The sequence below is a fragment of the Saimiri boliviensis genome, chromosome 13 (genome assembly GCF_048565385.1).
Source record: "Saimiri boliviensis isolate mSaiBol1 chromosome 13, mSaiBol1.pri, whole genome shotgun sequence".
Lineage (NCBI taxonomy): Eukaryota > Metazoa > Chordata > Mammalia > Primates > Cebidae > Saimiri > Saimiri boliviensis.
The window spans coordinates 56,855,702-57,144,059 of record NC_133461.1 but is presented as its reverse complement, the minus strand read 5'-3'; the positions used below and the strand labels follow the sequence as shown (position 1 = coordinate 57,144,059).

The following is a 288,358-nucleotide window of genomic DNA, read 5'->3' as shown; positions in this document are numbered from 1 at the left end:
CTTCAAGAGGCCAAGGTGGGTGAATCCCTGAGATCAGGAGTTCCAGACCAGATTGGCCAACATAGTGAAATCCTGTCTCTACTAAAAATACAAAAATTTGCTGGGCATGGTGGCAGGCACCTGTAATCCCAGCTACTCAGGAAGCTGAGGCAGGAGAATCGCTTGAACCTGGGAGACAGAGGTTGCAGTGAGCCAAGACTATGCCACTGCACTCAAGCCTGGGCAATGAGAAACTCCATCTCAAAGAAAAAAATGTCAGGCCAGGCACGGTGGCTCATGCTTGTAATCCCAGCAATTTGGGAGGCTGAGGCGGGTGGATCATGAGATCAGGACTTCGAGACCATCTGGACAAGATAGTGAAATTCCGTTTCTAAAAAAAAAAAAAAAAAAAAAAAGTCTTCTTTAATGCCTTCTTTAAAAAGTTTTATGATTTTTACGTGTAAGTCTTGTCCATCTTTTCTTGGACTTACTTCTAGGTATTTTATATTTTTATTGCTAATATTAATGGTACTTTTATTTGCATGTTCTAACTGATAGTAGCTGGTGAAAAGAAAGGCAAAAAACATGGTATATCGATTTAGTATTTGTAAATTTTGCTAATCTTAAGTCTAATAATGTATAAGCTTCTTTGGGTCTTCTATGTGAACAAGTCTATCATCTCTGAATGGTTGCTTTGTTTTACCCCTTTCAACCCTATTAATTTTCCAAAAAATTTAATGTGCTGGCTGGGACCAGTTTTAGAATTAAGGTTAAGCTGATGTCATAATATGAATTAGGGATTTATAATTTGAAAATATTGTAAAGCTTGAAGTTATTTAACCCTTAGATGTCTGGTAATATTTAACAGTAAAACAATGGATCTTGTATTTTCTTTGAGGAAAGATTTTGAATTACTTCAATTTCTTTTATGAATTTGATTTAATGATTTCTTTTACAGTTCATTATCTCTAATGTATATAAGCCATTATGATTTCTGTTTCTTCTTGAATGAGTTTTTGTAATGTTTAATTTTGTAGTAATTTACTTATTTCATTTATGATTTTGAAATTTATTGGCATAAAGTTGTATATAGCATTATTATAACCCATTGTAAATTTCTGCTACAATTACAGTTATGTCTTCTTTTCTATTTCTAATATAATTTATGGATATCTTATCTTGTTTTCTTGATGAGTCTTGCCAGAGATTTGACAATTTTATTAGTCTTTTGAAATAACCATGTCTGACTTTGTCGGTCCTCTTTATTGAAGCTTTTCCCCCCATTAATTTCTGATCTCTTTATTATTTTGTTCCTTTTACTTCCTTTTTTTTCCCATCACTCTTTTTAGCTTCTTAAGCAGTATGTTTAGTTTACAGAATTTCAGCCTTTATACTTTACGGCTAGCAAATTTTCAAGCATTTGTATATTTAATATTTAATAGTAAGTATTAATATCTAACATTAATCTTTATTCTTTACAGCTAGCAAATTTTCAAGTATTGGCTGGGCACGGTGGCTCACACCTGTAATCCTAGCACTTTGGGAGGCCAAGATGGGTTGATCACCTTGAACTCCTGAGGTCAGGAGTTCAAGACCAGCCTGTCCATCATAGTGAAACCCCATCTTTTTTTTAATTAAAAAAATTTTTTTTCCAGGGCTGGGCGTAGTGGCTCACACCTGTAATCCCAGCGCTTTGGGAGGCTGAGGCGGGTGGATCACGAGGTCAAGAGATCGAGACCATCCTGGTCAACATGATGAAACCCTGTCTCTACTAAAAATACAAAAAATTAGCTGGGCATGGCAGTACGTGCCTGTAATCCCAGCTACTCAGGAGGCTGAGGCAGGAGAATTGCCTGAACCCAGGAGGAGAAGGTTGCAGTGAGCCGAGATCACGCCATTGCACTCCAGCCTGGGTAACAAGAGCGAAACTCCGTCTCAAAAAAAAAATTTTTTTTTCAAGTAGTTGTATATTTAATACTTAATAGTATTAATATCTAATAATCTAAAACATTTATTAATGCTAAACAACCATTGTTCTCACTTTACTGAGACATTAAATACTTCTTCCTATTTTAAAATTTTGGTTTAACAGATTAACACTCAAAGAGTTTGGTTCTCAGTTCAGTTTATTTTTGTACTTGATTTTAATGACTATGATACCTGAAAAAGATGCTTCAAAAACATATATAAATACAAAACTGAAAGATGTGTGTTGTTGGGTGCAGTTACAAATAATGTTGTTGTTTGGTTTTGTTTTGTTTTGAAGTGCCAGGCATCAACTATACAAAGGTTCTTGCTAAAATTTGATTAGAAAATTTTCATCTTCCTTGATTGGAGGATGCTGCCTTTTTATATTTTTGACAAATGGTTCAAAGTACACTGACATTCTCCATTGCGAAGAGTTGAAAAATAATCTTTTTCAAGTCTAATTAGGCAGATACAGGTATTTTAATAGGTGAGGCATACCTTTCAGGCAAGAAAGTTCCACAATAATGGAGAAATTTCTTTTTTTTTGAGACGGAGTTTCGCTCTTGTTACCCAGGCTGCAGTGCAATGGCGCGATCTCGGCTCACCGCAACCTCTGCCTCCTGGGTTCAGGCAATTCTCCTGCCTCAGCCTCCTGAGTAGCTGGGATTACAGGCACACGCCACCATGCCCAGCTAATTTTTTGTGTTTTTAGTAGAGACGGGGTTTCACCATGTTGACCAGGATGGTCTCGATCTCTTGACCTCTTGATCCACCCGCCTCGGCCTCCCAAAGTGCTGGGATTACAGGCTTGAGCCACCGTGCACGGCCGAGATATTTCTTAACATACTTTGCAGAGATCATCTAGTCTCCAGTTTCTTATCTTTGACATAAGTGATTTTACTGAGTTTCAGTTCAGCTGATACCTCCTAGTACCTTATGGGTATTTTATTCCATTCACTCTTAGTCATAACTTTTTATGTCAAAGATTTAGACAGTTGATAATTTGAACACAAGTATTTTTATTCATTATTACTGTATATTTGAAATACACAGGCAGCAGGGGGCAGGAGAGGTTGATAACCTGAACATCTACCATCCCTTTATTTTTCATGCATGTGGCATTAGCATTCACTCACATCCCTAGGTAACTGAGCCTTTTATTGTGACCGCAGCGTGTGGTACACACAGTACACAGTAGGTGCTCAGTAGGTATTGTTTGTATGAACAAATGAACAAATGAATGACTTGATTTTTTTGACTTCCATAGATGGTGATCTGACCACTTTTTATTTATCTTTGTATCCCAAGCATCAGAATAATGTTTGCACATAGTAGGTGCTAAATTTTTTTGGGAAGAAAGATGATAGGAGGGAAGAAAAGGAGAAAAGAGGAAAGGGAGGAATTCTGTGTGTTCTTATCTAGCTGTCTAAGTTAAAAAGAATGGTTAGTGGGTTTGGCCAGTTCCACTTAGATCTTATTTAAAGCCTTTTTAGTGCTAATTTCGAACACGAGCAGTCAGAAAAGATTCCAAGGATAGGAATTACCCCTCTATATGTGAAAATGTTTTCCCAAGGGATAGAGGAAATAGAGAATTCTATTTTCACAAAGTCTCAAGGCTGCTCCTAACTGCCTGTGAATTGGAAAATAGTCCTTTGTCTTTGATGTTGTTCTTTTTTTTTTTTTTTTTTTTTTTTGAGTCTGTGTCTTGCTGTTGTCTACCCGGGCTGGAGCACAATGGCAAGATCTTGGCTCACTGCACCCTCTGCCTCCTGGGTTCCAGCAATTCTCCTGCCTCAGCCTCCTGAGTAACTGAGATTACAGGCACTCACCACCACGCCTGGCTAATTTTTGCATTTTTAGTGGAGACAGAGTTTCACCACATTGGCCAGGCTGGTCTCGAACTCCTGACCTCAGATGATCCACCCGACTCGGCCTCCCTAAGTGCTGGGATGACAGGCTTGAGTCACCGCACCCGGCTGATGTTATGCTTTTTATCTTTTAAAAGATGAAAAGCCAGCAGAGGTCTGTGGTTTAACTGCATTCCTCTTACCTGAACCCTGGAAGTCTGTGGTGGGTTAGGATATTATAATACTTCAGTTTACTCAGAGCTGAAAGTGAATAAAGTATAGCAAATAGATGGCTGTTACTGTTGCATGTTGTATTTAAAAAATTTTTTTTAAGTGATTTTTAAAATGTTTGTGGGTACACGTATATATTTACGGGGTACATAAGATGTTTTGATACAGGCATGCAGTGTGAAACAAGCACGTCATGGGGAATGGGGCGTCCATCCCCTCATGCATTTATCCTTTGAGTTACAAGCAACCCAATGACATTCTTTAAGTTATTTAAAAATATACAATTAAGACCACGCTGCATGTTTATATGTGGGATACACACCCTCATGCTGATACTTTGCCTCATGCCAGGTTGTTTAATCAGTGGCTTTGACAGAGTTACACAGTTACCTGCAGTGAGACTCCAGTAATACTTTTAGAAAACAACCCACCGTGAGATCTTGCTGTGAAGGTATTTAAATAATTAAAAACATTCCTTTATCAAAGGAGTCTCCTTCTGACAGTGGAATCCATAACTCTTGCAGCTTTTCTTTTTAAAACATTTAGATGAAAGAGATGATTGAGTTTTGTGCAGCACCATCAGTTTTTTTTAATGAAACCTAACTTTGTTCAAAACTCCTTGGGTTAAGAATCTTAATGATTTTAGATTGGGGTACCCAGCTCCTTTTGAGCATATGTAAAGTCTTCTTCCAAGAGCAATGAATGCTATAACTGTGCTACATAAGGAGGTGTTTGTATTTTTTTGTTTGGATTTTGACAAGCTGTTTTTGTTGACACAGGAAGTTGCAGCAGTTGGCTTCAGGCTCAAATCTCTGAAGATCAGTGAGGAGGGAAACAGAAGGGCCTGAATGCGTGTGTACACACACACACACACACACACACACACACACACACACACACACAGCGAGAGAGAGGATCATCAGGTCTTACTCATTGTAGAGGAAACACAAACAGCCTCAAGAAAGGCCCTGAGAGTTAAGATGGGACACATCTGGAGGGGAAGGTCAAGAAAGGACATGACACCCAAGTTGGGGAAATTTCACCCTCTGAGCATCATTTTATTATTAAAAAATTGTTTTAAATGACAGTCCTCTACAACAGCAATAGCTTCTGAGATTCAAGTTATTGAAATTCACCCAGACAGGTCCAGATGGTCTGAAGCCCTTTCAGAAGGAAAGGCCCTGCTGTAGGGTTTGGAGGCACTGCTGATGAGATTAACATGCCTCCCAAGATATAGGAAGGAACAGGCACCATCTCTGTTAAGGTTCTGTCACTGGATTGTCACCCATGGTGAGAATTGGATGATATGGAGAACAAAGAGTGTTGTCATGGCAACAGAAAGAGGAGGTCACCATCAGGAAACCCGGAGAAGGAAGCCTCTGTCCAACAGGCTCCAATTTGAGTGGCAAGTTGTTCCTGCCCAGGGCAAAATATTCAGCTGGATGAAGATCTCAACTCTTTGCATTCTAATCTCCCTTTCTCCAAGCAAAACTTATAAGGAAAGCCATGTCCTGGCCAGTGGGCCATGTATTCCCCTCTCTGCTGCAAACACATCAGCACATAAATCAATTTTCTCAAGTCTGGGCATTCCTCCAACTCCAGTACCTCTGAGTGAACTGATCAGAGCAAGGTTTTGAACCCAAAGATAAAATCTGAGGCCCAACTTCCAGGCCTCAGTGCCTCCATGACCTCAACTGTTCATAAGGCCCCAGCTGACCTGAAAGGATGCTGGGTCTGACTCCTGTGACCTAAAATGACCAGGAAGGGACCAAGGGCCCATAGTATACAGCCCCCTAGGTTGCTTCAGTTAGCAATCAGTGGTCTACTTTGTGCCTTTTCTGACCTTTCATTTCAACTTTCAGCATTGGGTTAGTCTGAATTCCTGCTCACCTCTATGGGGCACTGTACTGTCTGTGAAGCTTTTCACATTCATAATCTCATTTGACCAAAATAACAAACTTGGGCAATAGGTAGTATTACTGTCCTCATTTCATGAATAAGAAAATGAGGCTCAGAGAAGTGAGGTGACTTATACATGATCATTTACCTGTACCCAGATATTCTGGCTTGATTTCTATATGACATGTTAGTTATATCCTTAAATCACTGAAACACAGAATAATTTTTAGCCTCATATTCCTGTGAAAATGTTTTTGTATTTGAAACATAGGTATGTTTATTCATCTACAAATTATAAAATCTATGACAATGTTAGTATATTGAGTGCATTATAGAAGATACAATAAGACGTGTTTTAAATAGATAAGAAAAAAGAAATTAATATTTTAAAAATAACTATTCATTAAACAATTATTTTTGCTTTTGCTTCAATTATAAGTAATACTAATTTTTAGGGATGTGATAGACAAAATGTCAGTATTTATGAAAATCTTGGTTTAATACTTTGTGATGTAATGATTTTCAAGTTTGGTCTTCAATTTAATATATTTTGATTTTTTTTTTTTTTTTTTTTTTTTTTGAGATGGAATCTCACTCTGTCACCCAGGCAGGAATGCAGTGGCATGATCTCGGCTCACTGCAACTTCCACCTCCCTGATTCAAGTAATTCCCCTGCCTCAGCATCCTGAGTAGCTGGGACTACAGGCGGCCGCCACCATGCCTGGCTAATTTTTTTTTTTTTTTTGTAGAGATGAAGTTTCACTATGTTGGCCAGGCTTATCTTAATTAAACTCCTGACCTTGTGATTCACTCACCTCTGCCTCCCAAAGTGCTGATATTACAGGCCTGAGCCACCGTGCCCGCCATTTTTTAAAAAATAAACTTTGTTGTTGTTGTTGTTGAAACAGAATCTCACTCCGTCACCCAGGCTGGAGTACAGTGGCATGATTTAGACTCACTGCAACCTTTGCCTCCCCAGGTTCAAGCGAGTCTCCTGCCTCAACCTCCTGAGTTGCTGGGATTATAGCTGCCACCACACCCGGCTAATTGTTTTTTTTTTTTTTTTTTTTGAGATGGAGTTTCGCTCTTGTTACCCAGGCTGGAGTGCAATGGCGCGATCTCGGCTCACCGCAACCTCCACCTCCTGGGCTCAGGCAATTCTCCTGCCTCAGCCTCCTAAGTAGCTGGGATTACAGGCATGCGCCACCATGTCCAGCTAGTTTTTTGTATTTTTAGTAGAGACGGGGTTTCACCATGTTGACCAGGATGGTCTCGATCTCTTGACCTCGTGATCCACCCGCCTCAGCCTCCCAAAGTGCTGGGATTACAGGCTTGAGCCACTGCGCCCGGCTTAATTGTTGTATTTTTAGTAGAGATGGGGTTTCACCATACTGGCCAGGTTGGTCTTGAACTCCTGACCTCGAGTGATCCACCTGCCTTGTCCTCCCAAACTGCTGGGATTACAGGCAAGAGTCACCATGCCCAGCCTAAAATAATCTTTTTATTTTGGAATAATTTTAGGTTTATATTAAGTTATAGGCTGGGCATAGCAGCTCACACCTATAATTCCAGCCCTCTGGTAGGCCAAGGTAAGAGTTCAAGACCAGCCTGGGCAACATGTCCAGACCTTGCCTCTGCCAAAAAAATTAAAAAGTTAGCCAGGCATGGTGGTGTGTGCCTGTAGCCCCAATTACGTAGGAAGCTAAGGTGGGAGGTTGGCTTGAGCCCAGGAGGTTGAGGCTGCAGTGAGTTATATTCATACTACTGTACTCCAGCCTGGGCAACAGAGCAAGATCCTATCTCAAAAAAACAAAGAACCTCTGATGGTATAGTCTGTGTGTATACCACTCTCCTCATTTCTCCGTTGTTAACACCTTACATTACCATGGTACGTTTGTCAAAACTAAGAAACCGACGTTGTTGCATTATTTTCAACTAAACTCCAGACTTACTTGGATTTCATCACTTTGTCATAATGTCCTCTTTCTGTTCCAGGAACCTACCAAGGGTCCTGCATTGCATTTAGCTGTCATGTCTCCTCAGTCTGCTCTGGTCTGTAAGTTTCTCAGTCTTTCTTTGTTTTTTTAATGACCTTGGCAGTCTTAAGAAGTTTTAGCCAAATATCCTGTAAAAAGCCCTTCAATCTGTGTTTGTCTGATATTTTTCTCATGATTAAAATAAGGTTATTATCATTAATACTTTTAAAAGATTTTTTATTTAAAAAGAATAGCACAGAGATCAAGTGCCCCTCTCACTGTGTCATATCAGGGGTACATGATAGCCACATGTTGTCATAGAGGATGTTAGGTGTCACTTGGTTAAGACATTATTTGTCGCGCTTCTCTACTGAGGAGCTGCTGTTTTCCCCTTTTGCTACCCTATTGTTTGGAGCAAGTCACTATGTGTAGCCCATTCTCATGGCAGGGGATTAAGCTCTACCTCCCAGAGAAGGAGTATCTACATACAATTGTTTGGAATTCTGTAAAGGTTTGTCTCTCCCTTTTATTTATTGAATCTTTAATTATATTAGCATTGACTCATGAATATTTATTTTATAATTTGGGTTATAATCCAATACTACATTATTTATTTTTTGGTTCAAAAATTTCCAGATTTGGCCATTGTAATTTAATTAATTTGTTTACATTCATGAGATACCTTCCCCTTGAATCTGAGTTGGGATTTTTTTTTCTATAGATTACTGGGGAACAGGTGGTGTTTGGTTATATGCATAAGTTCTTTAGTGGTGATTTGTAAGATTTTGGTGCACCCATCACCAAAGCAGTATACACTGCACCCAATTTGTAGTCTTTTATCCCTCACACACTTCCCACCCATTCCCCCTGAATCCCTCTGAGTCCCTGGCCATGGTGAATTCTTTAGATCTTTAGTCTAGCACTCTCCAACCTGAGCTATCTCAGCTGTCCTCGTGAATTCTTTTAGATTGGCTCCTGTGTCCCTTTGACCTTTTGTGGTTTTGGGGAGCAGTTTCTCACTTTCAGATATTACAAGATGCTCCTCGTTCATTTTGTATTTTCCCTGCCCCAGTCTTGGAATCAGCCATTTCTTCTAGGAGTTCTGGTTTCTTTAGTAGGAGAGTGGTATTTAGAGACCAAGATGTAAGCACTGGGTATGTTCATTGCCATTGGGATGTCATTGCTTCTAGCCTCATTCAGTGGACAGAATTAAGATAGGTATGTACGCTAACTCATATATTTGCATAACACTTGGTTTTTAATGGACTACGTAGAAAAAGATTTCTTACAATGATAAATAGACACAAAGAGAAGAATTGCATCATTGGCTAAACTTTCTAAAACAGCTGGGTGCGGTGGCTCAAGCCTGTAATCCCAGCACTTTGGGAGGCCGAGGTGGGTGGATCACAAGGTCAAGAGATTGAGACCATCCTGGTCAACATGGTGAAACCCCGTCTCTACTAAAAATACAAAAAATTAGCTGGGCATGGTGGCGCATGCCTGTAATCCCAGTGACTCAGGAGGTTGAGGCAGGAGAATTGCCTGAACCCAGGAGGCGGAGGTTGCAGTGAGCTGAGATCACGCCATTGCACTCCAGCCTGGGTAACAAGAGTGAAACTCTGTCTCAAAAAAAAAAACAACTTTCTAAAACAGCATAGTTAATTTTTAATTGGATCTACCAGTTATGCAAAGCTCTTTTGCTCAAATTCAGCTAGCAAACTTAAATACTCCCTAATGTTAGTCTGTTGGATCTTGCAAATTAATGAAAAAGTGTTGCATTTTCGTACTGTGTATTTGAAACTATTGAAATTTTTTAAATGAAGAGTTTTTTAAAGCCAGAAATTCTCTTCCCAAGTTTTTAAAATGTGCAGATATCAGAGACTTTAAAGATGTCACACACTATTTTTGACAACAAAACTCTATAATTATGGAAATATTTCCATTCATCCAGTTTCATACTTTATAGCATTAATTTCAGTCAGGCAATATTTACTTTCTCACTCATTGTGAACATACCACCTTTATTGGGAAGTGACAGAGGAGAAGTATTTATTTTTATTTATTTATTTTTTACTGTCATAAATATATATCACATAAAAGTTACTATTTTAATCATTTTTTAGTGTACAGTTGGGTGGCATTAAGCATATTCACATTGTATAGCCACCGCCATCAGCCATCTTCAGAATGTTTTCATCTTATAAACCTGAAAACCCATACTTAAACACTAACTTCGTGTTCCTCTCTCCCCACAGCCTTTGATAACCACTATTCCACTTTCTGTTTCTATGAAGTTGACTACTCTAGGTATTAATATTCTATTTCTTATATTAGAATATTAATATAATATTCAGAAATCTTTATTTTTTTCTTCTCATATACCAATGGACTCCTGCTCTAAACAGCACAGAAAGCAGTGGGGCTTGAGGAGTGGGGGGCCTGAATCCTATCTTTGGTTTGCATGTCCTGCCCTCCCCACTTTGGACAGTTGTCTCTAACCGCTCTAGGTGACAGAGTGAGTCCAGGCCCCTCTCTCCTGACTACGTTGCTGTCCTCCTTCTCTCAGGTTAACCCCTTAATATCCCAGGCCTCAGCCCAAGACAGCTGGCTGAGAGTTCATCCATTTTCTTTTTTCTTTTCTTTTTTTTTTTTTTTTTGAGACAGAGTTTTGCTCTTGTTACCCAGGCTGCAGTGCAATGGCGCGATCTCGGCTCACCGCAACCTCCGTCTCCTGGGTTCAGGCAATTCTCCTGCCTCAGCCTCCTGAGTAGCTGGGATTACAGACACGCGCCACCATGCCCACCTAATTTTTTGTATTTTTAGTAGAGACGGGTTTCACCATGTTGACCAGGATGGTCTCGATCTCTTGACCTCGTGATCCACCCGCCTCGGCCTCCCAAAGTGCTGGGATTACAGGCGTGAGCCACCGCGCCTGGCCATTTTCTTTATTTTCTCATAAGCAAATACAGCAGAGGGCTCTGAGGTCCTGAGGCACCTTTGTCGGAACTTAGAGTAAAAACTTGCTCAGTGAAGTTGCTCTGGCCAGAAGCAGTGACTCATGCCTGTAATCCCAGCACTTTGGGAGGCCAAGTGGGGTAGATCACTTGAACCCAGGAGTTCAAGACCACACTGGACAACATGACCAAACCCCATTTAAAAATAATAATCATCAGGCCGGGCGCGGTGGCTCAAACCTGTAATCCCAGCACTTTAGGAGGCCGAGGCGGGTGGATCACAAGGTCGATAGATCGAGACCATCCTGGTCAACATGGCGAAACCCCGTCTCTACTAAAAATACAAAAAATTAGCTGGGCATGGTGGCACGTGCCTGTAATTCCAGCTACTCAGGAGGCTGAGGCAGGAGAATTGCCTGAACCCAGGAGGCGGAGGTTGCGGTGAGCCGAGATCGCGCCATTGCACTCCAGCCTGGGTAACGAGAGGGAAACTCCGTCTCAAAAAAAAAAAAAAAAAAGAAAAAGAAATTGCTCCTGGGCTTAGGACCTCCTGCCGTGTTGAGAAACATTCAAAAATTGCTGAACGTTCTCGAGATGGATTGATGTAAGTAGAAAAGTTCCTGCAGAGACCTAGATATCAGGACTTTGGCTGTCTATACATGTCACAAAATAATTACCAGCCATTCTCACTGCTTTCTTATGGAACTCTTAGCTATAACCTAAGTAGAAACTGAGCAGGCTGTGTATGCAGCTATGTATACGTGTTCAACTAAGAGGTAGAATTCGAACAGGCTTGGAATTATTCTTTTGTCATCCATCTATATCTTCTCTTGCTTCATTTGAAAAGACAACCATATTTAGATAGTTTAGTGCACATACATTTATTTTAAACTGTCAGGCAATCCATTTATTCATGCTGGAGTTTCCTCAAGCACTCCTGGGTGTTTTTTTGTGTTATAGGGTCTGCCAGGACACAAATCAGCACCCTTCCCCACCCCCCCACCAAGATCAACACTGACACCCTTCTGGCTGAAAAAGAATGGGTTTTCTTTATTTCAACTTACTCATTTGGCAGAAACCTTATGCTTCCATGCCAATCCAAATAGAAAAGAAAGAAGAGTGGTATGAAAAGGGGAAGGGGAGAACTGTTTTCTAATTAACCAAGATATACATATTAGCACTTCATTTTTTACCCCTGTGACAGCACTGTCCCCCAAAAATTGATGTTTGGGGCTGCAATTGAAAACTGTAAGCCTTTTAATATCATGAAAAAATACTTGTTAAGTAAAAGAAAGCGTAAAAGAAGTTGGAATCTTCATCACGACTCCCTCCTACGTATATGCTCCAGTGGATTAAATACTGCATTGATTCACACAAATCTTTCTTGAAAAGAACTTTTCTCAATAATAAAGCAGGATTTCCAGAACTGTTATTACCTATGCACAGATGGTTTCCCCTCCACCGCTCCAACAAAAGTAACCTCCAGCAATGCAAGGAAGATATCACAGGCACGGACCTACCTGCCGTTCACACATTCAGCACTAGGAACATGCCCATGATGCACATAAGCAAAGAGTTAGGAGATGGCCAAGCCAGGAGAGGTGGCTTCAGGCTGGGGAGGAGGAAGCATGCAAGGTGGGGCTTGGAAAAAAGATGGTGGAGGGAGGGCATTCAAGGCTGATGAAACAGTGCCTGTAATTCCAGTGCTTTGGGAGACCAAGGCAGGAGGATCACTTGAGCCCAGGAGTTCAAGAGCAGCCTGGGCAACATAGCGACATCCCATCTCTATGAAAATTTTTTTAAAGAGCCGTGCATAGAGCCAGATGTGGTGGCTCATGTCTGTAATCCCAGCACTTTTGGAGATCGAGGTGGGTGAATCACTTGAGGTCAGGAGTTCCAGATCAACCTGTCCAACATGGTGAAATCCCCCTCTACTAAAAATACAAAAATTAGGCCGGGCGTGGTGGCTCAAACTTGTAATCCCAGAACTTTGGGAGGCCGAGGCGGGTGGATCACAAAGTCAAGAGATCGAGACCATCCTGGTCAACATGGCGAAACCCGGTCTCTACTAAAAATACAAAAAACATTAGCTGGGCATGGTGGTGCGTGCCTGTATTCCCAGCTACTCAGGAGGTTGAGGCAGGAGAATTGCCTGAACCCAGGAGACAGAGGTTGCAGTGAGCCAAGATCGAGCCATTGCACTCCAGCCTGGGTAACAAGAGTAAAACTCCATCTCAAATAAATAAATAAATAAATAAATAAAATAAAAATAAAAACACAAAAATTAGCTGGGTGTGGTGACTAATGCCTGTAATCACAACTATTGGGAGGCTGAGGCAGGAGAATCACTTGAACCCAGGAGGTGGAGTTTGCAGTGAGCCAAGATTGTGTCACTGCACTCTACCTTGGTCAACAGGGCAAGACTCCATCTCAAAAAACAAAACAAAACAAAAAATCCCTGTAGTTTCAGCTACTCAGGAGGCTATGGTGGGTGAATCCTCTGAGCCCAGGAGTTGGAGGCTGCAGCAGTGAGTTCTGTTCATGCCACTGTACTCCAGTAGCTGGGCAAAAGAGTGAAACCTTGTCTCTTAAAAAAAAAAAAGACTGAAGAAAGGTGTGGGGTAAAGGGGTAGGGTGGGAGTAAGCAGAGAGTAGCACGCACACCTGTCCAGGCTTCCTGTGATGCTGAGTACATAAAAAGTCTCATAAGGACTGCTGGAACCAGAATGTAGCTGCCCTTGAGCGTGGGATTAGGGAATTTATGTTTCAGATGGTTGGCTGTGGGCGTCCAATACAGATTTTGAGTAGGGGAGTGAAAATGTATTTCTGTTTCTAGGACTTTCTTCTCCAGTACTATGGCTCCTTGAGCACTCAGGATAGAAGGCCTTCAGCCTGACATGAAGAACCTTAGGAAACTTCGTATTAGTTTCATGGAGTCAGGTGAAGGCAAGGCAACATTCCAAGTTTAACTCAAAGAAATGTGTTCCAACGAAGCATCACATGTAATACAACTCCATTCTCTAAATGTCCATTTTCAAATCTGCTCTCAGTTCATCTTCCCATTTGCACGAAAAGTCACAGGGCTCACTATTTAAGATAGAGGAGAAGTAAGCCTGTCAGCATGACCTTCTCCCCACTTAGGAGATGTTTGTGTTTATAGGCATCACCAGTGATATGGTTTGGCTGTGTCCCCATCCAAATCTCAACTTGAATTGTATCTCCCAGAATTCCCATGTGTTGTGGGAGGGACCCAGCGGGAGGTCATTGAACCATGGGGCTAGTCTTTCCTGTGCTATTCTTGTTACAGTTAATAAGTCTCAAGAGCTCTGATGGGTTTATCGGGGGTTTCCTCTTTTGCTTCTTCCTCATTTTTTTCATCACTGCCATGTAAGAAGTGCCTTTCGCCTCCCACCATGATTCTGAGGCCTCCCCAACCGTGTGGAACTGTAAGTTCAATTAAACATTTTTTTGTTCCCAGTTTCAGGTATGTCTTTATCAGCAGCATGAAAACAAACTAATACAGAAAATTGGTACCAATAGATTGGGTATTGCTGAAGATACCCTGAAATGTGGAAGCATATTTGGAACTGGGTAACAGGCAGAGGTTGGAATAGTTTGGAAGGCTCAGAAGAAGAGAGAAAAATGTGGGAAAGTTTGGAACCTCCAACAGACTTGTTGAATGGCTTTGCCAAAAATTTTGATAGTGATATGGGCAATAAGGTCCAGGCTGAGGTGGTCTTAGATGGAGATGAGGAACTTGTTGGGAACTGGAGCAAAGGTGACTCTTGTTATGTTTTAGCGAAGAGACTGGGGACATTTTACCCCTACACAGAGTCCCTACTGGGGCACTGCCTAGTGGAGCTGTAAGAAGAGGACCACCATCCTCCAGACCCCAGAATGGTAGATCCAGTGACAGTTTGCACCGTGCACCTGGGAAAGCTGCAGACACAAAATGCCAGCCCATGAAAGCAGCTGGGAGGGAAGCTGTACCCTGCAAAGCCACAGGAATGAATATGCCCAAGACCACTGGAACCCACATCTTGCATCAGCATGAACTGGATGTGAGACCTGGAGTCAAAAGAGATCATTTTGGAGCTTTAAAATTTGACTGTTCCAGAAAACCAAACACTGCATGTTCTCACTCATAAGTGGGCGTTGAACAATGAGAGCACATGGACACAGAGAGGGGAACATCACACTCTGGGGCCTGTTGGGGGGTGAGGGTGGGACTAGAGGGGGGATAGCAGGGGGTGAGGGGATTGGGGAGGGATAACATACCTAATGTAGGTGACGGAGGATGGATGCAGCAAACCACCGTGGCATGTGTATACCTATGTAACAATCCTGCACAATCTGCACAGGTACCCTAGAACTTAAAATAAAAAATAAAAAATATATATTTGACTGTTCCACTGGATTTCAGCCTTGCATGGGCCCTGTAACTCCTTTGTTTTGGCCAATTTTTCCCATTTGAAATGGCTGTATTTTCCCAATACCTGTGCCTCCATTGTATCTAGGAAGTAGCTAGCTTGCTTTTGATTTTACAAGCTCATAGGCAGAAAGGACTTGCCTTGTCTCAGATAAGACTTTGGACTGTGGATTTTTGGGTTAGTGCTGAAATGAGTTTAGACTTTGAAGGACTGTTGGGAAGGCATGATTTGTTTTGAAATGTGAGGACAAGAGATTTGGAGGGACCAGAGGCAGAATGATATGTTTTTGCTGTGTCCTCATCCAAATCTCAACTTGAATTGTATCTCCCAGAATTCCCACGTGTTGTGGGAAGGCCCCAGGGGGAGGTAATTGAATCATGGCAGCTGGTCTTTCCTGTGTGCTATTCTTGTTATAGCTAATAAGTCTCATAAGATCTGGTGGGCTTATCAAGGGTTTCCCCTTTTGCTTCTTTCTCATTTTTCTCTTGTCGTCACCAGGTAAGAAGTGCCTTTTGCCTCCAACCATGATTTTGAGGCCTCCCCAGCCATGTGGAATTGTAAGTCCAATTAAACTTCTTTTTAGTCTCAGTTTCAGGTATCTTTATCAGCAGGGTAAAAACGAACTAACATTCAATTTTTAGGGGCTGTCAGCTTCACGCTTTCACTACACAAACATTGCCAAATCCCATTTGGAACCGAATATCTTGGTACCAAGGCCAATATATTATTTGTGTCCACACATTTCCTCCAATTTCAGCCTTGGTAGATTGGAAACCAACCAAAGTTACATAAATTGTGTCATATCAAGTAGGGAAATATGAAAGCAACACTATTTGAAGACAAAATTGAATATGCCTCATCACCATTGCTTTGCCATTGATATTCTGGATATTGTGCTTGTCTTCTCAATATTTATCCCCATTTTTCTTGGTACTATCCTACTTTTAATTTAAACATCTACCCCACCCAAATGCAAGGGTGTGTGCTTTTGAGGAAACAGTGACAACCTTGCATTGAAGAATTGAGTGTGTGTCTCAGCAGTCACATAGTCTTGCTTCTGACCACCATTCTTGGCCAAAGATTGTCATGTGATCTTATTTGAGGTAGTAGAAAGCAAGGGAAAGTTTACTGGGGCCTTCCAAGAGAGCTTCTGAGGTCAAGTGCAGTGGCTCATACCTGTAATCCCAGCACTTTGGGAGGCCGAGGCTGGTGGATCACGAAGTCAAGAGATCAAGACCATCCTGGCCAACATGGTGAAACCCTATCTCTACTAAAAATACAAAAATTAGCTGAGTGTGCTGGCACATGCCTATAATCCCAGCTACTTGGGAGGCTGAGGCAGGAGAATCATTTAAACCTAGAAGGCAGAGGTTGCAGTGGAGCCAATATTGTGCCACTGCACTCCAGCCTGGTGACACAGGGAGACTCCATCTCAAAAAAAAAACAAAAAAACAAAAAAACAAATCAACAAACGAACAATCAGAGAGCACTGCTGGAGGAACCTGCTGGCATCCGGAAATTGGGAAAGCCAGGAGGGAACAGAATTTGATGAGAAGAGGTCATTTTAGATATGATGATTTTTGTTCTTCCTTTTGGCAAGTGTTGGGTGCCTATCATGTGCTGGACACCATGTTCCTACACTCAGACCAGTGGGGGAGACTGACAGGTAAACAGATAATAGCAATACAACCAGCAAGGGGAAATTACTGTGTTGTGTGCACAGGGTATTGTGAAGGGACCCATAAGTGATGGGGTCAGGGAAAGTTTCTGCATCAATTACCCCCATGGAGAAACCCCAAAGTGGGGTGAGGTGAAAAGGGAAGAATGGGAATTGCAGGCACATGGGACTGCCTGACCCGAAGCATGAGGTACCCACCCAAGCCACATAAGGAGCTGAGACGTTGAGGAGAGGCTGTGACCCAAGCCTTCATGTGCAGGCACAAAGTATAACAGGGTGAGTGGTCACCCTTGGCAATGTGACCAGTGTAAGTGTCCATGTTAATACAGCTGACCCTTGAGCAAGACAGGCCTGAACTGTGGGGGTCCACTTATATGTGGATCTTCTTCTGCAACTGCCACTCCTGAGACAGCAAGACCAACTCCTTGTCCTCCCTTCCTCAGCCTACTCAATATGAAGATGACAAGAATGAAGACCTTTATGAGGGTCCACTTCCACTTAATGAATAGTAAATATATTTTCTCTTTCTTATGATTTTCTAAATCACATTTGCTTTTCTCTAACTTACTTTATTGTACAAATATATTATGTAATACATATAACATACAAAATATGTGTTAATAGACTGTTTATGTTATCAATATGGCTTCCATCAACTGTAGGCTATGAGTAATTAAGTTTTGGGGAGTCAGAAGTTATATGCAAATTTTTTACTGAGCGGGGGGTCAGTGCTCCTAACCCCTGAGTTGCTCAAGAGTTAACTGTAATTCACACCTCCCAAATCATGTGCATCTCCTCTCAGGGAGAGGGAGGTATAGGTGGAAGAATAGACATAGCTACTCTTTGTTGAGTTCCTACTACGTTTTAAGAACTGTCTTTAGTGTCTGGGCACAGTGGCTCACACCTATAGTTTCAGCATGAATGGGAGGCTCAGATGGGCAGATCGCTTGAAGCCAGGAGTTCGAGACCAGCCTGGGGAACATAGTGAAACCTCATCTCTACAAAAATTAGCCAGGTGTGGTGGTGTGCACCTGTGGTCCCAGCTACTTGTGAGGCTGAGGCAGGAGGATTGCTTGAGCCCAGGAGGTCAAGGCTGCAGTGAGCCATAACTGGACCACTTCACTCCAGCCTGGGTGACAGAGCAAAACCCTGTCTCAAAAAAAGAAAAAGAACTGTGTTAGATGTTGTTTCCATAATCCTAACAATTCTCATTCTAAAGAAGATACATTTGAAATTCTGATAGGCTCTATGATTTTCCTAAGTGCATGGAGCTAGCAAGTGGTAGGGCAGGGATTTTCAGATCATTCCAGGTCCAAAGCTCAAGTCTACACTTAATTTTGCTTATGTAGAATCAGCTTGAAACTTCAGTTTGAATGGAACCACTTGGTATTAATTAGAAAGGAGAAATTGGCAAGTGCTATTTCAAATGCTTTGAGCCTCTCTCTGGAGAGCCCATTAAATACCCAAAAGCAAAGCAAAAATGTATATTAATAAGATCACAGCCATTCAAAAGGCAATTGTTTGCCATAAGTTCCAAAAAGAATAAAAGGAGGGGAGCCCAATTTCCCCAATTTTTTCTGCCAAGTGCTCAGGTTCCAAGTTTCCCTCACGGCTCTTTCTTCACCTCTTCTCCTAACACGTTCCCAGTCACAGCTTCACTCCATAAGATGTAAGTGGTATTTATAGGAAATGCTGATCACTGCCAACAAGAGAGTACTCACATTAAACACAATTTAGAACAACCTTCTCGCCAGTTGTTTGTAATAACCTCTTGGAAGTTTGAAATTAAAATCTGTATTCCATCCAGCCTTTTTTCCCTGCCTCTTCTATTACACTAAGCCAAGAACTTGCCCTGAACATCCTTCAACTCCCTGGCCCACCACGCTGATGTGCTCTGTAGCTAATTATCTCAATCCCTAAATATTAGTCCTTTCGCTTGTCTCCTCTGGTTTCCTGGACATGATTCATCCTCCCTGGGTATTTCATTATTTATGTCAGTGAACAAACTCTTTGTCCCTTGAACACACTCTTTCCCCTTTCCTTACCCTATCTTCTCTTAATAACTTTTCAACAAAATATATGTAGAATTTCTCTTCCTTCACAGGAAGAGACCCCGATGTTGAGATAATCCAACCTCCTAATTAAAGAGGCGAGGTCATTAAAACCCAGAGAGACTATGCAATGTATCTAAACTCACACAGCTAGAAAGAGGCTAAGTCAAATCAAGAAAGAAGGACGCTTGGGTTCTAGTTTAATACTTGTTTCAACACCCTGCACTGCCCCGATTCACACCCACCCCAGCCACTTGGCAATTAGGTGTCAAATTCTGTCTGCCCAAGGCTGGGGCTATGTCGCATTTCATATCTCAAGTGACATGTAGCATAGTGGCACAGGAGCAATTGTCTTAGTGGCTTGTCTTGTGGCCCAGATGTTACATATGTACTCATGATTTTGCAACAGGTTTCTAAAAGAGGTATCTTCCAAAAGCTTTCTCTCCAAGGTCAGTCGCTGGTACATGCTATCCCTAAGGAAGTTTTAAGGGGACAAGAGGAGAATTGTAAATCAAAGTGTGTGAAGCTGGGTGGGCTGGGTGGGGCTTTTCAGAGACAGGGCCCAGAACTGCTAAGCTATGCAGACATTGTGCTACAGAGAATCTGGGAGAGGTGTGACAAAGATGTTATGCTTTATTTCCATTGCCTTTTGGTTCTTTGGGACTATTGCTGTTCTAATGAACACAGCAAACTACCCAGAGAAAGCAGCCATTAAAGCCAGAGTTTTCACTGTGGCATGTGGGTCTACACAACAGCCACCCTCGTGCTCCTTTGGGTCGTTCATGTCCTGACATCTGCCAGTTTGGATATAGTCATTCATGGCTCTTTTAAAGCCTGAAATACTTGTAAGTACCAGGAATCAGAGGGTGAGCTTCTGGACATGGAAGGAAAAGCTCCAGCACCTGAATTTGGTGGGACAGGACAATGTTTGACCCGCTATCCAGGGCTGGTTTCATGGGCATGCAACTTGTGCTCAGTGTGATGCTCTGCTAGTCTTGTCTTTAAGTTTTTAATTTTAATTTTTATTTAATTTTTAATTTTTATTTTTCTTTGCAACAGGTGAGCTAGGTTCTTACTCCATGTTTTCTTTTTTTTCTTTTGAGATGGAATCTCACTCTGCCTCCCAGGCTGGAGTGCAGTGGAATGATCTCAGCTCACTGCAACCTTCGCCTCCCAGGCTCCAGCAATTCTCCTGCCTCCGCATCCCTAGTAGCTGGGATTACAGGCTTCTGCCACCATGCTTGGCTAATTTTTGTATTTTTAGTAGAGACAGAGTTTGCCATGTTGGCCAGGCTGGTCTTGAACTTCTGACTCCAGTGATCCGCCCACATTGGCCTCCCAAAGTGCTGGGATTACAGACGTGAGCCACTATGCCCAGTCAATTCTTAATTTTTGAAATGGTTCACCCATCTCATTTTGCACCAAGCCCCCCAAATCATGTAGTCACTACCCTTCCCTCACCCCATTAAATTCCACCTAGAGTTCCTTCTCTAAGCTAGGCGGAAAGAGCTATGATCTTTTCTTTGATGCTTCCCATCTGTGTCTAGAAAACTGTATATTGATTATCACTGGACCAAAACTTTTTTTCCTCCCTTATCAATGCCCAACTTTATGAGTGCTCAGAACTTAATTACAAACAAATCTACATGGGGGCCTTGAATTTTATTTCTTAGCTTTTCCTAGCTCTAAGAGTCTATCATTCTAATTTTCTTCTTGCTTGTATGCTAATTAATTCTGTTAATAGGTTATTTACCATAGCTTCTCAAAATTACTTTTAGAAAGCTTGAAAGACAAATTTCTTTCACTATAAATGAAAATAAAAATTAGCTGGGAGTCATGGCACATGCCTGTAGTCTTAACTACTCAGGAGGCTGAGGTGGGAGGATTGCCTGAGCTTGGGAGATTGAGGTGGCAATGAGCCATGAAGGCACCACTGCACTCCAGGTTTGGCAACAGAGTGAGACTCTGTCTTTTAAAATAGCAAAAGACAGTCCAGGAGTGGTGGTTTATCTCTGTATTCCCAGCACTTTGGGAGGCTGAGGCAGTGGATTGCCTGAGGTCAGGAAGTTCGAGACTAGCCTGGCCAACATGGCAAAACCCTGTCTCTATTAAAAATTCAAAAATTAGCTGGGCATAGTGGTGGGCACCTGTAGCCCCAGCTACTTAGGAGTCTGAGGCAGGAGAATCGCTTGAACCTGGGAGGTGGAGGTTGCAATGAACAAAGATCGTGCCATTGCACTCCAGCCGGGTGACAAGAGCGAAACTCTGTCTCAAAAACAAAAAATAAAACAAAACGGGGAGTTATTTAAATTTCAGTGGGCCAATTATAAAATTTTTCTTCTAAGTATTCGCTTTTGGACACTCTTCATGGATAAAAGAAAGGTGTTAGGAATACTAACGCTTTTGGGAAAAATACTAAAGCTATTGGGAATAGCAATAAACAACATTCCTGGTGTATACATTAACAGTCATTTAATGTTAATCTTTTTAAGATTTTTATTAGTTATCTTTAATTTTAAGTCTTTAGTAACTAGGAACTGAGTAGCCAGTAACTAATCTCTTGGCTCAATGAGACCCAAAACAAGCAAAAGGTAAAAATAAACAATGTTGGTTTCTCCATGTTGGTCTCAACACAAGAGATGAAGTGCTCTTGTATAATTCCCACTAAGTCTCAACTTCAGGCTCTTCTGAAGCAGGAAAGAAGTTGAGTTCCTTTCCTCTCACATAACCCTGTGTTGTTTTCTCCATTTTGGAAAGTACAGTGGCTTCAATCATTCACTTTAAGTTAAATATGCTCATCCCTTCAGTAAATGTTTATCTTGGACTCCAAGGACAGATCGCTGAAGTAGGTACCAGGTGATCAGAGAGGGAACCAACTTCATATGCCTTCAGGAAGCTCATTCTCCAGGTGGGTAGACTGAAACATACACTAGCGCGTCATTCACCAGATTGCAAGCTTTAACTGAGATTGTCTTTTTTTTTTTTTTTTTGAGGCAAGGTCTGGCTTTGTTGCCCAGGCTGGAGTGCAGTAGCATGATTATAGCTCAGTGCAGCAGCCTCAGCTTCCAAACTCAAACAATCCTCCCACCTTAGCCTTCTAGGTAGCTGGGACTACAGGCGTGTGCCACCATGCCTAGCTTGAATCTGTCTTAAACCATCTTTGTCTAGCACATGACCAGCACAGTGGACAAAACTAAGTATGCAATAAGCATTTTATAACTGACTAATTAAATAAATGCATGTGGCCCAGCTCGGTGGCTCACATATGTAATCCCAGGACTTTGGGAGGCTGAGGTGGGCAGATCACCTGAGGTCGGGAGTTCAAGACCAGGCTGACCAACATGGAGAAACCCCTTCTCTACTAAAAATACAAAATTAGGTGGGTGTGGTGGCGCATGCCTGTAATCCCAGCTATTTGGGAGGCTGAGGCAGGAGAATCACTTGAACCTAGGAGACGGAGGTTACAGTGAGCCGATATTGCACCATTGTACCCCAGCCTGGCCAACAAGAGCAAAACCCCATTCCCACTCCCCCCACAAAAAAAAAAAAACATGCTCATGAGTGTGTTACTAATCAGCTTCTCTTTTTCTCATAAATAACAGCTCCCTTTAGACAGTACCAATCAAAATACTGAACAAACAGCTTTCAGGAGAAAAGGTGTTTTGGGGAAAACCATACAGGTCTATATGTCAGGCTACGTCAGTATAGGCTGATCTTCTATACTCTAACTTTTTCATATTGTCTTCAAATAGGAAAGGAGTCATAACAAATGATTCAGATGTTACTGAGGTTTTTCAGTTAGTAACATAAAAAATCTGAGACAACTTTAATTTAACAACTCAGGATTGGCTACAGATGGTACAGGACACACCTAAAGTGGAATTCTATGCACCTACTACAAATCCCATTATGGAAATAGATTTGTGGGTATGGAAACATTATAATATGTATAGCGCTAAGTGGAAAAAAACTCATGTTACAACCCAGGCCTCCTAACAGCTTTGAGTATCATTTGAATGTTACCATGATTGTGGATCTCAAGGAACCATGGGCTCTGACAGATATTCTATGTCTTTGTTGGTGTTCCTGCCCTAGGCTGTAACTGCTCCCTCTATCCTGAGTTTCAGGATGAGATTGATGGTAAAACAGATGAAACCCTTAGGCCCTAATGACAGACAACTAAATTTAAGACAAAACTTTGTGTGAATGTATCCAGATTGGCCATCATGCTTCCAGTCTGAGCCAGGAAGCATCATCCGAGCAAATAGACTCTTCCAGAATCATTTTATAGCACTAACTTCACACTTAGGAGTATATTACTTGAACCAGATAATTTCTGTTGCCATGCATAAATTTGTGTGTGCATCTTTGACCCCTAAAATACAAGTGTGAGCCTGCACTAGAAAACAGCAGTTGGCCCAAGACTCCAGAGTTTAAGCTCTGCCTCTGCCATTTAATAGACAGGTGGCCCAATAGAAGACACTCACTTTCTTAGTCTTATTGTTTGTATAAATAATAATAGGAGTCATACATAGCCAGCTGGCCTCATGCCTAGGCTGAGTCCCGTATGGGAAAGTGTGCTTGTACAGTGCAGATTTTTTACATGTCTAAGGTGTTACTGTCATCAGATGGTGATGGAGAATGTCTGGGTGTTGGGAGCCCCGGTTTAAATTCCTACTTTAGTTATGTAACAACCGGAGACAATCACATAAGCTCTTCATGCCTGTTGACCCACTGGTCAAATGCAGAGATTTGCGTAGGGACTTGCTAGATATACTTCTGATATGAAAAATCTACTATGTTGGAAAATAATCTCTGATGTTTCACTCTTGTTTTTAGTTTTCTCATATAATAAAAGATTGAGCCTTGGATTTGGCTTTATGGAACTGTATCTGAGAGTGCTCATGCAGAGGGGTTACTGGGGAGAGGGAGATAGAAGAAGGGGAAATGATTGAAAGGAAGGGGAGAGGAAATTGGAAAGAGGAAGAGGGATATGATGATACAACAGGCATTGTAGATTGGGGAAACCGACCACCTGGAACTGAAGGCCCCTGATTATGTGCTCTGAGGAAACAGGAACCCAGGCATGGGGCGGATGTTGATGCTTTGACAAACCCTGTTCTAGTGATGAGAGAATTATCAGACTCACCTCCCTCCATCCCCAGCCCCACCACAAGCTGCCTCTGCTGTGCCAAGTGTTCCCGATTTGGGTGCGGTCTTCTGCTTTCTCAACGTGTTTCTCTGAGAAAAATGACTTACCTATTTTAGGCACATGACTTTGATAAGTGAAGAATGCCTTGGGAATAATTACAGACAAATCCATGTTGAACTATGGACAATTTTCAATCAAAATGGATTTTATTGTACTGTTCTCAATTAAGATTCTGTCTTTTGGGACTCAGCTTCAAAGCTTGCATTTTTTCTCCTCGTGGTTGTCAGAGACATTGTGTTACAATGACCATCTGGACAGCAGAAGACCTGCTTGCATCTAGCTCTGTCCTCCAGACAAAAGACAGTAGGATACCAGATATTGCATTATGTGGTCAAGGGAGGTCAGATAAGTCAGGCAAAGGTCAAAAATTTGACTTATTAGCATTTTATTATTATTATTATTATTTTAATTGAGACAGAGTATTGCTCTGTCACCCAAGCTAGAGTGCAGTGGTGCAATCATGGCTCACTGCAATCTCAGCCTCCTGGGCTTAAGTGATTCTCCCACCTCAGCCTCCTGAATAGCTGGGACTACAGGTGTGCACCAGCATGCCCAGCTAGTTTTTGTATTTTTTTTGTAGAGACAGGATTTTGTTGCCCATGTTGTTCTCAAACCCCTGGGCTCAAGCAATTCCCCTGCCTTGATCTTCCAAAGTGCTGGGATTACAGGCATGAGCCACTGCACTGCACCTGGTCTTATTAGCACTTCTTTTTGGTCTGAATCATTTCGGATGGTTAATTTAGTTCTCTGTTTCATCTTCTAAGACATGTTCTGAGAAAGGAAATAAAGTGCCAGAATTAAATTTATGAAGCATTATCACTCTATGGAGGTCCTTTCCATTTTTAGAAGGGAGAAAGCTGGAGATCCTGGAGGAATAGTTTCCAGGATTAAGTGCTGGAGAAGACCTTACTTCCCAAGGGAGGATTTGGAAGTCCAGAGAGATTGGGGAACTTATCTATAGCCTTCAGTTTGTTCAAGGCCAAGCCAGCAAGCAGCATGACTCTTAGTTTATTCTTTTTGTCTTAATTTTTTTTTATTGTGAGAGACGCATAAAATTTATTATCTTGTGCTTTTTTTTTTTTTAATTTTAAGAGACAGAATCTTGCTCTGCCACCCAGACTAAAGTGCAGTGACACAATCATAGCTCATTGCAGCCTCAAACTCCTATGCTCAAGCAATCCTCCTCCCTCAGCCTCCCAAGTAGCTGGAGCTACTGGTGAGCAGCAGTCCATTCAGCTTTAGCCTTTTTGAAGTGTACTGTTCAGTGGTATTAAATACATGCATGGGGCCGGGTGTGGTGGCTCACACCTATAATCCCAGCACTTTGGGGGGCCTAGGTGGGTGGATCACAAGATCAAGAGACTGAGAACATCCTGGTCAACATGGTGAAACCCTGTCTCTACTAAAAATACAAAAATTAGCTGGACATGGTGGTGCACGCCTGTAGACCCAGCTACTTGGGAGGCTGAGGCAGGAGAATTGTTTGAACCCAGGAGGCGGAGGTTGCAGTGAGCCCAGATTGTGCCATTGCACTCCAGCCTGGGTAACAAGAGCGAAACTCCGTCTTGAATAAATAAATAAATAAATAAATAAATAAATAAATACATGGATGATGTTGTGCAGCCATCATCACAATCCATCGCCAGAGCTCTTCATCTTGTGAAACTTCAACCCTGTGCCCATTAAACACTAACTCCACATTTTTCCCTCCCCGAAACTGCTGGCAACCATTGCATTTCTTGTCTCTCTGAGTTTGCTGACGCTAGGTACCCTCTATAAATGGAATTATACAGTATTTATCTTTCTGTGACTGGCTTATTTTACTTAGAATAATGTTTTCAGGGTTCACCCATGTTGTAAAGTATCTCAGAGTTTTCTTCCTTTTTAAGGCTGAATACTGTTTCCTGGTATGTATACATCATGTTTTGCTTATTTATTCATCAGATGAACACTGGGTTATTCTGTGTTTCAGCTATGATAGTAGCTCATTCTTTTTTTCCTACCACATGGCAAAGCCTGTTGGGTTAAAAAGAATTTTGAGCCTGAAAACATAACCTATCACAGGTAGTGTTATGGAAAGACATCACCAAGTCAACTTGACTGCATCTAAACAAGCCTTTGTACTGAAGTCTGAAGAAATAAGTGCAAAAAAGGATTATCTAAAAGATACATGTTTCAAGAAAATGCAACCTTTATGAACAGATTATTACCCTACAAAAGGACGTCTATTGAAGAAGCCGCAAAATTGAGTGGTAAGGCCGGGCGCAGTGGCTCACACCTGTAATCTCAGCACTTCGGGAGGCCAAAGTGGGCAGATCACCTGAGGTCAGTAGTTCAAGACCAGCCCAGCCAACATGGCGAAACTCCGTCTGTACTAAGAATGCAAAAATTAACCAGTCATGGTGGTGCGTTCCTGTAGTCTCAGCTACTCAGGAGGCTGAGGCAGAAGAATTGCTCAAACCAGAGAGGCAGAAGTTGCAGTGAGCAGAGATCACTCCACTGCACTCCAGTCTGGGTGACAGAGTGAGACTCTATCTCAAAAAAAAAAAAAAAAAAATTGAGTGGTAAAAAGCATGAACTCCAATGGGATTTGAATTCTGCTCCTCTGTCGTCCCATTAAATCCCTCAAGCCTCAGTGTCTACATCTTTAAAATGAGGGAAATAAGGCCGGGAGCGGTGGCTCAAGCCTGTAATCCCAGCACTTTGGGAGGCCGAGGCGGGTGGATCACGAGGTCAAGAGATTGAGACCATCCTGGTCAACATGGTGAAATCCCGTCTCTACTAAAGGTGCAAAAAATTAGCTGGGCATGGTGGCGCGTGCCTGTAATCCCAGCTACTCTGGAGGCTGAGGCAGGAGAATTGCCTGAACCCAGGAGGCAGAGGTTGCGGTGAGCCGAGATCACGCCATTGCACTCCAGCCTGGATAACAAGAGCGAAACTCCGTCTCAAAAAAAAAAAAAAATGAGGGAAATAATAATATCTACCTTATTGGGCCCAAGACTAAATGACATTAAATACATATAGAGTGTTTTGCATAGTGCCTGGCACATTACACATGCTTAATAGACACTCACTATCACTATCATTCTAGTTATTAATTTATAGGGTAGCCAAATTTCTTCATTGCACAAATACATTTTTAGCTTCTCTGTGCCAGGTACTGAAGATAAAACAATGTGTATGATACAATGTTTCACTTTGAAAATAAAAACAGATTGTTATAAGGCAGTGAAAGGGCTAAGTTGGAGCCCCAAGGAAGGGCATTTGGCTTGGTTTGGTCAGGTCTGAGGATATCTTTCCTGGAGAAGAGCATGTCCAAGTAAGCTGTAGCTAGCAGGGCAAAAGGGGCTGAGAAAGGAGAGCGTGAGGGGATCCCACAGTGGAGAATGCTGGGAAGGGGTCAGGGCTGGAGAGTGGCAAGTAAGTGGGGAAGGCAGTGGGCTGGAGCCAGGTCCTGAGTCCCAACTGCTTCCTTAATGATGGTTTCTATATGCATTTCAAAAATTACAGGGTTTTTTTTTTGTTTTTTTTGTTTGTTTGTTTGTTGTTTTTTTTGAGACGGAGTTTCGCTCTTGTTACCCAGGCTGGAGTGCAAATGGCGCGATCTCGGCTCACCGCAACCTCCGCCTCCCGGGTTCAGGCAATTCTCCTGCCTCAGCCTCCTGAGTGGCTGGGATTACAGGCACGCGCCACCATGCCCAGCTAATTTTTTTGTATTTTTAGTAGAGACGGGGTTTCACCATGTTGACCAGGATGGTCTCGATCTCTCGACCTCGTGATCCACCCACCTCAGCCTCCCAAAGTGCTGGCATTACAGGCTTGAGCCACCGCGCCCGGCTCAAAAATTACAGTTTTAATGAATTCTGCTTAATAGTTTTAGTGAGTGCTTAGATTAAAGGCAGTTGCCAGGCTAAAATGTGTCCTGAAAGTAATATTTTCCTATTCACAGATTGATCACCTGGTTCAAGAGCAAGCCATGAAGAGATGTAATTTGAAAAGAAAGCAAAGTTGTTAATACAAGAAGAAAAAGTATTCATAAGGAAAGAAGGAAGAAAGGAGAGAAAGAGACATGGAGACAGGGAGGAAAGAAGGAATGAAGAAAGGAAGGATGAGAAGGAGGAAGGGGGAGGGAGGAAGGAGAGCGGGAGGAAGAAAAGGAAGGTTGTTCCTTCGAAGTGAGAGTTTGCTACAGAAGCTGTTTTCCTTTTCTGCATTGTTGGTTTTGAACATTTTTTTTTTTGTATTTTAGATATTTAGTTCATTTTATTTTTTTTAATTTTTAATTTTAATTTTTCTTAGAGATAGAGTCTCTGTCTTCCAGGATGGAGTGCAGTGGTATAATCGTAGCTTACTGCAGCCTCAAACTCCCAGGCTCAAGTGACCCTCTTGTCTCAGCCTCCTGAGTAGCTGGGACTATAGGTACAAGCCATCGTGTCTAACTAAGATTTAGTTCATTTTGGTTTTGTAAGGAACTTTTTAATAATTGATAGTCAGATTCCTACTAATGCTATAATTGTGGAAATGAGACTAATTTCATAGCCATTGATTCTCATGAGCTATCTTTCAAACCCCTGAGGAGTCTGGTATCAAATAAACAGAATTAACAAAACTCTGCCCAAAGGGAATGCCTGCAGATTCCTTTGTCTTTCAGTCATTAAGGCAAAGTTCTGAAGACTGGCGATCTTTCAAGTATGCTCTCATGATTTCAGTCTTTCATTCATCAAATGTACCTCACTAGAGGTAAACTAGGCATTTTTATTACTAGTGGCTTTCTTCTGCAGCATGTTAACATTTTGATTTGAATGTTCCTAAAATTTAAAGGTGTTAACATTATTTAGAGTTCAAATGATTTGCCAAACTTGAGAATTTCCAGATGGCAAGCGGGGAAGGACTCTACATAGGGCTGGAACACAAAGTGAACTTACGTCTCACGTGCAGCACATTGTGGCCTCTGTAGAGACCTCTGGACTCCCCTGGAAACTGTCTTCCTCCTTCCCTGACTTCTCAGGACTGCTTACAAATCTCCCTCACAGCATGAATGCCCCTAAGACTATCTGCTACCTGCCAATCTCTGCCACTAAACAGTTAAATCCCCCAGGGGCCTTGCAGCTACCCTCAGCATCTAGAACACTGTCTGACACCAAATGGATCATCAAGGGAAATGTCTTAGTTTGTCAAATGAATGAGTGACTCCAGACAACGAGGAACTATTATCTGAGTAAACTCACTCCATTGTAGGATTTGTCTAGCAGTCTGTCATTATCTCTAACTTAATCTAAGACCAATGAATAAAATAATGTCATCATTTGCAGCTCCACTTAGATACCTTTGATCTGATAACCAAGATTTCCTTCTGTTGAACCCTAGCCAAATACTCGATCAACATCATCATTCATCATCTTTCCCCTTTCTCCAACTAAAATCATTGCACTGAAATTTCTTCAATCCAAAAAGTCAGTTAAAGGACTTTTTACAATGTGAGTCTTGTTTCTGTCTCTGTCGATTATGGTGACTCAAGATGTGAAGATGGACACAGCCACAACTGCTCCAACTGTGACACTGGAGCAGTGAGGTTGGATGTGTATCAGTGCGGGCGTCATGAAGGTGGCAGAAGGATACGACATCAGAGCAAGGAACTCATCTGAGAGTGCAGGGTGTGATGAAATCTGGTTTGCATCTCTAAGCAGATGGGTGCAGAAGCAATTAAGAGCTGGCTATTTGGAAGAACAGTAGGTTATAAAACCGAACAGGTCCAGGCTCTCAACGCTAAAAGGGATCACAGATTCCGTCATCCACACACGATTCCCCTCTACAGTGTCCCCAGCTGGTGTGGGTGGTGATTGGCTGACAGTCAGCAGGAAGAGTACAGACGCTAAGGCTTAAGACTAGCTTTGGAAGAGTAGATGCTCATCCGAAACCCCAGCCTCCAGATGAGTCCCCGATTTTGAAGCAAACTCCTGTCTCAATGGGAAGCTTCCTAAAATTTCACCTAGAGCAGAAACTGAACTTTGGGCTCGCTTTGCCCTGGGCCTTCAGGAATCACTGACGTGGTAGTGAAGCAGCATTGTTGTCTGGGGTAAATACCCAAGATTCGTTATCTCATGGCCATGGAAAACTGGGATGCAAACATACAGAGTGAGGTTCAGAGCAGAAGTTTAATAGGCGAAAGAAAGAGAAGAACTCTCTGAACAGAGAGGGGTGTCAGAGAAAATAATTTGCCGCTTCTGCAGTGAAATGCAGAGGGTTTTATAAATGAGCTTGAGGAAGCGGTGTCTGATTTACATAGAGCACAAGAGATTGGTTGGACTAGGTGTGTCATTTGCAAAACACGTGAATAAACTGGCGGTCCCACCCTAATCTTCTATTACGCAGATGGATGGGTTCTCTATCTCGTTGCCTGATTCTTTACTATAAACGTGGTGACAAAGAAAAGGGTTGCGAAGAGCCGAGATCGCGCCATTGCCCTGCCCTCCAGCCTGGGTAACGAGAGCGAAACTCCGTCTCAAAAAAAAAAAAAAAAAAAAAAAAAAAGGCCAGGTGCGGTGGCTCAAGCCTGTAATCCCAGCACTTTGGGAGGCCGAGGCGGTTGGATCACGAGGTCAACAGATCAAGACCATCCTGGTCAACGTGGTGAAACCCCGTCTCTTCTAAAAATACAAAAAATTCGCTGGGCATGGTGGCGCATGCCTGTAATCCCAGCTACTTGGGAGGCTGAGGCGGGAGAATTGCTTGAACCCAGGAGGCGGAGGTTGCGGTGAGCCGAGATGGCGCCATTGCACTCCAGCCTGGGTAACAAGAGTGAAACTCGGTCTCAAAAAAAAAAAAAAAAGAAAAGGGAAGATGGAGCCTCCATGTTGAACACACACCTGGCCCTCAGGTAGCCCTTTTCTATTGGCACGGCTGCTGGCATTTACCCATGCAAGCTTTCAGCTTGCTTATGCCTGCAGCTCGATTTTTCAGGCTGCCCTTTATTGGAAAATAAAGGATTCAGCAGCTGCTTTTTTTAAATAAGGAAATTCCACAGATGGCTCTGTTGCCCTTACTATCTACCTAAATAATTTCTTTCTAACTCCTGTATCAGTAACCCCTGTCTAAGAGGTAACGGAGGGTGGCAAAGAACAACCTTGTCAGTCTAGATATTCGTGGGGCTCATAGCCCTCAAGAGACCAACACTATCAACACTATCAATAATCATAAGCAATTTGGGACTGCAGATTATTAGAGAGTGCACTGTTGCACTGTTAGACAAGAATAAAAGGCTTTGGTGGAGAGATCATTGAATAAGTCAACACTATAGACCCAGGCATTTGAACTGATCACCAAAGATGAGGCCCTTTAAAAAACATCTGAAGAACTGATCTTCAACAATAGCAGGCATTTATTGACAGATCACTGTGTTTTAAGTACTTTCCATAAATCATTTTATTTAATCATCATAACAGTTCTATAAGGGATTTTTTTTTTTTTTTTGAGACAGAGTCTTGCTCTGTTGCCAGACGCCAGGCTGGAGTGCAGTGGTGAGATCTCAACTCATTGCAACCTCTGCATCCTGGGTTCAAGCAATTCTCCTGCCTCAGCCTCCTGAGTAGCTGGAACTACAGGCACATGCCACCATGTCCAGCTAATTTTTGTATTTTTTAGTAGAGACGGGGTTTCGCCATGTTGGCCAGGATGGTCTCGATCTCCTGACCTCGTGATCCACCTGCCTTGGCCTCCCAAAGTGCTGAGATTATAGGCGTGAGCCACCGCGCCCAGCCAAGGATGTATTGTTAACCCTGATTCTTTGATGAATGTGGAATTCAAAGAGGTTAAGCAAATTGTTCAATGTCACTCAGCTAACAAATGGCATAGCTGGAATTCAAATTCAGGGTGCATTACTGCAAAGCCTATTCTCTGCACCCCTGCACCAGGGGATCCACAGCTAGAGTCTCCAACTGAGCATCTCCAGTGTGATGGAATAGCATGTCAATAGATTTAATCAAATTACAACTTTGTTGACAGACAGCCAGCAGAATAGTGAGGTACTTGTACTTTGATCACTTCAAATGTATCACCCCCAAATCTGTATTCAGCAGTGTTCAGCAAACATAAAAAATTGAGAACCACCTCTATATACTATGAAAAACAAAACAAAAGTCAGGTTACTATAATGGAAGATTCAGAAAGTGCATGAATAGTTGCCAAAGGGAATTTCAACTAAATGAATTTCTGTTTTTGAAATAGGTAAGGAAATAAGATTAAGAATATTGCACATTCTTGAGATAGTCCTTTCTTGGTATGTTTTCTTAAGAACCCGTGTAATTTTACTTTATCAGTAAGATTATGGCTCTGTTGAAATACTGTTAAAGTGGCAGAATAAATGTTTCAAATGTTTTTTTAGCAACAGTAAGTTTACTAATATATAAAAATATACAAATCAGGAAAGGAAGGAGGAAAAAGGACTGTTTTTATGCCCTAAAACAAATTAGAAAAATTTTCAAATTTACAAATATTTCAATGAGAAAACCACTTTCTTCTCTCTTTCTCACACACACACACATATACACGTGTACACACACATATACACATGTACACACAGAGACAGAGAGGATCTTTGAAAATTCTCACTTTTAAAATATGAGTTACAGTTGGGAATAATGCACAATTTAATTGGTGAAACTTACACGACTCTACATTTTTGTTTTAAGAGACAGGGCCGCCGGGCGCGGTGGCTCAAGCCTGTAATCCCAGCACTTTGGGAGGCCGAGGCGGGTGGATCACGAGGTCGAGAGTTCGAGACCATCCTGGTCGACATGGTGAAACCCCGTCTCTACTAAAAATAAAAAAAATCAGCTGGTCATGGTGGCATGTGCCTGTAATCCCAGCTACTTGGGAGGCTGAGGCAGGAGAATTGCTGAACCCAGGAGACGGAGGTTGTGGTGAGCCGAGATCACGCCATTGCACTCCAGCCTGGGTAACAAGAGCGAAACTCCGTCTCAAAAAAAAAAAAAAAAAAAAAAGAGACAGGGCCTCACTCTGTGGCTCAAGTGCTAAGATCAAAACCCACTGCAGCCTAAGTAGCCTCCAGTGTAAGCCTCTGTGACAGACTCCTATTAAGCTTATGGTTTTGTAGCTGATATGGTTTAGATTTGAGTCTCCCCTCAAATCTCATGTCGAATTATAATTGCCAATGCAGAAGGAGAGTCCTAGTGGGAGGTGATTGTCTTCTGGGGGCGGATTTTCCCCGTGTGAGTGTAGTGAGTGAGTTCTCCTGAGATGTGGTTGTTCGAAAATGTATAGCACTTCCCCACTTGCTGTCTCTCCTTCCTTCTCTGGCCATTGAAGACGGCCTGCTTCCCTGTCGCCTTTTGTCATGACTGTTAAGTTTCCTGAGGCCTCCCCAGCCATGCTTCCTATACAACTTCCAGAACTGTGTGTCAATTAAACCTGTTTTCTTTATAAATTACCCAGTCTCAGGTAGTCCTTTATAGCAATGCAAGAACAGACTAATACATACTATCATAGAACTAAAATTATATTTAAGATAAAAGCAACCAGAATTTAAATTTTATGATTAGAAAAACCTCTGTGCATGTATATTAAGACCAATAAAATACTTCTAATGAACACTATAATATTCAATATTACTCTTTTGAAAGAAAATGAGTATTCACCATGAAGAATCAAATGAGAGCTCAATTATCTTTGAGAACAACAGAGAGAAAATGGTGAAAACAGTTCATTTGGGCAATCCACACCAGCCAATTGCAGTTCTTACTGTCTCATCATTTTCCCTGCCTGGTAAAGAAAGCAGAGCACAGTTGTCCCTAGACATGCTGTACCTCCTTCCCACAAACCCCAGTGAGTCTCTGCAACTCAGAAAGCAAGGACAGGGTTACAAGCAAACCATCTGAGGTCAGATATCTATGAGTTTGAGCCCTGATTCTGACCCTGATCACTTGTGGCACTTGAAACAAGTTACTTTTAACTTCTTGGAGCTTGAGTTTCTCATCTGTAAAATGGGGACAACTATAGTAACAACCGTGCTCACAAGGCAGTCAGCAGCATGTTTGCTTGGTACATGATCAGTAAGTGTTAGCTAGCTATCCTTACTACTCCAAGAGGGTGAGTGCCTGGAAGGGTGTGTGTTTGATACCTTTTTTTATTTTCCGAAGTACCCAGAGAAGGGCCTCAGCCACAGAAGGGGCTGAGTGAAGATTTACTGAATAAGTGCTGGCTGCCTTCTATAGCTTACTGGTGTTAACCGTAGACACAGTTTAGGTTGAATCTGAGTGTGGGAAAAAAAGGGGTTTGGTGAAGGCCAGTTTGTCCTCCCTGACCTCCACTATCAGTGGGTTGAGGTTTGCTTTCCCTGGAAGACACCTCATTTCCTTTCCCCATGGACTCACTTTGTAGTTGCTTATGCTACTTTGACTCATGACTCATGAATCAGAGACTCTACATCCTGGGACGCTGGTTGTTTTTTGTTTTGTTTTGTAAGAAATAGGGTCTTGCTGTGTCACCCAGGCAGGAGTGCAGTGGTGCAATCACAGCTGAGTGCAGTGGTGTGATCACAGCTCACTGTGGCCTTTAACTCCTGGGCTCAAGTGGTCCTCCTACCTCAGCCTCCCAAGGAGCTGGGATTACAGGCATGTGCGGCCATACCTGGCTTTTTTTTTTTTTTTTTTTTTTAAACGTAAGGTCTTGCTGTGTTGCCCAGGGTGGTCTCAAACTCTTGGGCTCAAGCAGTCCTCCTGCCTCAGCCTCCCAAAGTGCTGGGATTATAGACATGAGCCAATACACCCTGCCCTCACTGAGTCTTATGTGTCTTTGGGGCCAACCTCTCACTAGCTTCAGTGATCTTTCAATAATTAACTGTGAAGCTCCCTCTCCCTCTTTTAAAAATAAGTCTCTTGCTATAAATCTACCAAACATAGCTGGATAGATGTCCTCAAAATCTAAAGAGCTTGCTCACATACACAGGCCTGTAAAAAAGGAAGCCAAATTCCAAAATTAATCTGTACAAACTGATTTTTATTTCCCCTTTTTCTTTCCTTGAGCTCCATTTTCACATTGCTGCCCTTCTTAGAAGCTAGTTCTCACTGGTCATTATAAAAATGATATGTCTGGTAAAATCATTACACATTTCATTTAGAAAGTGAGATGGAAAATATTTCCTTCTGAGGAGGTACAAGTTCCATTTAGGGCCAAACATTGAAAGGCCAGCCTCACTTCTATAAAATCCAATCCTCTTTTTTCCTTAGATGACTTTTCCTCATCCTTTGGGATTTCATGTCAATGCTACTTCCTCCTGCAAGCCTTTTCTAATATATAAAAACTGCTGGTCAGGCGTGGTGGCTCACACCTGTAATCCCAGCACTTTGGGAGGCTGAGACAGGCGGATCATGAGGTCAGGAGTTAGGAGACCAGCCTGGCCAACACAGTGAAACCCTGTCTCTACAAAAAAAAAAAAAAAAAAAAAAAAAAAAAAAAAAAAAAAAAAAAAAAACCACTGCTAAGAGTGCTATGCATTGTCTTAGTCTCTTATCTCATTTTAATCCTCAAACTAACCTGAGAGGTAAGTTACTACCAGTATCTCTATTTCATAGCTGAGGAGGCAGAGTACAGGGCAGGCAAGGTAGTTGGCAGAACTGGCATTCACACACAGGTGATATGACTTCAGAGCTCTTACTCCTAACCGCTACACTATCCTACTTCCCAAAGTACTACTTGCTCTGGAAGCACTTATTTCTTCTATTGCAACACTTGTAGTAAATGTTAGTGGGGTGTCAGCCCATCTCCCATCTCCCACCCCTTTCCTAACACCTTTCTATTTCAGTCTGGTTACACAATCTCCATCCCTGGCCCCAAGAGTGAAACACATGATATAGACTAAGCCAATCAACATGTTTCCTCCCATTGTGCACAGTGATTGGTTGGGGTAGGGATATGCTAGGGCTGACCCAATCAGAATTCATTTTGAGACTCTGGTCAGGATGCAGGGAATGAAATGCAGATTTATGTGAATCATAAATCTGATGATTTATGTGAATCACACAGCTTTAGAAGTTGCTTGCAGCCATCTTGGGATTATACAGAACTGTGATGACAAAAGAGCTTATCATGGAGCTAGAGCTGAGAAATAAAGAGAAAAAAGTGCTTGATCTTGTCACATGCTTTGAGCTGCCTGGATCAAGTCTTCCTGAAGCTGGCCTACATCTGAACTTCACAGGTATATGTAAATTTCCTTAGTTATTAACCCAATTGGAATTGGGCATTCTGTTTCTTGTACCCAAAAGCTTCTTATCAATATTTACACATGGTATTTTTCTTGTCTTTTTTTTTTTCAAGACACAGTTTCTCTCTGTTGCCCAGGCTGGAGTGCTGTGGCTGATCTTGGCTTACTGCAACCTCCACCTTCTAGGTTCAAGCAATTCTCCTGCCTCAGCCTCCTGAGTAGCTGGGATTACAGGTGCCCATCACCACGCCCAGCTAATTTTTTGTGTTTTAGTAGAGACAGAGTTTCACTGTGTCGCCCAGGTTGGTCTTGAATTCCTGAGCTCAGGCAATCCGCCCACCTTGGTCTCTCAACTTGCTAGGATTACAGGCATGAGAAACCACACTCAGCCTTTTCTTGACTATTCAAATGCTTTTTTCTCCCCTGTAAACACTAAGATACTTGGGGGCTGGAATCACCACTGTCTTTTCACAATTGTGTTTCTAGTGCTTGGTACCTGGTAGAGGTTGCATATGTCAAATGAGTGAAATGAATGAACAGCAGATTTTCTTGGGCAGTGAGTGACCTGAAACACACTTTCAGTTTGCTTAGAGTTCATGTCATTGACAGGTGCTTGAAATCTCCAACTGGAACCTGAAAAGTTTGAGGTAGCCAGACCAAGCAAAGAGATTGAAAGGAATTTTCCGACTTCCAAACTATTTCAATTGTACTACATTAGCTAAGGTCTGTATCGAATGAGTTTTTAAATCCTTAAAACAACAATACCACAAAATCCAAACAACTGCAAATGAAAGACTTCCATTGGAATAAAACTATAATCAAGTACTTTAAACAAAAATATAAATACTATATTAAAATGTCTAAAGTAATTATGTACAATATAAACTTGCAGTAACATATCTTTTACCTGATGGGCTTCTTTTGTTTTATCTTTAGCCGAAAACAATAACAACAGCAAAGAAAAAGGCCCCAAACCAGGATAAACTAGAAACATTTATTATAGCAACCATCAATTTTACTGCCATCATATTTTGAGGCCTGAAACATCAAAGATTTACTGATGTTATCTATAAATAGTAATTTTTACATGGTTATAGTTAAACTATACATTCAAAGCATAACAATGGCAGAAGGAGTTGGGAAGAACTCTGAGAGGTCATCCAGTCTAACTTCTTCATTTACCAAAGAGAAGACAGAAGACCTAGTGGAGGCCAGGCGTGTTCACTCAGGACTGTAACCCCAGCACTTTGGGAGGCCAAGGTGGGCAGATCACCTGAGGTCAGGAGTTTGAGACCAGCCTGGCCAACCTGGGGAAACCCTGTCTCTACTAAAAATAAAAAAGATTAGCTGGGTATGGTGGCATGTGCTTGTAATCCCAGCTACTTGGGAGGCTGAGGCAGGAGAATCGCTTGAACCTGGGAGGTAGAGGTTGTAGTGAGCCAAGATTGCGCCACTTCACTCCAGCCTGGGCAACAGACTGAGACTCTGTCTCAAAACAAAACAAAACAAACAAACAAACAAACAAACAAAAAGCCTCGAAAAATAGAAGACCTAGTGGAAAAGGCTTACCTGTGTTTCGTTCAGCCTAACAATACAACAAGTATTCACTAGTCATGCAAGTGAATGTGAGATTTGGTGTTCGATATTGAAAAATAAAAGGATATAAAAGATAGGTTACAGCCTAGTTGGGAAAAGGAAGATACACAAACACATACCATTTAGTGTGACACATACTATAATAGAGATGTAAAATCAGATTCTTCGGGCCAGGTACAGGGGCTCATGCTTGTAATCCCACCACTTTGGTAGCCTGAGGTGGACAGATAGCTTGAGCCCAGGAGCTCGAGGCCAGCCTGGGCAACACAGTGAAACACTGTCTCTACAAAAAATGCAAAAAAAAAAAAAAAAAAAATTAGCCAGGCATGGTGGTGAGTGCCTGTAGTCCAAGCTACCAGGGAGCCCAAGATGGGAGGATTACCTGAGCCTGGGAGGTTGAGGCTGCTGTGATCCATGATTGCGCCACTGCACTCAGCCTGGGCAACAGAACAAGACCCTGTCTGAAACAAACAAAATAAAACAAAACAAAAAAGCATATAAGGGATGAGGGACTGGTCAATTGGAGGCAGTTCATAGAAAGTGTTTTCAAAGGAGGTGGTTTGGAGATTTGAACGTTTGCCAGATGAGCCATGGGCGGAGGAGGAATGGGGCATAGAGCCAGAAAGAGGTTGACAGAGCTTGGAAACTGTCAACAGATTTGTTTTGTTAAAGCCAAGGACAAGATAGCCAGAGCTGAGGCTGAGAGAATCAGGCCACAGTCGTGTCTGTCCTTCCCTCTATGCTGGACTAAGGGCTTTGGGCTTTGTTCTGTAGCTGAGAACTTTCAGGCTGTGGAGTCATAGAATAAGATGTGCATGAACTTACTTCACAGATGGGATGAGCATGTGCGTGGAGGGGAGTTGGTGGTCAGATGGGATGTAGATACATATGGAAGGTGAGAGAAAAGAATACATGAGGATTCTGACTTCAGCAAATGAAAAGATGATGGACCAGAATATGAAATCCAGAAAGTAGCGATTTTATGGGAAAGACATGATCAGAATTTCAGTTTTGTTTTGAGTATATGAAATTCAAGTGCTTGGTGAACCTGCAAGAAGAAATTCCAGGGGAATTCTGGTTGGAATGGCATTGTGAGTTCATTAGTTCATTTGATGGACCCCCCCTTTCCCACCCATAACGCACAATATAATGGGGAAAATATACTCAGAAAAACTGAAAATACATTTCCATCTCAAAAGCAAGGTGAATAGAGCATTGGACTACAGAAGAGAAAGACAAGCAAGACTGAAGCTGTGGCCTGCTGGAGCCAGGTGTGGAACTAGGTGGACATGGAGTTGGTGTCCTGTGAGGTAATGAGGACTAAAAGAACCCTAGGCAAGGCAGAAAAAGTAAACCAGGCTGACCCTCACTCCTGCATCAATGGAAACTGAGAAAAGCTTTAACCACCTGACCTGGGCCTCCACCTATGTGAGCTTCATACCTAGAGAGAAAGATGTAAATACAGCTCACACCCAGTACCTGGGCCAACACACTCTGGCTGGAGGACTGTTCCCTCTATAACCGGGGTAAGACATGAAGAATCTACATAAGACTTAGCTCTGGGTTGGGCGCAGTGGCTCACACCTTTAATCCTAGCACTTTGGGAGGCCGAGGCAGACAGATCACCTGAGGTCAGGAGTTCGAGACCAGCCTGACCAACATGGAGAAACCCTGTCTCTATTAAAAAAAAAAAAAAAAAAGCTGGGCACGGTGGCTCAAGCCTGTAATCCCAGCACTTTGGGAGGCTGAGGCGGGTGGATCACGAGGTCAAGAGATCGAGACCATCCCTGTCAACATGGTGAAACCCCGTCTCTAATAAAAATACAAAAAATTAGCTGGGCGTGGTGGCGCGTGCCTGTAATCCCAGCTACTCAGGAAGCTGAGACAGGAGAATTGCCTGAACCCAGGAGGCGGAGGTTGCGGTGAGCCGAGATCGCGCCATTGCACTCCAGCCTGGGTAACAAGAGCGAAACTCCGTCTCAAAAAAAAAAAAAAAAAAAAAAAAAAAAGACTTAGCTCTGGACACAAAGCCCAGGAGGCCTGCAGGAAGGTTTCTGAAATGTACTAACAGGCAATGGGTGATAAGCACAAAAAAGAAGAAAGAGCAAATAAAAACGCTCATGTTCAAAATAAACCTGCAAAGCAAATATCTCAAAACATGAAGAAAATTAAATAAAGTATAAGGCATTAGTCAGCTATGGCCACAACCACACTGAGTAACAAAATTCAGAAGCTTCAACTGTCTGTGTGTGTGTGTGTGTTTGTTTAATAAAGATGGGGTTTCACCATGTTGGTCAGGCTGGTCTTGAACTCCCCACCTCAGGTAATCCGCCTACCTTGGCCTCCATAGTGCTTGGATTACAAGCATGAGCCACCACACCCAGCCAAGCTTCAACTGTAATAACTGTTTATTTTCAGGAACATGGGGCTGCTGGCAGGTTGTCACTTCACTGGGTTTTCTGGACTGCAGGCTCTAGCAGCCAGCCTCTGAGCTCCAGGCTCCAGGCCCCAGGCTGGCTTCAGTTCTGGCCCATGTGTGTCTGTCTCATCCCTCTGGGACCAAATGCTACTAGGCCATGTGGTCTGCTTCCCATTTCTCTTCTGAGGACCTAGGCTCAGGAGATGGTAGTTGTTCATGTTCCCCTTGTGACAGATCATCAGAGAACAGGAGGGAGAACCCAACAGCAAGGCATGCTCCAAATATGGCTGTGAGACAGAAGAAAACCAATCTGTGTTTCCCCCTCCCTGCTCTCACACAGTCGCTCAACACTTTTGACACCAGGTAAGTGTGGGATTTTCCTCACACAGCAAGCAATCAATTCTCCAGCAGATTCTCCAGCGAATACTGGCTAGATGTCTTAATTCAATTCAATTCTGACATTTTCTACCAAGATAGCATTAGATCACATGGGCTGGGGACTCAGTTCCATAAGACTGTCCCCAACTTTGGAAGCCAATCACAAGCCCCGGACACAGCCAGAGCTTCTGACCCACTGGCTATAAATCAGGGTTCCCGTGCCCTCTTCCTCAGGTTTGTTTAATTTGCTAGAGCTGCTCACAGAACTGAGGGAAACACTTTACTCACACTTACCAGTTTACTGTAAAGGTTACAGATGAACAGTCAGATGCAAGAGATTCTTAAGGCAAGGCATGTGAGAAGGAGCCCTGAGCTTCCATGCCCTCTCCAGGGCACTGCCCTGCAGGAACCTCCAAATGTTCAGCTATCTCAAGCCTGCCCCATCACCCACCCCCAACCCACCCTCTCTTTGGGCTTTATGGAAGCTTCATTACCTAGCCACAGTTGCTTAAATCATTGGCCACTGGTGATCAGCTTAACCTGTGGCCAATGTTCATTCAACCTTAACCTGTTCATTCAACCTTAACCTGTTCATTCAACCTTTCTCCCCTGCCCAGAGGTTGGGAGTAGGGCTGAATGTCCCAACCCTCTAATCCTGTCTTGGTCTTTCTGGTGACCAGTCCCTATCCTGAAGCTACTTAGGGGCTTCCAGCCTCCTGTCATCTCATTCATGTACAAGGATACTCTTATCACTCCAGAGATTCCAGGGATTTTAGGAGCTGTATGCTAGGAAACAGGATGAAGATGGAATGTATATTTCACAATATCATGATGGCCAAAGCAAGTAGTATGGACAAGCCCAAAAGCCAAGAGGCAGGAAATGACTCCACCCAGCAAAAGACCAAAATAAAGGTGTGAAAATATACAGTCACGTGGAGCGTAATGAAGGGGTATGTTTTAAGAAATGCATCCTTAGAGCCGGGCGCGGTGGCTCAAGCCTGTAATCCCAGCACTTTGGGAGGCTGAGGCGGGTGGATCACGAAGTCGAGAGATCGAGACCATCCTGGTCAACATGGTGAAACCCCGTCTCTACTAAAAATACAAAAAATTAGCTGGGCATGGTGGCACGTGCCTGTAATCCCAGCTACTCAGGAGGCTGAGGCAGGAGAATTGCCTGAACCCAGGAGGCGGAGGTTGCGGTGAGCCGAGATCGCGCCATTGCACTCCAGCCTGGGTAACAAGAGCGAAACTCTGTCTCAAAAAAAAAAAAAAAAAAAAAAAAAAGAAATGCATCCTTAGGAGATTTTGTCATTGTGAGGTCATAATCAGAGTGTACTTATACAAACCTTGATGACATAGCCTACTACACACCCAGGCTATACGGTATAGTTTATGGTTCCTAGGTTACAGACCTGCACAGTATGTTACTGTACTGAATACTGTATGTAATTGTAACACAGTGTATTTGTATATCTAAATATATCTAAACATAGAAAATATAAAAAATATATAGAAATATATTGTTGCCGGGCGTGGTAGCTCAAGCCTGTAATCCCAGCACTTTGGGAGGCTGAGGCGGGTGGATCACAAGGTCGAGATATCGAGACCATCCTGGTCAACATGGTGAAACCCCGTCTCTACTAAAAATACAAAAAAAAAAAAAAAAAAAAAAAAAATTAGCTGGGCATGGTGGCGCGTGCCTATAATCCCAGCTACTCAGTAGGCTGAGGCAAGAGAATTGCCTGAACCCAGGAGGCGGAGGTTGCAGTGAGCCGAGATCGCGCCATTGCACTCCAGCCTGGGTAACAAGAGCGAAACTCTGTCTCAAAAAAAAAAAAAAAGAAAAGAAAAGAAAGGCCGGGCGCGGTGGCTCAAGCCTGTAATCCCAGCACTTTGGGAGGCCGAGGTGGGTGGATCACGAGGTCGAGAGATCGAGACCATCCTGGTCAACATGGTGAAACCCCGTCTCTACTAAAAATACAAAAAACTAGCTGGGCATGGTGGCGCATGCCTGTAATCCCAGCTACTCAGGAGGCTGAGGCAGGAGAATTTCCTGAACCCAGGAGGCGGAGGTTGCAGTGAGCCGAGATCGCGCCATTGCACTGCAGCCTGGGTAACAAGAGCGAAACTCCGTCTCAAAAAAAAAAAAAGAAATATATTGTTAAAATGCGCACTGAATGAAGACTCGCCCCCAAACAAGCTTTGTGTGAGCAACATGGATGTTTATTCACCTGGGTGTGGGTGAGCTGAGTCCAAAAATGGAGTCAGCAAAAGGCAGTGGGGAGGAGTTGGTTTTATAGGTTTGGTGCGGTCAGTGGAAAGGTACAGAAGTTACAGTTTTGGGCATTTTTTTTTGCAAGCTGGGAGGGGGTCGTATGTTTGCAAACTGGGAGAAGGTCATAGGTTGACCAAAGTCGGTTACAAAGTCCAATGGCCTTATCAATTGGGGCAGGAATAAGGAACAATAGAGAACGTCTTAAAGTTAAGTAGGTGCAACAAGGGTTGATCATTTCTTCCTCTTTTCATGGTCTTCCAGTTGCTTTAGATTTTCCAGGAACTGATCTGGAGTGTCTATGCAGCTCACAGAGGTTAACATGGCGTCCCCGGGGCCGTCCATGAGCCTAAAAGACATTACATATATATTTTTATACTTTAGATAATATAAAGTATTTTTTTAAATGGTATGCCTGAATAGAGTACTTAACAAGAATAAAGCTTGCAGGACTGGAAGTGACTCTGGGTGAGTCAGTAAGTAAGCGGTGAGTGACTGTGAAGGCCTAGGACATTACTGCATAGTCCTGTAGACTTAACAAGCACTGTACGCTAGGCTACACTAAATTTATTTAGCATTTTTGTCTTTCTTTGTAATAATAAGTTAACCTTAGTTACCTATAACTGTTTATAAAACTTTTTAATTGTTTTTAACTTTTTGACTCTTGTAAATCACTTGGCTTGAAACACAAATATTGTACAGCTGTACACAAATATTTTATTTCTTTATATCCCTATTCTATAAGCCTTTTTATATTTTTGAATTTTTATTTTCTTTACTTTTTAGGCTTTTTTGTTAAAAACACACACACACAGTCACTTAGCGCTTTTGAGACCAGATGCCAAAAGTCTAGCCTCCGCCTACACAGGGTCAAGATCGTCAATGCTGTCTTCCATCTCCCACATCTTGTCCCACTGGAAGGTCTGATTCATATCAGATTTTTCTTCAGCAGCAATAGATGTCAGAAGCTAAATTTATTGCAAGGTAATAACTGGCAACTTAAAACTCTATACTTTGATAAGTGGAGACAGCAAGTATCTAGCTTTTTCGCTTCTCTAGTGGGAGGAAGCATCTGCCTTCCATCAATATTCCTGTGATGGGAATAGTAGTAGGGGGATTCAGATGGTAGACATGTCATAGAACTGAACTTGCCTGGTGCAGTAAAACCAGATATTCACACCAAGGCTGTGTAGCAGTAGAAGAGAGGGCATTTATTTGCAGGGCTCTAAGGAGGACCAGGCAGCTAATGCTCAAATCCTGGCATTCCTGATGGCTTGCAGGTCAGGGTTTGTAAGGACAGGGGTAAATTTCAGGAAAGCAGCAGTCATAGACAAAATCATAAATCAGTACATGGAGACTACACATTGGTTTTGGCTTGAAAGGGCAGGATATCTTGAAGTAGGGCCTTACAGGTCATAGATTGAAAGAGAGGAGAAGTTTTATGTAACAATTTGGGGTCAGCAGAAAAGAATGTTAGCTCTGGCTAATGTGTATGACTCCCTCTAAGCCTCTCAGGGAAAATTTAGAACAAAGAATGGTGGTTAGAGCTCAGTTCTCAGTTTCCCCTTACCTGAGGTCTCTGTGCCAGCAGATCCATTTGGTGGGGGGTCTGGGTTTCTGTAAAACAGACATATGCAAAGATAAGATGTTATCTTTAGTTTCTATGGGGAAACCAACCATATCCTGACTCTAACTTTCTTGGCTGTTGTTTTAGGCTACTATTACCTTCTTGCTCATCAAGTTGTTTACTTCTCAAGGCTAGCTAGGTACCTGGAATTGCCCTTCAAGGAACTCAAGACTTTCCTTTATCTCCAGGCTTGGGAGCCTGTAACCCCCTAAAAAGGGAGATCCCTACTCCATCTCGTATGCTCCAAAACAAAAACAAATATCTACCACAATCTTTCACTCCATCAACAAAAAGTAAGAAAATTTACTCGCTTGTAGGAGTTAGCCTTCATCTAAAACAAACAAAACAAATCTCTAGAGAAACACAGTAAAACCAAAGAAAGGAGAGGAAAAAAATAAAGGGAAGAGCAGAAATAAAATAGAAAAACAAAACAAAATAAAAATACTATAGGGATGAGCAGAGCTGAAGGTGTTTCTTTGAAATGGCAAACCTCTAGCAGATGAGAAGGTCAAATAATATCAGAAACAAGAAGAAACATAAATACACACACAGATGAGGTTTTCTTAAACATATCCTAAGTGAGTACTGTGAACTTCATGCCAGTAAATTTGAAAAACTAGATGACATATCTAGTCAGCAATTGGATATTTGTATCTGGAGCTCAGAAAAGTCCAGACAGGAAGCAAAGGTGATCAGAAACGGACAGTTTTTTCAGGTCTGGGAGGCAGAAGTGATGGCAGGCAGGGTACATGGGAGGGTCACTATTTTGAAGCAAGGCAGATAAAAGCCAGGAATGAAAACCCCAAAATAATCACAAAGTTCCTGGAGGAATCAGAGAAACATAATGACCCCTAACAGAAGGAGGGGAGAGGTTCAAGAAGTTGAGTGGTCAACAGAGAGACATTGCATGAGGCAAGGAAGGAGGGCCAAGTGCCTGTGGGACGGGGTGGTTCGACGGCCACAAATGACCTTGGTTAGAGCAGGGTCAATGCCACCTTGTGGCAGCAGACACATGGCCGAGGTTTGAGGAGGGGTCAGGAGGTCTGTAAGTGCACACTGCAAGTGTAGACTACTGCAGGAGCTTGGCGCTGACGAATAGGGAAGGGGGTAGGAAGTAAGAGAAGTATCTCCAGGGAAAGAAAGGGGGCCAATAATAGACAGGGATGGAGTGTGAGCAGGAAGAGATGCGGTTGAGTGCAGAGCTGCAGGGGAGCCTTGAATGGCAGAAAAATGCCTCTTCCTGTGAATCAGGGGAACTGGTGAGGCCAGGAGCGGTGAGATATCTTTGCAGAGAGGGTGAAGTAGAGGCAGAATGCAGGAATTTGCAGGGATTCCTGCCAGATAACTTCTGTTGTCTCCTCCTCTTCCTCCCCTCCTCCTCGTTTTCCTCTTCCTCTTCTCTGAGTTTCTTGGCTGTCTCCCAGGCCAAAGTGTAGTGGCACAATCTCAGCTCACTGCAACCTCCACTCTGGGTTCAAGTGATTCTCCTGCCTCAGCCTCCCGACTAGCTGGGATTACAGGTGCCCATCACCATGCCTGGCTACTTTTGTATTTTTAGTAGAGACAGGGTTTCTCCATGTTGGTCAGGCTAGTCTCGAACTCTTGACCTCAGGTGATCCACCCACATCGGTCTCCCAAAGGGTGGAGATTACAGGCATGAGCCACCGTGCCCGGTTTCTGATTTTACAAGAATTCGGTGTCAAAATGGCATGTCGCAAACTCAGCGCAAAAGAGATTCTGCCCTCTGGATGTTATTACACGATTACACGCTTTAAAAAAAAAAAAAAAAAAAAACAACTTTTTTTTTTTTTTTTTTTTTTGAGACGGAATTTTGCTTTTGTCACCCAGGCTGGAGTGCAATGGCACAATCTTGGCTCACTGAAACCTCCGCCTTCCTAGCTAGGATTACAGGCGCCTATCACCACGCTGGGCTAATTTTTGTTTTTTTTTGTTGTTGTTGTTGTTTTGTTTTTTTTAGCACCGCCCTCACACTAGCCTGTTGAGGCCCAGCTTAATTTTTGTATTTTTAGTAGAGACGGGGTTTCACCATGTTGGCCAGGCTGGTCTCAAACTCCAGACCTCAAGTGATCCACCTGCCTCACCCTCCCAAAGTGCTGGGATTACAGACATGAGCCACCATGCTGGGCCAATAACTTCTGTTTGAGATGAGATCATTTGTGGAGAGTATGAGGGTAAGGGTTGAGCAGGGTCCTCCATAATTCTGGAACACACTCTGGGCTGCCCATTTCTCCAGCAACCACTCCTAGACCAGGATTATTGAAGGACTGTTAGGCCCCAGCTGACTCTGGAGGCTGCAGAGCTAGCTAAGATCTGTGCTGGGACTGAGACCTGGGTTCTGACTTCTGAGTACTTTTCTTATAGCTCCTTAAAAAACTAATAATCTAAAGTTTTATAAAGATTTCATTAGCAGGGTCTGGTACAGTGGTGGCTCAAGCCTATGATCCCAGCACTTTGGGAGGCTGAGGCAGGCAGATTGCTTGAGCCCAGGAGTTCAAGACCAGCCTGGCCAGCATGGTGAAACCCCATCTCTACTAAAAATATAAAATTAGCCAGGCATGGTGGTAGGTGCCTGTAATCCCAGCTACACGGGAGGCTGAGGCAGGAGAATTGCTTGAACCTGGGAGGCAGGAGTTGCAGTGAGCTGAGATCATACCACTGCACGCCAGCTGGGCAACCGAGCCAGACTCTGTGTCAAAAAAAAAAAACAAAACTCATTAGCCACACTTTCTCCGTAGGAGATATTACATACAATGTAAGAGTGATCTTTCAGCTATCCATATTCTATTCCTGCAATTTATAAGTCATAAGTTTAATTATAAAATTTACATTCCTTCTTTTCAGTCTCAAGTTTTTCATTCTGCTGAATAGTGTATAAAAATGCAATTATTCAAAAAATCATATTCAATTTGAAATGGACTTGTTCTAGACACATTAGTAATTTTAATGGAGCCTTATTCTTGGCTATTATGGCTTTAGAAAAGGTGTGGGACCCATCTGAGCTGCAGCTTCCAGTATATAGAATACTAAATATAGTCATCCTTCAATATCCAGAGTGGGTTGGTTCCAGGACACCACCCATCATGGATACCAAAATCCATGATGCTCAAGCCCATTATATAAAATGATTTAGTAAAGTATCCTCCTATATACTGTATTTATATTTATTTTTCTTTGAGAAAGGGTCTTGCTCTGTCACCCAGGCCGGAGTGCAGTGGCACGATGTTGGCTCACTGCAACCTACACCTTCTGGGTTCAAGCGATCCTCCTGCCCAAGCCTCCTGAGTAACTGGTCTACAGGTGCACACTGCATACTTTAAATCATCTCTAGATTTACTCATAATTTCTTTTTTTTTTTTTTTTTTGAGACAGAGTTTCACTCTTGTTACCCAGGCTGGAGTGCAATGGCGGGATCTCTGCTCACCGCAACCTCCACCTCCTGGGTTCAAGCAATTCTCCTGCCTCAGCCTCCCAAGTAGCTGGGATTACAGGCATGCACCACAATGCCCAGCTAATTTTTTGTATTTTTAGTAGAGACAGGGTTTCACCATGTTGACCAGATGGTCTCGATCTCTTGACCTCGTGATCCACCTGCCTTGGCCTCCCAAAGTGCTGGGATTACAGGCTTGAGCCACTGCGCCCGGCTCTCATAATTTCTTATATGATGTAAATGCTATGTAAATGGCTGTTATACTGTCTTGTTCGAACCATGACAAGAACAAAAAAGTCTATACAAATTTAGTATATTCAAAACCTTCTTTCTAAAAAAAAGAAATTTTTTTTTGGATCTGTGATTGGTTGAATTCATGAATGTGGAACCCATGGATATGGAAGCCAACCTATGGATATGGAGGCCAATTATTGTATGTGATTGCAAAACAAAACAACTTTTAAAGTTTATAAAGCAGGCTGGATGTGGTGGCTTATGCCTATAATCCCAGCACTTTGGGAGGCCGAGGTGGGCGGATCACGAGGTCAGGAGTTTGAGACCAGCTTGAACAACATGATAAAACCCTGTCTCTACTAAAAATATAAAAATCAGCCAGGCATGGTGGCGGGCCCCTGTAATTTCAGCTACTTGTGAGTCTAAGGCAAGGGAAATGCTTGAACCAAGGAGGTGAAGGTTGCAGTGAGCTGAAATTGTGCCACTGCACTCCAGTGTGGGCAAGAGTGAGACTCCATCTCCAAGGAAAAAGAAAAAAGTTTATAAAGCAAATAAACTTAATAGGTAATGTGAGAATTCACTACAGCATAGGAGCAGCCAACAATAAACACCTTTCAAATTTAGCAAAAAGTCTATGAAATGAAAGATCATGTTTAAGAAATCATCTGCACTTCCAATGCTCTTTATTTTTAAGTAAATCTTTTAGAACATTGATATTCTTATGTGCTAAGAAATCACACTCAAGATAAAGCAAAATTTAAGCTCACAGCATATCTTATTGTCGTGATGAAAGATATAAATAACTAAAGTGGAAAGAAGTATTGAATCTTGACCTTGAATAAAAAAAGTAGTGCAAGTTATTTATAGCAGTCGAAAACTCTAATGAAAACTGCTAGTTATTTATGAGAAATAAGGAGTAAAGTAAAATTCTTCCAGTCTTCAAAGACTATATTATCAACAGATACTACCACATAGGAATAAAACCATACTGTGAAACCTCACCAATCTTGATATACTTATTTGGAATTTGCGACAATTTTGACAAAAGTTTAGCAAAAGTTTACCTTTTCACTGTTATTAATCAAATTATAGAATAAACAATATTCATAAAGTTAATGTTTAAATTACTTCAGAGTACAAATTATGTTCCAATATCTTGAGCATACCATACTTAGTAAGAATTTACATGTGAATTATAAACATTTTAATCTATCCCTTAAATTAGTTCTCTTTAGGAGATCTATTATTTTTGAACTTGTTTGTTCTTAAAAGTAAACCATGTCTTTAAAGATATCGTATCATTTAGACTAATTTTACTAGGTTCTTCTCTACCTAACGAAATTGTTATTTCCTATAAAAAAGTTGGACAAAATTATTTTGCTTTTATTCATTTGGTCTCCTGTTTTACTTTAAAAAGCAAAATAGAAAAAGGGCCAGTCAAGGTGGCTTATGTCTGTATGCCCAGCACTTTGGGAGACTGAGGAGGGAGGGTCATTTGAGGCCAAGAGTTCAAGACCAAGGCAACAGAGTGAGACTCTGTCTCTACTAAAAAAGAAATTTTAAATTAACCAGGCATGGTGGCTCATGCCTGTAGTCCTAACTACTCTAGAGGTTTAGGCAGGAAGATCCCTTGAACCCAGGAGTTTGAGGCTGCAGCTAGCTGTGATAGAATCATTGCACTCCAGCCTGGGTGACAGACCAAGACCCTGTGTCAAAAAAGAAAAAGAAAAAGAAAATTTTAAAAATTTAAAAATAGGGAAAAAATGTTATGCTAAATATAGGAGCAATTTATGGAGCTTCTATTAAGTTACAGGCAATGTGTGAGGCATTTTAAAACATTATCTCTAATTCCCCACCCCAATTATTACAAAATAGATATGATTGTCCTCATTTCTCAGATGAGGAAATTGATACTTAAAAAAAGGAATTTCTCTGAGGTCCCACATATTTTCTGATTATGATAAATAAGATAATCCATATCAAGGCTCTAAAACATAGAAAGCACTTGGCCCAGCAAGGTAGCTCACTCCTGTAATCCCAACACTTCGGGAGGCCAAGGCGGGTGGATCATGAGGTCAGGAGATTGAGACCATCCTGGGTAGCACAGTGAAATCCCATCTCTACTAAAAATACAAAAAATTAGCCAGGTGTGGTGGCACGAGCCTGTAGTCCCAGCTACTCGGGAATCTCAGACAGGAGAATTGCTTGAACCCAGGAGGTGGAGGTTGCAGTGAGCTGAGATGGCGCCACTGCACTCCAGCCTGGGTGAGAGAGTGAGACTTAGTCTCAAAAACAAAAAACAAACAAAACAAAAAAGCATAGAAAGCACTCAATAAATGTCTACTGTTACTATTATTAAAAAGAGACTGTTGGCCAGGCGCAGTGGTTCATGCCTGTAATCCCAACATTTTAGGACGCCGAGGTGGGTGGATCACCTGAGGTCAGGAATTCGAGACCAGCCTGGCCAACATAGTGAAACCCCATCTCTACTATTGATATAAAAATCAGCTGAGCATGGTGACATACACCTGTAACCCCAGCTACTTGTGAGGCTGAAGCAGGGGAATCGATTGAACCCGGGGAGGTGGAGGTTGCAGTGAGCCAAGATTGTACCATTATACTCCAGCCTGGGTGACAAGAGTGAAACTCTGTCTCCAAATAATAATAATAATAATAATAATAATAATAATAATTTTAAAAAGCTCTTGTTAAATGTAGGTGAGAATTCAAGGACAAGAAACAGCTCCTCTGTCTTTTGGGTCTGTTTCAGTTGCATATGAACATTCATTCATGTAACAAACATTTACCAAATGTTTCCTATGAACTGGAAATACCGGCATGAATATATGAACAAAGATGTACTATCTTTTAGCTAGTCCAATATTTTTTAAAGTGATCAGTCAAGTATCTCTCTAAAATATTTCTAAATGCCCAACTTTCACATTTTTTGTGTGTTTATTCTGTACTCAGTGTTTATAAGTTTGTTTTTTTTTTTTTTTTTTTTTTTTTTTTTTTTTTGGGTGGGGGACGGAGTTTTGCTCTTGTTACCCAGGCTGGAGTGCAATGGCGTGATCGCAGCTCACTGCAACCTCTGCCTCCTGGGTTCAGGCAATTCTCTTGCCTTAGCCTCCTGAGTAGCTGGGATTATAGGCACGAGCCACCATGCCCAGCTAATTTTTTTTTTTTTTCTGAGACCGAGTTTCGCTCTTGTTACCCAGGCTGGAGTGCAATGGCGCGATCTCGGCTCACTGCAACCTCCGCCTCCTGGGTTCAAGCAATTCTCCTGCCTCAGCCTCCTGAGTAGCTGGGATTACAGGCACGTGCCACCATGCCCAGCTACTTTTTTGTATTTTTAGTAGAGACGGGGTTTCACCATGTTGACCAGGATGGTCTCGATTTCTCGACCTCATGATCCACCCGCCTCGGCCACCCAAAGTGCTGGGATTACAGGCTTGAGCCACCGCGCCCGGCCAATTTTTTGTATTTTTAGTAGAGACGGGGTTTCACCATGTTGACCAGGATGGTCTCCATCTTTTTTTTTTTTTTTTTTTTTGAGACGGAGTTTCGCTCTTGTTGCCCAGGCTGGAGTGCAATGGCGCGATCTCGGCTCACCGCAACCTCCGCCTCCTGGGTTCAGGCAATTCTCCTGCCTCAGCCTCCTGAGTAGCTGGGATTACAGGCACGCGCCACCATGCCCAGCTAATTTTTCGTATTTTTGGTAGAGACGGGGTTTCATCATGTTGACCAGGATGGTCTCGATCTTTTGACCTCGTGATCCACCCGCCTCGGCCTCCCAAAGAGCTGGGATTACAGGCTTGAGCCACCGCGCCCGGCGGTCTGGATCTCTTGACCTCGTGATCCACCCACCTCGGCCTCCCAAAGTGCTGGGATTATAGGCTTGAGCCACCACGCCCGGCCCTATAAGTTTTTCATGTTAGAAGTTTTGAGCTGTAAAAGATCTTGGAAATGAGCCCCAAATCTTTGATTTTACAGGTGATAATAGTTAAGCCTAGAGCCATGAGTGGCCTGTGCTCCATGGGACAGGGAACTAATTGCAGAACAGGGCCCACTGTTGAGTGCTACTGACCACCAGACAGTGGCCTTGTACCATCAACTTGCTTCACCTCCACCAGAACAAATGAATGACAAAAAACAGACAAAGGATGAAGCCAAAGTAAATCCCATCTCATCTATGTCACTGAAAAAGATGTATAGTAACGGGAAAAACCAACTCTAAAAATCTTGTTTGTAAAAGTTTTGCTAAAACTGTTTCTTTTAAGGATGTTCTGTCATTTGGATTTTAATTTTACTAGGCTCTTCCCTATCCCACCAAATTGTTATTTAAAAAAAAAAAAAATTCTTCTTTGCCTCCCCCCAAATTTTTATTTTACATAAAATAATTGGACAAGCTGGGCGTGGTGGCTCACCCCTGTAATCCCAGCACTTTAGGAGGCCAAGGCAGGCGGATCATTTGAGGTCAGGAATACAAGACCAGCATGACCAACATGGAGAAACCCCACCTCTACTAAAAATACGAAATTAGCCGGGCGTGGTGGCGCATGCCTGTAATCCCAGCTACTTGGGAGAACTGCTTGAACCTGGGAGGCAGAGGTTGTGGTGAGCCAAGATCACGCCATTGCACTCCAGCCTGGGCAACAAGGGTGAAACTCTGTCTCAAAAATTAATTAATTAATTAATTAATTAATAATTGGACAAAAATATCTCACCTTTGTTCAACTGGCTTTCTGTTACCTTAAAAATAGAAATTAATTAATTAATTAATTAATTGTGATGCAAATAACTGCATATTTTTGAGCCTTTTTTGTATCAGCCAATAGCCTGAAATGTCCGTATGTGATACATCTGAAGTCTAATAGGAAAACAATTACTAACATTTCAGAGTTGGAAGAGAACTACTGGCCGTGTCTCCAGTATTCATACATCATGATGAGGAAATTGTGGCCAGAGACATTAAAAGACTTGTCCAAGTCTCCAAGCTGAGACTCAGGGGCCATATTCCATTTTCCTTGGCTCATGGTTTTCCACTGAACTTCAAAAGAGGCTCCAGTACCAGTCCTAAGAATCATCAGTGGCCTTAGAATAGTCTGGAGGAATTACTTCAGACTTTTCCTCTCAGCTGGAACAGAGTAAATGGAATAAAATATTGGATTTCAGGACAGAGAAAGCAGCTCTCAATCAGAGCCCTCTTTCAAAAACCTTAAGTTTACAAACTAAAGAAATAGATATACAAAGTAGCCAAAGAACCATGACCTTTTAAAAACCCAGAAGCCATTTCTTTTTTTTTTTTTTTTTGAGACGGAGTTTCGCTCTTGTTACCCAGGCTGCAGTGCAATGGCGCGATCTCGGCTCACCGCAACCTCCGCCTCCTGGGTTCAGGCAATTCTCCTGCCTCAGCCTCCTGAGTAGCTGGGATTACAGACACGCGCCACCATGCCCAGCTACTTTTTTGTATTTTTAGTAGAGACGGGGTTTCACCATGTTGACCAGGATGGTCTCGATCTCTTGACCTCGTGATCCACCCGCCTCGGCCTCCCAAAGTGCTGGGATTACAGGCTTGAGCCACCGCGCCCGGCCGAAGCCATTTCTTTATTTCAAAAAATTTTTCACACAGTTCTCAAGCATAATTGCATTTCAGAGGTTGGAGACATTGCACCTGGTGCCCATCTCAACATTATTAATCTCTTTACCAGGTATACACACACACACACACACACACACACACACACACACACACATACACACACACCATTTTAGTGAATGTGATTAACAGCACCATGGCTACTCTGCCACACAAGGTTTATTCTTTTTCAAGTATGGAAGAGACTATCAAGTGACTCTAATGACCAAGCTGTAGAAGCCAATATCCTTTTCAAAAAACAAAGTCACTCTCTTGCCATACTCAAAGGCTTGATTTTCAGAGAATGGTGTATCATCCATTGGTGGTTAAAAATTGTGACGGGCCGGGTGCAGTGGCTCACGCCTATAATTCTAGCACTTTGGGAGGCCAAGGCGGGTGGATCACCTGATGTCAGGAGTTTGAGACCAACCTAACATGGTGAAACCCCGCCTCTACTAAAAATGCAAAAATTAGCTGGGAGTGGAGGTGCATGCCTGTACTCCCAGCTGCTCGGGAGGCTGAGGCAGGAGAATTGCTTGAACCTGGGAGGCAGAAGTTGTGGTGAGCTGAGATTGTGCCATTGCACTCCAGCGTGGGCAAAAAGAGTGAAACTCCATGTCAAAAAAAAAAAAAAAGGAAAGAAAAAATTGTGACAGAACCTCTCAGTGAGTCACAACAAAATTTCCTAAGGGATGTCCTATACATTTTATTACTGTTGCCCAGGCTGGAGCGCAGCGACACAATCACAGCTCACTGAGGCCCCAGGTGATCCTCCTTCTTCAGAGGATCCTTCTTCAGATCCTCACTGGACTCAGGTGATCCTCCTTCTTCAGACTCCTGAATAGCTGGAACTACAGGCAGGCACACCCCATATCCAGCTAATTTTTTGTTTTGTTTTGTTTTGTTTTGTTTTGTTTTTGTAGAAATGGGGTTTCACCATGTTGCTCAGCCTGGTCTCAAACTCTTGAGCTCAAGGAATCCACCTGTCTTGGCCCAAAGTCCTGGGATTACAAATGTGAGCCACTAAACTGCCACATTTTGCTACTCTCACTTTGCATTTTTAAGGCACTTCCCTCCATTGTTTTTTTTTTTTTTTTTTTTTTTTTTGAGACGGAGTTTCACTCTTGTTACCCAGGCTGGAGTGCAATGGCGTGATCTCGGCTCACCGCAGCCTCCGCCTCCTGGGTTCAGGCAATTCTCCTGCCTCAGCCTCCTGAGTAGCTGGGATTACAGGCATGCACCACCATGCCCAGCTAATTTTTTGTATTTTTAGTAGAGACGGGGTTTCACCATTTTGACCAGGATGGTCTCGATCTCTTGAACTCGTGATCCACCCGCCTCGGCTTCCCAAAGTGCTGGGATTACAGGCGTGAGCCACCACGCCCAGCCCAAAGATTTTGTTTTTGTTTTTTGTTTTGAAATGGAGTCTCACTCTGTCACCCAGGCTGGAGTGCAGTGGTGCGATCTTGGCTCACTGCAACCTCCACCTCCTGGGTTCAAGTGATTCTCCTGCCTCAGCCTTCTGAGTAGCTGGGATTACAGGTGTGCACCACCATGCCTGGCTATTTTTTTTTTTTTTAAAGATGGGGTTTCACCATCATGGCCAGGCTGGTCTTGAACTCCTGACCTCAGGTGATCCACCTACCTCGGCCTCCCAAAGTGCTAGGATTACAGGTGTGAGCCACCACACCCGACCTTAATTTTTGTATTTTTAATAGAGATGGGGTTTCACCATGTTGGTCAGGCTGGTCTTGAACTCCTGACCTTGTGATCTGCCTGCCTTGACCTCCCAAAGTGCTGGGATTACAGGCATGAGCCACTGTGCCCTGCCTTCCCTCCATTGTTAATTCATGTCTCTGTATTCAGTCTTTGACTGAATATTAATTGTTAGAAACTGTTGTTACGATGAAGAAGACATGGTCCTTCTCTTAAGAAGCTGCTAGCCTACTGTGATGATCCTCCATATTTAGTGAGCATGAAAATCATCTGAAGAGTGATATAAAACAGATCTGCACTTAATAAAAATACTCCTGGGTAGAGAGATCCAAGATGGCTGATCACTAGCAGCTGGGGATTGTAGCTCCCAGTGAAAACGCAAAGAAGGAGAGGACGCCACACCTTCACATGAATTCTTATTGCTCACACACCAGGAGATTCCCAGCGGAGGAGCCCCACGGGTCACCAGTGTGACTCTTGTGACCAGCGAGGCGGTTTTGCCGGCACCTTGGAGTGTCGGTTCTTGGTGCAGAGTCAGAAAAGCACCAACAATCTTAAAGCCACTGATTTAGTCGGTGCAGTGGGTTGCTCAGATTTCGGCGCTGAGAATCAATAAGTTGGATGTCCACTCAGAAACCCAATTACAAAGACGGTAATTATAAAGACCACAGATGAATAAATCTACAACGAAGGGAAGAAAACAGTCAAAAAATGCTGAGAATACCGGAGATCAGAACGCCTCTCCCTTAGCAGGGGATCCCAGTTCCTCATCAGCAACGAAACAAGGCTTGATGGAGAACGAGTGTGTTCCAATTACAGTAGCAGGCTTCAAAATGTGGGTAATAAGAAACTTCTGTGAATTAAAAGAACTTGTTCTAACACAATCTAAAGAAACTAAGAACTTTGAAAAAAGGTTTGACGAAATGTCAACAAGAATACAAAATTTAGAGAGGAAAATAAGTGAATTGATGGAACTGAAAAACACAATACGAGAACTACGTGAAGTATGCACAAGTTTTAACAGCCGAATTGATCAAGCAGAAGAAAGGATATCAGAGGTCGAAGACCAACTCAATGAAATAAAACTAGAAGACAAGATTAGAGAAAAAAGGATAAAAAGGAACAAGCAATGTCTCCAAGAAATATGGGACTATGTGAAAAGACCTAATCTACGCTTGATAGGTGTACCTGAATGTGATGAAGAGAGTGAATCCAAGCTGGAAAATACGCTTCAGGATATTATTCAGGCAAATTTTCCCAACTTAGTAAGGCAGGATAATATTCAACTCCAGGTAATACAGAGAACACCACAGAGATATTCCTCAAGAGAGCAACTCCAAGGCACATAATCATCAGATTCACCAGGGTTGAAATGAAGGAGAAAATACTAAGGGCAGCCAGAGAGAAAGGTCAGGTTAGCCACAAAGGGAAGCCTATCAGACTTACAGCAGATCTCTCAGCAGAAACCCTACAAGCCAGAAGAGAGTGGGGACCAATATTCAACATCCTTAAAGAAAAAAACTTTCAACCAAGAATTTCACATCCAGCCAAACTAAGCTTCATAAGTGAAGGAAAAATAAAGTTTTTTGTGAACAAGCAAGCACTCAGAGAATTCATCACCACCAGGCCTGCTTTACAAGAGCTTCTGAAAGAACCAGTACACATAGAAAGGAACAAACAGTATCAGCCTTTCTAAAAAATACCAAAAAGTAAAGAACATCAATATAATGAAGAATTTACATCAACTAATGGGCAAAATAGCCAGCTAATATTAAATGGCAGTATTAAACTCACATATATCATTATTAATTCTAAATTTAAATTGACTAAATTCCCCAATTCAAAGACAGACAGGCAATTTGGACAAAAAACTAAAACCCATCGGTATGCTGCATCCAGACCCATCTCACATTCAAGGATTCACAAAGACTCAAAACAAGGGATGGAGAAAGATATACCAACCAAACAGAGAGCAAAAATAAATAAATAAAAAGCAGAAGTTACAATTTTTGCCTCTGATAAAATAGTCTTTAAAGCAACAAAGACCAAAAGAAGCAAAGAAGGACATTATATAATGATAAAAGGATCAACGCAACAACAAGAAGAGTTAAAGATCCTAAATATATACGCACCCAATACAGGAATACCCAGACATACAAGACTTATAAAGAGACTTAGACTCCCACACAATAATAGTGGGAGACTTCAACATTAATATCAGACAGATCAATGCGACAGAAAATTAACAACAATATCCAGGACTTGAACTCAGATCTGGAACAAGTAAACGTAATTAACATTTATAGAACTCTCCACTTTACACAAAATATACACTCTTATCAGTACCACATCATATCAACTTAGAAGTTTGAACTAAATGTTGGCTGGCTCCTTGTTTGTTATTCTCTTCCCTCATTTTCTTTCATGTCTCCATTATTAAGGACAATTATAGGCATACCCATATTTAGATTGCATTCTAGCCCAGGCAACAAAGCAATACCCCCGTTCTCTCTCCCTCTTCCTCTTTCTCTTTCTTCCTCTTCTTTATTCTTTTTCTTATTATTCTTTTTTTCTTTCTAAAAAAAAAAAATACTCCTGGGTCATTCTGATACAGGTGGCTCCGAGGCTCCATTTCTCAACCCACTGGTCTGGAGGGAGAGAAAGCATTTCCCTTGTTCATTGGAATCCTAGCCATCCTTTAGGGCCACTCCCAGTGGAAATTTCCATGTTGACTTAGTCATCATTCACTTTCTTTGCTTCTCTAGTACTTAATCTGTGTCTTTCTCAGAACACTGACTACCCCTTCCCCAGTTTCTATCTTGTACTGTAGGTCCTTTCTAGAATTCCCTGTCTAAGCTACTGGACTTCTGGACAGGGAATCTAGACTGTGTCTGATCTGACTTTGTGCTCTCTGCAGCATGTGGCACAGTGCCCATATGTAGTTATTATGTAAGTCATGCTTGTTGAATGAAGGGGTCTGTTTCTAAACGGAGAGTTGTATTTTTAAAGTGGACATGTGGGCCGGAGGTGGTGGCTCACGCCTGTAATCCTAGCACTTTGGGAGTCCGAGGTGGGTGGATCACCTAAGATCAGGAGTTCAAGACCAGCGTGGCCATCATGGTGAAACCCCCCCATATTTATTTTTAAAAACCCATCTTTATAAATAAATAAAGTGGACATGTGATATATAATAATGTTTTGTGATCCTAAATGTCTCAAAATGGAGTTTACTTATGACAAGTGACAACCCACAATGAAATGCCGGGCGCGGTGGCTCAAGCCTGTAATCCCAGCATTTTGGGAGGCCGAGGCGGGTGGATCACGAGGTCGAGAAATCGAGACCATCCTGGTCAACATGGTGAAACCCCGTCTCTACTAAAAATACAAAAAATTAGCTGGGCATGGTGGCACGTTCCTGTAATCCCAGCCACTCAGGAGGCTGAGGCAGGAAAATTGCTTGAACCCAGGAGGCGGAGGTTGCGGCGAGCCGAGATCGCGCCATTGCACTCCAGCCTGGGTAACAAGAGCGAAACTCCGTCTCAAAAAAAAAAAATAAATAAAATAAATTGCAGACACCTCAAAGTGATTAGCATATGTATGGTGGATCATGGTGATCAGATAATACCTGCTGTGTTCAGGCACCACCCACCAAGACCCAACAAGAAAGTGAAACCAAAAGTTGGCTGAGATAATGATCATGGACTGTCCTGGGGAAGGCCACAAAACAGCGAAAGAAAACTGACCATGGCCAAGAAGCTTGAAGAAGTTCTGTCCAAGAGAACTCCGAAGCCTCCTTTAGTTTGTCAGTGAAACTGTGCTGGGTCCTCCCAGCAGAGTATGGGGAGCAGCAGCAACTCTGCCCTCCCCCACACCTTCCCCCACAGGTCAGCGTTTTGAGGATTCCTATGGTTGCTTTTTCCTCTTTCTTATTACGATCTATGTATGTTAAATATATTTGCATAGTTATTGGTATATGAAAGCCTTGCAATAAACCTTCGAAAGCATTTAATTAACCAGTATTGAAGCATTGTGAAAACTTCTACACCGTTTAAGTAAGCACAACTAAGCTGACTGGAACATGGATACAAGTAGTGACACAGTGCAGGAAAGAGGGTGTTTTCAGAGGCAGAACACAAGGCAGAAAGCCTCATAGACTGAATAAGCCCATGATGTGTGGTGAGGCACTAAATTAGCCTGGCTGACAGGGAGCAAAAGATGCTGCATAAGGAGGGAAGAGACAGGAGTGGGAAGGCGGGGGTGGTAACCATGAACATTGCCGGAACGCTCTGGTGGCCCGCTGGAGAGGGAGCCTAGAGAGCATCAGAGATCAAGGTATTGCAGTGATCCCAGCAGGCAGCACAAATGGACTGTGGCTCTCTCTCCTCCAGTATTGTGCCTTGCCTTAATCTCCCTGGTCTCTCTGCTTCTCTTCCACTCAAGGTGGCCATCAGGCTCTGCCCAGGTTCCTTTGTCACAGGCTGGAAACTCTCTCAAGGCAGAAAGCTGGAGAAACGGCAGCGTTCAGCTTGTTTGTTTCCCATGTCTCATCTGTCCTTCGTGGCTGCTCTGGCTGCTGTGTGTTGGAACCTGGAGTGGAGAAGGTGCAAAGTTGGGCGTGGGGAGTCCCCTTGAAAGGTTAGTGCAGCAGCTCAAATGGGCTATGATGGATTCTACATGGGGGATGTAGTGGAAGATGGAGAGACAGAGAAGTTTGAGATGTATTTCTAAGGCAGAAGCAGGGCTTGGTGAGGATGTAGAGTTGAGGAAGAGGGAGGAATCAAGAGCGATTGGGCTTTTTCATCAGTATAAAGGTGATATTAGCATGAGGCACTCACCCAGGACTTTTTTTTGAGGGGTCTTGCTCTTGTTGCCTAGGCTGGAGTGCAGTGGTGCAATCTTGGCTCACCACGGCCTCCACCTTCTAAGTTCAAGCGATTCTCCTGCTTCAGCCTCCCTAGCAGCTGGGATTATAGGTGTTTGCCACCACACCTGGCTACTTTTTGTATTTTTAGTACAGATGGGGTTTTGTCATGTTGGTCAGGTTGGTCACGAACTCCTGACCTCGTGATCCACCCACCTCAGCCTCCCAAAGTGCTGGGATTACAAGCGTGAGCCACTGCGGCTGGCAATTCCTTATTTTTTTCAGAGATTAGTTTCACTCATCCCATCTCCAGCCTGTTGCCCAGGCTGGAGTGCAGTGGCATGATTCTAGCTCACTGCAGCCTCAAACTCTTGGGCTTAAGCAATCCTCCTGCCTCAGCCTCCTGAGTAGCTGGGACTAGAGGTGCACGCTACCATGCCCAGCTAATTTTTACATTTTTTGTAGAGATAGGGTCTCACTATGTTGCCCAGGCTGGTCTTGAATTTGTGCCCTAAAGCAACTCTCCTTCCTTGGCCTCCCAAAGCCCTGGGATTACAGGCATAAGCCACCACACCTGACTCCAGAACTGCTTCTTAAAATTATCCTTGGAAAAGTTGCTAAGTCTGTTTTCTCATCAGTAGATCTATGAATCTGGCTCATTATCACAGCTGACATCATAGCCTTAGGGGTTTCTTGTTAGCTTTGATCTTATCATTCTCCTGTTTGAATTTTTTTTATTGTGGTCAAATATACATATTTATCTTCTTAGCTATTTTTAAGTTCAGTGGCATTAAGTATATTCATATTATTGTGCAACCATCACCACCATCCAACTCCAGAATTCTTTTCATCCTGCCAAATGGAATCTCTGTGCCTGTGAAACAACTCCCCATCTCCCCAACCTCTGGCAACCACCATTCTGTTTCCTTTCCCTATGCATATTACTTTTTTTTTTTTTTTTTTTTTTTTTTTTTTGACTGTCTCACTCTGTTGCCCAGGCTGGAGTGCAGTGGCATAATCTCAGCTCACTGCAACCTTGGCCTCCCAGGTTCAAGGGATTCTTCTGCTTCTGCCTCCCAAGTAGCTGAGACTACAAGCGCCCAACACCATGCCCAGCTAATTTTTGTATGTTTAGTAGAGACGGGATTTCACTATGTTGGCCAGGATGGTCTTAAACTCCTGACCTTGTGATTGCCCGCCTTGGCCTCCCAAAGTGCTGGGATTACAGGCATGAGTCATGGTGCCTGGCTGCATTTTACTCTCCTTTATGAGTAGAATTATACAGGTCCTTTTGTGACTGGCTTATTTCACAAACTGTAATGCCTCAGTTTTTTTGTTTTTTGTTTTTTTTTTTAAGACGGGGTTTCACCATGTTGGACAGGCTGGTCTTGAACTCCCCGACCTCAGGTGATCCGCCCACCTTGGCCTCCAAAGTGTTTGGATTACAGGCATGAGCCACCATGCCCGGCCTTTCTTTTTTTTTTTTAAATGCCTCAAGTTTGTTTTGTTTTGTTTTGTTTGTTTGTTTGTTTGAGATGGAGTTTCCTCTTGTTACCCAGGCTGGAGTGCAATGTCGCGATTTCGGCTCACCGCAACCTCCGCCTCCTGGGTTCAAGCAATTCTCCTGCCTCAGCCTCCCGAGTAGCTGGGACTACAGGCATGTGCCACCATGCCCAGCTAATTTTTGTATTTTTAGGAGAGACGGGGTTTCACCATGTTGACCAGGATGGTCTCGATCTCTTGACCTTGTGATCCACCTGTCTCGGCCAATGCCTCAAGTTTTATCCGTGTTGTAGTACATGTTAGAATTTCCTCCTTTTACAGACTGAATCATATTCCACTGTATGGATATACTACATTTTGTGTATCCATTCATTCAACAGCGAACACTGGGTTGTTCCACCTTTCATCTATTGTGAGTAATGCTGCTATGAGCCTGGATGTACATCTATTTGTTACCCTGCTTTCAATTCTTTTGGGTCCCAGAAATAGAATTCCTGGATTACATGGCAATTCTGTGTCTGATTTTTGGAGAAACCACCATACTGTTTTCCAAAGTGGCTGTACCATTTTACATTTCCACCAGCAATGCACAGAAGTTCCAATTTCTCCGCATTCTCATCAACACTTATTTTCTGTTTTGTTTTGTTTTGTTTTTTATCCATCCTGCCTGGTAGGAAGTGGTATCTCACTGTGGTTGATTCACATTTCCCTGATGATTAGTGATTGAGTATCCTTATTGAGTATCTGTACTTATTGCCCATAATACATCTTCTGTGGATAAATGTCTATGTAAGTCCTTGGCTCATTTTCGAATTGGGTTGTCTGTTTTGTTGTTCTGAGTTGCAGGAATTCTTTATATAGCCTGGATATTAATCCCTTATCAGATACATGGTTTGCAAACATTTTCTCCTGTTCTGTGGGTTGGCTTTCCACTCTGTTTACACTGTCCTTTGAGGCACAAAAGTTTGATGAAGTACAATTTATCTATATTTTTCCTTATGCTGCCTGTACTTTTGGTGTCATATTCATAATTTGGGTTTTTTTAATAATTTTTTTTCCCCAGCAGGGCATGGTGGCTCACGCCTGCAATCTCGGCTCTTTGGGAGGCTGATGCCAGTGGATTGCTTGAGGTCAGGTTTTGAGACCAGCCTGGCCACCATGGCGAAACTCCGTCTCTACCAAAAAAAAAAAAAAAAAAAACCCCAAAACAAACAAAAAACAAAAACACACACACACAAAAATTAGCTGGGCTTGGTGGCCCACGTCTACTACTGTAGTCCCAGCTACTCGAGAGGCTGAGATGGGAGAACTGCTTGAATTCAGGAGGCGGAAGTTGTAGTTAGCTGAGATTGTGCCACTGCACTCCAGCCTGGGCAACAGAGTGAGATTTCATCTCAAAAACAAACAAACAAACAAAAAAACAAAATAAAAATAAAATAACAATAAGAAGAAGATTGGCGCCAAAACTCTGTCCATTTTACAGCTGGTGAAACTATTAAACAAATACATTGATGAGCTCCTCCGACCCGTCATTGGTTGATTCTCAGGCCTGAAAATCTTATCCTGGGCTCCCCTCAGGTATCCCCACTTGCCCTGAAGAACAACAAGGCGGGTGCCTCAGTGAGATCTGAAACATGCTCCAGAATAACCTGCCAGGACCCTGTAGTTTCATCAGCCCCAGTCAGTGGGCGGGGGGGGGGGGGGAGGGGGGAGTGCATTTCGGTCTTTTTATTTGTTCAAGTTCAAAGTTCCCCCTTATGTTAAAAAAATAAAAAAAGAGCTTCTGGAATACAGAATCTATGAAATGTTTTATAATGTATTTACTTTGGAGCACTACCCTTTACTAGAGCAAAGAATCCCATACTTAGAGTGAACCAGTAGATTGGTTAAACCATGTTACCAAGTCCTCAGGAGGGCAAACTGATAAGCTGCAACCACTGCCCAGCCAGTATCCGATTGCTTTTAGTGCGTCTGAGTAGTCATCTGTAATTTCAACAGGTGGCAGAAAGTTCTGCTGCACTTCCCTCGCCACAGCTCCACTCACCACTTAGTGTATATTTTAAAGCAATACAGCAATGGGTCTGCTTAGAAGGGGTTTTAAAGGGAAAGATAAACAAGGGCTTTCTTAATTAAGTACACAGCAGGGCAACGTGATGGGCGACCACGAAAGGAACTCAGGGAGCCTCTCAGCAGCCCGGCCTCCTTTCGTGGCAAAACTGGAGTCAACTTGACTATTTTAGGGGCGCTGGGTGGACAGGTGGCTTTTCCAGCCAAGGCAGGGTATGCTGGCTTTTTCTCTGGTGGTGTCCAAGAGTGTAGAGAGAGTGTCGAATAGTGACTTCGGATTCTGGCGACTTGGGCTCTCCCCGGGTGAAAGCGAGCGCGCTCCCAGCTGCCCGGTCTCCTTCGGGAATCAACCAGAGCACGCACTTGGAAACTGTGAACCCGGAGGACGTTCTGTAACTCTCCTTGCCCCAGAGCCATTTGGGGAAGGGGCCACCTTATCCCGCCACCCCTGTGGCACAGCCGCTCCCCATCCTCTCCCCCCACACTCGCTAGGTAGTTTGGGGTACTGTAGAAACGACCCTAGCAGCCGCGGCACTTTCGGCGCACACCGAAGGTGAATGCTGGAGCGTCCCGGGAAAGGCTTTGCTCCCGACTTCATCCTGATAGTTCTGCAATGGGAAAAAGAGAGAACCTGGGCGAGCGGGGCCAGGGCGCGCAGGAGATGCAGGCGAGAAAGTGGCCAGCAAGGGCAGGCGCGGGCCGAGGGCGGGGCGGGCGCGGGAGGGCGCGAGGGGGGCGTGGGCGCGGCCGCCAGCTCGGCCAGGCCGGGCCAGGGGGAGGGGCGCTGGCTGGAGCGGCGCCTCCCGCCCGGGGAGAGCGGCGCGCGCGGCAGCCCCGCTGCAGGAGAGCGCCGAGCGGGGACCGCTGGGAGCGCGGGCCGGCGACGGCGAGGGAGGGCTGAGGCGCAGACAACCGGCGCGCGGTGCAGCTGCCATGGGCGTGCAGTGAGCCGCCGCTCAGGACAACTTCCTCGGCTGCGCGGCGCTCGCGCGGAGCTCTCTGGCTGGCGGTGCGTCCCCTCCGTCACCATGAAAGGTAGGAAGGCGGCAGCTCTGCGGGGCTTCGGGCCGGGGTGGGGGACGGGGTGCGGGGTGCGCGGGAGGCGTTGGAGGTGCCTCCCGGGCGAACTTTCCCTTGGGCTGCGGGCCCGGGGAGCCGGGGCCGCCAGAACTCAGGGTTCGGGCGCGGACACTGGGGGCGCACCCGGGTCCCGAGTCGGGCAAGGCTGGAAACCTCGAGGTTGGGGTTTAGAAGCGCGCTAGTATTCGCCTCCCATCGCGTCTTTGCAAGTAGTTTGAAGCCCTAAGTCGTTGTTTACGGATTCCAGTTTCCAACTTTTTAATTGAAAAAACATGCCGAGGAGAGTGGAGGCATCGCCATCCCTCCCAGTCGGTTTTCCGCTCCGCAGCGCTCCCCACGCTTGCCCCATCCTCTCTCCTCCCGCCTCTCGCTGTTTCCCGGTCCAAGCAGTCCCCGCGCCGGCGGGCGGGTATTTTCTTCGGGACTCGGGATGTTCTCCGTGAGCCCTTGCCACATCTGGCAATGATTAGGTGCCCGCGGAGTTCAGCTGGCTAGGGAAGTGCATTTGGCATCTTTCTCCATCAGATCCACCGACTGGAAAATAGCTGCTCTCGGTTCCGCGTCCCTTCCACGTGCTCGCCTGTGGGTTTGGCCTGCCCACGTGTGTTCAGGGTGACACACAACAGCCCGTAAATCGACCCCTGCCTGGTGTCCTCTGCAGGCCGCTTTATGGAAGTGTCAGATGTTATCGTACTTTAAAAAGAAGCACAAGAAGAAGGGCTTTGCAGGGCAGCCTTCTGTTTAGTGGAAGCACGGAGATTTGTCAGCGGAATCCTGATTTATGCGTGAGATAAATAACTGCAGCGGAGGCATCAAAGAGTCGTTCAGGAATGGGCCCGCGTGGTGTTTACACAAGGCTTGGTGTGAGAGTTCCCGGTTCCGTGCTACGATAACACAGCCCCGCGCCGTCCCGGGCTGGGTGCGAAATGCCATCTGACCGCGGTGACCGAGCTTCCTGCCGCCAGAGATCTGGCGATGCGATCGCTTTGACTTACCAGGGTTGCTGTCTGAGGGAAGCGCCGGGAAGCCCCAATGCTCTTGGAAAGTAACTTGGCTCTGCAAAGTTTTTTCTGAAGGGCAGTTCGCGCTGAACTATCTGGAGCGATAATACCCTACCAATCCACTCACCTTCCAAGGGCTTTAGGTCTCCACGTCTGGAGACCTCGGGAAGGGAGGTGACTGATGGCCAGGTGAAAGTGGTCTGCCCCAGGGAAAAAAAAAAACAAAAGGCACAATACAACTTTCTGCCTAGAGAATTTCAAAACGCGGTAGCGTGCTTTCCTTCTGTTTCCATCTCAGTTTCTCTTCTCTTATTTACATTTTAGAAAACACACACATTCCAGGCCGGGCGCGATGACTCAAGCCTGTAATCCCAGCACTTTGGGAGGCTGAGGCGGGTGGATCACAAGGTCAATAGATCGAGACCATCCTGGTCAACATGGTGAAACCCTGTCTCTACTAAAAATACAAAAAATTAGCTGGGCATGGTGGCGCATGCCTGTAATCCCAGCTACTCAGGAGGCTGAGGCAGGAGAATTGCCTGAACCCAGGAGGCGGAGATTGCAGCGAGCCGAGATCGCGCCATTGCATCCCAGCCTGGGCAACAAGAGCGAAACTGTCTCAAAAAAAAAAAAAAAAAAAGGAAAAGAAAACACACACATACACACATTCCTTAGCTAGCTTTAATTGAAGAGCCTTCCTAGAAAGGAAAGACTTTCACAGGACTAAAAGTTACTCTGGGGCTTAGTTATCATTTTAGCCAGGAGTGAATCTTCTCTTTGCTGGTCATTAGGCCAGTGGTTTTTGAAGCTTGGGAAGATAAACCACCTACTCACTCGGTCAGCTCCTACGTGGGTTCTTAAACTCTGAAACTTTTGTTATACTTTTTACTGGGTAAAGGAGCGCTATTTTTTTTTTTTTTTTTTTTTTTTTTTTTTTTTTTTTTTGAGATGGAGTCTGGCTCTGTTGCTCAGGCTGGAGTGCAGTGGCGCAATCTCGGCTCACTGCAACCTCTGCCTCCCGGGTTCAAGCAGTTCTCCTGCCCCAGCCTCCCAAGTAGCTGGGATTACAGGCATGTGCCACCATGCCCGGCTAGTTTTTTTGTTTCCCCATATTGGCCAGGCTGGTCTCGAACTCCTGACCTTGTGACTCACCTGTCTCAGCCTCCCAAAGTGCTGGGAGCCACCGCACCCAGCCTACAGTTCTCTTTTAAAAATGAAAATATTCTGGCAGGTTGAGAATACAGGCTCATGCCTGTAATCCCAGCACTTTGAGAAGCCAAGGCAGGCGGATCACCTGAGGTCAGGACTTCAAGACCAGCCTGGCCAACATAGCGAAATCCTGTCTCTATTAAAAATACAAAAAAATTCGTTGGGCGTGGTGGCTGGCGCCTGTAATCTCAGCTACTGGGGAGGCTGAGGCAGAAGAATTGCTTGAACCCAGGAGTTGGAGGTTGCAGTGAGCCGAGATCAAGCCACTGCACTCCAGCCTGGGTGACAAGAGTGAGATTCCATCTCAAAAAAGAAAAGAAAAGAAAATATTCTGTAAGAGGTTTGCTTACCAATTATTACCACGTGATCTGTTATTTATTACATTTGTCTGAGTGGTGAGGTGGGGAAGGGAGGGGCAGCAATAAAATTTTTAGTACCTACTAAGTGCCAGCCACTGTACTATACACACTACAAACACATTGCAATTAATCCTCTCGACAGCCTTGACAGTAGATATTTCAATCCCAACAGTATAGGTATGGAAACTGAGTCTAGAAGAAATAGGAACTGGCAATTAGGACAGGGTAGGCCTCTAAACACAAGCCTTGTCAATTACCCAGTGTGGCTTGGAAGGCACTAGGACACCAGATAGATAATCTCTGGTGAAGATGACTAGAAAAAAAGCGAATCTGAGACAACTAAGTAGCCAAGTAACCTGCAGTTGGTGCTGTATCCAGGAAGAGGTAGAGCCAACCAGTTGGCCCTAAACTTTGGAAGCCTAGACAAAAGGAAAGCTGCTATACTAAGTGGAATTATTTTGACCATTTGCCATAGGGAACCAACTAAAGGTTTTCCGCAGGGTTTCTGATTACATCAAATAGTTATTAACTCACCATGCTTCAGAAAGCCAACATGATAGAAGGCAATGAATGACAAGCCTTGTAAATGCTTAGAATAAACGTGTTAATCTAAAACATTCTTGGCCAGGTGAGGTGGCTCATGCCTGTAATCCCAACACTTTGGGAGGCTGAGGCAGGTGATCAGGAGTTGGAGACCAGCCTGGCCAACATATAGTGAAACCCTGTCTCTACTAAAAAATACACAAATTAGCCGGGCATGGTGGTTCATGCCTGTAGTCCCAACTACTTGGGAAGCTGAGGCAGGAGAATTGCTTGAACCTGGGGGGTGGAGTTGCAGTGAGCCAAGATTGCGCCCCTACACTTCAGCCTGGGTGACAGAAGCAAGACTCTGTCTCTCAAACACACACACACACACACACACACACACACACCCCACATGCTTTAGCCAAATAGAAAATCAGCGAACACCACAGAAGCTACAGAAGTTCATTTGCAAAAGCAAATATTCCTGTGCAAGTCAGATGCCTTTTTAGGGTACCAACATGACTTTCTAATTTTGGTGTTTAAACCTGGTTATGGCCTTTGTAATGACTCAGGCTCTTGGAGTGTATGCCTGCATCTGCGGTGAGTCACAGCGCCACCTATCTGTTGCATTCATCAAACATCTATTTCCTCCATCCCTGGAGTCACAAGTACCAGAATAATGACATCATTATATGTTATCCAGAAGAAAATTAATTTCTCTGTTGCTGCAGTACTTCAAGTTTTTCAAACTGATTAAAACATGAAGTTTGTTTTAAATTATTTCCAATTTCATTTTCAATTAGCTGTACTACACCATAAATCTCATGGCTTTTTGGATACATATTCACATTCTTGACGAAGGAATCTGACTCCTCTAGAGTTAGGTGTGTCATTACTAAATCACATTCTTGGTTCTTAAAGTTGGAGATAGTGGTGAGTTTCAGTGCAGCAGCACTTGTTGCCTAAAAGACGACTGAAAACAGCCGCTACCACCCAGGACCACAGAGGTCCAAGACACTGTTATAATTTAACACACAGAGGAGGCTGGTGCCATCAAAACACAGTGTTCAGCTGCTTATTTTTGTACTTTGGTGCATAAACATTGCTGAAATGCCGTTTGGCAATAATATTTTTTAAATGCACTAGTAAGCAGTATACTTCTCCCTAAGTTTTTCTGGGACTCACAGTCTTTTTGCTTTTCCAATGTCTCTCTAAGATTTCTTGTTCTTAACTGGGGTAAGCAAACAAGCCTATAAAGGCAATTGCATTTAACATGGAGAGTCATGTTTTCTAAAGGAAAGTGGAAACAAAACGAGGCCTCTTTCCCTTCACTGATTGGTAGTAGGAACTGCCCTTCTCTGGGAGGCAGATTTACAATGTAATTATGCTTTTGACTTTTCATTAGTTTGGGAATGCTTGACATTCTTAATCTGAGGTTTAATTATTGCTAAGTATAGCTCTTCTTTGTGGTCTCCTATGCAGTTTCCCAGGGTTGTTTCAATGGCTCCAACCCTTTGCGATGTGGCTCATCCACTGATAATGGTGTGAATAGAAAAAGCTGGCAGATGATGACTTTCAAGCTATATCATAACAGTATCTCATTTTCCCACTAAATGCTTATTCTCGTTAAAATATTATTTCAAAACAGCTTTCATAACTGCTGCCAAATAAAGTTAAATGGACCTTGAAGTATTAGCTTTTAAGTGGGAAAATAGACATTTAAATTTTGTGATAGAAAATATGTTTCACCCTGGGTAAAACCAGCCTGTGAGTAATCGCTCAGGGAGGCCAGCCTAACACAGACTTCCCTTTAATAATACCTACCATTTACTGAGTACCTGCTATGCCAGGCATTATTATTTCCTCCATTTTATGATAGGAAAACTTAGGTTCAGAGAGGTTGTGTTACTTGTCTAAGGGTACCCAGCTAGTTGGTGGGGGGATCAGTATTCAAACTCAGACTGTCTGAATCCAGAATCACATGTGAAATCTCTACCCAGGCTCCCTCCTAGCCATATGGCTAATAACGCATTCAAGCCCCACATCTTTGTGAAGTCCTACTGTGTGCTCTCACACTCCACTAGATACTGGTGAGCAAGATAGATAAGGCCCTATCTTCTGGACTCATAACTGTAATGACTTAGCATCAAAGGTCTGAAGGATTGATGTGCTCTTCAGTCAGCCACAGGAGACGCTCTATACTGGAGCTCTTGAAAAGATAAAGCAGATTCCAGGATTGCTGCCCTGTGTAGCTTATCTTGCTTACCATTGACTGAATGAATATGGATGGCCCACTGTAGCCATGAACTCTGAAAACAGCCCCTACACATCTTACTAACAGGTTTGCATTGAGAAAATAAAATATTGTTACAAGTGCCATTTTCATAAACAGACTGTAACCACCAGTGAGTGGTCAGTAAAAATAATAATAGTATTTTAAACAAGGAACAGGGAAGTATAGACATTTTTCATAGAAAATTCATTTATTTCTGCTGACATCAGAGTTTCTAACAACACCAACCATCAAACCTTAAGGGAGGTAACTTTTCAGTCAGGCAGTGATTTGATTTCTTTTTTAGTGCATGACATTTGAAGAACCAAAACAAGTATCATACCTTGAAAAGTTCTGCTGATTGTTTAAGGGCATTTTGTAATTATACAGCAGTGAAAGCCAATATAAACATAAATTAGTAATCCCAATTAAGATTCCAGGGAGATCCTAGGAACTTTCTTAACTTTCAAATTTATCATGAATATTTCATCGATACTCTTAAAAATAGAAAAGAAATGCATTTTTCAGCGTGGGAGATTTAAAATGAAATATATTTATTGGAGTTGGATATATTAAACATGACTTCTTTATGCTTCCTGAATGACGTAATATTATAGCTCAGTATCATGTGAGGTATTATTCACTAGCCTGTGAGGTTGGATGTTTTACATTTGGCGTGAAAAACACACTTGTCTTTGGCTCTGTGGAAGAAGCCACATTTCTTTTGCCCAGTCATTTTCTTATGACGTAGAAATGTTAGGAAACTAGCTAATGTTTATAAAACAATTTATTATTCAAAGGCAAAACAGTCCCACTTTAAAGTAGATAATATATGCTTTAAAATGTAACCATCTCATAAAATACAATTGTGTTTAGTGATCCCAGACATTGAACCGGATCATTTCCGTGTGCTGGCAAGGAGGAGTGTGGGCTCTGAAGCCAGGGAGCCCAAAAGTCACTTAACCACCTGGGGTCCCAGTTTCTTTATCAATGTAATGGGGGACAACAATGACATGTATCTGATAGAGTTGTTTTAAGGATTAAATAGTAGTTTAGAATGGTGGCTAGTGTGTAATAAGCACTCAAGTTGTTTTAGTTTGTAATATTGTATTATAACCTGCTTTTCCTCCCAGCAATAAGTTAATTGCCAATTATGAGCCATCTATATTAATTTAATCAGTGATGTAGTTTAGACCTTGAAGGCAAATCTTCAGTTCTGAAATGAAAGTGATTTTCAGATTGCAAATGTGTTAAAACAGACCTGAGGGATAGGAGTGAGCTTTGCTCCACATGGGGAAGTATTAGTATTGGTTGGATTCCAGCTGCCATCACTGCTGTCATCATCAAAAATGCAGGGACTATTCTCAAAGTGAAGTTTGTAATTGTAGTAATGAAACAGTTTTTCTATTTGTTATAGTAGCGGTAGAAAATTGATAAATATATGTAAATATATTTAGATTACCTAAGAGCACTACCTTTTTTAGTACCGTTGCCTACTGATGACGTGATAAATATATTTTTTGAGACAGAGTCTCGCTCTGTTGCCAGGTGCCAGGCTGGAGTGCAGTGGCGTGATCTCAGCTCACTGCAACCTCTGCCTCCTGGGTTCAAGCAATTCTCCTGCCTCGGCCTCCTGGGTAGCTGGGACTACAGGTGCACACCACCATGCCCAGCTAATTTTTTTGTATTTTTAGTAGAGACAAGGTTTCACCATGTTGGCCAGGATGGTCTTGATCTCTTGACCTCGTGATCCGCCCTCCTTGGCCTCCCAAAGTGCTGGGATTACAGGTTTGAGCCACTGCGCCCAGCCAATGACATGATATTTTTAAAGATCTGGGCCGGGCACGGTGGCTCAAGCCTGTAATCCCAGCACTTTGGGAGGCCGAGGCGGGTGGATCACGAGGTCGAGAGATCGAGACCATCCTGGTCAACATGGTGAAACCCCGTCTCTACTAAAAACACAAAACATTAGCTGGGCATGGTGGCGCTTGCCTGTAATCCCAGCTACTCAGGAGGCTGAGGCAGGAGAATTGCTTGAACCCAGGAGGCGGAGGTTGCGGTGAGCCGAGATCGCGCCATTGCACTCCAGCCTGGGTAACAAGAGCGAAACTCTGTCTCAAAAAAAAAAAAAAAAAAAAAAAGATCTGTCTTTCAAATCCAGTCTCTGGTTTTATTCAGTAAGGATATGACATCAAGGAATCACAACATGAAACAAATTTGTCTCTAAATAAGTATTTGGAGAGATATTTGTATGCGTATGTTTTTAAACCATATGACATCATGTCTATTTCATCAGTGGTATTAATTTTCCATTAAGCTGTCATATTTCTATTTATTATTTATAATTGGGCTACCATTCTAACTAGCTTTCATTTATCCTTTAAACAAATATTTAATATGAACTTTCTGTGTGGCACTGTAAAAATGCCAAATAAAATGAATAAAATATAGCTTCTGTGCTCACAGAGCTTGCAGTCTGGTAGGCAAGACAAGACTTACGTGTAAACAACTGGAATCCAAAGTAGAAAGCAGACCGTGCCGTATTTGAGGTTCAGATAATATGGTGGAAGACAGGGACATTTTCATTTGCAGGAGAGATTTGAATTATATTTTATCTTTCAGATTACATTATATTTCATATCTTGAATTGTATTTCATATTACATTAATAGAGTAAGCAACATTGAAGAAAAATGTCTTAGAGGAAGGCTGGGCCTGGTGACTCATACTTATAATCTCAGCACTTTGAGAGGCTGAGGGGGGAAGGTTGCTTGAGGCCAGGAGTTTGAGACCAGCCGGGGCAACATAACAAGATCCTGTCTCCACAGAAAATTTAATGGGTGCAGTGGTGAGTGCCTGTAGTCCAGCTACTTGGGGGACTGAGGTGGGAGGATCCCTTGAGCATTGGCACAGTCTTGGCTCATTGCAACCTCCATCTCTTGGGTTCAAGCAATTCTCCTGCCTCAGCTTCCTGAGTAGCTGGGATTACAGGTGCATGCCACCATGGTCAGCTAATTTTTGTATTTTTTTGTAGAGACAGTGTTTTGCTGTGTTGCTCAGGCTGGTCTTGAACTCCTAGTCTCAAGTGATCAGCCCACCTCAGCCTCCCAAAGTGCTAGGACTATAGCCGTGAGCCACCGTGCCTGACCTGAAATCTCTTAAGTGTGACATTTCAGTGTGGGAGATGAGAGGAGACCAAATTCAAAGTCTTCTTGAACTATGTCTCTTAAACTCAAACTGTTGGTCCATCATTTGTAATTAATTCTAGTATATTGCATTGGCATAATTGTTTAGATAATCTAAACAACGTTAATTGATTTCAAAACAAAAAGATGTATAAGTGTTATTTTTTAAACAAAGACCTCTTATTTTTTTGTGTCTCCAGGGAAATGGACAGCATTAGTTTTCCTTGCCAAAACACTCAAGTATTTGAGGCCCCACCAAGGCCCTTATGCAATTTAAGGCAGAGATTCAAGTCCTCATCCTGATGCTTTTATTAACATGATTTAAATGATTGGATGAGAATTTTTCTCGTAGAATAAAGGGAAACACGTCACCTCCCCTGCAATCACCTGTGAATGATGGACGCAGATGTCAAGGTTTTGGATGTTGTATTTGCTGATTACTTCATAAGTTCTTGGAGTTGGTGACTGTGGGGAAATCTGATGTAGCCCCTACTGCCAAGTTAGGGGTAAAAGTAACAAAAACACTCCTTTCTCAGTTTTGTTAGACTGTAAAGGAAGGAATAGGGTACCTATGCCTCTTTATTCTAACAGCAAGTGTCTGCTGTTTTTATAAGCATCAGAATTGCAAGTTGTGCCGGAAAGTAGAGTAATTTTATGTCTGTAATTTTGACTTTCGACTTTAAAGAGCTATATAAGTGAATCAAAAGTGATCCCATTGTTGCAAAACATAAAATTGAGTAAGCAGCTGAGTAATCAAAATGAATCTCCTGTGATACTTTAAAATAATCTACAAGTATTTAAACTGCTACAGATTTCTTCATCCATTTGGGATAAAACAGTTGAATGGAAGACTGATCTAATTACCCTCCAAAATATCCTGAAGTAACAAAGTATCCTCAGATGTGGGAGATACTTTATCTGAGGATACTTTGTTATGCTACATTGAGTTCATTCACCAGAAGAATACATAATAACTATTTTCCAGAAATGCCTTCAGGGAAAAAGGAAACCATGCAGGGAGCCAGATAAAAGTTTACCTTTGTAAAGCTATAAAACCAGGGCAAATGTTACCGATACTGTTCTTAGGGACACATCAAGATTAAAGGACACGTTTCTTCAGCTTTTACAGCCCCAAATACATTAAGATAAGTTTTCTTCAATATCAGCCAGGTGCTTCAGGGCCCATTTCCTAAGCCCGAATAGAACCTGCAGCATATATTACTCTTTTGCTCATCAAACTTTCCTGTTGGTCCTTCCCCCAAATAGTCACCTCAGAATGGAGTTTTGTAACCAGAAGAATGGACTTTTGAAACCAGATAATTAAAGTCCTTGGATATTTATTTTGGACCTTAAAGCACAGTAGCTTTTACCACTGCCTCTGTCCTCTTACATCAAAGAAAACTCATATTTATTAAGCGATTGGTATGTGTTGGATGTTTTCCATGCGTCAGTTCACATTTTTCTCCCCAAAATGTGTGAGATAGGAATCATTGGTTCCCTCTTATAGGAAACTGAGAGGGAGGCATGAATTTATATTGCTATTACAAGGTAGAGCTAGTCTTCAAACCCAGGTCTTTGAATTTCAAAGCCCACATATTCCCATTAATTCTGTCAGCCTCTGGTGTTAGGAAAGGAGTCTTCCAGGATATCACAGCAACATCAAGGGGACACTCCAAATATGTAGCAGCTCAGGTGACACACTGTGGAAGCCACTGTTCCCGTATGAAAGCAACTCCATGGAGCACTGGCCAGTAAAGAGTGACTGTAGACTTGGGGGTCCTGACGGCACCAGACATTTGGCACCAGGAATACAGGGGCAAGGTGCTGCTTCAGTGGGAAGTGGTAACACACAGGGACAGTTTGCAGAACCGCTCAAAGCAGAGGCCATTGTTCTTTAACCAGTTGGTTCAGAAGCACTTAAATATTTTAACAACCAATGATACCATACCATTGTGCTCTAAGAGTAATGACAAATAGACAAGAGCTGGGAATGCATCCTGGTCTAAATAGGATAGAGCAACCGATGGATACTCCTATGTAGACAGCGCCACTGAGCCAGTGTGGAAGAGCAGTCTAACTTCAGCCTAGTCCCTGTCTACAGTCCTTCAGCCTGGCTCCTAAAAATGTCTCCATTTGCTATGTTGTTCAGTTTGGCATTTGTTGGAAACCTACTTTGGGCCAGGTATTGAAGCTCCAAGTTGAAACTTTGTTTTCTGTGGTTTCAGGTTGAACTCCACATTCTGGCTCTTTGGGTGCATTTTCTGGTTATCTGGTCTTCAGTGCATTATCTGTTGGACCTGAATACTTGCGTCTATTTGACTTTTCCATTCATATTCTCTTATTTGCTTGTTTCACATTATTTCTTATCAAAGTTAGAGATGTACATAGTTTAAAGAGTCAGATAATGTCATAGCTTTATTCTGAAAAACAGCAGTTTCCTGCCCAGGCTACCTTCATTTCATCATTTTTCATTCCCCAGAGGTAACCTCTTGATAGCTTTGTTTTACCATTTTCTTTTGGCATTTATCCCTCTTTCAGTTACCTGCTAAGACCTAAAAAAAAAAAAACCATCCAGAAGCCCTGTAGTTTTGAACAGCAGCTGTTTTTTTTTTGCTCATGATTCTGCAGTTCAGCCTGGACTAGACACGTGGCTGGTCTCACACTTTCCCTGCTCTCGTCCTCCAGCATTCTCTCTCTCCAGGTGGCCTCTAGTCCAGCAGAGGAGGTAAACTTTTTACATGGCCACTGGCTGCCAAAATGTGAAGCCGAAAGGCCCTGGAGCCCCCCACTCCCACTTCTGCCACATTCCATGGGAAAGAGCAGGTCGTGGGGCCCGCCCAGATTCCAGGGGAAGAAAGTGGACTTGCACGTGGAGGGCTGGAAGGAATTGCTGGTAGTCCATTATGACTATGATCTGCCATGACCCCCGTATCTCTCAGTGACATGCTTATGGTGCTCTTGCTTCTTCTTCTTTTTTTTTTTTTTTTTGGTCTTAGGCATTATATGCAGGCTTCCTTTTATAGCAGAGGAGGGTTTCATTCTCTTTCACCTTCCACCTTCCCCTAACAACTCCTGCAGTATCTCCTGTTCTCATTCATCTTCCTAAGACAGTTACAGTGTACTCTCAGATCCATATTCAGTGTTGATATTGTGACAATGTCAGGGTGATTCACAGCTGAGTCATATTTCTTGAGTAGCTTTTTGTTTCCCTTCACCAAGTTAATCACCCTCTTGCTAGTTTGTTTAGCGCCTCATGTGTACATCATTATTCATCTCCAAAGTCTCTTCTACTTTCCCAAATCTCTCCCTTGTGTGTTCAAACATATTAGGAATTCTTTCATTTCTATCTTCTTGAAGGAATCTTTTCCAGAGCATTCTGACCAACTGAGGGTTAGAGTTAAGTTAGAATGTATATACACAGACACACACAGACATGCACACACACACACACACACACACACACACACACACACACACAGAGGGTGTGTTCCTTATTGGAGAGTGCAATGCATCCTCCAATAGTTAACTTCCTGAGACAAGTGTCTGTGAGATGTACATTTTTGGGAATTCTGCTGCTCTGCAAAGGTCTTTGTTACCCCTCATTGAATTGAGAGCTTTCTATATAGGAAATAATTTATCCTTAGGTTTCAAAAGCACTGCTGTAGTTTCTTTAGCTTCCAACTTTCCTGCTAAATGTGAAGCTGTTCTTTTTTTCTTTGTAAAATTCTTCTTTTCTTTGTAAAATTCTGTCTGGAAACTTTTAGAATTTTATTTTTGTCTTCAGTGTTCTAAAATTTTATGATAATGAGCCTTGGAGGGACTGTCTTTTCTTTCTTTATTCTGGACCATGATGGGCCCATTCTTCCTGGAAACTCATGTCCTTCAATGCTGGGAAATGTGCTTCTCTCCTTTTTTTTTTTCTTTTTTCCAGGAAACACCTGTGGTGTGAATATTGGACCCTGTAAGTTGATTTATTTTATTACTATTATTTTTTGAGATGGAGTCTTGCTTTGTTACCTGGAGTACAGCTAGAGTATATTGGCTCAAACTCAGGTCACTGCAACCTCCGCCTCCCAGGTTCAAGCAGTTCTCCTGCCTCAGCTCCCAAGTAGCTGGTATTATAGGCACACACCATCATACCCAGCTAATTTTTGTATTTTAGTAGAGATGACATTTCGCCATGTTGCCCAGGCTGGTCTCGAACCCCTGACCTCAGGTGATCCACCTGCCTTGGCCTCCCAAAGTGTTGCGGTTACAGGCGTGAGCCACTGTGCCCAGCCTCTAAATGGATTTTCTAATTTTTTCTTATTTTTGCTTTTATTCTATTTATATGCCTTTATTCTACTTTTTGTAATATTTTGACTCCATCTTCCAATCTTTCCATTGAGATTTATTTCTGTGACCATATTTTAATTTCCAAGAGTTCTTTCTTTCTTTCCTTTTTCTTTTCTTTTCTTTTTTTTTTTTTTTTTTTTTTTTTTTTTTTTTTTTTTTTTGAGGTGGAGTCGCTTTTCTCATCCAGGCTGGAGTGCAGTGGTACAATCTCACCTCACTGCAACCTCCGCCTCTTGGGTTCAAGCAATTCTTCTGCCTCAGCCTCCCTGGATTAGTAGTTGGGATTACAGGAATGTGCCACCATGCCCAGCTAATTTTTGTATTTTTAGTAGAGATGGGCTTTAACTCTGTTGGCCAGGCTGGTCTTGAACTCCTGACCTCAAGTGATGCACCCACCTCACCCCCACCGAAGAGCTGGGATTACAGGTGTAAGCCACCGCACCTGGCCCTTTTTCTGATGGTTGCTTTTTTATAGCATCCTGTTTTCTGAATATATTATCTTCTCTTATCTCTGTAAGCATATTAATGATATTTGTCTTTTTCTGAGGTATTAATTTTTCCTATATAATGTAGATTTCCTCTCAATTCCTTTATTGGGTTTCTTTATTTTCATGTTTGTCTTTTCATGTTAGAGGTTGTATCAGTTGTCTAATGACTCTTCTTATTTAAGAGCAGACCTGTGTATCCAATTAACCTGTGTATTCCATTACACAGGTTAATTGGAACCTTTTATACTGGTGAGTTTTGTGAACTGTGACCATCACTCTAAGTTTACCTGGTTCCGTCGGAGACCTCCTGGAATTAGAACCATTTGTTTGTTTGTTTGTTTTAGCTGATCAAATTCCCCAGAAAAGAACCTTTTTTTTTTTTTTCTTTAATACAGAGTCTCACTGTGTCACCAGGCTGCCAGGTAGGAGTGCAGTGACATGATCTCGGCTTACTGCAACCTCCACCTCCTGGTTCAAGCAATTCTCCTGCCACAGCCTTTTGAGTAGGATTACAGGCACCCACCACCATGCCCTGCTAATTTTTTGTAGTTTTAGTAGAGGTTTCAGCATGTTGGCCAGGATGGTCTCCATCTCCTGACCTCATCAACCACCTGCCTCAACCTTCCAAAGTACTGGGATTACAGGCATGAGCCACTGCACCTGGCCCAGTCTCATCTTTACCATAAAGGGGACTTTCTGGCTGATTAAGTGGGAGAAGAGGACCCAGGGTCTGAGCATTTAGTTGGTAAACTTTCACCTTTCCCCAATTTCATTACAGTTCCTTTTATCTCCTGTTGCTGGTGTCCACTAGACAAGAGAACTTTTGTTTTAATGTTTCCAAGTAATAAAAATTCAATGTCTGCTGTGGTCAGGGAGGGACAGTCACCCAGTCCTTTGCGGGGGCAGTTCCAACTGCTTCTCTTTTGTTCACATACTATACAAATCATCCACTTAACATGTACAATTCAATGTATATTTTGGTATATTCATATATTTTGTGTTCATTATTATAATCAATTTCAGAACAGTTTCACCATCCCCCCAAAAAATCCTTAGCCATTAACAGTCACTCCTCAATTTCCCTCAAAACCACCAGACCTAGGCAAATATTAATTTGCTTTCTGACTCTAGATTTTCCTAATGTAAACATCTCATATAAATTGAATCACACGCCAGGCGCGGTGGCTCAAGCCTGTAATCCCAGCACTTTGGGAGGCCGAGGCGGGTGGATCACGAGGTCAAGGGATCGAGACCATCTTGGTCAACATGGTGAAACCCCGTCTCTACTAAAAATACAAAAAATTAGCTGGGCGTGGTGGCTCGTGCCTGTAATCCCAGCTACTCAGGAGGCTGAGGCAGGAGAATTGCCTGAACCAAGGAGGCGGAGGTTGCGGTGAGCTGAGATCACACCATTGCACTCCAGCCTGGGTAACAAGAGCGAAACTCTGTCTCAAAAAAATAAAAATAAAAAAATAATAAAAAAATAATAAATAATAAATTGAATCACACAGTGTGTGTTTTTCTTGTGACTGGCCTCTTTCACATAGCATAATGTTTTTAAGGTTTATCCATAATGTAGTATGTATCAGTGCTTCATTCTTTATTGCTGAATAATATTCCACTGTATAGACATACCACAGTTTATCCATTTATCAGTCAGTGAACATTTGGCTTGTCTCCCCTTTTTTTGCTATTATGAATAATGCTGCTACAAACATTCATGTGCAAATTTTTGTATGAACATATGTTTTAATTTCTCTTAGGTATAAGCCTAGGAGTAGAATTCCTGGATTATTTGGTAACTTTATGGTTTACATTTTGAGGAACAGCCAGACTTTTTTACACAGTGGCTGCACCATTTTATATTCCCACCAACAGCATATGAGGGTCCTAATTTCTCCATATCTTTGCCAATACTTATTATCTATCTTTTTGGTTATCGCCAACAGATTCTTAAACATATATTCTACCAGTCCTCCTATTTTAGCCCACCTTTATTCCCGAATTCCTAAGCCTGTTCAGGACTCTGCAATATCAATTATTGCTTCTTAGCTTTCCCAGCTTCTAGCTTAGGCTTCAGTTTCATGAGTGTGTGGGTCAGTCACTATCACAGTGTGGAACTCCTGAGTCCCACAGACCTGTGTCTTCATCTTGGTCTGGCTACTTGTAAGCTGTGAGACCTTGGGTCAAAGTAATGTAACTTCTCTGAGCCTTGGATTTCTCATCTGTAAAGCAGAAACATAACAAAATGCAGCCAGGTATGGTGGCTCACACCTGTAATCCCAGCACTTTGGGAGGCCAAGGCAGGCAGATCACTTGAGGCTGGGAGTTTGAGGCCAGCCTGACCAACATGGTGAAGTTCTATCTTTACTAAACATACAAAAATTAGGCAGGCATGGTTGTACAGGACTGTAATCCCAGCTACTCCTAGGCTGAGGTGGGAGGATCCCTTGAACTTGGGAGGCAGAGGTTGCAGTGAGCTGAGATTGCACCATTGCACTGCAGCCTGAATGACAGAGCAAGACTCTGTCTCAAAAAAAAAAAAAAAAAAAGAAAGAAAAGAAAAGAAAAAAGAAAGAAACAGCAAAATAGCTGGCATGCAGCAGGTACTGACTAAATATATTATCTTCTCTTCCTCAAACATGGTGAGTATGCAAAAAGAGAAAGACTTAATCTTTTTCCTTTCCAATTCATAAACTAGTGGGAAAGAGAGAGACATGTACAACTCTCATTTCCTTAATTTTCAACAACTACTGTTGAGTGCCTATCATGTGTCATAAATGTGTTAGTTGTTGAGGGTACAATGTGATGAGTTTCCCGTCTTCAAATGGCTTTCCATCTGGAGGAGTCAGAACCAGAGCTGGAATATAAGGTAGACAGAGTTAAGTGCTGTCACACTGATCCAAGGGAGCATACAAGAATGAGAGGTAAATTCTGATTGCAGTGCTAGTGCCCAACTTGGTCCACAGATTGACTGGAATGTTTTAATATGGATGACTCTTTAAGCCAACAGCTGTAATCCAACAGAACTAAACTTCGCTTGAACTCACGGTACTCTGAAATAGCAAGGTGCAAAGAATATATCAGCAGCCATGTTCTGTTCAACATTCTCTGTCACAAAACCTCTGGCCAGTGTGGCTCTGTGCCAGTTACCAAGGAAAGTAGAAAAAGATAAATAAAAATCACATTTCAAAATAGGTGAGCAAAATATAATGTAACCTGGAGGATTAAAAGGAAAATGCAGGGCCAGGCGCAGTGGCTCACACCTGTAATCCCAGCACTTTGGGAGGCCAAGGCAGGTGGATTGCCTGAGTTTGAGACCAACCCCCCAACGTGGTGAAACTGCATCTCCACCAAAAATACAAAAATTAGCTGGGCGTGGTGGCACACACCTGTAATTCCATCTACTTGGGAGGCTGAGGCAGAAGAATTGCTTCAGCACAGGAGATGGAGGTTGCAGTGAGCCAAGATCGTGCCACTGCACTTCAGCCTGGCCAACAGAGCGTGACTGAAAAAAATTAAATAAATAAATAAAATGAAAATGCAAAAGTCCAGCATGGAAGCCAAGAAAATATGAGCTTACAGAATAAATCTTAAACACTCTGTTATTTAATATGTTAAGGCCGTTTCTTCCCCACAGATAAACTGCTGTCAGAAACAGGGATCAAGTTATGACCACTGCAGAACTTGGCTTAAATCCTAACCACGTCCTTATTCATGTTGGAGCATGGCAGTTGTGTGACTATGACTGTCAGAGATACACTTTGGAAAGTGTAAGTTGCCAAAGAGACTGACATCAGAAGACTCTCCTCATCTGAGTATATCACCTTTACAGGCCCTGATACTGTAAAGGCAATCTGACAATCCGGGATAAAACACATTGAGCTTGGGTCTATATGGTGTGAGGAAAAGGTTTTGAGAATAGAATATAGCATTGCACATCATATCAGGCTTTTTGTCTTCATTAAATCCTGCCTGTCAGCTCTTTTGGGCCCTAGCATAGCCTTCTACCCTCTAGCATGTTTTAGTCATTGGGAACACTGACTACTCATTCTCTCTCCTATGGCTATTGTTGCTTGATCTAAATCATCTCCACAACCACAAGCCCTGTCAGCTTTACCCTCTTCCTCTTCCTTAAGTCCGTAAACACCCTACAGTACCATCAGTCTGAATCAGCTGTTTGCTAACTGAGCAGCTGGGAACATCTGGGAGTGAGCCTGAGGGACCACTCTAAGCCAGTGAACATGCACCAAGCTTTCCCCGCCCGGAATCCACTCAACTCTAAAGGGTAGCAAAAGAGGATTCTAAAGTCAACTTTTGAAAACATTGACTAAAACAAAGTTAACCAGTTTTTTTTTCTTCTCTTAGCACATCTCACAGTCTCCAAAACCATTATGAATTTCCAACAAAAGGATATAATATGCAGTGTTTTCCAATCTCCATCCTCTCCGAAAGAAACAAACAAAAAACAAAAACATTGAGAGAGACTGATTTAAGACACTTCTGTATAATTGTAGTCAGAAGTCATGTGTAGTGACTTATTTGTACCCCTCCTGTCTCCTGTGATTTTCTCTCTAATTTTAGAGTTGGACAAGATAGAGACTGTTTTATTCTTTTAATGGCTGTTATAAGAATCTCTAATCCTTTTTGGATGAGGGTTAAGACGAGAAGCAGGGAACCCACCCTGTGCTTTATGATGGGTGGCCTGTGAGGCCTTTGTTTTCTTGAACCCCTCATGGATTTGGACATGTTAATTTGGAGGTAGAAGCAGAACATAGCTAAATTGCTTTAATAACAAAAATATGAGAAACTTGAAGTTCCCAGGGAAATTTCAGGAAGGAGAGAGAAATCAGTCCAACTAAATGCTGCATGGGAAAAAGATCAGAGAGGGAAAAGAAAACAAACAAACAAACAAGCTAATGGTAGCCCTGCTGAAATGAAGCTTTGGGGGAGAATAGACATGTCCAATGGGAAATTTTAAGCTGTTTGCTGTTGGGGGTGCAGCACGAACCTCCCCTTATGTTTCCACTGTGACATCTTCGATGATGTTTCTGTGGTCCACAGTGCCTGAGTGTGAGTGGATTCTGTTGCAGAGGTGGCACAGTGGTGGAAGGGACAGAGCTGGCTGAGGGCACTGATGTCTGGGTGCCATCGATGCTGAGATTCATGTCTCATTAATTCTTCCCAGTGGGAAGGGTTTGGTTGTCATTGCAGGAACTATGTGGGTCCCTGAGAGGCAGCAGTTAGTGAAGGAGATGACCCCAGAGCCCAGACATCTAAAAACAGGGGCTTTTGGGTTAGTTGCCTAAAGATAACTTAACCCCTTGGATGGTTGATTATTTCTGCAGGAAGCATGATGACAACAGTAAATCCATACACACTTGTGAGGAAGATGTCAGAGAGAAACATTGAATTAATGGAGCGTGACAGGGGGTGGCCGGGTGGTCCGGAAAGGCATCTCAAAGGATTGCATTTTAGCTAAGACCTGAATTGGAAGGAGTCACATTAAGAACAGAGGAAGTGCGTCCCACGCAGCAGGAGCAGCCAGTGTGGAGACCCCTGTGGTCTTTTCTAGAAAACCTGGTGTGATCTGCCAGCAGAAGGAAAGCTGCTGTGACAAGCAGGGGCAATGGAGCAGGTGGAATACTGCGGCCCCCCACCCCCTCCGCAGCTTTTGTGCCCCTTGCCGGGGTTAACATTGTGTCTCTTCTTCTCTCACAGACGACTTTGCGGAGGAGGAGGAGGTGCAGTCCTTCGGTTACAAGCGGTTTGGTGAGTCCTGACAAAACTGTTCCTTATTTATGGTCAATCTTGGATGCAGCTACAGACCCCCAGGGACCATTGGCAGGCCCTTCATGCACATGGGCGTTTGTGGCTCTGAGGTCCAATTGTGGTTGGAAAGTGAGTGTCTGTGTCCCAGGCAGAGGGTTTCTCACAATTCTGAGGGGCCATGGGACAGGAGCTGCACCCAGGCATGGGGAAGCAATCGGATGTTTATGGTCTGCAGAATATGAAAGAGATGGCCTGCCAGACAGAGTGTGGTGGGAAAGGCAAATCGGTGACAAGACAGGAGCAAAATACCTGGAATTTTTCGATTTTGATATTCAGAAAACATCTTTACTCAGGCCTAACTCTCCTAACCTAGTGTTCATGAATGAGTGAGAGGGAGATTTCTTCCAGGAACCCGTCTTGACACAGGTGCTCTGTGGTAGGCTGAGGAATGGCCCCCAAAGGTGACAGCGCCCTGAATCCTGAAACCTGAATGTTACTGTATGTGGCACAAAGGACTTTCCAGGTGTGATTAAGTTGAAGAGTTTGAGATGGGGCCATGATCCTGGGTTACCTGGGTGGGCCTTGGAAGTCATCACAAGGGTCCTTGTAAGAGAGCAGCAGAGGGAGATGTGACTGCAGAGGGAAAGTGATATGAGGACGGAAGCTGAGGTTTTTGTGATGCACTCTGGTCAAGGGATATAGGTGGCCATCAGAAGCCAAAAATGCAAGGACATTAATGGATTCTTCCTTCAGAGTCTCGGGAGGGAGAGCTGTCCTTCCCACATTTTCATTTCAGCTGACTGAGGCTGATGTTAGACTTCTGGCCCCCAGAACTATGAGAGGAGAAATCTGTATTGTTTAAGCCAGCCCGTTCGTGGTAATCTGTTACAGCAGCCGCAGGAAACTCATACACGCCCTCTGCCTCCCAGGCTGCTGCGCCGGGTGCTCTTCTCTGCTTTGACCTTTGCTTCTCAGGACCTACAGTTTGGCCTTGAAATGCCAGTGATCACTGCAGAGTTTCAAAGGCAGCTCCAGGGACTGGAGGATTTTCCCGCCAGCTTGTTTCTGTGTTTGGCCAGAGGAAATGGAGAAGGACAGAGGAGAAAAGAGTGTGTATGTGAGTGAGTGAGTGAGTGAGTGTGTGTGTGGTGTGTGTGTGTGTGTGTGTGTGTGTGTGAGAGAGAGAGAGAGAGAGAGAGAGAGAGAGAGAGAGAATGAAAGTGAATGAATCTATTTCCTGTTGCTTAAAAAAAAATCCTGGCTGGACTTTGATTAAAGTTAACAACCCCCAGCTGCTCTGGCTCCTGCGCTGCTTTAGCATTTTTCCTTCTGGACACACACATCTACATTACTTTCTGGGAAAATGTACGACTTTAGAATAGGAACGCAGTGGCACCAAGCTCATCTCTCCTGCATTTGTTCCCTGGCAGAGCAACCCGGGTGCAGCCCTGTTGCCCCTCCTCCGTGTTCCTGTTCGTCATCTACACGACTCCATTTTTCTGCAATGGGACCCTGGCCCTGTGTTCTCCTTTGCTGGGGAATGGGAGTGAAGATGAAACCAAGAATTACAAAGGAAAACAAAACAAACAAACAAAAAAACACAGAAAGACAAGAATAAAGAGGAAAACAAAACTTGTCAAAATAAGGCAAAATAAATGTGGGGATGCCTGCGTGTTTTGGAACTCAGTAGAGATATGAAGACCCAAGAGAGAAAGCCTCTGTAGAAAGGGTGACCTTGAGAGAAAATTTTTTATAAATTTCTCAGCATGTTACCAGTTAGATGGGTGGGTGTGGATTTGATGAAAAACACACAAAAAAAGTACATTGCTGACAGGTTTTAATTTGTGGTGGTGCAGTTATGCATGGGAGTTACAATGGATGACTCACAGGAGACATGATAGCCACTTACAAATATTAGAGAGCACAAACAGAGGCTGGAAGAGAATGAGGCCAAGTGGTACAAATAGAAGAGAGGGACGGAATTAAAATGGGAATCCTTGGAATAGTCTGTGAAAGAGACATTCCTGATGCTGAGAATTCTTGGATTCAGCCTCTAGGCAAGGTGATGGATATCCAGCATAGGACCAGGGTAGATCTTTGCAAATGGAAGAGTCTTTGAGATGTTTGCTATATTATATTTTATTATTTTAGTTTTGAGACAGGGTCTTGCTCCGTCACCCAGGCTAGAGTGCAGTGGTGTGATCATAGCTTACGGTAACCTTGAATTCCTGGGCTCAAGCAATCCTCCTGCCTTAGCCTCTCGAGTACCTGGAACTGAGGGTATCTGCCACTATGTCTGGCTAATTTTTAAATTTTTTTTTGTGGAGACAGGGTCTTGCTCTGTTGCCCCGGCTGGTCTTGAACTCCTGGGTTCAAATAATCCTCCAGCCTCAGCCTCCCAAAATGCTGGGATTATAGGCATGAGACACTGCACCCACCTGATATGATTTAATGCTGCCTTTAATTTCACCGATACAGGAGATGAGGCCCAGATAGATTATGTCCTTGCTGAAGCAAGTTAGGTGGAGCTGGGGTTAGAAGATTCTCTTGTAACTCTCAGCATAGTGGTGTTTTGGGGAACAGCTCAGCAGTGAAGTGGAGGTGACTTTTCAACTTCCGTGTTGTGGAGGGGGACCTTGCAGCTCTGGAACTTTACAGTGGACTGGACACCCAATCCAGCCCCACTGGGGAGGCCTCATCATGGTTATAGAGTGAGGACTCTGATTCTTTAGAAGGTAAATGGGTTTTCAATTCCCAAGAAGTGGCCAATTGAATCCAGCAGAACCCAAGAACACATTTCTTCAGGCATGGCTACACTTTAACCATTGAAGGAAGACCAAGTCCCTTCCATGGAACAGGTTGATAGTAAGGTAATAGGTGGAAGGTATTTAGAGACAGGTCAACCCTCTAGGCCCTGCCCCAATCAGTCCTGTGTCTTGAAAGCAGCTACTTAAATTCAGTGGGTCCCAGATGCTACGTCTGCCCAGCCAGCAGAGTGAACCTGCCAAAGCCTTCACAGGGCTTCAGTGAGGTTAAGAGAGATGTCAGATGGACAAGTGCTTTGAAGTTACAGCACTATAAAAACACAAGACTGTACTATCGCTCCCCGGAGATCTGGGGCTGTTAGCACTCTCTCCACATTTTGGTACAGCCACTGCAAAGTATCAAAGTGTGACAGATCTGAAAACTTATTCCTGAAGAAAGTAAAGGTGTGATTTTCTTCTGAAAAAATGGTAACATTGTAGCCATTCATAGTTTCAAAAATAGACTCAATAACATAGAGGGTCTAGTTATTGTTTAATTTTAGGTACTTATTGCTTACGCAAGTATGATGAACACAACCCAAATTTAGACTACAGATCAGGCAGAGGTCAGTTATTCACAAGGCAAAGGGGCCGTTGTTTTAGCAAATCATTACTGGGTAGGCTTGTTTCCAATGTTATTCATATAGAGTTATTATTCAGAGGTGTTTGCTACGTGAAGTCAAGGCTGTTTACATAATAATATGGTGCTTCTTCAAATTCAGCATAGGATTGCAATAAAGAGCAAAATCCATGATCTTCTCCGGGGATCTCATACGGTATGGTATTTAGTAACATCTTCCCTTGTTCACTCAGGGATTCATTTTTGCAGTTTAGTCTCAACTAGGTCTTCTGTTTTTCTTCCATCTTTCCATATACCAGGCTTGTTCAGCCCCATTCCCAAAGTTCTGGACAGGTGTCTAATGGAGAGATGGAGTTTGGTCTGACTGTTTTGCCACTTTGCTTCTCTGACAAAAACATCAATGAGCGGAGACTTTGAAGGGTTAATTAAGTGAGCATTTTCAGGCTTTAATCAGGCTTTGGGGGTCAGCATTTCTTGGCCTCAGTATGCAGAGCTAATTGGGACGTAACTATAGTTACAATTTAGCAGAGTTCACTCTCTGGGACATGAGGTATCAGTATATTAATTTTTATTTTCCATAGATGTGATGTATACTACCACAAAAGTGATATTTTTCTACTTATTTCCCAGTTACTGTTTTCATTAAAAGCCTCACACATGGCTCTAGAATCCTTTATTATTATGCTTAACAGAAAGGGAATGAGACACAGCACCACCTGCATAGCCTGGGCCCTGCCTCTGGAGCCTGCATTCTCCCTTTCTGCGCTAGGGGAGGGGGGGGTGCTATACTGACTTTGTTTCATTGATTGGTCGAAATGGGTTCTCTTCTGTTATTTTTGGAATCTGATCCGCTATGATAATAGACGTCCAAAGTTGGGATGATGGAGGAGCAAGAGATACGTGGTTCAGCCTGTGAAAATCACGGGTGGAGTTAAAGGTTTCCAGTGAGCAACTGTGGGCAGCTGGAAACATTTGTTGTTTGTATTTGACAAGCAAAGCTTTGACAGAATTGCTTCTTTGGGGCTCAGGGATAGGAGTTATTAATAGCTATGAGAGAAAAAGATCTGAAAAATGGCAAACCGAAATGGTAACAAAAAAGAAAAAGGAAGCATTCTTTATGGAGTAGAATTCAAGTTTTTTTGTAAAAACTAAGTGGGAAAGTTCTAAGGAAATTGCTGAAAAATTATTTAGGGGTTACGGCCCAAAACAGGGTATCGGATGCCTTTTCCTTTGAGGTCAGTAAGTGTGTTCTTTGAAGCATGTCCTTGAGTGGTTTTGTTTATGCACAGCTTCACAGGCCTCTCTATAGCTATAGCCTCAAACAAGCCAGGCTTTAACTTTCCCTTTCTTTCCTCGAAAAATAGTTGCAGATTGGCAAGTGTATTTCTAAGAGTTTGGGCCACACAGTGCCAGGCCTGTCGAAGCAGCATGAGAAATCTGTGTTGAAGAGAATCCAGCCCTGCCTCTGAATGCCCCTGACTCACGCCTTACCGTCACCGTGCCCTCTTTCCAAACCCAGCCACCAAAGATATAAACATATGGAAACTCCAATTCATGGCTCTAGTTAAATTATTGAGCTGTTTCTTGCCAAGAGCTTTAGAGAAACTAATGTCTAAAATCACAGGGGACTACTGAGGCTTCTGAAAAATCACAGCACGAATATGCTTAATCATATAGCCAGAAAGGAAGGTTCTTTCTGAGGCACATGGTGAGGGGCTGCTTTTAATGTCAAGGGATTGAAAGAGTTTACCAAGAAGATACCGAACTCTCTTTGGGAAGCTGCTCCAGATAAACACTTGGATGCCTCCACTTCTTGTTGCTGGGCTTAGGGGAAGCAGGCTGCCTGTCTCTCCTCTCCTGGGAATCTTCCTGGAAGCCTGGCTTCATCTTCTGATTTGGAGAAGGCGTTGACTTGAAGCCATCGATCTCCGACAACAAGGAGGGCTCCAGGCATCCCTCTCACCACAGCCCTGCAGAAGGCTGACCCAGTCCCTGATGGGAATGCCAGGAATTTCCATCATTTCCTGTGGGGAACAACTGAATAAGCCAAGCCAGAGGCTGTCCTTCCAGAGGCACCTTTTCCAAACATTTCTAAGTGAAGCACAGGAATGACACTAGGAGGAAAGTGAAGGGCAAGAGAACAGTGGGACCCAGTCAGTGCTCCCCGTGGGGTTTCTTTGAAATGTCCAAAATCATTTGCATCAAGTTAAGGGGAGAGTTTCATTTATGTGGTTTTGCAAATCCAGTAGAGTTGCTATTTCTGATTTTATTTATTTGTTTATTTTTATTTTTGAGACAGAGTTTTGCTCTCGTGGCCCAGGCTGGAGCACAGTGGCACTATCATGGCTCACTACAACCTCCGCCTCCCGGGTTCAAGCGATTCTCCTGCCTCAGCCTCCTGAGTAGCTGGGATTACAGGTGCCCACCACCAACCCTGGTTAATTTTTTTTGTATTTTTAGTAGAGACGGGGTTTTATCATGTTGGCCAGGCTAGTCTTGAACTCCTGACCCCAGGTGATCCACCCACCTCAGTCTCCCAAAATGCAGCAATTACAGGCATTAACCACCACATCCAGCCTCTGATTTTGTAAGAATATGGTATCAAAATGGCATGTGAGGGAACTCAGTGCCAAAGAGATTCTCAGGCAGACCCAACTGGAAGGGGAGTCCAGAGTAGCTCATCTGGCCCCTTTATCCTCTGCTTCCAAGCAGGCAGATGGGGCTCCTCAATGCTGAGACAGGGAGTTCCTTGGCCATCACTGCTTTTTATATAACCTGAGGAGATTTCATCATCTTTATCACTATACATGATAACCACAGGCTCCCTTGCCAACAGTGTGCACCCAGCTTTCCCTTCTTTTCACCAAGAGGACTTCTCACTGGTTAGATCAGATCCTCCTTGCCTTGTCTTTCCTGCCCATCAGCAAAAAAAAAAAAAAAAAAAAAAAAAAAAAAAAGGTTCAATACCACATTTCCATGTGATTATGATTTTTTTCAGACCATGTGAAGAGAAAGTCATGTGAAAGAAACCATTAAATACTCCTTTGTGGATATCTACTATGTACCAAGTGGTTTCCCACCCATTGGTTCATTGAATTCTCCCAGAAACCCTTAGGGTAGGAGTTACCTGTGGTTTGCAGGTGAGAGCCAAAGCTCCCACGGTTGTGGCATGGCCGGTGTTGGAGTTAAGCCTGATTTCATGCCTCCATGTTCATTCTGCTCTATGCGTGACTGGGAAGCTCAAAGGCACGGCCATACTCAAGCATCCCAGAATTTTAATGGAAAAGCAAGTCATCATAGATGTGCCTGGACTAAATCAGCAGCTGTTGATACAGTCTTATATTTCACAGTTTCAGAATATGTGTTGTATTGAACACTTGAGCCCTGAGTTTTCAAGCCATTTAAAGTACATCTCCTCCTCCCCACTCTCCCTGGTTTTCATTCACTTATGAATCCTGGTAGGGCTGTGGGAGGGAGAAGGGGAGAATAATTTGTTTTTCCAACAATTGGGTTGAAACTGAATGTGGTTTGTTTTTATTTTTGGAAAAGTTAAAGAAAAAAAGCCTACTCGGCTGTTTTGGTTAAGACAGCATGGAGACATTTAGGTTGTTTCCAGTGTTTGTTGTTGTGGGGCAGACTGGGAAAGAGTTTCTCTTTTGGTAGCAACTCCAAGCAACTTAAGACAGATGAACTCTGAAAGTTTCCTTAAGATTTCAGTTGTCCATTTGGAGGCCTCCTTGGGAAGAGGAAAGCTGTCCTTAGGCCATGGATTTTGAGAAAAATAACTATGGTCCTCTGCAAAGTTGTGAACTAGAGTGTCTCTTTTTCCCTCTCACTTTCTCCTGGTGTTCAGTGTACACTGTGGGGTGGGGTGGGGGGGGAGGTGGTGCTGAGGAAGCAAGGCTTTAGAGTCAGACAGTCCTGGAATGGTTTTGTCTTTTCCCAGTTAAGCCTCACTTTGTGTGTCTGTGAAATGGGTGTGACAAGAATATAGTGTGTATTCTTTGTAGGATATATCAATTATAAAACCATAATATATATGGGGGCCACATATACAGTAGGTCTGTACTAAATTGTGGCTATTTTAAACTGCTGACATGCTCCCAACCCTCCCACTCTGCTCTTTTGTCTCTCCCAGGCCCTGGGATTCCATCTTTGGTGTTGCCCCAGGTCTCCCCTTGTGAAGCCCAGCAGTCCCCATTCTCTCTGATCCTTCTCACTTTATTCCCTCCCTCCATCAAAATCTTACTGCCCTACCTCCTGTATTCTCTGTCCTGCAGCAGCCTTGTAATTTGTTCAGGGAATTCCAAAGAAGTCTATTTTCTTTTCTTTTCTTTTTCTTTCTTCTCGTCCTCCTTCCCCTCCTCCTCCTCATCTTCCTTCTTCTTCTCCTTCTTCTTCCTCTTCTTTTTTCTTTCTTTTTGGAGACAGGGCCTCACTCTGTCACCCAGGCTGGAGTGCAGTGGTGCCATCACTGCAGCCTTGACTTCCTGGGTTTAGACAATCAACTCACCTCAGCCTCCCAAGTAGCTGGGACCACAGTCACGTGCTACCACTCTAGGCTGATTTTTTTTTTTTTTTTTTTTGAGACGGAGTTTCGCTCTTGTTGCCCAGGCTGGAGTGCAATGGCGCGATCTCGGCTCACCGCAACCTCCGCCTCCTGGGTTCAGGCAATTCTCCTGCCTCAGCCTCCTGAGTAGCTGGGATTACAGGCACGTGCCACCATGCCCAGCTGATTTTTTGTATTTTTAGTAGAGACGGGGTTTCACCCTGTTGACCAGGATGGTCTCGATCTCTCGACCTCGTGATCCACCCGCCTCGGCCTCCCAAAGTGCTGGGATTACAGGCTTGAGCCACCGCGCCCGGCCTGATTTTTTTTTTTTAATTATTTTTTGTAGAGATGGGATCTCATTATGTGGCCTAAGCTGGTGTTGAACTCCTGGTCTCAAATGACCATCATGGCCCCAGCCTCCCAAAGTGTTGGGATTGCAGGTGTGAGGCACCACGCCCGGCCAGGAATCTGTTTTCTTGCAGGACATTTAAAAAAGTGTAAAGGGTTGATGGCAATTAGTAAAGAATAATACTTTTAAGGAAGGTAGCATACTGGGGGGTCAGAGCAGCTTCCATGGAGAGCTGGCTTGTCATCGTGGCTAAGAGAATGTATGCTGGGGTCAGACTACCTGGGTTCAGTTTCCAGCTTTGCCAATTACAAGTGAGTAGCTGTGGGCAAATTAGCCTCTCAGTGCCTGAGCATCCTCCTCTAGAATATAGGGATAACTATACTTTCTGCCTGTAGAGTTATCGTAAGAAATAGATGAGTTAATACTCAGAGTTGTGCCTTGCACCTAGAATACGTACATAAGCCATACAAGATGGATATAATGTATGTATTAATGAAAAGTGGCACAAATGGTCACAAGGTGGCTGCAGTGGGTCCAGGCTTCATTTCAGTGACTTCTTTTTAGAGGAAAAGCAGCTTTCCCAGGGGCCTTCTGTCTACTTACCCTGTCATCTCATTGACCAACAAGTCCTTTTCAAAATTATTTATGTAGTAAGGGAATGGGCTGCCTCTAGTTGGCTTGGACTCATTATTTGAGGAGGAATGGTTGGTGAGGAATTAAGCACTCCAGCCATTATTATTAGTTGTAACAGTACTATCTATAATATATAATGTAATATATTTTAAATGTAATACTGTTATACAATAATTATTAAAAAGCAACTTAATTTATATTTTTTATATAATCTGATACATTATTATTTATAACTTGTTTCACATATAAAATTATTATTTATTTATTTATTTTTTGAGATGGAGTCTTGCTCTCTTGCCAAGCTAGAGTGCAGTGATACGATCTTGGCTCACTGCAACATCTGCCGCCTGGATTCCGGCAGTTCCCCTGCCTCAGCTTCCCAAATAGCTGGGACTACAGGCACGTGCCACCACGCCTAGCTAATTTTTTTGTATTTTAGTAGAGACAGGGTTTCACCATGTTGGCCAGGATGGTCTCGATCTCCTGTCCTAGTGATCTGCCCGCCTTGGCCTCCCAAAGTGCTGGAATTACAGGTGTGAACTACCGCAGCCAGCCAAAATTATTTTATATAAAATTTAAAAATTCAGTTTATTTGTAAAATAATTACAAGTTTAATTCCTAATTGTGACTTTGTTATAAATGAAGCTACAAGGTGCTGTTCTGGTTTTTGACAGTTTGTAGAAAGAGAAGACATCAAAACCAAGAAATCAGCATAATAGAGAAGTGAATGAATGAACAGAAGTCATTTTGTTTTGTGGCTCGGTATTCTCCATAGTCTTAAGCAAATTTTGAAGAAAAAATTTTTTTTTCAAAAGAGGAACTAACAAAAAAGAAAAAAAAAAAAAAACACTAAAGTTCCAAATCTTAGTGAATACAGCTTTTGCCACATGAAACATTGTGAAATTGGTCTCCTGATCTGAGTCATCACTATAAACGCTTCCTGCTTCTTCCAATATTTTATTTTTATTCTTTTATAGGTTTTTGAATACTGACATTTGGCCCTGATTGACACAAGCTTCTCTTTTTATACACTCTGGTAGTTGTACTTTTTAATAAGTGTGGATATTTCCATGCACAGATCAATTTCTTTCACATGCTGCAAAAGGTGGAGGAATTTAGACTTGTCAGAAAAACAAGAAAATCAGACTCAGAGGTCTGCAAAGGTTCTGGCAGAAATCCAGATGGCATTCTTATTCCCAAGGCCTGAAGATGCCCTATAATTGCTAATATTTGAAATAACCTTTCTAACATGTCATTCTCATTCTGTGAAACAGGAAAATATAAAAGTAAAGTTATTGCTTACATGTAAGGTCGCAAACCTTCAATTTAACTTCATCTAAACCTAAATCTAAACCTTCAATCTAAACCTTCAATCTAAACTTCCACAGTAGTTTAAATATGTAAGAAATAACTATATTATTCCCTTTCTGAAAAGCAACTGAGTGTTTGGTTAGTTATTTTAGAGACAAGGTCTCAATCTGTCACTGAAGGTAGAGTTCAATGGCATGATCATAGCTCACTACAGCCTTGAACTCCTGGACTCAGGTGATTCTCCCACCTCAGCCTCATGAGTAGCTAGGAATACAGACGTATATCATCATGCCTGGTTAATTATTATTATTATTATTATTTTGTAGAGACAGGGTCTTGCTACATTGCCCAGGCCGGTCTTAAATTCCTGACATCTGGGTTGGTGGCTCACGCCTGTAATCCCAGCACTTTGGGAGACTGAAGGGGGTGCATTACTTGAGGTCAGGAGTTCAAGACCAGCCTAACCAACATGATGAAATCCTATCTCTACTAAAACACACAAACACACACAAAATTAGCTGGGCATGGTGGCAGGCCCCTGTAAACCCAGCTGCTTGGGAGGCTGAGGCAGGAGAATTGCTTGAACCTGGGAGGTGGAGGTTGCAATAAACCAAGATTGTGCCATTGCACTCCAGTCTGGGAGACAGAGCTGGACTCCATCTTAAAAAGAAAGAAGTAAAAAAGTTCCTGGCCTCAAGTGATCCTCCTACCTTAGTCTTCCAAAGTGTTAGGATTACTGGTGTAAGCCATTGCACCCTGCCTGATAAGAAATATCAGGATGTAATGACTGTCCCACCTCATGTTTTACACAGAAGTCTTATGATTGAATTGCTTTTGGAAATAATTGAAGGGAAATATGAATACTTATAATTCCGATACACATTCACTGAATGCCTTCCTTATGCCATGAACTGTGGTACAGATAGATAAAACAAAATCCCCACTCTTGACCATTTTATTTGCCAACATTGACACTTATTAATTAATCTTGTTTCAATTTCCTGGAAAACAAAAGTTATAAAAAAAAATCTTTATGGAAGTAAAAATTTTCTTCTAAAGATGTCCATGCTGGTAGTGAGGAGTCATCAAAGGCTTCCCAGAGTCATAGAGTATATGCAGAATTAGAAGCTCCCATTCTGTGCTGAAAATGATAGGAAGTAGGGTGTCAGGGATCCACATATAAATTCTGCAGGTGTGAGTTAGAAACGAGTAAACAGTTGGGGGCAGAGGAGTCCATTAGCCCAGGGAAGAAATGAGTGCAACGTTAATGGAAATTCGGGAAGAGATGCAGGCGTTCAGCAGTTCCCCTTTCTTGGGAGATGTATGCACTTCATGAGACTTGTTGAGAAATGGAAGCAAGCAGGACTCTTGGCAAAGTGTCATTCTAGTCCTCCATATGAAAGTAATGTGACATTTACTACCTATCCATATTGTGTTGGGCACCATGGACAATAAAGAAGGGAGACATGGCCTTTGCCTCTGGGAATTTCACATGTAATAAAATAGATTTTTCTAACAGCAGTGCATTTGCATAAAAGAAAAATAGCCAACCCTATAAATTGCCTCCTCTCTCACCTGCAGAATTTCCACAGGCACAATAGAGGGCACTACATGCCAAAATGCACTGTGAGCCCTCTCTTCCTTCTGTCTGGTGGTGTTCTAAGTCAGTACTGGCAAAGCTTCAGTGGTTTCCAAATAAGGTTGGGAACTCCCCTTTACCCCCACCTCTCTCCATCTGTGCAAGTGAAGAGAACTTGTATGAAGTCCCTTTCCTTTTCCCACAGAATAAATATTTTGTAACTTCCTTTTGGATATATCTTTCTAGGTAACTGATGTAAAATTTAGTTGGCAAAAATTGTCAGATGAAAAACTTGCATTAGTTTTGTTCACAAATCTTAGTAATCTCAAGACTAATTCTACTTAGCTATAAGATCTTTTCGTGTAACTCTATGAGTATTGAAGCATTTTCTAAGTGTGTTTTGAACAACTCTGTTCTAGATCACTAGACTCAAACATGGAAGATTCTATTCTCTCCAAGCTTCATAAAAGTGGTTAATTATTCAAATGCAGGTGTCTGTAAATTTAATAGAAAGTATAATGTTTCCATTAACAATCTGAAGACAATTTGGCAGTTTCTCTCAATTCATTAATCTGTTTATGTTTATCACATGAAATTTTTCTTGGTACTTCCCATGCTAATGAAAGACATATTGGGCAAAAATCATAAATCCACCAGTTACCAGCAGAGGAACGTCACTTTAGCTGTGCCTCTTCTTGAGAAGACGGCCCACTGGGAGCTGCCACTTCCTCATCTTTTCTGGTTAGTTTTCAAGTATTAGAATCCATACACTGTAATCCCAGCACTTTGGGAGGCCGAGGCGGGTGGATCACGAGGTCAAGAGATCGAGACCATCCTGGTCAACATGGTGAAACCCTGTCTCTACTAAAAAATACAAAAAATTGGCTGGGCATGGTGGCGCATGCCTGTAATCCCAGCTACTCAGGAGGCTGAGGCAGGAGAATTGCCTGAACCCAGGAGGCGGAGGTTGCGGTGAGCCGAGATCGCGCCATTGCACTCCAGCCTGGGAAACAAGAGCGAAACTCCGTCTAAAAAAAAAAAAAAAGAAGAAGAATCCATACACACAAAAAGGTATCCAGTGGGCCTCTGTTTCTTGGGGCTTTTTTCATTCCTCCAAGAGCGTGGTTCTGTAAAGTGGGAATACATATATTTAACAAGCTTGTAAGTGAGTCGTTTTCCCAACTGGAAAATCATTAGGTCAGTTCTCTCCCTCTCTGCCTTTGTGGAAATAGTTAACCCCACTTTGAAAACTGAAGTCAGCATTAGAATGAAGTCAAGAAGAAAGGAAGGAAAGAGAGCAGGAAGGAAGAAAAGAAGAAAGAGAAAGTGTATTAGGGTTTTTGGTTTCTTTTTTTTTTTCTATTTATAATTGCAAACACCTAGAAAGGGTGTATTCTGATAAATTGAAAGCCTTTCTTTTCCTTGTTGAGTACTTGGGTGGATATAGGTACACTCACAGCTGAGGAGAGCTGAAGATTTTGGAGTTTCTGATGTACTAAGCAAGGGAACTGGTAGGGGAGGGGAGGAAAACAGGGCTGGACATGGCAGGAAGTTCTACAGGCTTTGGGGTTGGGGAATAAGGCTATCTTGTTCAGTTCTCAAGGGCCAGGGACTTAGGAAGAATGGAGTGAGCATCTCCTTGCATGCTTATAATTCCTGACTTCGTCAAACAGTATATTTTTTCCCTGTTATATTGTAAGTTGAATGAGGACAGAGACGGTGTCTGTTTTGTTCACCACTGTACCTGGGACAGTTCCTCAGCTCAACATGTATTTGAGAAAGGAAGAGCAACAAGTTTGAGTGCTTAAAATGTGCATTGCACTCAAGGTGCTTTCTTAAATCCTACCAAAGCTCATGATCTGATAAGCCTATCCCTGAATGTGCCTGTGTGTGGGCTGAGAACATTTTCTATAGTCAGATTCTGGGGAGACAGAGCCTTGATCCCAAATCGAGCAGTAAGTTACAGCACACAGGCTCAAGTCCAGGAAAAGCAGAACAGAGCATGGATAGTCTGAGAAAGGAAGGAGATAAACTGAAGCTATTGGGAGGGGGCGGCGAGCCAGAGAACTACTGTCAGAAGGAAAAGATTGAAGGAAGCAAGTAACTGCTCTGAAGGTCCTGGAAGTCTCTAACTAGGGCTGGTCTAGGTAACTTTATTTATTTATTTATTTATTTATTTATTTATTTATTTATAGACAAGATCTCACTCTGTTGCCCTGGCTGGAGTGCAGTGGTGCGATCTTGGCTCACTGCAACCTCCGCCTCCTGGGTTCAAGTGATTCTCCTGTCTCAGCCTCCCTAGTAGCTGGGATTACAGGTACCCACCACCATACCCTGCTAAGTTTTGTATTTTTCATTTTTTTCTTTTTTGAGACGTGTTCTCACTCTGTCCCCTAAGCCAGAGTGCAATAGTGCAATCTGTGTTCGCTGCGACCACCACTTCCTGGGTTCAAGCAATTCTCCTGCCTCAGCCTCCCAAGTAGCTGGGACTACAGGTGTTTGCCCCTACGCCTGGCTAATTTTTATGTTTTTTGGTAAAGATTGAGTTTCGCCATGTTGCCCAGGCTGATCTGGATTTCCTGACCTTAAGCGATCCACCCACCTCAGCCTTCCAAAGTGCTGGGATTACAGGTGTTAGCCACTGCGCCTGGCCATAGGTAACCATTTACACCTTTAGAAAGACTGGGAAGGTCCTTTTGCTTCAAAATAGTACCCTTGCTTGAATTTGTTTTATTTTTTTGCTTAAAAATAATTAAGATAATAGGCCTCTTTTGAAGTACAAATACACTAGGAAATTTTAGAAATAATGATGGTTACTAATAGTCACCTCTACTTTAAGGTGAATTATTTAATCAGATTGCTTTCTTTCTGTAAAATCCAACTGAAATCAGCAAATTGTTTTAAAGAGATTTGTGTTTCAGAAAGATGAAAGGTTCAAAGAACTTTCGATCTTAGCACCTGGGATTGGGAAAGAAAAATTTCAAATGGTAAGGCAGAAACTCAGAAAGGAGAATGTGAAACACAAACTTTTCATAATTAACAAGTTTGGCTGGGTGCAGTGGCTCACACTTGTAATCCCAGCACTCTGGGAGGCCAAGACGGGCAGATCACTTGAGGTCAGGAATTTGAGACCGGCCTGGCCAACATGGTGAAACCCTGCCTCTACTAAAAACACAAAAATTAGCCAGGCATGGTGACACACACCTGTAATTCCAGCTACTCAGGAGGCTGAGGCAGAGGTTGCAGTGAGCTGAGATCCGCCACTGCACTGCAGCCTGGGTGAGTGAGACCCTGTCTCAAAAACAAAACAAAACATAATTAACAATTTTCTAAAGTCTGTTCCCATCTCCCCTTTCTTTCCAGAAAGCAGGTAAGAAGGGGTCAACTTTTAAAAAGCTTGAGGGAGAATGTGATCCTGGGAGAAGCTTCCTGTAAGCAGAGGTCCCCAGAGTGATAGGAGTGTCTAGAACCTGCACTTTGGAAAGCCTGAGACTGTGTCACCCCCTGGCCATGGTGCTGAGCCCACCCTGCTGGGACTCCCCAGCCAAGTCCTGTGAACCAGTTAACTCTCAATAGGAACAAGAAATGTGCTCTTGCCATTTGCCTGAGTCTTGGGCCTTACAACGAGAGTTAGAGGGATGAGATTGCACAGCATACGTTGTGTACCTGTTGCACCCTGGCCCTGATGCTGGGCCCTAGGATTGAATTGCTAAGATGTGGCACCAGTATTGATGGTGCTCCCAGTCTAGCCGGGGAGAAAAAACATCAATGTATCTCTACTGTAGTTTGAGAAATGCTTGAAAGGAAATAGTGGATAAAGGAGCCAGATTCTGAAGTTTTTAATTCTTCAGAAAGTGAGGGAACATGTGATCCAGAGAAAGCAGTAAAGAGGGATGAATGTTTAAGGGAGACAAATTAAAATGAGGAAGTCCCCAGACAGTGGGAACAGAATGAAGGCTGAGGAAACAGAATGAAGATACACTAGTAGCAACAAGGAGCATTAGTGCCTGTTCCCATGGGGGAAATGAACTGGGGCCTATTCAAGGAGGGAAACACATATACGCTCAGCTCTGGGATCCATCATCAAGTGATAGACTGTCATGAGATGATGTGTTTATTAGGGACCTCACATACAATAGATGCTGGGGAGGCTTCAGAATAGTGATTCATGACCCCTGCTCTCCAGGTTGCTACAACCAACTTAAGAGGACAAAAGTGACTCACGTGGAACAGTAGCAGATAATCCAAGTCAGTTAATCAAGTCAGGTTTGTGGTAAAGATGAGTTCAGACAAGAGAAAACTGAAAGGAAAAGGAGAATCATAGCAGCAGTGCGGGCCTCTGGTGAGCACACACGGAGAGGCAGGGATTGGCTCAGGTTGCAGGTGGGCATGGAGAGAAAGAACCGAGAAAGGGAAACAGTCACACACTTTCCTTCCTGGAGCTGAGGCTGGAGCTGGGGCCGGAGCTGGGGCCGGAGCTGGGGCCGGAGCTGTAGGGCACAGGGCACAGGTGCAGGGAATGGGCCAGGCTAGCGAGCTAGAAAATGAGGCAGAAGACTTTCAACTTGAGTTGATTAAAATGCCTGGTCTCGGCCGGGCGCGGTGGCTCAAGCCTGTAATCCCAGCACTTTGGGAGGCCGAGGCGGGTGGATCACGAGGTCGAGAGATCGAGACCATCGTGGTCAACATGGTGAAACCCCGTCTCTACTAAAAATACAAAAAATAGCTGGGCATGGTGGCACGTGCCTGTAATCCCAGCTACTCAGGAGGCTGAGGCAGGAGAATTGCCTGAACCCAGGAGGCGGAGGTTGTGGTGAGCCGAGATCGCGCCATTGCACTCCAGCCTGGGTAACAAGAGCGAAACTCCGTCTCGGAAAAGAAAAAAAAAAAAAAAATCCCTGGTCTCTGAAAGCCTTTTCACAGAGCAGTCTAATTTACTACATGGTTTTATATGAAAGAAGAGAAAGTGGCAATTGGGGGCTAGGGAAGAGGGCTGTAGCTGTCACTGGTGAATAAGCTGGTGATGGACTTGTGACAACGGGAATGAAGTGAGAAAGAAGAAAGATACGAAAGACAAGACACTTTTATCTGTGACTCCGAGATGTCGCTGGCTTTGACTGGTGTAACTGATAGCATCTGTGCGCTGAGATCCAGAGGTCAGTGGGGAGAGAACAAAGCCCGAGCCCCTGCTGTGCGGTCTCAGTGAACTCCCGGCACTCCCCCCCCTTCCCCCCCCCACCCTGAGGAATCCCAGGCACACTCATGTTGACGACAGATGCTGCCACCTTTCACTGCATTGAGATGATTAAGCAACGAATTATTTTTCTCTCACTGTGTGTGTGTGTGTGTGTGGTTTATTACTTTCTTGATTTTAATTGATCTAAATCTTCTGAATTAGTTGGTTATTGCCAACTGCAGCAATTTATAGTTGGATACAGATGCTAAGCACTTATTACTAAGCAACTATGTCTTCACAAGTGTACCAGTATAATATTGGAGATTGAGGGAAAAAAACTAAACTACAATAAACCAAGGCTAAAACAAAACATTATAAAGGTAGTATGAGCTAAAATGAAAATCAGTGACTGCTTTGCCAAGGGTAAGTAAATCACTTGCTGGAGGAGCTGATGTTGAAAGCCTGCACTAAGGTTGGAAGCTCCTTCTGGGGACAAAGCCTGAGGAGGAGGGCAGTGGGAATGGCAGGAGCAAGTGGAGCCCCTTGGTTTCAGCCTGGGCTCAGAACCTGCCACCCACTCCCTGACTCCCCCATTCTCCTGAGAGAACAGCTATCAGAAAACCTCGTTCTTCCATTGTTGCTGGTGAGGGCTTGATTCTGAGCTATTACACTCCATATTTCTTAATAAACTCTGGCTGGGGAGAAATTAAACTGGGGCTACCCTACTTTGCCTTTTTCAAGTAAAAGAAATGTACAGGCTTCAACATTTCAACAATTGCCTGTCTTGGTAGAATGCTTATAAATCCATACCCATGTGGTCACATGCCTAACCTCATGATAAAATGGCAAGGCTGATCAAATGCATGCGGTGTGGGGTGACCTCACAGGCCGGGTGGTGGTCCTCCCCCGTTATTTTTAATAACAGCTTTATAGAGATATAATTTACATATCATAAAATTCACCCATGAAAGGTGCAGTTTTTGTAAATCCAGAGTTGTGCAATTACCACCACAATCGATTTAGAACATTTTCATCTATCCAGAAAGAACCCTTGTATCCATTAGCAGTCACTTTTCATTTCCCTCCAACTCCCTCTCACCCTTCCATCCTCAGCCACCACGAAGCTACTTCCTGATTCAATGGATTTGCCTGTGCTGAACGTTTCATATCATTGGAATCACATCATACGTTGTTTTTTGTATCTGGCTTTTTGTGTCTTCAAGTTTCATCCATGTTGTAGCATGTAGCAGTTCTTCTTCTTCTTCTTCTTCTTCTTCTTCTTCTTCTTCTTCTTCTTCTTCTTCTTCTTCTTCTTCTTCTTCTTCTTCTTCTTCTTTTTGAGACAGAGTCTTGCTCTGTCACCCAGGCTAAAGTGCAGTGGTGTGATCTCAGCTCACTGCAACCTCCCCTTCCTGGGTTCAAGCAACTCTCCTGCCTCAGCCTGTTGAGTAGCTGAGACTACAGGCAATTTTTGTATTTTTAGTAGAGATGGGGCTTTGCCATTTTGGCCAGGTTGGTCTTGAACTCCTGACCTCAGGTGATTCACCACCTCAGCTTCCCAAAGTGCTGGGATTACAGGCATGAGCCACCACACCCAGCCAGTACTTCATTTTCTTTAATGTGGAATAAATAAAATGTGGAAGACCACATTTTATTTATTCATTTTCGTCAGTTGGTGGGCATTGGGATAGTTTCTGCTTTCTGGCTATTATGAATAATGCTGCTGTGAACTTTTGTGCGGGCTTGTGTTTTTAATTCTTTTGGGAATATACCTAGTAGTGGAATTGCTGAGCCATGTGGTAACTCTGTGCTGAGTGTTTGGAGGAACTGCATGAGTGTATCCCAAAGTGGCTCCACCACTTCATTATTAAGTCTCCTCATTCCCTTCACCCAAAAAGGGAAAAAGACCAGCTTGAATTATTTTGCTATAGTACAGGAATGATGTGTATTAACTAAAAAGAGATAGAATTGGAATGGCCTAAGAGTGGTTTTAGATATGATGTCCTCCATTTTCATCTCATGATCTCTACATCTCAATACACTTTGGTTTGCTACCATGTGGCCTGGTTAATGTTCTTATCTTCCCGCTTCCCTAAGTTCTTGTTGTGTGGGTACAGGGCAGTCCTGTACCTGGGCTTGCTAGTATGGTAGTCACAGCCTGCGTATGACTACTGAGTACTTGAAAATGTGGCTACTTGAAATTGAGGTATGCAGCAAGTCTCAATTCCACCCTGAAGTTGGAAGACAAGATGAAAGAAAGAAAATCTCTTAGCCAGGTGCAGTGGCTCACACCTGTAATCTTAGTACTTTAGGAGGCCAAGGCAGGAGAATTGCTCAAGGTCAGGAATTCAAGACCAGTCTGGGCAACATAGCAAAACCGCATCTCAATTTAAAAATTTAAAAATGGCCAGGCGCGGTGGCTCAAGCCTGTAATCCCAGCACTTTGGGAGGCTGAGGTGGGTGGATCACAAGGTCAGAGGATCGAGACCATCCTGGTCAACATGGTGAAACCCCATCTCTACTAAAAATACAAAAAAAATAGCTGGGCATGGTGGCACTTGCCTGTAATACCAGCTACTCAGGAGACTGAGGCAGGAGAATTGCCTGAACCCAGGAGGCAGAGGTTGTGGTGAGCCGAGATCATGCCATTGCACTCCAGCCTGGGTAACAAGAGTGAAACTCTGTCTCAAAAAAAAAAAAAAATTTAAAAATCAGCTGGATGTGGTGGCGTACACCTGTGGTCCTAGCTACTCAGGAGGCTGAGGCAGGAGAACTGCTTGAGCCCAGGAGTTTTAGGCTGCAGTGAGCTATGATCATGCCACTGCCATCCAGCCTGAGTGACAGAGCAAGACCCAGTGTCTAAAAGATAAAAATTAAGATTTTAAAATTTTAAAAAAGAAAACCTCTCGTAATAATTTTATGTTGATTACATGTTGAGATGATAGTGCTTGTTGTCTTTTGGGTTAAATAAAATATATTATTAAAAATCATTTCACCTGTTTCTTTTTACCTTTTAATGTTGCTACTAGAAAAATTGAAATTACACATGTGGCTTCCATTATATTTCTATTGGACGATGCTGTTATAGATGATTTTCAAGGCATGTTTTTTTAAGTCCTGGAAAAATAAATTTAATCAGTCTAAATATCCTTTGGGTAAACTCAGCCAATTATTAGCATTTTTTTTCATCACTGGAGAAAAACCAGGAATCCATTTGTTCCTTGAGGGAGAAGGTGAGTCGAAGATGTGCCAGTCAGCTCTCAGCAGTGAGCCTTGACTGACCGACCAACCAACCTTCATTCAAAGTTAGCTCATCACACAAATAGAAACATGACCACAAAGTCATTAATGCAAAGTCCTGTGGTAATTGGATACAGTGCTTCTCTGACCCTCCCCGTGAAATGTACATCTAATAAAGGCTGGGCTGAATGAGACAATGCCTATCTCTGCTGTGTAACCCAGGAGAGTGACCAGTGGACACTGCAGACCCAAAAAGGAAAGAAGAAAGGATGCACATAGCAGACTGCTGGGGAGATGGTGGGGGAGTCTGGTCCCTGGGTCATCCTTCAGCTAATGTGTGAATACTACTTAATTCTAGAGAGTTGGCCCTGGGCTTCTCACATGCCTTTTGGTGTGGGTCAATGTTCAGGTTGTCAGGAAAGCTATACTGAAGGCATAACATACTTGGCAACCGTCTTTTGTAAAACACACGTAATGTACTGGTGTTTTTAATCTCAAATATCTGGACATGAGGTTACTACTAGTGGTTTCATGATTCAAAACAGAGAACAGACCTGTATTTTGGCAACATCCCCAGGTAACATAATTTAGCTTGACTGAATACCTTAAGACAGATAAATTCCTGCATTCTACTCCAAGGGAAAGAAAATCTTTTCCCTTGGCTGAGGCTTTCACTGATGCATAAAGTGAAGCTTGGGGTGGGGGTGGGGGATTCAAAAGGTGACACAAAGACCATCAAACCTTAGGCATTTAGTAAATAAAGAATCCTGATCTGTCTTGTGGCCCATCCCAAGTGACCATGGAAGAAGAATAAAATTTAGGTACGAGCTGGCCAGTATTTTATTCTTGGCTGACAACAAGGGGACTCTACGTGTGTTTAAATGAAGTCTCCTGTCAAAAATGTTCTTACTGTTTTACTATGCTGCTTAGTTGAGCTCACAGCCCAATCAAAATATCGGAGTCTATTCCCTTTTTTTTCTTTTTTTCCCTTTTTTTTCCTCTCGTGATGAGTTCTTAAGTGAAGAATTCGGCAAGCCAATCAGTCATCACTCATCACTTGACCACGTTAAAGGAGGACCCTCAGGGTGGTCCCCTTGGGAAGTCCTGAGAGGTCGTGGTGGTTTGCTGGAAAACAGGATTATTAAGAGACAACAATCTGATAAGCTAATATGTGTATTGAGCACATGTGTTTTGTTTGATCCCCAAGTTGGTTCCAGGGTTAACCATATGAGCAATCATCTCTTTTGAGACAGTACTAAGCATCCATTTCTCTCCTGTACTGTCATAGCTGAGAGGCATGAGAGAAGCAGGAAATTCTGTCTTGGCCCTGGCTATACTTCCACCATTGAAGCTTCTGGAAGGTGCAGAAGGGTTAGACACAGGCATTCCAGTGTGCAGAGGGCACCTGCTGTACTAGATGTGCAGAGAAAGCTGTGCTGGACCTCTTCATGTGGACCTGGCTTTAGTAGAGTTTTAGGGTAGACAAAAATGGTCATAAATGTCCCTCATATCACCACTTGGGTTTTACCTACCTCCCAATGAAGAAGCTATCTGATTTACAATTTCACTTATAAATCCATTCCTTACATATATGCCAGGCATTGTGCATGCTGACTCTTCCAGGTGGTCATTCATTCAAAAGTAGACCTTCCTGATGGGCTCTGCTTAACTCCAAAGAAGAAGGCATAGCAAATGACCTTCCAGACTTACGGCAGATTGACATTGACTGGGCAGTAAGTTCTGTTGGCATCTTTCAAATCTTAAGGAGCGTTTCTCTGCCTGTACCTAAGAGCCATCCTGTCCTGAATCAATCCAGACCCGTCATTAGAGTTTGGGTGATCCAGCTGTAGCCACCAGTTATTCAGATAATAAGTAAAAGTTATCTGAGTGCCAGCCCACCCTGATGTGTTCTGTAATCCCAGCTGCTCGAGAGGCCACAGTGGGTGGATAGCTTGAGTCCAGGAGTTCAAGATCAGCCTGGACAACAAAACACAGGGAGAACCCCCACTCTATCTCTACAAAAAATTAAAAAAATTAGCCTGGAATGGTGGAGCATACCTGTGGTCCCAGCTACTTGAAAGGCTGAGGTGGGAGGATCACTTGAGCCTGGGAGGTCAAGGGTGCAATGAGTCATGATTGTACCACCGTACTCAGCCTGGGTGACAGAGCAAGATGCTGTCTCAAGTAAAAAAAAGTTATCTGAGTACCCCCTGTGCAAAATGAGAAGTTCACCAGGTACAGTGGTGGACCAGAAATGAAACTGGGAAAAATGACTTCGTGTGGGAGAGAGCAGTCTTGGGGAGTGATCATATGGAGAGCAAATCTGTGATCCTAAGGTCCGCCAGACAAGGGCTTTTAAACAGGTTGTCTATTCAGTAGTGGGAGAAGCTACTCAATTAGGGGTCCTCAGCTTCTAGGTCTTGCTGCTACTGATTCACAGAAGTGAAGGCTGACTTCAGAAAATGGGTCTAGACAACCAGGAATAGCCGTTTGCTGATGCCCGTGGCTAGAGGATGGGGCCAGCATGGATCATTCAGGTGCACTTCTCCTCTCCCTCAGTCCAACCCGATGTGTTCTCAGTTGTCTGGGTTAGTCAGCAAGCTCAGCTGGGAAAGGAGAGTTGCTCTGAATTACCAGAAATCTGTGTCTGTTCAAACACAGGATTTAATTCAGTAGCAGTTAAAATGATCCTTGCTTTCTTAATATGAGAAGCAAAAATACGTCCTTAGTGAGATGCTCCAAGGGTAGGTTAGGAAATGAGTGATAGAGTTTCTGGTCGTGATGAGGTCCTCTGAGCATTCTTCAAAACACTAATTCTATAAGTAAAGAAATGGAAAACAGTAAAATAACTGCAAATGGGACAAAATTAGATCACAAGTGAGCTGAACATTTTTCTCTTTTTCCAACTTTTGGGCTTGAGGTTTACCTAACATCAGAGTCCTCCTCTTGCCTGAACTTTTCTGGCAGGGTGGTGGTCAGTCCCTTTGCCGCAAAGAAAATGCAGGGCTTCTGGCAAACCACATCTTTGTGCAGTCATAGACATGTTTATGTAACTCAGTCAGAAGAACTTACAGAAATTTCCAATTCTGCAAACTTACTGTAACTACCTCTATCCTGCCAGTAAGATATGCCATCTCCTTAAGCACTAAACATTCAAGGATCCAGTTTTTGTTGGCAGTCATGTTTAAAAACGCTCAATGGAGGAGGCTTGTTTTCTTTCTACTCTGCTTGGTATAGAGTGCTGTGAAGAGCAAAACGTTGGAAAGGCTGAGACATTTTGCAACTCTTGGGACTAGGAAGCTCTTCATGGAAGAGTCTAGTTAGCTTCATTTACACCTCGTTTTAAGTAAATAAACACCAGGCTTTGTGGGCACCCATTTCGCAACGCTCATTGAACTCCACCAAAAGATCTTTTACAGATTTTAACAGTTGCGTCCTCTTTTCGCAGAGATGGGGGAGCTCTAATCAACGTGCTTTGGGTCCACTTTCGGAATCTGTGTGCTTTGCTTAAGTACTGTACTTGCCTTCATCAGCTCCAGCATGTGACACGGACATTCTTCAAGGCAGGGTTAAAAACATCTGCAGCCTAGAAATCAGCAGAGCTCCCCAGGGAGGGTGTTAAATCCAGAGTGTGCTGATCTGTTTCCTGTCTTTGTTATGATTTCTTCACTGTAACTGAATATGCTTCAGCGCTGCAGTGCCTGGGTACTCTGTGCAGCTGTGTCAGCAGGCCAAGGACTGTTGGCTTAGGGGGCTCTGTTCCCGTTTACACAGCTCGCTTCCATAATCCCAGTCAGGCCTATTCATTTACAGGGTAAGCTGCTTCTTGTCTGCAGATCAGCAGGCCGTAATATGCAGCCCATGCTTTACATGTAATCTAATTAAGATTAATTAAGAGGAAGAGCAGTTACCTAGCTGTGCTGATCCTTGCCAAGAGAAAACCCACGGGAATGAGAACAAACCACCAAACAAAATGCCATGAAAATGCTACAGAAAAGCAGTAAAATACTGTATTTAAGACCTGCAAGCCGAGAAGTGGAAGGGCTGAGCACTTGGCCAAGGAGAGAGAGTGCAGCTCAGGGTCATCAGGTACATGGGCGTGCCTGCCTAGCGCTTCCTTACCACCTGGATTTTAGTTTTGCTTTCCGAGTAGAACGCTGATCTTCCCAATCAGCCTTTGCTCCTCAAGAAAAATCTCTGCAGACTTAAAAGAGCGAGCAGCCAAGGGGCTGCCACTGCTCGCGGTCCACAGCTCAGTCAGTGGGCTGCTCTTTGGTGGAGAAGAAAATACGCCTTCTGGAAATCTTTCACGTTAGGTCGTTTATTCTCAAAACACAACATCAACCGCCAGTGGGTTTCCAGTAAGCTGCAAGAGCATTTAACCCAAATGGGTATGTGACCTCCCTAAGCGGAGGTGTGGGAAGGCTCTAGTGAAGTGTGGTGAGCAGATCGTCGGTAATGCAGAAGTCATCCTGCTGTTCCGGCACTGGAGGCAGAGCCCAGCCAACTGAGTATTTCTCCAGAGGATGTTTCTGGGCAGCTTTTCCCTCCTTGTGTAAAGCGTCTCATCTGTGTGGGCCTGGGCCTGCTTTATGAGCACAAGTTGCTCACAGCACGTGATTGGCCCTAACTCCCCGGTGCTTTCTGGCATTCTTAACCAGAGAGGGGTTTGCGTTTTGTATGAAGGTTGTGGAACTAAAGACAGCGTAATGCCAAGAACTATTTTTGGTCTTCATTGAGAACTCAGACTGGGCATAGCTACAGTGTGTCTGTTGGGTTTTAATGCTGTCATATCTACCTCTGTGAGACAGGATAAAGGTGGAAGTCAAATGTTTTTCTCCATTCTTTTTTTTTTTTTTTTTTTTTTTTTTGAGACAGAGTTTCACTCTTGCTACCCAGGCTGGAGTGCAATGGCGCGATCTCGGCTCACCGCAACCTCCACCTCCTGGGTTCAGGCAATTCTCCTGCCTCAGCCTCCTGAGTAGCTGGGATTACAGGCACCCACCACCATGCCCAGCTGATTTTTTGTATTTTTAGTAGGGATGAGGTTTCACCATGTTGACCAGGATGGTCTCAATCTCTTGATCTCGTGATCCACCCGCCTCGGTCTCCCAAAGTGCTGGGATTACAGGCGTGAGCCACTGCGCCTGACCTGTTTTTCTCCATTCTTTGCCTAAGTTCAATTCAGAAAAGTAGTAAAATGCTCCACTGTGCTCCTTAGCCAGCCTCCCGCCACATGCTTTGTCCTACCACCTGAGGGCTGACATATGGTCGGATTTCGTAATCTGCCTGGTTGTGCCTGATACACTTAAGTATTGTGTCATTTAAAGTATGCTGTGCTGAGAACTATTTACAATAGCAAAGACTTGGAACCAAGCCAAATGCCCATCTATGGGCAAAGAAAATGTGCAAATGGGCAAAGAAAATGTGGCACATATACGCCATGAAATACTATGAAGCCATAAAAAAGAATAAGATTGTGTCTTTTGCAGAGACATGGATGAAGCTGGAAACCATCATTCTCAGCAAACTAACATGGGAACAGAAAGCCAAATACCACATGTTCTCACTCATAAGCAGGAGTTGAACAATGAGAACACATGGACACAGGGAGGGGAACATCACACACTGAGGCCTGTTGTGGGTAGGGGGCAAAGGGAGGGAGAGCATTAGGACAAATACCTAATGCATGTGGGGCCTAAAACCTAGATGACAGGTTGATAGGTGCAACAAACCACCATGGCACGTGTATACCTATGTAACAACCCTGCACGCTCTGTACATGTATCCCAGAACTTAAAGTAAAAAAATAAAATAAAATAATAAAGTATGCTGTGCTGTTTTTACCACATTATAGCATCACAATGCCTTCTGTTTCTGTTTATCTCCCAGTGTAACTTTCCACTTAGCCACAGTGCAGCCATGGAATGGGAAACAGTGATCTTCAGCCTTGTTTCTGTCTGGCCTTCTTGACAGATGCTGTGGGTCTGTGCTAATAAAGGTGGCCCTACTGGTGAGGGGATGGGAATGCTTGTGGCAGGAGTAAAATCGGAAGCATCTGTGATCATCAAGTATGGTTTTCTCAACATGTGTCTTTCATCTCTTTGAAAATAAAACTCAGAATTCTGAGTATAGGAAGCCCTTTCTAGCCTGTCCAAATGGCTCAGCATTTATTTGTTCAGGTATGTATTGAATATCCTTCATATACCAGACTCCGTTTTAGGCTCTGGGAATAGTTGTAGAATGAGACAGAAAAGACCTGCCCTCATGGCAGATGGGAAGACAGGTAACAAACTAATCAAAACCCATCATTAAAATAGTGATAAATGCTACAGAGAGAATGGGGACTAGGAAGCAATAGAGATGAATGTCTATTTTATTTTATTTTTTATTTTTTGGAGACAGAGTTTCACTCTTGTTGCCTGGGCTGGAGTACAATGGTGCAATCTTGGCTCATTGCAACCTTTGCCTCCTGGATTCAAGTGATACTCCTGCCTCAACCTCCTGAGTGCTGGGATTATGGGTGCTCACCACCACACCTGGGTAACTTTTATATTTTTAGTAGAGAAAGGGTTTTACCATATTGGCCAGACTGGTCTCAAACTCTTAACCTCAGGTGATTCACCTGCCTCGGCCTCCCAAAGAGCTGGGATTACAGTTGTGAGCCACTGTGCCCAGCCAATGAGTGGCTATGTTAGATGGGGTGGTTAGGAAAGGCCTCTGGGAGGAGGTTATTTGGGAATGGAGATAAGAACGGAGTGAGGGAGGCTGTGATTTGGGAACACATCATAGCCTCATGGTGTGTGGTAAGTAAAAAGTCCCTCAGGTCAAACAGCATGGAATATTCTAGGAATAGAACTAAGCCAGATGTAGCTACAATAGAGTGGAGGCGAATTGGAGGAGATGACATCAAGAAATATGAGGCTAGAATATGTTAAGACCTGGGGTGCATGGGGAGGGCTTTGAAGTCCATGGAAAGCCTTCAGAGGGCTCAGCTAGAGAACTGACATGTTTCACAACGTAACCCACTCTGACTGCTGAAGGGTGGAAGCAGGGAGATCTGTAGGAGCTTGTGCCTCTAGACTAAATGAGAGGTGATGATGTCTTTGATTAGAACACTAGTCCTGGAGATGCTAAGAAGTGATAAGATTTGGGATGTATTTTAGAGGTAGAGCTGATCAGCCTTGCTAATATGGCTGTCAAGGAAAAAGTGAGATTAAGGGTGATTTTTAGGTGCTCGAGCTAAGCAGCTTGCTGAACAGGGGCACATTTATTGAAGGGAGGAGCAGATTTTGAATTTTGTCTTAATTATGTCAAGCTTGCTATGCTTATTGTATATTCAGTGGCGTATAATTGCATGAATCTGAGGCTGAGTCAAAAAACTGTGGTTGCAATAAAAATTAGGAGTGTTTAGCATATAGCCTAGGGACTGGATGAGACCACAGAATAATGTAGACAGGGAAGGTGAGGACTGAGGACTGAACCCTGGGCATTATTTAAAGTTGAGAAGAGGAGGGAGAACTTAGCATTTAGCGCTGACACATCCAAATCCTCTATGTCTGGCTCCTTCTCTCCCAACCACACAGCTCTGTGTTCTGTCTCTGACTCTGCCTCTTTCTATGCATCTGGGTAGTGGAGTGGGGATGGTGGTCAGGAGAAAGTAGCTGATAATTTTCCTTTTCTTCCTCCTTCCTCATTCTTCTCATCTGCCACTTTCTCTTCTTTCTCCCTTCTCCCTTCTTGTTTCTTTCTTGATTAATTCTTAAATTCCAGAAATCCCCAACCTGGCCAGGAGTGTCTCCTGTCCTTGTGTCTCCTAGCATGTTTCTATCTTTGATGATCTCCAGAACAAGCCAGTGACACTGATCATATGATACTAATTTAGAATTCTTGCTTGCTAAATTCACTGACGCATCTTAGGAGGGGAAGTTGGACTGGGGTGGAGAAAGAAGCAAAATAAACCACCAAACCCCAGAGACCTCTCTTTGTTGTTCGGAAGTTCTCCTGTATATCAGAAGATGGACTTGGCAGTGTGTAATAAAAGACGACTCTAGTTTCCTGCTGATTTTTAGGATGATGTCTTTTGGTTACATTCTTTCAACTTGTAAAATATTAACTTCAAATTCCCATGAGTGAGGACCCCTGAGTGGTGCTATTTGGTGGGACAGAGTCACAGCATTCTTTCCCATCTCCTCAGCCACCCTGTGCCCCACTTGGAAGTACCTGTGACCAAAGCTCATAGGCACTTGTGTGGCAGGAAGAACAGATGTGAAGTTCAGTGGAAAAGGAATACAACACAAATTGGCAGAACACAGTAACTTAAAAAATAAATCTGAAAGTAGTCCTGGAGAGCCCATCTTTGGATCCTCGCTTTGATTGGAAAGAGTTTTGGTTTTGTCGGGGATAATAGCAGCTGATCTTTTGTCCTCCCACAGAATCCCACAGAGCCAATACTTGGAAGCACACAACTAATAGAGGATTTCTTCCAGAGTTCTTTTTTTTTTTTTTTTTTTTGAGATAGAGTTTTGCTCTTGTTACCTAGGCTGGAGTGCAGTGGCGCGATCTCGGCTCACCGCAACCTCCACCTCCTGGGTTCAGGCAATTCTCCTGCCTCAGCCTCCTGAGTAGCTGGGATTACAGGCACACACCACCATGCCCAGCTAATTTTTTGTATTTCTAGTAGAGACGGGGTTTTACCATGTTCACGAGGATGGTCTCGATCTCTTGACCTCGTGATCTCTTCAGCCTCCCAAAGTCCTGGGATTACAGGCGTGAGCCACCACGCCTGGCCTCTTCCAGGGTTCTTAACCAAATGCCCTTTGATGTGGTGGTTGTGAGGAGGAGGAAGATGCTTTTGCTGAAGAGAGGGTTCCTAGAAGCAGTAACCAAAGCCTATAAAGTATCAACAGCGATCATTATAGAGCCACCATTTAGTTAGAGCTTACCATATGCCAGGCACTGTACTCCCTTTTTTATCTCAGTTAATTCTTACTATAGCTCTATAAGGGAAGTATCCTGTTTTATCAATGAGGAAACTGAGGCATAAGGAGGTTGTATAAATTGCCTAAAGTTACAGGCTGGTAGATAGTAGAAGCTTGAAATCACATTTGATTTCAGAACCCAACTCTTAATCTAAATCAAATATTGAGCACAAGATATACATTCAAGTTTTTTTCTAACACAGGTATGTGAGTGGTCATTGATGCCAATGAAATTTATTCACTCAACAGTATCTATTCTGCTTAACACTAGATCATGTATAGTTGGGCATTTAAAGATGTATGACACTATTCTTTTTCTTGAGCAAGTTACCATCTAGGTGTGAGAAAAGGCATCGTCTTTAAAAAATAGAGAAGAGTTTAAGGCAGTATGTGACAAAGTGCCACAAAGGTCTCTGAAATGCCTTCCAGGCCTTCTCCCCATTGTTTTGGATATTATTAATAGCGCTTGGCTCCTCTTTGCTTATGTGAATTTCTTCAGCCAGCTTGAATTCTTCCCCCTGGAAATGGGCTTTTCTTTTCTATCACATGGCCAGGCTGCAAATTTTGCAAATTTTTATGCTCTTCTTCCCTTTTAAATATAAGTTCCAATTTCAGGTCATTTCTTTGCTCATGCATATGAACATAGGCTTTTAGAAGTAACCAGGCCACATCTTAAATGCTTTGCTGCTTAGAAGTTTCTTCTACCAGATACCCCCAATTTTCCAAACTTCTACACTCTACTTCCCTTTTAAATATAAGCTCTAATTTCAGTCATTTTGGTGGAAACGGCCAGCAGCCCATAAGATGTGAATCTGAAGTCCATGGCAGGGGAAACGATGAGAACACACATGAGAGTGAAAACCATGAGAATGGCTGTGATCACAGACAGGGGGCAGGCGGGAGATAGGAGCAGGAGTCAAGGACAGAGCCCTGGGGCATGCCCACTTGAACGAGGTGTATGTATATGAAAATAGGTTGTTAGAACAATCTAAAAAGGAAATTGTGAAAAAAAATTCCATTGACAATTGTATCAAAAAGAATAAAATAATTAGGGATTCTTTTAGCCATGGAACCAGGAGACTGTCCTTGTTCCATTGAGTGGTCTTGGTGCTTTTGCTGGAAATCAATCTACCATGTATGTGAGGATTTCTTTCTGCTTTCCAGATTCTGTTCTGTTGGTGTATGTATCTATCCTTCTGCAGTAGTACCACACTGTTTTGATTATTGTAGCATTAAAGCAAATTTTAAAATCAGGAAAAAAAAAAAAAAAAGGAAAATAGGTTGTTAGCAGCAGCCAAGTCACATCTTGAATGCTTTGCTACTTAGAAGTTTCTTCCACCAGATACCCTAAATCATCACTCTTTTTTTTTTTTTTTTTTTTTTTTGAGACAGAGTTTCGCTCTTGTTACCCAGGCTGGAGTGCAATGGCATGATCTCAGCTCACTGCAACCTCCGCCTCCTGGGTTCAGGCAATTCTCCTGCCTCAGCCTCCCGAGTAGCTGGGATTACAGGCACGTGCCACCACGCCCAGCTAATTTTTTGTATTTTTAGTAGAGACAGGGTTTTACCATGTTGACCAGGATGGTTTCGATCTCTTGACCTTGTGATCCACCCGCCTCGGCCTCCCAAAGTGCTGGGATTACAGGAGTGAGCCACCACGCCCCGCCAATCATCACTCTTAAGTTCAAAGTTTTATAGATCCCTAAAGCAGGTGCACAATGTGGCCAGACTCTTTGCTGAAGCATAGCAAAAGTGACCTTTACTCCAATTCCCAATAAATTTCTCATTTCCATCTGAGACCTCATCCTGGCCTTCACTGTCCACATTGGTCACAATGATTTAACAAGTCTATAAGAAGTTGTAAATTGTCCTTCATCTTCCTATCTTCTTCTGAGTCCTCCACACTCTTCCAACCTCTGCCCATTACCCAGTTTCAAAGCCACTTTGCTATTTTCAGGTATCTTTGTAGCAATGCCATACTCCTCAGTACCAATTTTCTGTACTAGTTCTTGCACTGCTATAAAAAAAAAAAATACCTGAGACTGTGTAATTCATAAAGAAAAGAGGTTTAACTGGCTCACAGTTCTGTAGGCTATACAGGAAGCATAGCAGCTTCTTCTGGGGAGGCCTCAGGAAACTTAAAACCATGGCAGGTGGTGAAGGGGAAGCAGACACATCTTACTGGGAGAGCAGAAGGAATGTAGGGGGAGATGCCACACACTTGTAAATGATCAGATCTCAGAAGAACTCACTCATTCTACAGAGCCAAGGGGTAATGGTGCTAAACCTTTCATGAGAACCTTATGTCCCAATCACTCCTCCCAACAGGCTCTACCTCAACATTGGGGATTGCATATAGACAGGAGATTTGGTGGAGATACAGATGCCAAACCATATCAATGACCCAGTGAAATAGGCTGACAAGACATTTTCCAAGAGCTGGAAAGAGAACCAGAAGAGTACAGTGTCATGGAAGCCAAGAGAGTTTTAAAAAAGAAAGTCCTTGTATTTTCATCAGTAATTTTGTTCTGGATCAGTGTTTTCCCTTTTTGTAACATAAATGTCCACTAATGCAAGTGAAGGCAATCTATGCCTAATTTCTTCATTAAATCTAATAAATGATTACTGACAAAATGAAATTATGTAACTGAAAAGGTTTAAAAAATGGATAAGAAATATCCCAATGTAAGCTCTTTTTTTAGTAATGTTATTACCGTCAGTAACAACATTATCTTCAAAATATTATGTAATTCCTGAGTATACACTTTTTAAAAAGAAAACCATTTCCTGGCTAGAGCTACACCAGAGTTAGTATCAAGGTACTGCCAACTACTTTGCAGCAGAGAGGGGAAGCTGGGTCTGAGCAGGAGAGCCAAGTTGTTTCGATAAAGTGGCTCAGGCATTCTCATCTTGAGATCTGTGTGTGTGCCATTAGTATTCGAAGACTAACCTATCATCCTGCAATTCTTACAAGAATGTAGGTTGGAGTCCAAGGTGACTAAATTAGTTTGAGTCCTCTAAAACAGTGGTCCCCAACCTTTTTGGCACTAGGGACTGGTTTCATGTGAAAGACAGTTTTTCTAGGAAGGGTTGCAGGTGGGAGTTGATTTCATTAGGCATTAATTAGAGTCTCATAAGGAGTGTTCAACTTGGGTTCCTTGCATGCACAGTTCACAATAGAGTTTGTGCTCCTATGAGACTAATGCTGCCGCTGATCTGACAGGAGGCGGAGCTCAGGCTATAATGCTTGCTTGCCTGCCTTTCACCTCCTAACAGGTCGTGGACTGGTATAGGTCCGCAGCCCAGGGGTTAGGGACCACTGCTCTAGAAAGCAGAAGCTATGACAGAATTAGAAGTGTGAGAAGTTTGGTGGTGGAAACACCTGTGGATGATACTGGTGTGAGAAAGCCTGAAAAACCAGATTGAGCCTTCAGATGATGACACAGGTCCAACACCTTTTAAAAGAGAGGAGGAAAAAATGAGAGTTGGATATGAAGAATATCAGAGCACAACACAGCTCTGAGAAAGTCTCAGCCAGGTACATGGATGCCCAGGAGCAGAGATTGCCTGTTAGAAGGGCTCCCATGTGGGGCAGAAGTGGCCTAGGTCTCTGCCATGCTCAGTCATTGGCTGTGAGCAGACCCCTCCTGGATTGTGTGGCCTAGGCAGGAATCACGGTGACAGACTGAGAAGGGGCAGCAGCGCTGGAGGCTGTCAGCTGGCTAGGCTTCCCTTACTGCTGATGATCTTACTGAGGGTGCACCTCCACAGCTGCCTAGTGAGTCTCTTTCTCTCGCAAAGCAGTTTGGTGTGGGAGTCCCTGGGAGAGAGTTTCCGGCTGGAGCTTCATTACAGTGACCCATGAAACAACAGACAGCTTTACTGAGTTTGTTTCTATTATGTTGTAGGTCCCCTTCAAAACAGTGTTGGCATTTTGATGTTTGTCCCTTGTTTAGAGTGTAAACAACAGTAAGTGGAGGAGATTTCCTCTCAGCTTTGTTTCAAAGATAACGTCTCACACTAGAGTTATTTTTTACCGAATCCTTTTTTTCTGGTTACTAAAATCATACAAACTTACTATAACAATCTATAGAAATGTGTAACTTAGAGAGTAAAAGTCTTGTATAGCTCTCTATCCCAAAATAGAATCATTGTTTTGAAAAGGCATGCATTCTACCTTAAAGTCCACTTTTATTATTGTATTTTACTGTAACATTCTAATTATAATATTTTATTATAATTTATATGTTTCAGTATGATTTCAATGAAAGATGAATTCTAGCAAACACTATTTATTCCCCTTTCCTCTCTGGGTGTCATTTCTTTAGGAATAGAAAAATGACGTTGTTGTGTATCTAACCACCAATTCTTTTTAATATTTGTGAATGTACTAAATGTACAGTATTCCTTCAACTGAAAAAACTTTTTAAAAGAAACTAGAATTTATTCCTCCAGATGCTATAACAAAAGACATTGGTTTATTTTCAAGAAATTTGGGTATAGTATAGTAAATTTAAAAATCTTTGAACTCATTAAAATGGTCTTTGTACCTATATAATAGAAAAGGAACTGTTCAAAAAAGTTCATGCTACAAATTCTTTTGATCATTTTCATTTACTTAATTACTTTAATGTATACTTATTTTTGTCCACTGACAACCTAACTGACCTCACAGGCATCTCATTTTATTCAAAGTCCACCAGCAGTTGATTCTTTTAAATGCTACCTCCCCTTTGGACTCCACGGGAATTTGGACAATAATTGTGAAGGGTTTGGCAGGGGCATGGGGGTTGGGCTGCCCATATATTATGAAAAGCCTTAGTAGAGAAAAATTACATTTCAAGTTAATTGGGTTTTACCTAACAGAGTCTGGGTCTAAGCTTTCCTTCACCACATACCCTTTGAGGGTTTTAGGAAGTCAACATGTTTACACTGTATCTTAAGTCAAGGGTCCTGTTTTTCTACAGGGTTTGCCAAACCAAGTTCTACTACAGTGGTGTTCTGCCAGCACAAAGATTACAGGATCAGACCTTAGTGAGCGCTCGTTTGCCAGTCATGTTTTATCTATTCAACCCCAACCGCCTTGATTCATTTTGGAAACTCTACTATGTTTATCCCACGATGATGACAAAGTGGTTAAAAAAGAAGATTACTACAAAAAGTGATATTTTCAAGAGAGACACAAAGGCACTGATACAGACAGGCTTTAGAGAAAGACAAACTTTGTGGTACCACTTGGGTATTTGAAAGCAGCACAATTATTGTTTTTCAGTCACAGGAGTACAACATTTTCCCATTGAACTTTTTGGATACATACTTTCACACACACTGTTCCCAAAGGTCAGATTCTCTCCTCCATCCCACCCCCAACCCAAATTACAATTTACTTTGCTGACTGTTTTGAAAATAATTCAAGAAGTAATTGACCATTACCAAAGACAAAGGTTGTAGTTTTTCTCCCTATGTGATTATATTATTGATAAGTTCTTGCTGTAGGGGACAAAAAGTGATCAATAGCTTTATGCTTAGTAAAATCAGAGCAAACAGAACCTGCAATTTAATGGTTTTACCTTTATGTTTACTACATAGTAGCAAAATAGCCAAGCCCTAGAAACTGTGTCTCTCTCTGTAATGTTGTCAAGTATATGTGGAGAGGTGAATTACACAAAAGGAGAAACTGGAATTATCCTGTCCCACTTTTTACAGTGGCTCATAAAGAACAATATACTAGATTCTCAGCACACGCAAGTTACGGATTGCTGTTTTTCCTGGAGTGCCTGTATGGTGGATCTGTTTCACTTGGTCTGGCATAGGAATCAAATTCTTTTGCAAAGCCAGACTGGGTGGCCTCTGCTCAGCATACCAGGCAAGAGCTGTGGGTGAATTTCCAGAAGTGGCAGGCTGCTCCCCTTTCCCTCTACCTCCTTGAGAAACAGAAGAGGCTCATGCTGCCACAGGGGAAATCGAAGCGATGTCCGATTGCCTCTGATGAATTTACATCCTGCTCAGGAAGCAAGATCTCTTCCCATGTAGGAAGATGCCCCTGACACAAGTATCTCTTAGATAGCACAATCATAGATGACCCTGAATTATGTATAGAAAGGGGAATTTACGGCTGGGCATGGTGGCTCACGCCTGTAATCCCAACACTTTGGGGGGCTGAGGCGGGTGGATCACGAGGTCAAGAGATCAAGACCATCCTGGTCAACATGGTGAAACCCCGTCTCTAATAAAATATGAAAATTAGCTGGGCATGGTGGCGCATGTCTGTAGTCCCAGCTACTCAGGAGGCTGAGGCAGGAGAATTGCCTGAACCCAGGAGGCGGAGGTTGCAGTGAGCCGAGATTGTGCCACTGTACTCCAGCCTGGCACCTGGCGACAGAGTGAGACTCTGTCTCAAAAAAAAAAAGAAGAAAAAAAAGAAAAAAGAAAAAAAAGAAAAGGGAATTTACTGGAAGGTCCTATTTTTATTGATTAGCAAAGACTATAAGCCAAATAAAGCCTGAATGTATGTGTCATCTGCATAGTGTGAAGAACCTTTCATAGGGAGATTCCACATTTGACCATCTGACCTAGAGGCCATGTAATTCCCATGGTAGAGTCACTCCCTGTAAGCACAGGAGCCAGAGGAGCCCTTAAACAGTCGGCCCCGTGGACATGGAAAGATAAAAGGTATAAATGATGGCGAGTAACTGTTCAGGTGGTACTGGCCACTCAAGATAAACTGTTCAGAGTTGAACATAGAATCTTTTCAAAAGCCTATTGATGTATTTATGTGCCTCAGGACCTTTAAATTCTAAAGATAAATTGATAGACTGATTCAGGATGATTTAGGGAGAAGGCAGATGGAAAATGGGAATGAAATACATGCCTTTTTGTTTGTTTTTAGGGGTGCTCAGTCATAAATAAGAAAGGCTGTAAAAATGCTGCATGTACATTAAGATCAACTGGACTTGTTTTAATAAGACAATAATTTACAATTAGTACACTATTTTATACAAATAGTGCTAAAACTCTGTAAGGTCCTCAACCTCCTAAACTCAAGTAATCTTCCCACCTCAGCCTCCCAAGTAGCTGAGACCACAGGTGTGTGCTACCATGCCTGGCTACGTAAAAAAAATTTCATTTTTTTTGTTTCCAGAGGTAGGGTCTTGCTATGTTATCCAAGCTGGTCTTGAACTCCTGGGCTCAAGTAATCCTCCCACTTTGGCCTCCCAGAGGACTGGGATTACAGACGTGAACCACTGCTTCTGGCCCAAAAATGGTTTTTCTATTAAAAAGATAAGTATCGTAACAATTTGGCAGTTCTTCAAAACTGAATATAAAGTTTTCAAATGAAAGAGAACCCAACAGTTCTATTCTTAGGGGGGTGTGTGTGTGCACGCACACATACATATACACATACATATATATACACATACATACACACATATATATACATCAAGGAGAAATTAAAACATATGTCCACATAAAAGCTTGTACATGAATGTTCATAGCAGTATTATTTATAACAGTGAAAAAGTGAAAGCAACCTAAATGTCTACCAACTGGTGAATGATAAATAAAATGCAGTATATACATAGAGTGGAGTATTAGTCATAAAAAAAAAAAAAAAAAAGTACTGGCCAGGTGCAGTGGCTCATGCCTGTAATTCCAGCACTTTGGGAGGTTGAGGTGGGTGGATCACAAGGTGAGGAGTTCGAGACCAGCCTGGCCAACATGGTGAAACCACATCTCTACTAAAAATGCAAAAAAAAAAAAAAATTATCCGGGCTTGGTGGCAGGTACCTGTAATCCCAGCTACTTGGGAGGCTGAGGGAGGAGAATCGCTTGAACCTAGGAGGCAGAGGTTGCAGTGGGCTGAGACCACACCATTGCACTCCAGCCTGGGCAACAGAGTGAGATTCTGTCTCAGAAAAAAGGGCAGTATTGGTACATGCTGCAACATGGGTGAACCTTAAAACTTTTATGCTGAGTGAAAGAAGCCAGGCACAAAAGGCCACATATTATGATTCTATTTATATGAAATGTTCAGATAGGGCAAATCTATAGGGACAAAAAGTAGATTAGGCTGGGGGCAGTGGCTTACGCCTGTAATCCCTACTCTTTTGGAGGCTGAGGCAGGCAGATCACTTGAGCTTAGGGGTTTGAGACCAGCCTGGGCAACATGGAGAAACCCTGTCTCTACAAAAAATACAAAAATTAGCTGGGTGTGGTGGTACGTGCCTATAATACCAGCTACTCAGGAGGCTGAGGCAGAGGAATCACTTGAGCCTAAGTGAAGGTTGCAGTGAGCCGAGATTGTACCACTATAATCCAGCCTGGGTGACAGGAGGAAAGCCCCATCTCAGAAAAAAAAAAAAAAAAAAGGCAGATTAGTGGTTTTCTAGGGGCTGGCAGAGGTATGGGATTTCTTTCTGGTGTGATGAAAATATTCTGAGATTGATTATAGTGTTGGCCGCACAACTCTTTGAATATACTACAAACCATTGAATTGTATACTTTAGATGGGCATATTGTATGGTGTGTGGATTATATATCAATAAGCTGTTGTGTTTAAAAACATAACAGATAACCATCATGTCTGCCCCATCAGAATTTCAGAATTTGGCATAATCGGGGCTCAAACAAATGAAGTCTTGTGTTGCAAATGTAGGCAACATCTGCAAGTTACTGGGAGCAAAGTTGAGAAATGGTAGCTGTAACCTAGGAGAGATGGATAATGACTTTTCCAGGATGCCCTGAAATTTACACTCAGTGGAATCTGCTGGTGCATACTCTATGCCACATTGAAAGAACAAGTGCATGTTATTGTACTCTCTGGCACACAGTGCAGTCAGTTCCCCATATGAAAATTACTGCCCTGGTCAGATTTGATTACTTTATTATACGTTCACCCCAGAGCGCCAAACATCATGTGGGAAAACCATTTTCAACAGGCAGAAATGAACTGTGAATATCCTAAGAAGAGGGCAACAAGTCATATTTGACCATCATTTAAAAATAATGCGTAAGGAAAAATACCTTAATAAATAGAAATAGCTTAAGCTGACAAACACAAAACATAAAAAAAATCATGTAATAGTTTCCTAGATCTGGAAAAGCATTGCACATATCAGTCATGCATACCCTTTGAAACTGCAGTTACCATGGGTTTGAGACCCTGCAGAATGATTGGAGGATATTGTTTCTGACAACTTAAATTTCTTGCCTTAAGGCAATATGGAATTATCACATGTCCCATTTTTTTTGCAGATATGCCTTTTTTAAAATAAAAGCTGTTTTCACATTGAGGATAGTTTTCTTGTTTTCCTACCTATATTTTAACCTATTTTAATCTTTTCTTTCTCCTCTCTACCTCACCACCACCCCCTCCAGAAAATTAAACTCTTGCTCCAAAAACAAAGTTGAGAGTGTCAGGACTGGAAGCCACTTCTGAGAATATCATTTCAAAATTATATTAATGTCGTGAAAACGGCTTCTTATATTTTACACTGAAATGTGAACAGAGGCTTCTATTTCACGGTTATTCACAGTACTGATGGCATAGAATTTTTAGGTTTAACTTCAATTGTGTCATTATATTTGCCTGCCACAGCATTTTCACTGGATCATCCCCTAGATATGGATTCTAGACTCTTTCCCAGTGATCTCCAAAGTATGGTATAAACATAAAATAAACAAAAATAAACATTTGTTTATTTTTTATCTGAAAAAGAGACAGTTAATTTACAATACTATTGAATGTATCTATCATCATAGTGTATGTATATAATTTATAAATAAACACATACATACCAAAGGATACTTGCTCATACTTGTTTCTGATAAGGTTGTTTCATGAAAAAGTTTGGAGATACCTTGTGTTAGTCCATTCTTGCATTGCTATAAAGAAATACCTGAGGCTTGGTTATTTATTTATTTATTTATTTGAGACAGAGTTTCACTCTTGTTCCCCAGGCTGGAGTGCAAAGGTGCAATCTCGGCTCACTGCAACCTCCACTTCCCCGATTTAAGTGATTCTCCTGCCTCTGCCACCCTGGTAGCTGAGATTACAGGTTCCCGCCACCACACTCAGCTGATTTTGTATTTTTAGAAAAGACAGGGTTTCTCCATGTTGGTTAAGTTGGTCTCGAACTACCGACCTCAGGTGATTAGCCCGCCTCGGCCTCCCAAAGTGCTGGGATTGCAACGTGAGCCACGGCATGAGGCTGGGTAATTTACAAAGAAAATAGGTTTAATTGGCTCACAGTTCTGCAGTCTGTAAAGGAAGCGTGGCGCCGACATCACTCGGCATCTGGGGAGGCCTCAGGGAGCTTTTACAATCATGGCAGAAGGTGAAGGGAGAGCAGGCACATCACATGGTGAGAGCAGGATCAAGAGAGAGAGTGGAGAGGAGACTCCACACACTTTTAAGTGACCAGATCACCAGAACTCACTATCAAGAAGACCAAGAAGAACATACTACCAAGAAGATCAATGACACCAAGCCATTAAGGGATCCACCCCCATGATCCGAACACCTCCCATCAGGCCCCACCTCCAGCATTGGGGATTATATTTCAACACGAGATTTGGGTGGGACAAATATCCCAACTGTATCAGCACTCTCCTTTATTCTTTGCCTTCTCCTTCCCATTGTAACAGAATCCTCCTTAGGTTCCAGCCAATCTCCTTGGTAGATTTCCTCTGATTCTCACTCCCCTTACCCTGCACCATTAGGCGGAGGGGATGCAGGCACATATCTGAAGCCAAGAGTACCTTAGAATTCGTGAACAAACACACGTTCCCATGAAAACCTGAACAGACAGCCACACTTCCAGAGCCAACTATTTTTAACCACCATTTAAATAGAAGACCCAAGAGGATATTTAAACAAAAAGTTAGAGTGGTTTCACTTTACTAACTGGAAGACGTGAAAGTGAGATACAAGATAATTGAGTTTCCTTCAGATTTGACCTTTGGTTTCTTTCAGCCATGTGAAAATAGATGTATCAATTTTTTCCAGATTGAATATTTTGAACAATAATTAACTCCAATCTGAAAATACCAAAAGTCAGTTAAATATTTCTCAAATACATACTATGTTTTAGATGCTGTGGGAAAATCAGAAAAGTGTGTGTTTTGAAGAGCTTACAGAGATTGGAAAGAGAACATGCACGTACAGAATGTATATTTTTCATATGCTGTATAATTCCATATTAACTAATACATGAACAGAAAATTAATGAAGAGTAGGGATTCTATATAAGACAGTCTTGACACATTAGTGAAAAGAGATGACGCCTGCTAGCAGGCATCTGGACCAGATGAACACTGCAGTGACTTGCAGCTTTGAGACAGATGCCGGTAGGATTGTACAGAAGAGCTGGTAGAAAGGTTCTAGAAGTTTGGAGAAAGAAGGGCTGGAATGCTGAGAGTTTCATAGGCAAGGGAAACTTGAACTCATATAGAGCAGCAGTATGTGTAGAGAGTAAAGGGCAGAAATACACAGAACTCAACAGCTGAACCTTCCTTACTGAGAGGGCCAAGGCTGAGCTTGGTGCAAAGCATCACATGGGTTTTCTCCCTCAGGCCTCCCAACAGCTCTATCAGGCCAGGCTTTGTTGTTTACCCAAGGTCATGACAGTCAAGTCCCAGAGGCAGGATTAGGAGATAAATCAGGGCTGAGGAGAAAGATCCAGATGCCCTCTGCATAGACATCACAATCAAACTTGAATTTATGATCCATCTCTGAAGGAAATATTGTGGAGATGAAAAATCTGAGAGCCACAGTAGCCTGCATTTCACACCTCCGTAACTTCTTCTTTTCTCTCTGTCATTTTCTGACTCTACTCCTCAAACATCCTGAGCATTAAGAAATACAACGAGGCCAGGCGCGGTGGCTCACGCCTGTAATCCCAGCACTTTGGGAGGCCGAGATGGGTGGATCACGAGGTCAAGAGATCGAGACCATCCTGGTCAACATGCTGAAACCCCGTCTCTACTAAAAATACAAAAGTTAGCTGGGCATGGTGGCACACGCCTGTAGTCCCAGCTACTCGGGAGGCTGAGGCAGGAGAATTCCCTGAACCCAGGAGACGGAGGTTGTGGTGAGCCGAGAAAACTCCGTCTAAAAAATAAATAAATAAATACAATGTCAGATACAGGCTCAGAAATCCTGCCCATAACCCTTCTCAGTCCCCAGTGACGGTCATTAGAAGCTCTGTGTGAGCACACACACACACACACACACACACACACACACACACACACACATATAGATACAGTGAGAGAGAAAGACAGGGTCCCAGGCTGGAGTGTAGCAGCGCGATCATGGCTCATTGCAGCCTCAAACTCCCACCTCAGGTGAGCATTGAGATGAGAGTTAAGGTGATTCTCCCACCTCAGCCTCTCAGGTAGCTGGGACTGCAAGCGACTGCCACCACTCCTGGCTAATTTTTTATATTGTTGTAGAGATGGGGTTTTGCTATTTGCCCACGTTGGTCTCAGACTCCTGAGCTCAAGCGATCTGCCAGTCTTGGCCTCCCAAAGAGCTGGGATTACAGGCGTGGGTCAACACTGTACCTGGTCAGTTTCCTGTTGAATTGTGTACAGCTACAATTATATAAAGAAAAATATTGTTAGTATTTGTCCTAATATAAATTTTTATTGGGGCATATTCACTGGTAAAAGGAAAATATGAGCATGGGATAGAATAGACACCACTATGGCTTGTACAGGCATATGGACAGTGTTCTCATTAGATCCATCACTGTGAATGCCCCAAACTAGAGTCTGTACATTGCATAGGGCAAGGCTGTGTCTATGTTGCTCACCATTATATACTTACCATCATATAGTGTGATGGATACTTTCTCTTTTTTTAATATATATTTTTTATTGTACTTTAGGGTTCTGGGCTCCATGTGCAGGTCATACAGGATTGTTGCATAGGTACATACATGGCAATGTGATTTGCTGCCTCCATCCTCCTGTTACCTATATCTGGCATTTCTCCCCATGTTATCTGTCCCCATCGTCCCTACCCTCCGCTGTCCCTCCTCTAGTCCTCCCCAACAGACCCCAGTGTGTGATGCTCCCCTCCCTGTGTCCATGGGTTCTCCTTGTTCCACACCCACCTATGGGAGAGAATATGTGGTGTTTGATTTTCTGTTCTTGTATCAGTTTGCTGAGAATAATGGTTTCCAGATTTATCCATGTCCCTGCAAAGGACACGAACTCATCATTGTTATGGCTGCATAGTATTCCATGGTGTGCATGTGCCACATTTTCCTTATCCAGTCTATCATCAATAGGCATTTGGGTTGGTTCCAGGTCTTTGCTATTGTAAACAGTGCTGCAGTGAACATACCTGTGCATGTGTCTTTATTATAGAACGATTTATAATCCTTTGGATATATACCCAGTAATGGGATTCTAGGTCAAATGGAAGTTCTATTTCTAGGTCCTTGAGGAATTGCCACACTGTCTTCCACAATGGTTGAACTAATTTACACTCCCGCCAGCAGTGTAAAAGTGTTCCTGTTTCTCCACATCCTCTCCAGCATCTGTTGTCTCCAGATTTTTTAATGATCACCATTCTAACTGGCATGAGATGGTATCTCAATTTGGTTTTGATTTGCATTTCTCTAATGACCAGTGATGATGAGCATTTTTTTATATGTTTGTTGGCTTCATATATGTCTTCTTTTGAAAAGTGTCTGTTCATGTCCTTCATCCACTTTTGAATGGGTTTGTTTGTTTGTTTGTTTTTCTTGTATATCTGTTTTAGTTCTTTGTAGATTCTGGATATTAGCCCTTTGTCAGGTGGGTAGATTGCAAAAAATTTTTCCCATTCTATTGTTTGCTGGTTCACTCTAATGATTGTTTCTTTTGCTGTACAGAAGCTCTGGAGTTTAATTAGATCCCATTTGTCTATTTTGGCTTTTGTTGCCAATGCTTTCGGTGTTTTTTAGTCATGAAATCCTTGCCTATGCCTATGTCCTGAATGGTTTTGCCTAGATTTTCTTCTAGGGTTTTTATGGTGTTAGGTCTTATGTTTAAGTCTTTAATCCATCTAGAGTTAATTTTAGTGTAAGGTGTCAGGAAGGGGTCCAGTTTCTGTTTTCTGCAAGTGGCTAGCCAGTTATCCCAACACCATTTATTAAACAGGGAATCCTTTCTCCACTGCTTGTTTTTGTCAGGTTTGTCAAAGATGAGTTGGTTGTAGATATGTGGCTTTGTCTCTGAGGCCTCTTTTCTGTTCCATTGGTCTGTATCTCTGTTTTGGTACCAGTACCATGCTGTTTTGATGACTGTAGCCTTGTAGTATAGTTTGAAGCCGAGTAGTGTGATGCCTCCAGTTTTGTTTTGTTTTGTTTTGTTTTTGCTTACGATTGTCTTGTCTATGCCAGCTCTCTTTTGGTTCCATATGAAGTTTAAGGTGGTTTTTTCCAGTTCTGTGAAGAGGGTCATAGGTAGTTTGATGGGGATAGCATTGAGTCTATAAATTACTTTGGGCAGTATGGCCATTTTCACAATATTGGTTCTTCCTAACCATGAGCATGGAATGTTTTTCCATCTGTTTGTGTCCTCTCTTATTTCGTTGAGCATTGGTTTGTAGTTCTCCTTGAAGAGGTCCTTTGCATCCTTTGTTAGTTGTATTCCTAGGTATTTTATTCTTTTTGTAGCAATTGTGAATGGGAGTTTGCTCTTGCTTTGGCTCTCTTTTAGTCTGTTTTTGGTGTATAGGAATGCTTGTGATTTCTGCACATTGATTTTGTATCCTGAGACTTTGCGGAAGGTGCTTATACGTTTCAGGAGATTTTGGGCTGAGACAATGGGGTCTTCTAAATATACAATCATGTCGTCTGCAAATAGAGACAATTTGGCTTCCTCCTTCCCTAATTGAATACCTTTTATTTCTTTTTCTTGCCTGATTGCTCTGGCTAGAACTTCCAATACTATATTGAATAAGAGTGGTGAAAGAGGGCATCCTTGTCTAGTGCCAGATTTCAAAGGGAATGCTTCCAGTTTTTGCCCATTCAGTGTGATATTGGCTGTGGTTTGTCATAAATTGCTTTTATTATTTTGAGATATGTTCCATCGATACCTAGTTTATTGAGAGTTTTTAGCATAAAGCGCACTTGAATTTTGTCTAAGGCCTTCTCTATGTCTATTGAGATAAACATGTGGTTTTCGTCTTTGGTTCTGTTTATGTGGTGGATTACGTTTATAGACTTGCATATGTTGAACCAGCCTTGCATCCCTGGGATGAAGCCTACTCGATTGAGATGGATAAGCTTTTTGATGTGCTGTTGCAATCAGTGTGTCAGTATTTGATTGAAGATTTTTGCATCTATGTTCATCATGGATATTGGCCTGAAGTTGTCTTTTCTTGTTGAGTCTCTGCTGGGTTTTGGTATCAGGATGATGTTGGCCTCATAAAATGTTTTGGGAAGGATTCCCTCTTTTTGTATTGTTTGGAATCATTTCAGAAGGAGTGGTACCAGCTTCTCTTTGTACATCTGGTAGAATTCGGCTATGCACCTACCTGGACCTGGGCTTTTTTTGATTGGTAGGCTATTAATTGCTGCCTCAACTTCAGCCCTTGTTATTGGTCTATTCAGGGTTTCAGCTTCTTCCTGGTTTAGCCTTGGGAGGGTGCAAGTGTCCAGGAATTTATCCATTTATGCTAGGTGTACTGGTTTATGTGCATAGTTATTTGTAGTAATCTCTGATGGTAGTTTGTATTTCTGTGGAATCAGTGGTGATATCCCCTTTATCGTTTTTTATTGCATCTATTTGATTCTTCTCTCTTTTCTTTTTTATTAATCTGGCTAGTGGTCTGTCTATTTTGTTGATCTTTTCAAAAAACCAGCTCCTGGATTTATTGATTTTTTTTTTTTTTGAAGGGTTTTTTGTGTCTCTATCTCCTTCAGTTCTGCTCTGATCTTATTTATTTCTTGTCTTCTGCTAGCTTTTGAGTTTTTTTGGTCTTGCTCCTCTAGCTCTTTCAATTTTGATGATAGGGTGTCAATTTCAGATCTTTCCTTCTTCTCATGTTAGCATTTATTGCTATAAATTTCCCTCTAGACACTGCTTTAAATGTGTCCCAGAGATTCTGATAGGTTGTGTCTTCGTTCTTATTGGTTTTATTTCCGTCTTCATTTCATTGCTTATCCAGTCAACATTGAAGAGCCAGTTGTTCAGTTTCCATGGAGTTATGCAGTTCTGAGTTAGTTTTTGAATTCTGAGTTCTAACTTGATTGCACTGTGGTCTGAGAGACTGTTTGTTATGATTTCCGTTCTTTTGCATTTGCTGAGGAGTGATTTACTTCCAATTATGCAGTCAATTTTAGAGTAGGTGTGCTGTGGTGCTGAGAAGAATGTATGTTCTGTGGATTTGGGGTGGAGAGTTCTGAAAATGTCTGTTAGGTGTGCTTGTTCCAGATCTGAGTTCAAGTCCTGAATATCCTTGTTAATTTTTTTTTTTTTTTTTTTTTGAGACAGAGTTTTTGCTCTTGTTACCCAGGCTGGAGTGCAATGGCGCGGTCTTGGCTCACCGCAACCTCCGCCTTCTGGGTTCAGGCAATTCTCCTGCCTCAGCCTCCCGAGTAGCTGGGATTACAGGCATGCACCACCATGCCCAGCTAATTTTTTGTATTTTTAGTAGAGACGGGGTTTCAGCATGTTGACCAGGATGGTCTCGATCTCTTGACCTTGTGATCCCCTGCCTTGGCCTCCCAAAGTGCTGGGATTACAGGCGTGAGCCACTGCACCCGGCCTCCTTGTTAATTTTCTGTCTCCTTCATCTGTCTCATATTGACAGTGGAGTGTTAGACTCCCACTATTATTGTGTGGGAGTCTAAGTCTCTTTGTGGGTGCTCCTGTATTGGGTGCATATATATTTAGGATCGTTAGCTCTTCTTGTTGCATTGATCCTTTTACCATTATGTAATGCCCTCCTTTGTCTCTTTTGATCTTTGTTGGTTTAAAGTCTATTTTATCAGAGATGAGAATTGCAACTCCTCCTTTTTTTTTGCTCTTCATTTGCTTGGTAAATTTTCCACCATCCCTTTATTTTGAGCCTATGTGTGTCCTTGCACGTGAGATGTGTTTCCTGAATACAACACACCGATGGGTTTGGAATTTTCATCCAATTTGCCAGTCTGTGTCTTTTGATTGGAGCATTTAGCCCATTTACATTTAAGGTTAATATTGTTATTTTCAAAGAACACTGAATGCTTAAGCCCACTGTGCTCCTTGAAGATAGTTTCCAAAGATGGTCCTTGTAAAAGTGTCTGCTGATCACATAACCTGCAGAACATAGTTTTCTGTGGAGACCTACAGTCTGCATAGCACTTTAAAATGAAGTCCCACTGTAGGGAGCCTATTTATATCTCAGTCTAACACGACATTTCCCAAAATCATCTGTTATTGTGAGTGGTTGAACCTTTCCAAAACTCAGGCATCCCATAGGTTATGATGGGGCTGAGAAAATCTGTTTATGTAGCTCAAATGTTGGAAGAATCCAATGTACTAACGTATGTGAAAATGCTTTTATGTATAACTCTATCCAAATGTAAGGTATTAGTACTATTTCCTAATTACAATTGACCCTCTGAATCAGTGGATGAGGAACCCATGGATACAGAGGACTGATAAGAGACTTCCACATCTGTGGTTGCCACAATCATTAACACATTCAACCCTTCACATATGGGTGTATGTGTGTTGAGAACATTTAAGACCTACTTCTTTAAGAAATTTCAAATATATACTATAGTATTATTAACTATAGTCACCATGCTTTACATTAGTTGATCCTCCAAACTTATTCATCTCATCACTGAAAGTTTGTACCCTTTGACCAGTATCTCCCCATTCCCCACTCCATCCCGCAACCACTGTTCTACTCTCTGTTTCTGTATTTTTTTTTAAAGATTCCACATATGGTGATATCATACAATATTTGTCTTCTCTCTCTAGCTTATTCACTTAGCATAATTCCCTCCATTTTCATCCATGTTGTCACAAATAGCAGGATTTTATTCTTTCTTATGGCCAAATAATATTCCTCTGTGTGTGTGTGTGTGTGTGTGTGTGTGTGTGTGTGTGTGTGTGTGTTTGTGTCCACATACGTGCATACACACAACATTTCATTTATCCATGAATCTGTCAATGGACATTTAGATTGTTTCCGTATCTTGACTATTGTGAATAGTGCTGCAATGAATATGGGAGTGCAGATACCTCTTTAAGGTACTGATTTCGTTTCCTTTGGATATATACCCAGAAGTGAAATTGCTGGATCATATGGTAGTTCTATTTGTACTTTTTTTGCAAATGCTTCATATTGTTTTCCATAATGGCTGCATCAAATTGCTTTTACTCCAATAATATGTAAGGTTTTTCTTCACATCCTTTGCAACATTTATTATCTCCTGTTGTTTTTTAAACAGCCATTCTAGCATGTGTGGGATGACATTTCATTGTGGTTTTGCTTCCAAATAGATGAATTGTATGGTATATAAAGTATATTTCAATAAAGGTTATTTAAAAAATACATTGGAAAAGTACAAAAAAAAATGCCTGCTCCTGGTCACCATGAGGTTTAGAAAATTTGGATTGTTGTGTGTATTAGCTAGGGTATAATTCTCTGTGTGTGTGTTCCAGGCTTCTCTCTCTTGCTGGCCTAGACACCTCTTTCCATTCATTTGTTCATTAGGTTTATTCGTTCATTCATCTGACAAGTACTGAGCACCAAAGATTGTATACTGTTTTTGTTGGTACAGGCATGTGGACAGAGACCCTGAATAAAACAAAGACTACTTTTAGGAATTCACGGTTTTGAGAAAAGGCAGACCTAGAAACAAATTACTATAAAAGAGTGAGGAATATACCATTGTGAAAGTTTGGACAAGGAACAATGAGATGAAATTGACTCATCTACCTGGGAAGATCTTGCCTCATCTTCTACCTTTAGAAAAAGGCAGAGAGAGAAGTTTGAGATCTTGAAAGTTTCCCAGGTAGATGAGGCATGTTAAGGACAGTCACTTCCTCCAAAATCATTATTTCTGCTTTCTTTATTTAGTATTCCTTCCTTTTAGTAGCACCTTAAACTCCTCAACGTCATGGCCTCATCCCCTAACTTTAGCTCTGGTAGTCTTCCTTCTGTGTCTTTGAGCATTTGTAAATGTAGGGTAATTGAGACTTTCCAAAATGAGGATTATTATTTTTTTTTTTTTTTTGAGACAAAGTCTTATTCTGTCACCCAGGCTGGAGTTCAGTGGTGCGATCACTGCTCACTGCAACCTTGACCTCAAGTGATCCTCCCTTCACAGTTTCCCAAGTAGCTAGGACTACAGGCATATGCCACCATGCCTGGCTAACTTGTTAATTATTTGTAGAGATGGGTCCCACAATGTTGTCCAGGCTGGTCTCAAACTCCTGGCCTCAAGCAATCTCCTGCCTTGGCCTCCCAAAGTACAAAGATGTGAACCATAACGTTCAGTTGGAATGAGGGCTTTTGATCTTCCATTGTATCTCTAATATGTCTTCTTTTTTTTATTAAGTGCAGCTAAACTTGACTTATAAATTTTTAAAGTATTGAAAGTAAAATGACAAATGCTTGCTTCAGATTTTAATATATTTAAAATTGATAAATATTAATAGTTGGCAGAAATATAGAGTACATTAAATTTGGAATGAATTTTAACTCCATGATATGGTTCTACTTTATATTTGTGGCTAAGCTATCAACTTCGAAGATAAGAGTTAGAAAAAGTGAATTATTCTTCTCTCAAGCTGGGTTGTAATAGCATGAGGTTTATGCTGGCACTTTGACTTTACAACATCTGAAATCACTCGTGTCTACTCTTTTATATCCAATGGTATCTCTATGACCAACTTAATTCCTTTTTTACATTTCATTCAAGAATATGGCTTTTACATTACAATCTAGCACATATGTCATCTTACTCCTTTTATAATTTTTTATAGGTTAAACTCAAAATATATTCAGGAGTTCAGAGCTGAATTATAATTGACTATATACATGTAACATATGTGTGTAGCCTATACATTTCTAAAAAGTCAATTTCTTCAGAACTATGTGTGCTGTGAGATGACAGGTCAAATCTTTAAATCCTATTTTCCTGGGTCTATTTTATTAGTTGCCAGAGAAATGTTAAGAATTTTTTTTTACACAGTTTGTAGCTCAGTTTGTTAAATGAACTAATAGATGTGAAAAAAAAAAAAAAACTTCCAAGAAAAGTGTCTGGCACCTGGGAGAGGCTCACTTAATGCAACCTATTGTCATTAGTATTCCTTCTCCAACGACTTTTCTTTTACAAATATTGTCACATGAAGTATCACCATCTGGGTTGACTCAAGCCACTTATCCAAATCAGAATAAAACTTTTTAGCCCTGGAGTCATTTCCTGTCCTTTCTAATTGTGCTTAGGAATATCCTAAAGAGACATAAGTCAACCAACCATCAGCTGAGCAGATGACTGCAAGTTCGTCATTCTGTGTGTGCACATACCCACCAGCTCAATGAACACCGACATTAGAGACTAGAAAGGAGACTACAGAAACAGACTTGAAAAAAAAATCTGTTTTAAGTGGAGAGTCATGGGACAGGTCACAGTGGGCAGGGGAAAGAATGTTAGAAAAATGAAAATGCTGTGCAGGTGGTCACCCTGAAGCTAATTTAACTTGGGTCATCTGTGATCTCTTCCAGCTGTGAACATGTGTCTGGTGGCCCAGTGGCCCAGATGTTCTTCCTCGATCTGTATGTTGTATAGCCCATAAAATTAAAACAGGATTGTAGCTTAATTGTAGGCCTTCACAGTCCTATCATCAATATTCAGTGGAGCTGTTTTCTGAAAATGTAGGGCCCTGGTAAGAGAGGCCTTAGTTTGGGCCAAGACAGTCTACTGTCCCCTGTAATTTTTCCCCAGTGCCTTCTGCTTCCATCTCTCCACTGCCTCCTTCACACCATCTCCAGTTTTATTCCCCCCAGAGAATTGCTTCTCACCTTAGAAGCTCCTAGCTCATGTAATTGTGTGGTTATTTCTAGTTATGAACTAGAAATTTCTAAAAAACACAAGTATTGTGCTACTCATCATTTTATGGTAAAATCAATTAATTAACAGATATTTATGGAGCATGTGTTAAGTATTTCAGTATTGGTAAGTCTACCAGCCATGTGAGGGATACAAAGAAAATATAAACATGGACCTTAGCCTCACGAAACTTGGCAGCTGGTTGTACAGGAAAGGAGAACACACAGAAGATCGTCAGAGAGCAATACCCAACCCTTCCATCACTGCCAGGGGAAAACTATTCACCCCCTTGTGGTGTCTCCTTCTGCTTGTGACTTTTGGTTCAGGTGACTCCCAGATAGATTAGAAGTAAGGCCTGCAAATCCTAATTGTTTTCCTTTTTTTTTTTTGAGATGGAGTCTCACTGTTGTCACCTGACCTGGAGTGCAATGGCAGAATCTCGGCCCACTGCAACCTCTGCCTCCCAGGTTCCAGCAATTCTCAGCCTCCCGAGATTACAGGCACCCACCACCACTCCCAGCTAATTTTTTTTTTTTTTTTTTTTTTTTTTTTTTTTTTTAGTAAAAATGGGGTTTCACCATGTTGGCCCGGCTGGTCAGACTCCGGAGCTCAACTGATCCACCCACCTTGGCCTTCTCTAGTGCTAGGATTACCATGCCCAGCCCTGTTTTTCCCTTTATTGCCTGCAAAAAGACTCCTTTCTCTAGCTAATTCCCTGGCAGAGCAGGGCTTATGTGAGCAGAATTTTAATCACTACCTAGAGCTCTTTCACTTGACCAAGAAGCAAGAAGCAAAGAGTTGACGGCTAACTGGAGGTTACTTGTTTCGTAGCAATAATGTGGCTGACATCCTATGCCCATTAGTCACAGATTCTGACTTAAATTCTCTCCAGAGACAACTTCCATACACATGGAAGATGAAAGGGGAAAGGTGAACAGTTATTAAGAATATCTGACTGCCAGAAATGTCTTACAAGTCTTTTGCAGTCCAAATTTCTGTTGTGTGTTATCAGAAACAAGAATGTAAAGTTCCAGGAAATTCTTCAGGCTGACCTGTCAACATCATAGTCATTATCTTTCAACACTTTTTGCATTTTGACAACAAATGAACTTCTTCAACTTATGTGTAGAAGGCTACTCACTATAATGTTAATATTAAGATTTGGGATAGCCAAGATTTTGAAAAAGTAGGCAGAGTTCTGAAGGCTTTGTCTACCTCTGGATATTCAGAAAAAGCCAACGTATAAAAAGAGACTTCAAATGTGTATCAGCCGGAGAGAGAGAGAGATTTGGATTTAACTTCTGATATGGTTTGGCTCTGTGTCCCCACCCAAATGTCACCTTGAATTATAATCCCCGTAATCCCCATGTGTCAAGGGTGGGACCAGGTGGAGGTAATTGAATCATGGGGGGCAGTTTCCTCTATGCTGTTCTTGTGATAATGAGTGCATCTCACGAGATCTGATGGTTTTATAAACATCTGGTATTTCCCCTGCTTGGACTCACTCTATCCTGCCATTTGTGAAGAAGATGCGTGCCTCTCTTTTGCCTTCTGACATGATTGTAAGTTTTCAGAGGCCTCCCCAGCAATGTGGAATTGTGAGTCAATTAAACCTCTTTCCTTTATAAATTACTCCATCTTGGATATTTCTTCATAGCAGCATGAAAATAGACTAATACGACTAATTGTCCTTCTTCTAAGTGGAAGTTCAAGTCAGTTACATTTTAGTGAATACTAATTGTGTGCAAGAGAGTGTGCTGGGTGTCAGAATCTTTAAGAAACTCAGAGTCCAGCTGGAGAAGTATAAATTAAAAGAATTAAAATATCAGAGTAGCTACTAAATAAACATCAGAAAGCTGCTACTCAAAATCAGGAAAGTTGTTGTGATCATAGGCAAGGCTGAGAGGATTCACATTCCAAGCTGAGCAAATGGTATGAGCATGGCCTCAAGGTGGGGCACTTCTGTGAATCACAAGTGATTTGGTTCAACTGAAGGGTATGTGAATAGCCAGGATAAGAAATGGAGCAGGAAACAATGGTTTTTGGCTAAATCAGGGGGTTGCGTTGGGGATGATGTTTTCATTAAAAACCATTTGAAGGTTTCTGTAAGGAAAAATGAGCCACTATGTGTTCAGCTGGGGAGAGTGTACTTCAAGTATGTGCTTTGGGGAAGATGATCTTCATGGCAGTATGACCAGCGAAGTGATCGGAGAGAGGAGATATCTCAGGCAGGAATTTGAGTTTGACAATGCATTGCATCCATCACTCCAGGCAGGAGTTAGTGGCAACCTGAGCTGATGAGGACAGTGACAAAGAACTGTCATAAGGAAGAGTGGCCAAGAGAGGTTTTGCAGGGGTCGAATGGGCCGGATGTGGCTGCTTATACAATATAGTAATGGAAACATGGGCACCAAGCCAGATCTAGTTTATTGCTGATTATGGAAGCAAAACGTTAGCCCCAATGATAGAGAGTTGTCATGAAAATACTGTGTACTATGTTTATCTGTCCAGATTGTTGTCAGTCATTATTACTTTGTATTTTTGAAAATATCTGCAATTTTAAACATTGTGTATCTTCTTTTGTTTCTTGCATTTTCAAATGATGCTTTGAACTACTTTTCTATTGTTGGCATATGCACTTACTGTCTTTTGTTGTAAGTATAAGGTATATATTCTAATAATTCCCCTTCCTTTTTCTCAGGCAATGAAAATGACTTAATGATTTGTGGATAATATTTTAGTCGTGCTATATTTTTAGTAATAATAGCAATGACCTCATGTAACTGTGTAATGACTCACCTAGGGTATGAGTATTGAGTATGATTTTTATAGTAGGCTTTGCAGGGTATTTAGCTTTTCTCTTTTCTTTTCTGTTTCTTAGCTATATTGGAAGATTATCAGCTGCCACATGCAAGTCTCTTCTTAGGTTTTTATTTTTATTTTTATTTTTATTTATTTTTTTTTTTTGAGGCAGAGTCTCACTTTGTGGCCCAGGCTGGAGTGCAGTGGTGCATTCTTGGCTCACTTCATCCTCAACCTACTGGGTTCAAGTGATCCTCCTGACTTAGTCCTCCAAGTAGCTGGGATTACAGGCACACACTACAACCTCAAGGTAATTTCTATACTTTTTGTAGAGATAGGGTTTTGCCATGTTGCCCAGGCTGGTCTCGAACTCCTGAGCTCAAGTGATCCATCTACCTTAACCTTCCAAAGTGCTGCTATTACAGGTGTAAGCCACAGTGCCAGGCTTCTATTTAGCCTTTTAATAAGCAGGGAAGACTCTGGATTCAGGATGTGATGATCAGCCCAGGCTTATGAAGCCTTTTTTGTCTTCTGAGAAAGACGACTCCTGAAGCTAATTGGCTTTTGAGCTCAGTTCAGCTTGACTTCCGGGCCTCCGGAGGAATGCAACATCTGAGAAACCAATTGTCTAGTTACCACAGGAGTCTCAGAAAAGAAGCTGGCATTAGTACTCAAATAGCCTTCAGACTAGCTGACGTTTCTTGGGACTTACCAGTCCTGCCTCAGATGAAGCCCCAGGCATCCTTCGTTTGGGGTTAGGAAACTAAAGGGCAGCCTTTCTAAAGTGCCAAGTTTCTAAGCACAAGGAGGTAGATACTTTCCCCTAGGATGGAGCAAAATTGATGGCAAGTGTGCAACCATTTTAATGATATGACTTGATCTTTTCTTCGATCATAGGAAAAAAATGTAACTGCAGACTCAAATAAATGCTGCTTCTTATTTTCAGCCTCTGATTGGTGTGGTTCAGCCCGTTAAGTTGTTGAAGGACTGCCACAGGAAAACAATCCACGAATGTAGAGAAGTTAGGCAGAAATGAATGTTAAATTTGAAATGATCTCAAGATAGTCAGTTCTGCTGTAACGCAATGTATTGCCTTCCTAACAATCACCACACTGTGCAAAATTATGCCATGAAAGCCACAGGCTTACAGGAAAAGTGGAGTAAGGAGCACAGTACTCCAAAGCTTCATCAATGACACACGTAAAAAGAGAGATAAGAAGCTACTAAAACTGTCAGCACAGTTTTATGCATGTTAACTAGTTAAGGAATACATAAATACTACAATAAATATGATGCTTTACCTCGAAAGGTTTGCTTGGGGAGGTGGGCGCTGGAAGGGTTGCAGCTTGTGAGATTTCGTTAAGGGGTGCAAGGAAGATTGCCCAAAATCAGATAGAAAGTTATAGCATCAGAGGTAGATAGGTGTGGCTCACAGCACATGGTGAACTGAGGGACCATTAGATTACTGAGGTGTGTGTATATATATTTTGTGGATTAGTCCAGCTGGAAAAAGTTTTCTGCATTCACTTAATGTTTTTCACCAAAGAAATCGTGTATAAGAAAAATGCGAAATTCATGATACACCCAAATTTTTCCCTAATGTATCAATTGGGTTGGAATGAATTTGTATTTTCCCCAAATAAGCAATACAGCAGAACTGATTGCAGTCTTATTCCTTAGTTTTTATAGAAAGAAATTGAGACCCAGTCAGACTAAATGAAGTTTTGTAGCCAGGTTGAGTATGGATTCCTAGACATCGGGTTCCTTTCCTAATGGGAGTGTCCACCATGCTCTGTTTCCTCTTTCACTGTATTTTAGAAATTCCTGCTATTTGCTGATGATAATATTGTTTTAGTACTTAACTATTTAATGTAGGTCTCAGAGCTAGCTCTTTAATGTAGATACCAGAACTCAGTATCTGGAATCCAATAAATGTTTGTGAATGAATGAATGAATGAATGAATGAATGAAGGTAGTGAATGGACATACTCAAGTTCAGGTTCACTGTGGATCCAGTTCCAGACCTAAGAGTGTAGATGAAAAGATGGAGCAGATGTAATGACATATTTAAAGTTAAGGACAGCAGTGATCTTTCCGTGTTCTGTTCAAGCCTTCTTGGGTTGGTTTGGATTTTAGTAAAATGATTAAGAGTGTGGCAGGGAGGGGGGCTTTGTGACAGACCACAGACAAGTTATTCAACCTCTCCAGATAATATGGGATCTACCGCTTTGATTTTAGTAAGAATTAAGGGAGGTATATATACATATATGTAAAATCTCCTTAGCATGTGCCTGGCATATGGCAAGAGTTCAATGAATGGCAACACTTATTGTTACTACTGCTGCTGCTACTACCACTGCTACTTCCACTGCTGCTTTCACAACATATTCTCTGTGTGTTGAAGGGAACTCAGGACCAGTAAATGTGGGAGAAGGAACCTTGGCAGTCTTCGTAGGTACTGGTTCAGTTTTCTTAACTGCTTACTGGACCTCTCCACCCAGCTGTGTAATAGGACTTCAAACTCAACATGTCACACTCATTACCTTGTTTCAAATGTGCTCTCCCTCATGCATTCCCACCACATTAATGCCATCCCTACTTGCCCAGGCTAAACACTTCAGTCGTCCTTTACTTGGCTGTCTTCCACCTCCATAGTCCATAGGTTATTCATTCCTTCATGTCTGGTTTTATTGATAACCAGGTGGGTTTCAGGCATCTGCCAATATGCTTCCAGAAATAAACAGTAATGAGACCTGATCCTTGTCGTGACAACAGGGTTTCACTGTGTCAGGCTGGAGTACAGTGGTGCAATCTGCAACCTCCACTTCCTGGGTTCAAGCGATTTTCCTGCCTCAGCCTCCTGAGTAATGAGGATTACAGGCACCTGCTACCATGTCTGGCTAATTTTTGTATTTTTTGTAGAGACAGGGTTTCTTGTGCCTCAGCCTTTCAAGTAGCTGGAATTACAGGTGTGCTACCACATCCAGCTAATTTTTGTATTCAGTAGGGACAGGGTTTCACCATGTTAGCCAGGCTGATCTCAAACTCCTGGCCTCAAGCGATCTGCCCACCTCAACCTCCCAAAGTGCTGGGATTACAGGCGTGAGCCACCACACCTGGCTGAATTTATTTATTCTTTCAACAAATATCTATTGAGCAAATTCCATAGGCCAGGCCCTGTCCTGGGAGCTGGTGATGTAGAAGTGAGCAAAACAGAGTCCCTACCCTGAGGCAGCTTACATTCTACTTAGAGAGATAGAAATTAACAATAGACCTGTGATGCCAGGCGTTAATTAAAACAAGGGCAATAAGTAAAGGGGGTGCTAGTTTGGGAATCTTTTCTAGATCCTAGGGCTGCATTTATGCTCATGTGAGGCTGGAATCAGCCATTCACATCCACACCCATCATCATGCCGTTCTATGTTGTCTTAAAAAAAAAAAGGATTACATGAAAAAAATAGCTTGTGTTTACTATCAAATCAGCCAGGTGTAGAGATTGTCCGGCATTGTACACATTGTTCTGATAATAGTTTAAATACTTTGTAATCTGCATCATTACTATGGGGGAGACAACATGTTCTTGTTTTTAAAAAAAAAAAAAAAAAAAACATGAAAACACACACAGAACAGATGACTGACTTACAGCATCTCAATGTGAGCAAATTTTTAGTTTCAGGTTTTGTGACTTCATAATCTTTGGGGAATTTTCCTCCATAATGTTTAAGAAAAAAAATCACTCTCTACTGTTTTTTTAAAGAATTAAAAGTCTCACTTGTGTGTTAAGAATATGCACTTAGGCCTGTTAAAAAATTATGATTACCCCCAAAAGTGTGGGCTTTTATGACCTTTTGCATTTTTAAAGTAAAGCCTTCCATCTGTTTAAAAAATATCTTTTAAAAAAGCCCCTTTACTGCGTTTGTGTTCCTTAGTAAATGCTATATTTTTTCCTTAGAAAATTTGCTCTTGAGCAAGTCTATTTTGACCTGATGTGATTTAATCCAAAGGGAGAAAAATATTAAATCACTGAAATTTTATTGAAAAGACATTATACTTATATATAATAGTTTGGTGTCTTAATTATTATCCTCCTAAATTATATCAACTTATAATTTTTAATTTAATTTTCAAAAAAGATAGCTTTCAGTCACCTAATTAAATGCAATGCTGTTTCATTTCAGAAGTAATATCTTAAAGTAGTTCTTTTATAACTCCCAAAGACATGTGCCAAAACATAGCAACTGAACATAATTTCTAATCAATGACTTTTTAAAGACATAATAGCAGTTGCTTGAGCCATCCATGGGGTGTGTTTTGGTTCATTTGGTTCAGTCACCCAATGAGTCATTTGAAATAATCACTTAGCACTAGTTTTAACAAAACATCTGATTTTTCTATTCCCATTTCACGCCAAATGTAAATAAACTCTATAGGAACAAGGACTTTTTCTGTTTAAATCACTGCTATATTCCCAGTGCATTGAACAAGGCAAGGCCTATAGTAAACATTCAATCAATATTGGGTAGAAAAAGCTCTTTTTTTTTTTTTTTTTGAGACGGAATTTTGCTGTTTTTGCTCAGGCTGGAGTGTAATGACACCATCTCAGCTCATGCAACCTCCGCCTCCCAGGTTCAAGTGATTCTCCTGCCTCAGCCTCCTGAGTAGCTGGGATTATAGGCGTGCACTACCACACCCAGCTAATTTTGTTATTTTTAGTAGAGACAAGGTTTCACCATGTTGGCCAGACTGGTCTTGAACTCCTGACCTCTGGTGATCTGCCCACCTCATCCTCCCAAAGTGCTGGGATTACAGGCGTGAGCCACTGTGCCCAGCCAGGAAAAGCTCTTTTAAGTAGGACCTCCATGGGGGCAAGTAACAGAGTGTGTAGAATTGCATGTTTTTAAAAGATGATAAACACCGAAGGCAACATTGAAAGGGAAGGAGAATGCCCCTCGGACACAGCCAGAGAAGAGAAGAGAATCTGGGGAGCACCATGAGGTGGGCTCAGGATCTTCTTCCTGGGATAGTGCTGGGCATGTGATAGGCCCCAAATAAATGTAGTCAATAGGCACACATGCGATTTAATTCAGTGCATATTTGAGGACCAGTTATGAGTTGTGCAAGTCACCAGGGAGAATATAACAATGAAGAAGACAAGGTCTTTTTCCTCAAAGGGTTAAAGCCTCAGAGTTTTTAGTCCCAGCAACATAGTTTCAGTTTTCTTTCAAGAGGACTGTATCCCTGAACCACTGTCCAGGGACTCCAATGAAGAAGCTCTAGAGGGCTAGGTCTGAGAAATCACCCAGGTCAGCTCTGCCCATCAAGGGCAAGATGTGGAACACATCTATCAATGTGGACTTGATGACCTCAAATTCTAAATTCTTCTTTAGCAGTCTTAAAATGAGGATTTCTCTCCCTAAGGCCCACATAGGATGCTCACCTGGCTTGCTGGGAGTCACCTCTGTTGGTACTGCTGGTGTAGCTGAATTTGGCATTGTCCATTGACTCATCTTTACTTTACAGATTAGAGCCAGAAAGGTTAAGCAGCTTTCCTGAGATCATGCCACTTGTCGGTAGCTAAGCCAGTCCCAGTATACAGGTCTTCCAACTCAGGTCAGTGCTGTTTCCATGACACCCTCTTCCCTCAACTCACTCTGTGTGTGGGAGACAGAAAACATTGAGTACACCCCAAATTGCTTATCAGTGGAATGTTAGTCAGCACTGGAAATGAGAATGATTACCCTCTGCAGCCTGCCACCACAACCACCCCAGAGGGACACATGTGTCTACCATCTTCAGGGGCTTTGCAGCCCTAGGGAGTTATTTAGTTCCAGATATTGCAGACCCTAAGGAAAAATAAATAGTGATAGCCTCAGAGAGAAGGGAGAGGAAATGACCCCCTCTCTTCCTGACTGTGGGATCTTGAGCAAGTTATGGAATCCTTCTGAACCTCTGTCTTCTCATCTCTAAAATGACTACAAGAGTGCTTGCCTTATGATTGCTGTGAGAATTAAATGTACATAAAGTCCTTAGTAAGGGCTTTACTGAGTGCTTCACAAATGTTAGCTGTTATTAAAGAGTTATTATTTTTAAAGATAAAATCATGACTCATACACCTATCAAATGAACATGTGTCAAAGGTTTATCTAACTGATTCATTAATGAGGGAATCAATAAGGTGTTACAACCAATTCACAGGAGAATTCAAAGAGCAGGTCCATATAGAAGCCGTCAGGAATGCTGAAGTGAATTTACCACGTAGATGCAAACTGGCTTCTTCCACAGAAAGAAAGGAAAAGCAGATGCACTTCCACTGCACAAAGTTTATTCATGTCTATGAGTGAAAGTCACTTACACTGCTCTTCATTACCTACGACTTACACAGTAGTAAAATTGCTCGCAGACCCCAAAACACGCAGAGATCTCATAGAATCAGATAACTTGGAAGGGTCTCCTAGGCAATGCCTAGTTTTCCATCGACAACACTCATTAATCATTCTGGTTCATTTCAACATTTTTCACAATTATACCCTACACAGTGTGTATTATTGCTTGTTCCTTAATTACAACCTAGGAATGTTTTTGAGAACCAGTAAGATATGTGAAAAGTGCCATAGGAGCCATGATGTATTTTACAAATAGTGGTATTATAAAAGAGAGGTGAGGCTGTCTGAATCTAACCTCTGATACTTTCCATATGATCTTGGATAAGTCACTTAACACCCTGTGCTTCTGTTTTTTTAGCTGTAAACCAGGATATTTAAGATATGTAAGTCAGGATATTTAACCCTTCCTGCAGGGTTGCTGTGAGGATTAGATGAGGTGACACATGGGAAAATATTTGGGAAAATGAAAAGTGCTATTCCAAAATGAGATGCGCTTAGCTTGCGGTTCATTTTTCTTTAAGAAGAAGAATCTGTGGAACAAGAGATGGGGTGGTGAGTTCTTAAACTTACCAGGTCCTTATTACTGCAAGTTGGAAGTCACATGGATATGTTTTTACTCAGTAACAGTAATTTACGGTACCACTGTTAGTTAGTCCAAAAGCACTTCTCCAATATTCACCCACATGCCTTCAGGGCTTCAGAGAGGTTAGCAGTGCCAGGAACGGTGATGTTGATGACCATGAGGGCTGTGTATCCTTAATTAAACCTGGAAGGACTGTATTTTATTCTCCCCCAACTCATTCCACGGTGCTGTCGTCCCAGAGTCTCTCCCAGTGATCATGTACAAAGAGACTCATGTCACCAGCCTGGGGGGACTCTCAGGAATTTGCAGGAATCGGGAAGGAAAAGCTCTAGCCCAGCACACTCCCCTCCTGGTCCAGTTCTGCATTTTGTAATTGAGAAGGGATAGGAGGGTTTGGAGTGAGTCCAGGGAAGTGACACTGAAATCATGGTAAGGAGATGAAGAATGAACCCTGGGTAGGAGGGGCAGCTGCCCAGACTGGAAAAGAGGAGGGATGGGGGGCATGACCCCACATGCAGGAAGATGCTCTCAGGAGGCTGACTTCCCAGCAAGGCTGGTAAAAGGGAAAGTCACTTCAACTGCAACTCACGAGTTTGGGTTATGGAGACTGAAGAGCTTTCTGCGTATGTTGCTGAATACCATGGACATACTTAAGGTTGCACTAAGTTCTTCTCGGGAGATTTTGAAGGGTAAGAACAGATCTCTCTCAATCTGAGAGGTTACAGATCATGCCTCCCTAGAGGTAAAAGCCTGATTCAGATTTGAAGAAGGGGAAAACCAAGTACAGGAAACCACCCTTGATTGTCCTGACTTGTTTATTATGAGTAAGGAAAGGCCGGCCTGCTCGCCTCCTCTCCCCTACACCCATGAGGTGACCCAGCACACCCGGCTCTCTTGTGACATGGCATTCAGTCCCCTGCTTTCTGGTTGTTGGCAGACTTACTGCCTCTCCTTAGACTGAGCTCTTCCAAGGCAGAGCCTTGGTTTCTGCCTCTGTGTCCCCAGATCCTGGTGCAGGCCTGGCACAGAGTAGGTCCAACATAGTTGTTGATCCAGTGCATTGACGAGTGATTTACTGACCAGCTGAGGTCAGGTCAGCAGAAATCTCAGTGCCTGAGATGATAATGTCAGAAATCCACTTGAAAAGCCAGTCTAGTCAGCCAAGCTTTGGGCTTGAGCTCTGGTGAGCTGTTCACCAGAAAATAGTAAGGGAAGCCTAAGTCTGAATTTCAGCTTTCGTAGTGAGACTATTTTCAGCTTTCTCAGAGACAGCATCTGTAAATAATCAGGCAGAAGCCTTTTATAAAACAACATAGGAAAAACCTCAAAGACTATTCTAAGGCTGCAACATTTAAACAAGATTTTTAACCCATGGGGACGCCAAGATCAACATGGAGCTTCCTGCACATAAAAGTCTGGAATTTCATAGCAGTGTGGGGGCAAAAGCTATGATCGCATTTCCCCCTTTCTAAATTATATACTGCTTAGTGTTAACGTGAGCAGAGGGCTGGATGGCGACCGGCTCGCAGCTTACGTCAGTCCCACTATGATCTTCACTCTTCTGTAATGCAGCATCCATGTGATAGAGGCTGGGGGAGTCACCAGGCTGGCTGCACTGATGTAAGGCAAAAGGGTCACTTTTAGGTCACACCATGATTTAAGTCTTGGGTGTAATTTAGAACAGGGCTTCCATTCCGCATAGAAAAATGATCAGGGACGTTAGTTCTGTAATTGTTTTCTCTCTCTAAAAGATGCTATTCTGAAAACTCGGTTTAGTGGGTGCTGTAAATGTTCATCTGTAGCGCCTCCCCAAGTCATTTTCTTTTCCCTCCCATTTGGAAGAAGGAGTGAGATACTGTCTTCTAGGATGAGAGAGATGACTTTAAAGCGTGACATCAGATGAAACGTTCAGCTCTCTCAACCTGCTTGATTCTCTTCTGGGGAGGAGAGCCTGGTCTCCAAGCACTTCTTACACCTCCTCTAAACCAGGAACCACATCAGCACCTTCTGACTGAGCTAACTTCAATTGCAGCACATTCTGACTGAGCTAACTTCAATTGTAAAAAAGTGAAAAAAAAACAGAATGCCAAAAGTCATTCTTACTCTCAGACTAGCCCTGGGCATGTGTGGTCACTATGATAGGAAAGCTACTGAAAGTTCAGTCTGTTTCCCTTAAAATCTCATTTACTGGTTTAGGATTACAGGCATCAACACCACACCCAGCAATTTTTTTTTCTAAAAGATGGGGTCTTACTGTGTTGTCCAGGCCAATCTTGAACTCTTGGCCTCAAATGATCCTCCCACCTTGGCCCCCCAAAGCATTAGGATTACAGGCATAAGCCACTGTGCCCAGCTCCAGTAAAAATTGTTTTGAGCCAGGCGCGGTGGCTCAAGCCTGTAATCCCAGCACTTTGGGAGGCTGGCGGCGGGTGGATCATGAGGTCAAGAGATCGAGACCATCCTGGTCAACACGGTGAAACCCCGTCTCTACTAAAAATACAAAAAATTAAGTGGGCATGGTGGCACAGGCCTGTAATCCCAGCTACTCAGGAGGCTGAGGCAGGAGTATTGCCTGAACCCAGGAGGCGGAGGTTGCGGTGAGCCGAGATCGCGCCATTGCACTCCAGCCTGGGTAACAAGAGCGAAACTCCGTCTCAAAAAAAAAAAAATTGTTTTGAACAAATGAGTGAGAAGTGTGTTTACAGGGCAAAAGCCTCTGGGGCTAGCTGGCTGTGGGTCCAGTTGTGTCTTCTTTCTAAAAACTAAGAAATTTATATAAACAAAAATATCAGAGTAGGAATTTAAAGAGAACACTGGTATAATTTTTAATAATTTACACTTTTTATCTCATGGGTTTCATAATGTGCATGAGCAGATAACCGTACTTGCCCAACACTTCCATATGTACATGCTTGGAATGTAATGCATAGACTGTGTGCACGTGTGCATATATGTACATGTGTTTTGTAAAGCTATAAAAAATATAGATTATTAACAATAGTTACCTCTTGGGGGGTAAAACTGAAAAAGGTAAAGGCAACTCTCACATTTTTTACCTTATGTATTGCCAATTGTTTGAATTTTCCTTTTAATGAGTATACATTTGTGTATCTCGAGTTCTTAATGTATGACCTGGCAGTTAATAAACATTCAGTATTTAACAAATAGGGTAATCAGTCAACTGAGTGGCAAAAAATTATACTCAAACTTTTGATTTTGAGAGGTTTTGGAGAGGGATGATGATAAAGAAATTGAACTGAGGGCTTAGGAAAGAGAGCATGGTCTGGGTCTACTGCTAAAAGAGGCCATCAGAAATAAGAGAATAATTTGGGGTTGCCATTGCTAAACTGCATATTTTCTACCCTTAAAGGTGCCCCAAGTTAGCTACCTATCTGGTAATGGCCAATTACATAGTCCTAATCATGGGTGCCCTTAAGGGTTTATGTCTTGACTGAACAAAGGCCGAATCACCTGGCAAGGAGGCCACTAACTAACCCTGATGACTGTTACCGTGTAGGGCTGGACAGGCATGGCAGTGTCAAAGGCCTTTGTACTCACAGCTGTGTGGCTTGCTGGACCATCTGAAGGCCTAATGAGACTGTCCTGGGAAGGCGACAGCAATCCAGTGACTCACTCAGCAGTAATTTGCCTGCATTGACTGGATAGGCCTGTTGTGTAGATTGGAGTCTGAAGATTAATATGATGGGTGAGAACTTTTAGCTCCAATCCAGCTGGTATGGCCCAAATATATAAAACCCACTCTTGGCTTCTCATCGAGAAAGGAAGTTGGAGATATTTTAACATGCTTGAATGGCAGTTTGAAGTCCATTTGAAGACCCTGGCAGGAATGTCTAGATAAGACCACCATCAGTGGTCAGTCACTGGCATCACTGAAGTATTTCAACTGAGTGAAGGAAGTGCCACTCAGCTCCAGTCTGGGTGGCAGAGTCCTTTCAAATGCGGCTTCAGCACAGACTTTCTGTGCATTACTCATGCCGTGAAGTAGGTGATTTAAGCCACTGACTTTCTAAATTAAAGGCACAAAGAGGCAGACATGTAATTCTTTTAATTACACATTCATATTTCTACTACATTCCTCTGAGTCATTCCTGTCTGCCTCCTGCCTCATCAGCCTACGAGCAGAAAACAAGCAACGGGGAATGTGGAGGATCTGTAAAGGGATGGAAGACCCAACTCACTCGTTTGTACTACGGCTTTTCTCAAAGAAAAATACGAGCACCATGTCTGGAAACTTAGACAGTGGGAGATCTGACTTCTGCTGATCGTAGGGAATAGTGAAGTATTTCAAGATAGGAGTGAGTCATACCTTTATACATTTTTTTTTTGTCATCTGCTCTCTATTAACATGGGCTATTAATAAAACATATTTTGTTTATATCACCAGGTGAGGAGGTTGCATTCGTCTTGTTTTTCTATCAAAGTATATGTATATAACCTTAATACAGAGTTTTCATAACTTAGCAATAGCGACAGGCTTTGTTTGCAGATGTGTAGCCCTGTACAATTTAAAGCTGTGTGGCTTTGTTCACCACCTTTATTAGGGTTTTCATGGGAACGGCCAGACAGGGCAGGGTAAGCAGGTTAGGAAGGACAAATTTGAATAATTTCTGATAGGTCTAAACTATAGATGTGGTCCCTAGTTGCATGGTACCTGGCCCTGGAATGATTAGGATAGAGAAGCATTGCTTCCAGGGTTCTATGTGCCAGGTAGAGGCTCTAGGTTACTTTGCATATCAAAGGCATGCTTCTTTTCCCGCCCTTGGCTATCTGTATGAATTAGCTAGCCACAGAGGGAGGGGTAAGCTTTCCACAGCCTGAAAGGTTTTTTTTTTAGGATGTTAAAACATCATCATAATATACCAAAAATAAGAAATATATGCAAACAAATGAGTTTAACATTCGAATCTTTCTCAGTTTCCTCTCTTGGAGTTGCAAAATCATTTTCCAAATATGTTCTAATTTACACAGTCTTTAAGTTACTGTCCAGTCATTTAACCTCTACCTTGGGAGAAGGATAATGCAGAACCCCCTTTCCTTTACCTAGAAACTTTTTATGACTGTTAAAAATTTTAGACTCTTTCAATTTCTGCTATTTACACAGAAGACATTTGATCTACATATATTTTTTTGATTTATAAAACCCAATGAGGCTTTTTTCCTTTTCCATGTCCTTGGAAATACTAAGGCATCACTCTAGTTTGCCTCAATTTCTCTGGCACCCCCTGTCAGCTAGCCAGAGGAAAATGTTTCCTGTTCTAAGACTGGAGCAACTTTGGGGCTGAAATTTCATTTTAGTGATATATGTGTTAAATTGCCATCAAACATTTTATCATCTCATGTTTGGGTGATTTTCTGATTATCTATTGCTTGAAACAAACCATTTTAAAACTGATTGTCTTAAGGCAATTTATTATTATTATTATAGCTCTAATCCTGTGGGTCAGGAATTCAGACTGTACAACAGACAAAACTCTCCTTTGCGTCACAATTCGGGGTCTCAGCCAGCATGCCAGGCACAGCTGAGAGCTGGAATTGCAGGGGGTGGCCCAGCACTCTCTCCTCCTAGGCTCTCCCCAACGAACCAGCTTGGGCTCCCTCCAGCGTGGCAGCCTCAGGGCAGTCAGACGTCTAGCAAGGGCTCCAAGAACAAATCTTCCAAGAGTCAGAAAGTGGAAGCTGCTGGTCTCTTAAGGCTTAGCTTGGGAATTGGCACGGCATTCTTTCTGCCGTATTCTGTTGGTTAAGTTTTCACAGAGGTCACCCCCACCAACCTACTCTGCAGATTCAAGGAGAGAGGACATAGATATCACTTCTTAATGGGGGGAATAGCAGAGAATTTGTGATCATTGTTAATCTAACTCAGATGACATAATCAACAATCCCAGACAGCACATATACAAAAATTATTTTTATCTTACTCTGCATCTGCTTAAGAAGGTAGATATTCAACCGTAGTTCATTTCAGAGTTCCTGTATGAAGATCGTTGACAGCAATTTTTTTGATAGAAACATTTTGACTTCAAACTCAAGTAATGATTCTGTATCATCTAAAATATATACAAGGCCAGGCACAGTGGCTCACGCCTGTAATCCCACCACTTTGGGAAGCTGAGGTTGGTGGATCACCTGAGGTCAGGAGTTCGAGACCAGGTTAACCAATATGGTAAAACCCTGTCTCTACTAAAATTACAAAAATTAGCTGAGCATGGTGGCTTGTCCCTGTAGTCTCAGCTACCTAGGAGGCTGAGGCAGGAGAATGACTTGAACCCAAGGTGGCAGTGAGCCAAGATCACGACACTACACTCCACCGTGGGCAACAGATTAAGACTCTGTCTCAAAAATAATATAAAAACAAATATGTATGATGCCTTACATTAATTGGATATTTTCCAGATAATTTTAAGATATATTAGCCAATACCTACATCAGCTCTTTTCATTTTTGTGGATGAGGAAGCTGAGGTTCTAAATAGTTAAGTGACTTGTCCCAGATCACATGACTGACTACCAACGGGGGCAGAGGTGTTACATGAAAGGGGTTTAGATCCAGACCCCAAGAGAAGGTTCTTGGATCTCATGCAAGAAAGAATTCAGGGGAGTCCTCAGTGCAAAGTGAAACAAGTTTATTAAGAAAGTAAAGGAATGAAAGAATGGCTACCCCATGGATAGAGCAGCCCTGAGGGATCTGGTTGCCCTTTTTTATGGTTATTTCTTGGTATGCTAAACAAGGGTGGTTATTCATGTCTCCCCTTTTTAGACCATATACGGTAACTTCCTGATGTTTCTATGGCATTTGTAAACTGTCACAGTGCTTGCTGGTGGAAGTGTAGCAGTGCGGACGACCAGAGGTCACTCTCGTGACCATCTTGGTTTGGGTAGGTTTTAGCCAGCTTCTTTACTGCAACTTGTTTTATCCAGCAAGGTCTTTCTGACCTGTGTCTTGTGCCGACCTCCTGTCTCATCCTGTGACTTAGAATGCCTTAACCGTCTGGGAATGCAGCCCAGTAGATTTCAGCCTCATTTTACCTAGGTCCTATTTAAGATGGAGTTGCTCTGGTTCACATGCCTCTGACAGAGGCAGACCCAGGGTTGAGTAAGTTTGTACTTTCATTGATGATGGTTTCTTTGAATTCCTTAATATAGGTAGAAGTAAGCTGAAGATCATGGTAAGAACTTTTTAAAGAAATGTCATCATTTGGGATAGTTTATCTCCTAGAATGAAGAAAAGATCCTTTATTACAGGTGAATACTTGGTGTTTCCATGGCTCTTACACTTACAAAGTATCTCCATACCCATTATCTACTTTGCTTTGCGTGCTGATCCGATGAAAGAGGTATTAATAACACCATTTTCAAATAGGAAGCAGAGGTACAGAGAGATTAAACAAATCACTTATGGGTCACACAGCTAACCGTAGCGATGGCGCCCAAGCCCAGGACTTTAAACTCTGAATCCTGCCATTTCTCACTGTGTTCTTCACCCCTTTCTCACCCTGGTTTCTTGGGCCTTGGAGCAGCACACATGTGGCTTAGCTGTGCAGGGCAGGACCATCCTCCTAAGGGACAAAAATGGGGGCTTCCAAGGACTGAATCACCCAGAGTGGTTAGGGGAAGGCAAGAGTTTCAAGCCACCACCAGCAATATTAGGAGAAATGGGAACACTCTCTAATTGTGGACAGTTCCAATTTTGTCTGTCTCCAGGGAGAACTAATACTGTTATGATTTCTCCTGATGCATATGAAATCAGTTGCTACAGCAATGACCAGTGTTTCTTGGAACTTGCTGACAGCAACAGGCCTCAGAAATGAAATTTCTCCTCTGTGAATCATGTTTCTGATGTTGGCTTCACTATTTCAGCACCTCTCTCAGGTCCACCTCTCATCATGATCTCTTCCTGCTGGGAAGGTAGGGCAAGATAAGTCTCTGCTCCAGTCACTAGATAGACATGTGACTGCATGATGGCCTTGGGAACTGTGGCTTGGTGGTGGTCCTGAGGGGAAGGGACCTTGTCTGTGTTGGTCACCACTATAACCTTTAGAATAATGCCTGGCTCAAGTGCTAAAAAAAAAATAATACAGTCATGCACTGTATAATGATGTTTTGGTCAATGACAGACTGAATATACAATGGTGGTCCCGTTAGATTATGATGGAGCTGCCTTATACAAGTGTATCATTGTTTATCTTTTATATTATATTGTTATTGTACTTCTTCTATGTTTAGATATCCACAGATAAACAGATACTTACCATTGTGTTACCATTGCCTACAGTATTCAGTACAGTAACATGCTGTATAGGTTTGTAGCCTAGGAACAATAGCCTACCTGTGTAGTAGGCTATACATCCAGGTTTGTCTAAGTATACTCTGTGACATTTGCATAATGATGAAATATCTTAATGATGCATTTCTCAGAACATCACCCTATCATTAAGTGATGAATGAGTGTGTGTGTATGTCTGTGTGCATGTGTTTATATATGTAAAGTGAATGAATGATTGCTAATTACTGCAGTTCTTTAAACCTGGTATACTTTCCCTCATATCCACGCCCTTGCTCATGCTAGACCCTCTGCCTGGAATGCTCTTTCCTTCCTTCTCCCTTTTCTACCCATCCTCTGCCCCTGCCCACCCACCCCCCCAATCATCCACACCTATCAGTTTGCCAAGCTTCATCTCACACTCTCCAGAGTGTAGGGCAAGATAGGTCTTCTAACTTTAATTATTATATTATTTTTTAAAACTTTAAGTACAGAGACCTAAAGGACCTTAATTTTCCCTAGAGCTGGTGCCTTCTCCATGACCCCTAAAAAGAAGCATCTGAACAGTGTTTGTGCCGCAGTAGGGGGCCCAAACCGTGGAGGAGTCCCAAAGCCCTGTAAGATGAATGGAAACTTGGAGTTACCTCTTGCTCATAATGGAAGAGATTCCCTACCAGAGAGGAGGCACAGAAGCCATTTTCAATGAGTCATGGAATTCCTGTAGGATATAGTAACAAGCCATTTAACCAAATGTTGAGGGAGCAGTTAAAGAGACTCATAACACACAGATAGCCTCACAGTGACTCCCATTATATCTCTTATCAGCCTCTGACTTGATTCATCCTGCTTTTCATCCTTCCCTGGACATCAGATCATCTCATAATCCCCAGTTCTGTTTAGTGTTTCAGTCACCTCCAGCAGCCAGTGTGGGATCAGTTCTTCACTAGATGTTCCTGGCTGGTCTTTACTGTTTTTAGTTTGCTTTTTCTTTTTGATGAAACAATCCCCAAAATGAATTTTCTGGGGGTTAACTCATGTAAAATGTCAGGTTTGCATTGTTAACTTTTAGATATTTTGATTTATTTAATACAATAGGAACTGGAGAATCTAGACAAAGAAGTTTAAAAGTCAAGTCATCTCTGCACCCCACAAATATTTCACCCACATCTACTAATATGGTAACTCAGTTAAAAGTTATGAAAATCAGTAGTCTGACCAGGAACTAGTGCTATTGATGATCATTTCTCATTATTTTTCTTCAGTTCAAACTTATTTTAAGCCTAACATATTCAACACCAGAGTATTGAGTAGTTGAAGAAAGGCAGATGTGAATTACAGTGTGATTAGGTTCATAAGTCACCTCAGTGTTACTGCACTTTTTCCCAGAAAAGTTGTGAAACTATTTATTCCATTTCTCTTAATTCCTGAAGAGCCACTTCCTTTCCTCTGTTGACATGTACCTGCTTGCCCCAGTGCCTGAGAGGAACTTCCAAAGATCTAAATGCAAAGCCTTTTAAATTTCATAGAAGTCACGAGATAAGACAGCCTCGTATATGCAGATGACAACAGAGGCAACTTTTACAAATAAGTCAATTTTGCAGGCATCTATTGTGGGGATACAAATATTAGTCTATGACAGGTTAACAAATAATTTTAGTTCAGTAAGCCACAAAAAATAACAGCATCTTTCGTACAAGATGATGTGATAGTGCAGAGAAGCTCTTGAGTGGGGTGGTCAGGAGTTAAGCCTAACATGTGTCTAGTTACTGGAGTTTATGTCTAGGATGGAGTTAGCTTCATAAGGATTTAGGCACTACCACACCCTTAGGCCTGGGAAAAGAGAATATCATGGTGATACAAGGAAAAGGCCACAGTAACTGAGGATAGAAAATCTAGGTAGGAGCCTTCGCTCTGCAGTTTGCTAGTTTCATGACTTTGAGTTGTCTGTTCACTTTACTGAGGGGTAGTTGCCTCATCTGTAAAATGGAAATGGCATTAATTCCACATCATGCAGAACTGTTGCTGCAGTCAAATGAAATAATGCTAGTAAACTGCAAAGCTTCATGCAAATGTTTGCTGTCACCTTGGCTCTCCAATGTGTGTAATGCTGGTGACATAAATAATAGCTTCATTCCATGTTTGTGCAGATGCATTTTGAAAGTAACCTTTGAAAACCAGGCTCCTCTCTTGTTTTGGGACAGTAGTTTTAGATGCAGAAAAGCATTTGAATATTCCAAGTGAAATATTAGGAAATAATTCCTACCATCCTTCCTAGCTTTGCAGGTGATTGCATAATTTTAAAAGGTGCTTGAAATCCCTTGGCCACCCTCTCAAATGTATCACTGAACTCTCAGTTTTAGAGAAGCTGCACCTGTTTGCTGTGGTCTGCGGGCTGGGTGTCTGAGAACAAGCCTGTTTGGTGGTCAGAGGCCCTGCTCTATCCTTGGACAAGTCACTTCACCTCTGGGCCACCGTTTTCTAACTTCAGATTCAGTGGTGAAACACTGATCATTAAGGACTCTTCTATCCTTAAGGATCTGTGTTTGCATATGACTTTGTTTTTTGTTGTTGTTGTTTTGTTGTTTGTTTTTTGAGAGAGTTTTGCTCTTGTTGCCCAGGCTGGCATGATCTCAGCTCACTGCAACCTCTGCCTCCTGGGTTCAAGAGATTATCCTGCCTCAGCCTCCCAAGTAGCTGGGATTATAAGCATGTGCCACCATACCTGGCTAATTTTGTATGAGATGGGGTTAGTAGAGATGGGGTTTCACCATGTTGTTCAGGCTGGTCTCAAACTCCTGACCTCAGGTACCTCAGGTGATCCACTCACCTTGGCCTCCCAAAGTGCTGGGATTACAGGTGTAGACACTGCACCTGACCAGAGTTTGGTTGTTCATTTATTTTGTTTTGCTTTTGCTTACTTTCTTTACCAATTTGCAAGTCACTTCTGAAGCATCGCATTTTAAAATTAAATTTTACTTTCAAAATCATTGTAAAGTCACATGCAGTTGTAAGAAATAACATTGAGAGTTCCTGTGTACTCCTCACCCAGTTCCTCCCAATGGTAACATCTTACAAAACAATAGTACGTTATTACAACCCGAATATTGACACTGACAAAGTCAAGATACAGAAAATGTCTGTTATCACAAAGATCCCACATGTTTTCTTCCCTTTCCCTCCACCTACTCCTTAATCCCTGGCAACCACTAATATGTTCTCCATTTCAACAGTTTTGTCATTTCAAGAATGTTATATAAATGGAATTGTAAATATATAACCTTTCATTATTGGTGTTCCCCAACCCCACTGAGCATAACTGTCTAGAGATTCATTAAGACTGTTGTGTGTATCAGTGCTTCATTCCTTTTTATTGGTAAGTAGTATCCCATCATGTTGTATGTACCGTATCATAGTTTATTTAGCTATTCACTATCTAAGGACATCTGAATTATTTCCAGGTTGGGGCCATTATTAATAAATCTTCTATAAATATTCATGTACAGATTCTTTTTTAAATTTTTTGTAGAGATGGGGTCACATTATGTTGCCCAGACTGTTCTTGAGCTCCTGGCCTCAAATAATTCTCCTGCCTTGGCCTCCCAAAGTGCTGGGATTATAGCACTGTGCCTGGGCAGCATGTACATAGTTTTTGTAAGCCTAAGTCATCCTTTTTCTAGAATAAGTGCCTAGAAGTGAAATTGCTGAGTCATATAGTTGTTGCATGTTCCATTGTTTAGGAAACTGCTAAACTATTTCCTAGAGTGGCTGTACCATTTTACATTCTCGCCAGCAGCATATGAGTGATCTGTTTTCCAGCATTTGGTGAGGTCACTGTTTTTTATGTCAGCCATTCTGATAGATGTCTATTGGTACATCATTGTGGCTTTAATTACAATACCCTAATGGCTGGTGATGTTGAATATCTCTCTATGTGTTTATTTGCCATCTATCTGTCTTCTTCAGTCAAATGTCTCTTCACGTCTTCTGCCCATATTCAAATGAGATCATTTGTATTTTTGCTGTTCAGTTATTTCCTTTGATTAATGTTTGCATGGTATACCTTCTTGTATCCTCTTACTTTCAATCTTCCTGTATGTTATATTTGAAATGAGTTTCTTGAAGACAGCATATAATTGAGTCATGTGTTTTTAATCCTCTATGCTGTTCTCCATCTTTAAATTGTAATGCTTTAAATGTAATTATTGCTATGCTAGGGCTTAGGTCTGCTGTTTGATTCTTTTGTCATTGTTACCTGTTTTTTATAGCTCTCTTTTCATTTTCTTGCCTTCCAGTGGGTTATCTGAACAATTTTTAGAATTCTATTTTGATTTCTCCATAGTAGTTTCTAGTGAGTTCCTTTGCATAACTTTCTTAACGGTTGATTTAGGTGCTGCATTATATATCTATGTAACTTATCAAATCCTACTGCTATTGTCATTTTACTAGTTCTAATGAAGTACAGAAGGTTTACCTCCCTTTATCCTTTCCATTTATATTATGTTTGTCTTTAAATTTACCTATATACATTAAGAACCAAACCAAACAGTTTTATAATTTTTGCTTTATCATCAAGGATAATTTAGAAAACTCAAGAGGAAGAGAAAAGGCTATTGTATTTACATATATTTTTGCTTACTGTGTTCTTCCTTTCTAATATTAAAGATTTCTCTTTTTTTCTGTTTATAGGACTTTACCTAATTTTTCAGATTAGGACTGTTGGAGACATCACTTTTTTCCTTCCTTGAGAAGGTCTTTATTTCCCCTTTCATTTCTGGAGGATATTTTTGCTGGATATGGGACTCTGGGTTATCAGTTATTTTCTTTCAGCACTTGAAAACTCTCTTGCCTTGTCCTTCTGGCTTTCCTATTTTCTGATGATAAAATCACCACCATTCAAATAGTCTTTCTACTATAATTAAGGTGTTTTCTTCTGTTGCTGCTTTAAAATGTTTTCTTTGTTCTTTGTTTTCAGAAGTTTAATTAGAATGTGTCTTGATGTGTATTTTTTTGGCTTTATCCTGTTTGGGGTTCACTCATCCTCTGAATATGTAGGTTTATTTCTCTTGCCAAATTTGGGAAGTTTTCAGCTGTTTTTTTCTTCTAGTACTTTTCTGTCTGCTCCTTCTTTCTCCTCTCCTTCTAGGACACTGATGACATAAATGTTAGATTTTTTGTTTTAGTCCACAAGTCCCTCAGGCTCTGTTCATTTGTTTTTCAAACTATTTTCTCTCTGTTGTTCAGATTGATCATTTTTATTATTCTATCTTCCAGTTCACTGATTCTCTCTCCATTTCCTCTGTTCTTTGTTTTTGTTTTTGTTTGTTTGTTTGTTTGTTCATTTGTGGTTTTTGAGACAGGATCTCACTTTGTTGCTCAGGCTGGAGTACAGTGCTGTGATTTTGGTTCACTGCACCCTCAACCACTCTGGCTCTAGCAATCCTCCCACCTCAGCCTCCTAAGTAGCTGGAACTACAGGCACATGGCACCACACCTGGCTAATTTTTTTTTTTTTTTTTTTTTTTTTTTAGAGAGAGAGATGAGGTTTTGCCATGTTTCCCAGGCATGTCTCAGACTTCTGGGCTCAAGTGATCCACCCACCTCGGCTTCCCAAAGTGCTGAGATTACAGGACTGAGCCACTGTGCTCAGCCTGCTCTGTTCTTCTATTCAGGCTTCCAATGACCTTTTTACTTTGGTTATTAATTTTTTAGTTCTAATTTCCATCTGGTTCTTCTTTAGGTCATCTATTTCTTCTCTGAGATACCATTTCTTTCCCAAGGCTTTTTTTCCTCTTTGTTTGAAACATACTAATAATTGCTCACTGAAGTGATTTATCGTGGCTGCTTTATAATCTTTGTCAGTCTATCATCTCAGTATTGGCATCTATTTATTGTCATTTTTCATTGTGTTTAAGATCTTCCTGTTTCTTGATATGACAAGTGATTTCAGTTGAAACCAGGATATTTTAATATTACGTTATAGGACTCTGAATCACATCAAAACCTTTTGTTTTAAGCTGCTTTTCTCTGGCAGGACTTCAGCAAGGGAGGGGTAGGCCTCAGTTCATTACTGCTTAGGTGAATGCAGAAGGCCAGGTTTCTACTGAATCCCCATTGATACCTGAACGGTATCATCATTATTATTGCTAATTATTAAGCATTATTGGTGGGAAGAGGTAGAAATTCCTGCTCTACACATGGTTCTTTTGATAGCACAGTACGGTGTCCCCATTATGGGTAGGCAATAGTAAAAATCCAGTCACTCTACTTGACATTCTCTTACCCCACCCCAGTGGGGGTGTTGGGCACTTCAATACAGCCCAACAGGTGAGGATAATCTAGGTTCCCCACCCAGGCTTTGCTGGCATGGGTGGAGTTGGGGCCACAGTTTATACTGTGGTGTCTGGCTGGCATAGAGCATTTATTATTGAAAAGTTTTCTATCTTGCCAGGCTGCTTCATTCCTAAAGAGATGGGCTTTTGTTGGGATATTATTATTATTATTATTATTATTTGGTATGTGCTCTTTGGCATTTCCAGGTTGTTGTCTTCTTCACTCTAAGTCTGGGATAGAAATAATTGCCGGGTGTGGTGGCCCACACCTGTAATCCAGCACTTTGGGAGGCCAAGGTGGGTGGATGACTTGCAGTCAGGAGTTTGAGGCCAGCCTAGTCAACATGGTGAAACCCCGTTTCTACAAAAAATGCAAAAATTAGCTGGGCATGGTGGTGCATGTCTATAATCCCAGCTACTTAGGAGGCTGATGCAAGAGAATCACTCGAACCCGGGAGGAAGAGGTTGCAGTGAGCTAAGATCACCCCACTGTACTCTAGCCTGGGCAACAGAAGGAGACTCCATCTCAAAAAAAAAAAAACAAACAAACAAAAAAACAAAAACAAAAACAAAAAAAAACGTGTTTTTCTGTGAGTTCTGATGAGATCTGTAGCTTGGCTGCCTTTACTTCACCTTTTAGAGTCTTTTTCTGTTTGTTTCCTATCTGATGTCAGAGTTTTAGTTATACTTAGCAGAAGTGGGGGAAAAGAGTGTCCACTTCATCTCCCACAAGTGGAAGTCCTGGAACTTTCATTTTTAGTTGACTTGGTTTTACAAGCTCAATATTTTATGCACATGCTGCACCACTTAACAAAGTAGAAGGCTACAGAACCACCTGCAGGAAACATTTGTTTCTAGGATTTATGTGAAAGGAAAAGTGTCTACCATGTGCTTGGCACTTCATGCTTAATTTCACTTAATCCTCAGAAGAATGCGACAGGGAGGGTATTATTAACCCTGATTTACAGAGGTGAGAACTGAAGTTCAGAGAAATTAAGTAACTTGTTCCAGATCACACAGCTAGTGATTGGAAGATCTAGAACTTGAAGCCAGTTTTGCCCACATTTTCTCCCCTCCACATGCCTCATTCAGTGCATTAGTGCAACAAGAACAGAGATGATCTTTCCTGCTTCTTGGGCTTATCTGTTCCTAGGAAATCCATGCAGCTCCATGTCAGTTTTCAGGTAGGGGAAACATGCTCATGTATGCATGGTTATGTGTATAAGTGTAGGTATAACTGCATAATAACAAAGGAGCTCTATGCTTACCACAGTGGGTAATTAATATCTATGGGATCAAATTAGTGAAAGATTTCAGAATGTTAACATGTTTTAGTATTGTTGCTATATAAAGTATGTTCATGATATAAGAAACTGATTTTCATGAATGAATAAATACCTACAAAATCATTAATAAAACAACTCATTGGTACTCTTTATAGGAATGATTGCCTTTTTGGGAAAGGAGACTTTTTTGGGGGTGGAAGGGACAGAGTTTTAGTCTTGTTGCTCAGTCTGGAGTACAATGATGCAATCTGGGTTCCCTGCAAACTCTGCCTTCCAGATTTTGGCGATTCTCCTGCCTCAGCCTCCTGAGTAGCTGGGATTACAGGTGCCTGTCACCACATCCACTAATTTTTGTATTTTTAGTATCCATGTTGGTCTCAAACTCCTGACCTCCGGTGATCTGCCTGCTTTGACCTCCCAAAGTGCTGTAATTATAGGCATGAGCCACTGCTCCTGGCCTAAGAGACATTTCTTTAACAGCCTAAACCATTTGCATGCAGAATATCCAAATAGTTTTCTTTCAGTTGTGAAAACTCATTGGCTCTGTTTAAGAGGAATAAGCTGATAATAAGTACGGTACATGGCCAGGTGGCTCACATCTGTAATCCTAGCACTTTGGGAGGCCAAGGCGGTGGATCACTTGAGGTCAGGAATTTGAGACCAGCTTGGCCAATATGGTGAAACTCTGTCTCTACAAAAAATGCAAATTTTAACTAGGTGTAGTGGCATGTGCCTGTAATACCAGCTACTCAGGAGGCTGAGGCACAAGAATCACTTGACCCAGGAGGTGAAGGTTGCAGTGAGCCAAGATCGTACCACTGCACTCCAGCCTGGGCAACAGAGTAAGACTGTCTCAAAAATAAAAATAAAAATAAAAATAAAAAAGTAAGTGTGGTACACAATCATTTCTGAGTTAGGCATTTCAATCCTATTTTAGTGTGAAATACATTATTACGGCAAAATTATTTTCTAAGGAGCTCTATCTGGACATATTAACGTATAAATACCTATTTCTTCTCTCTGAAATTTGACTTAAAGAAATAATCTTAAATCTCTTTCCTCACATGCTTTTATTTTCCCCACCTTTTTTTTTGTTTGTTTGTTTGTTTTCTCAATATTTGGTAATACTTGAATTCCCTGGAGGATTTCAATTTTGAGACAACTATGAATAATTCAAGCTTAATCTTGCCTTCATTCCTTTCCAAGTTCAAAATCTGACATTTTTTTTCTGTTTGTGAACCACAGGAGTTTTGTTATAATGATTGAAAAGAAAGACCACTAAAGGAGATGCAGTATGTGATGTATTATTTATTGAAAACAGAGATGGAATTACATGTATGATGAGAATGTTTCTGATTCTTAAATTTAATAATCTGATTCCTTCTGAGCTAGGAAGAAGAGACTGACATTTGCAGGTATCAGAGTCCAGGCACTGTGATGACCTATGAATAATCTTTTCTCAGGTATCATTTCACCGAGTTTCCCATTTAGGAACCTGAGGTTTAGGGTTAAACAATTTATGATAAGGCTGTGATTGAACCTAAAGCTCAATGGTCTTCCCAGGACACTTTCCTCACACCATGCTGAAAACCAAAGAAATTGACTTAACCTCTTGCATTCTAAACTAGAGTTATTAAAAATTCATTTCCTAGGTTTGGTGCCAACTGGATTCCTTCTCTGCATGAGTCATATTCATCATTCATCCAGCCATTTATTATATTCCTTCTAGCCCAGAGTTTTGCAATTCTAACTGCATATCAGGACCACCTGGGGAGCTTTTTAAAAATATAAATGTCAGGCCCCACTCCCCAGAGATTCTGATAATTGACCTGGGGCGGGCTCCAGGCAGCTATTTTTAAAGTCCCTGAGTGATTCTGATGTGCAGCCAGGATTGATACATTGCAGTCTCATTGCTTTCCCTCGTCTCCGACATTACCCCCTGTGGTGTCCATTTTATGTGTTGACTGGTTGTGGGGTGCCCAGGCATTTGGTCACACATTATTGTGTGTCTGTGAGGATGTTTCTGGACAAGATTAAGATTTGAATTGGTAGCCTGAGTAAAGTTGGTCACCTTCCCTAATGTGGATGCACTTCATTCAGTCGATCGATGACCTGAATAAAACAAAAGGCCAATTCTCCTCTGAATAAAAGGGAACTCTTCCTTCCTGACTGCCTTCGAAGCTGGTACATCTTTCCCTTTTTTTTTTTCTTTCTTTTTCCTGCCTTCAGACTCAGATGGAAACTTTGGCTCCTCTTGGGTTTTGAGCCTTGGCTTTCAGACTGGAACTAGCACCATCAACTCTCCTGGGCCTCCAGCTTGCTGACTGCAGATCTTGGTACTTACCAGACTTCATAATTGCATGAGCCAATCCCTTGTAATAAATCCCTTTCTGTATATACACTACCTATTGTTTCACTGACTAATACACTTCCTTTTTAACTAAGACCTGTAGGCACTTTTGCTGTCTCTGAGCTTTTTCATACTTTATATCCCTAGAGATGAAATCTAAGAAAGTTTTTTTTTAAATGGAGTTTAGATGGACGTCTCTCTGAGGTTCCACCTCAACACTGACATAGGCCAAATGTGGTTCAGCCTCAAGAAGCTCAAATTCTTATCCCTGTGTTTCCCTCAGCCAGCTGAAGCCTTTCAACTGTGCCCATCTAGCAGAAGCAGCTGTAGGATCAAGGAACACATGACCTTGCTAATAGGCCCCAGCCTTGCTGAGTGGTCCAGGTGCAGACAGGGCAGCCTTGGGAGTGAAGCTGCCCACTGCAAACTCACACTGTCCAGTCATTCCTCCTGGTATCTGGGGCTAAGCCTCTGAGGGTGCTGGCCAGATGGCAAAGTTGAGCTTAGGACCTGGATCCCAGCACTGAGCGAGGGGGTGATTACCTAAAGAGACAAGAGAAAGACGAACCAAAATGGGGAGCAGACCAGTGCCTGACTCCAGTCCAATTGTTACAGGAAAGGGTCCCAATCCAGATCCCGAGAGAACGTTCTTGGATCTTATGCAAGAAAGAATTCAGAGTGAGTCCATAAAGTAAAAGCAAGTTTATTAGGAAAGTAAAGGAATAAAATAATGGCTCTTTTATAGACAGAGCATCCCCGGGGACTGCTGGTTGCCCATTTTTATGGTTATTTCTTGATGATAACCTAAACAAGGGGTGGATTATTTGTGTCTCCCCTTTTTAGACCATGTAGAGTAACTTCCTGATGTTGCCATGGCATGTGTAAACTGTCATGGCACTGGTGGCAGTGTAGCAGTGAGGATGACCAGAGGTCACTCTCATTGCCATTTGGCTTGGGTGGGGTTTAGCCAGCTTCTTTACTGCACACTGTTTTAACAGCAAGGTCTTTATGACCTATAGCTTGTGCTGACCTCCTATCTCATCCTGTGACTTAGAATGCCTTAACCATCTGGGAATGCAGCCCAGTAGATCTCAGCCTCATTTTACCCAGCCGTATTCAAGACAGAGTTGCTCTGGTTCACACACCTCTGACACAATGGGCAAGCAGATGAGTGGCAGGCCAGGTGAAAGCCCCATGGATATGACCAGAAGAGAATATGTTGGGATGGAGTGAGAGGTAGATGGGAAGGTAAGTCAGAAGTCTCCACTGTTGCATACCGTGACTCATTTGTGTTGACCACCAGCCATATGGCCATGAATGGATCCCCCTGATTGAAATACCTGTGTTGGGGTAGCAGATTTTTCATTCAGCTTATACAGCCCCACCCTTCATCCCACTTTAAATTCATGTGTGCCTCCATCCTGTCTTTTTAATATTTTGCTTTATTCAGTAACACAAGTTCATGACTTGGTGAAAAAAGCCGCGGCTTGCAGCATCATAAGCTAGTTCCCTGTAAATTGCTACCACACTGATAATACCTTTAAACATAGGAAGCAGCATTTTGGAATTCTGTGTTGTTCAAGTAAATTTTCATTCATTTTAGTGTCTTGCAAATAGCAGGCAGAGGAATGATAATCTTGTTTTACCATTTGCTTTTTTTTAAAAAAACCACATTTTCCCAAACTTTGAAAAGCAATTGCTAATAAACAAACCAAGCCACAAGAATTATTTCAGTTCAAGAAAATAAACAGATTTCAAGAGATCAAAAGAAGTCACTGAAGTTCATCTAGCAGTGCTTTCATTCCTATATTATACTCGCACATCAGCGGCATGGTGTGTGAGGATAATGGCATCAGAATTTCCATTTCATGCTTAATTTTCTGATGGATTTTGCTATCTTCATTTTACCTTAAAGAAGATAAATAGGCCGGGTGCGGTGGCTCACACCTGTAATCCCAGCACTTTGGGAGGCCGAGGCGGGTGGATCACGAGGTCAAGAGATCGAGACCGTCCTGGTCAACATGGTGAAACCCCGTCTCTACTAAAAATACAAAAAATTAGCTGGGCATGGTGGCGCATGCCTGTAATTCCAGCTACTCAGGAGGCTGAGGCAGGAGAATTGCCTGAACCCGGGAGGCGGAGGTTGTGGTGAGCCGAGATCGCGCCATTGCACTCCAGCCTGGGAAACAAGAGCGAAACTCCGTCTCAAAAAAAAAAAAAAAAAAAAAAAAAAAAAGAAGAAGATTAATAAATAAGCCAACCAGGAATACACTTGAGGAAAAAGGAAGATGCCCAGGGTTATATAATTAAAGTTCTTCCAATTCCAGAGGAGCAGAAGAAAGCCTCTTCCAATCTCTTTTTTGTGTCATAGGGATGAGAACAAATGGCAAGACATTCCTCTTGTATTTTGACTTGCCTTCAGGTGACTCTGAGGGCAAATTGGTGAAATTGGCTATGGAGACAGTGTAGAGACATTTTAGATTTGAAAAGATAACTTTTCTCTTACTTTTGCCCAATTGGGACCGTTTCCTCAACTCTGCACTTAGGTTACCTAATGGAGGTACAGCTTTAATAATAAATTCCATTTATGTTTTAAAAATTCCCAAAAGAAATGAGATGGATGTGTTTTCAGTTAAAGCTGTCTTTCAAAAAGGTGGGCAGTCCTGGGTCACTGAAAGGAAAACGAAAGCCACCAGCAAAACACACTTTGCCTCACATGCTCTTCTGTTGTGAATAACCATGTGCAGTGTTAGTGTGGGCACACCCCAGCTGTCTGTATTCTGTGGGGTGAAGAGGAGCAAATGGGTGGTGCTGCCCTAGATTTTCCCACTCTAGGCATTAGAATCATGTCTTTCGTAATCACCTACTGTTTACCCAGTTCCTGTATTTATAATGACACCTGCAAGAGTTTTCTTTCTTTTTTTCCAAACCCAGAGACTTTGAAGACAACAAAACGATAACTTGGATGATTGAAAACACACCCAATGGTGAAAACTCTATACAATTTGTGTTCATGTGTACATATAACAAACCATGAAGAAGATCATGTAGGTTCTGAAATATGTTGCCAGTCTGTCTCACTGAGGACTCAGTCGTAACCAGAGGCTGTCCTTTCTATCATGATCCCGTCCCACTTGAGCCAGTTTGCACTTCTTACTCCGGGATCCTTAATACGCTGGCCATACATAGTTCTTGGTCTTTGGTTCTGTAGTCTAGTCCTTAAGAACTGAGTACTGAAAAGTCCTCTCAGTAGGATTAGCATTCTTATGAGGCTAAGACTATAATCAGGAAGTTGAAAACCTCTTTTGAAGGGCAGAGTGACTTAACCCTTGAAGGAGAAGTGACTGTGAATGGTTCATTGTCAGGAACAGGGTCACTGACTCTTCCTGAGAGACACTTCAGACCCTTCCCCAAAGTGGTAATTCAGGCCATGGCTACTCAGTACTCCATTCCCAATTTTATGTACTTCCTACTTGTGTACACACTCCTGCTGACCCACCAAGACCCACGCATGTCTGAAAGCAAGGAACAAACTTTCCAGGCCAAAACGATAACCCTGTTCAGCTACTACGAAGACCTTTTGTTGGGTGAAGATCAAACAGTTCACAAGAGAAGACTTCTCCTGAATCTTTTAGATCTCTGCTAGATTTCCTGGGACCAGCAGAGGAGCCTACAGACGTCCCCTCCTCCCCACGCTCTGGTTAGCCTTTGTGTCCTCTGGCCATGCTTAACTGTTAAAAGTACCCTCTTTCATACTGTTATGTTGCCATTTTACTCTACCACTTTCTGCTACGGTGTGGTGCTCAGGCAGGACAATAGGGTTTGGAGACAGGAAACCTAAGGCCGAGTCATGCTAAGTCAACTCCCTTTTCAACCCCTCCTTTTGGAAAATGAAAGTACCTCTGATTGGTCCCCTCCCACAACCAGACTGGTTATGGGCCTACTCTTCAACCAATCAGACTGGTTGCAGGTCAACAGAGTGAACCAATGGGAAACCTCTAGAGGCTATCTAAACCCCAGGAAATTCTATAACCGGTATCCTGAGTCTCTTGCTTGGGCCAGGTCCTACTTTGTGGAGTGCACTTTCATTTAACATAAATCTCTGCTTTGGCTGCCTTGCTTGTGTATTTTGTCCAATTCTTTGTTCAAAACACCAAGAACTTGGAGAAGTACCCTCAACCAGTAACAATGCTGAGTAGAACACAATTGTGGAATCACACAAATTAAATCTGGAAGGGGTTCTGAAGGTTAGTGGCTATTTCCAGACACTCATTTACAGATGAGTATAAACCATGGGAATGTCACAGACTAAGAACTTACTAATCGTGCCTTACATCACTTCTTCTGATGTCTTAAAGTGGAGGCCCTTGTTGGACCCAAGCGTTAATTCCTCCAGAAGCCTGATGTCCCTTTCAGGTCCTCTCGGGTCCTCCAAGTTTCAGATCATCATGCAGCATGGCCGGTGTGTTCAGCCTTTCTGTCCCTGAATCCTGAAGAGAGAGGGCTTGAAGCCTGCTATGAAGCCTCAGGTAATATGTTGTACCCAGTACCATGCCCCCAAAACTATATTAAAGCAAATTTTTGAGTATATTCCCTTTGAGGTATTAAAGTATCTCCGAGGGATAAACCAACTTTGTAAACAAAGACATGAGATGCCAGGAGGATGCATTGTGAATCAAAGGCCAGAACACTGGCCCTCTCCATTACACCTTGACACTTCTAGTCCAAGACAGTTGCTGAGCACTAAGGGCAAGTTCTTGGTGACAATTAGAAGGATCATTTCTGATGATAATAATTATACTTTCATGAGCAACTAAAGAGCCTTGGCTGTAACAGCCTTGCATTTGGCCTTTTGAAATCCTGGTCTTTTTCCCTTGGAATAAGGGTTGAATCCCTATCAGGAAGCCAATGGTAACTGCATTGTCTTGAGTGGCAGTTACTGGAGATCTTACACAGGAGTTATTTAAAAGACCATCCAGGATGAGTGATAACAGATCCAAAGAACTGTAATGCAAGTAAAAATATTTGACTTCACTCATGAATAACTGATTTTATATTACTAAATATTAAGAAGGTTGTACAAGCCTCCAAATGCAGATAGTACCAAAAGGAACATAGGTGGCTTATTGGTGAGAATAGCTGGGTTTTGATCAGAATGCATTCACATGGAAGACAAAGTTTATCTTCCACTCCATGCTTGCCTTCTCATGCTCTAAGGAGATTGGTGTTTCCATGTGAATAAGTCAAGGAAGAAAAAAGTTCCTTCACTGATCTGGTCTTAGTTTCACTAGGGATACAGAATACATCTTCACAAAATGAAGAAGGAAAGTTTACTTTTTAGGAAGCTGGACCATATGTTTCCAGATGCTGCTTTGCTCCAAAATTCAAGGAAAGAAGGTTTAGGCTACTTTTTACACACACACACACACACACACACACACACACACACACTCTCTCTCTCTCTCTCTCTCTCTCTCTCTTTCTCTCTCTCTCTCTCTTTCTCTCTCTCAAATGGTTATTTCTTAAAACAGAATAACACACCCTCTAAAATAGTAAATTGTTACCAGAAAAATAATAAATAGTGGCACACATGTGCATCTTGAAAACACAGCCAGTCACGTCTTCCATTGCATAACCAACAGCCATGTGCTCAGGCATTTCTGCAATGATTGAAGACACATTCCGATGGTCATAAACATCCATCACAGATTCAAGTAAGTGTTGCAGGATTCCAAAACCACAGCCTGCCAGTTGTTGGCCATCAGTGACATACCAAGTGTTACTGAGATCTCTGCATGACCTCTGGGTTTGCACAATACGGCTGAAATCCTACTCAGTGGAAGAAAGCACTGGGGTAATTTCTTCCTGAAATTACTATTCAGGAAGAAAGGAAACGTGCCATTTAGAGCTAAAATTGTTTTACTGAAGCACAGTCAAGTCATACATGAAATACAATGGGCTTTCCATGCTCAGGTCCCCTGCATGCCTTGAGCCCTCTTTTCCCTTAAGTTTTGTCATATGTTTAAGTATACGTTATTGGTCATTCCAAGAGCTTGAACTGACGCCTGAAAGGATCCTATAAACTGTTGAACACACAATTAGCATGAGCTGGACCAAATTTTGCCCCATTTTTTTTTAGAGCACACTGGTGCTTCATTGTCCCGTATCCAGAGATTATCTAGATGAGAATTTATCAGGGCCTTTCCATCTCCTAGATGCCCCCAGCCACTGTCTTCTGCAGTCTCATTCTTCCCTAGTGGAACCAGCAGACCTGCACTGGGGATACAAATGGAGATGAAAGGGTTAACCATTTATACTAAGAGAAAGCTGGAAGAGTCCTTGCAAAAACTACGTCATGGGATTTTCTATATACTCCCAATAAATAGAGCCTCTTCAGTCATTACCCTCCCCCTACCCCCCACCCTTTAACAGGGGTTGCCCTAGGATTGAACCAAGAACTAGGGGCTGTTAGAGGCTGGGCTAGTCCCAGGCAAACTGTGAAGCAGATGAAAATAAGTTTGCCAAGTGCTCCAGCGTAGTCCTCACCACACATCTGCCCTCAGCCCCCTTTCTTCAGTGGTAGTTAAGAAGAGGGGGGAATGAGGGCATATTCCTTCCCAGAGCTCTGCATCCACCACAAATTCAGCATCCCCACTGAACTAACAGTGGGTAACAGCAGAAAGTAGGGTTCTTTCCCAAAGCGGCCACATTTTAACTTGGATTAAAACTCAAGCAAACAACCTGTCAGGGAGACTTAGACAAAAGCCTCAAATGAGGGTAGAGACCATGTGTGCTCCATTCCCCAGCATATCCCCAGGGCCTGACACTTAGGAAGAGGTCAATAAATGTTTGCTAAATGGATGAATACATTAGTGAATGACATGTTATGAAACAGCAGAGTGTGGCCCACTCTTCGGGCTGATTTGACAAGGAAAGATTCCAGCCATCAGGGAGTGGCTGGGCAGGGGCACAGAACTGCCCGCTACACAGTGACAAGACCCCTTCCAGTCTGTCTTCTGGCCTGCTTTCCTGGCCCTTGCCACACACACAAGGTCTGTGGGGCTGGTGGTGCCCATTCCAGTCGTCTGAAGTTTGGTCCATCAATAGCATCTTATGCTTAGCCTGAGACCTGCGTAGTAGAAAAATCTTCTCAACCTCAGACAGCGCTGCACATTTTTTGGATAGTGTTTCAGATTGGGTTTTTTTGTGTGTGTTGTTTTTGGTTGGTTTTGCTTTTTAAACAGTGCCTTGAGCTGCTGACAGAGTAGCCCAGTGTACATGGGTGGCCCCGAAATGCTTTGCACTATTTGGACCTACTCTGTTGTATTACATGGGTAACAAGATCAGAGGAATTTGGATGTGTTTAGGTTAGGATTTAGATCTGGATACTGCATATAGACCTGCTTTTAATTCCTTCCTTCTTTCTTGTATTGTTTAAGTCCATGGACACTTAGAATCAGTATATAAACATCTCCAAGAAGCACAAAAAGAAGCAGCATGTGGAACGTGAGGTCAAAGCTGTCAGCTCACATTTCCCCTCCCGAGAAAAGCCTGGAGATTTTGGAGTTCTCAGTGCATGTTTTTGGTTGGCGTCAATGTCAGTTTTCTTCTCTTTCTTGATATAATGGTTGACTTCTTTGAAGTTCATGGACATCACTGAATCAGATAGTCCCACATTATAAGCAGACTCTTGTAATTCCTCCACAGTGTGAATTTGCTTTTCCCATCTGTGATATTTCCTGTGACTGACCTGGTGACAATCAGTTACCTGTAACAGGGACCACTGAGTGTACAGAGCTGCGTCTTTCCTTCAGAGGTAGGCTCAGCCCTGGAGAGGGGACTACATTCAAAAGAGCCGACTGTTTTCAAGCATTGAAGCAGCAGCCCCAATAAGCCTTACCTGGCAACATTGGAGAAATGCGCTGATTTTGTGTTTTTACCATAGAAGTGGGTGGAAAGGGGAATTTGTTGCTAGTTCCTTTCATCTTGATGGTAGTTGCTTTTCTTGGATAAAGCCACAAAATTCCTCTGAAACTAGAAATTGTGACCCTTGTTATTAAAAAGGTATATAAGGGCTCTAATTTTTTCAAACCTACTATAGGGTGACAAAATCCATTTACTGAAGGTGTTATGACTGCAGATATTATTTCTACTGAATAAGAAGCAGTGTAGACTAATGGGAAGAGAGACAACATATTCTCCTCCAGGTTCTCGTGGTTTCGATGCTTTCTTGAAAGTGCCTATGAGGCAAAGATGCATGAAGACATGCTCTGATTTTTGCTGTTTTTTGTCTGTAATGTAGAAAGTTAGAGCACAGACCCAGGCCAGAGACCTCTGTAAGTATTTAAGACCTTTGGACACACTTTGTATCTGTGACTTCCCTTCCCTTTTTAAACAGTTCTCTAAACTAGAAATGATGTGGATATGGAATCAACTGTGAAACTACCCTTCTCTGGCAGCTCCAAAGCACTTTACATTCTTTCCTGACTGGATGACACCATGTTAACCCTAACTGAATGGGCCAATCTTTGACCTTTTCTACAAGTTCCCAAAGTCAAGGGCAGAGAATCTAGTGGACCTGGTTACTTGTACCTGGTTAAATGGATTTACCTGTTGTATTATCTAGGTTTAACTTTCATAAGATGGACAAATAGCTTTAAAAGCCTCCTCTGAAGAAACCGTGGGTTAAAGATAGACTAATATTACAGGCTCCAAAAAACCAAGCTGACAAAAACAGCAGAAGTAGCACTTCTGCTACCCTTCCCAAAATCTCTTTGCCAAACACTATTACAAGAAAGAAAGACCAATGAGCTGATGTGCCAAGCAGTTTGCCAAAACAAAGAAACAAAAAAGCCTTCAGAATTGTAAAAATCTAACTAGGAAATAGAGATGAAAATGTACATCTATAGTTGTTATAATATATCTCATACTCAAAGTATATTTTATGCCTTGGACTATTAAGTAATAATAATGGCCTGTGTAGATAATTTATACAGTCATAAATAAAATAGAGCATTGGGGGGATGTATGTTCAAAAGGCTTGGAACCCGCTGCTTAGGGAGTGTCATTGACTAGGGTTGATGTTCAAAAGTACGGATGGTGGCCTCAGAGGACAAACCTGATACACACGAAGTCTGAATGGATGATAGAAGCCACTGATAAGAGGGAAGGAACTCGGAGGGCATACTGTACAAATCAGAAGGACAGGAAATCTCCCTGTCTTTCCATAGATACACAGAACTAAGGAAGGACCCGGGGAAAGTGGACACAAACTCAACAAAATAAGTCCCGTTCGAGAGCTGGTTCCAGAGCTGACTGGGCATTCTAGGTCACTTGACAGATGGTGGTGGGAGATGCATTTGTGGGACCCCCTGGATGGGCAGTCTCACCCAGACCAACCTCTTCGACCTGCTATCAGTACATTCCAACACTGAGAACACAGACAAAGGTGGAGAGTAGGTTTTGACTAAAGTTTTTGGCCTCTTGCATTTATTCATCCACATGTGGCCTTTCCCTGTTAAGGTAAACCTTAGGGTTCTCGTCATTTTAAAAGGTTTCTGGGAAAAAAGACCTATGAGCTCTTGCCAAGGAGGCTACATTCAGTTGTCAGCTGTGCAGGTTTTGTTTTGCAGAAAGGCTTCCAGAAGGGCTGATCTACCTGGTGGGGACACCTTTTTCTAACTCACACAAAGACATCTATGTTGACTGACTTTGGCCAGAGCCTTGCAGTAAATTTTGGCAGAATGGAGCCAAAACCAGAAAAAGAGTTCCAGTGGACAAAACACTAAATTGGATGCATTTTCACTTTTCAACCCATAATATGGCTTCTGTAGGCCCTGATGAAATCAGTACATGTTACTAGAGAAGCCACTTAGTAGGTTAGCAGGTTGTGTAAGTCTTGGCTAGTAGATTCAGAGTTGTTAGAGAAGCCACTTGTAGTCAAATTGGATGGTGGAGAGAACTGATATGAAAAATGTCTTGCAATTACCAAGCCCTGAGACTGCACGGATTTGGAGAAAGAAAAAGCACATCAGTTTTGTTTTGTGACCAAGACTTTTCAAGTTGTTGCACAAATGCTGTTTGTTTCCAGAAACTCACAAGCCCTGTGCTTCTTACTTATTACCTGCTGCCACTCTTTCCCAAACACACCCATGTTGGGATCCTTCCTTTCCCCTACTGGCAAAGAAGAAACCGGTTCTTTGTGAGTCAGGCTAGGAAGTGACAGGAGAGCTCACTAGAGGCTGAGGTGGTGCCATCTCCATTTACAAAGCTGATAGCAAAGTAATCAAACCTAGCAGCACGAAGAGCCCAGGGCAGCTCCTTGGCAGCTCTCTCAGCCACATCGTGTGCTCTGGGTCATACAGGGCCTGTAAATTGCACAGTAATGGCTGGGTCCACAGCAGGAATAAACATGTGCTTTGAGTTTTCCAAATGAGTCAGACGCATGCTGCGAGATAAATGCTGATAGCAAGCAGATGTGACATGTGCTTTTCAAGAGGACAGACGGGAAATTGGGGATTGGCATCTTCCACACTCTTTGAGTCAATGGACTGACACCTAATGGGACCTGGTCTTTTAGCAAGAAACACTGGGTGATGGGTGACATTTTCCCCGCTTCTTTCTTTCCATAAGAGGAATCTACATTTTAAGTCTCAAATGTAAACGTGTTCTGGCTCCAATTTGTCGGCTGACTCTAATCACCTCGGAACTTATATAAACTCTAGGTGAGTAATTTCCCCAAGTACAGTACCCTCTTGGAATGTATGTGCTATGAACTCAGATTAAACTTTTAACCTCACATTTTTCTGGTAAGGATTGTTATCCCTGTTTTTATCGTTTGGAGAGGCAATCAGAAACTCTGGAATGTCCAGTGCTTGCGGGGGTTGAGTTGGTACGCTCTCTCAAGAGCCCTTCCCTTGTGCTGGGCATGCCTGGCTCCCTAAAAATGGGATGAGAGGGTCAGTTGTGCCAGAATTAAAATAGAAGGCACCAACTCTCTTGCCTTCCTAATGTAACACTATCAGCTAAAGTGTGCATGGTTTGGAGGGGCCTGTGCCCTCCCAGCTCAACTGCAAAATCCCCAAGTGTCTTTGCTGATGCATGCCATGTGCCAGTTACAAAGTGATATACATAACATATTCATCAACAGAGTGTGAAGTCTGAGTCCTAGATTTCTGCTGCATTCTTCCACACTTGGCTTTCATTCACCTTGTCTCCTTCTTCCAGCAACCGGATCAACAGATGTTAGGCTTTCCCGAAGTGTTTGGCAGAACCAATCCCAGATGCCAGGCTTGAAGATAGAACATCTCTTTGCAGCCCCTAATTCCTATCACTGTACTCATTAATCACTTGCTCAAACCTTTGGCTGAGTCCATTAGGACTTCAATACCAGGTGGTGGTTGTTTTTTACTGAGTTGGCATCAACATGGAAACAAGTGGACTGTCACATGCTCCCAGAAGCTTCTTATTATTTGTACTTAGTTTTTGTTTGATGACTACCAAGAGTAAGCTGGCATGGTATCATGGGAAGAACAGTAGGCTGGGAGTCAAGAGGCAGTTCTGCTGCCAACTCATTGTGGAGCCTGGGGCAAGTCAGTATATTCAAAAGGGGCCTCAGCTTTTTCATTTGTAAAATGAAGGTGTTGGACTCAGTGGGCCTCCTGTTGAAGCAATAATAATTCCATTAGTTTAACTGTGCAGTTTGAAAGAAAAGCAAACCCCAGGGCAAGAAGCAAAAATGGGAAACCTTCAAGGTCAAAAGTTTCGCTTCACTGTATTGAACGTTGCTCTGCAATGTCCTTCAAATACGTTTTGATACAACATTCTGCTGTAAACACCGTGATGCCATTTTCAGGTGCTATTACATCACCCAGTGGATATTTTTGGATTCTTGAACTAACGAGAAACACACTGTTCCAGCACTAGAAGAACAAGGTGGGGGGCTGTCATAACATCATTCCCATCCGCAGCCCCCTCTGAGGTTGGAAAGTGGATTTAATAATTGGTTGCTGGTCTTAAATTTCCTCAGTGCTCATGTGTGTTTACACCCACCCTGCCCCCAGTGCCAAGTTGCCTCCTACCCGCCCCCCCTTTTCTGGGCTCCTCTCCTTTGTCCCATGGAACCACAAAAGAGAATCAGGCACAATCTTCTGTATTTCTGACTTTATTCAATTGCTATTGTAGTGTTGGTGTCATCAATGGACAAGCTGCTGGAAGTTGACTGAGTATAAAATGCTATAAGGGAAATGCAGGAAAAAAAAAATCCCACTATTCCTGTATCCAAAAGAAAGATTGAAGATTGGGGTCTTCTCTAAGCTGGACGCTACCACCTGCACCCTGTCCCTCCAGCAACCACCGCCACAAAGCCTATGTGAATATTGTAATGTGTTTTGTTATCAACCTTGATAACAAACATCCTAAGGTTCCCTCATGTTGGTGCTGGAACAGGAGTGTTCAATTACTCACTAATTTGGTAGACATTTGTTGAACATCTATTAGGCATCTGGAACTGAGGATACAAAGATAAATGTGCATGGCATTGCCTAAAAGGAATTTATGATCTAGCAAAGGGCACAGACGTGTACATAGTCTGCTGGAATATATTATGATAAGTGCTTCACTGGTGGTACAGATGAGCCACATGGGAACAGATAGGAGCTATGAGTTCTGCCAGGATTTCACTTAGCTAAGAGACAGGCAAAGGATATTCCAGGCAGAAGAACCTGCATAGGCAGATGTAGAACAACATGAAAGTGTGTGGCAGATTCAAGGAATGTTGAGGGTCGGTATGATGGGATCACAGACACATGGTAGAGAGTGGCAGAAGACAAGGCTGGAAATGCAGGTGGGGATCTGGAAGAGCCTTCTTCAGAGCCAATGAGCTAAACATACATTTGTTCCCAAAAGATTCAAGGGTGGGGGTTACAGAAATACACAGTACATATAGAAGAAATTTTTATGTCTATACCTTAAATATATGTAATAAAAAAATAAATTTGTGGCCGGGCACAGTGGCTCAAGCCTGTAATTCCAGCACTTTGGGAGGCCGAGGCGGGTGGATCATGAGGTCAAGAGATCGAGACCATCCTGGTCAACATGGTGAAACCCCGTCTCTACTAAAAATACAAAAAATTAGCTGGGCATGGTGGCGTGTGCCTGTAATCCCAGCTACTCAGGAGGCTGAGGCAGGAGAATTGCCTGAACCCAGGAGGCGGAGGTTGTGGTGAGCCGAGATCGCGCCATTGCACTCCAGCCTGGGTAACAAGAGCGAAACTCCATCTCAAAAATAAATAAATAAATAAATAAATAAAAATAAATTTGTAGTGTAGGAAATATAAGAGAGGAAAAAAGTAGAAAGCCATGAACAGTTGTTTATATACAGTTTATGTACAGTTGTTAGAGGTGGAAAAAAATTTTGACTCAGAGCTTCCTAGATACCAAAGCATAAAGGGAAATATAAAATTTGCTGTCCCTATATGAAAACAGCCAATTGCTCAGAGAAACAGGTTTCTTTTGGAATTAAGAGCCAAGGGAAGCTTCTCTCTATATTGATTCTGTTCAAAGGCTCAAGATGGGATACAGTGGAAATATCTTCAATTATATCCCCACACTAGCAATTTTTATAGGACTATTTCTTGTAATATCCTTCAATGCGAGCCAATGGCACCCTGCCAAAGTGTAATTCAGTAAAAGCAGCCCTACATGGGACCAGAACAATTCAGCCTAAGCCTGCTGCTTTTTGATGGTTTGGCTCAATGTGTGAATACAACTTAGGGTATCTAGAGGAATAGATGTTCTTCATATCTTTCAGGCAATCATCCATGAATGTTATTTCTTACAACAGGGCTCTTAAAAAGCATTAGACAGCAGGCAGTGAACTTGAGCTTCTATTCATTGGTGAAGACCTCAAGAACAAAGGAGTCTGAACATTAGGTTATGTAACAAAGAAAAGAATCTTTTCCAAAGATGTTTAATCATGGAAGAGAAGTAATTGGTCATTCTGGACTAAGGGCAGTCCAATGGTTCTGCTCAAACTGTCCTGCATTAGGGCTAGGTTGTTAAGTAGAGTTTCCCGCCCTGACAGCACATGTCTTGTTGTGAACTCTAGGCTAAAAATGGGCCCATTGAAAGCCCTCACATTTTAGAAGTAAAACTGTGGGCTAAGCCTCTTTTGAGATTTGGCCCTTTTTCCTTGGTAGCTGAAGAAATTGTGTGACGCACAAGCTTGGGTCCAGAAAGCTGGAACAGGGGTGTGGCATTCACCAATAGCATCTGAGATGGGGGTTAAAAGACAGCATTAAATTTTGCTCCCAAATTCTACATGTTTATATAATGTGGTACAACTTTTAAACTATATTCCATCCAATATCTAATTTAAATTGCATAAAAATCTTGTACAGGACTGGTGTGATTATTGCCTTATAGATGGGAAAACTAAGGCTTGATCGAGTAAGCATGGATGTTGGGTGACAGAACCAGAATTATAACCCAGGTCTTTTGATTTTAGTGGTTGTTTTTTCCCTTTCAAGGTTCAGCTGAGTTATCCGGAGGTGTAGCAAATAGTGAATTGTAGGTCATGATGACCATGCCCAGCAGGTACCAAGCTAACATAGCACGTGTTGAAAATTACAAACACTGTAGGTAGGAAAGGCTTCCTGCAGTTCACTTAGAAAAAAGTGTCTATTTGGTTGGCAACAATGATCCAAAGATGCTCTTTGTTCATGGAGAGACAGGCACAGTCTGGTTCCTGGATCCCATGAATGGCCCCAGGTATACACTGGCTAGAGACAATCCAAAGATTTGGTCTTTCCACCCTTCGTTGACCAAACATGCAAAGTATGGCACCACAGATGAACTGTGGGTGAGGATATTCTCAGCAGAATGCAAGATTAGTTTCACAAACATTGTAGAAACTTTAAATAATCTTACCTGTTGATATTCAATAGCCAGAGCTTCCCAAAAGTACTCATTGTAAATATAAGGATAAACTTGACCTCTGTGATGTAATGATTGCCTTTCTGAGTGCTATACTTAAGTAAAAGTAACTATTGCCATCTCCTGTCAACATTTTCATTAAGCAGCTAAAAAATAACTTGGTGTGTGATAGAGAATTAGTGGATATAGACTATTTTCTCTGGTTCCCCCTGAAAATACCAAGGTAGGAGATAAATTCAGACATTGGTATCCCTGCTGTCACAGGGCACTAAATTGCAAACTAGTGTCTCAAAAGACAAGATTCTCCTCCCAATCAACAAAAGTGCTTATAACCAGAGAGCCACAGGTGCTTAATATAGCACCAAAAAACAAACAAAACAAAACGAAAACCACCCAATTTATAGTCAGGGAGGGGATTCCAGATCTCAGTATAGTAGGTAGACCTGTTACCACAATACTTGTGTATTCACTGAAGAACTGAGACACTTCAGTGCAATTATTTGCCAAAGGTTTCCAAAAGCAATCCATCCCCAAATTGTGCAGGGTTCAGAATGTTCTTTCCTGTTCTCTTCTCTGGGCACACACAGTACCACTCACCACATTCCAGTTGGCACCTGCACACACTCCTAAAATAAGAGAACGTGTAATCTCAGAAGTCTCTTTCAGCTCAAAGCATTGAGAGTTTACAGAGCCTGGGCACCAATAGCCTTCCTCTTGTCAAGGCAATGGGAATGAGACCCTCTGACAGCCAAACCTGAGACTTTGGTTCAGAAAACTCACCATTTAGAAATGGCTTTGTAATAAAACTGGAAATTCAGGGTTTGTTTTTTTTTTTTAAGTAATAGGAAAAAAGAATGGAACCAGTTCCCCATGGATACACAGCTGCACACAGCTGCCCACAGCTGCTTCATGGTTGCTTCCTGACAGACATGGGTTTGCTGCTATGGGGACAATGTCTGTCCCACAGGCAAGGAGTGTCCCTGTGTCCATGTGACCTGCTGTTAAACAGTGACAAGGACATTAGGAAAACAAGGCCTTCTTAACTCTTGAGGATGACGTCGCATCCACCAAAGAAACCAAAGGAGTCATTGCCTCTGTTATCATTTTTTTCTTTTTCTTTTTCTTTTTCTTTTTTTTTTTTTCCGGAGATGGAGTCTTGCTTTGTGGCCCAGGCTGGAGTGCAGCGGCGCAATCTTGGCTCATTGCAGCCTCTACCTCCCAGGTTCAAGTGATTCTCCTGCCTCAGCCTCCTGAGTAGCTGGGATTACAGGTGCCCACCACCACGCCCAGCTAATTTTTGTTATTTTTGGTAGAGATGGGATTTTACCATGTTGGCCAGGCTGGTCTGGAACTCCCCACCTCAGGTGATCCACCCACTTTGGCCTCCCAAAGTGCTGGGATTACAGGCCTGAGCCACCGAGCCTGGCCTTCTGTTATCTTTTTAATCTTTTAGTGCAGAAAGAATTATTTGCTGAATGATCCTTAGCCTATTGAAATGGCTTCATGGAACAGAGCAACAACAGAAATCTAAGTCCCAGAGAGTAGTTTCTGCTTTGGAAGAGTGTAACTCAAGTTTGTCATCCTGCCTCTTTATCAGAAATAGCTCGAGGCAGGGGAGGTATGGTCCATCTTTCCGCTTTTATAACAAATCAACGTTTGGGCAGCAGGATGATTTCCCTTCCCAGGTTTTAGAAACACCTGAGGCCTGCTCTTGGGAAGTGCAGCTGTGGTTGGTGGGGACCTAGCCCCTTGCTAGGTAAAGCACTTCCAGGTCCTAGAAACTGCCTCCATTGAGATGATACCTGTGAAATAAATCTCAGTGCTTTGTGTTTTATTTATTTATGCTTTAATCAAGAAAAAATTCCATCAGAATTTTAGCCTCAGATTAGAACAAAAATTAGAACAAAAGTCACTCATCAGGAAGCTACAGATGAGGTTTGTAAATCCCTCACTGGAAAATTAATTCGCCTTTGTGGCCAGATCTGTGAGTGTGATTTGACCATGAAAAAGATTCTCATATTTGTTGGTTGGGCTCAGAGACTACTAGCAACTTTTCAGAACTCTGCTGAGTTCTGCAGGCTTGAGTCTGTGGGTGGTACTGAGTAAGCCTGATTCTCTCAGGGAGGAGGGAAAGGAGAAGAATTATTCCGATTTAGTGGCGGAAGACCAGGGGTGACCTTACTTGTGAGTTTGTGGTTGAGAAATCCAAAAAGAGCTTGTTGTTACAGTATCTTGGAGAGTTTTCATTTCAGTATAGATAGTGCTATATCTCTTTTTAAAAAAACTGCTGCACAGTATTCTGTATCATGAGTCTGTGTGTGTGTGTGTGCACGTGCATGTGTGTAATGGATACATACCTATATATATATATATATATATATATATATATATATACACACACACACATATATCTCCCCTACTTTTCAAAAATTATTTTTTAATTCTGCCTGAAATAACTTCCTTTGCAAAATTACTTTAGCTGAAATGCTGTCAATCATAAATCCAATTGTATCAATAAGCTCATCTTTTCCATTGTTAATATTATTCACTGAGCTGTGAATAATGTAACTGGCCTGCTTTCCTTCCCACACCTGGTATGGACACTCCACAGGAGAGGGAGTGTTGTTATAGGAGGAAGAAGCACTTGGAGAGAACTGGAGGAGGGCACCGTGTGAGCACACTTGGACACAGGAAGAGAAGGTTCTGGAGAAGGAAGAGCAGTGCAGAGTTGGAGGCAGGAAGACCCCAAGAATTCACCTCTTCATTGCCAGGAATACCTTCAGTTATTTCTCCAAACTCACCTGTTCAGTCCATTTCTGTGACATGCCAGCTCTGGGATCTGCGTGTCCACAGGTAGCTCATGAAATGACTTCAGCATTATTAAAACTGGAGTTTACCCAAGAGGCTGAGGTGACAGGATTACCTGAGTCCAGGAAGCTGAAATTGCAGTGAGCTGAGTTCATGCCACTGCACTCCTGCCTGGGCAGCAGAAAAAGATCCTGTCTCAAAAAAAAAAAACAAAACAAAATGAAACAAAAAAAAAACTGGGGTTTACAAGTGTCACTGATGTGTAGCTGGCATTTGGAGAGACCCACGCACATACAGAAACTCGCCAAGTGAATCTTTTCATAAAAAAAGGCTGATGGATGAAGTTAGCGGCCACTTGAAAGCCAGTGAGCATGCGCAGAAACCATGGCACCACATTAATTAAGACTAATGGCCAAAGGAGCCACTGCAGATGATCCAATTAGGTGGATTTAGTTAGTGATTATACAGATAACTCTGATTGAAACATCAATCTAGTTCCATTTTACAAGGCCTCTATTTAAAATAAGGTGGTATTTGACTATAATAAAATAGTATACTAAGTAGCTGACTGTGTCTTGCTATTGTGGAAGCTGAGGGCTACTAACAGCCTTAAAACTTAATATATAACTTGATTTTTTTTTAAGAACCAATTATGTAGATGGTTTATTACCAAGTTCTTTTTGTTCCTTACCCCTCCTGCTGTCCAGTTGGGGCTGTTTTACAGTTCATTAGCCCCTTGACTAGAAGGTAGAAATGAAAGAAGGTGCAACTTACATCTGCCTGCCTAGTAGCCAATCCTGTAAACTATTTTGCAGGGAAGATGCTGAAATTATTGGCCAAAACAGACCTTTGTGTTTCCTTCCCCAATGCATTATATATTCCTGGATCCCAAGTATTGGAGAGAGCTAGCAATTGGCTGAACTGACTACCTTGGTTGCATAAAAAGTAATCAGTGGAATTTTGCTTAATGTGGTCCCAGTTTTATTGCACATAAGGAAAAATATTCTGATAAGCCCCACAAGCTAGTGAAGCTTCTTAAAATTACACACTGGGTTATACAGTGATTACACTCATTAAAGTGATTTTTGCCTAACTTTAAATTCTCTCGAAAAAGATCCTGAATTTTCCTAGATCATGTATTTAGGAGTTATGAAAATACAGTCATATATTACTGTATCTGAATCTATGGTGCTGTGAAAGACTGAGCAGTTCTCAAGTATTAAGGAGGAAACCATCGCTGAAAGATTGCATTATGTCATTGAAGCCTTCAGACATTTCCACCATATTTTACTGGTGGAAATTTCATCATTAGGCTTAAATTGGAAGCCACTGATTCTGTGCTATTAAGAAAAATAGAGTTCTAGGCTGGGTGCAGTGTCTTATGCCTGTAATCCCAGCACTTTGGGAGGCCAAGTAGGGTGGCTCATGAGGTCAAAAGATCAAGATCATCCTGGCCGACATGGTGAAACCCCATCTCTACTAAATATACAAAAATTAGTTGGGCGTGGTGGTGCGTGCCTGTAGTCCCAGCTACTCAGGAAGCTGAGGCAGGAGAATTGCTTGAACCCAAGAAGTAGAAGTTGCAGTGAGCTGAGATCGTGCCACTGCACTCCAGCCTGGTGACAGCAAGACTCTGCCTTAAAAAAAAAAAAAAAAAAAAAGAAAGAAAGAAACAGAAAAATGGAGTTCAAGCCATTAAGCATGCTTTGTTTTTAGAATGGAGAGATGAGAAAGAAGGGATGAGAGGGTAAAGAAAAGCAAGGGAAAAGGCTAGTAGAGGGTGCTATAGTCTGCTAATTTTTTGCTTTATCTAAAGCACTGCTTCTGCTCACTGCCATATGAAAATTCCTCAGTGAATTCTTCAGGGTCTTGTCTTGATGCAAAAGACACTTTAAAAAAGAACAGAACATACTTTATCCCCCTTGGAAAAAGAAATAGCAAATAATTAACACCAGGGGCCCAAGTTTATTGGCAATAAATGGTAGCTGTGCTAACAACTCTACCAATTAATCTGCCAAAAGTGAGCATGTAGCTGTGTTAGAAAACAGCACTGGAAGCATCCAGGGATCTATATAAAGACAACAGTCTTAGAGATCATGGGGCAGCAATATGGCACCCTACCTTCAGCAGATGCGATAGAGGTCTGCATTCTTTGCATAGCAAAACTCCTCACCATGTGGAGAACCCCTCAGTCCAAAGTCAGGTGTACACCTGGCTGCTTCAGAAGCTATGCGTGCCCAGAAGGTGCTGGTGGGAACAGAAAAAAAAATTGGAAATTAAATTTTATTTTTTGAGTCCTATAGAAACTAGGTTGCTTATACCTGAGGAAGTACTTGAGGAATACTTGAAGTATAAACAACCTAGTTTCCATAGGTAAGGAAACCGAGGCTCTCAGCTTCCAAATTCAGGTCTGCCTGGTTCCCATATCCATTCTTTTCCTATAATATGTGTTTCCAGATGAAGCATCAAGAAATATTTGTTCTAAACCTGGCTGCTGTGAATGTTTGGTGTGACCTTGAGCACATCACCTAACTTCTCTGAGCCTTGGCTTTGTATCTGAAAGGTGAGAAGTTAGAGACTCTGAGGTCTTCTGTGGCAGTGCTTCTCCAATGTTAATGGACATAGGAGTCACCTGGAGATATTGTTAAAAATGCAGATTCTGATTCAGTAGGTCTGGGCACAGGCCTGAGGTTGTGCATCTAACAATCTTCCAGATAATACTGATGCCGCTAGTACTTGGGGTAGCAAGGTCTTGTAGCATTATTATTCTGGGGTTCCAAGATGGCAGCAACGACATTTTAGACTTCCAGTCCCCTGCATGTCTGTGTATGGGTAGGTGACTTGTAGAGTTGGTGCTCAACAATGTTCAGTACATTGGATTTACGTAGTAAAGAATAAATTCAAAGGGACATAATCTAAGGGAAGTTTGTAGCTCTAGGTGCTGTCTGAAGCTCAGTGATGCTGTAATTTCTGAAGGCACCATCCCTCGAGGGTCAAACTGAAGGCTAGCCTTCTCCCCTACCCACAAAAGATTCCCTGGTAATCCTAACTTTTCCCACAGTGGATTTATCCACCCCAACTCTATCCCCAGCTCACTCTGACTGACTTGATCTGAAATGAGATCTACCTGGTCCATCTGGTAAAGGAAATCTGATAAATGCCATTAGGATGCACTTTACTCTCCTAAAGATTGTGTAGATTAATCTGACATATAAAGTTTCTTCCTCCATTCTGACACCCCTCTTTGTTCTGGTAACCAGTATCAGCACTTTACTAGTCTTCTGTGGCATTTCCATCCTTTCATCCATGTGCAGTAGTACTTTGCTATTCTTGGAAATGGTTGCAGAGGCCATAAGCCAGATTTTCATTATCTCTATGGGGAAACATTCCATGAACTCAAGACAAAAAACATACCGTGAATTGAAGAAACGGAAATAATTAGCCACTAAAATTTCTTTTCTTTCTGTCTTTAAAAAAATTTCTACTTTTTGGCCAGGCGCAGTGGCTCACGCCTGTAATCCCAGCATTTTGGGAAGCTGAAGTGGGCGGATCACAAGGTCAGGTTTGAGACCAGCCTGACCAACTTGGTGAAACCCCTTCTCTTCTAAAAATACAAAAATTAGCTGGGCTTGCTGGTGCGTACCTGTAATCCCAGCTGCTTAGGAGGCTAAAGCTGGAGAATCACTTGAACCCAGGAGGCGGTGGTTGCAATGAGTCAACATTGCACCACTGCACTCTAGACTGGGCAACAGAGCAAGACTCCATCTCAAAACGATTTTAAGCCAATTGTTTAGAGTTGGGTCTAATTAGAGTACTATAGAAATAAAGGCTATGTTGTGCTTTTGAAGAAGTGGATTCTATTTTTTTAACCTGATCTTTCTTACAATGTGGGCATTGTAAGACAAAAGGACAAAACTACATATTTTCATATGACTGTCAAGGGATGGAGTCAGTTCCAAATATTTGACCTAAATAAACAGATTACTATTCGCTTCATCTGAAAGTACAGGGATAATTAACTTGGACAACCGTATAAACAGCAAGGGTCTCCTCCAGAGTGTCTGCCTTCTTAAATCAGCAGATATCCTTCCAGAAAGCTGCCACAGCAAGGCCATTTACTGTGATTCCCTTTTATTTCTGTATTTTCAGTTGTTCTCATGAACTGTATGGTGCTGTGGAAAGAACTTATAGGCATTTCATTCCTCTTAGGCTTACTGCCATGTCCCAGCCCATTTGTGCTTGCCCTCTCTTGGTAAGGTTTATGATTGATTTGTTCTCCTGGGTTCAACAAAATGTTTTCCTTCATTCTGCAAAGTTAGTAATTAGTCCATGACAAGCCATTGAGCCCCTAGAATCAAAGACACCTGGAATCGCAGTTGCACAGGACCTTAAAGGTCATCGGGTCCAATTCCCTGTGTCTTGTGCTGGCCTCCTTCTACAGAATCTCTGTCCAACGGGGTTTTGCTCTAGCTTATGTTCATAGCATTCAGCAATAGGTTGCACATTCTTTCAACTGAGCCTCCGACTCCCCTGCTCGAAGAGTTATCTTTTTAGATTGAGCTGAAATTTAATTGCCTTTAGTTCCCAGCAATTCAGGGAAAACAAAATAACTTCCTCTTACACGTGGCCATCCTTCATGTATTTGCAGGTAACAACCACAATTCCCTGAGCTTCCTGTTCTTTGTGTCCTTTTCCAGCTGTCTTTATGTCAAACATTAGACTCCTCTCTATCCTGGTCACACTCCAGCCTTCCTCAAGTTAGTGGCCGAGAACTGGTACCGTCCTCCAGGTGTGAGTTGGAGTAGCATTCTGGAGCAGTTGTTCTCAACCTTGGCTGCACATTGCAATCTGCTGGATGCATGCCTGGGACCCACAAGCAGAGACCCTGATTTAACAGACCTGGAATGTGGTCTAAGCATCAAGATTTATAAAAGCTTCTTGGGTATATCAATTGTAGCCAAAGACTGAGAACCACTGTTGTGGTTTGGCTGTGTTCCCACCCAAATCTCATCTTGAATTGTAGCTCCCATAATTCCCACGTGTTGTAGGCGGGAACTGGTGGGAGATAATTGGATCATGGTGGCAGTTTCCCCAATATTGTTCTCATGGGAGTGAATAAGTCTCATGAGAGCTGATTTATAAGGGGAAACCCCTTTTCATGTGGTTCTCATTCTCTCTTTGCCTGCCACCATGTAAGACGTGACTTTGCTCCTCCTTCACCTTCCTCCTACACCATACATGGGTTAAAGCTCTTTCCTTTATAAATTACACAGTCTCAGGTATGTCTGTATTAGCAGCCTGAGAATGTACTATTACAACCACTGTTCTGAATTCCTTCTTTACCAATCAGAGGTATTGAGAGCTGCCCAGGTGGATTGTGGAGAAGAGGTGGGTAGGGGGCAGATAGGGGACATGGGAAGCCATAACCTATTGTTGAGTGGATAGATCTCTCCATAAGCTGAAACTCATAGTTGTTTCTTAGTTTTTAGCTTTTAATCTTGATTTTTCTTTTACATTAATTCAAAACCAATATAATCATAACATAAGTTCCACAGCTAGGATAGCTAAACTCATCTTTTATCATGTTTCTGGCAGTTATTATTATATTTTGTCCTCCGGGATTTTATGATGAGACATATGGAGAGTTGGGCACACATATCTCCTTCCTGAGACCTCACTCCCTCCTCACTCTATCATTGTGTAGTAACATCCCCATGTCACTAACTCACACGGAATGTGCCACTCACTCAAACTCCTAAGTCTTTTTTACTTATGCTACTACTAAGCCATTACTCTCATCTTATGTTCTGGCAATTGCTTTTTTTAATTATAAAAATTCACCTTTACTTCTGATAAAGGCCTAAGTGAGAGTATATGGGTTGGGTGTGCCACAAGAATGAACTTCCCAATCCTGGACTCCAGATTAGACAAACTTGCCTATGCAGTGCAGGCAGTTTTGGAAAACCAGACTCCTGCTGGGGGAATTGCCTTGTAAAACAGTGTAGCAGTGCGGGCCAGAATGCATGCTCTCTGTCTGCAAACAACAGCCCAAAAAGTAATGGCATTTTAAAAGGATTTTGAATTGTCACAACACACAAAAAAAAGAAATAATAAATGTCTGAGGTGGTGCTCAGTACTATGATTTGATCATTACACAATGTGATAGAAACATCACGTTGTTCCCATGAATATGTACAATTATTATGTGTCACTTAAAATTTTTAAAATAACATTTACTTGAATCAACAAAAAGGAGAAAAGAAGCAGGCACTTATTATACACTGCCCCACTTTGTGGTACATGTACTGTATTCACTGTAAATTAAATTTCATTTAATCTACACAATAATCCTATAATGTGGCTGTAATGATACCCATACTACACATTAAGAAACTGGGGCTCAGAGGGGCTTAGTGCTAATATGTGGATTGTCAAGATAGAAACTTGAGCCTAAGGTAAGGAAGGACTTCATTCCTGTTGAATTTCATTATATTGGATTTGCTCCAGAGTTCTGGCCTTTCCAAGTCTTTTTGAATTCTGTTTCTCCATGTATTTGTGAGGTTAGAAAAACCTACTCTGTTGTGATGAGAGGCAGAACACTTAGAAGACACTCTTCTTGCCTACGAGTAATTTACTATATAAAGTAGTAAGACCACATATCTGTGAAGCTAATTATATTGTTGATTCTGGGCACGAAAAGCAGAAAGAAAAGGGGATTTTTTTTTCCCCATCTGTATCTGATTTATACAGGTAGTCCCTAACTTAACATAGGAAGGGTGAACTGTTAGGCAGACTTTTATAATTTAAAGACACATTTTGCCCTAGAAACAATGTTTTTTGTCGGTAACTAGATCTTCTGGCCATCTGCAATTCCTGTTTGACCCACAGTATACCTGGTATGCTAGTAAAAGTACTGTTCAAACTCTATTGTCTGTGTGTTGCAGATTACTGTAGCAGTGCAGGTCCCAGTCATGTTTCTATCTCCCCCATCGTAGCCTTAGCTTTTTTTTTTTTTTTTTTTAAGTCTCTAGGAGATCAGAGATCTGCTTCCTTGTTTAACATGCCCCAATAATGAGTTCTTGGCATTTGTAAATCCAGTCATTATTTTCCTGATGAGAGGTGAGGAATCCTTTGAAAATTTAAATACACACTTTGCCCTAGAAATAATGTTTTTATTCTATTTTTGCCCTAGAAATAATGTTTTTGTTGTGTTTTTATTCTATTTTTCTTTAATGTCTGGCATGAAACTGGCAGGAGAGGAGAGGGATATTGAAATCTCAAGGGTTCTGCAGTTCTGAAATTTGATGTAGTTTCTGTTCACCTCAACATAAGGGAATGATAAGTATTTGAGGTGATGTATAATGATCAAACCATGGTAATTAGTATATTCGTCACCTCAAATATTTATCATTCCTTTATGTTGAGGTGAACAGAAACCATAAAAGTTGAAGATCCTTCAGCAGGTTGCTTTATTTTACTTGAAACTATGTATGTCATGGGCATATATCTGCACGTTACTGCATATGGATTTACTGTTTTATCTACTGCACAGAATGTCAGACCATGATGCCCTGTAATTTATACAATAATTTCCCTTTGGATCGACATTAAAAGTTTCCATTTTTTTCCTTCATTACAAGTAATGTTTTAGTGAATATTCTCATTCTTATACCGTTGTATTGTTGGAATATTTCAGTAGAATTTCTTTCTGTAAGTGAAACTGACATATCAAAGCATATATGCACTTAAAATTTTGCTTGCCCTCCAAAAAGTTTATAACAACTTACAGTCCCACCAAAATGTGTGGTAAAAAGGGATTATCATTTTGTTTTAACTGGCATTTTCTTTATTATTATTATTTTAATTGACACATAATACTTTTTACATATTTATGGGGTACAGTGATATTTTGATACATGTATGCCAGGCGTCCCCAAACTTTTTACACAGGGGGCCAGTTCACTGTCCCTCAGACCGTTGGAGGGCCGCCACATACTATGCTCCTCTCACTGACCACCAATGAAAGAGGTGCCCCTTCCTGAAGTGCGGCGGGGGCCCGGATAAATGGCCTCAGGGGGCTGCATGTGGCCCGCGGGCCGTAGTTTGGGGACGCCTGATGTATGCGATGTATACTGATCAAATCATGGTAATTAGTATATTCATCACTTCAAATATTTATCATTTTTTATGTTTAGGTGAACAGAAATGACATCAAATTTCAGAACTGCAGAACCCTTGAGATTTCAATATTCCTCTCCTCTCCTGCCAGTTTCATGCCAGACATTGAAAACTGGGGTTTTAGAGCAGAAATATGTCTCAATACAATTGACACTTGCAGACACTCCTTCCTACGTAAATAGCCACTTCTGTACTTTTCTTCACCTGCCTTGTAGTGCAAGGAGCCCCTTCCAGTACTTACCTTGCTTTCTACGATCCTGGTGCGGTTTGCTTTGACATTTATAAAAGGCTGCACATCTTCTCTCAGCACTTTTGACATTAGCCTTTGGGAAAGGGCTAATTTAAAATGGAATTAGCATCTATGGAAACAATATATGACTTTCCAGATAGAACCACTCATCAGGGGCCAGTTGCCTAGGGAACTTGAAGGGAACCATGTGGGAGACTCCACACAAAACCCTTTACCTCTCTCTTTCTGCCCTCGCACTTTTATCTACTCTATGTTCTCATGCAAACATACATACTATGAGTTGAAAGCTGAGGCCTGTGCAGATGAGGTCTCTACTAAGTGCTTAAAGACATTTCCAAATTTCAGACTTGATTTCTGATCATCTGTAGCTCATTTCATTCCATCACATCCATACTATTATTGGGGCATGATCACAAACTTCATAGCAAGGTCCCACCTAGAATCCATACCCCTAGAGATGCGGGAGATGACATTGTGTGTGTGCACTTTGTGTGTGTGTGTGTGTGTGTGTGTGTGTGTGTGTCTGTGTGTGTAATTAAATGTGTATACATGTGAAATTCAAATTCTACATGGAATTCAAATGCTACATGAATCATCAACACACATTTGGGGTACTTCCTGTGTTAGGCGCAGTTGACAAAAAGAAAAGATACCATTCTTGTCCTTATTACAATGACAGATGATTAGCATGGTGGGATGGCATCCAAGTGCAGCAGGTGTTTAGAAGAGGGAACCCCTTAGAACTCACACTTCACAGAGGAGTGTGAGTTTTGAGATGGGTTACAGAGAAAGAGTATAATTCGACCAGGCAAGCAGGCAGGCAGGGGAAAGTGTGCCAGGCAGAGGGAAAAGCGCATTACACAAGGGAGGGAAGAGCCAGAGTAATGTGCTCTGCAAGCTGCCGGTACTCCACAGCTGCACTGAGGAATGCAGGAAGAAAATGACGGTGCAGATTAAGTTCAGAGTTCCATCACAAAGGCCTCAGATGCCACCCTATGAGTTTTGTTTTATACTCTAGGCAATGGGAAACTACTGAAAAATTTCAGACTATTGAAAAGACACTGTTCGACGCTGTGCTAAATATAATGCAAATCGGAGGGAAGTAGAATTCTTTCTTCATCATTGGAAAAAAAAAATAAAGTTCTTACCTCAGCTTTGGGTAGAAATCTTTGCTTTTTCCTCCGGAAATACAGCTTCATCTTCTCCTTTGTGGTTTTTGTGCTGGTGCTTTCTTAATCTGGTCTTGCAAGCAAAGCTACCAGATGGCTCTCGTCCTCCGCACTGTCCCAGCCATGCTCACATGTCGGGTTGATGAATGAACTCCTCCCTTGTTCATCTGACCTTTGCATCACCACCTTCCCAACTGGGCAACTCCAATTTTCCGGACCAAACCATCATGCATGAAGATTCCCAAGCCCCTTTGGGAGCAGACTATTTTACTCTAAATCACTTGTCTGAAGCACTGAAAGGCTGCTACTTAGGGGAATATTAGAAACAGTTTTAATATTTTAGTCTTTGACTGGAATAAATTGTGATCACGCTGAAATTAGGTCTTTTCCTCTGCTCTTTGTTCCTTTTATTTCTTCCTTTTTCCCTTTGTCATTGTCCTTTATTTTCTTCATTTTTCCAAAACTTTTAGTTGCACAGACCTGCTTTGGAGTAAACAGACCCTTCTGCTTGTTAAAACTTTTTCTCCTGGCTGGGTATGGTGGGTCACGTTTGTAATTCCGACATTTTGGGAGACTGAGACGAGAGGATTACTTGAGTCTAGGAGTTTGAGACCAGCCTGGGCAGTATAGTGAGACCCCATCTGTACAAAAAAACAAAAAGTAAATTAGCTGGATATGGTGGCATATGCCTGTGGTCCCAGCTATTTGGGAGGCTGAGATGGAAGGACTGCTTGAGTCTGGGAGGTCAAGGCTGCAGTGAGCTATGATAACTCCTCTATACTCCAGCCTGGGTGACAGAGTAAGATCCTGTCTCAAAGAAAAAAAGAAAAACAAAGCCTTTTTCTCCCAATAAAGTTCAAGTGTTGTGATAAAAAGATTTCACAATCCCTCCAGCCTTAGTCGACCAAACAGAGTGAACCCTGCATTGGGGAGGGCATGGGTGCCAGAAACTACCCTATGCATTTCCACCAGCATGGCTCCCTCCTCACACAAGCCCGTTCAGGATTCTGGCTGGCAGTTTGGGTGTGAAGTTCTTGGGGGCTCTTGTGGAAAGAAAGAACTGGGAGGAAGAAGAACTGCTGAGAATGAGGGGGATGACAGAGGAAAGCAGGTATTTGGGGAAAAGAAGGAAGGACATGTAAGAATGGAGGGGAGAACAATCTAGAAATAGGAAAAGGGGAAATAAATTGGGAGGAAGTACACTATGTCAAGAAGAAGGGTCTTGAAAGGACAAGGCAAAACATGGTTCTCCCAGTAGACCCTTTGGCACTGATGGAGACCCCATGGAGAGCACAATAGGCTATGGGTAAAGAGTGAGGTATCTACCTACAACTTTCAATAGTAATTGCCAAGAAATTGATTGCAAAGAGCTCCCGATAAGGCCCTGTAGGGCAGGAATTGGGTGCTATTTGTTTCATTCTTTCTACCTCAGCAGCCACACCCTGTGGGCCTCTATGCTGGCTAAAAAACCAGTGGCAATTGCATCGGACCGTTTCAGTCCACCAAAACACATGAGAATGGAAGAATCCTCTCCACACCTTGGCCACAGTTCTTTGCAGCTACTTTCCCTAAACAGTGGAGCAACTTAAAATAGCCATCCATCTGTCTACTTTTATTTATGATGGTTTTTGTTTTTAATTCACAACTTCTTCTGATGTGCCCTCAGCTCTGTGCAGCCTGGCCAGCGCTGTGCAGGGTGCCCTCCAGGAAGAGCGCCAGGCAGTTGAAAGCTTCTGCCAACACTGGAAAATGTGTTGGCTGCCCAGGAGATTCCACCTACAAGTAACTGCTGTGTTATTTTTCTAAATGCCTCTGCTGGGGTACAGGCAGGGCTGATACTCAGCTAGGGAGCAGCAGGGGGTATCCCTTCTCATAGATCAGTGCCAGAAAATTTGTTAAATTTGGATTAAAATCCCTAGATAGTAGGTTAGGGCTGAAGATGTGCACAATTCTATATTATCTTTTTGATTGAGTTGGTATTTGGAATGTGGGATGTTTCAACGTCCAGATGAAACCACAGCTTTCTCAGTGGGGAAGGATTTCAAGTCCCACCCCACCTGGCTACCCGCTATCTCCCAGCCCTACTCCTCACCAGGCTCCAGCCCAGGAGTGTCTGCTTCCTAAGTGCCCAGCTGGTGACATCCTTTTGATCCAGGCCCTGTCTTTCTTGGGCTGCTCACCAGCTTTTGTCTCTTTGGATGGCAAGTGCTCCAAGCTCAGGCTCTGAATAGACAAAGGATTAAAAGCTTTGGAAATTAAAAATAGGTTTTCAAAGCTGCCAGCAGTGACCAAGGATTCCCTCCACCACAGCAGGGTCCAAAATCCAGCCCAGCATATTTCTCCCAAATGTTTTGGGAGACTCCTTTCCTTTGAGCAACAGGGCCTGTGTTGTCTGTGGGTCTCAGACTTGGATGCCGAAGAGTAAGCGTTGCCGGAAGGGGTGGGGAAGGTGGCTTCTGTGCTGCCCAAGACACCGCAGATTGCAGGGGATATGCCTGTAACTGGCATATCCCAGCACACGCTGTTAGACCTAGCCAGGGAATGCAGGCTTGCTGGGAGTTCCAGTTCTAATTCATATGGGTTCTTTATGAGTTTCAGGCGGCAGCCCGACCAATGGGCATCAGACCCCTCAGGCTCACACGTGCCGCGAGCATCATGCTGCTGGTTGCTCTTCTGCCATCTGGAAGCCATTAGTGTTGAAATGATTTCAGCCACTTGCTGAGCACTGGGTTTTACAGAAGGCACAGCACAGTACAGCCCAGGTCCCAGGAGCCAAGAGCCTTCACTTCCTGTAGGATTTCCAGTTTAAAACCCACTGAAACTCTGTCCTCCAGGACACTATCAAGTCCCCTACCCCCCTTCCCTTTCCTCCCCTTTTGGACCCCAAGAGCAATGGCACATGCAGGGGAACTCTGGCATCTATCTTTTTTCTGTTTCTTTGAAGAGAAGGAGATGCAGATAAGTCCCTTTAAAAAAAAAAATCCTTCAGGCAAGAGATTGTACTTTCTCTGCTGCGTGCATTTTGTAAAATGCAGTATCTCAGGAGATACCTGAAGAATCAGGACTCAAGCTTCCAGCCATCTGAGTTCATGATAATCATAGCTGCCTGTTCCCTTGCCTGGTACTGTCCTAGGGTCTCTATTTGCCTTCCTCTAATCCTTATAATAACCCTGCAGAGAAAGACAAGAGTCTTGGAGAGTTAAGCAGCTAATAAAGGAAATGTAGGATTCTCATCAAGGTCTTTGCCATTCCCAAGCTCTTTCTGCTCTACAAACCCATGTCCCCATTTAGGCCCAAGTAGGGTGGGAGCCCCCCTACCCCAGGACAGAGAAGCAAAGGAGGAACAAACATCTGCAGTTCACACTAGATAGTCCAGTCATGGGTTTTTTAAGGAAGCAAAATGATCTTTTGAAAGGAAACTCACGCAGTCTGTCCACTTCTTGCCAACTCTACTACAGTGCAACCTGCCAAAAACAGCCAAACCTTGTTTGAGGTATGAAAGCAGCTGTTATAATAAATCCTCTGCTCTACCTCTTTTCCTGTTATGGTGGAATGGCTGTTTAAAGTAAATGTCTCCATCAGAGATTTTCTGGGGTCATGAAAACATTGTTTAATTGGCAGACTCTATTACATTTTTTTGGTGAAGTTAGGAAGTAAACAGAATGCCACATGCTATGTCAGATCCAGGCAGTGTAAAGGTCTGTAAGGAAACAGTCCCTGGGTTCTGGAGCCATTATTCCCCACTTCCCACCCCCCAGGGTGGACCAGCCTTCTCAGGTTTTGAGCTTGTTCCAGAAAGAATGGATTTTGGCCTCTCTTCTATCCCAGTACTTCCAAAGCAAAGCAAGGGGAATGAGAGTATAGAATGGAGTGAATCTGGGTTTGAATCCTCGCTCTGCCAGTCACTAATATGGAACTTCAGGTAAATTACTCTGAGCCTCCATCTCAGAATCTGTAAAATGGATATAGTAATAACTTCACAATTACCTTCACCATAAAGTTGAAAACAGAATCAAAATTAGAACATATGTTTCCATAGTTCTTAGTATAGGCCCTGTGCTGTTCAGGTGTTTTACAGGCATTAACTCATTTAATCTCCTCAACAACTTTGAGAGGCAGATACTGTCCTAATGGTCCGCTAGCCTCTGGGGAGACAATGGGAAGTTCAACCAACAAAGATCTCTGCCTGCATGGAACTCACATTCTTCTTAGGGGGGCCCAAAGATAAGTAAAATAGATAAGTCAATGAAATGGTAGTAAGTGCTATGAAGAAAAATTAACTGAGCTGAGTGAGTGTGGTCATGCATGCCTGTAGTCCTACCTACTCAGGACTCTGAGGTGGGAGGCTTGCTTGAGCCCAGGAGTTTGAGGCTGCAGCGAGCTGAGTGCACCTATGAAATGCCACTGCACTCCAGCCCGGGCAACATAGTAAGATTCCATATCTAAATAAATGTGTAAAATAAAACAAGAAAGGGAGATGGAGAGGGGAGAAGGATTGCATTTTTCAAAAGAATGGTCAGGGAAGGCCTCTCTGAGAAGATGATGTTTAAGTAAAAACCTGAAAAAAAGGGAGAGAGCCATGAGGGTACCCACAGGAGAGAGTTCTGGGCAGAGGAAACAGCCCGTGCAAAGGCCCTGTGGCGGCAGGTCTGGTGTGTTCGAGGCCTGGTGAGGAGGCCTGCATGGCTGGAGTAGAAAGAGCAAAGTGGGCAGGTTTGGGGGCAGACAGCACAGAGCCTCATGAACCTCGGCTCTTTCAGTGAGAGGAGAAGCTACCAGAGGAGCTTGAGCAGAGGAGGGACATTACCAAGATGAAGCTAGGTGCAAGGAAGGACACTTGATTTGAGCACTGCAGCTGCTGTTCCTGCTGCTGGTTCCCACGAGAACAGTTGCCAACTTTTCCAGACTAAGTAGGACATTTCTTAATGGGACATCTGGGCCTCCACTGTCGACATTGTACTTGTTGATTTTAACAACCGATGAACTTTCCCCAACTTCCCATGTATCTGCGTCCAACCTCCTCCCTTCTTTTGGGTGGTTCTGTTCCTTGCCACTGCTCTGCACTGGATCGTCTTGATGATGCTACTTAACTGGCAACATAGACATCTGCAGTCTGCACTCACCATGCAACACCATAACGTGTTGCTGTGTTGAGTTAAGTATTTGGACCGGCGACTCACAGATAAATATTGCTTGGGCTGGGAACCCACAAGAATGAATGGGGAAGAAGGGTGAGAAAGATGTTTGTAAATGGAATTGCCCCTTCAGTGGAGACTATAAAGCCTGTCAGTATAACAAGCCAGGAGTTTGAGGCTGCAGTGAGCTGAGTGCACCTAGGAATAGCCACTGCACTCCAGCCTGGGCAACACAGTGAGACTCTATATCTAAATAAATACATAAAAGAAAACAAGAAAGGGAGATGGAGAACGGGGAAAGAGACCTGCAACCACAAACTTACTATTCTCTACAAATTCTGGTGGAAAAAATTAGAATATCCTCATACTTCCTATGGGAGGCCAGGTATCACAAGTTCCAAGCCTCAGGCCTGTGAGTGGCTTCTAGAACCCATGAATCTCCTGAAATCGTGTCCAAACGTATGTCTGTGGGTGATTTTCTGGAGCGAGGTCATAGCTTCCATGTGGCTTGTTCCTCGAATGGCTTGATTGCAATTGCCAGGTCATCCTTTCAACACTGGATATGCTGGTACATTATCATATACATGCAAATGTGAAAAATGTATGTATTTCAAAACAGAGTTTAAAAGGGTCTTTTAGTTCCCTAATATTAAAAGTCCATAATATCTATTTTTGACAAATATTACAGTGTTGTCAAGATAGAAAGATAAATTATGGGCCCTTAGACATTAAGGACTGTGGTTTTGAGGACATCAAGGTGTACTGTCTCTCAAGCTCTGTTTTGCCCCTTTGCTCAATGGCTTTAAATCACCAGGAATTCACTCTCTGTATTAGATCATTTATTCTCATATGCCCCTTGCTGCCTTTGAAACACCTCCAATTCTAGCAATGCTTTACAGACATGTACATGAGCCAAGTGGCTTAAAACAACACCCTAGGACTTAGGGGTTTGGAAGCCCATTATCCCCTGGAGTCATCTGTGGAACGGGGCCTACATGCAAGAGGAGGCCCAAGCTCAGAAGTGAACAAAGAGCACAACTTAACAGGGAGGTGCAGCAGCCTCACAGCAGTACAGTAAATAGAATTGCATGTTCCTCAAGCCCCGTTGGCACATATTGACATCATTTGGTACTGGTCACAGAGTGTGCACCAAGTCTATCTGTGCATCAATGCTCTCTCCTGCAGATGTACCACAAAGCACACCAGGCAGAATTCTAGGGGAGCGAGGGCTGCTACTTCCCCCAGGCCCTGGGGTTCTATCACAATATTTGATTCTACCCAGTTCAGATAAGCCCTTAATGGGGTTCTTAGCTGGGACTTACAGAAATCAACAACGGGATTTGTTGGGAATGACTGATCCCACGCCCTGGAATGTAAGCCATGCACAGTTTATGGTACATAATTATATACAATAAACTATAAAGGACATACAGTGGGTTTTGATATCAGGTTCCAGTTCCTCCTTGCTAAGGAACTAGTAAAAACCCTTCATCATTGCGGCTAAGGAAATAGTTCTGGTCCTGCTCGAATCCGTTTCCATGTGTCCACAGAGCCCTTTTCTTCACTGTGTAGTCTCATGGGAAAGGTCTGCTCCTCACATTAGGATCAAAAGCATCGTGAGAGAAGCCACAGTTGTTCCCTTTCCAGCAATCACTGTGGAGGAAAAAAGGGTAAAAGTATGACTGTCAGAGCTGTGATCAAATAGGATGAGCTTACGTTTGATAAGTAGATAAAATCAGCAATAGGATTATGACAGAAATCTGTATTTGTTCATCAACTGCATATAAATTTCCCATTTTTCATCAAGATGGAAATTGAATAAGAGGAAAACTATGAGGCTCTTACCACAGATGAGTGTGTGTTCCAATTCACCACGGCCACCATCAGAGTTTTGTCCTGGTCACAGGCCGCTGCAGTCTGTGTTCCTCTCTAATGCAAAGACACCTATCCCTCAGAGGGATTCGTTGTCTCTTGCCACAGAGCTGTAGTCTCTGTTTCCTTTGAAGATAAGGGGAAACTTTAATGTATTTGTCCAGAAGCCCTGGTATGCTGGAATATGAGACTACACATGGATCTCCTCTTCCTGAGTCATCGTGACACTTCCTGTGTCACAGCGTTAAATGTCCCCTTGGCAGAATGTTCTAGGTACACCCTTGAATCACTAAATGCTCTATTTTGTGTGAATCATATTGTCCAGTGTCAGTAAACAACACTTTTTGGGCTGGCATGGTGGCTCATGTTGTAATCCCAGCACCTTGGGAGGCCGAGGCAGGTGAATCGCTTGTTCTCAAGAGTTTGAGACTAGCCTGGGCAACATAGTGAAACCCCATCTCTACAAAAAATACAAAAATTATCTGGACATGGTGTCACACACATGTATTCCCAGCTACTGAGGAGACTAAGGTGGGAGAATTGCTTGAGCCCAGGAATTTGAGGCTGCAGTGAGCTGAGATCACAACACTGCATGCCAGCCTGGGTGACAGAGCAAGGCCCTGTCTCAAAAAACAAACAAACAAACAAAAAACACTTTCAGCTATACCCTCCAAAATGATATAGGAAATTGTTTTGCCCTTACATCTGCACCAACTTCAAGGGTTTGGATTAGCAGCTCCCAGCTTTGGCTCAATGACTTCAGGACTCTGGTGCTTGATTTAATAAAAATGAGACCGTACAGAAAAATTAATAGAGCCAGTTTGGTCTTTTCAATCTATTACCTATTTTGTGTTTCAAGAGGGAAATTGAGACTGGAGGAGAATTCTGGAATGCATTTACTCAAGAATGCTTTCACTGTCTAAACCTAGTGTCCCTGAGTAGGGGAAGGTGGGATGGGTGGGTAGGGTCACAGTGTTTGGTTCACAGTGTTGGTGCTGCAGGAAGGCACCTGAGGGAAGAATGAGAGCAGAAGTCCAACCCTACTCTGCAGACCAGGTGTGCAGATATAAAACCTTCACAGGAATCACCACAGTGCCTGCATCAGAACTCACGTACTTGATTGATTCTGCCCTGGATATCCGAGAAATATTACTGCCGTGCAGATGTTAGTTTCATGCCTCAGTTTGTTTCCCCTCACTCTCTAGAACCTGTTCTTTATTAGGAACAGAAGGAGTTTGTGTCTTTTCTAGGTCCCAGTGAGCAAAGCACAGATCCTCTGCCTCAAGCTTTCCCAGCTTCTCAGGACACAAGTTACCCGCGGCAGGGACATTCCTGCAGTCACTGTCACTGTTGTTGCTTATTTTCATTTCCCTGTTACCGCAGCTCCCCTTTCTTCTGTTCTGTCTAGATAATCACAAGTTTTTATTCTCTTTCTTTAAAAACAAAAACAGTTTCTATTCCCTACTCTGTGATCCTTTCCATCCTACCCTAGGCCTGTGCAGCAGAAACCTTTGAAAGAAGGGGCCTTCCCTGCACCCGGGGCCCTCCTGGAGCCCTGGCTTTTCCAGCTCCACTTGGATAAACATTTCTCTTCCATGATTTGTGCCCAGTTGCAGTGTGTGTCTGGGAAGTGAGCAGGAGTAGAAACAGATGGATCTTCCACGAGCTAAAAGGCAAGAAGATTGACTTCTATGCAGTAGTCCTCTGGATAAAGTTTAGTAAACATATAATCACACCATCATCTGGGGCTCCATATACCCTAATAAATTAGTGCTTCTAATTTTATAAGCACTGTCATTTCCACAGTTGTACATGGGATTTTCCCTTTGACTGTAGTATATGTTCTTTTGCTTTACTAGGTGTTGTTTATTAGGCGTTGTTTCCCCTAAGTGCTGTAGAAAGTGACAGATTGTTTCAGGGCACCCAGTAGGTTGTATTTACAGGTGGTTGGTTGTCTTGACCAGCTTTGCTGCAATAACAGCTGCTTTCCAGCAGGAAGGAACATTGCATAGCAGTGAGAGCTGTGAAGTCCAGACTTTATTGTATTCTTCATTTAGGCGTGAATACTTTCTGAATCACTGAATCCTTCTTTTTCAGTTCCTCTTCAGGGTTGTGCATAATGGGAAAGTGGTGAATTATCTCTGTCTTTGTGCATGACAAAGATGCAAGAATGGCATTCCTAGTCCATCAGCAGCAGGACCTGAGCTTCCAGTTGCTTTTCCAGCAGTAGGGTTGAGAGGCATGGCTGCCCCAGGCAGGAAGAGTTCTGGCTAAGCACCATTTAGAAGGGGTGTGGTTCCTGCATCCATCAAGCTGAGACCATCCCTGGGATCCCATTGTGTGGTGGCCCTCTCAAGACAAGTACCTCTTCTCGATGGAAGGGTCTTTCTTACCACAGGATATTTTAAAGAATAATAAGCAATGAACTCACAGTATGTTCTAAACCACATGCAGTGTGTGAGAGTTAATGTAAACAAACATATGCCGCAAATTAAAAATAAAATGTATGAGGGAATCCCTAGTGGGTGATTCTGGTACTAACTCCAAATTCCACATTCACTGGGGAAGCGGGGAACACCTTCAGCCGAGTACGACTTGGACAGTACAATTCAGCCCTCCCCCAAAGCCGCTTCTTCTTTCAGCCTGTTTAACCAGTTTACAACTCTAATCAGGAGTCGTTTGGCCATTGGGAAATAAAATTCATTTCTTTGAGCATGAAATACAATGAAGTGATTTTATCATAAGAATTTCATATCATATTAAATTGCATATGCATTTTCTGCATCTCTGATCTCCATTATTCACTTGTTTCCAGACCTGCTGTGCTCCTGGTTACATTTTCTGATTCTTTGCTATAAGAGCTGAAGTTCAAAAGGCCTTCTGCCTGCACTGCGACAGCTCAGCTGGTGGAATCTGATTTTTCCTACTTTGATTTCTGAGTTCGCTGCTGTTACAGTCATTTATGCATCTCATGAATGTAATGAAGTATTGCTTTCCTCTGAATTCTTGTATTTTTTTTCTGCCTAGTAGGTGGGTTTTAATCCCTGCATGCTTTTGAGAGGTAAACAGAATATTTTCCAGGTGGGAGGTTGTTCCTCAAAATCCTTTCCTCAGTGGTTATTCCTCCATAGGAATTCAAATGTGTCCTCCACAGCCGCCTGTCCTAGGCTGATTCACCAGGGCTCCACTTCTTGACACTGCCATGCTAACATCAGGTAGGTGACAGCTCAGGCCAGTCCATGTGTACCTCATTTCCATAAGATAAGGAAGTGCATATTCAGGGTGTTGATCAGAGTTCAGTCAACCTATATCTGTGGTGTGAAGTTAACAGACATGAGGGAATTGAACCTTAAGCCTTCTCAGTTTCACTAGGAACCTAAAATTGTAATTACCCCACAGAGATTATAAATTTGAAATTTACCTTGTTTCCATGGAAATTTTGAATTCAAAACATTGAATGCATAAAATATCACTAGTAAGAACGCATATGAGATCTCTGTCACCTCCAGGGGAAGGAAAGGAATGATGCTTCATGTCCAAGTTTCGTGGTACCAGTGATCCCGAACTTCTCAAGTAATTTACTCTATATAGACAGAGCAATTCTTTTCTTTTTAAATGCAGTGGATCAGTTGCATTAGTTTGAGTGGTATGCTGGCAAATGTTTAACAACCAGCTTTCCAGAAAGCAAAAGTCCTGATCTGGAGCTTTTTGCTGATTTGAATCGTGTAAATACATCTAGATGACCAATTTCATGATACCAATATAAAGTTACTGAATATAGGACTGTGAAGAGATAACAACAACTGGGGATAACCAGTCAGTATAAGCTGGCTTCAGCCACACCATGATAAACCCATCAGAAATTGTGATTTTTGAATTTTGTTTTGTTTTGTTTTTGACAGAGTCTCTCTCTGTTGCCCAGGCTGGAGTGCAGTGGCGCAATCTCGGCTGACTACAACCTCCTCCTCCCAGGTTCAAGCGATTTTCTTGTCTCAGCCTCCCAAATAGCTGGGACTACAGACACCCTCCACCACACCCTAAATTTTTGTATTTTTAGTAGAGTCAAGGTTTCACCATATTGGCCAGGCTGGTCTCAAACTCCTGACCTCAAGTGATCCACCCACCTTGGGCTCCCAAAGTGTTGGCATTACAGGCTGTGAGCCGCTGTGCCTGGAAATTTTGAATTTTTGCTTTATAAATCCTTTTTTACAAACATCTCTAATGTCTAAAGAAAGTCACTTTGTGTATGCGTATGCAAACATATGTTTCTATCTAGTTATGTCCATTTTAAACAATTTTCTAAATTTAACTGTCATTTATAAACTCTACATAAAGACATGAAAAATTTTAAAAGCCTACGTGTTCACATTTACTTTATATTTTATAATTCATTGCCTGCCTTCTGACTTTTTGTTTAATGGCTTTTCATTTTTATTTCCAGTTTCATTGCTTTGACCTCCAAAACTAGAGCTGTCTGTCCCATGGAAAGATTTCTCTCCCCACCCTCCTTCGTCTAGTTTTGTTTTGGTAGAGACAGCGTCTTGCTGCGTTGCCCTGGCCAGTCTCGAACTTCTGGCCTCAGGGATTCTCTTGCATTGCCCTCCTACCTGGCCTTTTTCCAGCTTCAATAATGAGTGTGCAGCTGGTGACGGGGATGCTTCTCGTTCAATCTGGGGCCACACTCCCCTCACAGCCTTCGTGGGCCAATAGTCTCTTAAAATAGGTCTCTCTCCCAGTTCCCTCCTTTTTTTTTTTTTTTTTTTTTTAACCAACTTTTCCTCATTTGGATCATTTCAAGTCAATTGACTCATTTCTCATTAAGGTTCAACCCTGAGGCCACATTCAATGCAGAACAGAATGATTGCTTTAAAACACCAACGGTGAAATCTCTTGCTCTGTCTTGGCTTCTTTCCCTTAATTTTAAGTGTCTTCAACTATCACCTTCACTAAAGAAAGTAAAAAACACATATTCTTGAGGAATGAGGAATGTCTCTGTCAGGCTGATTGATGTTTTCATTTATATTGAAGTCCACTTTACCCCCCCCCCCCATCAAAACACTAGTTTGGTGGTAACAAAAATCCAGTCGGTATGTGAGGGAGAGTGGATGTAGGCATGTCTTTGCCAGCACCTGCTTGGCAGCATAATTCTCACATGCCCCAACACTGTGTCATTGACAAATAGCAAGTACCTTGTCATTAACAGATTTGTCCTGCTCAGCTCTCTTCACCCTCCTCATTATATTAGTCCTTCAGCTGCCCCCAAATGACACTTTGTAAAGCAGCCACACTCAAGGCAAGTGTTGGATTGAGGGTTTACAGTTCTCATCTTGGCCCTTTCACATGGAGTTTTGGAAGTGCTGAGACCCACAAAATGGAGAAAGGCTGCAGGGTCTTGGGACTCACTTTAGTCTAGGCAGAGGTCTGAAGGCATGTTTTGCATTCTTTTCATCACTAACCTCGATTCCACCCTCTACCTCCAGTGGGTTTGAGACCAAGGCTCCCTGTGGCATCAGCCTTGGCTGTGTGGGAGGAAGGGGCTCTCAGGAGTGTCAGAGTTTTGACTGTCAGGCTCCTGAGCTGTGCGCCTCTCCCAAGACATCTCTACCCCGGCCCACAGGACCGTGAGATCAGCAACTCACCTGGAAGGCTAGAAACAAAGGTGGGAGAGGAGATTGTGAAATCCCTAATACCTACAGCACGTTCCAAGTTAGGGTCAGGGAGATTGCTGGTGGATGCAAGGGCCCCCTTCCCACTGCCGGGATCTGTACTCCAGGCATGCCTTTGTTAAGCTGTAGGATGTGCTGCTTTGCTTAGGGAAATGCAAATGCAATACCACAGAAAAACAAAACCCTCATGCCTATACAGTGAGGTAGCCATGAAGATGATTGTGGCGAGTGTGGATGTGTGCAGTATCAACTACACAGGTGCTTAGGGATTCAAAGCAAGTTAGGAAAGCATGCATTGAGGAGGAAGTCTGTGAGTAAGCATGAAGGAAGTCAGTTGGTAGAGGGAAGAGCGTTTCAGGGAGAAGAAGGGCAAATCTCACAGCCCAGAGGGGAAATGAGCCAAACCCTGTTGGAGTGCATGGCCAGGCAGGTGCCTGGGGTCTTTCCCATGCTCCCTCAAGCTCTTGTTCAAACATTAGTCTACTAAGATGGCTCCAGACACCATACTTAAAATTGACGTCTACCTCCTCCCCGCATGCCCTTCACCCAGTGCTTTCCTTGTTTTTTTTTTCATAGCATTTATTACCTTCTGACGTTTGAAGACATCCTCCCAGTGGAATGTAAGTTTCAGAATGGCAGAGAGAGATTTTTGAATGTTGTGTTCACCATCATAACTAGTGCCTGCCACATAGTAGGCATTCTATACTTACACCTTGAAGAAATGAATAAACAGGATGTATCAAGAATGGAGTGTGCTGTTGTGGGCAGAATTCTGGGGTCTAAAGAACTCCAGCCGGGAGGCAGAAAGCCAGGCCTGAGTTCTAAAGCCAGGCTGGCAGTGTATGAACTCAGGGTGAGGGGAGTAGAAGAGAGGAGTGGAGTTCCTTGAGCCTCAGTTTCTTCACTGGTGAGGTGGATGCTAGCCAAGATGACAGCCAATGCCCCTCCCAGCCTCAAGATTCTGAGGATCAGCATGGTCAGAGGGCATGGAAGCAGCTGGAGAATCACTGTGGATTCCCTGGATTCCCGAACTATGGGGTCAGGGAAGTATTGGTAAAGAAAAAAACATTATTTTTGGCCAGTGTACTCCAGATCAATTTTTTTTTTTTTTTTTTTAGAGGGAGGCTAAGAGGCTAGAGGAAATAAATTTTTTAATCACCATCTGATAAACCCTCCTTTCACCTTCTTTTCCTCTCTTTTATTTTGCCTGGCTCCTGCAAGCTTGAACCTCAAGCAGGTTTTTGTCTCTGTAGATGAAGGAGCCATTGAAGACTGGATTTTGGGGTTCGCATTTCAAGCATACTAGAACTTCAAAAGAAAACCAAGGGGCAATCAATTTTTTTTTGTTTCAGGCTTCAACTGATCAAGGCCCCTGCATATCCAACAGTTTGCCTTGAAATTATAAAGTTACCTTCTTTCCCTGACCCACCTCACTCCAAAAACTCCCTCAGCTTTGGGGGATATTCCCCTGAGGGGCTAACAAGACTTACCAGCCAAACCCCCAAGCCACTGTTGACGTCTCCTGGAAAGAATGAGCATTTATTTAGGGCAGAATTAACTTGTTGCTTAAGTATGTCACCACAGCATAATAAAGGAGAAATTACAGCCTATGTAAGTGTCAGGCCTGTCATAGTTACCTCACTGGAGACACATTTTATTGCTTATTTCTGAGAAAGGCTTACCTATCAACACGTGAAAGGACGTCTCTGTACCCCTTTATTTTGACAGAAGACTTCTACAGCAATTCTAACCACTCTGTTTTCTAGATTATCTTGTTGGGCATCCTTTATCTTGCTTTGTTTTTTCACTTCTGGAGATAAATAAGCTTGGAGAAGCAACACACAAAAGATTTGGGTTCATCTCCCAGCTTAGCTACTCACTGGCTTGGGTACTCACCCGCTTAGACCTCTCCCACTTTCCTAAAATCTGTAAAATCAGGGTCAGAATTCCTATGCTGCAGGGTTGTTAAAGGGTTTATAAGTAATAAGGAGAGGATTCTTGGCCTATATCAAGTCCTCAGTAATAGCCATCATCCTCAGCAATTCCTCTTCACACTCACAGCAATAGCAAACATTCACCCACTCGAGAAATGTCTCCTGGCCTTCCTCAATTGCCTGAGTCAGTGTCTGGCTCCACTCTACAGCAGATTGATGACCCAAGCTAGAGCTGTGTTTTAATGAGTCCTTTTAATGAAAAGATTCAGCGCTTAATCCCAGAAGAACATTGTATGGTAGTGCCAGATAATGAAGTAGTCAGGCTGCTGAAATGTTGACAGTTCGCCCTGTGCCCATAGAATAAAATGAATAGGAAGAGAGCCAAGAAAAAGGGGCCAGCTGGGAGGGATGACCATAAGAGATGTGATGGTTGAGCTTCCCAATGAGCGAGGATTCCTCTCCTTGGAATCGAAAGCGTTTGTGGACAGTTCATCTAATAAAAGATTTCTTATAAAAACCGTAAAGAGAAAATAATGACATTCTTTTGAGACACTATATATTCTGGCAGATACTGTATACTCTGAGTGGGACTGTTACATCTGGTTTTTGCCTACAATTCTTTTTTAGTAGGCAGGTATAAATTATAAATTTTAAATAAATAATGCATATTCTTAAAGAAAAAAAAAGTAAAACCAAATCAGAACTGACTGCCTTTTTTTTTTTAAAACACATGAAAAATTTCAGTGAAAACAAACTATACCCTTGGTAAATGTGCAGAATCTGAATGTAAGTCCAGAATGAATGCCAAGGAGTTCACACTGTCATGAAACTCTCTTCTAAGTAACTTTTCTGGTTTGAACACATGTTTATGAATACAGAGCTGCTGTGAGGCTTCACTTATTTTGCACAGAAAGTAATTTCATTTCCAATTTTTGTCCTGCTTCCGTTTTCATGGCTATCCACATCATTTAGGAAACTTGGCATAGTAAGGTGTCCAAGGCTGGGATTTGTATTTGGGTAACTAAATTACTCACTAATAAAAAAAAAAATTCTTTTTACTAACTAATTCCATATTTCATCATTTGGTAAATAGCCTTTATCATAAGGAAAAGCTAGTTATTTTGGTGGATAAAGTGTTTTATGTATTTAACTTTTGTTCCAGTGATATTGTGTAACATTCAAGCAACTAACCAGCTTGTTAACTCTTACTGTTTTGTTACTTTTGAGGGCATTTTAATTACAGGAATTTATTTGAATCATCCATTTTACTGTTAGAGCCAAATCATTCTTATGGGTTTATGGGAATCTATGCCACCAGGCAGTAGATTAATAACTATAAAAAAACCACATGAAAAGATCACTGCAAATCTCAGATCAAAACTTGTGGTTTTCTGGATTTTGCAGTCGACCCTTTTTAAAGCTTCTCTTTGGTAACATGATCCTTATGGCAACACCACTGAGCTATAGACCCTTGTGATCATGAAAATAGCCCAGAAATGCCCCACATTCACCCACAGTGCCAGCCTCCACCTACCAAGGAAGGCAATGTATCCATTTTAACACACAAGCCCACCTTCAGCGTTGTACATGGCAAAATATAGATATGTATGAGAGTGAAGGGACTCTTTTTTTTTTTTTTTTTTTTCCAAAAAGATCGGAAAAACAGACTGGATTGAGACTGGACCACAGCACTTGGGAGGGCTCTTTATGGAGAACCACAGCAGAAAGGAATTATCTTTGCTGGTGAATTCTTCTGGCCCTTTGCACTGTCATTCCTGGAGTGTTTCAATTATTCCCCAACCAGCTAACGGCTCACTGATCAGCAGCCCCACCCCCCTGCCAGCTTCTTACTTGAAATGTGTTCTTGAAACCAGGGCAGCCCGGGGGACTTTGAGCTTGGGCACTGGGGACCAAATTGTCAGCCTATTCTGAACTTCCGTAGAATACTCAAGGAGTTAACCAGAGCGATTTTGGCTTCACTGGGGCCCCACACTTCTTTGTATAACAAAGACTTGGACACTGGAAAATACATTCGAAACATGAGCCAAGAGTGGAGTTCAGTGGGAGATAGTTCAAGAGTGAGAAGCTGCAGAAAGGCATGCACCCTTCAGGCCCTTGCTGCCTGTAGGCCACTGAATTTGAAATGTGCTACTGGGGCCAGGTTCTTTGGGATGCTGGAACTCTTAATGGTGAGAGGCCGAACTGCTTCACTTTCTGAACTGGAGTCTCTAATCTGCAGCATTCTGTCTATCAGTCCCCAGCTCTTCCTTCCCTGCCCACCCCCGCCCCCCATGGGAAAAAGTCCCCAGGCTCTGGAAAGTAATGCTAAGAAAACAAACACTACAAAGGCTGGTAACAGGGGGATATCTCTCTTGAATGTTATTTTGTGATCACCTCCTCCTTGAGGAGGAGGGGGTGCCCCAGCTACAGGAGCCAGCAGGGTCCCTTTGTAGTAGGCATCCGTGTGTTTGGCCAGATGTCCTCCCAGCGGAGGGCAGAGAGGGAGATAAAACAGAATTCTTATTAAAAAGAAGTTGGGGAGGGAGAACCAAGACAGAGAAAGTGTGTCAAGTTGGAAAGGGAGGCCAGGCAGTGCCATCTGATATTGATTAAAAGCTGATAAAGTCAGCAGTGAGAAATGCACACAGTGAGGAAGTGCCCCAGCTCTTCGGAATGTGAGCCAGTGACAGCTGTCTGGGAGCGGATCTGCCGGAATACCACATGCACAAGATGCCTGGTGGCCACAGTGCTAGCTCACGGGGAAGAATGGGAGTGAAAGATGAGTGTGCGGGAGTCAGGACATGTGGCTTCCAATGCTGCTTCCCCTCTCTGGGCCTCTTTTTTCCCATCAATGACACAATGATGCTTGACCTCTGCACAACCTTCTAGCTCCCAGATTGTATTATCTACTATAATCCCTGCTCTAACCAAATCTTCTGAGGCTTTCTTAGTGGAATGTAAGAAACCATCCTGAAGAAGCATAAGAAGCTCACCCAGCATGGTCCAAAAATCCAAAGGGAATAACCCCTCATCAACCATGGGAGTGCCATCCAGTCCTTCAGCAGGAGATCAGGCCAGCACCCTGTGTCTGTCGCCCTTCTGTGCTTCACAGTTGCCACCAAAGCAAGTTCATGGTTTCTCAGCATAGAATGTGGCATGTCTGTGGATCTACCTACATGTTCCCTTCTTTAAATTTCAAAAATATTTCATCGTTATTGGATATAAAGAGTCTTTTTCATTTTATACTATCAAATTACAGAGAGCTTAAGCACTGGTATGTGTGTGTGGTGAGTCAGGGGAGTAAGGGTGGGTGTGTGCGTGCGCACATCCTTTAGTTAAGAGTACGTTCTTGAAAGTTTGTGTTTTGTTTTCCTTTTTAGCAAATGTCATGAGGACAGCAGTATTTTAATAAAGGGTGAGGCTAGATCACAGTGGGAATGGAAGAGGAAGCTTCCATTGAGATGTAAAGATCTCACACTAGGGTGGTAGCAGGGGAAATGGAGAGGAAAGAATGACTAGAGAGAGGGACCGTGGCGTAGTGGAGAGACTGTGGCATCTGGAGTCTCACACGCGTTGGAGTCCTGGCTGCAACATGTATAGGGTGTCAGTTAGGCTCTCACTACAGTGCCCTCTTGCAGAGTCCTTTTTTGGATTAGAGATGATGTGTGTAAAGGACCTAGCTCAGAACCTGGCACACTGTAGACAGTAAGTGAACATCAGTAAGCTATAAATGATAATGATCATGATGAAAGATAGCCCACTGGAAGATTAACAGGGCTTGATGACTGAACTGGAGAATACGTACAAGAAATCATGGCATCTTTGAGTTTAACCACCTGAGGGAATTGGGATAGTAGTAGTAGTTGAGTGCAATAAGAAAAGTTGGGTGGAAGTTGGAGATCTGGTTTGGTAGGGCTAAAACTGAAGTCAGTTTTAGACATAAGAGATGGTGCTGAGACATACAGGTGGCTATAAAGAAGTAAGTCAGAAAGGAAAGGGAGGGAGAAAATGGAAAAAATATAACACAAAGAAGTTGATTTACTCTAGGTCTGTTTGATCAATGAGTCTAATTTTACAGCTTCATCTTCAAGGGATTAGTTAATCAAAGGTCAATCCATCACGACCAGCTTCTAAACTAAACCCTTGCTCCTCAAAGTGTGGTCCTTAGACCAGGTATCACCTAGACCTTGCAGAAATGCAGAATCTTAGCTCCTCCCTCAGACACACTGAATCAGAACCTGCATTTCAACAATGTGATGTGTAAGCACTTTAAAGTTTGAGAAGCATTGTTCTGAAATGGGGTCCCCAGACCACAGCTTCAGCATCAGCATCAGCAACACCTAGGAACTTCTTAGAAATTCAAATTCTTGGCTGGGCGCAGTGGCTCACCCCTGTAATCCCAACACTTTGGGAGGCCAAGGCGGGTGGATCACCTGAGGTCAGGTGGTTGTGACCAGCCTGGCCAACATGGTGAAACCTCATTTCTACTAAAAATACAAAAAGTAGCCAGGCATGGTGTCGTGTGCCTGTAATCCCAGCTACTCAGGAGGCTGAGGCAGGACAATCACTTGAACCCAGGAGGTGGAGGTTGCAGTGAGCCGAAATCATGCCACTGTACTCCAGCCTGGACAACAGAGTGAAACTCTGTCTCCAAAAAAAAAAAAAAAAGGAAAAAGAAATCCAAATTCTCAGTCCCCTTCTCTTCTCAGACCTCCTGAATTAGAAACAATGTGTTTTAATGAATGCTTCAGGTGATTCTGATGCACCCCAAAGTTCGAGAAGCACTGCTCTAAGTCATAAAATTGACAAGTACACCCCCCTCTCCTGTGTCTACAGCCAGAGAGATATGCTGAACACCAGAAGGATTGGTTGAACCCTGAAAGCTAAATTTAAGTCATTGTTATATGCTGTTTCTCTCATCATTTTGCATTAAACACAGCTGAAGAACTCTTTTCACTGAAGGGCACTATGCGTAAAATTACAAACCAAAGGAGAGAAACTTCGACTGTGGCTTAATCCTCATGACTTACCCATCAAAAGTTATTGAGCACAATTATAGGAGATCAGTCCTTTATGTGCTGTTGCTCCTGGGGGGACGCTATTAGTAAGACACACATAGGGAAACAGCTCAGGAAGACAAGGAATCTCCTGATACTCCTTACAATGTGATTTTCACATTAAAACATCCACAGTCTTCATCTTGCACGTTTCAAATCTATCAGATGGAAATTCTCTTTTTAAAGGTTAGTTTCTGGAGTCACTTGCAGCAATGATGCTGGTTTACCACTCAGACAGGAATGTTTTTCAAAAACTTGGCCTTTTAGCAGTAAAAATTTACCTCCTCTCATCAAAAGTGTCTGGTTTTTCTATTTGTTCTACAGTCATTATTCAAATCACTATGATAACTTATATAAGAGTCAGTGTCTATTTCCTGAGTGTATGTAATAAGCAAAATTTGTTATATGTTGGGCAGTTAATTATAAGATTATCTGTGTTTTCTGCCATAGGTACAACCAGTGGCATGCTGGTAAACCAGTTGTTTGGAGCCAGGGAATGGGAGTCTTCCTAATTTGCAACGTTTACCAATTTCCATGGTATAAATACTCCCTCCAGGGCTGATTTCAAGCTACCAACAGTTTCCCAACCAGTTTTCAAAATTCTTACAAATTTAGCAGTTGGCTCTTACAAGCCAATAGAAATCAACTTTAGCATATCACTGAAACAAGCATCAAGGGACCAATCCTAAGATTTTCTGGTTGTATTTGAATTGCTGTAGGCATAATAATATCTGAAATAAATTTGAATGTTGAAATATTTTGTCATATAGAGATTTTTATTGAAATTATAATTGTAATTATCATTATGGAATTTGATTTGAAACTAGTCATATGTCACATAATGTTTCAGTCAACAATGGACTGCATAGATGATGGCAGTCCCATAAGATTATAAAACTGTATTTTTATCGTACCTTTTCTATCTTCAGATACACAAATACCTGCCATTGTGTTAAAGTTGCCTACAGATAAAGTTGCCTATCAGTACAGTAACATGCTTTGCAGGTTTGAGCCTAGAAGCAAGAGGTTATATCATGTAGCCTAGGTATATAGCAGTCTATACAAAGGTCCCCAACCCCCAGGGCTATGGACCGGCTACCCATTAGGAACCAGGCTACATAGCAGGAGGTGAGCGGCAGGTGAGTGACTGAAGCTTCTTCTGTGTTGACAGCCATTTCCCATCACTTGCCTTGCCACCTGAGCTCTGCCTCCTGTCACATCAGCAGTGGCATTAGATTCTCATAGAAGCGTGAATCCTGTTGTGAACTGTGCATGAGAGGGATCTAGGTTGTGTGCTCCTTATGAAAATCTAATGCCTCTGATCTATCACTGTCTCTCATCACTCCCATGTGGGACCGTCTATTTGCAGGGAAACAAGCTCAGGGCTCCCACTGTTTCTACATTATGGTGAGTTGTATAATTATTTCATTATATATTACAATGTAATAATAGAAATAAAGTGTACAATAAATGTAATACATTTGAATCATCCTGAAACCATCCCCACCCCTACTCTGGTCCATGGACAAACTGTCTTCCATGAAATTGGTCCCTGGTGCCAAAAAGGCTGGGGACTGCTGGTCTATACCACGTAGGTTTGTCTAAGTACACTCTAGGACAGTGATTCCCAAACCTTTTTGGCACCAGGGACCAGTTTCATGGAAGATAACTCTTCCGTGGATGGACAGGGGGCAGGAGATGGTTTCAGGATGAAACTGCTCCACCTCAGATCATGAGGGATTAGTCAGATTCTCATAAGGAGCTTGCATCCTAGATCCCTCACACGTGCAGTTCACAACAGGGTTTGCGCTCCTGCGAGAATCTCATGCTGCTGCTGATCTGACAGGAGGCAGAGCTCAGGTGGTCATGCGGGCTCACCTGCCACTCAACTCCTGCTGTGCAGCCAGTTCCTAACAGGCCACCAGACTGGTACCAGTCCATGGCCCTGGAATTAGGGACCCCTGCTCTAGGATGTTCACACAGTGATGATGTTGCCTAAGGATGCCATTCACAGACTGTATTCCCATTAAATGATGCATGACCGTATTCTATGAAACAAAGTTATGTGCTATTTTTAAGTCATATTAAATACAGCTATAACAACAGAATGGTAATATTAAAGTGCTTATGTTGCTCAAGCCGTGTGTTTCCTTTTAAAATAGTTCTCAAAGCATAGTAAGGCATATGTAAAAATTGTTCTTAGTCACAATATTTGAACCAAAATGCAAAAAGATACATTTTTAAATTATATCTTTGCTTCGTGTTATTAAAATTTGACTTCTCTTACAGGTATTCAGGAAGGAACACAATGTACCAAATGTAAAAATAACTGGGCACTGAAGTTTTCTATCATATTATTATACATTTTGTGTGCCTTGCTAACAATCACAGTAGCCATTTTGGGATATAAAGGTAAGTATGCTTTCTTTTTTTTCTTCTAAATAACAAGTGTTCCTTCTTTAATTTAAGCATGAGAAAACTCATATTTGCAAGTACGAAGTATTTCATTCATACAACTCAGATGCAAAATAGCAACATGATAAACTCCATCTCTTTGTCTTGAACTTAGAGCTATGAGATCTGAAAGCGGGGGACATAGTAATTCCTTTTGACTCATTTTAACAATCATCAGGTCCTCTCTGAGTTATAAAGTTTCTTTTTCGTTTGTTGCTTTTTCCTACCTATTTCTAGCTACTCCCTCTTCCTCTATTTTTTTTTTTCATCTTATCTCTCAGGGACTTTATGGAAACCCTGGATTCAGCACACAGGAAAACTATATTGACAGAGAATACGCTAAACACAAGATCTCCAGAGATACAACTTACTTCACCCAGGGATTGGCGAGCTAATTCCCTGTTTTCTCTTCAGCACATTCGCTGTGGTCACTATTGTATATATAGCTCTATGAAAATACTGCTCTGTATAAATTAAGCACAGAGGCAGCACACCACCTCAACCCTACTTTATAGGACATTGGGCCTAAACATATCTGGTTTAGGGTAAGGGCAGGATTTTTGCCTGAATCCTCCAGACTTGCAGACGCTGTATGTTCCCCACGCACCTTTCAGAGGCCGCAGGTAGACGGTGTCATGTTTCAGAATCACAAACTACATAAGCCCTTTTCTTGAAAACAGCCAGAGAAATCTTTTCAAAGACATGGGAGGCAAAGACAGCCATTTGGTTTCAGAACAGAGGCAGACGTGGAGTCTGCAGGTCATCAGGTCTTCCCTCTGCTCTGTGGCCCACAGACTGACCTAGGAAAAGAATGACTCCAAGTGAATTCCTTCCCTCCAGCTGGAAATTCCTCCCACCTCTCTCCCAGCATGTAGCAGTTTCCTGAAAAAGCACAATGTGTATTGGAATCAGATGGGTGTCAGGGCCAGACAGTCCAAGTTCAAGTCTTGATCCTACCATTTTTAATACAATTGTGAATGCTCAATAAGTGCTTGCTAGTGAGCCAGGCATCATGCTAAGTCTTCCTCATGGCTCCAAACCCATGTGTCAATCATACCCTCTTAGAGTTTCTCATTTCTTATCTGTAAAATGGCAATAATAATGCTGTTTGTCAAGGTATTGGGATGAGCAAAAATGATGTAATTGAAGTACCTGCCCTGTTGTTGGTCCCAGGAAATAGTATCTGTATCTCTCTGTTCCTTACTTCTTCCTAACCACATTACACAGCTCTAGCCATTAGAATGAATGGCAAAACCTGTTAAAAATCCTTAATACAGTCAAGGCTTTTTAGCCCCATCTCTAAGAACATGTACATGGAAAATAATGTGCAACATTGAGTGAGTTGACTGATTAGTTTCGGCTATGAAAATCTGTAAAATTACCAGTCATTTTATCCATTTGTGACGAGTTAGATCATGGAGCATCTTAGGTTTTAAGATGTGGCAGCAAACAGAGTAAGTGATTAAGGAAGGCTATTAAATCATGATTAGCACTGGGCAGAGAGGTGGGGTGGGAACCCAGTGAGAGAAAGGAGGGCTTTTCGTATCCCAGGTAATTGGGACTATCTCTCTTCCTTTCATTTAGATTATTTAGGCCATTACTCACTTCTCTGTGACTTTTCCTAGTGAGCCATGATAAAGGAAGTTTGAAATCAAACAGCCGTTAAATAAGTACTCTTAAGCCTCAGCACTACATAATCACATTTACTGCTGAAAGAGAGAGAGAGATGAGAGTGGTTTGGCAAATCTGTAACATTTCATGATCTTTACCTCTGCTAGAAAATAAACTCTGGGATATTTATACATTCGGAATTACACAGAAAGAGTCAAAGAAGAGGCATTTTTTTTCCTTTTTTTTTTTTTTTTTCTGTTTGTTAAGGTACAGATATTTCCTCCATTTTTATCCATGGAAAGCCCTTCCTGGCTTGGCATGTTTTGTGCGTGCTGGTCCATTTGCCCACAGCACCTTTTCTCTCCTCTCCAGCTAAAGTGTCTCCCTCCCACCCTTCATGTCTCATGTAGACACATAGCAGCTCCCGAAAGCTGAATTAGGCCCCTTCCTGTTTGTTCCATGGTACCCGGTATTTACTCTTAGCCCCATCACACTGTATCGTTAGAGTCAGTGGACTCGTCTGTGTCACCACCGAAACTGTAAGTTTCCATGAAGATAAGAGACTACCTTTTATTTATTATATCTCCCACCAGTAACTAGTCTCATTATATTTAACCAGTGTCCAGGAAAGTTCACTGAATGAATTCATGGGAGGATGGATGGATGGATGGATGGATGAATGGATGGATTGTGAATGATAGATACCCAGGGACCCCTAAGCCAATCTGCATGTAGGGGATAGCTGCCCCTAAAAGCACTACCTGGAAACTTCATGTTTTAGAGATTGGCTTAACCTGCTCTGTGGGGGTAGTCTCACCAAGATGAAGGAAGAAGAGATCAGGGGAGCAAGTGCAAGGGGAGACGAGATGATGTCTTGCCCTTCTTTTTTTTCCTCCAGTGCCCCACTGCCTTCAGGCCTCTGCTGACAAAAAGATAATACAACATGCACTTGTGTTTTCCAAACACAGCATTAATGAACTAAAATGTTTATATTTTCCAGATGTGCTTTCTCTTTACTCACACAGTGACTCCTCTTTCTTGCTAGTAAGATTCTAGTGACCCACTGTTGTGAGAGGCAGAAAGACAAGACCCAGTTCTCCCTTCACACATTCCCCTTTGAAGTCTAGAGAAACTCTCTCCATTAACAAAAAAGAAAGAAAGAACAGAATAATCAATGAAAGAAGTGCAATAAGGCATTCCTCTGAACGAGAAGTTGAAAGGAAATGAGTAAAAACTTTTAGTTATCAGAGTTGGCAAAGGCAGCTTCATACTGTTACGCTCAAAATTGTTCTTTACTTCTTTCATGTCACTTACATAGCTACAAGTTAGGATATAATGAGGTTCCCTCAAGAGAATTTGCTGAAGAAGCCAGAGAATCACTTAGTCACGCAGACAGGGTCTGTGCAGTGGTCGTGACCGTGAGGCGCATCAGCCACTTTGCAGAAAACATGTTCTTGGACAGTTAAGCTTGGTACATCCTCTGCCCTGGGCTTTTGATCATTAGTCAACAGAGCTTCCATACCAGGAGTCATCTCTTAAGTTCAGTGGCTCATGTTTCTTCCAGAATATTTCCTGAACAAGAAAATCCTATTTCATTATCTTTCCCAGCAGGCAGCCTTCTTAAGGTCATTAAGATAAAGAAAAAAGACCAAAATCTGAATCTTTCTCAATAAGGATCTCCTTTAATTCAACATTCCTGGTCATTGGTAGTCTACTTTGCTGCTAAGCTGGGTCAAGGTAGCAATTTACAACTGGATTACTATTTAGGCTTTCAAAATACACATGGAATTGTCCTGGAGAGCTCCTCAGGATCTGAGATAACACCCTACAGTCAGATTTTCTGTATTTCTGTAAGGAAAACTGAAATGGTGTTCAAGGTAGAAATGCCTTTATTAAATTCCAGGGGAGTGTAACTGATGTTACTGGGAAGCCCCAGGCCCCAGAGAGAGGGTGTATTTATCCCACAGTGCCATGATCAGTCTGGTACAAATGCATGTGAAAATCAGCTAGGAGCTCTGTGCTCTGTCCTCAGGGCTGAGACCATGGCCTGTGCCTCTCGATATCCTCAATATCTGGCACTATGCCACCTACATGGCAGATGCTTGGTAAACATCTGGTGATGATGACTTTAAAGAGAATATAAAGAGACCTAATTATTCCCCTTAAGGGGTTCTTTATTGGAGGATATCATATTTAGGAAAAAGAAATACCAAAAAAAGAAGCAATATGGAGTTATAGAAAGAGCATGGATTTTGGAGTTAAACCTTCCAGCCTGGAATCTCACATAGTCACTGACAAGCTGTGTGATTTTTAGCAAGTTACTGAACATCTCTGAGCCTCAGTCTCTTCATCTACAAAATAGCATTTGGAAGGATTAACTGCAGTGATGGTGTAGTGTGACCAACAGAGAGCAGACACTCAATAAATAGAGACTATTATTATTATTCAAATAAAGGTTGAATTGGTGTGCAGTGGAATCAAGTTGTAGGTGTGGCTGAGAACAGTGGGGTAGTGAGGTGTGGAGTGGAACTTAAACATGTTCTTGGACAGTTTAAGTGGAATCGAGACAAGGGAAGAAGTTATTGGCCCAGGCCAAGGGATGATACCTAAGTGCTTTTATAGAACAGATATTTTTGTCAGAGTTTCCTAGAGAATTATACTTTGGATACTTGAAGAGGGACAGATCTTCAGGTATAATACCTGAAACACCAATATTCTGTAGAAAAATTCTACATTAAGAAATAGTTCCCAATACAAGGGAGCCCATGAGAAACCAGGCTGCTGGTCACCCTTCTGTGTATCCTGCTCGTTTTTCTCATGTGAGAATGGTCTACAAGCTGAGGTCTATGTCTCTAGACGAGAATTTCTAGGGTAACATAGGATGGCTCTGCGACTATATTCCTGATTGAGAATTTGTGCTAATAAATTCTGAATAAAAACCGACAAAGGTGCTATATGCTGTTACAGCAAGGGTGAGTTCTGGATTTCCACCAGTCTGGTATTTTTATGCAGTAGCAGGTTCAAGCATTGCAATCCTAGAGTTTCCAGCTTTATACCAGATCCTATTTTTAAACAAAGACACACACCCCCCAGTGCATGTAAGCTGTTCATTAGCACTTGTGGGCAGGGAAAATAGTTTCCTTGCTGTACAGAAGAAAATAGTTTCCTTGCTGTCAACAGGTTTTTTGGTTCTTGTTTCTAATGAATTTATTTATCCTGTTTGCATTTTACATAAACCTGAATTATCTATCCATGAGAGTTCTCTGTTTTTCAAAACTAAAATGGAAGAAAAAGTAGAGAGGGTAGAAAATAACTGACTGTCAGCATATTTGGAGGTTTCTTTGGCTTCCAGGAAAGAATGGGAAAGAAGGGCAGGACTTGAGATACTGCATGTGGTTTGAGGACAAACCAAGGCATATGTTTTGATTTGAGGATCAAAACTGAACCTAAACTTAAAAACATTCTGTATTTTAGTCCTTAAAAATTAGCTTTGCTAAAAACACATATGAAACATTTTATTCTTCAGAGTTTCCAGGGATTTAGGGGTATGTGTACCCATCAAACAACCCTAAGATACAGGTTATTATAACTACACGTCTGTGTCTTTGTAGTAATTTTAAAAATAATAATTATTCAATGAAATGTCATACTCATTGCCAGTGCTCAGGCTTCCCTGGGTTGATGCATGCCCTGTAGCTCAGCAGGAAGATTGCTACTTATTTAAATAAATGGCTCATGCCTGTAATCCCAGCACTTTGGGAAGCTGAAGCAGGTGAATTACCTGAGGTCAGGAATTCCAGACCAGCCTGGCCAGCATGGTGAAATCCTATCTCTACTAAAAATAAAAAAATTAGCTGGGCATAGTGGTGGGTACCTGTAATCCCAGCTACTTGGGAGGCTGAGGCAGGAGAATCACCTGAACCCAGAAGGTGGAGGTTGCAGTGGCCAAGATTGCACCATTGTGCTCCAATCTGGGCAACAAGACAGAAGCTCCATCTAAAAAAAATTTTTTTAAATAAATGGCATAATAAATAAATATTCATTGATTACCTACTAAGTGCCACACACTGAGCAAAAAGGAGAGATGAAACTGAGTGTAAATTTTCCTGCCCTAATAGTAGATAAGTCATGACAACACAGTGCAGTGAGTCCCATAATAGAGAAAGGACTACTTGCCAAGGGAATTCTGCAAGATGCATCTCAGTAAAGGGTTCCCAAGGAAGTGACAAGCAGAGTCTTGAAGAGCAAGTAGGACTTAGCTCAGTCAAAAAGCCAGGGAAGAACACTGTGGGTAGAGAGAACACATGGAAAGGCTCATGTGAGTGAGTGTTTGTTGCAGTGCACACGTTTTATTATGACCAGACAATAGAAGCTTGAGGGAGAACATAACTAGCTTCTCCAGGGACAATTTCAGGATCCAAGGAGCCAGTTCACTTTAGGTCACACAAACACATGGGACCATACTACTTCTTCCTGAGAGGAGCCAGGAGAATCTTCTCACACAGTCATGCGTGGGTAGAACACGTGATGAATGAAATAAATTTGATCCATTGGCTCATAATTAATGTATAAAGCATGTTCTCATTTTTTAGTCTTTTTTAAAGCTGTTGATACCAAGAAGGACAGTCAGACTTGATCCCAAGCTGCTAGAAGTTAGATCTTATATAAGTCACTTTTGGAGAAACATCCTCTTACTTAACATTTTAGAAATGTATACTTGAATTCATAACTGTAGAGAATTCCTGCCTTCTGAAAATGAGTAAGAACTGAAGCTTTTATTTAGTGTGGCTGTATTAGTTCGTTTTCATGCTGCTGACAAAGACATGCCAGAGACTGGGAAGAAAAAGAGGTTTAATTGGACTTAAGTTTCACGTGGCTGGGGAGGTCTCAGAATCATGGCAGGACGTGAAAGGCACTTTTTACATGGTGGCAGCAAGAGAAAATGAGAAAATGCAAAAGTGGAAACCCCTGATAAAACCATCAGATCTCGTGAGACTTATTCACCACCATGAGAACAGTATGGGGGAAAGCACCCCATGATTCAAATTATCTCCCATCAGGCCCCTCCCACAACACATGGGAATTATGAGAGTATAATTCAAGTTGATATTTGGGTGGGCACACAGCCAAATCTCATCTTGAACATGGTGATATCAGTGGCATTACCTACTTTCCCTATCATATACAATTAGGAAAATACTACCGAAAATACTTCTTGGCAAATCATTGTTTGGAAACACCACTCAGGCATCTACTTGAGAACTGATAAACTACAGAATCAGTTGTCACTAACAAAAAGCAGATTTTCAGGGCTTTGTGGTGGAACTCATAACAGAAAGTGGCAGATAGACTTTGCATCCCTTCTATGCTGATTTTTTGTATAGACTTGAGCTAGGTGTTCCTTGCCAATGGAATCCTCTTCTAAGTAAATGAGTCCTACCTGTCAAGAATGTTAGGGAGGCTGATGAGTGACAACATTTTGTAAATTATCACAGTGTGATTATTTAAATTCCATCTATGGAAATTAAGGTAGGAAATAACAAATTAGGGACTTCTAAAATGCATGAACATTTTTAAATGAGTTCCAAATGATTTCTGAAACATCCAAGGCATTACAGAATCATAAGAAGAGTTAAGAACATACAATTCTCAACCAAGTAAATTATACCCCTGGGTTTTGTGACAAGTAAGTTATTTTTCCAAAAGGATGTCTTTTCTTCCCCATATTTGATTTCAATTACACTTTTTTGTTCAATCTGTTTCCTTTGTTTGGTAATGAAATGATCTCTTGTTTTGAAACTGAAAATATGAGCAGGTATGTGTACTAATGCATCATTTTCCAAATCTTAGTTGTAGAGAAAATGGATAATGTCACAGGTGGCATGGAGACATCTCGCCAAACCTATGATGACAAGCTCACAGCAGTGGAAAGTGACCTGAAAAAATTAGGTAATCTGTGACAAGACTGAATCATTAAGTGAAATCCCCTTACTCCACATAAATTACCACAGCTTCTTAGAATGATGTTACTATAAACTCCCCATTCACCCAGAAGGACATTCAGTTTTTGTGTTGCATGTTGAGTCTTCTCTCATGATTTAATTCAAAGGCTTAAATTTTAAAGTTAAGGACCAATTTTGGAATTATGTCCTGCTCAAAAAACTATTATGCACCAAATAGTACCTGAAGATCAATCCGGACTGAAAAAAACCATGAATACCCTTTATTAAAAACTGTCATGTAAATAGTTTACTGATCATTTTTTGAAATATTTTAAACTACATAAAGGAATTGTAGAAATTATAAAGTTGAAAGTCCCAACATATTCTATTCCTTGATTTTTGTTTTATATTTTAAAATATTGGTAAATTTAAAAGGTTATTTTCTTCTTGACATCCTGCCCACTACCTTAAATCTAATAAATTCCCCATCCCTCTTTGAGAAAAATGTTCAGCCAAATTTGTTATTTCTAGTTCTGTGCACCCTTTCTGTACATAGTAATATGTACATTTTACTAATGCAGAGTCATCTGCTTATACTGCCAATTTTGCATCTAAAATACAGTGCATACCAGTTAAGTGTGTTTGTGATCTTTGACCTCGCCTGAACACTTCTCCACACCACCGATCTAAGTCACAGATATTTCTTATTTCTTATTCCAGGTGACCAAACTGGGAAGAAAGCTATTAGCACCAACTCAGAACTCTCTACCTTCAGATCAGACATTCTAGATCTCCGTCAGCAACTTCGTGAGATTACAGAAAAAACCAGCAAGAACAAGGATACGCTGGAGAAGTTACAGGCAAGCGGGGATGCACTGGTGGACAGGCAGAGTCAACTAAAAGAAACTTTGGAGAATAACTCTTTCCTCATCACCACTGTAAACAAAACCCTCCAGGCGTACAATGGCTATGTCACGAATCTGCAGCAAGATACCAGTGTGCTCCAGGGTAATCTGCAGAACCAAATGTATTCTCATAACGTGGTCATCATGAACCTCAACAACCTGAACCTGACCCAGGTACAGCAGAGGAACCTCATCACGAACCTGCAGCGGTCTGTGGATGACACAAGCCAGGCTATCCAGCGAATCAAGAATGACTTTCAAAATCTGCAGCAGGTTTTTCTTCAAGCCAAGAAGGACACAGATTGGCTGAAGGAGAAAGTGCAAAGCTTGCAGATGCTGGCTACCAATAATTCTGCTTTGGCCAAAGCCAACAACGACACCCTGGAGGATATGAATAGCCAGCTCAACTCATTTACAGGTCAGATGGAGAACATCACCACTATCTCTCAGGCCAACGAGCAGAACCTGAAAGACCTGCAGGACTTACACAAGGACGCAGAGAATAGAACCGCCATCAAGTTCAACCAACTGGAGGAACGCTTCCAGCTCTTTGAGACGGATATTGTGAATATTATTAGCAATATCAGTTACACAGCCCACCACCTGCGGACGCTGACCAGCAATCTTAATGAAGTCAGGACCACTTGCACGGATACCCTAACCAAACACACGGATGATCTGACCTCCTTGAATAATACCCTGGCCAATATCCGTTTGGATTCTGTTTCTCTCAGGATGCAACAAGATTTGATGAGGTCGAGGTTAGACACTGAAGTAGCCAACTTATCAGTGATTATGGAAGAAATGAAGCTAGTAGACTCCAAGCATGGTCAGCTCATCAAGAATTTTACAATACTACAAGGTAAGTGAAAATTCTGGATTTGTATTAGTTGTCTATTGCTGCATAACAAGTTACTCTAAAACATGCAATTTAAAACAGGAAACACTCATCATCTCATAGTTTATGTGGACCAGGAATTCAAGAGCAGCTTCACTAGGTGGTCCTGACCCACTATGTCTCATGAAGTTGTGTCAAAATCTCAGCCAGGGCTGCAGTCGTCTAAAGTGTTGACTGTGGCTGGAGGGTCTGTTACCAAAGTGGCCTGTTCACAAGGCTCTTGGGAGGAGACCTCAGTTCCTTGCTGTGGGAAATTGCCTGTATGTCCTCACAACATGGCAGCTGGCTGCCTCCAGAGCAAGAAATTCAAGAGAGAACAAGAAGGAAGCTACCATGACATACTAGCCTCAGAAGCCACACACCATCATGTCCACTGTATTCTGTTCTTTAGAAATAAGTCACTAAGTCCAGTCCACACTCAATGGAAGGGGAATTAACTTCCATATCTTAAAAAGAAGTATAACTAAGAATCTGTGTACAGTATTTAAAGGTGCTCCATTCATTATCTGTTGAGTGAAAGGTTGGTTAATTTGAATTTTCTTGGTCCTTGAGCTATTTCAATGCAATATAAATAGGGCTCCTCTGAAACCAAGATCAAGTCTTTTGGGTCACAAAGCTACCATTAGATGGGTGGTTGGCCATCACCGTAACTGTAAGGCCACAGAGTGGGGAAATGATGTGTCTTGCTTATAAAATCTGAGTTTTGGTGGGTGTGGTGGCTCATGCCGGTAATCTTAACACTTTGGAAGGCTGAGGTGGGAGGATCGTTTGAGACTAGCCTGGGTAACATAGCAATATCCCACCTCCTAAATAAACAAATGAATGAATACATACATATATTCTAAATTTTACTGTTATCCAGATCATCCATATAAATTAAAAGTCTTTGACTCAGATTAAGTCTACAGTTCAAGATTTGCAGCATCATATATTAACAGTATTTTCTAGTCACAAACTATTTTCACAGGTTTTAAGTTGAAAGTACTATGTGGAAGATGCTGTGCTCAGCAGCCTGGGTTATACAAAGAAAACCAAATGGTCCTCACCCTTAAGTAATTTAACATAAAGAGAATTTCAGGGCATCAGAAGATGGGCTGTAAGCAGATGTTCAAGGGGAAGGGATTACACAAGGGCATGAGTCACTAGGGGTCACCCTGGGGTATGTCCCCCACACTGGTCAAATGATCAGGATAAAGAGTGGTAGTTAATAAGCCCCTGTGAGCCTGGAGGCAGGTCCGGATAACAGATGGCAGGACCCTGTTCAATAGCTTTGTCAGTGACTAGCATGGATGACCTGCTAAACCAATGCCCGTGTGACTTGAAACTGTGTATGCCAGCCAGTGGTGGATAGAATCATAATCCACAATGCTCTAGAGAGGCCAGAATAGTATCAAGATGTCAATCAAATGAAGTAGATAGGAATACATGTAAAATCCTTCTCATAAATGGATGAGACCAAACAGATAAATGTTGATGGGAAGGCATGGCTGGAAGGAAGTGTGCATGAAGCATGAGAATTTTAATTGACTGGAAGCAGTTAAATGTGTTTTCCAGAGAAGGTAACGTTGTCTTTGACTGTATTAATACAAATATGACATCCAAAATAAGGGAAGTAATATCTGACTTTGTTCAGCATGCTAAGACCACCTCTTGAAGATAGTGTTTACTTTGAGTAGCCCCTGTCAAAAGAGACATTCACAGACCAGCGTGCTCAGAAAAGCAGCATCGGAATGATAGGGGCTAGAAACCATGTGCTGTGAGGAAGGGTTGAGGACCTGGGAGCTTTCACCGCTAGGAGAGCCTGCTCAGTGGAGAAAAAGGCAGCCATCTGTACTTATTTAAAGTTGCTCTGTCTGAGGAATGCCACTGAGTGAAACAAAGACTAATGGGTGTTCATTAAGGGAAGATCAATTTTGGTTTTACATGAGTTTTAGCTGCAAATGTAATGGCTCCTCTACTCAGTAAGGATGCCCAGGCTCTGGAGAGGCTGGACAGTTGCAGGTCAGGGATATTGTAGATGTGAGTCTTACTCTGAAAAAGAGTATCCCTTCAAATGATTTAAAAAAAAAAAAAAACTTAGACAATCTTACCATGGTGTTCTGGATATTTTCTAGTTATTAATTTTATGGTATTATTATTTTGTTAATTTAATTGTTAGCTTGTCTTCAGTTATTTAGTTTGTAGACAGCGTGGCTTATCAGCCAAGTAAGGACATGAAAAGCTAATATTTGAAGATGAGGCCCTGGGTGTCTGAGCTAATGTTTCTATGGTTGTGATTCTTTTTATCAGCTAGTATTGAAAGTGAATGTACTGAGCGCCTTTCACAAACATCCCACTGAATCCTGACAACAGCTCTATGAAGCAGCTACTTACAATATCATCACCAATTTATAGACAAGAAAATTAAGGCTTAGGAGGGTTAAGTAAGTAACTTGTTCAGGTTTACACAAATAAAAAGTAGCTCAGTGGAATCCGATCCCAAGCTGTCTGGTGCCAAACCCCATGCTGTTAACTCTAAGGATAGTCACTGAAAGCAGATGCCCCTCCCCACTGTACCTGGTTCCCCCAGAGGGAGGCTAGAAGGTCAGGGAGTTGGGATTTTATTCTGAGTGTGAGGGGGAGGTTTTAGGCAAGGTGTTGAGATGATCTGCTTTATATTTTTACAAAGTCATGCTGGGGGCTGGGAGGAGAACAGATGGCAGGGAGGGGTCAGTGAGAGCATGGACCAGCTGTTGGTGACTTGGCCTAGAATGCTGGCCGTGGAGAAGGGAGAAGTGGGTACCCTCATTCAGGAAAAGAGTTGGTCATCCCTTTCCTTGTCCTGAAAACAGGGACCTCGGCTGGCCTACCCGAATCGAGCCTCTGCTGAGGTGAGGAGTCCATGGTCTCAAGGTGCTATGAGTATTCAGAGCCCAGGCCAACCCCTGCTTGTCCATGTTTGTGCCCAGGACCCTGGAATTCCCCACCCAATGTGCCCAGAAACAAAGGGGCAGCCAAGAGGCATCTGTGTGTTGTAGGCATTGGGGGTGATGTGGACAGAAATTGAACACACGGTAGAGGGTTGGTGTGAGTGGGCAGGACCTGCTGATGGATTGGCTGTAGGGAGTGGGTGAAAGGGAGGAACGGGATGTTCCTAAGTCTTTAGCATGAGCAATGAGGTGGATGGAGATACAGACTGGGGAGCTGCAGAAAAAGAGAGGCCCCATGTAGACATGTTAAGACGGAGATGTCTATTCTAATAGAATGAGGTTTCTGACTCATGGAAAAGCTTATGTGAAAAAGAAAATCTCAATTCTGAAACTCTAAGGTGTTTGTTTCAGAGACACTATCACATTTCTCCCTGTTTTGTTGCTCACCGCACTTTGTGCGAGTTGATCTGAGAAGCTTCCCAAGCCAACCAAGCTGCCCCCTTTCTATTCATTGTCTTCCACTGCCTCCAGACCAGGAATACCCAGCAGGTATTCTGAGAGAATGAGACTGAGGGGAAGAAGGAGCTCCATTTCTGAATGCAACTGTTTTCTTCCATACCTTTTCTCTAGCAGCTTTCCCTTTCTGTACATGCAAATCTCATCCCTGAGGATGAGGGGAAGACGGAAAAAGTAGGATGGATTAACATTGGCTTATGTGGGGCTGGCATCTGCAGGATTCAAAGTAATCTCATGCTTTCCAGAAAATTCCTGTTGCCTTGCACTTAATGAACCCCAGTGCTCACTTTCCAGTTCAGCCACATAAGACATTTGCCTTATTGAGAATTGGGAGCTGAAGCTGACTGACTGTGCTGAAGGCAGATGATAGTGTGGAAATAGATATTCACATTATCTCTACATCCATCAACCAAGAAGCCTTGTTAAGAAAACCTTAGTTTTTGATACAAATAATATGAAGATTTTTATACTAATTATGTACACAGAGGACTTCTCACACATGCTTCTAGGTTCAAAGATCACTCTACCTCCTGGGCTGTTCTGCAAGCTAAGGAAAGCGTCCGTTGCATCTTCCTGTACAATCAGGCATTTTCCCTCTCTGCTCTTCTGAGAGGCATAAGATTTAATGGGTAAGAACAAGAGCTCTGGAATCAGACTGAACTGGATTCGTGTACCAAGTTCCTCATCCTCTCTGTGCCTCAGTTTCCTCATCTATATGTACCTTTTAGAGTTAGGAGGACTCGAAGAAGTAATAAAGAAAGTACTTAGTGCAGTGGCTAGAGTGGGGTCAGCATAATGCCCAAATGTAAATAAGGTCACTTCCTCTCAAAGCTTTCCCTTCTGCTGCAGCTGTAGCTGGTACATTACAGTAGAAAACAAAATCGCTTCATTTGCACAAAGAAAAAAAAATCACACAGTTGGGGTTAAGGATTATTTGAGTTGAAAAGTGCTTACCGCTGGGTTTCTAGTGCCCAGCCCTAGAGATGAATCAGACTCCAGGGATGCTGACAGCTAGCTAGCTTTCATTCATTTACTCAATCCACATTTCTGGGGTGTCTGTGCTATGCTAATCATGCTGCTAAACACTCAAAGTAAGTTATCAGCTTTCACTGTTACAGCTCTTTAAGTGGGGAGTTATTGGCATTCCCCATTTGCAGGGGAGGGAACTGAGACACAGAGAGCCTGAGTAACTTATTAACAGCCAAACAGCTAGTAAATGCCAGACAGTGCCAAACTCGGGTCTGTCTATTTGCAAACTCATGCTTCCACCATGAATGGATAACATGTTGGGGAGGTGGAAATGACAGAGAGTTTATTTACAGAAGAGCAGTTGGTTAAAACCAACTGGGATTGACATTTGACCTTGAAAGGTGCACATGAAAGGTGATGGGACACGGGACAGTGCAAAGTAGGTCACGCAGGGGCCTCATTCCTCCCGTTGCCAACCACCGCCTCATGCGGCACTCCCCCAAACAAGACAGCATGGCTGGGGATCCCGGAGAGCAGCCGTTAACAGCCACAGAAGCAGACCATGGACAGTTGGCAAGAAACAGTGGTTAAATACACCCTCCTCTGTGGACAACACACTTCCGAGGCTTCCCAGAAGCCCAACTGTATTTCTTTTTAATTTGTACATTCCTTTTCACCTCCGTGAAGTAGAATGACTTTTTCCTATGGTAGGTGTTTAATAAATATTTTATTAAGTGCATTCAAAGTAGATTTTTAAATGAGAAGAAAAACATATCAGATTATATCACTATTTTTCCTCTACCTTGTCTATCTTCCAATCTTACCACCAGTGGGTCTTAACATTGAGTCTCTAAGATTTTGGATGGCGGTAAAGAATTAAAGTAAGGTTTCTCTTCTTTCTGTTAAGTACCAGCAGTTTTTGTTGGAAAACACATGTGAAACTTACCTTGGGTAGGAAACAGGCTGGGCACTTCTCAGGCCTGAGGTTGGTTTGCCAAAGCAGAAACAGCACAATAATTTAAAGTCTTCCATCCTCTTTGAACTGCTTGTTTAGAAAATTCAGGTTTTCAGGCTCCCAAAACCATGGAGCCTGGGGGCTGTGGGGAGGAGGTTTCACTGACAGTACAAACCCTGGGCTGCTTGGAGCACTGGTATTGCTCATATTCAGGCATTTCTGGAGCTTGTGACAGCTTTACCAGCCACCTGGGTATCCTGGCATTTCAGAAACCTGAGCCAGTGAGCCACCCATACTTGGCCTTGACATTGAATTAAAATTTCAGTTGGTTTGCAAGGAAACCCCCAATGTCCTTCCGCATGGGACATCACATGTGCCTCCACATGTGGCTTTGCTGTTTTCTCAACTTCAAGTTGTTACTGCACAGGCTCATAAATACTCTGGTTTTTTTGTTTGTTTGTTTGTTTTGGTTTTTTTTGCTTTCAGGCACTAAGGGTACCTTATATTTTATTTCATTTTATTTTCACCTTGACAGCTGCCCAATAAAAGATTCAAGTGAGACCTCAAAGCCTGAGATCATCCAGATGCTAATCAGCAGTGCCAGCAACCCGAGTCCTAGAGAAAAATGAACCTGGCATTGCTAATCTACTTTTTAAGAGGATCCAGTGTTGACTTTGTAAATGGCTTTAGTTCTTTTTCTTAATGAGTTTTTAAAAGAAAAAAACTCCAGGAAATTTCTAGCCTGTCTTAATGAGCCAAAGTCGATTATGTGAATCTCCTAGTCTAGAAGACACACAGAATACATTTTGACCTAACCCAGCATCTGAGGGCAGAGAGTGTCAGCTCCTCTGTGGTTGTTGCAAGGCTGGGGCAGCTGTTAAGGAAGACACCAATCATAGTGTGCTTGCCAGTTTAGCCACAGCCAGGAATATTAAGCTGTATCTTACTAGGAGAAAGACAGGTAACCTGTTTAAGATGGATATAGTACTTCAGATGGGGAAATTTGTTTTTTTTTTACTAACCCAGCTGGGAAATCGATCTTTATCAACAGCAAAAATTTGCATTTCCCCCCAGTATTTACTCCCCTCCTTCACAAGATCTGAAGATTAGCACCTGCTGGAAACTCCTGCTGTCTGTGGGATTTACGTTCGATGACGTTCTTCACTAAAGCCTCAACTTACACGTTGAGTGTGCGGAGACATTCAATAGCCTTCCAGTCCAGAGGAAAGTGGCTGAACACCATAAACTACCCTACCCCAGAAAGAAATCCTGTCACCCCAAGTGAGGGAGGCCTTGGATTCCCCTCCTGGATTCAGGAGAGGAAGAAAGAGTTGCATTTTTGGAACTCTGTCAGAGGCTAGAAGAAGGTGTTCTGGAAGAAATACAGCTCCCCCCACCAGCAGTCTGTCAGAACAGACAAGCCCATGAACAGCCACTCTTTCACAGTCACAGGTAAACTCATTTCCCGTAACTTATAAGTATAGCACCAACCCCAGATGTGAGTGGTGGACAAACACAAATTATCAGCAAAGAAATTTTAAGAGAATAAAACTAAAGATTATTTCTAAAACACTTGAATTTCCCAATATACTATCTTCATTATTTGGATTTCCTAAAGTTAAACCTAGAACAGAAACAAAACAGAAATAGTTGAGAAAAAAAGGTTTCTTTTAACTTTGTAGTTACTCCACATACACTAGAATTTTTTGTTTTGTTTTGGCCTGAATTTTCAGTATATTTTCCCTAGAACTATCCATAGTGCTACGACGTCCATCGTGGGGAACGTACGTGGCTCCTTCATCACTGTTAATCTCTGGGATGCTAGTTCCCAACTACACAGAGGCACTAAGTTACCTTTTTAAAGGAGATCGATCTGGCAGCGAAAAGTCTGCCTTCCCTGTCTTTCCTAACTGGTATAGGCTATTTAGATGAGGCTGACCAGGTTAGGCAGAAAAAAAAGTCCAACTGTCAATGTAGATACTGACTGGATTAATTCATGTGGGTCAATAGCAAGGAAAGATGGATCTCCTTATGATTATTTCACAGTGGCAGCCACAACCCACCTGATACCAATGTTATTCCTCTTGAAATAAGATGCAGGGCATTAGGCAGGTCACCCTTCCCCAAAAACCTGTCCCTTCTGATCTCACCTGGGGCACAAACTGTGAACAGTAGAGTGCTGGACTTTTTAACCATGATGCGCATGTATTTCATAAACACTTGCTTAGTAGTGACTATGGGCCAGACCCTGTGAGGGGCTACACATGGAGAAGGGTCTTGAGTAGAACAAACAAGCACTAAGAGATTAGAGAAGTGAAAACTTCCATCTGAAGTGACCTGGGAGGATGCCAGAAATTTTACGGAAGTACATGGACAGAGGAAATTGTCAGAGAAGATGTGTGGAAAGTACAGAGGAGGATGGAGTAAACATGGGGAGGCTAGTCTGGGAGGAGCCTTCATGCCAGACTGATCAGATGGGGCTGCATATTCTTGAGCAAGTGGGGTCAGAGCTGGGCTTAAGGAAGATAAAAGGCAGAGAGCAATGAATGGAGAGGAATCACAGGTGGGAAGATCAATTAAGAAGTTATTGTGAACACCTTCCAAAAAAGACGGAGAGAGAGGCAGGAAGAAGAGAGCCCACACTAGGGTCATGACCAGGGTCAGGATGAGGAAAGGAGGGCTGTGGCAATGTGGTGGGAGAAGGGATGATGGAAGGAGAACGTGCACAGCAAAGAGATGAGAAGTTCAGCTGTAGACATGCAGGTTAGAGGTGCTGGCAGAACCGGAGAAAATGGACCCTTCAACTAGCAGGTGTAAATAAGGACCCAGAGCCCTGAGTAGAACAAGGCTCTCTTAGTCTAAGGACTAAGAGATTAGAGAAGTGAAAACTTCCATCTGAAGTGACCTGGGAGGATGCCAGGAATTTTACAGAAGGACAGGGGCAGAAGAACTTGTCAGAGGAGAGATGCAGAAAGTACAGAGGAGGATGGAGTAAACATGGGGGAGGCCTGGGAGGAGCCTTCATGCCAGACTGATCAGCTGGAGCTGCATATTCTTGAGCAACTGGAGATCAGAGCTGGGCTTAAGGATTGCTGGAGACAAGGAGGAGCTAACAGGAGCTGTGGGCAGAGCTCAGTGACATAAGTCCAGATAGAAGTGGCTTCATGCCTAAGTCTTCCGAAGTCTCCCATTTATGGAGCAGTTAACACTAGAAAGAATGCATTTATGCCAGGTCTTGCCATTAGCATAAACTCTCTTACCACTGGAAGAGGGTCCTGCTGATAAATCTGTGAGCAACATATGGGTAGCTTTAGATAAGGAAACTAAGTCCAGAGTCTAAGCTTCTGCTAAGGAAACTAAGTCCAGAGTCTAAACACAGATGGATTGGCTTAACTGGGAGCTGTGAATACGGGTACAGTAGACATCCATTAAGACCTACTATGGGGAGGGAAACAGGGAGATCCCCCTACAGAGGTAGGAAGGGTTGCTTCATGATTCTGTCCTCAGACAAATGGGAGAGGAGGGACAAGGAGCAGGAGGGATAAAGGAACTTAGTGAGATCTGTCACCCATCCTCCATTGCTCTAGCACTTCCATCCTTCCGACTTTATAGGTTTTCTGCTTCTGTAGAAAAAATAAGGCCAGGCACAGTGGCTCACACCTGTAATCCCAGCACTTTAATGCTTGAGGCCAGGAGTTCGAGGTCAGCCTGGGCAACACAGTGAGACACTCATCCCTACAAAAAAAAATAAAAATAAAAAATCAGGCATTGAGGCACAAGCCTGTAGTCCCAGCTACATGGACAGAAGCTGAGGCTGGAGGATTGCTTCAGCCCAAGAGTCCAAAGTTGCAGTGAGCTATGATCATGCCACTGTGCTCCAGCCTGGGTGACAGAGTGAAACTTTCTCTGAATAAAAAGAGTGAGGCTCTGTCTCTGAGAGAGAGAGAGAGAGAGAGAGAGAGAGAGAGAAAGTATGGCCTTTTACTTATTCATGCAAAATTGTGAGATTTCAGATTCATTCATTTCAACATCAGAAGACCTGAGTTCATGTCCCAGCTCCACTACTAGATTGTGATTTTATTGACTTTATTGGCCATGTCTTACTCTCCTTGGTGTCTGTTCCTAGTAGCTAAGTATCCTCAAACAAATAGCTTGACATCTCTGGCCCTACATGTCCTCATCCGTGCAATGAGAATACTACATCCTAGGCAAGGTCAGGTGGCATAATGTATGTGAAAGTACCCTGAAAATTGTCATTCACTATACCTTTCCTGGTAGGAGAATATTTGTGTGAAATTTCCTGTTACCCCTGAGAAATTAAAGGAAGCAAAACAATCCTGTTACATGGGCCTCTTTATGGGATGATGGGGATGAGCAGTATTTGCTTTCCTTCCGTATTAGATGGTCCACAAAAATTTTTTGTCTGGCCTACCTTCCTTATGTGTATTATTGGACTTACAAACCAATCCAGAGAGTTTGGACACCTGTCCACAATGGGCAGCAAAGCCCTACCAGGCTTCCCCACAGAGACCTCCCGTCCCTGTGAGCTGGCCCATGAGTGAGTGAGGCTCAGCCCTAAGGAAAGCAGCGTCCCCACAGCTTTAGTGGACAGGACAGGCATTCCAGCTGGGGTACAACAGAGAAGAAGGTTATAGGGAGATTATAGGCTTGGTTATAAAGAGAAAATTAATACGCCAGTGCCTCTCAACACATGATGGCATGTTTTGATCTCCTTCAATTCTTTATCCCACAATACCTTAACACGGTGCTTATCATATAATAGAGGAAATAAATGAGGAAATCCTGATCCTGATCTGCATAACTTTCCTTCTGGTAACAACACAGGCCCAGGTGACTAAGAGAACCCCAGGTTAATCATGTGAGTCACTGCAAAGAATAAGCCCCAGGCTGCCAGTGTCACCACGAAGGATATCAGGGGAGGTGGGAAGAGATAGCATGGCGAGAAATGACAGATACAGGTGAGGGGACAGAAGGCAGCAAACCACACTACCATGTGTGTACCTATGCAACAATCTTGCATGTTCTTCACATGTACCCCAAAACCTAAAATGCAATTTTTAAAAAAAATAATTTTTATACAAATAAATATTAAAAAAAAAAAAGTTGTGCACTGTTAAACAGTACATTCTAAAAGACTGAAGAGGAAGGGTGAGCTTACTGAAGAACATAAAGCATATTGGTTTGCTCGTGCTGCCGTAACAAAGTGCACAGACTGGGAGGCTTGAACAACAGGCATTTCTTTCCTTATGCTTCTGGAGGCTGCAGGTCCAAGATCAAGGTGTGTCAGCAGCATTGTGAGGCCCCCCTCCTTGGTTTGTAGGTGTCCATCTTCTCCCTGTGTTTTCAAGTGATCTTTCCTCTATGTGTCTGTGACCTAATCCCCTCTTCTTTAAGGACACCAGTCCTATTGGAGTAGGGTCACCCATGTCACCCCGTTTTAACTCGATGACCTCTGTAAAGGCCGTCTCTCTAAATATAGTCCCATCCTGAGATGCTGGGGGTTAGGACTTCAACATAAGAATTTGGAGGAGGACATAATTTAGCCCAAAACAATCAACAGTAGTATGATAAACAATCTTTCCCTTATGTATATATTTATATGCTAGATTTTTTAAATTTGGAGATTTTATAAGAAGAAAAATTATTCGTAACTATCATTCACAGTGGATTTCACGTTGATGCCTTTTTCTTTGTGTTTTAGGTCCACCCGGCCCCAGGGGTCCAAAAGGTGACAGAGGATCCCAGGGACCCCCTGGTCCAACGGGCAACAAGGGACAGAAAGGAGAGAAGGGGGAGCCTGGACCGCCTGGCCCTGCGGGTGAGAGAGGCCCAATGGGACCAGTCGGTCCCCCTGGAGAGCGTGGCAGCAAAGGCTCTAAAGGCTCCCAGGGACCCAAAGGCTCCCGTGGTTCTCCTGGGAAGCCCGGCCCTCAGGGCCCCAGTGGGGACCCAGGCCCCCCAGGCCCACCAGGCAAAGAAGGACTCCCCGGCCCCCATGGCCCTCCTGGCTTCCAGGGACTACAGGGCACCGTGGGGGAACCTGGGGTTCCTGGACCTCGAGGACTGCCAGGTTTGCCTGGGGTACCAGGCATGCCAGGACCCAAGGGTCCCCCCGGCCCCCCTGGCCCATCAGGAGCAGTGGTGCCCCTGGCCCTGCAGAATGAGCCCACCCCAGCACCGGAGGATAATGGTAAGTCTGAATCCTCCCTTCTACGAGGGGAACAGGACAGTGCACGTGCTGAGACTGAGCCAACCCCCGTTGTGCGGCCCCATCCATGTTATTTGTTTTTTGCTTTTGGGTTTTGGGTTTGTTTGTACTTTCGTTTTGAAACAGGGTCTCACTCTGTTGCCCAGGCTGGAGGGCAGTGGCGTGATCTCAGCTCATGGTAACCTCCACCTCCCAGGTTCAATCGATTCTCCTGCCTTAGCCTCCCAAGTAGCTGGGACTACAGGAATGTGCCACCACACCCAACTAATTTTTGCATTTTTAGTGGAGACAAGGTTTCGCCATGTTGGCCAAGGCTGGTCTCAAACTCCTGGCCTCAAGGGATCCACCCGCCTTGGCCTCCCAAAGTGCTGGGATTACAGGTGTAAGCCACCATGTCTTGTCCCCTATTTCATATTGTTTAACAGTGAAGGCATCATAGGGGCTGGCACAGGGGCCCTGCCGCCAGTACAGGCCTCCACACCAGGCATGTGTTTCTTTCTAAATACCACCAGTTTCTCTCCCACTCATTTGTTTTATGTAGTATGTATGTATGTATGTATGAATGAGACAGGGTCTCACTCTGTCACTCAGGCTGGAGTGATGGAGTGAAGTGGTGTGAACATAGCTCACTGCAGCTTCGACCTCCTGGGCATAGGTGATCTTCCTACCCAGACTCCTGTGTAGCTGGAACCACAGGGGTGTACTGCCACACTTGGCTAATTTTTTATTTTTATTTTTTGTAGAAACAAGGTCTTGCTATGTTGCCCAGGCTGGTCTCAAAATCCTGGCCTCAAGCAACACACTTGCCTCAGCCTTGCAAATTGCTGGTATTCCAGGTGTGAGCATTTGTTTGTTTATAGGAACCAGCCCTCAGAAGACAAACACAACGCAAAACACTTCCTTCAGGGAAGCCCACGGCTGGCCACCCTGACCACTGTTCCCTTGTTTTATGTCCTCACACTGGGGGTAGATGGCTCTCTCAGTTAGCTCCATCAGCATGTCGATGGAACCCTCTGCTATTGCTGCCTACATTTGATTTCTTTTTGAGAAGGTGTCAGATGTTACAGTGCCTTCTAGTCTTTTGATAATTAAACCTTTGGCAAAACTCGAATGTTTGGTTAGCCACCCAGCCTGTTTTTTCAATCGTTTGACCCAACCCCTATTCTACTTGATTTTGGTCGGTGAGGCCCGGGTTATCTTTGTTGATCCATGAGCCCAGTTTTGGTGCTGGGTCCTCACATCCAGCTGTTCACAGGTTGCATATGATTCCAGAATGATGCTGAACATCTGTGCCTGCCCTGCTTCTCGTTGTTGCTTCTGTTACTTCTGTCGTTGTGAAGATGGATCCAGATGCAGAAGAACAAAGACCCAGTCAAAGATCTTTTCCAGATTATGTGTTTTTCACTAGTGCTCTGCAGTCCACTCTGGGCTCGTCCTTGCTACGAACACGTCTGTGAACATCAGCCGCGGCCCTCGTGCAGGGACATTCAGGCTGCTCCCAGCAGGATGGCAGTTTTGGCCTCTGAAACACAGCTGAAGAAAGGCAGAGTGCGCTCTGTGACTTTTTAATCAATGTTTTCAACTTTTGCATTCCTAGGCTGCCCACCTCACTGGAAGAACTTCACAGACAAATGCTACTATTTTTCTATTGAGAAAGAAATTTTTGAGGATGCAAAGCTTTTCTGTGAAGACAAGTCTTCACATCTCGTTTTCATAAACACTAGAGAAGAACAGGTATGCCTGCCACATACTTGGTTGGGGAAAACTATAATTTAAGGATGGTTTACATCTGGAAATGGCATCCTTGTTGGGGATTCAGAGATAGCACGAATTCCTAGTCACATAAACATGGACAGCAGCATTACAGAGATTTGGGTTTTATCCAGTGGCTAGAAGTATCCATGGCATTGGAATTGTCTCTGCATACTTCTTCCTGGAAGATATTGCCTATCAAGCCTGGAGCTGTGTGGCTCCTTCTGGTGGCTGTTGAAATAATTATAATTAATGCAAAGAAGCTTGAGGGCTGCCACTAGGCACATGTAGGGACAGAGGCAGAGGCATGAACACTGTAGGGGTGGAATGAGGTGCAAGGGACCATGCCTGGCCCCAGAGGGGTCAGGAATAGCAAAGAAGGCTGAGGAGGCAGAGCCCACACGTGATGATAGTGTCCACTCATTCAGTCCCTTCTATATGCCAGGCCCTGTGTGAGGCATTTCCTCCCTTAAACATAACAGCAACCCTAAAACATAGGTATTATTATTATCCTCATTTGACAGATAGGAAAACTGAGACCCAGCAAGGTTTATGCAGTAAATGGAGACTGAGACCGAAACTGTGGCCTGTCTAGCAACAATGCAGCACCATTCCAGTGGCCTCCTCCCTTTTCCCTAAGTTATCTCCAGCAGACACAATCCTGCAAACAGATGTTTTCTGTAGTAACTGGCTGGAATAAGGACACGGAAGAGAGTGACAAAGCACCTGTGCTTGAGACTAAGCCAACCCCCAGTATGTGGCCCCACTTATGTTATTTGTTTTTTGGGGGGTTTTTTGTGTATGTGAAACAGGGTCTCACTCTGTTGCCCAGGCTGGAGTGCAGTGACATGATCTTGGCTCACTGCAACCTCCACCTCCCAGGTGCAAGTGATTCTCCTGCCTCAACCTCCTAAGTAGCTGGGACTACAAGTGTGTGCCACCACACCCAATTTTAGAATACACAGACCAGGGCCCAAGCCCAGCTCAGCTACTTTTCATGTTTGCTAAATGGGTTGCTCTAAAAGCTTGAAGACACACTGCATGCAACACACTGCACAGGGGGCTGGGCGCAGAGGAAGTGCCCAATAATACCATGACTGATCCTATGATTAGGACATGGGAGGAATGGGTGGGTGGTAGGAGGAAATGGGACCAGTGGACATTCATTGAGTTGTCTGAGTGATTTAGAGGAAGAGCCTCGCTTTAACATCACTTGTAAACTTGGAAGAGGAAGAAAGTCAAAGCCCCTCAAGCAGTGCAAAACAAAACAAGCAGCAAAGAAAAAGCAGAAAGCAAAAGCAGGCACACATTCTGACAAACGTCCTCGTTTAAATTGTCCTTTTTTCTAAATGTTAAAGAAAAGGGCCTGAGACATCTGTTCTGAGAAATAGTCACGCACCATCCCTGGTTTGTTTTTCAGCAATGGATAAAAAAACAGATGGTAGGGAGAGAGAGCCACTGGATCGGCCTCACGGACTCGGAGCATGAAAATGAGTGGAAGTGGCTGGATGGGACATCTCCAGACTACAAGTAAGTACTCAGAAGCTTCCAGATTGGTGGTCAGGCTCTCACTGTTCTGTTGTCACCTCTTGCCCAACTTCCAACAGTTTCTTCCTTAATGACCTCGTGTCTTAGACGCTCCTCTCTAACCGGGCTCCTGGTACCAGTTGCGTATTTCGCCTGGGGAAAATTGTGGTTGACAGTCGATATGCTGCCAGATAGGGCTTTCCTTTCTCCTCTTCATGGAGTGAATTTTTTTCTTTTCTAAGAAAAAAATCATGAGACTCATAAAACCACACAGCATAATACTTCTGGCTGAGGCATTTTTTCTAAACGCTCCCGGAAAGGATGATGAAGCCCAGGCAACCTCAAGCATGTTCAGCATTCACCCCAGGCGTGTTTCTGAGGACTGGGGAGCTCCCTTCAGGATTACACTCTGGGTACCCCTGACTCCAGCTGGGCTTCTGGGCAGAGTGTGATTAGAAACTACAGATGTGTAATTATCCTGGCTGAGCACCGTGGCTCACGCCTATAATCCCAGCACTTTGGGAGGCTGAGGTGGGTGGATCACTTGAGGTCAGAAGTTCGAGACCAGCCTGGCCAACATGGTGGAACCCCGTCTCTACTAAAAATAACACAAAAATTAGCCAGATGTGATGGCGCATGCGTTTAATCCCAGCTACTCGGGAGGCTGAGGCAGAAGAATCACTTAAACCCAAGAAGCGGCGGTTGTAGTGAGCCGAGATCGCATCCAGCCTGAGCCACAGAGCAAGACTCCATTTCAAAAACAAAAACAAAGGAACTACAAATGTGTGGTTTTCCTACACAGAGGAAGTACACTATAAACAAAGTTGCATTTGCAGGATAACCATCCCCTAGAGGTTTGAAGATTCCCCATAAATCCAATGTGACCCAAATTCTATGAAAGGAGCAACAAAGAACAGAACCACTTTGAGGTACCTTCTTGGATAACCTACAAGTCTCCAGGGCCTCATCCTACCCCATGGGGTGTTAGCTCCTTCCCTAAATCTACCCAAAGATCTAACAATGGCTATATTGTACCAGTTTGATTTTCACGTCTCTGTATTCTGGCTTTGCCTGTAGTGGGTATGAAAATTGCAAGGAACTGTAATAAATGAAGCAGAATTTTTTTTTAAATCCCCCTCTGAATAATCTTTAGTTTGCTAGAGACAGGGAGGCCAGACCCTGCAGAGGCTCCACCAGGCACAAGAGCATCACAGCATTGGAAGCACCTTCTGAGCACTAGCCAGAGTACATGGTGTAGCCTCTGGGGCTGTCCCAGGAGAGGAGAATACAAGGGTGTTTGAGGCCTAAGACAGTCTCATGGGCATTGAGGCCTAGGCCTGTATCAGCCGAGCAGCAGGAAGCAGGGTCAGAGATGATGGAGAAGCCAGATCGAGTTTTTAAAATGTCCCTGTGTGCGTGTGATGTGCATTTGGAGAAACAGTCTCTTTTGTACTTTTAAATTCTCCATGTAAGTAGGATCACAGGAGAAAGGAGGAAATCAGAATAAGGCCATCTTTCTTTTGCTTTTATTTGTTTGTTTTTAAGGGACAAGGTCTTACTCTGTTGCCCAGGCTGAAGTGCAGTGGCACAATCATGGCTCACTGTAGCCTCTTATCTCCCCAGCTCAAGCGATCCTCCCACCTCAGACTCCCAAGTCCCTGGGACCACAGGTGCACATCACCACACCCAGCTAATTTTTTAAGTTTTTGTATAAATGCAGTCCACTATGTTGCCCTGGTTGTTCTCAAACTCCTAGCCTCAAGTGATCCTCCCACCTTGGCCTCCCAAAGCACTGGGATCACAGGCATGAGCCACCACACCTAGCCAGGCCATCTCTTTATAAAAAATAAACATGTGGCCAAATACTGAGTTGGAACATTAGAATATTTTAGGTCTGCTCTGAAGGTGAGTCTCAGACTGCCCCCAAGAGCTAGTGGATACCTGCTGTGGGGCCTGTCAGAGACCCTGTCTGCTCCTCTATACCTCTCCTGGGGAAAGGAAGGAGTACCCCCTGGCATACTCTGGCACTTGGGAATTTGCCTGATGAGTCAAGGAAAGTGTCCAACACAGCAGGGATGCACTTTAACAGACGCAAAACAGTTGCAGGAATCGACATCTAAAACAGCAGCTGTAAAAGGTTGGAGGTGGGGATGGGAGACAGAGACTATTTTCTTAAAAAGACAAAATCTGCTTTTTTGACAGCCGAGAGTTTTGAGGTTTTTTTTGGTTTTGTTTTTTTTTCTAAGAGAGTTAGGAGAAGCTGAAAAAAAAAATAATCTTCTCCACTTTTTTCACTGCCGTAAATGTACAAAAGGTTTGGGTTAGACTCACTAAGAAATTCAATCTTAAGCCTTTCCACAAGAAGAAACTGGATTGGTCCATATGGAATGGATTGAGCTGGAACATTGCTGTCTATGCCAGCTCTCCCAAGGTGAAACTTTTCTCCTCTTCCCTGGGGTCCAGCAAGAAGTACGTGATTTGGATGGAGCGCACCGGCTTGGTACCCAGGACCTGAAAAGGACATCACCAGACACCTTACTAGGCACCCAGTCCCCAACCACAGCCATTTTGGAGCCTCCCAAAAGCCTCAGCTTCAGCACCCCAGCCACCACACGGGCTGCACTTCTCATGTTCCACCCAAGGGAATACATAGGCACATAAAAATCCCCAGGATCAAATTTTAAAAGCAAGAATAAGTTAGGCAGGCATGTTATGAGGTCTCAATAACCAAAGGCTAATTTAATTTGACATATAATAATAAACATTGCACAAACTAGAAAGAAAGCCAGCGCAGTCAAGGGAGGGAATGCAGGCTCTAGCGTCAGCGTGATCGGGGTTCTGGGCCTTGACCCAGCATCACTCAAAGCTGTGATGCCTCATGTGAGTTACTCAACCCTGCAAGACCTCTATATCCCCATTTATAAGATGAATTTTACAAAAGTACCTATGTCAGTATCCTGAAAATAACATGTGATATCTATATGTAAGGCATTGAGTACAGGGCTTGGCACATAGGAAGTGCTCAAGAAATAGTACCTACTGGTATTGGTATTATTGTTACTATTATCATCGTAATTATTATATTAGTTAGCACTTGCAGACAAATACGACATAGAATTTTACAGTATCCTGATTGGGATGTCCACACAGTGTCTCACTTAATTCCCACAACAGGTTTGTGAAGAAGACAAGAAAAATGTTCTCTGCATGGCCTGGGAATGGGGACTGGGCTTCAGGCTCTCAGGGGTCACTCACCAGTATAAACGGCTCCAAATAATCTCCTCCTATTCAGACTCACTTTTACTCTTCTTGTCTTTGCATCTGTGGCCTCCAAGCATTGACCCATCCACCTCCCTTTCCCCTGCCACCAGCAGTGATTTCTGGAACAGGTCATCACAGGAGACTATTATGAACAATTATTCGCCAAAAAATTATGTAACCTAGAAGAATGGATAACTTCCTAGAAACATACAGCCTACCAAGACTGGATCCAGAAGAAACAGAAAGCATAGGCTGAGGTGGGAGCATCATTTGAGACCAAGACTTCAAGACCAACCTGAGTAACAGAGCAAGACTCCATCTCTTTAAAAAATGAGGAAAAAAGGAAGAAATAGCCTGACCAACTTAATAACAAATAAGGAGATTGAAGTAGCAATCATAAACCTCCCAAAAAAGTCCAGGACCAGATGGCTTCACAGCCAAATTCTACCAAGCATTCAAAGAAGAGTTAGCACCAATCCTTCTTAAACTCTTCCAAAAAAATAGAAGTTGATGGGTCTGGCACCATCTCGTGCCTTGCCCAGGCTGAGAAGAATTAAGTACCGTGCTTTCTCCTTATTCTTTTCTCCCAACATACCTACAATCCTTTTAAAACAGTTTGCGGGTTTTGCAGTTACTGTTAAAGGGCAAATAGGGGATAAAAGGCTCTCTTCACACCTCTCAACCTCACCTCGCTTTTTATGCTGAGACCTGGTTGATACAGAGAGTGCTAAAACAGACAGAAAGCAGCAGTGACACGGAACAGAAGCCAAAGGCTTAGGGCACACACAGATTGAGCTCAGGCTTATTTCCCGTGAAACACACAACGTGACTTACTGATTCTTATGGCTCTTTCTGCACTGCAGCAGGACAGGACCTGCTGAGGGGAAAGGGTGGTGTGAGAGGTCAGCTGCAATGGCCCAGGACGGTGCCAAGCATGGGTCCCTACATGCTTTGGATCCACACACCAATACAATTTCAAAAGAAAGACTGGAAGTGCTGGGATTACAGTGTGAGACACTGTGCTAGGCTGAATTAGAGGATGCTAAAGGTTCTCTTTCTCTTCCAGGCTCTTTCATGCATTCTGTAGTCCTAGACTCTAAATCCTATTCTTTTGTTTGTTTGTTTGTTTGAGACAGAGTCACCCTGTCATCCAGACTGGAGTGAAGTGGCATGATCTTGGCTCACTGCAACTTTCACCTCCTGGGTTCAAGCGACTCTTGTGCCTCAGCCTCCCAAGTAGCTGGGACTCCAGATGCCTGCCACCACACCTGCCTAATTTTTGTATTTTTAGTAGAGATGGAGTTTTGCCATGTTGGCCAGGCTGCTCTTGAACTCCTGACCTCAGGTGATCTACCCATCTCCGCCTCCCAAATTGTCGGGATTACAGGCTTCAACCACTGCACCTGATCTCTAAATCCTATTCTAAATATCTTATATTTAGATACGTATTTGTTGTGTGTGTGTGTTTCTAGCTCATTGGAGCAGTTAGTCCAAGCATTTCCAAGATTCCTGGTGTACTCAGAGTGTGATGTCCAAGTACATGTATGTGCTGCTACATGTACTTCTGTGACACTTGTATGAAAATATAGGATTCAGGGCTTTGAGGCCCAGACTTCAGCCATTCGTCTTTCCAGAATCTACCTGTGAATGAGGTCTAAGCACTATTTAAGCTGACATTCTTCTCCAAAATACATGCATTCTGCTTATTTGACATGTTATGTTCTGTTTTATAAGCATGAAGACTGAGGGGTTTTGCTACAAATCACTCCATGTGATTTTAGCTTTGCCAGCTTTGAGACTCTGGGTGGTCAGTCCACAGAACAAATTGTCCCTGCAGCCTGGCTCCAGGCTACTCACTTCCCACCCATGCTGGCCCACTGCAATCACCTCAGCTCATGGCCACAAAGCTAAGAACTGCATTCTGCTTTTTTTTTTTTTGAGATGGAGTCTCGCACTGTGGCCTGGCTGGAGTGCACTGGCACAATCTCAGCTTGCTGCAACCTCCACCTCCCAGGTTCAAGCAATTCTCCTGCCTCAGCCTCCTGAGTAGCTAGGATTACAGGTGCCTGCCACCATGACCAGCTAATTTTTATGTTTTTAGTAAAGACAGGGTTTCACTATGGTGGCCAGGCTGATCTCAAACTCCTGACCTCATGATCCACCCGCCAAAAGTGCTGGGATTACAGGCATAAGCCACCGCACCCTGCCTCTGCTTTTAGTCCTAAGGAGAGCCTTGAGCACTGTATATGAGGAATTCCAGTGCCCTGGAAAAACAAATGGAGAAAAGTGATAAAGATTACCTCCTTTCTTATCACTCGGTTATCTCTCTGCCTGGTTGATACATCATTTTTATTTATTTAACATAAAATCACTTAAAAGGAAATGCAAGGGGAAAATACTTCTAAGTCCAAAGAAGTCAGGTTTATACAATTTCCCAATTAACTGAGAAATCAAGAATATCAAATATCCTATCATTATGCATTCAGGAATCAAATTTTATAAACAAAAGTGGAATCAAACCACCTCATATAACTGGCAAAGATGAACAAAATGTACATCCACAAGATCAAACTGCTCAGGCATTGTTGACATTTCCAGAAGAATCTCACAAGGGGGAAAGAGTTACACCAAAAGGCAAATCTGAAAGTAAACTACTTTTCCTTCCAACTTCATCTCTATCTGGTGTTAGGCTGAGATTGTCACAGACTGAGATTTTGAATTCATTGTGTCTCGCCTGTTAGGTAAGCTACAAGAGCTGGGACTTTGACTCTTCTCTGCACTGCTATGTTGCCATCACCCAGATGATAACCTGGCTCATGGCAGGAGTGCTTTGGATGCCTGGTATGAGTGAGTGAGTGAGTGAGTGAAGCTATTTTCCAACTCTCCCTTCTAAGTAGCATCCCATTTTTACTCTCACCAATTGATGGTTTGCTCTGAATTCTCTTTTATCACTTGATTTATTCGATTGAGGCCACTCAATTAATATGTGTGTATATATATATATATATATATATATATATATATATATAGAGAGAGAGAGAGAGAGAGAGAGAGAGAGAGAGAGAGTCTCACTTTGTCACCCAGGCTGGAGTGCAGTGGCACGATCTCAGCTCACTGCAACCTCCACCTCCTGGATACAAGTGATTCTCTTGCCTCAGCCTCCCAAGTAGCTAGGATTACAGGTGCCCACCACCATGCCTGGCTAATTTTTGTATTTTTATTAGAGATGGGGTTTCACCATGTTGGCCAAGCTGGTCTCGAACTCCTGACCTTAGGTGATCCTCCTGCCTCGGCCTCCCAAAGTGCTGGGATGACAAGTGTGAACTACCATGTCCGGCCTTCATATTCATTTCTTTAAATCCCAAAATACACATTTGGTGTGGGAGAGTTAGTTCTACCCTGTCCCCACCCTTTGACTATAAACTTCAGCTGTCCTTTTCTGCTACTCCCTGGTTTTGCGGGTCTCATTGTCCAAAGATGCAGGGCAATACAGGCTGTCTCCTCGGGTGATCCAAGGACAGACACCCTGTGGCCAGTGTGGTAATGAGTCATTGTTTATGGGAAGCACCCTCCGAGGCAGATGTTCTTCCAGATCCTCCATGTGAGGCAGGCTTGTCCTCTCCGGCAGCAGCCACAAGCTTGCATTCATGAACCTGCTTCTTAGACAAGATTGAGCCTTCAAGGGGTGAGTCTGGAAGCACACCTGATTTATTCATGGAAACGGAATCAACAACTGTTATCCCTGACAAAGTGCTGTTCTGAGCAGGAGCATCCAAGTTAACAAGCCCCATGTGAACTAGTTCTAAAGAAAACTTGTTTTTAAGAATCTCTCTCCCAAAAAATGCAGTGAAATGAAGGAGTCATTTTCAGTGAGATTAAATTACTGTTTCTTTCTAAAGCAATCAACCTTCTACAACTTCGCCAGACAATCATAACCAGTTATTTGTAATTGTACGTTCTTGTAAATGTTATCAAAGTCTTTCACTTTCTCTTCCTGGCTCTTGCACTTGTAAGAGGCAAGATATCGAAATGTACAAGGTCCCTCTGGGTTCTCACAAGATCGTGTGTGTGTGTGTGTGTGTGCGCGCGTGTGTGTGTCATGGCCTCATAATGCATAGATATGCACACACATATATACACATGCCCAGAAGTCAGCATTCCCAGGACACATTAGAAAGTCATTCATCTAACGGTACCAAAGCAAGATATACTCCCTCTGCATTGTAATGAACCAGTCTAGTGAGTTGATTTCATTATAGCAAAGATCACAAGCCTGCAGGGAGATGCCATGTTGTGTATTACTCTATAAAACAGTAACTCCTTATTCTGAATAAGACCACATACTGCTTTTTAAACTGCATTTTCATTCCAGGACAAATGACATGCTTCAGTTTTGTTTTTTATATTTCTCTGCTGCTCTTGAGTAAAGAAAAGCTTTGCATTACTGTGCAAATAACACTCAATTTCTGTTTTGCTAAAGAAATTGGAAAGCTGGACAGCCAGATAACTGGGGTCATGGCCATGGGCCAGGAGAAGACTGTGCTGGGTTGATTTATGCTGGGCAGTGGAACGATTTCCAATGTGAAGACATCAATAACTTCATTTGTGAAAAAGACAGGGAGACAGGTAAGCAGTAGATGGGACTTAAGAGGGAGCTGCCAGTTTCTGTCCTGTGAAAAGGTGAGGGATGGTGAGTACAAGGGCCCTGAATGCAGGCTCTGCAGTTAGGTTCCAGTTCTGGTTCTGCCCCTTATTAACTGGGCAGGTGATTAACCTCAGGGGAATAGTCACAGTATCTTCTTCATGAGGTTGTTGTGAAATTTAAATAATAAATGTGCCTCACGCGTAGGAAGTACTCAACGAATGCTAAACTAACTGATCCAGATAAATATCTTATACTGTGAGTTAATTTTTCTTTTAGATATAGCACCAATGTTTGTCCTTTTTCATAAACATTCATACACAGCCAATCCAGGTGGGCAAGCATTCAATTCCACGTGTATCTATTGAGCATCTACTATAGGCCATATGCTGTGATACATAATAGAGGGAGATTGTCTGGGCTGCTTATAAGCTCATAAGCCAAAGCAGCTTTTGGAGATTTTCTTGACTTCAAAGGCTATGTATCTAAAGCTTCATTTAACACATGACCCTCTTTGGAATGCGACATCTTAGTTTTCTTCACCAGAATGAGATTAAAAGTTTGAGATGGGGGATGGAGGAAATGGGAAATGAATGCCAATGGCTATGGGGTTTCTTTTTGGGGTGATGGAAATATTCTAAAATTAGATTAGATTGGTTCTAAATTGCATAACTTTGTAACTATACCAAAGACCATTGAATTATATACTTTAAATGAGTGAAATATACGATTTGTGAATTATATTTCAGTAAAGCAGTTAGTTTAAAAAGTTAGCAGTAAACAAAAACCTCAAATATATTTTTGCCAAATTATTTTTGGAAGTAAGTGGGGCATAAATTATCCATATTGCTATTCAACAGACAATTATTGAGCACCTTTGATGTGTCAGGCATTGCTCCAAGTGCTGGGGACCTTAAAACATGTAGACACTCACAGCTCGGTCAGCTGAAGGGGAAAACACAGATATCTAAACAAGAGATTAAAATTGATGGTGACAAGTAACTCAGATTTGTCTTTTGTATGCTTTGTTTAGCCATTTGGAATTTGAGTAGGGACCAGGCTTCCCCAGAATAGGCTCTTTCAAAACAAAACTTAGCTTTTCATCTGAGTAAGATCTTCTAGACATTTCTTTGAAAATATAAGCATTGTTGAATCATGTATTTTAGACACTTTCCTGTAAAAATACACGTTCCTTTTTTTGAATTGCACGTTAACTTTATTATTTAAGAAGAACTATCCAAGTGGGCATTGGACATTAAAAAGAAGAAATAAAAATAAATAAATAAATAAACTAATGCCCATTCTTATTTCTCTTTTAGTACTGCCATCTGCATTATAACGGACTGTGATGGAATCACATGAGCAAATTTTCAGCCGGCTCTCAAAGGACAGTCCTTTCTAATTGCATCACCTTCTCATCAGACTGAAAAAAAAGCACTGAAAACCAATTACTGAAAAAGATTGACAGCTAATGTTTTTTACCATCCGTCATTACCCAAAGACTTGGGAACTAAAATGTTCCCCCGGTGTGATATGCTGATTTTCAGTGGGCTGAATTGCATAGATTTTCCTCCATCAGTAACCATGCAATTATACAAATTATATCTTCCAAAGTATGGAGCACTCCAATCAGAAAAAGGCTATCATTGGTTGTTGAGCTATAGGAAGAACTTAAGCATATACTGTATAAACAGTACCATACATTCCTTAAATCCCAAGTGTAGGAAAAATATGCAGACATACAGATATATAGGCCAACTCTTAGTAATAATATGAAATATACTTAAAGAGCTTTTAAAACTTTGTATTTTTGTACAAAATATTTACCTTTTACAATTTTTTCCTTTTTTTTTTTTTTTTTTTTTTTTTTTTGTCATTTTACCAGCATAATACATGGAGCCAAAGAAAACAACAATGGTACTAATAAAAACTCATAGGGTTTCCTGTCAGATTTGATTCTACCCAGTGGCAATGAATTTTTTCAGTTGTGGTTTTTAAAAAATAATTAAATATACATGTATATATATATATTTTTTTTAATGTTTCATTTCCTCAGAGGAGTCAATCACTTGAAATATCTAGAAATATCCTTGCAGATTTTGCTAGTGTCAATCAGGGCTGCGCACATGCAAGGCTCAGTGAAGCAGGCTGTGCCTTGAGCCCATCACCAGCCAACATTCTTGACGTGTGCCTGACCAGACACGAAAGAAGTGGTCAACTCAGGATGTGCTTCTACTTCATTTTGTTGGAGTCAGAAGGTGGAGGGAATGGAGAGGTATCTGTTGGGAAGGGCACTGAATCTCGCTATCTAGAAGGCCCTATTTCATGGGTGAGTTATGACTGTACTTGGCATCAGACCCCTCCCTATCAGAGCCAACATTAACTGTCGGGAATGTATGGGGTCACATCAGCCAAAGACAGAGATGCTAGAAAGATGGGAACCAGCTACATCCAAAGTTTGTTTTCTTAAGTCACATTCCAAAAACATAACTCCAAGGCATATGCATGATCAAATGCAAGAATGAACTTTTGGGCACTTTGTGGAACTCTTAAAGGAACCGTTCCAGCTGGGTGCAGTGGCTCATGTCTGTAATCCCAGCACTTTGGGAGGCCGAGGCAGATGGATCACTTGAGGTCAGGAGTTGGAGACCAGCCTGGCCAACATGGCCAAACCCCATCTCTACTAAAAATATGAAAATCAGCCAGGTGTGGTGGTACATGCCTGTACTCCCAGTTACTCAGGAGGCTGAAGCAGGAGAATCGCTTGAGCCCAGGAGGTAAAGGTTGCAGTGAGCCAAGATCATGCCACTGCACTCCAGCCTGGGTGAGAGAGCAAGACCCTGTCTCAAAAAAAAAAAAAAGAAGGAATCTTTACTCTTTGCCCATCTTCCTTCCACTCCTTGCTGTTGGAAAGTCTAGTATGAAAAGGGCTAAATCTAGGCATTAAATATAACTGATACTCGAAGGTAAGATTTCCATCCAACAGATTTCTTCTCCTCCCTCCCAAGTGTCTTCCCAGGCAATGCTGCTACCTACCCCAAATAAAATGGTGAAAGAATAAAGACAGAGTTTGACTTTCCCACCTGCAACCGTGTGGACTATATTACTTTGCCCACAATCTGCCTTCCCCATTCATGCTGTTTTCACAGCCCGGTAATGGCCAACTGCTCAGCACCTGTGTGCTCTGCTGTCAGGCAGGCAGGACCAGGACTCACGGTCATCCAGGCCTAAACTGCTGAAGCCTGCAACACGAAGCAGGCACTGAATTCTATTACCTCTTCAGGCTCAGCAGCCTTTAGAGACTACACTGAATCCTCTTTTTCATGCTCTGCCTGTTTTTCAAGTGTCAATTAAAATTTGCGTTCCGAAGAAACTTGAAAATAAGTATCTGATAACATCTCAGGGTAGACTAGTATTAGCTTTTACAGCTGAAGTTATTCCTCTCCTAGCCCTAATAATAACTTATCGAGTGCTTATTATTTATCAGGCACTGGTCAAAGTGCTTCAATCAGAGTGTCTCACCTGCTCCTCCCAGCAGCCCTAGAAAGTAGGTCTTACCACACTCCCCATTTCACTGAGTAGTGAGACAGGATTCAGATGTAAGCTTTGAAAATGTTCTAATTTTCTTTAGAAGCAAGGGTCCTTCTTAATAGCATACTGAATAAAATCAGATGAATAATCACACATTATAAGAGGCCTCCTGTATGTCTCTATATTTAGCTATTTACATACCAGGTTTCTTTTCCATTTGTTTTTATTTTTAAAATGAAGTCTTGCTCTAGTCACCCAGGCTGGAATGCAGTGGTGCGATCTCAGCTCACTGCAACCTCTGCTTCCTGGGTTCAAGTGACTCTCCTGCCTCAGACTCTAGAGTAGCTGGAACTACAGATGCGTGCCACCAGGCCCGGCTAATTTTTGTATTTTTAGTAGAGAGGGGGTTTCACCGTTTTGACCAGTCTGGTCTTGAACTCCTGACCTCAGGTGATCCACCTGCCTCGGCCTCCCAAAGTGCTGAGCCACCATGCCTGGCCTACACACCAGGTTTCTATTCACCTACTCACAATGATGCTCTTTTGGAGTGGAGAGTTTTAGTAAAATATGGGGCCTTAAGGTAACTGACTTGCTACTTTAAGAAGATAGAAATTGTTTTTTTACTTTAAATGGCTTTTGAAAGAATGAATGAGCAACAAGGCAAAAAATAAAAACTTTCTTTTCTTTTTCTAAGATTAATGTTCAACAACTAGGTCCTTCCAACAGTTTAGCACTTGAAGCTGAAGCAGACAAAAAATAGCAATAGCCGCTCCCATTTAAAAAAAAAGTTTAAGGAAACAGCTGTATAAATCAAGAAACAATACCATGCATGTATATTTTGCCTCAGATGACAAAACTGATCTCTTCTTGAGAAAGTAAGCATGTTAACTCATTCATCAAAGTCATATAATAATAGTTGACATATACCACTTTTCACATACATTATCTCTTCTAATCTTCATGCAAATCTATTGTTCCTGTTTGAGAAATGAGGAAACGAGGCTCAGGTTGAAGACTTGCCTGTGGCTCACATTTCTGTCACAGTCACTTTCCAAAAGGCAAATCTGATCAGGTTCCCCACTCAGGTCCCCAAATCTGAGTCCATCCTACCCCTCACCCCTGGCTTAATATCTTCCAAATGATCGTGGTTGGCCACAGGACATCCCTGCAGGGGCCATAAGGCACTTAGGGCCTGGTTCCCAACTCCGAGTCTAGCCTTCTTTCCAGCTGGGACCTATCTCCCTTGCCCTGGCACTAGCACAGCCAGACTATGCACCTGCACCTTCCACCAACCTCTTTCTTACCTCAATACTCCCCCTGAGTTTTCTTTCCTGGTCCTCTTTACCTGGAAAAAAACCTCCTTTAAGACTCAGCTCAAGCATCACTTCTCATCTGAATCCTTTCCCAACAAACCCCACTTGGAGGTAGAACTGACTCCTGCACAAAGTGCTCTGCGTAATGAAAGAGAAAACCCCTTTACTGCATTAGATAAGCTACAGGTTAGCTGAAAAGCCTAAAAATTACTGAATTAAGAGAGAGGCCATGCGTGGTGCCTTATGCCTGTAACCCCAGCACTTCGGGAGGCCAAGATGGGAGGATGGCTCAGGCCCAGGAGTTGGAGGCCAGCCTGGGCAACATGGTAAAACCCCATCTCTACAAAAAATACAAAAGTAATCTGGGCATGGTAGTGCTTGCCTGTAGTCTAAGCTACTGGGGAGGCTGAGGTGGAAGGATTACTTGAGTCTGTAAGGTTGAAACCGTGCAGTGAGCCGAGATCGTGCCACTGCACTCCAGCCTGGGTGACAGAGTATGACACTGTCAAAAAATAAAAAAGCCAAGTGCAGCAGCTCATGCCTGTAATCCTAGCACTTTGGAAAGCTAAGGCGGGTGGATCACCTGAGGCCAGGAGTTCGAGACCAGCCTGGCCAACATGGCCAAACCCTGTCCCTACTAAAAAATAAAAAAAATTAGCCAGGCATGATGGCGGGCATCTGTAATCCCAACTACTCCAGAGGCTGAGGCACAAAAACCGCTTGAACCCAGAAAGTGAAGGTTGCAGTGAGCTGAGATCGCGCCACTGCACTCCAGCCTGGGTGACAGAGTGAGACTCCGTCTCAAAACAAACAAAGAAACCTTAAAAGAGCTAAAAGGTGAGAGAAGCCAACCAGGAGAAGTGAAGGAATTCATGATGTTGCTAATATTGGTGCGTGTGTGTGTGTGTGTGTGAATGGAAGATTTTGTAAAAGACTCACTTGGTAAACCAGACTCATTCTCTTCATTCTCTTTACCAAAATATGGCCCTGTGTCAGAGAAATGTCTTAGAACCTGTCCTAAAAGGCAGTGTGATGGGGCATCTCATTTCTTAGTCATACTCAGCAGTTCTAGAAGCACAAGCAAATTTTTCAGCCTTTCTAAGAATCTGTTTCTCTGTGCAATAACTTCATTTTTCTCAAAAGAATCCCTTAATGGCATGGCATCATATTTATTTTCTAAGTCACAAGGCAGATGTTGACAACATTTTGTTCCTCACTTTCATCCTTCCTCTCCCACATACGCTTGTTCAAATAAGTATGTAGCATCCACATGAGCAGAAGGCCAGGGGAAAGCAGCTTGAGAAAACCAATTTTAATTTCTCAGAGGTTTTTGAATGGATTTCACATTTTTTCAGTGAAAGAGTATTTGAATGAATGATCTCCAGCCAGCCCTGCTTTCCATAGCTGAGATTGTATCCCAGCCTCCAGCCTCCTCCAAGGACTTATTAGCCTTGAGTTTGTAAAGCAGGGATCACCGTGCAACTTGGGGACAGGGTCAGCAGCCAGGGCTGGGGCTCCTTCTGATGATTCAAAGACAGGTAATTAAATGGGCTTAACCAAGGGGTCTCCATTTAGTCCTCTGGGCCAGGAATGGAGAATTGTCCATTGGCTGGTCTTCCAACATTTGCTGCCAGAGTTTGCTATATTCCTTAATCATCACTTATTGCTTATACCCCACTAAATCATGCCTGGAAGCCACAGGGAGTTGTAAGGTTCTTAAAATCAATTCCTATGCCATGGAGTAAAAGAGCTGGCTCAGGCATGACATAAATGAGTATGAAATGCCAGCTCTAGAAGAGCTATTATAACACCTACTGTGGTTAGGAGCTTGACCTATATTATCTCCAGCTTTTATTCAGGGAAACTGAAGATCAGACTGGTTAAATATCTTTTATCTAAGGATAGAAAAATCTATCTTCAGGGAGATAGATTTTTACGGGTTCCCTTGGCTTCCAGCAACCAGTTGTGTTTGGCCAATGAGAAGCACTGGCAGAAGAAAGTGAAGTTGAGGTGTTTATTTCCCTGGCTTCCTCTCTGAAGGTCACTGGGGATAGGTTTCATCCCTCTGCAGAAGGCCATATGTACCGTCAGTTGGTCTAGCACTCTCTATCCTGCCAGTGTTACTGCATGCCCAGGCTGGAATGTGGTGACCTGATGTCAACTCACTGTAGCCTCAACCTGTTGCACTCAAGGTATCCTCCCACCTCAGCCTCCCAAGTAGCTGGGACTGCAGGCGCTCGCCACCATGGCTGGTTAATTTTCATATTTTTTGTAGAGGCAGGGGTCTACCATTTTGCCCAGGCTGGTCTCAAACTCGTGGGCTCATGTGATCTGCCCATCTTGGCCTCCTGAAGTTCTGGGATTATAGGTGTGAGCCACCACACCAGCCTGGTTCAGCTCTCTGTCCACCTCCAGGAGTAGTAACCTCCTCTTGCTCTTAGTGATGCTCACAGCTGCCATTACCTAAAGATCCTACACTATCCTTTGTTGTTTTCCCTAAAGCTCACCCACATCTTTGCCAGTTGCCCCTTTATTAAACTCTCCTCAATTACCCAGCTTGAGTGTGCCATCTTTTTCTTGTCAAAGCCTGATTGACACCCCCACCCACCCCCGACCACATCCACTTCCATGGCTTGAGGGCCTCTGCTCATCTTATGCTTGGCCTGCACTCTACCACATAATGTATCCCCTTCTCTTCATGGGTGCAAACATGAGTCCCCTTTCAGGGCACAGCCCATGTCCCCTCCTTCCTCCATATGTTCCATCCCCCAGCGAGCCTCTGCTAAGATCCACTGCCTGCACCACAACATCAAGCCTTTGTTTTGTACAAAACCACAGCAGACTCTGAATTGCTCAGGGGGTCTTGGGAAGACTGTGAAGGTACCACAGTGGTTGGGAGAAGAGTATTTGCAGAGCAGGTGAAATTCCAGATTACTAGTCAGAAGGACTACATATTTATCTCATATGTGTGATTTCATTTCAGGTTCACTGTTTCTAAAGAGTTTGAAAATGTTGATGCAGTCCCCTAGTCTTCAACTTTGTATGGATATAACTCTAATCTACCCAAAATGAATAAAATGAATTTAAATATCTCCCAAATCAAGGAGTTTTTGTTCTCCTTTTATTATAGGGCATAGACTAGAGGCAGATGAAGGATAGAAGAATGGAAGGATAGATGCATGGATGAATAAATGCATGGATGGATGGATGAATCCATTGAGGGACGGATGGATGAATGCATGGATGGATGGATGGATGGATGGATGCACAGATGAATGAATGGGCAGACTTGGTCCTCACCATAAGCAGTTTCTCCATAGGTTCCTCCTCCTCCTCATGGGCTGTAGGAATATATCATTTCATTTTTTCATAAATCATACTGGAAGCATCTCTCCTGGCACCTTGACCAAAATCCAAAAGGCCAACTAAAGGGGACTGAAGGTCAGAGGGATGTGGAACAGGTTGGCTGGATCCAGCCCCACGAGGCAGCTCTAGTTCCCAACTACTGAGATATGGAAGTGGCACAAGAGAAATGGCACAGAAGTCTGATGCTTTGGGAAATCCCACTCATACGTATAGAAGGCAAGAATCCTCAATGGACCTGCAAACATGTTTTTTTTTAAATCTATAATTTCAGCCGGGCGCGGTGGCTCAAGCTTGTAATCCCAGCACTTTGGGAGGCCGAGGCGGGTGGATTACGAGGTCGAGAGATCGAGACCATCCTGGTCAACATGGTGAAACCCCGTCTCTACTAAAAATACAAAAAATTAGCTGGGCATGGTGGCACGTGCCTGTAATCCCAGCTACTCAGGAGGCTGAGGCAGAAGAATTGCCTGAACCCAGGAGGTGGAGGTTGCGGTGAGCCAAGATCGCGCCATTGCACTCCAGCCTGGGTAACAAGAGCGAAACTCCATCTCAAAAAAAAAAAAAAAAAATCTATAATTTCTGCTCTCCTCCAGAAAAGATTTCTTACCTCCAACCTTTCACTATGATGTTCAGAGATAGTGAGATGAATACAATATCCGTTTTTCTCTTTCTTCATCAGCATAATTACCACGTTGTAAGTGCTGTAGCACTCACACCACCTGGTTTTTTGCTTGTTTGTTTGCTTCTTCGTCTGTTTAGAGATGAGTCTTGCTATGTTGCTCAGGCCAGCCTCAAACTCCAGGGCTCAAGTAATCCTCCCACCTCATCTCCCAAGTAACTGGGACTACAGACACAAGGCACTGTGCTGGTCTGTTATCTGGTTTTTTGATGGTGCTAATAACGTTTTTTTTTTGTTTTTTTTTTTGTTTTGTTTTTTTTTTTTTTTTTTTTGAGACGGAGTTTCACTCTTGTTGCCCAGGCTGGAGTGCAATGGCACGATCTCGGCTCACCGCAACCTCCGCCTCCTGGGTTCAGGCAATTCTCCTGCCTCAGCCTCCTGAGTAGCTGGGATTACAGGCACACGCCACCATGCCCAGCTAATTTTTAGTATTTTTAGTAGAGACGGGGTTTCACCATGTTGACCAGGATGGTCTCGATCTCTTGACCTCGTGATCCACCCGTCTCGGCCTCCCAAAGTGCTGGGATTACGGGCTTGAGCCACCGTGCCCGGCGCTAATAACGTTTTAAAAAATCAACTTTTATTTTAGGTTCAAGGAGTACATGTGCAGATCTGTTACATAGGTAAATTGCATGTCATAGGGGTTTAGTATTCAGATAATTTTGTCACCCAGGTATTAAGTATAGTACTTGATAGTTTTTTGACCCCACTCCTCTCCTCCTGCCTCAAGTAGGCCCTGGTGTCTATGGTCCCCATCTTCGTGTCCACGTATACTCAATGTTTAGTTCCCTCTTATAAGTGAGAACATGCAGTATTCAGTTTTCTGTTCCTGCATTAATTCGCTTAGGATAATGGTCTCCAGCAGCATTGCTGCAAAGGACATGATTTCACGTCTTTTTATGGCTGTGCAGTATTCCCAGAGGTATATGTACGACATTTTCTTTATCCAGTCTACTGTTGATGGGCATCTAGGTTGATTCTATGTCTTTGCTAATATCTTATTTTAAAATAGTCTGGATTTCAGATCCTATAAGATGCCCCTTAATTGAAGCTCTGCAAAGAAATAATCATTTTACACCAGAACTTCACCTATTTCAACCCTGTACCTACAATCTCTCTGGGCAAAAGTTACCGAGAGTCCTAATGACCAGCACCTTCATAGAGACTGTGGTGTTTCTTCAAAAAAGAAAAAAAAAAAAAAGCCTAGAAAAAGATAGAAAGATAGATGACAGATAGAGCCAGGAATAGGGAAAGAGAGGCTGGGGACCAACTGGGAGTGCAACTGTTACTTTTCAACTCAGAGTCTATTTGAACGAGTCCTTCTTTCCATAGAAAAAGCACTGCCCTGCCCCCAAAATCCTCTCGGGTCCTCCCCTGAACCCCAAGCCTGAGTTTTAGATTTTAACAGAGTAGGAGGAGCTGACTCCAGAGCACACATTCCTTTTAGGGTATTTAAAAAAAAAATACCTGCTCAAGATCCTCTGTGCTCACTTTTCAACTGCGTAGAGCCCTGGAAATTATTTTTTCCTGTTTTCATTTTCCTTCCCAGGCAGCAAGGCCCCATGCATTGCATTTTCCAGAGTCTTCCATAAGAATTGGCTCCTTGGCCAAATGGCCCTCAGCTTACTGACGGGCACCCTGCAACATCAGGCACCTAGTTAGGCCAGAGCAGGGGAAGCCAGGAACCCTGTATTGGGTAGCATATACAAATACAGTTTGGAAATGAACCCCCTGGCAGGGCCTCTGCTCCCCAGGAGCCGATCTGCCAGGAGCGGCTGGTTCCAGCAACCTGAAACCCCCACGGGAAGGTACCCAGCACCCGTGAAACGCAGGCAAGGTTGACCTGCGCCACCACCTCTTCGTGAGAACATGTAAATGAGGCCGGAGTCTCATCCTTGCAGGTCCAACTCCCCTTGCTATTTCTGAAAACTGATCTCATACTTAGTGTTGGGGATGATGTGTGTTACTCCTCAGTAAGAAAACGTCACCTCTCATGAGGAAAAAAAAAGCAATCTCCAAGATTAGCATTGGAAGGACAGTGTCCTGGGCTGCACTGCCTGACACGCTCCCCTAAGCCTCACATTCTCTCAGGGACCTTGCTGACCAATCCCTGCTGTCATCACAGGCAGGGAGGGGAGTGCTGTTAGTTCAACACTCACACCCAAGTGTGGATCAAATCTCTTCCTGTTATTCTCTGAGGGACAGCAGAGATAAGGTCAGGTCTGCAGAAGGCTGTTACAGCAAAACAAAAGGCAAATAGTCATGGAAGGCGTCCAGTTCCTAGACAACCAGAACTTGTGATCCGTGGAGGATCTCAGGTAAAAGAGGGATCCCTGAATTCCTCCCTTCCTCACCCCAGGATTGCCTCCAGATGTCACCTTTAAAGCCTCATCCTGGAGAACCCTCATACATGTAGCCCAAGGAAGCACCACTCTCCCACCTAGCGAGGTCCATGTTTCCACTCTAAGAATACACCTGCCACGGGACACTAACGCAAAGACAGACCTCAGCTTTCAGGCAAGATTCCAGACTTCCTACGGGACTAGGACCGGAATAATCTAAACTCGGTAAAACCCCAAAGCCACAAAACTGACAGAAGAGACTGGGGGAAGGTGATAGGGAGGGAGCAGACACACTTCCATGAAAAGCCTGCGATGGTGATGCTTCATCCAAAGAATTATCTCCCCAGAGATGGACTCTGGGGAGGATTTGGGGGATAGGAGGAAAAAGGCGGGACTATGTAAGTGTAAATGAACAACTTTTACAACCACCACGCTGAATGAACAAAACACTAGAATGTGACTTCTGATACAAAGCCCATTTATAAAATCCATGAATGCGTATTTTTTTAAAAAGCTTTAAGAGATCCTCTCAAAAATCATGCTTAGGGCCGGGCGCGGTGGCTCAAGCCTGCAATCCCAGCACTTTGGGAGGCCAAGGCGGGTGGATCACAAGGTCGAGAGATAGAGACCAACCTGGTCAACATGGTGAAACCCCGTCTCTACTAAAAATACAAAAAATTAGCTGGGCATGGTGGCGCGTGCCTGTAATCCCAGCTACTCAGGAGGCTGAGGCAGGAGAATTGCCTGAATCCAGGAGGCGGAGGTTGCCGTGAGCCGAGATCGCGCCATTGCACTCCAGCTTGGGTAACAAGAGCAAAACTCTGTCTCAAAAAAAAAAAAAAAAAAAAAAAAAATCATGCTTAGTGGCTGGGCATGGTGGCTCATGCTTGTAATCTCACCACTATGGGAGACCGAGGCAGACGGATCGCAAGGTCAGGAGATCAAAGCCATCCTGGCCAACATGATGAAACCCTGTCTCTACTAAAAATACAAAAAAAAAAAAAAAAATCTGGGCATGGTGGTGCACGCCCGTATTCCCAGCTCCTCGGGAGACTAAGGCAGGAGAATCTCTTGAACCCAGGAGGCGGAGATTGCAGTGAGCTGAGATTGTGCCACTACACTACAGCCTGGGTGACAGTGCGAGACTCTGTCTCAAAAAAATAAAATAAATAAATAAAAATAAAATCACGCTTAGTAACTTTAATATCCTTTTTATCACAGAGATTGTCACTATGCAAGCCCTGTGCTATTGAGAAAAGTTGAGGCCTGCTTCACTGCTCCATGACCCATCCTATACTTTGGTTTTTTTCTTTAGAGACTGGATCTTTCTCTGTTACCCACGCCTGGAGTGCAGTGGTGCAATTATAGCTCACTGCAGCCTCAAACTCCTGCACTCAAGCGATTCTCCTGCCTTAACCTCCCAAGGAGTTGGGACTACAGGCACACACCACTACACCCTACTAATTTTTAAACATTTTTCTAATGAGGAAGGTCCTGGTCAAGTTGCTCAGACCAGTCTCTTGAACTCCCAGCCTCAAGCAATCCTCTAGCCCCAGCCTCCAGAGAGTCACTGGGATTATAGGAAGGAACCATGGTGCCTGGCACAATTCCTACGCATAAAGCCAGCCTGGGGAATGGCCCAGCTAGCATCCTGTGCTTACCTCGGAAGAGCCACCAGCGGGAGAGAAAGGGCCCCAAGGCAACCTCAGAGGAATTAGAGGTAGGGGAGAAGTGGGGGAGAACACCAGCCTCACTTCTCTCTGGTTATCGCTTTTCTCTCATTACTCCCTAAGCCAGATAGATCTCCAAAATCTCGTCAGTAGAAACAGAAAAATCGGTCACATGTAGCGGATTTATGTGCCTTTACAAACAAACAAAAAAAAAGGCTGGATGTGGAGCTCACAAAAATAGAACAGACAAGAAGAAAGGACTCTGAGTGGAAGCTGGGGGAATGGAAGAGATATTGAGTCCTTCTCTTTTATTTTCTTTGAGCTTGAGGTTTAGAGATATTGAGTCCCCCTCTTTTCTTTTCTTTGATCTTGGAGTTTAGGGACTCTGTAATACTTTTCAAAGTTGTTTTTTTGTTTGTTTGTTTTTTGTTTGTTTGTTTGTTTGTTTGTTGAGACGGAGTTTCACTCTGTTACCCAGGCTGGAGTGCAATGGCACTATCTCGGCTCATCACAACCCCCGCCTCCTGGGTTCAGGCAATTCTTCTGCCTCAACCTCCTGAGTAGCTGGGATTACAGGCACGTGCCACCATGCCCAGCTAATGTTTTGTATTTTTAGTAGAGATGGGGTTTCACCATGTTGACCGGGATGATCTCGATCTCTTGACCTCGTGATCCACCTGCCTCGGCCTCCCAAAGTGCTGGGATTAAAGGCTTGAGCCACCGCGCCCAGCACTTTTCAAAGTTTTTTGATTAATTGCATATCCAATATATGTATATAGATCACCACCTCTAGTGGGCTGAATGTTTATGTCCCCCCAAAACTCATATGATGCCCCAACCCCTAGTGTGTGGTATTAGGAGGTGGGGGAAGTGATCATTTCATGAGTGTGGCACCCTCATGAATGGGATTCATGCCCTAATAAGAAGATGCATGAGAGCTAACTTCCTCTCTTCCTCCTTCCTTCCCTCTCTCTCTCTCTTTCTTTCTGTCTGTCTGCCATGTGAGGATACAGCAAGAAGGTTGCTGTCTGCAAGCCAGGAAATACCTCACCAAATACTGGATCTGTCTGCACCTTGATCTTAGACTTCCCAGGCTCAGAACTGTGAGCAATAAATGTTGTTTAAGCCACCCAGTCTGTGACATTTTTGTTACAGCAGCCCAAACTAAGACATCACCCAAGTTCTTAAATCAGACATCTTCATGCCCCATCTTTCCAAATGGAGGATGAATGAACCCTTGATATATACCCGTGTGTTTATAAATACACATATACATACTGACTTATCCACGAACCAAAGTGAGTGGGTCCAAGTCACATATAGTGTTTGAATTCATGTGCACACAAATTACCCCTCAGCAACCATTCATCCTGGTCCTTGCTCATTCTTGTGATAGTCCCGACATTGGCTGGTGGAAGTTTCTCCTGCTTCTGAAGCCTTCAATTACTCTCAGTATTCATTTGCTAGGAATATCATACCAGGGTACTGCAGCCAGGGTGCCTTAAACAACAGGCATGTATTTCCTCATAGTTCTGGCTGCTGGAAGCTCAACATCAAAGTGTCAGCTAGATTGGTTTCTGGTGAGGCCTCTTTCTCTTTGACTTGTACACGGTCACCTCCTTGCTGTGTCCTCATGTGGCCTTTTCTCTGTGTGTGCCTGTGTCCTAATCTTTTCTTCTCAGAAAGGCACAGGCATATTGGATTAGGGCACACCCATATGATCTCATTTTAATTTAATTACCTCATTAAAGACCCTATCTCCAAATACAGTCACATTCTGAGATATTAGGGGTTAGGACTCCAGCATAGGAATTCCGGGGGACACAGTCCAGCCCATAATACTCTCCATGCCTCCTTCACTCTTAGTAAATGCCTATTTCTCCTGTTTTATTAAAAAGGTTGAGGCCAATGAAATGTGCTCTTCAAACTCCCTCCTGCCCACTTTAATATCCATCTGTATTATTCTGTTCTCATGCTGCTAATAAAGACATACCCAAGACTGGGTAATTTATAAAGGAAAGAGGTTTAATGGACTCACAGTTCCACATGGCTGGGGCGGCCTCACAATCATGGTGGAAGGCAAAGGAGAAACAAAGGCATGTCCTACCTAGGGGCAGGCAACGGAGCATGTGCTGAAGAACTGCCCGTCATAAAACCATAGATCTAGTGAGACTTATTCACTGGCATGAGAATAGCACGGGAAAGACTCACCCAATGATTCAATTACCTCCCACCAGGTCCCTCCTACAACATTTGAGAATCATGGCGGCTAGAATTCAAGATGAGACTTGGGTGGGGACACAGCCAAACTATATCACTGTCTGTCCCTTTACCTACTCATTCCTTCTTTGTTGGTGAAGAAGATTCTCTCACTTGTGCTACAGAACTCCCTCCAACTGTGTCCCCCATCCCCTCTATGCCTGTCCCCAGAACTGGCACTAACTCACTGCACTGTTGAAAGGTGCCACCCCTTTGCCCCCTCGGAGAACAGCCACTCCAGGGAGCCCTCCGTTGCATTCTCAGCCTCTTCCCTGCTGCTTGTTCCTTCCCTTCCCCTCAGTTCCTCTCATTCCTAAAAACAATTGCTTTAGTAAAAGGAAAACTATAAAAAAGAATTTTCATTTTTTCTTTTACATTGCCACCTTTCCTGTCCCCTTCCTGTCACTGGCACACTTCTTAAAAGAATGGTCCAGACCTGCAGCCACCAATTCCTTCCTGCCTTCACACTGCTTCACCCCTTGCAGATCTGGTTCCCACAGTCCTCCTAAAAAGGGGCTCTCTACCGTCAACTGGTGACCACCTGAGGTTTTGTGGGGATTCAATTAGAAAATGCCGGTAAAACATTTGGAGCCCAGCATCGGGCCCATGGCAGTGACCCCGGTTGTCACTACTGCGCTGTGACCCTGGCCTGCAGTTATTCCTCCTGTACACTGACTGTAACTTTGCACCTTCAGGGGACAGGGCCACCTCTGCTACAGAAAGAGCCCAAATGTTCAGGACGGAGCTCCTCAGAGCCCAAAGTATGTGCCAGAAGGCTCTTCCTAGATGAATTCCCTCATTGACGGGACAGGTGCTAGCCCAAAGAAACAGAAGCAAATGGCCATAGACACAGCTCTGCTTTCATCCTTTAAATCCACTCTCTTCACACACACCTACAGCACACATCTCTCTTTTTCGCAGTCAGTTGTCCCTTCTTTGCAGTATTTTGAAGCCTTAAGAGGTCCATCGTCACTTCCGTTGATTTGTTACTCCTTTTCTCTACATGCAAAGTCAGCTCTGTTCGCCCCCTCCCACCCCGTTTCCCCCACCATCTGTCTTTCTAGGACAGACTTCTTATCCTTTGTTCTGCCAGTCGAGAGTCGAGGAAAATGATAACACAAGTATCAATCATTTTAGAAGATTTATTTGTGAAAGTGAAAGACACACCTGGGAGACAGGTCTATGTCTTTCTCCAAACGTGATTTTTAGGGCTCCAAATTTAAAGGGGAAAGGGTGGGATATTGGGAAGCACACAGTTTTCACATAAACAAAAGGGGCAGAGGAAAAATGTGGGGAATCTGCATCTTACCCAAGACAACACAGACAAAATGGGGTAGGGGAACAATCAGATACACATTTGTGTCTGGCAGTCAGGGTGATGGCACTTGTAAATCTATGGTATCAATTTTCATTGCCATGGTGAAGTTTTACCAGCTCACCAGGAATTTCTTTGTGGGCAAAACATGGGGGAGGCGAGTAGCCTTTCATCTTGTAGCCATCTTATTTAGGAACCAAAAGGGGGAGGCAGGTTTGAGATCAGATTAAATACAGATCAGTTTAGGATTCTGTTTGTTTCTTAATTCAATTTGATTTCTATTTACTGGGTGCATTTCATGTATAAGGCACTGTGCCAAGTGGCAATAAAAATGTAAATAGTCCTCTTCTGCAAACGAGGAATGAGAAGGGGAAAAAAAGTACGACGAGAAAGACCTAGCTACAGTCTCAAGAGGTGCCTATTGCCTAGTGAGGGGCGGGGTAGACACATTCAGGGAACTCAAAAATCCCAGCAGAGGGTCAGTGCCTTCAGAGAGGAACAAAGGATGCATTAGAGAGTTTAAAAAGTTGTTCTGGTCGGTGTCTTCACAGAGGATGTAGCATTTGAGGCAGAATTTGTAAGGAGGGCCAGATTTCACTGGAGGGTGTAGATGAAGGGTATTCCACCTGGGAAAGCCAATCAGGAATATAGAAATTCCAAACTTCTTGGCCCTGTATGGACCCCAGACCACATGCTATTAGAAGGAGGTCCCAGTTTGTTCCCTGCTTCCGCCCCCAGTCCCAGACTGTCTGAGACTTCAGTTTTTGTATGGAGTTCGCAAAGAAACAGAAGCAAATGGCCATAGGCACAGCTCCTTTGAATACGGAAATATACAAAAGTGCTTTTTTGGGAAGATGGAGAAAAGTTGGCTTTGGGAATGTGAAAGGAAATTAAATTTGGGGACCATAAAACAATCTAGCCAAAGGGAAAAGTCAAGCTGGGAACCTGCTACTCTGGAGACTGAGGCAGGAGAATTGCTTGAACCTGGGAGGTTGCAGTGAGCCAAGATCACACCACTGCACTCCAGCCTGGCCGACAGAGCAAGACTCCATCTCGAGAAAAAAACAGTTGGGCTGAGTAGTTTGAGACCAGCCTGGGCAACAAGGTGAGACTCCATCTCCAAGAAAAATTGAACTTAAAAAATTAGCCGGTTGTTGTGGTGCACAACTGTGGTCTCAGCTACATGCGAGGCTAAGGCATGAAGACTGCTTGAGCCCCGGAGGTCGAGACTGCAGTGAGCAGTGTTCTCACCACCACGCTCCAGCCTGGGTGACACAGCAAGACCCTGTCTGAAAAAAAAAAAAAAAAAAAAAAAAAAAACAATTGGGCTTGAAGAGCAACTCCTTAATCCCACCCAGGGACTTTTTAGTCTATGAATCAATACAGTGGGTAAATTATTAAATGTCCCCCTAGCATTGTATTTGGAAGAAATCTCAAGAAAAAGATTATTTCTTTCCATCTCATACTAGACCAAGCATCAGCATCCTACAGTCCACAGGCCAAATACAGCCCACTGTCTGTTTTTATAAATAAAGTTTTATTGGAACACAGCTGGGCTCATTGTGTACTGTCTATGGTTGCTTTTGAACTACAATGGCAGAGTTGAATAGTTCCAACAGAAACCATAATGGCTTGCAAACCTGAAAATATTCACTATCTGTCTCTTTGCAGAAAATGTTTGCCAATCCTTATAGTAGATATATAATTTATTCTTCTATAGTGCTTAGAAATTATTTCACACAGCCCAGGCATGGTGGTTCACACTCGTAATCTCAGCACTTTGGAAGGCTGAGGTGGGTGGATCACTTGAGGTTAGGAGTTTGAGGCCAGCCTGGCCAAGATGGTGAAACCCTGTCCCTACTAAAAATACAATATTAACCAGGCATGGTGGCATGTACCTATAATCTCAGCTACTCTGGACTCTGAGGCAGAAGAATTGCTTGAACCTGGGAGGCAGAGGTTGCAGTGAGCCATGATCACACCACTGCACTCCAGCCTGGGCAACACGAGTGAAACTCCATCTCAAAAGAAAAACAGAAAGAAAGAAGTAATTTAACACATATAATTTTATTGATTTAGGACCAAACACCTCTATGGATTAAGATATTTTGTCAATCATACTGTTATTATGTTGCTATTATGCTTCTACTTTACAAATTGAGGACCTGGGGGCTCAGAGTGTTAATGGACTTGCTGCTGGGTAGCAGAGCCCTAGAACCCAGTCCTACTTCCATTCTACTATCTTGCTATTCCCTTACAATATAATAATAATATTATTGGGAGTCATAATGTGACCTGCAGTCTTTAAAGCTTTATTAGCTTTAAAAGCAAAGTAGTACCTTCAAAACCACTCTTATAAGAGGTCACCAACAACAGCACCACTGGTCAGAAATGTCCCTTTGGCTCAGCCTTAGAAGTCCCAACCCAGCCCGAGGCCACATCAAGTTTCCTGCCTACGGAAATGAGGTTAGTGGCAAGTCTTGAAGTCACATCACATGGCATGTGCCCTATGTCACAGAAGCAATATTTACATCATCCTCCAGGCAGAGGCATTTTATAAAAGTAGCACATCAAGTCATGACTGTCAAAAAGTTAAAAACATAATTTTTAAAAGGCAATTTACCTGCCTCAGCCTCCAAAGGTGCTGGGATTATAGGCATGAGCCACCATACCTGGTACTGATCATTTTATTGTCTCCATAGTTTTGTCTTTTCCACAACATTACACAATTGGAATTATACAGTATAATTTTCAGAATGGCTTCTTTCCATTAGCAATATGCATTTATGGTTATGTTCTAGATTTTTGTAGCTTGATATCTCGTTTCTTTTTGTTGCCAAATTACATTCCATTGACAGGTATACCACAGTTAATTTATCCATTCACCTATAGAAAAACATTTGTTATTTCCAGTTTTTGGCATTATGAATAAAGCTGCTACAAACATTCATGCTTATAACCCTTTTTTCACAAACTATGTCCTGACTACATAGGATGTGGATATTCATGTCTTGTTTACTTTAAACCAGTTTTTCTGTCCTGCTAGCTCCATCATTAATAACATGTACCCATTGTATACTTGTATGAAAATATGTTTTGTTTTGTTTTTTTGAGATGGAGTCTTGCTCTGTTGCCCAGGCTGGAGTGCAGTTACCTACAAGCCTATTCCGATGATTGTAACACATCTCTAGCTATCTTCTGCCATAAGATAGATGGACTCTGAATTAACCTTATTTTTTTTTTCTCCTGATACAGAGTTTCGCTCTTGTCGCCCAGGCTGGAGTGCAGTAGCACGATCTCAGTTCACCGCAACCTCTGCCTCCCAGGTTCAAGCAATTCTCCTGCCTCAGCCTCTCAAGTAGCTGATACTACAGGCGGGCACCACCATGCCTGGCTAATTTTTGTATTTTTAGTAGATACAGGGTTTCACTATGTTGGCCAGGCTGGTCTTGAATTCCTGATCTCTTGATCTGCCTACCTAAGCCTCCCAAAGAAAAATACATTTTTTAAAAATATATATTTTTAGAGATGGGGGTCTCACTATGTTGTTCAGGCTAGTCTCAAACTCTTGGGCTCAAGCCAGGTTCCTGCCTCAATCTTCTGAGAGCTGGGATTACAGGTGCAGGCCACCATGCCTGGAACGAAAATTATGTTTCATGCTAATGTAAGATGTAATATAATGTATGTCTCATGCTAATGTAAGACGTTCATAATAGAGAAAACCAAGTGCATTGTATAAGGAAACCCTCAGTGCTATCTTCTCAATTTTTCTGTATACCTAAAACTCTTCTAAAAAATAAATTATATTTTAAAAAATAAAAGTTGTTAGAATAAGACTGCTAAACTGGATACAAAACTGTCTCACCGAGCAATGGAGTCATAGCCTTTGGAATTATATTTTTAGCCAAACAGAAGTTAACTACCCATACTCTGCCAGACAAAAATCATTTGCAGTTTACCAGTTATCTTCACTAACATCTAACTTTATAGCATTTGAGCCACAATCTATATAGTCATCAATGTTACATTCCCCTGGAATTTCAGATGGCCCTTGGATGGGCTTGTGAGTCAATACTGCAGGGTGACATTTGCATGCATCTATAGTCATCCTTTAACCTAATTGTTACATAACTTTATCTGAACCAACATAACTCATAACCCTTATGCTTCTTTCTTCACAGAAGCCACGATGATGAGCCTGATCCATGATTCTTAACTGGTAGGTCATATGTAGCACTGTGGCATGCCATAAACCCATTGCTAATATGCAGCCAATTTTTGATCAGGGTATAAATTTCATTTTTGGTACAACTGGAATACTCGCTGTTGCAGACATGTTCAAAAGATGAAACACAGAGGTGAGAAGTTTGTGAAAAGGGAAATAGAGCTATGTGCAACTCTGTAATTATAGGAGCAAAATGTATTTTTTATTTTTATAGATTTAAGGGGTACAAGTGCAGTTTTGTTTCATTGATATATCATGTAGTGGTGAGGTCTGTGCTTTTAGTGTACCCATCACCTGAATAGTGTACATCGTCCCCAAGAGGTAGCGTTTTCACCATCTGACCCCCACACCACCTTTTGGGATCTCCACTGTCTATTCCACTCTCTATGTCCATGCATACCAATTATCTAGCCCCCACTTATAAGTGAGGAGATGTGATATTTGACTTTATGTTTCTGAGTGATTTCACTCAGGATGTCAGCCTCCAGCTCCATCCGTGTTGCTGCAAAAGATGTGATTTTATTCATTTTTAATGGCTGAGCAGTATTGCATGTTATATATGTGCCACACAAAATGTATATTTTTATTGGGCCAGTACCAAAGGTGAATTTTATACTTATTTAAGTATGTCAGTGAAAGTTCAAGGCAGTGAAAAGCTCTTCTCAAGTATCAATGGCCTGAAAAAATGCCAGGTGAATGAGGCAATAACTGTGGATGCTTCTATAGACACCATGAGAAAGTGTTAAACCCTAATACTGATGGCATGGTAATTATTGATACTTACTCATTTACTGTGGTTTTCGGTATTTCATTCTCTTCAGGTATGCCACCAAAAATTGCAGCGTTCAAGAATAGGCTGGAGACCTATGAGCTGAGAATCATTGACCCAAATCATTAGTATGTCAAGACTAAGCAGAAGCAATATCATGGGCATTGAGTGAAAGGCCAGTAGATTTTATGGCCCTATCTGCAAAGTTTCTGCTTTCATGATCAAGCGTTAGACAAAAACACTTCTGGGCCCATTAAGGCCATTTCAAGAAATAACTCATACGTTGAGAATTCATCTCCAACCAACTGAGCTGGAAGTGCCACACGTTCTCATAGAAACTCCCCTGAAATCCCGAAGCACTTCTCAAACATAAATTAACTTGAGCACTTTTGCTGCAGGGGACTGCGCACAGATATTCATTCAGGTATTCATCAAAGATTCATACAGTCAACAACACAGGGCACCCCCACCCCGCCCCCGCCACCATTATGTTCCAGATGTGCCAGGTGAGGGAGCCATTCTTGAGTTCCCTTGAAAGCAGATCCCAAGATAAAGGCTTCACTTCCCTCCCTTGCCCTCATTCTTGATTTCACTCACCCTTGGCCAGCACTCCAGATGGTCAAGGCTGCCTGCCTGAGGGGCAGACCCAGAGCTTCAGCGCTGAGTCCTTGGCTGCCTCTGCCTCATCAAGCCACAGCTATAGCACTCGCCTATTTCCTGTCATCCCCTGAGTATGGAAGAACCGAGAGATGCCCCACTGAGTCCCCCAGGTTCCAGTCACACTCCATGATGTCAGAGCAGTCCTAGCTCCTCTTGAGAGTTAGGGTCAATTTCACCTGTCAGTGTAGCAATTCTTTTCTTTGCCGGTTTGTTCACTGACACTGAATAGCCTCAAAGGACCTGGCAGGAGTCACAGCTTCAAGTTCAATGAATGCCTGGTTTCCCCTGTGAGAGCCAGAACCATGAATATGACAGAACCTAAAGCCGTAAGCTTGAGAAGCAGTGATTGTAAAGAAATCCAAAGCTACTTCTACTCCCCAGCTCCTGTACCTGTGAGTTCTAGTTTTTGGGAACATAGCACCATAGCCACTGTTTTCGTGCCTATACTACATACTGGAGAGCAACACCCTAATCCTACAGGCTATTGCCCCACAGCTAGCACCCTACCTGAGCCTTCAAATAATCTTTCCACTCTCCCATTAGACTAGTTACTTCCAGTTGATCCAGTAACTGATAAGAGCAGTGGATCTCATGGTCATATGCCCATTGCTACAATTGGGTATTCTGTGAGTGCTGGGATGGTGCTGCTAACACCATAGGTTATCAATTCTGATAAGGACAAAGTAAAATTGGAATCAATCTGCTACCAAGTGGCTGGTCTAGTCTTAAGAAATGGTGTCAGCCGGGCGCGGTGGCTCATGCCTGTAATCCCAACACTTTGGGAGGCCGAGGCAGGCGGATCTCGAGGTCAGGAGATCAATACCAGCCTGGCCAACATGGCGAAACCCTGTCTCTACTAAAAATAAAAAACTTAGCCAGATATGGTGGCAGGCACCTGTAATCCCAGCTACTTGGGAGGTTGAGGCAGGAGAATCACCTGAACCTGGGAGGCAGAGGTTGCACTCCAGCTTGGGTGACTAAAGCAAGACTCCATCTCAAAACAGAAAAAAAAAAAAAAAATGAAAAAAAGAAACGGTGTCATGGTGAAGGTTCAACATTAGCTATCTATGTCCACTAAAGGAGACATCTTGTCCACCTCATTGTTGAGAGCTTCCTCTACAGTGGGAGCTCCCTGGTGGGCATTAATTTAATCTAAGGCACAAAAATACACATACTTTGTGTCTGCAACTGTATGTCTATCCTCATGCCTCTCCCTTACGTTTTATTGTCACAGACCTTCCTATCTGGTTCCTTCTGGTCCTTGACCACTTAAGCAGCCAAGCCATTCATCTTTGCCCCGGAGTCCATGCCAATCTGCTCTCAGGCCATTTCTCCCTGCTTATAAAGTGAGCCACCATGTGTACTGCTTATATTTCTGCCCATGTTCCTTAGGGCCACCCCGAGAATGACTATATTGCAGCAACAGTCTATTTTCAGCTAGCACCAAGACCCTGTGATCTTTCTTTCACTCTGCTGATAAGTGATAGGTAGCTGGTTAATTTTCCTGCCGTGGTAAGTTGAGGGAAAATATGTGATGTGAGCGAGACTCTTTGGCACTTAAGTTTGTGCATTTCCTTGGCAACTTACCCTTGGAGTAATGCGAGGCTGGGGAATACACAGTTTCTCCCATAAGCTCCTTTCCCAGTGGGTGGTCACTCCTACTCTAGCGACTGGCCAGAACATGACACCCTCTATGGAGCAGAGCAGAAAAATGCCGATAGTGCCAGATCCCACTCTGCCTCATTTTCAGGGGCACATGTTAGTCTGTGGCTGTTATTGCCCATTTGGAAGCCACTGCTATAGAAGAATGAAAAACCACAATTTGGATTGGGTCAATCCTGGCTCACAAATTGTGTCCCAGCCAGTTGAGAGACTGGCATTCCTAGGAGAAAAGAAAAGTTAAGAAATTTGCAAGAGGCCTGCCTTCTGTTGATTTTTCCAAGGATTTAGTAGTTGCTGGAGGCTTCAAAGTATTGAGTGACTAATCTCCCTTCCTTTTTTCTAAAATCTCACATGGTGAGCATTTATTTCCTGAAAAACTGCCAAAACAAGAATTGCTTTTTAGAGGTGGCATATTATTTTAAAATGTAAAATGAAGTCCTGATAGCAAATATTATCAATATAGGTACTTGAATCCGCATACAGCAACTTAAGAAGTATTTCCTTGTTTTGGTTTAGGGGCTTGGGAATGAGAGAGAGAGACAGAGACAGAGACAGAGAGAGAGAGAGAGAGAGAGAGAGAGAGAGAGAGAGAGAACTTGCCATGTTTCTTAAATGCTTATATTTCTCTGAGATTCAGGCTTGCTTATGGGATGAGAACAGTCAATCCAGGACAGTTGGCAACTCCAGGTAAAAATGAGCCTTTGATTTGTTTTTAGTTGTGTTATTACACATCTCAAAGCAAGGTTGCAAACTGGCAGTGCCCTGGAGAAAAGGAGAGAACTGGCCACCATCCACACCTTCCTTTAGGGAGGCCTCCAGACAGCTTGGAGTAGAGCCATGCTGAAACTGACCACACCAGGCCTCCCTGAGCTGTCCTGAATTGCAGTAGCACCCTCCAAACCAATGTTCACATAAGTCACTCTGCACAGGCCCATCTAGATGCTGATGCACATTTATTACGTGGGTGTTTGTGCATGTCCTAAGAAGTTAGGCTGGAAGATGGTGGTAAAACAGTATGGAAACCACTACCTGTTATTGCCATTTTGTAAAGGTGTAGATCTTGCATTCCAGAAAAGTGCTTATTGAAAGTAAGATATTTGTCTCAAGAAGCAGATGCGCTTAGGTACACACAGACATACAGATGGGAACAACAGACACTGGGGACTCCAAAAAGGGAGATGGAGGGAGGGGAAAGGACTTAAAATTCTTCTGTTGGGTACTATGCTATGTTCACTAGCTGGATGATGGGATCAACAGAAACCCAAACCTCAGCATCATGCAATATACCTTGTAACAAACCTACATATGTGCTCCCTGAATCTAAAATAAAAATAAAAGATATGAAAAGAAAAAAAAAAGAAGTAAACATGCAGTTCATCTGAAATTTTAAAGCATTTTCCAAAAATAATAACAAATCTCATTTTAAAGGAAACAGTGTAAATGTCTTGTGTATCATGAAATTTCATTGATTAATAAGTCATGTTATTTGTGAACTGTTGCAGGATCAAACTTTCAACCTACTGTACAAATTACCAATTGATCATTTGGGAAAGGAACCAAAGGAAGGCCTTTTCATCACACTAATGCAAAAAGACACACAAAGCATGACCCAGATATTAAAAAGGGGTCAGCACTTTTAGTGGATGCCATTCATGGTTGAACTGAGGAGCCTGCTGTCTGGGAGCCTTGAAAACAAAGAAAATGATGAAGGAAAGGTCGGGAAAATGGCCAGGGTGAGACACAATGGTGTGATCAGGAGGATCTGAAAGGGGTCTAGCTTCAATAAAAAGACAAGATGTAAAAGGATTCCATTATTCTAGCTTCTTCCCCACCCTCCTAAAAATTTGAATCCAACAAGACAGCATCCTTCATTGCAATGTATCTGCCCTTTTCATCATGGTTACAGTTAGAAGAAGAATGCACTAATTAGAATAATACTAGTTGCTATAACAAACAGACCCTTACAATAGTGTATAAGATCCAAAGACAAATAGAAGTTTACTTCTTGCCCCTAATTCCGTGTGAGGTAGATATTCCTAGCTGCTTGACAGCTCTTTTCCACATAGTGATTCAGGAACCCACGTCCTGTAATTTCTCAGGGCTTTGTCATCTTCAGCATCAAGACTCTAGAATGGGGACGAGGATGAAGAAGGCACATGTGCCTCTTTAAAACTTGGCTCAAAGTGACATGCAAAAAGCTTCTACTCAAAAACCGTTGGTTAGAACACATTTATGTGTTATGCCTACCTGCAAGGGAGCTAGAAATATAGTCTAGCTACATGCCCAAGAAAAAGAAGGAATGGATTGTTTGGTGAACAGCTAGTCAACTGCTTCGAAGCAGATGAATGCTTTATTCATGTTTGCATTAATACTTCCTGCTGCACATTGCAGGGTTTGTGGTAAATAAACATTAGTGAAATAAAGAACACTTGAATGACTACTGAGATCATAGTAATAATAATAATAAAAGCACTTATTGAGAGCAGATCATATGCGCCCTTCTAAGTCATTTTCATATATTCTCTTATTTAATCCTCAAAATTTTGTGTTATTTACAAGTGAGCAAACAGGCACAGAGAGATTAAGCAAATTACTGATTAAGCAACTCACTGGTAAGTGGCAAAGCTGGATTTTGAGTCCAGATTCCTTATTTTTATCCACTATGTTTTGCTGCCTCCCAGAGTGTAACTTTTAATCACAACTTTTATTCATGTTTACAAGAAATCAGCTTCCAGAATGCTGTAATCCTAAGTTTAGCATAATGTAGTGTAGTGTTTCTCAAATTGAATTTATGGGTGGAACCCATTGAGATCACTATGACATTTTTTAAGTTTTGGATTTCCATTGCAATGATGGAAGGTTTAAAAGAAAACCTTGGAAGGTATGAATCTCAGTGTGCAAATGGACATATGTAAATACATTACTTAGTTTTCTATAATTAAACTTAATTTCTAATTTTGAGTCTACCATTCCACCAGGAGGACAAGAAACTTAACCTCAGGTCTCTTTCTTCCCCTCACCCCACATCTCCAGGGTTTTGTCACAGTTCCATGACCTTTCACAGAGCCCAACACCAAAGCATGTAGGGGGTGTGGTATGAGAGAAATGACAACTGTCCCAACAAGAGGCCTCTGAGATGTGGCCCTCCGACTTCATGCTAGTGCCTCCCACTGGCCAAATCTAAGCAGAAACCAAAAAGCAAGAAGGCCCAGTCATGCAATTTATAAAGGTCAGCCCTCAGGGGCACAGATAAGGATGGAGATGAAGAGTAGATGTGGAGGCAGGAATAGAAGATAATCAGCACACTGAGGAACAGCGTACTCTGAAATGCCTCTATCATTTGGAAATGTAGGGAATACAAACCAAGAAGCTTGCAAGCAATAGTTGCTTTTCTTTTTTCTTTTTTTCTTTTTTTCACATTTACTTATTTATTTATTTTGAGATGGGGATCTTGCTCTGTTGCCCAGGATGGAGTAGTGTCATAATTGCTGCTTTTCTGACCAATCAGGTTTCTCCCATGAGGTCAAAGGCATAGAATCCAAGCACCTGCCTGAATGGGTTGGGGTAGGAAGAAAGGGAAGGGCTGTAGAAGAAAAACACAGAGAAATTAATCAATAATTAATTTCTCAGAACACTGTATCAGCAATATAAACACGTTGTTTAAGCCTCTGAATGACCATCTGCCCCAAGAGTTCAGAGCTTGTATTTGCATATAATAATGCATATGCACACTGCATATAATAATGTACTAGAGCCAAGTATTTCTTCATTCATCAACTCCTACAGTCAGGAAATATTTACTGAGCACCTTCTATGTGCCATGCACTATTTTAGATACTAAGAAAACCACAGTAAAAAAGGCAGACAAAGGACTCACCCTCAAGGAGTACACATTCCAGTAACATAATTCTACTTTTATTACCATGGGCTAATGAAACAAGACCAGAGGTGGTGTTAAAAGAAAAACTTCAGCCAAATTAAATTTAAAGGAGTTTAACTGAACAATGATTCACCCATCAGGCAGCACCCAGAATCACAGCAGACTCAGAGACTCCAGGGGTGCCTCGTAGTCAGAACAGATTTATAGACCAAAAAAAGTAAAGTGACATACAGGAATTGGCAGTGAGGTAAAGAAACAGCTGGAATGGTTACAGGTTGGCGTTTACCTTATTTGAACACAGTTTGAACACTCAGCAGGGTATAAATGGTTGAAGCATGGCTGCTGGGATTGGCCGAAACTCAGCTATTGTTACAGACGCATACTCCTAAATTAGGTTTTTAATCTTGCCTACTAATTACGTCAGGTTGCAGTTCATCCACAAAGACTCAAATATAGAAGTATAAAGTCCTTCTCAGGCCATATTTAGTTTCCTTTAAAAGAGGATTCACAACGAAATAATCATCTGAGTCAAGCAGAGGCTAAATTTTTATTAAAAGTAATGGCAAAAACTGCAATAACTTTAACACTAATCTAACATATTGCAAGCCTTCAAAAAAACGGTATCATTGCCCATGAGTAATGTTAGCTTTAGTTTTATTGATGTTGTGTTCCCATTTAATTTGTATATTTACATTTAGTTTTGTGGTTTTATAAATGCCATAGGCATGAGATGTTTACATCTCGTTTTATGCTTGTTTTTTAAGAAACATAATTTTAGTCAACACAAGGAGTCTGTGGAAATGTTTTCCTTCAAAACAAAATTTATACTTCATCCTATATATTTATGCTTCATCTTTTTCCTATAAAACAAAATTTGGATGAAGCATAAATTTTGTTTTACAGGAAAAAGATCAGCCTTCATCTTATTCATATCCCAGCTTCCCCACTTACCACCAGCTTATTCAATCTCTATCAATCTCTATTTCCTCCTCTATATAATGGGGATAGTATTACATTATAGGGATTGTGCTGGAAATTGGATGAGAGAAGGCATTTGAAAGAATTGTCTGGGACCGTGCCTGGTGGCTCATGCCTGTAATTCCAGCACCTCGGGAGGCTGAGGTGGGTAGATCACGAGGTCTGCCATTTGAGACCAGCCTGGCCAACATGGTGAAACCCCATCTCTACTAAAAATACAAAAATTAGCTGGGCATGGTGGTGTGCACCTGTAATCCCAACTACTTGGGAGATTAAGGCAGGAGAATTGCTTGAACTGGGGAGGCAGAGGTTGCAATGAGCAGAGATCGCACCATTGCACTCCAGCCTGGGAGACACAGCAAGACTCTATGTTGGGAAAAAAAAAAAGAGTTGTCTGGTACTTAGCAGATCCTCAGTAAAGGCTGATTTCCATTCACTTTCTGATAACGTTTTCAAAATGAATAATAAAAAGAAAATACTTAGCCGGGCGCGGTGGCTCAAGCCTGTAATCCTAGCACTTTGGGAGGCCGAGGCGGGTGGATCACAAGGTCGAGAGATCGAGACCAACCTGGTCAACATGGTGAAACCCCGTCTCTACTAAAAATACAAAAAAATTAGCTGGGCATGGTGGTGCGTGCCTGTAATCCCAGCTACTCAGGAGGTTGAGGCAGGAGAATTGCCTGAACCCAGGAGGCAGAGGTTGCGGTGAGCCCAGATCGCGCCATTGCACTCCAGCCTGGGTAACAAGAGCGAAACTCCGTCTCAAAAAAAAGAAAATACTTGAAATGGGAACTAATAAGACCATATCTTTAAAGAAGTCTTCTCAGGAAAATGGAATCATAATTTAACCTGGAAATTTCCAGAGTCTCAGCACCTAGAAAACTGATAAACATGCAGGTGAAAGAAAAAAGGAGTAAGAAGCCATAGCTAAACAAGAAATGGAATATTCATGCTACAAATCTAAGTGAAAGTCTAGCTCCAGTTTTGTGGGGGTTTTTTGATTGATTTTACTTTAAGTTCCGGGATACATGTACGGAATGTGCAGGTTTGTTGCATAGGTATACGTGTTCCATGGTGGTTTGCTGCGCCTATCAACCCATCATCTAGGTTTTAAGCCCCACATGCATTAGGTATTTATCCTAATGCTCTCCTTCCCTTTGTCCCCCACCTGCTGACAGGCCCCAGTGTATGATGTTCCCCTCCCTGTGTCCATGTGTTTTCATTGTTCACCTCCCACTTATGAATGAGAACATGCAGTGTTTGATTTTCTGTTCCTGTGTTAGTTTGCTGAGAATGATGGCTTCCAGCTTCATCCATGTCCCTGTAAGGGACATGATCTCATTCTTTTTTATGGCTGCATAACATTCCATGGTGTTATATGTGCCACATTTTCTTTATCCAGTCTATCATTGATGGGCATTTGGGTTGGGTCCAGGTCTTTGCTATTGTAAATAGTGCTGCAATAAACATACATGTGCATGTGTCTTCATAGTAGAATGATTTATAATCCTTTGGGTATATATCCAGTAATGGGATCGCTGGGTCAAATGGTATTTTTGGTTCTAGATCCTTGAGAAATTGACACACTGTTTCCACAATGGTTGAACTAATTTACACTCCCACCAAAAGTGTAAAACTGTTCTATTTCTCCACAGCCTTGCCAGCGTAGGTCCAGTTTTCTAAGAAAATAAATATTGGAGATATAATCCGTCAAAATTTCTGTACCTGCACGGCATGCTCAAATAGGAATAAGAAAAGAGTTCTAAGAAAGAAGTGTTGCTTTCCAGGTTTTGCCCATTCTGGGTACCCAAATCCTCCCTGTAGTAGTTTCGGCAGAGATTGTCGCCCCTTACTTTCAAAGCCCTTTTGGTCTTTATGTCTGTAAGGGCTTAAAGTTCATTTCAATATGGCTCCTATTTGATTTGTTAATCCAAGCAATGGCTTTGTCTGTTCTCTTGGCCCTGTAACTTCCTCTAACTTGGAAACTTTAGTTACTACTTTCTCTCTCCTAGTGACTTTACTTCTCTCCTAGTGACTTTAACCCTTAGTCAAGAGAGATGGACTTATTTTGCTCCTCTTGGAAAGAAGAATCACTTCCTTATTGGAGTTCAACCTAAAAATGGATTTCCACATTGCACAGAGCAATGGTTCTTTCAGCGTTAACATCGGCAATTCCCTCTCCAATCCTCTGCTCCACTCCCATACACTCATTTTAAGTAAAACTTCTCAAGACTTTGACTCTGTAACTCAGAGTAGAGGCAATAAACACAACTGAATGGATCAGGGAGAAAAAACTATAACTTCAAGATGAGGCTTTTTTAGATGGAGTCTCACGCTGTCATCCAGGCTGGAGGGCAGTGGTGTGATCTTAGCTCACTGCACCCTCCGCCTCCCAGGTTCAAGCAATGCTCCCACCTCCACCTCCCGAGTAGCTGGGATTATAGGCACCACCACTCCTGGCTAATTTTTGTATTTTTAGTGGAGACTGGGTTTCACCATGTTGGCCATGGCTGGTCTCGAACACCTGATTTTAAGTGATCTGCCCACCTCAGCCTCCAAAAGTGCTGGGATTACACACATGAGCCACCATGCCTGGCCTAAGCTGGGTCTTAAATAAAGAAGAATTTGACCAGTTAGAGCAGAAGTGAAAGACATTCCAAGAAGAAGCAAAAATATATGCAAAAGTTATTAGGCATGAAAGGAACTGAGAGTAGCTGAGACTGACTGGTGAGTAAATGGGTGTGAGGAGAGAAAAGATGAGAAAAGTTTAATGTAGTCATGTGTTGCTTAGCGATGAGGATACGTTTTGAGAAATCCGTTGTTAGGTGATGTTGTTGTGCAAACATCATAGAGCATACTTATACAAATCTAGATGGCAGAGTCTACTGTACACTAAGGCTATTTAGAATATCCTATGGCAACTAGGCTATAAAGCTATATAGCATCCTACTATACTGAATACCATAGGCAACTGTAACACAATGGTAAGTATTTGTACATCTAAACCTATCTAAACATAGACAAATTATAGTAAAAGTATGGTATAATAATGTTATGGGACCATCATATATTACACATATGTAAAATATACATATATAAATATCATTATACAGCAAATGGCTATATATAGTTTTGACTTTGGAGCAGTTCCCAAGTTGAAATCCCAGTTTGTATAGAGATATTTTAAGTTCTCTGAGTCTTAGTTTCCCAATTTGCAAACAATATCTTCAAAAGCAAGGAATAAATGAAATCATGTATATAAAATATGAAAGATAATGATGGTATATGATGTGTACTTAGCATATATTAACTTAGAATTGATATGACATGTATTTTTTTTATTGAGACAGGATCTCACTCTGTCACCCAGGCTGGAATGAAGTGGTGCAACCATTACTCACTGCAACCTCAAACTCCTGGATTCAAGTGATCCTCCTGCCTCAGCTTCCTAAGTAGCTGTGACTACAAGCAGGCACCACCATGCTTGGCTAATTTTATATATATATATATATATATATATATATATATATATATATATATTCTTTTTTTTTTTTTTTTTTTTTTGTAGAGAGAGGGTCTCATTACGTTGCCCAAGCTGGTCTCAAACTCCTGGCCTCAAGCAATCCTCCCACCTCTCAAAACACTGGAATTACAGGTATGAGCCACCATGCCTGGCTAATATGAATATAAGACTGAAAGGTTAGGCATGGGTGGTTTATAAACAGTTTTGAATATAGAGTTAACTAGGTCTTGAAAGCCATTTGGAACCACTGAAGGATTTTCAGCTGGGAAATGGATTGATCAGGTTTATTTTCATTAGGGAAGACATTCAACTACAACTATAAGGCAGTAAGCTAAACACTCTGGGTAAGACCTTTGAATCAAAATGCTATCTTTTTTTTTTTTTTTTTTTGAGACAAAGTCTCACTCTTGTCACCCAGGCTGGAGTACAGTGGGTCGATCTTGGCTCACTGCAACTTCTGCCTCCCAGGTTCAAGTGATTCTCCTGCCTCAGCCTCCTGAATAGCTGGGACTATAGGTGCATGCCAACACACCAGGCTAATTTTTGTATTTTTAGTAGAGACAGCGTTTCACCATGTTGGCCAGGCTGGTCTCAAACTCCTGACCTCAGGTGATCCACGCACCTCGGCCTACCAAAGTGCCGGGATTACAGGTGTGAACCACCATGCCCAGTCTCAAAATGCTATCTTAAAGTCCAAGTGTAAAATTTGTTGCCATAAATGCTGAAAATCTAGTGTAGGTCTGGTGCTAACTTCAAAACAGGAAACTCTTCACTTTTTTACACTTTTTTACAAAGTGAGTGGAATCTGGTGTTAGGTCAAAAAACAGTGTAGTGGAAAGTCTAACCAGAATCCCAACTGGCAGATCTCTCTTCCAGCCCTGAGGGCAAAGTGCTTCATTTTGCTCTTAGAGGTATTAATAAAATAACACATGCCAGAATAAAGGTCACAAAACCTCGTGAAATGATCACAATTTAGTAATTCCCCCTGATGCAGATATATACCACATATTTTCTAAACTGACATAAACAGCTGTTAGAAAAGAAACAACTTGAAAGAAAAACACCACCGAAGTCCAGATGAGCCTTCCTGACATCTGCAGCGTGGAGATGCTGAGTGGCTCGAAACTAATGAAAATGAAGTACTGCCTTCTAACAAAACACTTGCTGTGACAGTAACTTACTTTAAAGTTCCATTGACTAAGACAGGTGAAAATCAATGTCAGAATCCACTTCAGATAATAATACATCTAAATACAAAAGTTCTCTGTGTGTGTGTGTGTGTGTGTGTGTGTGTGTGTGTTTCCCACTATACCACTTTGAAGGAGATATTTCCATGCAAATGCTGTCCTCGTGTGGTCAGAACCAGTACTACAAAGAAGATATTCCAGTGGAATTTTTTTAAAAGAGTTACTATGGAAAGAGAAAAGTAAGTTAAATTACCATATTTTAATGCTTTAAAAATGGGGCTTTGTCTCCAAAATGCTTTTTCCCTGGCAATTCCCAGAACTTTCTCTCTTTCTTCTGTGGCTTTCTCATTAAAATCAATTTTGCTGATTACATTCCTGTTGAAAATTATGAAAGTAAAACATGATCACTGCAACCACAGAAAGAGACTTTTTGTTCTTTCACTTGCCTGACACACTTATCAAATGAATGTTTTAAAACTTACTGATTGACTTTGGGAGGCCGAGGCGGGTGGATCACGAGGTCAAGAGATCGAGACCATCCTGGTCAACATAGTGAAACCCCGTCTCTACTAAAAATACAAAAAATTAGCTGGGCATGGTGGCGCGTGCCTGTAATCCCAGCTACTCAGGAGGCTGAGGCAGGAGAATTGCCTGAACCCAGGAGGCGGAGGTTGCGGTGAGCCGAGATCGCGCTCCAGCCTGGGTAACGAGAGCGAAACTCTGTCTCAAAAAAAAAAAAAAAAAAACTTACTGATTGATTCATTGATTGACACTTGGCATTTCCATTTCTGTGGCATTGCCAATGATGCTACAATAAACATTTTTCTATGTCTTTATGTATACACAGTTGTACATGCATAAGAAATACTCTTGTGTTCAGACCTAGAAAATTCAGCGTGGAAGGGTATTACATCTTCGGACTTACTAGAATGTGAGATTCTTCCCCAAAGTGGTTGTTACCAAATTACATTTTCATTAGCTGAGTACACTTGCCCAACTTCCTCACTCACATACATCATGCTTTTTAATCTCAGTCTTCGAGATGAAAAAACAATGTCTCAGGGTTGTTCCGTGCATTTCCCTGATGACTTGTGAGGAGTTAAGCAGTTTTTCCTGTTTCCTCCTTGTTTCCTGTTTATGTCTTTCGCCATTTTAACTGGGCTGTTTGCCATTTTCTTACCAATTTATAAAAGTTTTTAATATATTGTAGACACTAATCACTAGTTATACAAGCGGCAAATATCTTCTACCACTCTAAGTCTCATCTTTCACTTTTATTATACTGTCTTTTGATATGCTAATGTTAATATCAATGTAGCCAAAATTATCAGTCTTTTCCTTTTTGATTCATGTTTTTTGTATTTTGTTTGTGAAATATCTCCCTATTCCAAGGTAATTAAGATATATTCTAAAACAATTTAGTTTTGCATTTCATACTGTCTTCCACTTGGAATTTTTTTGTATGATATAAGAGATCAAATTTTATTTTGTTTACTTGTGAAAAACCAATTGTTCCAGAGTGATTCATCAATTTCCCATTTCCCTGTTGACGATTTTACAATGGGATGCAATGAAACAAAGGTAAAGTTTCTATATATGCGTGGGTTCTCTTAGGGGCTCTCTGTTTTCTTCCTGGTTTGTCTATCCCTAAGCCAGTACTAGGCTATAGCTAAGATACTTACATTAAGTACGGCGAGTTTTAATTTTGATGAAGTCCAATATATCAATTATCTTTCTTTTACAGTAAATGAATTTTGTTATATCAAAGAAATCTTCACCTAACACATGTTCAAGGAGGCATTCTATTTTTGCTCCTAAAGCATCATAGTTTTAGCTTTCATATGAATGTGTGTAATTGAATCAAAAAATCAAAATAATTTTTGTGTATGACAACAGGTAGGGTAAAGGTTCATTTTTTTCCCCCATGTGAATATTCACTTCCTCCAGCACCATTTACAGGCATGCCTCAGAGACATTGAGGGTTCAGATACAGACCAACACAATAGAGTGAATGTTGCAAGCCATACCAATTTTTTGGTTTCTCAGTGCATATCTAAAAGTTATGCTTATACTATACAGCAGTCTATTTAGTGTGCAATAGCATTGAGTCTTAAAAATCAATGTACATACCTTAATTTAAAAATACTTTGGGCAGGGTGTGGTGGCTCACACCTGTAATTACAGCACTGCGGGAGGCCGAGGCCAGCAGATCACTTAAGTCCAGGAGTTCAGGACCAGCCTGGGCAACGTGATGAGACCCTGTCTCTTCAGAAAACAAACAAAAAAAATTAGCCAGTCGTGGTGACTCATGCCTGTGGTCCAAACTACTCAGGAGGCTGAGGTAAAAGGATCACTTGAGCCTGGAAGACAGAGATTGCAGTGAGCTGAAATCACACCACTGTACTCCAGCCTGGGTGACAGAGTGAGATCCTGCCTCAAATAAACCCCAAAAAAACAAAAAAAAACTTTATTGCTAAAAAAATACAGTCATCATCTATTGCTGGTGGAGAGTCTTGTCTTAATATTGATGGTGGTGGGCCGGGCGCGGTGGCTCAAGCCTGTAATCCCAGCACTTTGGGAGGCCAAGGCGGGTGGATCACGAGGTCAAGAGATCGAGACCATCCTGGTCAACATGGTGAAACCCCGTCTCTACTAAAAATACAAAAAATTAGCTGGGCATGGTGGTGCATGCCTGTAATCCCAGCTACTCAGGAGGCTGAGGCAGGAGAATTGCCTGAACCCAGGAGGCGGAGGTTGCGGTGAGCCGAGATCGTGCCATTGCACTCCAGCCTGGGTAACAAGAGCAAAACTCCGTCTCAAAAAAAAAAAAAATATATATATATATATATATATATATATATATATATATATATAGATGGTGGTGGTTGCTGAAGGCTCGGGGAGCTGTAGCCATTTCTTAAAATAAGACGGCAATGAAGTTTATATCAATTGACTCTTCCTGTAACAAATGATTTCATTGTAACATGTGATGCTATGTGATAGCATTTTACACACAGAAGAACTTCTTTCAAAGTCAGAGTCAATCCTCTCAAACCCTGCTGTCCACTGCTTTACCAACTAAGTTTATGTAATATTATTTATTGTGATTCAATTATTTGTTGTGATTCAATCTTTTCAACAATGTTCACAGCAACTTCATCAGGAAGAGTCCATCTCAAGAAATCACTTCTTTGCTGATCAATGAGAAGCAACCCCTCATCCATTCAGGTTTGATCATAAGATTGCTGCAATCCAGTCATATCTTCAGGATCCTCCTCTAATTCTAGTTCTCTTACTATTTCTACCACATCTGCAATGACTTCCTCCACTGAAGTCTTAACTCCTCAAAGTCATCCATGAGGGTTGGGATCCAATTCTTTGAAACTCCTATTAATGTTGATATTTTGACCTCCTCCAATGAATCACAAATATTCTTTTTAAATTTTTTTATTTTTGTTTTTGTAGAGATGAGTCCTGCTATGTTTCCCAGGTTGGTCTCGAACTCCTGGGCTCAAATGGTCCTTCAGCCTCAGCCTCCCAAAGAGTTGGGATTACAGGTGTGAGCCACTGTGTCTGGCCCACAATTGTTCTGGATGGCATCTAGAATGGGGAATTCTTGCCAGAGGTGTTTTATTTACTCTGCCCAGATTCATTGAGGAATCACTATCCATAGCAGCTATAACCTTACAAAATATTTTTTTTCACAAAATGTAATTCTTAAATAATAAGACTTGGAAATTGAAATTACTCCTTGATCCATGGGCTACAAAATGAATGTTAACAAAAAAAAGTTTTAATCAACTTGTATATTTTGATCAGAGCTCTGTGGCAACTAGGTGCATTGTCAATGCACAGTGATATTTTACAGGAATCTTTTTTCTGAGCAGTAAATCTCAAGTGAGCTTAAAATGTTCAGTAAACCATGCTATAACAGATGTGCTGTCATCCAGGCACAGACAGTAGATTCACATAATTCTTAAAGACTCTAAGATTCTCAGAACAGTAAATGAACATTGGCTTCAACCTAAAGTCACCAGCTACATTAGCCCTTACCAAGAGAGTCCTTTGAAGGCAAGCATTGACTTCTCTCTAGCTATGAAAGCATCTTTTCCAAATATCAGGCTGTCTTGTGTCCTTTTTCAATGATCTTAGGATAACTTGCTGTAGCTTCCATCACCACTTTCTGATTGACCTTGCATTTTTATGGTATGGAGATGGCTTCTTAAATCTCATGAACCAACCTCTGCTAGCTTCAAACTTTTCTTCTGCAGCTTCCTTACTTCTCTCAGCTTTCACAGAATTGAAGAGCATTAGGGCCTTATTCCATATTAGGCTTTGGCTTAAGAGAATGTTGCTGATAGTTTGATCTTCAATCCAGACCACTCAAACTTTCTCCATATCAGCAATAAGTCTGTTTCACCTTCTTATCATTTGTGTGTTGACTAGAATAGCACTTTTAACTTCCTTCAAGAACTCACCAGCCTGTGCAACATAGTGGTACCCAATATCTACAAAAAATGTAAAAATCAGCCAGGCATGATGGGGTGCACCTGTGGTCCAAGCTTCTTAGGAGGTTGAGGTGGGAGGATGACTTGAGCCTGGGAGGTTGAGGCTGTAGTGAGCCATGATCATTCCATTGCATTCCACCGTGAGTCACTGAGACCCTGTCTGGAAAAAAAAAAAAGAAAGAAAGAAAGAAAGAAAGAAAGAAAAGAACAAAAGGAACAAAAAATTTAAAAAGAAAAAAGAACTTTTCCTTTGCATTCACAGCTTGGCTGATTAGCACAAGAGACCTAGCCTGTGATGTGTTTCAGCTTTTGACATCCCTTCCTCACTAAGCTTAATCATTCCTTGCTTTTGATTTAAAGTGAGAGACATCCAACCCAGCTTGGTGGCTCATACCTGTAATGCCAGCACTTTGGAAGACTGAGGCAGGAGAATCACTTGAGGCCAGGAATTCAGGCTGCAGTAAACTATGATAGTGCCTCTGTACTCCAACCTGGGCAACAAAGTGAGACCCTATTTTCAAAAAATATATTTCAAAAAATATAAGTAAAGAAAGAGATATGCAACTCTTCCTTTCACTTGAACATGTAGAGATCATTACAGGCTTATTAAATAGCCTCCTTTCAATATTGTCTTGTCTCAGGGAATAGGGAAGCCCAATGAGAGGAACAGAGACAAGGAAGTGGCAGTAGGTGTAGCAGTCAATGGAGCAGTCAGAAGACACATAACTTTTGCTGATTAAGTTCACTGTCTTATATGGGTACCATTCCTGACACCCCAAAACAATTACAATAGTAACATCAGGAATCCCTCATCACAGATCACCATAACAGATACAATAATAAAAAGTCTGAAATATACAGAGAACTACAAAAATGTGAATTACACAGAGCCATGAAGTGAGCTCATGATGTTGGGAAAATGTTACCAATATACTTGCTTAAAACAGAGTTACCATGAACCTTCAACTTGTGGGGGGAATAAAAAAGGCCAGATGCGGGGCTCATGCTTGTAATCACAGCACCTTTGGGAGGTAGGGGTGGGAGGATTACTTGAGCCCAGGAGTCGAGACCAGACTGGCATTCATGGTGAAACCCCATTTCTACAAAAAGTACAAAAATTAGCTGGGTGTGGTGGTATGCATCTGTGGTCCCAGCTACTCTCCAAGCTCAAACGGGAAGATCACCTGAGCCTTCGAGAGGTTGACTTTGCAGTGAGCCGTGATCATGCCACTGCACTCCAGCCTGGGCGACAGAGTAAGACCCTGTCTCAACCTAACCCCCACCAGAAAAAAAAACACAACCCACAACAACAACAAAAACGCAGTATTGCAATAAAGCAAAACACAATAAAATAAGGCATAACTGTATAACATAAATCTTCATTTTCTATAGTGGATTCTATCTGCATTTTCGTTTTGGTCTATGTTTCTACTCTTATGATACAATTTCATCGTCTTAATTACAGTAGCTTTATAAAGTCTCAAAATCCGGTAGTGTAATTCCTCTAACTTTATTCTTCGAGATTATTTTAGCTATTTAAATTCCTTTGCATGTCTGTGTAAATTTTAGAATCAGCTAGTCAATTTTACAAAAAGTTTGCTGGGGGGGTTTTACTAAGAGTGTGTTGGCCGGGCGCGGTGGCTCAGGCCTGTAATCCCAGCACTTTGGGAGGCTGAGGCGAGTGGATCATGAGGTTGAGAGATCGAGACCATCCTGGTCAACATGGTGAAATCCCGTCTCTACTAAAAATACAAAAAACTAGCTGGGCGTGGTGGCACGTGCCTGTAATCCCAGCTACTCAGGAGGCTGAGGCAGGAGAATTGCCTGAGCCCAGGAGGCGGAGGTTGCGGTGAGCCGAGATCACACCATTGCACTCCAGCCTGGGTAACAAGAGCGAAACTCCATCTCAAAAAAAAAAAAGAAAGAAAAGAAAAGAAAAAAAAGAGTGTGTTGAACCTGGCCGGGGGCGGTGGCTAAAGCCTGTAATCCCAGCACTTTGGGAGGCCGAGGTGGGTGGATCATGAGGTCAAGAGATCGAGACCATCCTGGTCAACATGGTGAAACCCTGTCTCTACTAAAAATACAAAAAAATTAGCTGGGCATGGTGGCGAGTGCCTGTAATCCCAGCTACTCAGGAGGCTGAGGCAGGAGAATTGCCTGAACCCAGGAGGCGGAGGTTGCGGTGAGCCGAGATCGCGCCATTGCACTCCAGCCTGGGTAACAAGAGCGAAACTCCGTCTCAAAAAAAAAAAAAAAAAAAAAAGAGTGTGTTGAACCTATACATCAATTTGGGAAGAATTGATACGTTTATAATACTTAATCATCAAAACCATTAAGATAGTTTGTCTGTTCAAAGACAAACCATTAAGACAGTTTGCCACTAGCCTTGAAATTTCTTCTACAAAGAAGGAATATTATCTTATTTATCTCAGCAATATTTTAAAATTCTTGTACATCTTTTAGGAAATTCATTATTAGGTATTTGGTATTTATACAATGCTCAACAGTATAATTTTTAATATTATTTTCCAACTTTTTAGAATTACTATGTAGACATAAAAATATAGATTCATCTTATTTTGTAATTATTGCTAAATTCATTTATTCATACTGAGTTTTATATACCTTTATCTTTTAATTTTCTATGTAAATAATCATGTCATCTGCAAATAAAGATACAGTACTTGTTTCTTTTCAATCCTGTGCCTTTTATTGCTTTTTAAAATCTTAATTCAATGGCTAGGACCTTCATTATCATGTTGAATAAAACTGGGTGAATGTGGACATCATCTTGCTCTAGGCTTTAGTGGCAAAGATTTTAATATTTCACTATTATGATGTTAACTAAAGATTTTTAAAGATGTCTTTTATCAGACTGAAAATTTCCTTCTATTTCTGGTTTACTAAGTTTTTAAAAATCATAAACAGATGTTGAATTTCATCACTTTTTCTGCATTTATTAAGATGCTTATATTAATATTTTTCTCCTTTATTCTGATAACGGTGAATGATATAGACTTACTGCAGATGTTAAATCAAACCTATATTCCTGGAATAAACCTTACTTGGTCATGATATACTATACATTTTTTCTTTCTTTTTTTTTTTTTTTTGAGACGGGGTTTTGCTCTTGTTACCCAGGCTGGAGTGCAATGGCGCGATCTCGGCTCACTGCAACCTCCACCTCCTGGGTTCAGGCAATTCTCCTGCCTCAGCCTCCCGAGTAGCTGGGATTACAGGCACGCACCACCATGTTCAGCTAATTTTTTGTATTTTTTATTAGAGACAGGGTTTCACTATGTTGACCAGGATGGTCTCGATCTCTTGACCTTGTGATCCACCCCCATCGGCTTCCCAAAGTGCTGGGATTATAGGCGTGAGCCACGATATACTATACTTTTGATATTTTATTGGATTTCTGGGTTGTTGCTTTTTTTTTTTTTTTTTTTTTTTTCCACAAGAGTCTTGATCTGTCATCCAGGTTAGAGTACAGTGGCGTCATCTCAGCTCACTGCAACTTTTGCCTCCCAGGTTCAAGCGATTCTCGTGCTTCAGCCTCCCAAGTAGCTGACATTACAGATGCAAGCCACCACACCCAGCTAATTTTAGTATTTTTAGTAGAGATGTGGTTTCACCATGTTGGCCAGGCTGGTCTCAAACTCCTGGCGTCAAGTGATCCGCCCGCCTTGGCCTCCCAAAATGCTGAGATTACAGGCGAGAGCCACCATGCCCAGCCAGGATTTCTTTTTTCTTTTGGGACTTTTACATCTAAGTTCATAAGGGATATTTATCTGTAATTTTATTTTCTTGCAATGTACTTTTAAGCTTGTGATATCAGAGTTATGCTAGGTTCATAAAACAAGTTGGTAGATGGTTTCTTATTGTTTATTCTCTAAAGAGTTTGTGTAAGATTGGTATCCTTTCTTCCTTAAATGTATGGTAAAATTTTTCCAATTCAGCCATCTAGACCTAAAATTTGCTCTGGGGAAAACTTTTAATTACAAATTGCATTTCTTTAACAAATATACGACTATTCAAATTTTCTATTTCTTGTCAGTTTTAGTAACTTGTGTTTTACAAAACTTTTCTGTCTTCTGAACTTTCCAATTTATTGGCCTACAGTTTTTCAGTCACTTCTTCTTCTTCTTCTTCTTATTATTATTATTATTATTATTATTATTATTATTGAGAGAAGGTCTTGCTCTGTCACCCAGGCTGGAGTGCAGTGGCCTCAGACTCCCGGGCTCAAGTAATCCTCCCAACTCAGCTTCCCAAGTAACTGGGACAACAGGTGTATGCCATCATGCCTGGCTTATTTTTTTAAATCTATCTTTTTGTAGAGATAGGGCCTCCTTGTGTTGCCCAAGATGGTCTCAAACTCCTGAGCTCAAGTGATCCTCCTGCCTCAGCCTCCCAAAGTACTGGAATTTCAGGTGCGAACCACCATTGCTGGCACATCACAGTATATTTTTAATGCCTGTAGGATCTCTGACAATGTCCCTTTTTCATTTCTGATATTGACAATTTGGCTCTTCTATTTTATTCTTGATTATATTAATAAAGGTTAATCAATTAATCTTTTCAAAAAACCAACTTTTGGTTTTGTTCATTTTATCTATTATTGGTTTTCTATGCTGTTGCCCTTTATTATTTGCTTGTCTATTTTCTTAGGTTTTAATTTGCTCTTCTTTTGCTCACTTCTTGAGACAGATATTTATTAAATTGATTTTAATCTTTCTTCTAATATATGCAATATATGTATACAAGCTATACAAAATATAATATGGTAAGGTTATAGATTTTGCTCAATCATTACTCTAGTTGCATCCACAAATACTAGTAAGTTTCTGGGTTTTTTGGTTTGTTTTTTGTGGTTTGTTTGTTTGTTTGTTTGTTTTTAGACAGGTGGCTGGCTCTGTCACCCAGGCTGGAATGCAATGGCATGATCTCGACTCACTGCAAACTTTGCTTCCTGGGATAAAAGCATCCTCCCACCTCAGCCTTCCAAATAGCTGTGATTACAGGCACATGCCATCATGCTTCGCTAATTTTTGTGTTTTTGGTAGAGACAGGATTTCACTGTGTTGCCCAGGGCTGGTCTCGAACTCCTGGGCCCAAGTGATCTGCCTGCTTCAGCTTCCCAAAGTGCTAGAATTACAGGTGTGAGTCATTGCACCCAGTCATATTGGTAGGTTATCATTATCTTTACCATCAGTATGTAATATTTTCTAAATTCCCTTGTGATTTCTTCTTTGGCCTATGCTTTTTTGGAATTTTATTGCTTAATTTCCAAATCGTTGATTTTTCTAGATATCCTTTGTTTTTCATTTCTAAATTCCATTACTGAACAAATTCTGTATCATTTTAATCCTTTAGATGTTTTGAGACTTGCATTATGACCAAGCATATGGTCTATTTTGGTGAATGATCTATGTGTACTTGGAAGAAAAAATTCATTCTGCATTTGTTGCCATGTACTGTTTTAGAAATACTAATTAATTTTGAAAATAGTGTTCAAATATTCTATATTTTTTATACATGTTCTATCAATTACTGAGAGAAATGTATTAAAGTCTCCAACTATAACTATAGATTTTTCTATTTATCCTTTTAGTTCTGCCAATTTTTGCTTCATATATTATGAGGTTTTGTTCTTAAATGGATACATGTTTAGGACTCATGTTTTCCTGATGAGATAATTATTAAGAAATTAGCTTCTTTACTTCTGATAATACTCTTTATCTAGAAGGCTGATTTTTCCCCAATGTAGTATACTGTATTTCTCATGATTAGTGTTTGCTTGAGTATTTTTCCATTCTTTTAAGACTGTTCTTATTTTTAAAGTGTATTCTTATGAACAGTATATAATTGAATCTTGTTTTCTCTTTTCTTTTTATTTTTTGAGACAGGGCCTTCCTCTGTCACCCAGGCTGGAATGCAGTGACACAAGTGCAGCTCACTACAGCCTTGAACTCCTGGGCCGAAGAAATCCTCTCACCTCAGTTTCCCAATTGGCTAGGACTGCAGGGGCACACCACCATTCCTGAGTAATTTTTATTATTTAAGCCAGGCTAGTCTCAAGTGATCCTCTTGCCTCAGCCTTCCAAAATTCTAGGATTACAGACAGACCTAGCCAGAGGCTTGTTTTCTTAACCTAGACTGACTCTATATGATTTTTATTTGATATTTAGTCTACGTACATTTTTAATAAACATTTTATT

The 288,358-nt window shown here is 42.4% G+C and overlaps 1 protein-coding gene across 1 annotated transcript; it reads left to right on the top strand.

Moving 5' to 3' along the window:
- The first annotated feature begins 64,981 nt into the window (after positions 1–64,981).
- On the top strand, positions 64,982–247,332 carry COLEC12 (collectin subfamily member 12). The gene is made up of 10 exons (XM_003924795.4): positions 64,982–65,236; positions 84,376–84,426; positions 211,990–212,112; positions 219,616–219,714; positions 220,428–221,474; positions 232,582–233,070; positions 234,686–234,822; positions 236,261–236,370; positions 244,109–244,254; positions 245,590–247,332. The coding sequence occupies exons 1-10, from the start codon at positions 65,230–65,232 to the stop codon at positions 245,607–245,609; spliced, it is 2,229 nt and encodes a 742-aa protein (XP_003924844.1). The 5' UTR covers positions 64,982–65,229; the 3' UTR covers positions 245,610–247,332.
- Positions 247,333–288,358: the final 41,026 nt, after the last annotated feature.

Bases quoted from the DNA above. Each gene is read 5' to 3' on its own strand.
- COLEC12 (XM_003924795.4), top strand. The intron at 212,113-219,615 runs GTAAGTATGCTT...TCCAAATCTTAG, and splicing joins AGCCATTTTGGGATATAAAG to TTGTAGAGAAAATGGATAAT. The intron at 236,371-244,108 runs GTAAGTACTCAG...GTTTTGCTAAAG, and splicing joins GGGACATCTCCAGACTACAA to AAATTGGAAAGCTGGACAGC.